Source organism: Cygnus olor, chromosome 4 (genome assembly GCF_009769625.2).
Source record: "Cygnus olor isolate bCygOlo1 chromosome 4, bCygOlo1.pri.v2, whole genome shotgun sequence".
Classification (NCBI taxonomy): Eukaryota; Metazoa; Chordata; class Aves; order Anseriformes; family Anatidae; genus Cygnus; species Cygnus olor.
In genome coordinates, this window is record NC_049172.1 from 35,295,781 (window position 1) to 35,583,605 (window position 287,825).

The 287,825-nt window shown below is 40.6% G+C and overlaps 3 protein-coding genes and 5 long non-coding RNA genes across 27 annotated transcripts; 3 read left to right on the forward strand and 5 right to left on the reverse strand.

The window, feature by feature from the left end:
• Positions 1-4,083: 4,083 nt before the first annotated feature.
• Positions 4,084-133,469, forward strand: ZNF827 (zinc finger protein 827). 10 transcript variants are annotated; one of them, XM_040554568.1, is made up of 16 exons: positions 4,084-4,170; positions 6,735-6,832; positions 13,027-13,123; positions 52,795-53,805; positions 58,269-58,441; positions 68,029-68,512; positions 80,423-80,656; positions 94,934-95,182; positions 95,879-95,936; positions 100,952-101,055; positions 120,817-120,954; positions 122,493-122,664; positions 124,142-124,308; positions 126,911-127,102; positions 127,194-127,371; positions 130,246-133,469. In XM_040554568.1, exons 3-16 carry the CDS (start codon positions 13,027-13,029, stop codon positions 131,051-131,053), a joined length of 4,065 nt encoding a protein of 1,354 aa, XP_040410502.1. In that variant the 5' UTR covers positions 4,084-4,170; positions 6,735-6,832; the 3' UTR covers positions 131,054-133,469. The 10 variants fall into 10 exon arrangements, with proteins under 10 accessions (XP_040410502.1, XP_040410495.1, XP_040410497.1 ...); XM_040554561.1 differs by lacking the exons at positions 4,084-4,170; positions 6,735-6,832 and adding exons at positions 11,137-11,278; positions 11,371-11,477; XM_040554563.1 differs by lacking the exons at positions 4,084-4,170; positions 6,735-6,832 and adding exons at positions 11,287-11,477; positions 12,554-12,941.
• Positions 115,166-119,299, reverse strand: LOC121068993. The gene is made up of 3 exons (XR_005819183.1): positions 118,677-119,299; positions 118,328-118,553; positions 115,166-115,684 (listed from the first exon to the last, which is right to left on the reverse strand). It is a non-coding gene; the product is annotated as an uncharacterized LOC121068993 (long non-coding RNA).
• An 899-nt stretch (positions 133,470-134,368) lies between the features above and the next one.
• LOC121068990 lies at positions 134,369-147,065 on the reverse strand. Of its 2 annotated transcripts, XR_005819179.1 has the most exons (5): positions 146,338-147,065; positions 145,652-145,763; positions 141,000-141,171; positions 137,715-137,790; positions 134,369-134,973 (listed from the first exon to the last, which is right to left on the reverse strand). It is a non-coding gene; the product is annotated as an uncharacterized LOC121068990 (long non-coding RNA). The 2 variants fall into 2 exon arrangements; XR_005819178.1 differs by having other exon boundaries at positions 145,652-147,064.
• An 8,050-nt stretch (positions 147,066-155,115) lies between these two features.
• On the reverse strand, positions 155,116-161,523 carry MMAA (metabolism of cobalamin associated A). 2 transcript variants are annotated; one of them, XM_040554598.1, is made up of 7 exons: positions 161,368-161,523; positions 160,488-160,963; positions 159,315-159,437; positions 157,777-157,947; positions 157,176-157,261; positions 156,436-156,585; positions 155,116-155,471 (listed from the first exon to the last, which is right to left on the reverse strand). In XM_040554598.1, the coding sequence occupies exons 2-7, from the start codon at positions 160,906-160,908 to the stop codon at positions 155,184-155,186; spliced, it is 1,239 nt and encodes a 412-aa protein (XP_040410532.1). In that variant the 5' UTR covers positions 160,909-160,963; positions 161,368-161,523; the 3' UTR covers positions 155,116-155,183. The 2 variants fall into 2 exon arrangements, with proteins under 2 accessions (XP_040410532.1, XP_040410531.1); XM_040554597.1 differs by having other exon boundaries at positions 161,343-161,523.
• Positions 161,524-161,581: 58 nt separating this feature from the next.
• LOC121068992 lies at positions 161,582-174,469 on the reverse strand. Of its 2 annotated transcripts, XR_005819182.1 has the most exons (4): positions 173,045-174,469; positions 172,142-172,273; positions 169,000-169,078; positions 161,582-168,323 (listed from the first exon to the last, which is right to left on the reverse strand). It is a non-coding gene; the product is annotated as an uncharacterized LOC121068992 (long non-coding RNA). The 2 variants fall into 2 exon arrangements; XR_005819181.1 differs by having other exon boundaries at positions 161,582-169,078.
• Positions 174,470-181,838: 7,369 nt separating this feature from the next.
• Positions 181,839-236,709, reverse strand: SMAD1 (SMAD family member 1). 8 transcript variants are annotated; one of them, XM_040554591.1, is made up of 9 exons: positions 229,095-229,347; positions 227,647-227,814; positions 211,167-211,318; positions 207,067-207,685; positions 193,937-194,194; positions 191,120-191,236; positions 187,356-187,577; positions 185,055-185,311; positions 181,839-183,237 (listed from the first exon to the last, which is right to left on the reverse strand). In XM_040554591.1, the coding sequence occupies exons 4-9, from the start codon at positions 207,464-207,466 to the stop codon at positions 183,094-183,096; spliced, it is 1,398 nt and encodes a 465-aa protein (XP_040410525.1). In that variant the 5' UTR covers positions 207,467-207,685; positions 211,167-211,318; positions 227,647-227,814; positions 229,095-229,347; the 3' UTR covers positions 181,839-183,093. The 8 variants fall into 8 exon arrangements, with proteins under 8 accessions (XP_040410525.1, XP_040410527.1, XP_040410522.1 ...); XM_040554593.1 differs by lacking the exon at positions 211,167-211,318 and adding an exon at positions 208,095-208,238 and having other exon boundaries at positions 229,095-229,312; XM_040554588.1 differs by lacking the exon at positions 211,167-211,318 and having other exon boundaries at positions 229,095-229,338.
• On the forward strand, positions 224,487-228,795 carry LOC121068996. Its single transcript, XR_005819185.1, has 2 exons — positions 224,487-227,027; positions 227,981-228,795. It is a non-coding gene; the product is annotated as an uncharacterized LOC121068996 (long non-coding RNA).
• LOC121068991 lies at positions 229,646-230,205 on the forward strand. Its single transcript, XR_005819180.1, has 3 exons — positions 229,646-229,729; positions 229,819-229,994; positions 230,106-230,205. It is a non-coding gene; the product is annotated as an uncharacterized LOC121068991 (long non-coding RNA).
• Positions 236,710-287,825: the final 51,116 nt, after the last annotated feature.

Here is a 287,825-nt window from a genome sequence, read left to right on the forward strand (position 1 = left end):
CCCTAATTACAATGTATTTTAGAGGCCCCACTTTGCTTTTAAAGGCAATGGTACACAGTAGTCTTCAGCTTTGACCTGGGAAGTAAGAATCAGACTGGGATAAGACAAATCTCCAGTCCTTCTTTAGTAGTTCCATTTCAATGGAAGCTATTTTGTGAAATAACAAAATACTCCTGATAGTTCAGTTTTCCTGCCATTTTTTTTATTATGATTTTCTACTTCCATCCTTTCCCAAAAAGTCAATATGAATCTCTTAAGAAATAGTATGATTTTGTACCCTCTTATTTTGTTATTTTAATTTGCCAGCTGCTGTTGACCTTCTGTCTCTTTTTTGTTTGTTCAGATTTTTTTTTGTCTTCCCATTGTTGGAAAAGAAAAGATGAGTATGAGGGAAACTTTATTTTCTTTTTAACATGACTTGAAATTAGAAAAAGCATCAGGTTATTAGTTTCTGGTTTAAGACTTCTGGGTTTGAGTTTCCCTCTGAGGAAAGCAGTAGAATTTTTTTAAAACTCATTGGTCTGTGTTTCATTTATTGTGGTGTGGGTTGGTTTGTTGTTTGTTTTTTGTTTGGTTGGTTTTTTTTTTGGCTTTTTGCCCCACTGGATGAGTATGTAAAGGTGACAGTTTTTCTTCAATTCTACCTCCTGCCCAATTTTGAAATGTAAAGGAAAGTTTTAATTTTACGGAAAGTTTACAGGAAAGTGTGTTAATATTTTTTTTTTCTGCTGCATCCACTTCGCTTTCCTTTCCTTTTCAGTGGTTTTCACTGAAGACTGTATCTGTGACATTGCACACTATTAAGAGGTGAAATTAATGTAGAGGTGAAGTGTTAGACATGTGGGAAGCTTAAGAGGGGGCAATAGTTGAGGGAAGTAGAAAGAGAAGGAAATAAAATAATTTAGGAACACAACCAAAGATACAATTGTTTTGTTACTGTTTGACATGTCTGAGAAAGAAATTGAGACAAAAAGCATAGGATAAAACTAAATGAAAACGTATGGTAAATCCTTAGAAGAAAAGAGTATTTTTTATAACTGGACAGCCACCAGTGTAAAAACGGGGGCTTTTCCTACGGGTGGCTGGCTATGTGGTGGCCGCCAGGCACTGGCTGGCCCCATGCCCACTTCGCCTGGCAGAAGTCAAGCATTAGGCTGGGTTGGAACTGGGGACTTTGAATTAATCCACCTCATGGATTGTCATCCAGGGATCCTGTCAGCTGCTCCCAAAGCCAAAGGGGCTTTCAGACCACCTCAGCTCTGCTTCTCCTCCTCCTGCCAGGCCTCGCTTCAGGCCTGCTTGCTCCTCTCCTCCGACTCTGGGCTTTCAGCTCTGGCCTGCTTATTGCTTACTGCCCAAACGGCCTGTTCCCTGACGAGCTTCATTTCTTGGCGTTGCTGAAGCAGATTGTGATCTCTGATCCTGGCCCGCATTTCCAACGCCTTAAGATTCATTCCTTTTCACAGGAAAGTATTACTGCTACCTCTTCAATTTTTTTTCTTAAGCAAAGGCAAACTATAGGTCTTATAGGCTGCAAACACATGCCGTAGGCTAACCATGAATTAAAAACAAAAGATTGTCTTGTTAAATAAAAAGCCCAATATCGTACAAAATTTGATAGTGGGTTATATACTAAAGTAAGAGAGGTAATTACTCTATTTGACACAGTCCTGTGCAAGCCTCATTTGCAAGGCTTAGTTCAGTTGTGGGCACTAGGTTTTAAAATTACCTCAGTGTGTTGGAAAGAGTTCAGCTGACAGCAACAAAAATACCTAAAGGTTGAAAAATGAGGCCTTTGAAGAGAGGCTTGCATGGTCAGGCTAGGAAAAAAAAAAAGCAAAAAAAAAAGCTGAAGGCAGATATAAAAATTTTAAAAATAACTAAAAAGGGAAACTATAAGGAAAAGAGGGCTCAATCTCACTAGTGAAGAAAAACAGGATATGTCCAGTCTAAACAGTAGATTTAGGTGAAATGCATACATTATATTAAGAGTAGCTCTGTCTGAGGGTTGTGCCAGAAAAAAAAAAAAAAGGAAAAAAAAAGGTAGAAAAAAACAGGTAGAAGGTTGGATGCCAGGGAGAAGACTCTGTGGTAGCAAAAAGTGACCTTCTGTCTTTCAACTCAAGTTGACAACCTTGACCAAGGAAGATACAAAGAGGCTGCTTGTGAGGCAGGAGGAGAGCAGCAGTCATGCCATGGGGTTTTTCAGATGATAGCCCAAAGTTGTCCCTAGCCAGCATAATCTAATTAACTGCTTTTCCTCCTTCTGAATCCACAGGAGATTCAGGCCGTTTTCACAAGAGCTGGTAGGTACAGTTTGATTTTGGCCTCATTTTATTTGTGTAGAACAAGAAGAGGTTGTCAAGGCAGTGTGCAAGTGGCTCTTAGGTATGGTTGAGGTGAGGTTGGTACCTCTTGTACAAAGGAATAAAACCAACTGTGTTCCTTGCAGAAGAATGAAAGTAACTTACAAATGGTTCTGTGTCACAGTATTGATTCTGTTCTTATATTTTCAATGCTTTGAAGCTGTTATGGTCTGTTGGTTCATTAAGTTACATTTACAGATTGTCCCTAAACATTTGCTTTTACGTAGTCTGCATTTTAACACTCTGTAAGTGCATATCGATATGTTCTGTCCTCTGTGCAAACCACAGTCAAAGAAAACCCATTTCTGCAATGGCTAATGAGGTACTGGAGCAGTAAAATAAACAGAAGGAATTACACAGTGTCAGGAAACTTGACCAAAGAAATGTCACCTTCAGAGAAGCAGCAACTGAGAGATGACCTTTCACTTTATTACAGTGTGCCAAATTTGGCTGGATTTAGGCAAGAACCTACAATTACTGAATATTTAAAAATGTATACTCTTATTCATGAGGAAGCTGAATAGAGTTGGGGGTGCTTATGTGAACGAAGCATATATTATGAAAGACATCTTTGACATACTGGCAAGAACCATGACTGAAATTACAGTTGAATTATGCAATTAGATTTTATTAACTATACATATTATTAAGGATTTTTTTTTCATTACAGAGGAAAGGATGTCAGGGTCTTGGTGATTGTACTGACCTCTTGTGCCACTGGGAAAGAAGTTGAGAGGCTTCCAGAAGAGCAATATAGTTCCTATTTAATCTTTAAATAAGAAAAAAGGTCAAGGGACCATTGCTGCTATTTTATTTCCTTCAAGTCTTCACCAAGGAGGCATCCCATTTTAATGTGTATTGCCTTAAACTTATACATATTTAAAAAATATATAATTCACTGAAACATTACATATTTTAGAATGAACTTTACAATGTATTTATAGCAGAACTTGCAAAGTGTAGGATATGCATGTATGTGAATCCTCAGAATTATGTAACTAGCCTCTGGAGGCTTCTCACTTTAATTCACTTCATTTCTGATACAAAAAATAGAAAAGAGGAAAGAAAACCCTCCAACAGATTACTTAAGATCTCGTAAAGATGTCATATCCACATAGATATTCACTTTTCATGCCAAAGGTAGGAAAAAAAAAGTGGTAATTTATATCTCTAATGCAGTGTTATTTAAAAATATTAAACACATGATTAAAGACAAGTAAATGAAAGTGAGCAGTTGCCTCAGGACAGGTAGGGGAAAAAAATAAAAATAAAAAAAATAAGCATTTGGGTAATTACAGGGTCCTGCATTTTCCTTCTTGAAGTCCCCTAGTCATGCTACAACTTTGGCAAGCACCCACTGGAGAAATATGTAAAGGCTGTTGTAAGTTCCTTAACGTTTTTACTTCCCCTCCAAAATGGAATAGTGCAGGGCAGGTGCAGCCCAGTTATTCGTATGGCAAATTGCTCAACAGCAACTGTACCAGAGCTGTTCCTTTCCTTGGCCTCTCTCACTTCAGTACAACCTTAGCCCATCTTCAGTCTCTACTTCTGCAACATGCAGAAAGCTGTATTAAAAGCATGTTCAATTAGGTTCTGGAATTGAGCCTTCAGGATTTAGGAAGCGCCAGTACCAATGCCGCAACACAATATTAACTCAGTCTTTGGGCATATACACCTTATGCTAATCTTCAACTATATGATTATTATTTTTTGCAGCAAAGGCAAGCTGAAATTAATCGGAAAACCACTGGAAACTTAAGTTCAGCTCTGGGCCGTGGTCAGCAGCATGCCAATGCGCACACAGGTACTTCTGCCCATCTTCAACAGGCTTGAGCCTCTGCTTGTCTCAACTTTCATAAGCTGTCCCTGTCCCAGTCTTGCTGCTTTTCCATTCTTGGCCTCCTTTTCTATTCTTTTTGCTTAACCTTAACTCCTAAAGTTTCTCATCCTAAGACTGTCTACTGGGTCTCCTTTTCAAAGTCTTCCCATGCCATTCACTCACTTGCTTTTCACACCCAGCCACATTTCTTCCAATCAATTCCCAACCTTCCTTTGAATGTAGTTTTTGGTCTGTAGTTTTTGGTTGCTCAAATGAGAACAGGAACGTCCATCAAACATGGCAGGTCAATTTCAAACAAAAAATTAAGAAAGGTAAAAAGAATAGCTTTTTTGTTGGCGGTGGTGGTATTCCCTCAGGCCTTTCCATTTTGGTTCAGGCATTAGCCAACCCCCCATGAAACTTCCCAGGGAGAAAAACAGCTGAGAGAAATAAAAATAGAGGAGAAAACAAACAAACCCACAACTGTTTGAGGCTTCAAAAACAGCTCATGTTACAACAGTTAAAAAAAAAAAAAGGTATGGGGTTTGAAGGCCACAGTATCACATTTACATAGATAAAGAACTGGAGGAGAGCACTGAGGAAAGCATCCAGTGGTGCCCACTGCTTCCTGAAGAGCTCCAGTTGATGAGAAAATGGGAACAGTTGCCAGAACAACTCCCCCACTTCTGCCATCAGTGACACAATACCAGACTGAAGGGACTACTGGTCTTAGGCCAGAGAGTGTTTCTTATGTTTGAATGGTATTTTATTGGCATTCCTGGCCATCCTAGAATTCAAGAGGAAGAGTTGTGACAGGTTCTACAGAGACTTACTGCATAATTCTTTTATGTGTTAAAGAAAACTTTAAAGCAAAGTCTCAGTTTCCAACTGAAAGAAGAATATAGAGTGTTGTATAGAAGACAAGTAATACATGGAAGAAACTGCTAAGAGGAATATTCAGGATGGAGAAAAGTATGTAAAGCTGTATCTCACAAATCAGTGCATTTTAGTCCTTTTTGATTTCCAGTGTAGGTGTATGGGAAATGTAACCTACTTGGAGTAAGTTTGCTTCTTTTAATTCCCTTTTGCAGATTCCTTAGGTTCTTTCTGAGTTCTGCAAACCACAGGTTAAAGACCATTACAGAAAAGATCTAGGAAGTTACTTATTTCTAGAGATTCTTTCTCTAGTAAGAAAAGTAAGAGCAAATCTAAGTGGAGACTGACCAGATTATAATATCAATCATCACTCTATAGTAATATTTTGTTTGTGCAGCTGAGTAATTGCAAATGCCTAGCTGACTTTGGGGGTTATGTTTTTAAGCAGGTGCTCATCTGTTTAGGAAAGCAGGGGAAAGGCTCCAAATATTACATAAGATCTCCCCCCATGGTGCATCTGTTCAGCTCAGACTTGTCAAGGCACTGGGTTGTCATCGTCTGTGAAACTGGATCACAAAATAAAACAAAATCCTAGATGGTCTAATAGGTCAGGAAGTAGTTTTGTATTTTTGTTTGTTTGTTTGTTTCTTCAGCACCTAAAACAGTGGGCTTACCCTTCTTTTTGGTTCCTATCTTCTACTGTACTGAAATAATGAATAGAACTGTTTCTCTGATACCAAATATCACACTGTTAAGCAAATCTTCAGCTACAGTAAATGAACATAGTTCCGTTAAAGAGAATTTCATTTACGGGGAGTATTTGGTGCTGTATTTTGTATATAAGAAATAAATTAAATTGATTAGAAGAACTGTATCTTTTGCTAAACAATTATTCAAATATAAGTGAAAAATAAGATTGTTGGAGAGCATTTGACAAAGAGAAGAATTAGCTAATAAATTGACTCTAAGCCTAAATTACATGAAGACATGCCACACAATGGTTTTACATTATCCACTTTCCTCTGACTAGAGCATGTAGGCTTGACTGTGAAAGTACTAACATATAGTCCCATCACATATCAGTCCTATTAAGACAGAAAGAGAGAACCTGTTAGGACATTTTTTCATCTTAATAACACTGCTTTACCACTTTAAAAAATTGAAATTAAAACTTTTTTTAAGAGAAACAATACCTCACACTGCTAGAACAAAGCTTCCCAAAACTTAATGATCCTGATTCCCATTTGCCTTACCCCCTCTGTAATCACTTTTGGCCCTTAAAAACTTTATGATGTTAATTCTTCTTTGAATAAATGTTAGTAGCCCAACCAAGAAAAGAAAAGAAAATCAGGACTGGTGGGCCCATTTGCTTCTATTATTCATTGAAAAGCACGTCTGTGTGCATGCTTATAACTGATAGAGTAAAACTTAAATACCGAAGTCAACATTATAAATTAGGAGTGAAAAAAATGTGTCTCTTTCTATCCTTGACATGTGAACTCTTTTCTTACCTCTTTTGTTTTCTTTCTTTCAAATGCTTTTGTTTTAATTCTCTATACTTACATTTTCCTTTTCTTTCTCGATAGCTATCCTGCTTTTACCACTTAATGTTCTAGTTGTTCAGAGTTACTTCCAAAATCCTCACTGTTACATGTCAAATGAATTTCATTTAGGTCTGGACTGTGATCATCACTGAATCTGAAACCACGGAAGTTTTGGACATGCTACTGACTGGATTGCTGCTATTTAGCTTCCTGAGCCCTGTTTCAGAGTACGTATTCTTTTATTTGACTAACCCCCAAAGCACATTAGTTTTTGGTTTTACATAAGCTTGAATGTAATTCATTGGCCATGGGAGGTCTTGAGTCAAGCTGATTGATACACAGAGGTTAGAACAGAACTGGCCAGTCTGTGCCCCTTGAGCTGCTTGTAGCTAACTATTTAAGTACAACTCATGTGTTGGTTCCTGGGGGGACTGTGGCATAATCTGTGCTCTCAGAAGGAGTGAGTCAGCCAGAGCCTGCAAGGCCAATATTACTGGATTTCTCTGGCCTCTGGCTGTTCATGTAGCTGAGCCCCATTCCTCAGGTGACTTCTGCAAGACTATGTCATCACTGAGCTCGCTGAACTGTTCCCATAGCCTCCCTAGCTCCAGAAAAGGATAGGCATCTTGAGGCTCTCAACACAATGAGATTTTTGGTATAGAGTTTGGAGGGCTGAGATCAGAGATTCTGGGAAAAGACTGTAAAGTAGTCTGATAGGTTATGTTTTTAAGTGGTATCTTTTCCTCAACCACGGTAAATTCTTTTCCAAGCCATACGATCATCAAATTATCCCCCCCATCCTTCCCCCCCCCAAAAAAAAAAGGAGGGGATTAATAGCAGAATCATATCTTTATAGGAAGCATCATATTTTTTGTGCCTGGAAAATATACCTTTTTTTTCTACTAAACTGAGCAAAAGCCTTCTCTTGGGCCTCATCTTTCTGGATGGTGCCATCTTCTCAGAAATACATCATCATCAGAGTGCTTTGTCCCAGTGATGTATTACATTAATACATCTGTTGCTTTAATGATATATTAGTGTAATACCTTATCAGAGTGATGCATACCAATGACCTATTACTCAAAAGGTGGTGCCATTCAGGAATGAAAGAATTCATGGACATATTCAGTATAATTACAGAGATAAAAGCCAACATACATTACACTGGAAGCTGCTTTCATGGAACCAAGAACACCGGTATTATGTTAGCCTCTTCAGTGCCATTTTCTAGTGCCATTGCACTAGATTTCCAATGCTGAGGTTGTTACATCTCTTTTAAACCTTTTAAATATACTAAGAGCAACTACCATTAACCTTGGGTCACTGTGAAGCAGACTGTATCCAGCTACATTATTTTTACTGTATAGTAGTACAGTACTTACTTACCCGTAACCGTATGAAACTAAGTAACATTAACCTCCAGATAGTCTGAAGAACATATCGTATCTCATTATAATAATCTGGGCTTCATCCTTTGCTTGACTTTAATTATTGTCCATTCTCAAACATTCTCAGTTACATGACAGTTGAACTTCAGCCTGTCATTAACTGTAAGTTTCTTTAATCTTAACCTTCATTTTCTTTACCATTGCTTTACTTTTTTTCCAGTACTTTAGCCATTGAAAAACATGTGAAGTCGGTCTGGTTTACATTGTTTTGTGTAGTATGTTAATTAAACATTTCAAAATACCACCCACAGAAAATGGCAAAGAACAAATTCTACTTTCTATCTTTTAAACTTTGACTGTAAAGAAGGGCAAAAAATGTACAACAATTGTATAAAAAAATCCTTTCTCCCCTCTGCCTTAACTTTCTCACTAATTGGGTTCAAGCTAAAGAGACGTTCCCGTGACAGAGAATCAGAACCACATTTTGGCTTGTGGTAATTTAATTGAGGTAGAAGGTATTGATTAGCTTATTTATTTTTCCTCTAAATACACTTACACCAAAGTGTGAAGAGTGTTGCTTAGCAGAACACGGAGGCTTACGATTTGTTTCAGTTGTTTGTAACGTATGGGGAAGGTTTGTAGGTGCCTGTAGATTTTTTTGTCAAATAATCCAGCACAAATCTATTAGCAATTTACATACTGACACAATGAGGGAGAAAAGGAAACGCAAAGAATTTATAATACGTAAATACTGAATTTTTCCTCTTTACATTCTCTTCTGTTATGTTCAACTTCATTATTAGTGACAGGTACCATTTTAATTTGCAGAAAGGATTACTGAAACAACTTTCAGTAATGTATTTAGTCAGGCAGTCAGATAAATTCACAGGAACTTTGAATGGTCATACAGTATCATAAATGCAGAACATCCTACTCTTTACATTCCCACTCCTCCAAGGTCATTCAGCTGACCTGTCACCTCCTGGTTTGGAAAGTGCTGACTCAAATTCTTCTCCTGCCCCACTGGGGGAGGAAGAAGCAGAAGCTCTCTTTGGGGGAGTCTGATGAAAGAAATAGACTTGCTCTCATGCGTAGAGCAGTACTGAATAGAAATAGCTTGTATAGGTGCTATGGAACTGCTGAAGCAGGAGGTGGCGTAACAGGTTGCAGTACAGGGGGAAGTCTATGGCTGGGCAAATGTGGCAGCCATCAAAAGTGCAGTGCAGATTCAGGGGCAGCAAGTGGCAGTGACGCTTGCAAGGGCCTTTCTGCCAGAAGGCTTATCACAGCCAAACTAAAGACTCAGGGCAAAGCTACAAACCAGTATTTTACCTGAAAGTATAATTGCTCAAGTCACTGTACCTAGGCTATTTGCAACCTCTTCTTATCTGAGGAAACTGGTTATTTCACTGAGCATTTGCTAGGATTCTTCAGTCCTGAAAATCTGTTGGATCTGGCAGCTGAAGGTTCTGTGGTGTTGGCCTGCTGGCTGTAATGGGTCTAGTATGTTCCTGAGAGAAGTCTGATTTACCACAGAAACCTTACAAATCATTATTAGCAAACACAGTAACAGTTAATTCTGATAAACTACAGGTGAGCAGGCAGACCTTTGTGTAATGTGCCTTGTGTGTCGAGCAATAGGAAGGGGCAGATTTGGTATGGGAAGAGTGACTAACAGGTGGGCTTCTGATACTATTGTTATTGGTGTGTATATACTTAACAGAGCTTATGTAATAACATGCATTATCATCTCATAATATGTAATATATTTTGGGTCACAAACAGTCTTGTAAGGTGGGGAATGGGTTAGTCTTTTCTCAGGAGATGGGCATCTATCTGCATGGAGAGAGAGAATTAAATGAAATGCTTAGTAGTCTACAACAGTCTAGGGGACTGCAGGCAAAGTGTGTGGTCTCATCAGAATGGCTTAAATGGCCATTCAGTCATAGGCAGCTCCTGTGCCCTTGTTTTCTGCTTTAGAGGTACAGTTTGTGGGGTCTCTGGGAATCTATCTGAATGGTTAGTGACTTTGGGCTTTTGTTTTTCTGAGTTAATTTTAGCAACATCTGTTGTTCAATCTTGTTCACTGTGTGCTACACAAATGCTTTTGCTAGTGTGGTGCAGAAAAGAAGGAATGATAGGCAAGGTGGGTGGCAATTGCTTACACTTGCTCAAGCTGTACTGCCACTGAATGTCAAACCATGCCATGTTACTAGGCTGTGTCAGAGCACGTGTGGTGGCTTAGGACACAGCATTCCTTTTAGTTAAATGAATGATGAAATAATTTTATTTTTAAAAAAATGAGTTGGACTTCTCCTTTAAGCTAGATTTAACCATCTATAAATTTGATGTTTGGGGTTGAATCGATTGTTTATTTTCCTCCATAGTCCATGGAGAGAGCAAAGCTTCTCCAGGTAAATTCATCCTACCTTCCATAAGCTGGGGAACGATTGCCAACTGGCAGCACCTAACTGTATCTTTTGACAACAGGTAACCTAGAATATGGGTTATATTAAATGATTATGTCTCCCTCTTGGTGAAGACTAGCAGAATTTGCATTTGCTGTCTACTGTTTAAAATTGTTCAAGGCTGCTGTATTCCATTGATTTCATAAAACTTTGAAATAAAACCTTATGCTACTAGATGTCTAAAACTCTGTCAACAACAAAGTGGACAAACTAGATGGAATTGGTTTGACAGAGGAGAACTGTGAGGTGAGCCACAACTTCTGATAAACCTACCTGTGTTCCTCAGGTGGATGCTGCTACCTACATAGCACAATCACCAGCAAGAGCTTAGTATAATAACCCATATGTGGTGTTCTTTAAGATAAAAAAGAAGTCCCTAAAACAGTAATATGGAAGATCGGAACTAAAAAATGGTAAGGGGTGGCAGGGTATTACAAATGGGTCAGCAACCACTTAATCTAGGGCAGGTGCAGCTAGCTGAGTTTGCCTCATTGTGTCCTAACACCTGGACTGCAAAATGCAATGGCTAAGGTGAACATATAGGATGAATTCTGCTGACTGCTATGGGAAAATTAACTTCTGGCAAAGAGATGAAAAGAGCAGTTGCAAGCAGTAAAGTGGCTCAAGCCCTGGAACAATTTGCTTTGGTGCATGTGAGCTTCAGTCATTAGCCTGTATGAGCAAAACCCTGGCTATGAGCAGATCAGTGAGGATTTTGACATTGACTGAATTGGGACCAGGATTTCACTGTAATTACCGATTATGGCAAATGTGCAACAGTTGTGCTGCTGTTTTAGAGTTGAACAGTTTGCTTCTGGTTTGTTGGTTTATTGTTGTTGGGTTTGTTTGTTTTGTGTGTGTTTTTTGCCAGTGCTAGAAACTGATTTCTTCCTTCCGCCAAATTTTTAGGCCTGGGAAGTGGGGCTCATAAATCCCTGTGCTACTTGCTTTCAGAACGTGTGACTTAAAAAGTAGGGTTTGGCTGATGAGGATGGATGCATGAAAAGATCATTCAGGTAAATGACTGGTGTGTTCTGCATTAATTTCCTCTTCAGCCACTCAAGCAATGCTTGCTGACCAAAGTGTATTAAATAACCACATAAAATATTTGTGGATTATCTCTCAGGTACAGGAGAAAAAATGATTAAAAAAAAAAAAGAAAAAAGAGGCACTTGTGGCAGGAAAGGATTTTTCTGTAAAATGTTGGTGCTGCGTTAGTAGTAATACAAGCATTCTCATCTCGTGTTGACATGATAATCATTTCTGTTTATAGATAATTCTTGGGATGATATTTTTGCATAATAGCTCTTTTCTGCTTTAAGTCTTGCTGATCTCCAGAGAGCTGTGATAGTAAAAGATGAAATAATCTAGAAAAGGAGTTCACAGAACCAGTAACTCCATCAGGACAAGTAAAAACAACTGTTAAAATTTGAGGTCATGCCTACAAAGAAGTTTAAGGAAAAACAGTTGTTTATTTGGAGAGAAAAAAAAATCACTGTTTGGGGACAGTGTGTGTGTGGGTGTTGATCTATCAGAAGTCAGTTTTCTGCAGCAATGTTGACTTAGCTGACTAGCTGAATACCCTAAAACAAGTTAGATGACCTGGCTAGTGGGTCTACCCTTTAAAGCAGAAGAGGAGCATACTTAGAAGGGCTTCAACATCAGGACTTGATTCACCTTCTTCTCCTAACACCTGTTCCCACACACACAAAAAAAAAAAAGTAAAAATGCTGAAGTATTCCACAAAAAGAGGGGAAAAATGATACTTTGATCAGCTGTACCTGTAAATCTTGGTTACCGGGTAAGCACCCTGATTGCCACCTGAGTCTGTGTTGGAATGACATCTGGCACCCATTATCTTCTGGCCTTCCTGGTTTCCTTCAGAGAGAAAGTGATGCATGGAGAGGGAGAGACTAGTGACTAGCTCAGAGGATTTCCTGCAGCAAAGATGCAGTCTGAGAGACTGACAGAAAAGTAGCTGAAGACTAAGAGCAGAATCTTGTTATTTTAGCTCCTTAGCATTTGTCCTAAATCTTTGCTGGATCTTTCCTTCAAACATCGAGGAAAGGCTATTACTATTTCTTTTCTATAGGAATGAACTATTAAAAGTGAGATGGGAAAAAAAAAAAAAAGCTACAGTGAGTTGCTTTGCACTTCTGTCTCCTCAGATCCTGTTTGTGGTTTAGAGTTCAACAGTTTTTCCAAAAAGAGGCAACAACAAAAATCAGAAACCTAAACCTTAATTAAGTCAAACTGCAATTAGAAGAAAGAAGAGAGAGAGAGAGAGGCAAAAATAAACATACAAAATAAACCCTCTCAGCTGCTATTTAGTTCTGGAAGTACTGAAGTTTAGCTTTCACTGGTTAAAGTTTTCCAGGCTTAAACTGAAAACAAACTATGGTGTGTTTTGACCAGTGATTGTAGTTTAGCCTGCTGTGGATCAAGAATGTTTCCACCAGTCTCCTTGGATAGAGGCAGTGGTAAGAGTTCTCCAAGCTTAAATAGGATGTACTAACAGAATTGGGCTGCTCAGAAAATGCATTAGTAACTACTGTTTTCTTTCAGATGAAGGGAGCAGAGGAGAAGAGGGATGTAAAAGAAGAGCCAACGACACACAGTCTTTTATACTGCAGACCGATGGATAGGGAACTCCAGGATGCAGGTGAGTTAAGTTTAACTTTTTCTTGAAGGAACTGACTCCAACCCACAACTCCCACTTACTTTACAAAGTGTGCCTATATTACCTGATGCTTGGCTATGTAGGATGGGGAAACTTGTTGAGGAAAATGCATAAATAATTTATTTGGAAATAAGCATTAAATCTATTTTTCACGAGCTCTAGGTAGTTTCCTAGTGTGTGGATTGGTCACAGATCTGGTTCTGAGGCACCTCAGTCATAACGTATCTAGGGACCTCAGGGGCCTACCACAATTCTGGATTCTGCCCTAGAGCTGAGACTACAAAAGGATCTATTTTAACCTTTTTTTTTTTTTTTTTTGTATTTGTGCATTTCATATGAGGCTCTCTCCCCCTCAAGTGTATGTTTACCTAAGCAGTGTTACTGCTATGACCAACTGCTAACAAAATCAAATGAAGAAGTAGAAGGTGCAGACCTGGGGAAATCGCTCCACATTTTCAGTGGTAAAAGTAGCAATTTTCTATATGCTCAGTATATGGTCATCAAAAAGATTGTAAAAATAGTAGAACTACAAAAGGTTAGTAGTGACAACTGAACACTTGGCTCCTGCATCCAGGGTGCGTTGGCACCTTTAGAGTCAAGTGACTCCTTTATTTTCGGTATGCGTCTTCTAATTCAGAACTTAAAAACCCCAGTGGTTTAGGATTGTACTGACTATTGCAAGCTATTGAGTTACAATGGCATAATGAGGTAGCTGACTGTGTGCTCTTCTCATCTCTGGCACATTTGAAGTGAAACAAAGGTATTTTAGTCTAACACATTGTTCTTGCCATTTTAACAGTCTAAGAGGGTGTCCAAGAGCAGTTAGGAAAGTTCAGCTGATGCGCAGCAATTTATGAAACCATAGTAATTTATCATATGAGATTATCTATATCCTAATTTTTGTGTCTAATTCTTTCTCTGATCCTGCTCTGGAGGGTATGAATTTTAACAGCAGTTGCTCTCTGTGCTTTCCTGGTGGATAATAATGTTGCATGAATATCCTGAAAGGAAAAGGTGTGAGATTAGTGGGTAAAATTCGTATGTCCACTAGAGTCTCATTTACATATTCTGTGTTAATTTGCATCTTCTGCGTTAATCATGAGCAGAAGTGCCATTGCTAAGCCCACATGAGAACAGCCCAAGTGTTTGAGTCCAGTGACAGATCTGATATGGAGCTGGACCAGGGAAGCTCGTGAGGTGGAAAGGTGTTGAGGAACTACAGCTTCAGCTCACAGGGAGTCCAGTAGAGTACGTGGGGCAATTTTAAAAGTGTACATGGACATGCTGCGCTACCATGCTGTTTTCTTTAAAACACTGCTACTCCTCTTGTAATTTAATAGGAAAAGGTTGGCTGCAAAACATAGCATCTTTAAGCACATGGCGAGCCCTGCAAACAAACTACAAGACAGCTTGTTATTTTTAAGATGGTGTTGGATTCTCCTAAAGCTGTTTTCCCCTACTGCTTGTATTAATTTACTCAAAAGCTGACAGTGCTACAGTTTCCACAACATAGTAGCTAAAGGCCTGCCTGAAATTTGGTTCTAATTGTCTCATTTGTTGTGATTCAGCATATTTAACATTCAGGAGCAGAAACTGTAACGTATGGTTACATGTTCCCGGGGGACTTGTTTTTTTTTTTTTAATCTTATCTTTACGGCACTCTTTTAACACAGAGGAAACTAAACGTTTCCTCTGAACGCACCACGGTTCCCTCAGACCCCACGTTAAGGATCACCCCGTGAGGCCGGCAGACCAAAGCCAACAGCGGGGCAAGTCAAAGGTAGGGGGGGCATTGCCACAGCGGCCCCGATATCGCGACACAAGGCGGGGCGGCACGTCCTTCGGGCACCTCCCCGTCAGGGTACCCACCCCGCGGCGACCCGCCCGGCCCCGCCGCTCCTCACAGCCGCCGGGGGCGGTTCCCCGGGGCCGGGGGGAGGCCGCCAGCGCCCCGCCGCGGCCCGGCGGCCGGCCCGGGCCCGCCGAGCACGCCCTGGGCAGCACCCGGCAGCACCTCACGTAAAGGGCAAGGCAGGATGGAGCCCCCTCTGCGGGCCGTGCCTGGGCTCCCCTCCAGCCTCGGGAAGGAGGCAGGGTAAAATGGCGGGAGGGAAACCCCCAGAGGCGGGGGGTGCTGCTGTAGGTGCGCTGCCTCTCTTCACCTGAGGTCGGTGTCCTCCTGGTGAGAGGCATTGAGGCATTGGAACAGTGTGCTGGGTGTAATGAGGTGGCCGTGGCATGGGCTGGTTGCGTCATCGGCTTGTTCTTGCTAGTCAGGTGTAAAACAGACTTGAACTTGTGCAGGGATTTTATTTCTGCACCCGTAAATAAGTCGCTGTTCTATCTTCAACATTCTTAACCTTGTGACTAGAAAACAAGTATTGGCCTGTCACCTAATCTTGCATTTGTGACTTTGTCATCCTCTGTCTGTTGACACAGCCTTTTCCTTCGGCAGACTTTCTCCCTTACACAAGAAGGATTTTTAATACAGGAGGTAAGGTGTTCCGTATTTTGAAGGACAGGTGAGCAAGGCCTGCAGCATTGCCTGGGTCTCGCACAGCGTAGGCGAAGAAAGAAGCACCTTCACTCCAAGCATCTGCTAGCATAGTTGCCTCAGTCTGGGGTCCGAGGAGGTACAGTCCCTCAGGGCAGAGCTCTGAAGGCTAAGGGTTGTAATTCTTGACTACATGGCAAAATCGCATCTTACCACTTTGTGTATACAATAGCTTTACTGTGCCAGTAAAGACCTGAGGCTTGGTTGTACAAGGAGCAGCTAAAAACAATGGGACACTCAGTAGTAAGGGAAGCATCACAGGGGACAGTGTTGCTGAGATAAAGGGAGCCTTCAACAGGGCCTGGAGATTAGCAGTTTGTCAGAGAAAGTCAGTTTGAAGAAGGCCAAGTATAGAGAGCCTATGTTGTAAGATGCTGGACAGAGAAGTCTTCATACTACTGGAAAACGTTGAAGGCACAGCAGTTTGGAGGTGGGGAGGAGTTTGATAAGGGTTTGATTTTAGCAGCAAATGAAGCATGAAGCTTTGAATTAGATAGGATGATTGAGCAGAGAAAGAGTATAGAGTTTAGGTGTTCATGTAGGCTAGAAGAGTGTTGTGGGTCAGGATGAAGAGGAAGAACGTGCTTCAGTCATAGGGGTAAAATTGGTGTTATTTTCAGCATGGGAGAAACAGGAATAGAGAACTGGATATGGTAACAGTTCATTGGTAACTTGGGAAGAGAAAGGGCCTTTAAGCTCAAAAGGTTTGCAAGTTAGATATTCCCTCTATTACATGATGGGATGACAACTTCAGTCAGCTGCAGTGTTAGAGCTGTCAGGCCAAAAGGTGAAAAGGTGTTAAGAAAGAGCACTTTCAGCAACTTGGATCTGAATTCTAGCTTTCCTAGCAGCCGAAAATGTCTACGTCTTTTTAGCACCTTCTGTTTTCAGTTGTGTTGGTTGGTTGGTTTTTTGTTCGTTTGTTCTTGTGGGCGGCTTTTGGGTGAGGCTGTGGGTTTTTTTGTTTGTTTTTGCTTTTTTGGTGTTTTTTGTGTGTTTTGCTTTTTTTTTTTAATGTATCTAGTTCCAGGGAACTTGTTGTACTATTCTTTTTAATAATACAGAAGCACTGAGAGCATAAAGCAGGACGTTTGGTAAAAAGGCCATGTGTTGTGATGATCTGAAACATTGTCAGCAATGGAGGATGACAGTTTTCATATTTTTATGTTCTTCAGTGAAGAGTGTGATGAGCTTTCTACATCTCTAATAAGTTGATTAAAAGTTATTGATGGGAGGGAGGTAAGTGGGTGCCAGACTTGATTAACATACCCAGTTGAGCAGAAGGTGTAAATATGTCTGATGTGGTATCACCAAGTATGGGGACTGGAAGGTTGCATGAATCCTATAAACCTAGTAAGCTCTGAACAGGAGAGTTCCTCTCATATTTTCTGCATTATCCTTATCCACAGGGCAGATTTCCTCTTGCAGTAGGATCAGAAAGACATTCTACACCGTTTCTTTCTAATCTTGTCTCTGCTGTGGTGCTGTCTTCAGCTGTTTTCCCTTAGAAAGCTTGCATTTGAGTACCTTCATGGCCCTCTTCCCAATTGTTTTGCTACTCAGCTGATAATTTAAAAGCCACTGACTTTGCTTTTCATCCCCATGTAAATGAAAGCATCCTAGTGCCTCCTTCCTGAGTTGACTCTTACATGGTTCGTGAATGAAGCAGCCAAAATGTTTTGTGTTGTGTTGTTGTTTTTCCCTTGTTCTTTGCACTGTGAGGTACAGGCCACCTAACTTCATGATTATTGAGACCAGGAAGGTGTATTAGTTTTCTCTTGGTTGCCATTCAGTACATTAGAATGAACAGAACGTCCCAAATATAATAACATTTCCAAGAAACCCCCCAAAAAATCTTAAAACTGATAGGCCTTGCACAAGTCAACTGCTTTGTTGGACCCCTTCTCTAATAGTCATTTGCTTTGACTTTTCCCTGTTATCACCTGCCTGATGACCTTCACAAGACTAAGTGGGCTTAATGCTCTGGCTGGGCAGGGAATATGTCCTGTTCAGGCTTCTGCCAGTGCCTGTAGATTTGACCTGTACAAAATCCTCGCAGAGTATAAAATATGGAAAAAATACTTCTCCCTTTACCTTAAGAACACTTCTGCTTTTCTCTTCCCCACTTTAATACAAAAATGTGCGTTCTGTTGCACACATGCAAAGGGATAAATAGATGTTTACTCAAATGCTTTCTAGTACGTTCTTCCATTTTCTGACCATCAGTTCTTCGTTCACACAGTTGCTTTTTGATTGGGAAGCAAATAGAGGGGCAAAACCCCTGCCCCACAGCTCTGTCATTTTGTTTGTTGCTCCAGTTAGGGGGGAAAGAGATGTGTGAGAGCATGTTGCCTGGGTCCATTACTCCCTCTGCAGGCAAGAGCATGCTACTCTTTGCCGAGATTCAGCATCATCTCTCTGCAGTGCAAGCACCTTGGGTCTTGAATAGCACTGCTGGAATCAGCAGGTGTTTCTCACTGTAGAGCAGCAGCACTATCTTCCAAAATCTAAATGAGAGCAAGTGTAGCAATAAATTAAATTGTATACCTCATGAATTGTATATGTATCTTCCATGAAATAGGAACCTCTAGGGCAAGCAGCCAATGTATATGAGAGCATAAATGAGTAAACTGTATGCCTACTGGTAAAAGAAGTGAATTGCACAAAGGAAGAATGGGTGCGGGTTAGCAAGAAAAGCAATACATTAAAAAAATAGAAGAAAGAACAAGAAAAAAAGTGTTTTCTTGTGTTCAGATGGAATTTTATGGGTTTCTTGATTCATGCCCATTGCCTCTTATCTATCCTGTTGGTGGGCACTACTGAAAGGTGTCTGGCTCCCTCATCTTCATTCCTACCCCTCACACTTTTGTATACATAAGTCGTCTTTTCTCCAGCCTAAACAGCTGCAGCTCTTTCAGCCTCTCTTTATAGGACAGATGCTCCAGTCCCATCGTCATCTTTGTGGCCCTATGCTTAACTCCCTCCAGCATGTCCATATCTTTCTGATACCAGGGAGCCCAGAATGGGACACAGCATTCCACATGCAGCCTCACCAGTGTGTAGTAAAGGTGTGAGATCGCTTCCCTCGACCTGCTGGCAATATTCTTCCTAGTGCAACAGAGGACACTGTTGGTCTTCTTGGCTGTGAAGGTGCATCGCTGGCTTGTGGTCAACCTTGTTGTCCACCAGGACCCCAAGGGCCTCCTTGATAAAATTGCTTTCCAGTTGGTAGGCCTCCAGGATGTACCGGTGCCTGGGATCATTCCTCCCTAGATGCATTTCCTCTTGTGAACTTCACAGAATTCCTCCCTGCCCAGTTCTCCAGCCTGTCAAGCTGATTGAATGGCAGCACAGCCATCTGGTACATCAGCTGCTCCTTTTGGTTTTCTATCATTTGTGAACTTGCCGAGGGTGCGCTCTGTCCCTTGTCTGGGTCATTAATGAAGGTGTTAAACAGTATTGGATCCAATATTGACCCCAAAAGCACACTGTTAGTGACTTGCCTCCAATGGCCTTTGTACCCTTGATTACAGCTCTCTGGTCCCAGTCGTTCAGGCAGTTTCCAATCCACCTCACTGTTACTCATCTAACCCATACTTGGTCACTTTACATATGAAGACGTTATGAGAGACAGTCACAAAGGCTTTACTAAAGTTGAGGTAAACAACACCTACTGCTTTCCCTTTGTCCACCAAGCATGTTACCTTATTGTAGAAGGCTATCAGGTTGGTTAAAAATGATGTTCCCCTTCATGAGCCCATTCTGACTACTCCCAATCACCTTCTTGTCCTTCAGGTGTGTGGAAGGCCTTTCCAGGAGGATTCTGTCTGTCAGCTTTGATTCCACACAGTCTAGGGTGAGGCTGAGTGGCTTGTAGTTCCCTGGACTATCTTACCTGCTCTTGTTCCAGACAGGAGTGACATTTGCTGTCTTCCAGTTTTCAGGAACCTAGGCTTAAAAATAATTCAGGAGATGGGATCTGCTTGCTGGGCACCAGAGCTTTGTGCAACCAGTCCTTTAAGAAAACTCTCAAAATCTCACCCACTGGTGCTGTTTTCATTGGCCTCTAAGAAAGATATATTTCTGCCGAATGCTTACATAACTACCCTTATCCTTTGGCAGGAGAAATAAATAGTTGTAATTTTTAATAAATACTTAATGCTTCTCTGACCAAATAGTAAACTGAGATGGAGTGAGTAGCTCCTCTTTTACAGGACAAGAATGGAAACATTTTAGTCACATTTCCTTGAATATACTCTCATAGGTAGAAATGATGATTTAGAGCTAGCATTTCATAAATTATGATACAGGTGTAAAAATAAGAGACTTCAAGGTAAAGAAAATGACAGGTTTCTTGGCCTTTCCATTTGTTTCTGTCTTAAAAGGAAAACAGTAGCTCCCAATGTATGTATGACCATTCTGAGTCAAGAAGTTGAACACACAGGTGTTTGCCTTTTCCTGAGGCATACAAAGCACCCTAGCTAGTGAATACTCAATTGATATTTTCCTCTCAAGGTTCTCCTGTGGAACCTTGCACTTCCCACCTGTTCCCTTGTGCTGCTTTCCCTTTCTCTAAAAGCCACGCTTCAATCCCTGTGGCACTGTTTGCTGTCTCTCTTCTTAATATGTAGCTGCATCCCTCAGCTTTCTTGTGTGCAAATGTAAGCTGCTTCCCTCCAGTCATCACTTCTTCCCCTTTCTTCCTACTCGTGAAGTTGTGTGCTACTCCATGTGTGATTTTTCACTATTATTAGCCTGCTTCTCATGGACAAATAATTTGCATCTTACCGTAAACTACAAACTTGAAGACATTGTGTGGCCCTGGTGCTGAAAAGTAGGGGCTAGAAACAGTATGTCTGTCAAACTGTGTGAGCAGGAGTTGAGGAGACCAGACTATTCCTAGTACCTCAAAAGACAAATAACCTTTTCCTCTGTGCTGTTTGGTATGACGGGGAAGTGCCAAAGCAAGAAGATACTCCCTACAGGAGGGGACCGGCCACATGACTTCATTCTCAGCAGGCAGCGGTGACAGCAGGCTGACTTGCAACCCAAACCCTCCTGCCTGCCAGTGGGTGAGGGCTGATTACTGAGGACATGTGGCATGGTGAAATGTAGCTGAATGCCATGTGAAATTCATCACACCAGGCAGGTGAAGTCTGCTAGGAGCTTGATCTCCCCATACTCCTCCTATCCCTTACCTGCATGTGTTTCCTTTCCCTGGGAACGTAAGATCTCAGCACTGCCATGTTTTCTTGTCTCCCAATTGCCCTTCTATTCTCTTTCACCCTTCTTTAAATTACTGAGGTGTTGGGAAGAGGGCATAGTTGGCCTAGTACTGCTAAAGTCTACTATGCCTTCCTTCTTTCCTGCTGCTGCTGGTAACATGCTATGTCAGAGGGAGAGAGCAATGAGTTTGGTAAATGCACAGTCCTAGACGGTAGATAAGCCCCTTGGGAGCTTGCCAGTTCTCGAGGTCCAGAGCAGTCTCAGTATTTCTCCAGTGTTTTAACACAAAGGTAGCTAGTGAATTGAGAAACCAGAATTGATTTCCCTGTGGAATTTGCCACCTTGCTGGTGCAGTAGAAACTCTGCCTCTCAAAGTATATGTAACAAGATGTCTAAGAACTTAGACACACTTTCATTTAGCAAACAGCTGTGGCTTAAAATGCTGTTGCCTCTCTACTAAACTAAGCTGCAAGACTTCACCCTGAAGTAGAGGAGGAGGCCAAATGCATTCTGTTCTGCCAGTGTGGGGGTGGAAGCAGTTAGCTCCTCCAAGAGGGTGGTAATGTCTTAAACCATGGCAGGTGTTTGCTAATGTGCATGTGCCTAAATCTTCAATTAACCAGTGACTAACAGGAGGCTAAGCGAAAACAAAATGATGGAAGGAATGGTTTTGGTCTCACTCTGATTTAACTTAAACCATTCTTAAGATGGGATAAAGCTACCGATTTGAATGTCTTTAAGTGGAGAATGGAAAATGGTGCAAAAAGATCAAGATTGGGGCAGATACATTTATATATATCATTCACATTTGTAACTGTAATAGCCCTAAGCTAAGTGTTCTGATTCCCTTTTGACATAAATTCTTTTCATCAGGTCAGAAGTTGCTTAGTATTTTAGGTTGCAAAACATGAAATTAAGTCTGTATGTTTAGTTTGTAGTTTGTAAGATGTTGCTGGTTTGGATTCTGGGGAGAAATTCTGTATCTTATGGATCTGTAAACTAAAGGCTGATAGTTAAAGGCTCAAGTGAGGTTTGTTTGTTTGTTTTTTTCAAAAACATGCTTACAGAAAAAGGGCATGAAGAGTGAATTATGTAAGTAAGCAGCCAACTGCGCTTATGGTTATTAAAATCAGAAGATCTCCTTGGTAAATCTGAAGGAACATCACAGTAGTTGAGTAGCAACTGTGTCTCTAGGCCTCTAGTCTGTGTATTTCTGACCTGCAGACCCCAGGATTATTCAAGAGCATGGGTTTAAGGCTAACAGCCTTTAGTATTGTTTTTTATTATGGTAGTGGTGGTTTGTTTGTTTGTTTGTTTTCTGTTTTAATTGGAATTAGGAGGTATATCACCTTTCCTAAGTAGTGTCCTATACTAGCAGCTGGAACATGTAAACACTGTAATTCTTCTGAAGGGATTAACATTCTGAATTTGCATTGCAACTAGAAGCAGCTTAGGCTGAAATTATTATAAAATAATTATGGCTAGTTTTTTTTTTTACCAGGATCTGGACAATATTCTGACACAGCTGGCTGTGGTTTAGCTAAGAGATACAGAATGCATTGCACTCTTCCTTCCTGATGCCTCCCCACTCTGTGGCTGCAAGATCATAGGGGAACTCATGAGACTCGGGATCTTGAAGAATGTTTCTGCTGCAGTGTGTTCTCTGTTCACGATCATGGATGGCATAAGCAATTGAAGAGTCAGAAGAGTACTGCCAGTGATTTCAGTGGTTCCAAAAAGAGTTTTTGTCTAGTTTGCTCTTCTTGACTGTGGCCCTTGCATTATGTTTTCCATTTAAAAGACAAGGAGGTTAAAAACTTTGGGGAAGGAGAACTCGGTTGCCTCTTTCAAAAGCTAAAGCCTGTTTGTGGTTTAGGATCCACTGGTTATGCAACTCTGCCTCCTGCTTTGTAACTGTTTATTATCTGTCCCAAGGTGGTAATCATCTGATAATGACTTCTGATCATTGTTTATTGGCCTTTGTGAAACCAGTCAGTGGCCTTGCCAGTTATTAACTTGTCATTATTTATTATTATTACAAATTGGTACTTAATGTTGTTAGCTTACAGAGCACTTGCAAACAAGGATGGTGGTATCCATGATCCTATGAATCCTGTGGATTTGTTCGTCCCCTTGTGTTTGCCTCTTAAACACTTCAGAGCAAGAAGTTTATAATCCAATCTTGTTTGCAGGATTGATTCATAGTTACTGTTCAGTGTAGGAATATTGAACTCTTTTAAAAGAGAAAAGAGGAGGAGTTTAGGCTACCGATAATCTTCCTCTAAGAGGTGTGGGAAGGAGTGTGATTTTGATGGAAAACAGGGTACCTGGTTAGATATTGAAGATACAGGGGCTATAGGCAAATACCTTTGTTCAGCAGGAAATTAATCTGAAGATACAAGTAGCGTTGAAGAGAGTCTGTATATCTTTGCATACACAGGGGGACACAGCAATACTTTTGGTAGGCTGTGTTTTAAGCAGAGGTGGCCTAGTGCCGTAGTTACCATAGTCTCGTGGTTTGGGGCCCAAGAACTGGATATAATGGCCTTTTTTTCTTTTTTTCTCAGTACAATTTTATTTTTTCTTTTAAGCTGACCTTGACAACAGAATTCTTTAAAGCTTCAAAAAATAAAGCTAGTTAGTTTTTAGGTTTCAGTTTAGCAACCTTTTCAAGTGTTTGTTACATTATATGAAGATAGTTTGGATGCTAGATAACCTGCAAAGGTTTTAAGAACATTACATCATTTGTTACTGTGTAAAACTTTATTTACTCAATTTGTTTCACTTTTCTCATGTGTAAGTGAAGAAAATATTTACTTTGTTCAAAAGTGGTTTCTGGGGCTGAACTTAATTCATATGTGTAACTAGGGTTGGTGTTTGGAAGGTGCCATACGATCATTACTTATTAATAGCAGGACCTGCAGAGGCAATGCATTATTTATATTATGTTATCTGTGGAAGGCTCGCAACTATTTTTTTGTTTGGACTAGAAATGTTCAAAAGTATGGTCAGCCAACTTCTGAGTCTCTTTTCCTGCTATACCACCAAACATGTAATGGAAGATTATTTTTTAAATGGCATTATGCCCTAAGTCATCTTCCTTAAACCACTGTATAAAAGCATGTAAATTTAGACCTGGTGTCTTTGATTTCAATGTGATTGCTGGATGCGATATTTTAAGTAGGACAATGCACAGAGTAGTGCAATTAACCAGGAGAGGTATGAAGAACGAAGCCCTTCCCATATAGACTACTTCCAGGCATGAGATTAGAAACTCGTTAAAGCTGAAGTATAAAGTTTCTCCCTGATAGTTCATTCAGCCATTGGGATTTCTTTCACTGCAGAGCAGGCTCAAGGCTTGGCCCTCTAAACCCTTTGTCAAACTGTTGGAAGATCTGTTGAAGCCAAGGTCATCTTCAGAGATTTGGCGCTGCTCAGTCGCTTGCGAGCTCCCATGGCGCTCTCAAAGAGCTGTGTTCCCCCTGTGTCCTTACTGCAGCTGCCTTAACTCCCCTGAAGGGGGGTTCAAATGACGGAGGGGAAAAAATTAGCATATTGTAAATTAATGCTGACACTGTCAGCATTAATTTGTGCCAGAAATGCGTGAGGAGTAGAGGGTGGAAAAGAGTGATGATGCAGAAAGCAGTATTTTCTGACATCCCATTCTCCACAGAGCACCTGGAGAAGGGCTGCCACAGCGGTGGATGGCAGCACGAGGCAGGACTCATCCTTTTCTGAGGCAGCTGCCTTGTGGCCTCCTGTGCGGGTAGGGGCATCCAGACAGACAGCGAGCTGTCGCGTGCAAAGCTGGCTTAGTTAACACAATTGCCACTGGAGTGGTTCTAAAAGATAATAAGGAAGGGTTTATTCTTCTTAAGCTGCAGCTTCTGTTAAGTTAACAAAGTTATGTTGCTTAAGTCCCAGGCACGTCAAAATTGAGGTTTGTGAGCAAAAATAATAATAAAAAAAAAAAATACCCCTGATATTTTTGGTTAATATTACTCATGCTATACAAATCTCCAAAACCAGTGTAATCTGGAGAACTGAAGGCAAAGACAGGACTTGAGTACTCTGGGACTTGGTACTCCGGTACACTTGGTCATGAGTAGGTAGGTGTAAGGTATCTGTTTGGATTCATCTCCAGCCCTGTATCACTCTGTTATGTACTTCTTTTTTTTGGCTTCTGGATTAAAAGTAAATGCACTTCTCCATGAAAATGAAGTATTTTAGCCATATCGGGAAATGAGAAACCAACTTTAGTCAGGAGGCGTGTGTTCTGTTTCAGAAGTCTCACCTTCTCTGTATGTTTGGTTTTAACGTCAGAACTGTACTCACGTCAGGGAACCTCAGATTCTCTCTTATAAACCTAATCTTTTAAATCTTTGTTTTTCCCTGCGTGGAAGAGGCAACTGTGCTGTGAAATGGGTGTAATATTATATGAAACCTTTCTAACGTGAGACGATTAAGAGTGCTGAGGTGACTGCTTAAAAGATATAGGCTGCAAATCTACCGTTTTGAGTTTTCCTAGACAGCTGTTTATAGAAAATAAAGTATTTTGAAGTTATGATAAAATACGGTGTGATAAAATGATGAGTCAGATTGTCAAAAGCAACCAACCTAATAGGTATACATGGGAGAATAATGCATTTTTTGTTTTAGTTGCAACATCTGACTCATGATTTCGATTATGTATTCTGCGAAGTTCAAAGTTTCCTTACACAAAGCGAGAGCTATATGAAACAACCGTGCTTCAAACCATTTTACTTCAATTGTAGTAACAGGTTTTAGAGTTTAAATCATTAACAACCTCTGTGTGAACTTTTATCCAAATGACTGCAAGTCACAAAGAGAACACTTCTCTTTCACGAAGTACCTTTTGTGCTTCAACGAGACCCATTCCCTCTTCTATTTTTTCCCCACCTTCATGTCCGTCTTTGAAGAAAGATGTGTGATTTGTGAAGTAATGAAAGTATGTATCAGTTAATGAAAACTGCTATACTGCCTTCATAATGCACACCGAAATTGCTTCGGGATAAAGCTTCGTCTAACCGTATTACAGCAGGAAAAAAGTAAATTTCACAAGTCCAGCTTGCTGTGTGCACTGCAGGAGTTTCATGTGGCAGTTAAATCAACTATTAGGGGTGACCTAAGCGTGCTTTCCTCCCCCGGCACGTGCACTACTCCAGGAGCTGGGATTTTCAGGGGGCTTGCATTTCATCCCCTGCTTAAAAGCTGCCCTGGCACAGCTCAGAGCCTGGTGCGGGGGCAGTGCATCCCCAGCTCCCTTCTCGCTCACTTTGTGCACCGCCTGGGGCAGGGGGAGTTGTGCTCAGCCAGCCTCCCTCCCTCCGACCCTGAAGTTGGTTAGGATCAGCCTCTCCACCCCTGTGCCTTTTCATCACGCTTTTTCTTTTCTATCGCAGGAAGGCAAAACGCCTTGATTTATTATTATTGATTTATTTTTTAAATGGGGGGGGATGTTATTTTCTCTCCCCCCAGATCGGCGAGGGGCTTCCCGAGCGAGCAGCCGAGCCTCAACCCCCCCCCTTCCCAGCCCCTTCCCTCCCTGCCCGTCCTTGCGGGGCGGACCGGCGGCGGGTGCGGGACCGGGGCAGCGCACCCCGGGGCGCGGGGGCACCTTCCCTTCCCTTCCCTTCCCTTCCCTTCGCCCTGCCCGGCCGGGCGTGTGCGTGTGTGTGTGTGCGCGCGTGTGTGCGCGTGTGTCCCCGGCTGCCTCCCGCGGGCGAGCCGTGAGCGCCGCCGCTGCCCTTTGATCCCGGCGTTAGTGTTAGTTAGGGGCCGGCAGGAGCGGGGCGCAGCCCTCGGCACCGCCGCGCCAGCCCCGGCCCCGGCACGGCGCCCGCCCGCCGGGACCGCAGCCCCCGGCCGCTGGGAGGGAGCGAGGAGGGAGCCAGAGGAGAGAGCACGGCGAGCGGGGACAAGCCAGGTGCACGGCCGGCTCGGGGGGAGAGAGCAGAGAGAAAGAGCGCGGGGGGAGAGCCCTCGGCGGTGGCTCCCGGGGAGCCGGCTCCAGCCCCCGCTCCCCCGGCGGCGAGGGGAAGCCCGCCCCGGCTGGCGGCTCCCCCGGGGGGGCCCGGCTTTGTGCCTGCCCGCGCCCCCCCTCCCGGTCTTATTTGATCTCCCGTTAACCGAGGAGGAGAATGTGAAAAAAGGGGGAAAATGCCCAGGAGGAAGCAGGAGCAGCCCAAGCGCCTCTCTTCACGTAAGTGCCCCCTCTTTTTGCCATTTTCTCCTTCCTCCTCTCCCCGTCTCCTTCCCCTCTGCAGCCGCCTCCGTCGTTTTGTGCATTAGTTTAGGGTTACAGAGGTGAAACTGACAAAGACACAGCCTGGGTTATTCCTCTTTTAGGTCTGAGCTAAGGCAGCCATGTTGGTGATGAACAGCCTTGTGCCCTTTTAATTTTTCCTCTCTCTCTCTCCTTTCCCCCCTTCTTTCTTCGCGGCTCTCGCCCTTTCCTCCCGCTCCCTCCCCTCGCCCGTGATTGTGCATTTGTGCTGGGGGGGGCGGCGTGGGCTTCTCTTTGGGGCCGGGGGGGGGGGGGGGCGATTTATTGGGGTGGGGAGGGGGGCTAGCACCGGAGGGGAGGGCGGCGAGAGGGGAAGCGGCTGCTGGCGTCTTGCGCGGAACCAGCCGCGAGGTCCGGCCCCGGCTAAAGGTTGCGGCGGGGCTGGGCGGCCCGGGAGCGGGGGGAGGCGGCGGCGGCGGCGTTGGGGGCACCCCGCAGCCGCCCTGAGGGGGGCCAGGGCCGGCGGGGGGAGGCACAGCGTGCCCGGCGAGGTCCCCGCAGAGCCGAGCGGAGCGGGGAGAGGCGGCGGCGGGCTCGGGGCTGCCGCCGGGGAGGGAAGGGTCAGGCGAGCCCCGGGCGCCGGCGGCGCTGCCCCGGGCGCAGGGCTAAGGGCATCCCGCGCATCCCCGGCACGGCTCAGCACGGCTCGGCTCGCCCTGCCCTGCTCCTCCGCGCTCCCTCCCTCCCTGCCTGCCTGCCTCCCTCCTCCCCCCGCCGTCCCCCCTCTTCGCAGAGCAGTTAACTTTTCTCCCGCTCCCCGCACGAAGCGCTCGGCAGCCAGTGCGGGAGACGCGGAGGGGAGGGGAAGGCACCTAAAAATACCTTGCCCCTGCGTGGCCCCGGGGCCGGTTCAAGGCGACCGGGGGTGGCCGGGGGCACTGCCTGCCTGCGGCTGCTCCGCTCGGGGCTCGCCCGCAGCCCCTCCGCGCCGGGCCGGGGGCTGAGCCGGCGGTGCCGGAGCCGGGCTCGGCGGCGGGGAGTTGAGCGGGGCGGCCCCGGCCGGGGGGCGCAGCGGGGCCGGGCCCTGCACTGCGCGGGCGGCGCCGGGCCGGGGCCGGGGCTGGGGCCGCGCTGCCCCCGGCACCCCCTGACCCCCCCGGCCGGGGGGCGGCACTCGCAGCCCCGCCAACAGCAGCGCCTCCTTCCCTCCCCGCTTTCTTCCCGCCGGGGTCGGGTTAAGGGCTCCACTTGGGCTTTTTTTTCCTTTCCTCCCCCTCCTCCTCCTCCTTCCCCTCACCCCTCCGCTCTCCGCTCGCCCCTTGCTGGCGGCCCCGGCGGCTGCTCCCCCGCACCGCGGGGGCGGCCTCCGCAGCGCCCGGCTCGGCCCGGCGGGGGCAGGGGCCAAGCCCGGGAGCACCGGGCCTGGGGCGTCCGGAGGGGGGGGCGAGCGCCGCCGCCCCGCTTCGGCCCGAGCCCCCCGGGGGCTGCCCGGCGGGGGGAGGCGGCGCCGCGGCCGGCCCGGCGGCTGACCTTGCCCTCGCCCCTGCCCCTGCCCTCCGCCCGCCTCCCGGGCTGACACGGCGCCCGGGCTCCATTTTAGCTCGCTCGGCCGCGCCGCTCCCGGGCGCTGCCTGCCGGGGCTCGGCTCCGGCGCTGGGCTTTGGCTGCCCCCGCCTCCGGGTTGCGCCTCAGGCTCGCCTCGGCCCCGACCTCCTGACCGCCTGCGCCGGGAGGGGCCGCGGCCTCTTCCGCGCCGCCCGGCTGCTGCCTGCATTGTGCCAGCCGAGCTCCGTCTGGGGGTGCTTTCTGCGTTTTATTTTAAATGCACGGCCTAATTTGCAGATTAATTTTTTAGTTAAATTCGTGGAAGCTTTTTTTTTTTTTTTCTCCTGACGTGTGAAGCATGCACACACTGTATGTCCCACAGTAATGCTACTTGTGAAATGGGTTTTATTTAAGTTCTTTTACAACGAGATTGCACTGGATTAAAAACTATCATTTGACAACACCCCTCCTCCCCCCCCCAAAAAAAAAAAAAAAAAACCCACCTAATAATACATTGGATAATTCAGGAGAATTGTAGGAATACTGTTACAGTCTGCAGCCTTGCAGGTCCAGAAGGTGCCTTGGAATTAATTCATTGCACTCAGTTCAGGGTGCAAATGCTATAAATAGTGATTTTACTTTTTTTAGCAACATATTGCTTTAATGGCTACTCAGGGTAAAATACATTTTTATTTTGCAATTCCTGCTGTTTTTAGCAATGCATTTAATAAGAGTGCATACATTTTTCATTTTTAAGTGTTAACAATAGCAAAAGAACATGAAGCCCACCATGCGGATCTGGAAGGGAGATGGCTGATACACTATTCAACCTTAACTCTGCCCCAGTGTGGACGTTATGCTGTGATTCAGCCCTAAGCTATGTTACAGGTTGTTGCTAGCACATGAACACTCCCCTGTGCACCTAAATGACTGTGGGGCTCGCTTTGACACATGGCAACTTACTGAACCCCTCTGTGATAATTTGGGTTCTATCAGTTGGGGAAATAAACACTAAGACATGGTTCCACTGAATGATTTGGCAATGCTAGAATGCAAATGAGCAAATGTGGCTCAGTACAGTAAGTCCCGTGGGCTTTACTACGGCTAAGGTAGGAAGCTGTGTTTTCAGGGCATCTAGGCCTTACTTTCCTATAAATTATGTACCCCAAAATGCACCTGAAGAACACAGTCATGCTGCTTGAAGCGATGGTATACAGCTGCTGCTGACTGGGACGCTTATTTTGTACTTCTGTACATTGACTTCACTGGACAACTGTTCCGTAGATTTAGAAGTAATTTCACAAAAGAAGATGGCACTGCCAAAACACATCGTCTGGTGGAGAAATTTTATGTAAAAGAAGAAAGAGTTGTTTTAGGCTGTTGCAACAATTTAACTTGGTTTCAAGTGAGTTGCCAGATACTGATGCTTAAAAGGTTGAAGGAAAAAAGGGTTGATTTTATTAGATGCAATAATACTATGCTTTGGTGGTATTTGCTTAAAAGGGCAGAGTTAAGGCTGAGCCCTCAGTTGCTGGAGTTGTTTACAGCATAATTTGGTTTGGAAGGGTCCTTTGCAGGTCACCTGGTCTACCCCCCTGCTGAAAGCAGGGTGAATCTCAAGAGTTCAGTCAGGCACAGGGGCCATTTGAAATGCCACCATTAAAGTGTTGAACTGGAGTTTCCACCTGTAAAGGCGTGAAGTTTTTGGAAAATGTTTAGTCACAGATGCTAGTGGAGTGTCTTTACTCACTGCAAAATCCAAGTGAATCCTTTTTAAGATACAAGTGAATAAGGACAGGACTTTAGGAATTCCCGGATAGACAATGGCTTATTCATACAAAAATGAAATAGTAGGGCAGCTAGCCTCAGTTTACAATGAAAGAGTTTGGTTCATAAGTTAAAAATTTACCTAGTGCACGTGTGTTATGATTACTTCTGCATGCACCTGACTCAGACAAATCAATGCGTCTTCACTGGAATGTTTAAAGGAAGTCTATTCTTTAGTGTGACTTAGTTTTTTTTTGTTTGCTTGTTTTTGTTGTTGTTTTGTTCTGTTTTAGTTTTCCCTTTAACTACTTCAGTGCTTAGACCTAAATAAAGATTTTTTTTTCTCCTCTATTCTATGTCTATCAGAATCTTTAAAAATGTATGTATAAGTACAGCTTTACTTTGTTTTGTTCTCCTCATGGCCTTACTTACCACTCTACCTCACACAATTTTATTTTCTGAGAGTTCCTGAAAGTGCATTTCTCCTGAACTTCACAAATGTGACTTGGAAGAGATCAGCTGGAAAAGCAAAAGTTCTGGAAAGTTGTGAGACACTCAAGTATTATTTAGGATCTAGACCACTATGTTGCCTTAAGTATAGCAATCAATACTCTTTGGGGTTTGATTCAGTCTCAAAGGCTTGTTTGCAGTGTAGTTTGTGAATGAATGCCACAATACCAGGTATACAAAGCTTGCATTTGTTATATCAGACACGATTAGAAGCTACATTCAAAATTTTGTACTACTACTACTATCTGAAGAATGTGGTTCATTTAGGACAAACTGTTACTTCTGTTCACAATCTTTTGTTGAAGATGGAGACACTGCATTGATACAATGTTAGTTTTGATATCAAAAGCTACATTTTTGCTAATGAGGGGGCATAACTCTTCTCGCTTTCATGGTCAGGTACTTTGCTGAAGTTTTAAGCTGTTTCTATACAGTGAAAACAAAACAAAAAGCACAAACTCTGAAGCTTTTTATTATATTGTTTTTTGTTGCTGGGCTATATCATCAGAGTGTAAAGAAAATACTGACAGCAAAATAAATTAAGAGTAATTGAAAGTTTCCTTCTTAGTTTATTTCAGCACCTTGCTGTATTTGATACTTTCTAATGGCATGAGATGGTGTTTTGGATGGTTTTTTCAAAAGAATTCCCAATGTCAGAAAAGCTTTCACCAGCATTTGAGAGTTTGTTCTGAGACAAAAGGCTTTTACCAGGAACTGGAATCTCTCTTTTAATAGTGTTTATTACCTTACTATCAGGCATTACATGTACAAGGGGAAGCTTTTAACATATTTTCTATTTACTATTTTTAACCTCTCACCACTGCAGGGATCATGATATAGCTCATTGTCGACAAGAGGATCCATGTAGGGAAAATTATTATTCTTAGTATGATTAGGTTAATAATTTCATTGCCATCATCATAGTTGTCCTGGTGGTACTGTAATGTACCTCTCAAATGAACAGCAGCATTTTGTTGGATGGAGTAGCATCTGCATTACTCCATCTGAAAACACTGTTCTTATTTTGTCCCACTCATTATAGCAAAGTCATCACTGACTTTTCAGAAATACAGTCCCCATAAAGGGAGAAGGTTTTTGATGTCTTAAGTTCCTGTCTCTTCAGATTTGCCTTTTTTTTTGGGGGGGGGGGGGAGGGGGGGAACAACATTATATCAACTACATCACTTGTATAAAGTTATTCAGTGGTCAGTGTCTAAAGTCATTCAATAGTAGACTATGTCTTAGTGTTGTCTGATAGTACAGAATATAAATCACACTGGAGTGTAAATTGGACTACCACAGAGTCAGTGTTGTGCTCATTAAAGTTACTTAAGTTTTTAGGATCTTACGAATTGCATTTCAGAGAGGGCAGGAGTACAAAAGACTGTAAAACACAAACAGGGAAACGTGCAGGTAGAGCAGTAAAATGGGATATGTAAGAACATGCAGACAATGCATTTTTATTTTTAACTCTTAAAATGGACAAAGAAAGAGTGCAACTTCATCTTTGTAACAGAGTGATTGTTGTCTTTTTATATATAAGAAGGCAGGAGTAGGAAGAATTTAGTTTAAAAAAAAAAAAAAGAAGAACAGCCAGGAGGAGCTGGCTGTTCAAAGTGAAGTATTAGTAATTTCCTATAATTTAATCAGACCAGATCCCAGAGCAAGATAATGAGAGCATGACCTACAAAAGAGGACTTTTTGGAAGTTAAAAGGGTTTCTAACATGAAGCTTCACTAGGCATGTGATTTGTCATGAAGCACCATATAGAGGACTTTTTTTTCTTTCACATTGCAAAGAAATCATAATATAGACATTAGTTCGGATGGTTAGGGAGAGCTAATTTGGCTTATGCCTGGAATCCTTTTACTGTTACAGCTGTTAAACTACTCCAGAGTCATATTTGAAGAATTTATCTTCTCAATAATGTTTTGTTCTGGTTCCTGGTACACCATTTTTTTGGTGCCTAGTTTGCTCTTCATGGTACTGTGGTTTGTATCGGTTCAGTTTACATATACAGAACCCGCCATGGTGTATGCGTGAAGTGTCACGTGTTTTATGAAAATAATGTGCAGAAATCCTGAGTTCAAAGTAACTGGCAGTATGTAATAGATGCCAATTTTCAAGGGGGAGGGGGACTTCTCTGCTTCTCTTTTTGCCCCCCAAAGACTTTTTATTTCACTTTTAAAAATTGTTCATATGAGGAACAACAAATGATGTGGGCTGATATGATCATGAAGAATAACAGATGATATTAAGCTGAAGGAAAAAAAAAACACCACCAACTCAAAAAGGTAGATATTATCCCTTTCCCCAAAGGATTATTGTTTTTTTTAAATTTAAATAATAAAACTCAGGCTTGACCGGACTTCAGTTCAAAGGAAGCATGCTGCAGGGTATAGTCAGCATGTCTCTGCACATATACACTGCGTTATGGCTAATTCAACGTACGATTCAGTAACATATACCCATAAGTTCACTTAAGAGCTTGTCTTTCAGTTTTTCTTTTTTACAGATAACTCGGGGTCATAAATTACAGAACCGTTATGCTCCCAAAGACGATTTCTCTTTTTCTTCCGTACCTTCAGTAGCATTTACAAGCTGGTGTTCTACTGGGCCTAGACACCAAACATGCTCAGTCTCAACCTGTTGACTTAGCAGTTGGCTCTATCGCGTAAAGTTTCTCCTGCTTTTCAAGGGATTTCATGTTTGTGGTGTAATTACACCAAATGGTAGTAGCTCAGGTTAAGCCTAATGCTCAGGCTAACCTGTTCTGTTTTGCAGGTTAAAAAGTTATGATTTTTTTGAGAAACATGCAGTTAGGAGAGAAAACCTGCTTACGCAGTCCTTTCCCTTGTTCTTTTCAGTACTTAGGTGGTAGTGGTGGAAGTTGGGGGCGAAAGAATGGCTGATGTTGGTAGCACAGTAGACCATGAAAGAAAATTTGTTTTGCAAGTCTGCTGATTTAGCTGCTGCTTAGAATAAGTTGCATTAAAAATGAAAGGGTTACCAGGTGGTAGAGGTCTTGTAATGCATGGCTTAATCAGCAGTTTCAGAAAGTCAAGGTAGGTTCCAAACATCTGCTCTGTTTCATTTCTTTTGTTTGGGACACTCTCTCACTAGGATAGAAATAAAAATTTCAAAACAACTCAAAGCAAGCTCCTGTCATCGTTCCTTTGAATTCTGCATGGTCCAACCTCTAGGGATTCCCATCCTCAAGAAGGGGTTATAACTCTGCTGGCCGTCATCTGAAGTTTGCTGCTTGAATGTCTTTTTCCTTTACCACAGGGTTTTCTAAGGAGGTACAAAGAATTTTTCCCTGCATGGTCTTAAACTAGTAGGACAGAAGTTTTACCTGAAAGTTTCTGTATAGGAGAAGGTTTAGTAAAGGCTTACTTTAAAATTAGGGCTTCCTATTTTAAGTGGATGTTTTGGATGTGTCCTGGGTCTTGGTGCCTGTTAGGGTTTGTAAGATGGTGCATCAGGGCAAAAATGGGAATTCAGGTGAATGCTTAAAAACAAATGGCAAGTAACTCAGAAAAATGCATTAAAAGAGTCGATGGTTTTAACAAGTGTGACTCCGCTTTATGAGTGATCCTTATGTGTGAATTTATTAACGAACAGGAATTCTTTGCAAGTTGGAGTCTTTGACTGGTGTAGTAGTACAAATGAGCAACGATAAATCGTCTCAAATAATTTGTTTTCTCAAAAAAATTAAAATAGCATCAGATCTTCCGCAGCAAGATGATCAGGGAGTCAAAAGTATGTAAGGAAAAGGGGGGGGTTGTGGGCAACTGGATTTATCCAGCAGCCGGTGTTGTGGCTGTTTGTGTTTGCATGCTTTCCTGAAGCAGAGGCAGAATTACTCCCCTTATAGGCCACTGTGTCAAATCTAGACCTCGCTACTAGTGACCAAGAACTCACTTCATCTGTGATTGGAGCAGAATTTCCCCTTGTCTGCTTTTGTATTTCTAGCACTTTGAGGCCATGAAGAGCCCTTCTCAGGCACCGGTGTAAGCGTAACAACCCAGAGCTGCTCTAATTTCTGCTGCCCACTGGCTCTCATCCTGCTCCTCGTTCTGGAGAGGAAGGGCTGACATAATCCTTTTGTCAATTCTGTGTGGCCAGAGGGAGTTGTATGCACAGAGAATAACTCTGAAGGGGGCTCTTCTGCCCACCTTGAGGTACTTTCACATTGCCCATAAGGTCTAAATGGACTTCACGATAATTGCTTATATGTCTTCCTGCGGAGCGCTATGCCACATTGAGATAACAAAGCAAGCTCTAAATAAGCTACCTTGTGTATGGGAGGCAGTTATCACAGCAGTCTACCCAGGTTAATTCAGCTATAATACTTCTGGGTATACTCAAGCTGGCTCAGGTATCACTACATAGCACTGTGTTATTTAGTATAGACATATTCTCATGAGAATCGGAGTTGTTGTCTTTGAAGGCGTTTACTGGCCTGCATAAAAAGTGTTGGTAAAGCCCACAGAGTTTTCAGCCAAGAAGTGCTCTTTGAAAAAATCAACTCAAATCCCATTGCCATTGGCACGCTTGTTTGTTTGTGCAGCAGAAAAGCCAGTGATGGAATGGATGTAGACACGAAACTTCCCCTTCACTTCCAGCATTCCTCTCAATCTGAATTTTAGCTGGATTTGTAAGGCAGAATACAGAAATGAACTGTGCCCTAAGTAGCCATAGCATTAGTTTCTCGTAGCATGAGCTCAACACAGAATCCTAAATCTCTTTAAATTAAATCATGTTTCCACTTTTTATTCGGTGCTTGCACATTATTTACGTGACCTCTAACTTTTCTTAAGGTTGAAAGCTGAGGCGGTGCCTTAGTGTGTCTAGGAGCGAGGAGTGTCTGTTCTACATGGAAAGAACTGCTCCTGTGTGTTATCCTACCCCTACGAGTAGCTTCCTAATCCTCTCTTATTTGGCTTTGCTTGTTAACCCCAAGCAATCCTCTCAGGGTCAAAGAAAGCAGCTGTCTTTGGTAGCAAACAGCATGACAAAATAAATACTTCTTCAAGCTCCCCTTAGATACGTTACCATAATATCATCCTTGTGGGAGGAATTAGAGAAAGAGAGAATATAATTTGCCATGCTTTAATCTGACTTTGGGAGAGAGGAAAAAATAAATTATAGGGGACTCGATTCTTGTGACATTTATGGGAAGGAATAATTTCAGTATCTAAAACCTAAACCTTTTGTTTCTGAACCAGTCAGCAAGCTAATGTGCATAAAGCACTCAGGTGAGTAATGGGGCAGAGTAAGATGGTAAATCAGGAGCACGTTATTTACCAAAAATAGATCTAGAGAAGCTGCATATAAGCAAAAATAAACAGTGGTTAATAACAAAGATCTTTGTTAGATCAGGTATGCTGCCTGATCTCACCTGCTGTGCTTGAGTATTGACACACGTACAGTTTGTGAGCTCCCCTCTTTGCTTTGTGACCCCTTGACATAGGTTGTAAACACAAGAGGCATAGTTAAAGGCATTGCAGTGGTTTGGTCTGAGGCTTCCCTGGTTTTCTTTATTGCAGCTTACATATTATAGTAGTGTTGGAATTTCTAATTGGTTTTGTTGTTTCTTTTATTTTACCGATCACTTGAACAATCTTCGTAAATGTCTTCTAAAGCAACAACTCCATGTTTTTTAACAGTATTTTTCTAAGAATCAATGTTTTGGAGTGGTTACTGTGGGGTTTTCTCTTTCTGTATTTTAATAAAAAGGAAAGAAAGTTCGCAGCATTTGCTGTCGCTACCTTCCCAAGTTCAATATTTAAAATAATCTAAAATGACTAGAATGAGTTCCATTTAACCAAATTTTTAAAACCAGACCATAGTGGTTTTTATCAACAATGGGCCAGCTTTGCAGTCTTCCTCTGATTGCCCTTGTGCTGCTAAGGTGATGCAGATGTGGTGGAAGTTGCCTTCGTCTTCCCTGACGGGGATTCTCATTGCATGGGGATGTTCCTAGGGGGAAAACAACACTGTTGTTTCTTACGTCTCAGTATCACTGAAACTTGAATAGGCTGTGAATCAGAGACGGAGCTGTGGTCACAGATGGAGCCGTGGCTGCAGCTTACTGGGATCTAGTTATTCCTAGTTAACAACCATTTCCAACTGCCCCTGAGGAGCCAATCCCCAGGTTTTGTGTTAGAAAATGCAAGGGAGAATCAGAGATCTGTAAAGGCTCATGCTGCATTCCTCCTTTGCCAATACTCACATGTCACACAGCAGAGAACCTGGCCCTTTACGTAGACTGAACAGAAGTGTCTGGATTATTGAGTATGTAGAGATAGTGATTCTTTCGAGCTGAGTGGAAGGAATTGCATTTGCCAGAATGCCATTGGGGCTGTTGGGAAGTTAAGATGTCTTATTTGTACTCAGAGAAGGAAATACTGAGCTGACCCCAAAGTCAAAGTAAGTGCAAGTCAGAATGTTCAACAGTGCATCATATCATCGAGGCAGGCAAATGCACATGCTTCTTTGACAGTTTTTTGAACTCCAATATGTCCTTTATAGGAAGAGCAGCCAGCCAGCCTCCTGCAGCAACAAAGATCGAGAGACAGAAAGAGAGGCTGTGTTCTTCTCCCTTCCTTAGAAGCTGGCTGAGTTACCTTTGTGCACAGGACGTGAAAACCTGACTTTAGCAAGCAAGAATTTTTCTTTTGCTGTTTTTCTAGCATGTAAGTTACCATTGTTGCTTGGAATGGTCTTTGCATCTAAGAGATCTAGATTCCAATGACAGAGCTTTCTGGGTTATCTGGTGTTCATGAGGATGTTTGGAGGCTCGGTGAGACAGTTCACTGACAAGAAGTGGACAGTTTTTTGGAGTTCTTGTTTCTTTTTTTTTTTCCTGTAGTTCAACAAGAAGTTATTTTCAGAGATTCTTCACACCTTTTGGGAGAGAGCTTCACAGACATCTCTATTTTTCCAGCTTTAATCCTTGTGTAGCACTACTACACTGATGAGAATTAGTTTTCTTCCTTTTTCTCCAAAACCACGTGTGATGTAATCACTGCTTTTATCACTGATAATTCATCCTTTTTTTTCATCCTTTGCCAGTCAATATTTATGGTAAGTTTTCTAGACCAGCTGGAGAGATTGGTCAGCCTTTTCCTATATGTGGGAAAGCAGAGATTTTTCATGTGGTACTTGCTATTTTTCATTTTGGTAATGCCACTACTTTGTCAGTGTCACTGCCTGAAGATTTGGCAGTTGTATAAGTTGATAGAATGAAAAGTTACTTGGAACTGGTTCAAGAGAAGACACAACATGCTTTTAACCCCTTGGGGAGAAGAGGAAAAGTTAATGCTGCCATTTGTGTTATTCCAGACATTTGTTGGCCTTGCTTGAGATACTAGAGCCAGCAGTCATGAAGAAACCAGACGAGAAGTAGCATATTCTTCTGTAGGGGTCTGATTAGTCTTTCACGTGAGTGTCTCCTAGACTTCTGGTTTTTACAGTAGTTATTAGACATCTGAAAGTGCTCTCAAGAACTACCTTGTGCATGAGAGACAAGGAAGTATTGTTTCCTTCTCTTTTCTTGTGTTTGTATAGCACTTAGGGGTGCAAGTCAGAGAGTTGTCCTCAGCATACATGGCCTAACAAAAAATAGTTTGTCTGAAAGAGAGTCTGTATTCTAATTAGATGTACTGTAGGAAAGATGCATTTAGCAGTTTCTCAGTGAAACCAAGGCAGCAGTGAATGAAGTCATGCATGTGGACAGCAGTTAGTTGTCCCTCTGAGAAACAGAGGTAAGCAGGAAAAAAAAAAAAAAAGGAAAGCACATTCCTTGAAATGACTGGGTATGTTCTGGATGTTGCTGTATGTTTTTTCCAACAATTTTGAAACCTAAAGAGCTTTCCTCAGGTATTGAAAGGATGCAGGGCTTATATTATTCTGTCCCAGTACAAACCCTGGTGGGATTTCTTCCCTTCTCCATTTCAAAACTTGACCATGTCTTTGAAAAGACTCAGGAAACCAGATCTGTTGCATAGTCCTCTGTACTTAGTGACTTCTATGTGTAGAGAAAGAGGATGATGCATCATTTTCATTTTGGTTTCAGCTTCTGTGTCTTTAGTCAGATATTTTCTGTTCTTTTCTGGAAATCTCTTTCTATTACCAGTGAGAGAAGAGGTATGGAAAGGGAAATTTTACCTGCGATCATGTGCATCTACCTTGCCACAGATTTGATATTCCCTTCTGAGCCTAAACCAGCTCACTGCTTCCAAGCAAGGACAACAGCCCTCTGTGGTTTTCCCATGCTCTCTTGCATCTTTGAGAGTTGCCTTGTTCTTTAGATTCCCACCAGGGGCACTAAGGCTGCCTACCTGATGATGAAGTCAGTACCTGCAGTGCCTCAGTAGTATTTCTGCCCCACCATCTTCCTCTGAACATTCATGACTTATTCCTGTTTTATGGGCGGTGGTTTGGGAGGGAAGGCACTTTGGACTTGGTACGAGGAGCTGAGGGGGGACTGGGGACTTCATGCCCTGTGTATATCCTCAGCCAGGCAGGAAGGGATGGATGGGGAGGCAGCGGGTGCCCTTGCTGGCGTGTTCAGGTGTGCTGAGGGATCATTGAGGGCTGTGCACTGAGCAAAAGTAAGTGTGGAGACATTGGCCTCCAGTAATGATAGCTGGGGAGCTTTACTTTCTGAAGCCACGGCTTCTGCTGTTTAGAACCCTTTTTTTTTTTTAAAAAAAAAAAAAAAAAGCCTGTTGTAATCCTGTCTATAGCAATTAAGGATTTCCTACTAATTTAAACAGTTGGTTTTGGCAATGTACAGATCATCTTGTCATAAGTACTGTTACTAGTAATGCAAGGTTGAAAAATTTACACCAGAATAAGAGTCAAGGAAGCAGATAATTGACTGATTTATCAACCTTAGCAGACCATTTTTTTTCTGCTAACATTGTGGTAGCTATGGTAAATTTACTCTGGATTGCTTAAGGGTACAGATCGTGTATGGTTAGTACAACACATGAGGGCACCTCCTTGAAATGAATGGGTGAAGGAGCAGGTAATCAGCCAGCCTGGTTTTGGTGCTTCCGTTAGCCTTTTGGGCAGTGGTGTGTCCCCTAGGAGGGTTTGGAATTGCCCTGCCCAGGACAGCTGATAGCATAGGAGCTTTATGGCGTTTCCCTGGTGTTTCTAGGTGCATCTCAGTCTTTCAGGTCATTTGAGAACTTTCTGTAAACTTATCACCATGCGTAAGCCATAATGCTGAATTGCTGTTGTGGTAAGGGGAATTATTTATTTTCATTGCAAATTGTTTGTATGCAACCAAGTGGCATGTTTGAACACTTTTCTCACTTTGGTCAGCCCATTTTGCCAGATGAATTGACACTTGCAACTTCTCATGCACTTCTTTTCCGACTGTACGGGTGACTAAAATCTTGTTGCTGTGGTGACCCTGTCAGTTTTAAATGACTAGCCACACTAAAATGAGCTGCACATATTGAGGGTAAACCAATGTTACAATAATCTGCGCTGTAAACCGATCCCTTTTCTCTTGGCTGCTCTAAATTGCAAGGAACATGTAAGGATTTTTGTCCTTGCTTTCTGCTGTCGGGGTTGTGACTGTTCTGAGGCTTGCAGTACATTTCGGGCAATGAAGATGCGCTTTGTCGCAGTAAAGAGTTGAGACAGAAATCACTGCAGCCAGTTCTGGGAGGTGGCAGGTCAGGTGCAGGCCTTAATTAAGATGAATTGTTAGCTGATGAAGGCACTAAGTGAGTAAGAGCAGGCGGTTCATAGATATATTTCAAAAAAATAGAGAACACAGATATGCAAAAGAGAGTGAACCACCGGTTTTATCTGTTACCAAGTTAAATGAAGATTAGAAAGCAAAGCTTTCCAGCCGTTTTTGGCACCTAGATCATACATAATATGATAAGAGAAACTGTGCTAGTCATGCTTAATGCCCTACTTCAGTTTTGCTATGGGTACTTCTTCTCTTGTGAAGTGCTCACTACTTAAAAGTGACACCTGCAAGGGTGCTTCTCTGAATTTTCTTCTGGTGTTTGCTAAAGCCTTTTGGATACCTCTGACAGCCAAGAAGAGTCCAATTGCTTTAAGATGCCTTGAGCCATCCAGTCAGCAGATAGATCCTCTAAACCCTCCGTTATGCCTAGTCTTTTTCTTGGAGATTGATCACCTCAGCACCAAAAAAGTGTCGCTGGGCATGCAGAAGGAAAATCTGCTGGTCTTATTTCAGCTATTCAAGGCAGATGTTTACCTCTGAAAATGTATGCAATTCCTCTATTTCCAAGCTTTTCATTCAGGGTCAGAGGTCAAGTTTTTGGCTAGTACTGTGATCACTCCTATGTGCTAGCCCCTTTTTTTGAAATCCATTGCCTTTAAGGGACAAAAAGTATAAAGAACTGAGGTAGTTGTTACTTTTATTTTTCTCCTTTTAGCTATCTTAATAATGTAGTATGATTCTTCCATTTTCTCAAGTAGAAGTGTCCAAGTGAATGGATCTTGTCTTCTGTAACACCCAAACAAAATGTTATGCTGATGGATTGAGAACGCTGAGGTACTTCACTGCTTGAACTCATGGTGATTGTTTAGTCAGACCATAGTTTTCCCTCCTTCTCTCTCTTTTTCTTTTTTAAGTCAGAGATAACTGCAGCCTGACATCTTGTCAGGAAAAAAAATTAAATCTTGGTTTTGGTGTCTTCTACTTCAAAAATGCAACAGAAGACTATGCCCTAGAATCAGACTACTACAAAACATGTTGGTGTTTGGAAATAAGTAACCAAGCCTCTGGTAGGTTCTAGTTTTGTGTGCAGTAAAAAGTTCTTCAAAGAAGACTTCATTAATGGCCTGTCAAAGCAATAAAATCTCTTCTCGCTCATGGAGTTCATTTTCATCCAAGGATGTCTTTAAAATACAGATTCCTATACTGACCATTTGGCATTCATGTGATTATCCCCCCCAATAATTTGATTTAGAGTGGAAACTAAATTCCCGCGTTTAGAGATCTTAAGACCGTAGAAAGCTTTTTCAAATTCTTTGCTAGAATTGTTTGGGGTTTCATTTCTAATAAAGGCCCACGTTGGGAAATCTTAAAATACTTCTGGTCCTTTCTGAGGTAGGCTGACATGGTAGGCCTCAACGCTTTATATGCTAAGGATAATAAAAGTGTTGAGAATAATGTTTAACTCTTACTTTGGAGATGCCAGCATCCCTGTTACCTTCTGGTATTTGATACGTTTTCAGTGTGACAGCCTATTGCCATAGACATCTAACTAGAGCAAAACAAATGAACAAGCAAAGTGAATTTTGGCTAACTGGGAAGAATTATAAGGAATTTTTCAACTTGCTTATAACTAAGAAAACGTAGAATTTGTAATCACTGTGCTGAACTTACTATGTAAGTGAGCCCACTGTGGTAAATGTGTGCTGATGTTAGAAGATCACTACAGCTCCAGGTACAGGGAACGTCTCTGGGTATAGACTAGCACATGAACCACTTGAACCATCAAAGATCATTAAAACTGATTCCTATTTCAAATAGAGCTGTGGGAATAACAGTTGATCTCCTGCGTATTTAGTTTGTCCTCACATTTATAATACTCTGTCAGAGTCTTAATCGGATATCATAGCTGGTTTTAAAAGACCTGGGGAAGCCTGAAATTCCTGATAAGGGGCTTTTGAATCTGGCTCAGAAGCTGGTGCCTGAAGAAGTGTTTAGTTTTGTAGCAAATAGTTTATCATATTGTCTTTTTTCATCAGGAAAAAAAGGTGTATTTCTTTGATATTTTAATGTACAGACTCCAGGTTTTTGGTTGTCCATATTCCTGTGGTGTATAAATCAGCATGATTGCAATGTCACGCTTTATGAAAGGTGTGCTCACACTCAACTGTAGCTTATTATAGGATGTTGACGACGGCCTGTGGAAGAACATTTCAATAAGGTTGGCTGTGGTATTTTGCTCAGTCTCCCTAAAAGTGCTACAAGAAGAACATAGGTACCATAAAATACGGTTTGTAAGGAACATGATTTTCTGTTGTTAGACTGACACTTTATGTACTTTAGGAATCTGTCGTGGGGCTACTAACCAAGCCTTTGCAGAGTAAGCTGACTTCAGGAATATTTGTTTCATCTAAAAACCTCATTCATAAAAAACAATTGTCTTTGTCTCCTTCTCTTCAGGATTCCTAGGTATTGTCAAGTCAATGAAAGCTCTTTAAGTAGGATGCTCTTCTCTGGGGTAATGCTTGAGAAATGGTCTTCAGAAACATTCCTCTGAGTCCACGTGTGTCCCATTCTGTTTTGTGCATGCACTTTGAGTGCTTCGGCTCTGAGCTTCAAATAGGGGCAAAATCCTAGAACAAAGTCATTTTAAATTGTAAGGAGCCATATACAGTATATGTATAATAATACATGTAGATTAGTATACACGTATATATAGTATGTATATATGTATCATTGATATATGTGTATAACACTGTGAGATGTACTTCCATGCCCACATATTGGTTGCTGATTACTAGGCCTTGCTATCAAGATACTGTTTCTGTGTCTTTAAGGTTTTTCTTCTCTCAGGAACATGCTGCCACCCAGTTCTAGAGAGGAGTGTTTTTAATTAGTCTCAGAACAATCTTTGGTGGGCAACGCACGCATAGATATCCTGGATAGGGCTTCTAAAGCAGCCTCTGTGATGTTGCCTACTGTGGCCATCCTGACCACAACGGCCTGGTCCTCCCTGAGAGGTGTAGTATATTGTGGAGGTTTGGGATGGGAGGGAGAATCCTCTGGTATTCTTCGTTGGCAAGGCATGATGTGCTTTGCACCATAAAGGACCTCAGGGGATAAGTGGCTCAAATTACTGGCTAGTATAAATACTCTCAGGCCACCAAATCCATTCCCGTTTCCCAATTCTTGTCTCATTCACATCAGTTTTGTTCCAACTTCTTGGCAGAGTTGAAATTGGCTCACTAAGCAAAGAACTGAGCAAATGTAAGAGGAGTCACAGGACCACCACTCTTTCAGTTGTAAGCTTGTGTCAACGGTTGTTAGGTTGCTGTTCACTTGTTTAAATCTCTGAATCCCAGTGGAAGCAGCACTCCTCTAATACTGATCCTACAGCTAGCAACTATAACCTCTTGCCTAGAACAGAAGAACAGTGAATCTTGGAGGCAAGGTGTCAAACATCCGTTGAACTAGCAGTAATTTTCTGAAGAGCTTGATGTTTTAGGGGAGATGAGACTTGCTGTCCCTATAATGTCCTATCTTGTGGTTCATCAAGAGCCAGGAGAACCTTTGTGAAGTAGTGATAGCTTACCTCAGGAGAAACCATGTATTTCTGTCCTCTTTCATGAATGTCCAGCTAGTAACAGAAGGATCCTTTTGGCAGATAATGAAACTCATTTGACATACTTATTCTGGGGCACTAGCCTGAAAATAAAAGGTCACTGTCTGTTTCCCATCTTTGACAAAATTTTCTCCTTTGAGGGACAGGAAGTAAGTCAGTTTTACATTGTCTGTGATAAGCATTTTCCATAATCCATCCTGCCTCCCATCTTCCTTGGAGTCCATAACACCTGGATCCTGTTTCAGAGAGGAAAGCGTTGTATGTGCATTTTGACTTTCAGCTGTTGGCTAGCAGTTGGGAAACCTGGATACATGGTATTTCTGCACACTCAGAGTTGTTTGTGCATACGGGCAAAGCATCTTGAAGAGTCCCAGTTACTGCGAGGTAATTAACTTGTCTTTCTCTAATCTTGTTCATCCTGGAGCCCTTTTTAAAAGAGGAGTGCTAGAGAAATTGCTAGGTGAATGTTCTGGGATTTTCTCGCAAGTAGATTTTTTTAAACTCATTTTAAGTTAGGGATAAAAGCAGAGGATATATGTCCTGTCTTTAAAGGCTGTGCCTTTCTTTTCCCCTCTTCTCCTTCCCTCTAGTTAGGAAAATCATTATTTTAGAAGATGTGGAGATGAAATACAGAGTCCTACCTAGGGCTTCTTTTCCTGTCTAATTGCGTGAGTATTTTCACACATCTAAAACACAGGGGAGAAAGACAGCACAGGAGAGTTACCGCTTTTTGGCAGTTTCTTCTTGCAGCTGTGCTGCTCTCTGGGTCAGCCTGCAGTAGAGAAATTTGGTTCAAGCACCAGCAACACTGCTAAACCATTTTGTGATGAGGTCAAGAGTTGAATAATCATCCCGTTGATAAGCGAGCGAGCCAGAAATTCTGTTGAAAGAGGACAGTGACTTATTGTGCTGCTTACCTATTATAGGTCACAGAAACCATGAAGGGAAAATGGGGGACCGAGGGCACTCTAGCACATGACTGTTTATGTAACTGTGACTTCTAAGTTTTATTTGCTGCTGTTGATGTAATAAAAGGAGTTAAGGCAGGCCTTTGTGTCTTTATTAAAATCATGATTTTCTTGCAAGCATCCCTATGGGAAAAATCAACAGCGCTACTGCTCTGGATGTATAGTCTAATCAAATGTAGCTGTAAATGCTTTTTAGAGGCAGGGATGTCAGTGCACAGTGTGCCCAGCGTCTCTGAGGTAGTCCTACAGGCTACACATCGACATAGTCTGGTGGGTGTGGGAACACACAAAGTTTGTTGAGCCCAAAGAAATAAAAAAAATATACAAATTGAAGTGCTTAAAAAGGCAGTCTGAATACAAAAACAGTAGTTTGTGGGGAACTGGACCTAGTGATTTATATAGAATACCACAAAATAGACTCCCCAGATATGACTGCCATTTTTAGGCCTGTGAGTGTTGCTTTCAGTAGAACCTCGTTGTGAAATTAGCAAGGGTTTATGTGAAGCTGACAGCCAGAGACAATGTGTATTAGAAAGTGATGTGATATTAGGGAGTGATCTCTTCTAATTATTATTTTTTTCTGTTGCTAAAATGATACGCTTACACAGTATATATGGTTTACCTAAGGTATTTACTGTATTCAGCCTTTAGCTCCTTCATTCTTTTATCTGGTCTGCACTAAATTCTGCCATGACATTTTTGTGACTGCTCGTTCTCATTGAATATTCTGTTTACAGTGAGGACTTCAAGTTCCTCTCCTCTTAATTTCATCCTGGAGCTTCTCCAGTATATCTTTGACTTTCCATATTCCACTAAAACTGTTCTGCCCAGGGTGACTAGCAGCCACTTTCTGGCAAATTTCAAGGCTCCTGTGCCAGAAGTACTTACCCAGCTTGGCCGGAGGAAGCGAGCATCCTTCTGTACTCCACTTCTAAAGGGCTTACGTTGGATGACTATTGCAGAGCTAAAATAGAGACTTGGTGGACCTGCATTCTCTTCCTGAAGGTGCTGCCATCGTGTGATGGGAAACTCATCAAAACTTATTTGGATATGTTGCTGGTGGTAACAGTCATGATGGCATCTGGGTTGCAGCATCTGTGAAGAGAGCATATTCTGAAATGGGCTGCCAGAACAGCGTATTTTGGCCTGGGGCCCAATCCCTAATCCTTGTTAGAGGGATCTAAGAAAGGAGACAGGAGGGAGTATAGGACATGGTAATTTGACGTGTTCTGGTGGTAATTGAAGCTATCCTGGAGGCCGGATAGGAGCACAACAGTTTACAGTCCGTCTCACCTCTTCCTTGTCTGTGACTACTTTTACACTTCTCCATGCCTTCTCGCTTCTCAGCTGCTGCTTCTCCTCACTCGCCCCCCTTTTCTTGCTGTTCTTGAGAGAATTCACATGAGGCCAAACTCTGGATCACTCAGGTGTTGTTTCTGCTTTATTTTTTATTTGTCTGCGTATTTACTTGGTTTTAAACTGATTGCTCACCTGAGTCAGTCTGTGGTTCCCCAGAACTCCTTACGGATGGCTTACTGCTTCATTTAAGTTTAATGTGACCTTTTAAATTCTTTAGGCATCTTTGCAGAGCTCCTCAGCTCCCCAGTGTGGACCTATCACTCAATCCTAGCTCTTTGAGTAGGCTATGGAATAGTGTTTAGTATAAAATAATATAGAAAATGGTTTATGATAGTCATTGAAGAGGGAGTAAGATATGCTGTTAAACTGCTGCTTATACTTGTAGGTCAATATAGCTTTAGTTGGGCTAAACAAAAGCTGCAGGGGCAAGAAAATATCAGAGAGAGGAAACAAGTGAGTTGGAGCAACAAACTAGGAAGATGACTTGGGTGACAAATAGCCAACAAATGCAATTGTAACTTTATTTAGATTGAGGCAAACTTGAATGGTCATATCTGAAATCTTTATATAGAACATGATGCTTGATGCCAAGTTGTAGTTTAACCCTGGCAGGGTGCTGAGCACCACCCAGCCGCTTGCTCACTCTCCCCAGGTGGGATGGGGGAGAGAACCTGAAAGATAAAAGTGCGAGAACTCAGGGGTTGAGATAAAGACAGCTTACTAGGTAGAGCAAAAGCTGCACATGCAAGCAAAGCAAGGAATCCGCTCGCCGCTTCCCATCGGCAGGAGGTGTTCAGACAGGTCCAGGCCAGCAGGGCTCAACATCACACGTAACGGTTCCTTGGGAAGACAAACACCGTCACTCCCAACGTCCCCCTTCCTCCTCCCCTACCCCAGCTGCTGTTGCTGAGCACGATGGCACACGGCGTGGGACATCCCTCTGGGCAGCCTGGCCCAGCTGTCCCGGCTGCGTCCCCTCCCGGCTCCCGGTGCCTCCTCGCTGGCCGGGCAGCACGAGAGGCAGCGAAGTCCTTGGCTCTGCGTGAGCGCTGCTCTGCAACAGCTGAAACAGCCGTGGGTTATCACCCCCCTATTCTCATCAAAAATCCAAAACACAGCATTGTGTGAGCCTGTACAAAGAAAACTAACACAATCCCAGCCGAAACCATGACACAAGGTAATAAAAACAAGGTCTTCTAATACTGTGAATCCTGGTCCTATAGATTCCCAGACTTTTCTTGAAACGTAACTGCAGAAGTTAGGGCAATCTTACCTAATTTATCCCATCAACAGTTTTCATGTGAGCATTTCTTTGAAGTGATTTGACTTCTACCTTCTTTTATATTTGTTTTAATTTTTGTTCTGTAATCCGATAATTACGATTTCCATATGTATGATATCACTATAGCATATGGATTTGCAGCGTTAATTCTGTTTTGGAGTTCTGTAATTTACTCATTGCTCTGAGTGATTAAAGTGAAATTATGTCCCTCTTAACATGCCAATTCAGTCTCTTTGGGGTAGATTCCCTAATTGTGGCCATTTCTCAGGTAATTTCTGGTGGTCCACATGGTGTTCTTGCAATCATGCTTTTGCTTTCACTGCCCATGTCTGTCGCTCAGTGCCATAACTTGAAGACCCTTACTTTTTCCTTGTGCTGCATAGCCTGCATCTGCTCTGCTGCATTCGTATTTCTCCACTCCAGGTCCATACAAACTGGAATTGTTTATCATCTCATACTTGCCAGTTTCACAAATGGCACGTGTACATTTCATTAGGTAGAGTTAGAGCTTTCAGCGTTTGTGTTGGGTGGCTCAGTATTTAAATCAACAAACATGTTTGTCTTTTTCAGTTTGCAGAGATAAGTAGTGTGTGCAGTTAATATTTACATTTTTATTGATATCATGGTCAAATTCTAATCACCACTCTACGTCAAAAAGCAGATGGTCACAAAAGCGAAATAGCATAGTTTAGGATCAATAAGATTTGTCTGTCAAACCGATCTCTTGAAGGGGAAACAGAACTTCTCCGTATTTGAAAACAAGCAGACGAGTGGGTGAGCGCGAGAAACTGGCACTTCTTCAAGGAGTGCTTTTGCACACATCTGTGGCTTTGCCAGAGATTGCTTGATATTGGGCTACATCAGCGGCCCAGCAGTATTTTGGTGCTTTTTGTTGATGCTGGCAGGAGTGGGAAGTACGTGTTTGAGGCTCCTGGGTGAAGCGTGATGGGGTAGTCCCGAAGCAGGCAGGACACCCCTAACTTCACCAGTCTGCCAGTGACAAATGGTTTGGGAAGCAGTTCTCCTGCCAGAACTGCCATGGAAGTCAGGAGAGAGAAGTGCTGACAGGTTTTGACTCTTGAATCATGTTGAGAAGAGGCAATCTGATGAGCAGTTACTAGGTAAATGTTGGAGGGATTCCCAGCCAGGTCCTGTTCAAAAGGAAGTCAGTGAGAATTTGCCCGTAACTCCTAAGTTACCTTTTCCAGCTTTGCAATTTCCATGTGGTTTCTTACCCACATTTAGCATTTAAGTCTTAAATAGGAATGAAATGTTTGTAGCTGAACATTTGTAAGTAATTCTGTAATAACAAACTGGTATGTTTATGATGGAGAAAGAAGAAACCTAAATGTGGTGTTGCATGTCTGCTCCAACCTTTCAAGGACTTCTTATTGGAGCTCCTTAGTTGCATTGCAAAAGGAAAAAAACACGTCATGCAGATCTTCTGCCGCGAACCTGAAAGTCAGCTAAAGTTTCTTGACAGGCATGGAGGTTGGCTCCTATTTCAGACAAACGTGGTCTGGTGTCCCATGAACCCTCTGAGTTCTGGGGGGAGGTTTTATTTGTTTTGAACTCGTATGAAAGTTGATGGGTTGGGCTGGCTGCCCCAGGAGTTCTCAAGCTTGTTCAAACTCACAGGCTTGCAAGTGTATGTGAATTCAAGTCCTGCCCTGAAGGCCATGAATGGCAACTTTGCTTAGAAATGAAATTGCCAGGCTTCACGGTTATGCTTCTAAACCAATTCACTAGTGTTTAAAAGGAGGCTTGACTGAGTTCATGATAAGACACTGATGCTGACTTTTTCAGCATTAACCTTACAGCCTCAAAATACAGTGGACTTGATACTGCAGCAACTGAGGGAATTACTGAGAAGAGGAAAATTAGAACTGTGTCAGCAGTTAGAGGTCTGGTTTCTAGGTACTGAAAGAAACTGTATGGGGAGAAAAAAATCCATCTGGTTTTTGGGATAGAGACGCTACAGACGAAACTTTTCCCTTTTTTATACAGACCGCTTGAAGTTTTGAGAGCTGAGTAGGTACAGGTAGATGAGCAACAGGAGGGGGAGCTCTCACTGCGTTACCCAAGGCGGAGGGAAGTTCTGGGCTTCGTAGTAAGCCTTTAAGTGAAAAAGAAGAGAGCTTCGTGGCTGCTACTCCCTGTCGATGATAGGTTGGTGGCTGCCCTTCACGTAGGCAAGACCAACGGGGAACATGCATGTCTGGAAAAAGAAAGGTGATCCAAGTCGTGTTCCTGTCCTGTCTGCCTTTGGTACCTTTTTCTTTGGTTCCAGCTGTTACGTAGTCTAAGAAAGCTCTTATGTTGTCTAAGAAAGCTGCACTGCAGCCCCACCATAGCAGACGTAGTTCCTCTCCCTGCATCTTTACAATCAATTTGCCAGTGACCTGTTCGAGCACTGTGAGTATTTCCTGAGGTGTCAGCCATAGAGAGGAGGGATAGATAGCAAAAAAAAATAAAATATGTGCAACATTACTTTTATGGTTAATGCAAAAACAGGTACAGGTGAGAAGGAAGAGTTCATTTCCAGTGCAAGTAGAATGAATAAGATCTGTAAGAACGGTGGTTTTTAAACTGTTTTTAAAGGACTGGTTGCAACTAGGAAACATCAGTGTTAAGGAATAGAGATACATGTCCAGGAACAGAGAAATTTGGAGGTTTAGTAAGTTGGAAGTTTCTCTAAAACAGAAACCCACTTCTTCTGGTAGTTATATACAATTACATTTCTCTAAAGCTGTAGTTTTTTGTTGACTGAGTGAAGGGAAATATGATTATCCCTCACAATTTATGGGCAGGGAGCAGAGACACAGAGAGAGAGAAGGATTTGGTCCAGGGGTTTGGGGGGGGTGTTTTAACCCAGACAAATGTAAACGTGCATGGATGTAAGTGGTAGGATGCAGGTAGGTTCTGGCTCAGAGCCTGTGTAGTGGTGTCAGCTCTGGGCTGTGTTGCAGGGGACGTGCCCTGCTCTTGGTGCATCAGTTCAGGAGAAGTGCCAGTAAGATGCTTTCTTGGCTTCCAGTCCAGAATTTGCTTGCATCTGGGATGAGCGGACAGGTCTCATCTGGCTGCACCCAGCTGTAAAGACATGCCTCAAGTTACTTTGCAGCATTCACAGGATGAAATGGGAATACCTGCAGTTCTCCTGCAACCTGCAGAAGTGCTGCCTCGACTGGTTAGCACGTCTGCTGTATTTCAGTGTACATGGTATTGGCCTGCTATTGTTACCACTGCTGCCATCTGTGATCCTACATTGGATAGTATCAAAATAATTTTAGATAAGTGCTTTGGGTTTTGCTTGGCTTTTATTTGTTTTGAATAGGAAAGATGCTAACCCGCTTCTGTGTAAAATACTAATCTAAGGAAACGGCTGCTTTTATTGTGGGGTCTTGAAATGTTGGTGAAAAAATTTCAAGGGGTTTTGAGTAAAAGGAACTTACTATGACGCCCTATTCCTCGTAATGTATGCAACATTCAGAGTGTCTGTTGGTATATCTACACTTAAGCAAGTGGCTAGGTTTTTCCTTCTTAAATTCATTGGATCAAAGCAGTAACATAAATCTAAGATTTTACTCATCGACTTCTCTCCAAGCTTTGTAATTTGCCGGAATTAAATATGGAATCTGGGAATAATACATGATCATAGGTACAGTACATATCATGCAGGCTTATTGCCTGCCAGAATGTCAGTGGAGGGTTATATTAAATCCTTTTGTTTTGCTGTGCTATGATTACAAAGATTCTTTTGTAGCTAGGGACACGAGTCTAAAAGAAGAAATGTGAGAGGTATCTGGCAAGAGACGATAACATGAATTTAATCCTAGCATTGCTGTTGTTCTTGACCATGTTCTGATTGGCCAACAAGATCTGCAAAAAAAAAGAAGTCTTGGTCATGTCTGTATTACTTTGAATACTATCAGGAAGAAGAGCAATCCAAGGTCACAGCACTGTAAACACTGCCAGTGAGATCTGAGGAGAGACGAGATGTGTTGCAGTTACCCAAAAGAGAAAATGTAACTAACTGCATTGAGACCAACACATGCTTTTTTTTTCCTTTATAATTTCAGCTAAACTAACGTCAGTTTAGGATAGTCTTTAAAACTTTAATGAAGAGTGATAAGCAAATGGAAAGCAAGTAGTGTCTATGTAAGAAGAAAAAATAAAACCCAAAGGTTAGTTTTGTGTTTATGATATTCCTCTCCTAGGTAGGTGAGAGATGAGACCTTTAGTTTGCATTCATGCATTAGTCATTTCAGCTATTCAGAAATGAACTGTGTATTATTGGTACAAATTGTCTTATATTTTAGATAGGGGTCACTGCAAGATTTGGCTGAGATTTAAAGTCACTGAAAGAAACTCCTTTGAGTAGCTATACACCTGATCTGCTTTTGAAGGCACGCATGCCTGTTTTCTGTACTGAGATTCAAGTATCCAATAATTTCTGGGCCTGTAAGTCCCTGCTTTATACCACAGAGTTCATAATACTTTGCAGGGTGTGCAGACTGTACTGATAATAAAATAATTATCAGTATATATGAGTGGTGCCCTGGTGGTATTTAGTACATGTGGTATACTTGTACTATTGCAGTTTTAACTGTTTTAGTAATGTTGACTGAAAGATGACAGGCTTCCTGAATTTGGTCTTCAAAGAAACCCCTGTTCCTAGTCACAAAACTTCTTCCTGGTCACTCAGTCCAGGCTGATGCCAAGTCCGTTCACTTCAGGGGGATGTGAGGTGGCTATCCAGAAGGGTCATGCAGAGGCCAGGCATACTCCATGCTAAGAAGTTATTTTTCACAGATTTGGGAATAATACTGTTTTTCTTGGTTCCACACAGATGGTACCAGACAGGAAGAGGTGGAAGGTGAGCTCAGTGAAGAGGAACGCTGGTTTGGAAATTCTTCAGAGACTCCTTCAGAAGCATCCTATGGAGAAGTCCAGGAGAACTTTAAGCTGTCTCTCGAGGACAGAATCCAGGAGCAGTCCACTTCCCCAGATACTTCTTTGGGAAGTGCAACTCCTAGCAGCAACACAGCGGAGTTAGGAACCGTTGAAAATGAGGCACTGAGAGACACATTACAGAGCAAAGAGCACCTTTCTCCTGATGTGTCATCTCTGTGTGAAGAAGAACCGCCAGGTCCAAATAAGCCACTGAGCAGTAACCTGAGGCGGCTGTTGGAGGCGGGCTCCCTCAAGCTGGATGCTGCTGTTAACGTCAATGGCAGAGTTGAGTCCCCCGTAAATCTTGGCTCAAATCTCTCCTTCTCTCCACCTGCTCATCACGCCCAGCAGCTAAGTGTTCTTGCCAGAAAGCTAGCTGAGAAACAGGAACAAAGTGACCAATACAATGCAGGTAGTCACTTTATATGGAATCAAGGGAAGTGGTTGCCAAACTCCACCACCACCTGTGGTTTGTCCCCCGATTCAGCTATCCTGAAGCTGAAAGCCGCAGCCAATGCCGTTCTGCAGGACAAATCTCTTTCAAGGACTGAAGATACTATAAGATTTGAATCCTTTTCCTCACCTTTTAGTTCTCAGTCAGCCAGCTCCACGTTAGCAGCTTTATCAAAGAAAGTGAGTGAAAGAAGCATGACTCCTGGGCAGGAGCACCCGCCTCCAGCTAGTTCTTTCCTTTCTCTGGCTTCGATGACCTCTTCAGCTGCCCTACTCAAGGAGGTTGCTGCGAGGGCTGCAGGCACCCTGTTGGCAGAGAAGAAGAAATCACTGGTTGCTGAGGATCCCCTGCAGCTTTCAGAGATGAAGCAAGAGAAAGCAACTCCACCACAGTCTTTGGAATTATTGTTACTGCCAGTCCCTAAGGGAAGAGCATCCAAACCCACTAGTACAGGTATGGATACAGTTGGAGCAACTGAGTAGAGTGCATTTGTTTTGCTATGCACTTATATAACATCTCTTCAGTGGGTCTGGATTTGTTTTGATTCCACATATTATGAGAATAAGAACTAGGTACTCTGGGGAAACAGTGAAAAAGCTTTTTAAAATACCAGTTGAGGACCAAACTGTCACAAATGTTTCCATTTTTGAAAGATTTAAGTGTACAGTTCAGTAATTTTTATTTTTTTGTATTTCATACAATGGCATGTGCCCTCCCTCACCAAGTTCAAAATAAGTCCACAAAAATATTTAATGGAGAAGATCAAAAAATCCCTGTTAGGGAGCTCACGGTATCAGTGAGCATATACAAAACTAGTGCTTTTGAAATACTGGACAAGGGAGAATTCTCCCTCCTGCTGTCTCTATCACAAATGGACTTTTGTATAATCGCTTACTACCCTGTCCTAATTTACCAGAGTATATTATTATGTTGCCACTTTTCATTAAATTTTTTTGCAGCAGCATGAACAAATCTCACATGTTCGGTCTTTTACAATCCTTTGTCATTTAGAAAAAAAAAAAGTGAACTGCATTTCTCCAATTTAGCTCAACAAGAACCATTTTACACGACAGCCTTCCCTCCACCAGTTTCAGCTGTTGGCATTCAAGGAATCAGGCTTATAGGGAATAAGAAGAAATAGTCTTGGTAACAAAAGCTTTGAAGAACCGGTGGGCCATGCATGAAAACTTACATGATCCATCTTCAAAATAAGGAAAAACAAGATTCTTTCATCTCTTTTTATAAAAGGTTCACGTCATTGATTCATATTTCTAGTAGAAAATCCAGGCTTCAAGTGTCTGATACCAGTGTTCCCCCTGCAGTGGCGTTCTGTGGGATGCTGTGAGCTACACGTGTTCTGCAAGTGGTGTGCCGGTGTGTTTTGCCAAGGCAGCTGAAGTGGCAAGCTAGTCTTGGCACGGGTCTGACCTAAGGTTTCCATTGGTTTAGATTAAGTCCTTTCCAGAGTAATGGAAGCTAAACCAAAAACAGACCTTTTTGTGTTGGACTAGGAGGACCCACACTGGCTACACCAGAGCAACTGTGGGCATTAATTTAATTAACTTTGTGATGAAGATTGGCCTTCACACAGGAAGGACAGCAATGGATAGGAAAGGGGTAAGGTTGAAATTTATTTGCAGTTATTAGTTTGTTTCTTGCTGGAGGAAAAGCCCTTCACATCAGAAGTTATTTAAAAGGGAAAATAAATGGTTGGAGTAAAATCCAGGTTCTGTGTTTGACTAATAAACTGTGGGATTTGTCCGTGCAGCTTGTTCTGGGGGAATGCTGTGGGGTGTGCGTGTGTGCTGGTAGTACCAGCGCTTTGCAAACTAGCTCTGATGCAGCAAATTCTTAGCAACTCTTCTCTTTGCTGAGGGCCCAAGCGGTCTATGCTGCTGAAGGATAACAATAGGGGCCGACTGCCTCAGGTCCTTGGTAACCAAGGCACAACTATTCATTTTTTGTAATATATGGGGCTAGTATCCCAAGGGGAAGGGTGTTTCCTTTCAGTTTATACACACTGGGCCAATGCCAGTTGGCATCTGAGCAAACTTTATAGTGTGATGTTCATAACAAAAGTTCTTCTAAGTCGGTTTTCTGATATGCAATTAAGTTTTTCCTTTTAAATAATTAACCAACTCAAAACAAAAAGCAAGCGGTTGGTTTGCATATATGGATGTTGGTTTTGGAAGGCCAAATTCCTTGGTTTGTTTGGCTGTGGAGGAACGCAGCCTGCAAAAAAAGTCACTAAGCAATGACCTTTGATTGGAGACTTAATTTCTGTAGCACTGAGCTGGGTAGCAGGGCATGTGTATTTCCCATGAAAATAAATGTCACACATTCCCAATTCCTTTTACACCTACAACCTTATGGCACTAGAAGCAAAGAAACGATATTTCTTTAACTAGTGAAGTTTAATAATGTTGTATCTGTTATTGTGTGTCTGATTGATTCTGGGGACACAGGGTTTTTGACTTGTTCCCAGAGAGTTAAACATGTTTTCCCAGTAGGCACAGAGTGAGAGGTATTTTGTTCCCCTCTCATACTTGGAACATTTAAGGCATTGTTGAGTTTTCTTTGTTGTTATGAATCTGTTTTACTTACCCACCAGCAACATCTAGCTTTGGTTATAAGATCAATACTCTGCGAGATTAATTAGATGTTGACAAGCAAGGAACAGCAAAGGTGGAGGCTAGTATGCATGCTGCTCCTTTGCCCACCATGTTGAGCTATTTGGTCGGAGTTATTCAGGCAGCAAGCTGGAGCTGTGGCTTATCAGAACATTGTCACGTCTAATACCACAAGTCGGGCTGGGTGGACTTCATTCTTGCTTGTACAGGTTCTGCTGAAGTGGCACAGAGAAGACTAACTTTTAATGAAATTATTAGTATTGCCAACTTTATTAAATGCTCATGGATTTTGGGTCAGACTTAAAGGAAGTCTGTAATCTCTGTTAAAATTCTGATGTAATTTCTGAAAGACTGTGGGTGGCAGCCCCCCCCCCCTTTTTTTTTTTTACTGACAAAATACTTGCTTGGTAATAACTTTTTGCCTGCAATGCTTGCAATTCTGTTCCTGAATTTTTCTGGGGAAACACTGGCTGATTCTGTCCTCAGTACATTCACTTCTTCCGATTAATTGACAGCGTGTGGCATAAAATACACGTCAATATAAAGGAAGGAAAGCTGAACCCCCCTTTTTTTCTTACGTTAAGATTTGCGTAGTGTAGTAAAGTACTACTGTGGTTGAGCTTTGGAGGGAGTTGATGCAAATTCCGCATGCCATTAATTGGCATTGTTACTGGTGAAGTCTCAGGCATTTGGTCCAGTTCTTTGCGTATTTTGCAAAGCGCTAAATTGCTATTGATTGGTCTTGTTTGCAGATTTATTTTTAATGGTGTGGAAAATGGGTAATAGAAAGCTAGTTACACATTTCTTCTGTGGATCTTTTGTGATAACCAGAGGCTGGGGAAAAGATATAATAGAAGGAAAAGAAACGGTAGGTAAAAAGTGCTACCGATATATTTTTCTGTGGATTGTCTTTCTCCTGCCTTTTGTAAAGATACTAAAAAAGTGAAACACAAGTAATTATAGCATTGGCTTTGGCTTGCTCCATAGAAAGTCAGAGAGGGGAACAATTTGATAATACTTTGAGTGTGATAGAAAATTTCACAAGTAGACATTCTGGACTTGCAGAAGTGCATGCTTTGGCAGTGTGTCCTTTTTTGTGCTTACATAATGAGTAAGTAATCAGTGGAATTGCAGTGTCTGTGTTTCCTACCTAATAGCAAGAATTATTTTTTTTAGGATATGACAAATCTTTCTGGTGGTTTTTACCACTTAGTTCCTCACTGAGGGAATTTGGTTTTTGCTCTATCCTTATCAGTAGGAAATAACTGATAATAATGAGATGAAATAATCTGAGAGAAGTTCCAAATAGCAGGATAGGCATTGCTGAGCTCTGGATATTTGAAAACAGTCTGTCTTTTATATTGAGGGAAAAGGGCTTCCAATTCTGTAATAATGCTAGACCTTTATAATAAGCAGAGGAAATTGTGGTGAGAGAATGAATGGATGGATGGTTGTGTGTAGTCAACAGCAAGGAATTTCTCTTTCCATCAACCTTGAGATGGTTCCACACTCAGTAGTCTAACCATAGTTGCTTGACAAATGCCACCAAATGCTTTTCTTTTCGTAGGTGAATTGGGCAGTAAAGCAGAGTGAAAACATTTGGGAAGGCAGTAGATTTAATGCCCTGGTAAGTAGAGGAGTACAAGGAAACCCATGACTCTAGGACCCCTGATGGCTGAAGTTGCGGCAGCATCTGCTCGAGCCGTAGCTAAACAAGTTCAGCAGCAGGGGTTATGAAATCATTCACTTCTGGAGTTAAATATATCTGATATGCAATACCGACGTGCTTGTCAGTTAAGCTGTGAATTGTCCTGTTTTCTATCCTCCATATCCACCTGGCGATCAATCAGATATGGGAATGGATCATTTTTGAACACAGTTAAGCATATTTTCCAAACGCTACTAAAACTGGCATTTGATAGGAAATGAGGCTGCAAAGTTACGATTATGGGAGACATCCATCTCAGTTCAGTTAAATTATAAGGAACATTAGGACCAGGTGAGACAGAGTAGCATCCCCTACTGATTAGCCAAAGGATGTTTGGGGCATTAACCTTTATAAATTATGGTGACCTTTCTTAGAGGGAGAATAACTAGATTAACGGGAAAAGAGACATGCATGGGGAGGAACTGAAATTTCTGGTACATGTTGTTGTTTAACTGATGTGTCTCTTTGCAGATGAAATACTAGTATTGAAAAATGGTATCTTGAGTATGTTTACAAGGGGAAAGTATTTGACAAGTGGCTGTAAAGGATCCTCTCTTTTTCTTCCCCCTTCTGCTAAGCCTCAGAAGAAGAAGGAGGAAAACCTTTCCAGTGTCCGATCTGTGGTTTGGTTATCAAGAGGAAGAGTTACTGGAAACGGCACATGGTGATTCATACAGGTTTGAAAAGTCATCAGTGTCCACTCTGTCCATTTCGCTGTGCCCGCAAGGACAATCTCAAATCACACATGAAGGTAAGGGAAGTGTTTACTAATTTTCAAAATACTTGAAGTGTCAATCAAAAAATGATAGCGCAACAAACCTATTTCAGTGGCATTTGCAAGAAGAAAATTTCACTGTTTGTACCACTAATTATGTGTTTATTTAAATAAAGGCATCATAAAGAGATAAAGAAATAAAATATTTTCCTTTGCTTGCCTTTCCATTTTATGTCATGTGGAAGCAGCCCTGGGTTACATGCACTAGGTGCAGCACAAGCTGTCTGTGACGGATTTAGTTCTGGACCTGGAACCACCGGATGCAGGGATGGTAGCTGAGATGCGACACCATGCAAACATGGCGGTGCTGCTTTCTGGCTGCAAGCTAGTATCTGCCTGGCATTGCGTTGCACTAAGGGAGCATACCAACTTGGTCTGCTGCTCTGCAGTTTGAACTTTTTTCTTGCTGTGATTTTTAACTGCAGGTACTTCAGAAGTGAAGTATCCAAACAGAATGAATAACAAGTTATACTGTAATGTTTTGGTTTTGAATGTTTCTACTAGGTTTAAAATATGTTTTTAACTCAGCCTATGCTTTAGGTTCAAACTGAAGGTGACCATTCGAAGGAAGCAACATTCATGTTGGTATGGAGAAATACAAAAATGTAAAAAAACTGAAGTTTCTTTAGCTGAATTTAGCTGAAGTACTGCATGGTTGCAAGATAGGAAGTGTCTGGTCTCCTATAATATAGGGCATGCTTGGTGAAGTAAAAAATGGTACCTGACCCATTAATCCATGGATGAAGAAGCTGAAGGGTGAAGAGTTGCCTTGGTTAATGTACTCAAGCTGTGATAGTAACAGTGAACCATAATAATGGTTAATATTTTGTTTGTTTGGGGCAAATGTGTGTAAGAATACCAGACTGGTGTGGAGGGGCGCAGGAATGTTGGTTCAGCTTTTATATAAGCTATTGCAACAGATCACTAGACAGGAGTCTCACCTTGTTTACACTTGAGTAACTATTCACTTAAGTATAAATTGAGATGATTCCACTGATCACAACAGCAGATCTTGTTGAATTTCAGGTCCTTGCTAGGTCTGAAAACATTCCCCCAAAGCCAGAAGGCTCACCCCGTACCTCTCCTAGTGAGAATCAGTGCACTGTTCCCAGACATCCTTAGTGTATTGTGCTGGTCCTTGTCAGGTACAAGTAGGTTTGGTATTTGCAACTACTTCTTTCAGCACTTGGTGTTTGATGTTGACTGGAGGGCTCAGATGACCATCCGAAGTAGAAGATGTGAAGGAAGAGGAACTAAGCATAACAGGAAAAGTTTTTTATTTTCAGTTGTTGACAACCTGCACAGAAGCATGAACCACCTAAAAGCTTGCTGTTCCTTGGTGGAGGCCTGTTGTTGTGCCCTGCTTTGTGAAAGACATCCCTATTATTCCCTGCAGAAATTCTTGATCTCTGCTTTTTGTGCGTTTTTGGAATTATTTTTTACAGGTTGAAGGCCTATTTCTTCCTTTTTCACATGGTAATTTCCATAGGAGGTCATAGGTAGGATGTTGGAGAAAATCAGGGACTTTTTCACCATCTCTGAGTGCTGTCAGATTGATGGCTATCTGAAGCCCTTGTGCTCTTCTCAGCTCCTAACATAAACCCCTTCATTAACTGAGTCCACGTTGTCTTAAAACAGACCCCTGGTACAAGTATGTAACATGTAGCATTTATTATTTGGTAATTGTTTGGTAATTTGGTAATATGGTAATTATTAGCAAGTAATGCTTCCTTTTGATCTTGTTGAGACCAGAGTCAGCCCCAAAGCTGCTTGACAGTGTAAGAGATTATAGCTTCCTTTAGCCTCTGTATGTAGGTAAAGTCTCCTCAGTCAATGCAGTCTGGTTGTGCAGGTCATGATGGACTCAGTGGTTTTTGCTGGTAAAACTGCTCCCTATTTAAGTTGAAGGCAATTGTTTTATAAAACTAGTTGGCCAGTATTTGGTATTCTATTTTCGTTAGAGTCTTCCGGGTAGGTGCATAAAATCACAAGTGCAAGAATTGGCAAGATAATGTTTTACCTTAATTTCAGTGGGTTTCATATACTTTTCTTAATTGAGCAGGCCAGTCATAAAAACACTGCCTATCAGGTCAAAACTGATAAAAGTGGAAATACTTGCATAGTAGCAGGTGAGTGAGATGTTAGTCTTGTGTTGAACAGTGTCAGACATACTTTGAGTTTTCCTTGGTGAAAGTATAAATCAATAACAAGATTTTTAAAAATCACATTTTTTTTCTCATTACAAAACTGTGCTGATCTTAAATCTGTCTGTAAATAAGTATGAGCATATATATAAAAAAATGACTGTTCAAAATGGGATGTATACACACCAGAGGTAGTACAGCAGAGTTGGGATATAGTGTTCTGGTTATGCCAGTTGGACATTCCAGTGCTCTTTGTTGTCCCAGGACCCTTTGGGAGCTACCTGGTCTTGTATCTTTCCTGGCAGGCACCCCATGAAGGCAGAGCAGAGCTGCCTGTAGCTCTCCACTTATCTCTTCCTCCCCATGAGTTGACTGTAGCTGCTGGTCAAGACTGAAAAATTATGGTACCAGGCTGGTGTTTGTTCTTATAAGTCAATTTTTACTCTAGGATGCTATCACAAGCTAAGCTTGCTTTCTTTATGCTGCTCTTTAATTTTCAGGTTTTATGGTCCATTGATCAGGATGGCAGGCAAAACCTGTTGAGGTGTTTTGTCCAGCTGCGGTCTTCAAAATCTAATAGCATTGTCTGTGTTTCCTCCAAGGCAGCATAGCTCTGAGCTGGAGTACCTCCTCTTTTTTCTAGGTTCTTGTAGGAATTTTCCATTGAAGCAGTTAGTTTAGAGATTTGATTTCCATTAGTGGTTTGTGTGAGTGTCAACTTGGGGCTTCCTTATTGTGTATATCTTTAGGGTAATGATCAACTATATAAATAATGTTTTTTTATGGTAAACTCAAACTCATTGGCCAAGAATACATTGCCAATATTTTTGGTGTCTTGTCCCCTGCTAGAGAATATCTTAATAGAGAGAGAGCTGGAGCGATTCCAGCCCTGACCATATTCAGATCTACATGTGCTACCCACCATGTCGATGAAAGCTTTCTTTCAGTAAGGGCACTTTGCCAGGACCAACTCACAACTGGAGGCGAGGAAGTGAAAGGCAAGAAGGGAAGCAGAAGAAAAGTTTCCACGCAGGCACAAAATGAACAAGGGAGACGGAGTAGCTTGCCTTTTAAGGCACATTGTGTTATCTATAATTGTTATATGGCATTCAGATTCCACAGTGATAGGCACCTTAGAAAAGTCCTAAAATAGACACAGTACAGAATTTTATTAGTCTATTTTGGAGACAAATTATAGTACTTGCATAACCACAAGTTTTGGTCCTTCTTCACAAGAATCTGAGGGTAGCATCTGAGGACTTGATTCTGGTATCATAGTGCGGTTTCCAGGGGCCCAGAGAATGCTGAAAGTGAAGCTGAAGAAAATGAATGGGTAACTGAGAGAGGTGTCCTGTCCAGGCCGGCAGCAAGGGCTGTGTGAGACCTCCTCTCCGTATATTGAAACACATACTCAGTTTGAACATGTTATTTTCTTATTGAGCAAAAGAATATCTTATGTACTACTTCTGAAGCTGCAGAAAGCAACAGAAAGGGGTGGTGTAATTCAGCAAGATGTTTTCAGGCTTTTCTGTTTTTCCTGGTAGGGAAGTAGGGATTAAATTTACCTCAGAGCAATACCGCAAGCATCAGTCAGATTTTGGCCAATTGATATCTTTGGATCATACACATATCTTCCTCAGCAATTGGTGGAAGGACAGGCTGTGAGATCATACGGATATGTTCCAAGAAAGCAACAGGATATTAGCCTGAGTACTTGGAAGGGGCAATGAGGAAGAGGAGCATATGGCCAAAAATAATATCTATAAATGTTCCTTGTTCTGCTATATAGACATAATGCAGAAACGGTTGAGCCAGCTCTTCTAGCAGTGGAAAAGAAGTTTAGTGTTGTGAACTTGTGCTGAAGCATGATGGTAAGACAGAAAATGAAATTGAAGGTTAAGCTTAACAGAACAGGCAGATGCTATGGCAAGCAGGTCACATGGTGCTCAAATACAGCATCTTTGTGCTACTGTTGCTTGTGAAGAAGGACCACGTAGTGAGATCTTAGATTAATACTTCTGTGTCATATTCAGTGGGTTCTAATCAACCTGCGGATCAGAGGGAGGCTGTTGATTACACGATAGCAGGAATAAGAAAAGGCTCTGAAGAATGTATCTAGGTGCTTACTGCAGTGATTTGCATCTTCCTCTATCCCTCAGCAAAGGTCAGAAAACTGCATAAGCATTTACGGTCCATTTTGGTGAAGTACAGAACAGGTTACTTTGAAGCATCTTCAACGTCCAGGAGAAGGAGGATTGCTGTGTTTTATGAGAGTTTTTTGTTTAGTTTTGTTTAAGCTAACCTTAAAGAGCCAGGGGAGGCTCCTATGATTCCATTACCTCACCTCAGCTGACGGGAGGTACTACGGACTTGCACTTCTTTTCAACAAGTGAAATCTGTGCCTTGAGTCTCAGATATGTACCACAAGTGACTTCAAATACCTACCTTTTAATCTTGTCACTCTTTGTATATGGTACAAGAATACAACAGGAAAAACATGTATACCTTAAATCTGACAAATAAAATGAAATAAAGTTTTTGAACAGGTAGTTCAGTCCTGCAGAGAGGCTTTTCTTCTCCTTCGCTTTTTAAGCAAAGCAAGGAAATGGTTTCAAAAAGAAAATCCTATATAAATAGTGTATGTGTCCTGAGGCGAAGGATCATACCAAAACTAGCACTGTAGCACTAAACTTCTGAAAGTACAAGATTTTAAAAATGAAGGAGTTCATCAGAAAGCATGAAAGGAAATGGCAGAGGACACATGATAGATGCAAAATAGAGATCTCTCAAGTGTATCTGAGTGTAGTCTCAGTAGGTATTTTATGACAAGATTAAAAAAAAAGGGGGGGGGGAATAGGTGAGGAGGCAAGTATGTATGCAAGTATGTATAAATGTCAGGTTGTCGTAACTGTTGATTGTAGTAGTTTCTTAAACAGATGCTCCTCACGTTAATCCACATCAAACAAAAGTTGGTGAGAAAAATAAAACCTACAGTGGGCAAAGAAAAAATTGATAATTATGTCAATGAGAGTAAGTCAGAGTGAGTAGTCAGAAGCAAACAGAATTCACGCACATGCAATTACACCCTTTATGTGCTAATTTTGCTTAGGGATGAATGTCCTCTTTATTCTCCCCTTTATTTTGAGTGTGGAAAAAAAAAAGCAAAACCAAAACAAACAAACAAAAACCCACAGGAAACAACAAAACCAATAAAATCTGCAGAGTCCCGCAAAAGAAAGAGGAATGCCAAACTTTCCTTTCCTGTGCCTCATAACTAGAAGGGAGAGTCTGTGCAAGTAGCATTACCCCAACTTTAAGGAAGTGGACAAGAGAAGATCTGCCTCATTGGTACTACAAAGTTGCAGGAGTAGTCTATGTCATTTTTTCTCTCATCCCTACTCCCCCTTGTTCAGTGTTAGGTGGGGTCACATCACTTAAATTGGTTGGTAAATCTGCCAGGATGTTGCTTTTAAGTATGAAAAGATGATTTAACAAACTGCTTATGATACCAGGAATGTTAGTACGTCGACAAAAAATGTAACAAAATATAGGATGATATGAATGATGTGATATGATAGGGACGCGTGGCTCCTGTAAAAGGAAATCATGTGTTCTTCCACTAAGATGTTTTGAGTGTGTCGAGAAAATCATGGACTTGAGAATCATTTGAAATTTATTTGGCCTTTAAAAAAGCCTTTGGCAAAGCTGCTCACTGAGAAGCTGCCAGATAAATTAAGCAATGTGATGTGCTATAGCAAATTAGAGATTCACCAAGAGATGATAAAACAAAGGGTAGGAAGAAATTAGCAATGTTAAACATGACAAAAGGCTAACAGAGGGGTGTTCCGTTGCTAAGAGTGGCGTGTAGTATAGAAAATATGCACACAAACTAATGTCTGTGGTGTAAGAGAATTGTAGACGATACAACCTCATGTACACAAATCAAGATTAGAAAAGGCAAAACTTGAAAGAGAATAAAAAGAGGCTAGCTGACAGATAAATGCAAGGGCAAACGAAGTTACTGTTGACAAATACAAGGTAGTGCACCTTGGAAACAGCAGTCTAAACTAATCATGCACCTGACTGTCTTTAATATAACGAACTGTAACTACTCAGGGAAAATATCTGGGTATCATTGTAGACAGTTCAATGAAAACCTTTTCTTTGCATGTGCAGTAGTGGTTAAAAAGTATGTTAGATATTCAAATGTGTGCAGAATAGAACAAAAATAACACTGAAAATATTACAATGCTATTACAAACATATGCTGTGCTGCCACTTCTGATATTCATTTCTGATGCACGTTGTGCATGAAAAAGGTATATTAGTATTAGAAGGAGTTTTAAAAGCTGGCAATGAAAATGAGTAGTGGGATGGCAAGAACTCCTTTGAAGAAAGAAACTGAAAAGATTGGAACCGCTTGGTTTAGAAGGTGTGATCAAAATAATGCATGTGGTAGAGAAGATAAATTGAACTGACTCTTTTTTGTCTTTCTTGTAATGTGACAATGAGGAGGCAGCAAGAGAAAATGAAAGAAACAAACAAAAAGAACCAGTAGATATATTGTACCCAAGTCCTCCAACTATGTCTAAAGTTTGTAGGAAGCATGTAGATCTGTTGAAACTTACTGTGTACTTCATATGAAGCGCACACAGCAAAAACTGTAGAACCACAAAAGACCATTTGAGACTGGGAAGACTGTAGGATTAAAAAAAAAAGATAAGTATGCTTTGCACTGTCAAGGAGAATATCCACAGTTAAATGAAAGAAACTCGGAAGAAGTCCTTCAATGTTTTTGACATAAGTCAGAACATGGTTTTATGGGATTTTGGAAGAGCCTTTCTTTATGTGCTCTGGTTTGTTGCAGCGTAATTCGGAGAGATCCAAATCTGTCAGCAGCCAGGCTCAGACTGAGACTCTGGAGAAAACTTTCCAGCTACCCTCTCATCTTCTCTTGCCTGTGGTTCTTGCTGTCACCAGGGAATAGGAGTCAGGTCAGGCTGCTGTGTTTGTCTTTGCCAGGGGTTATCTGTCCCCCATTGCAGTAGCTCTGCCACCACCAGCAGCAGCCTAGCTGAGTCTGAAGAAGACACCTGATGGTTTGGGTAGCACTAGCACAGTGTAAGAGCCATTCCCTGGATTTTAATTCTGTCATTCCTTGGCTGCAAGTTATAAAAAGGCTTTAATTTAGGAGAAATCCATTGGTGACACTGCTGTTGTCTTCGGACAGGAGAGAAATCCAAATCAGATGAATCGGTCCCCCATTCTCAAAAGGTACCGCAGGGGTGGCTTGCCGTGCTCCTGGGAGGAGAGGGTGGGCTCCCACACAGACTTTGCCACCTATCTGCAGCAGTGACAGCCTTCAGGAGGCATCGCATTGATGGTTGCGATACAGGGTCTCTGGAAGAAGTGGTTAAATATGTAGGCAGGGAAATGTTGATTGGTGGGGATCCTGGAGACAAACTCTGGCACACAGGATCTCAGTGGGTGTAAGAGAGAAAGTTGCCATGGTGAGAGTGCTTGCTACCATTAGTACCTCTCGGTGCTCTTCGTGAAGGAAATACCTTGCATACTGCTGCGCTCACAGACCAGCCAGTTTCCAGCAGTGGAGATAGACAATCTGGTTGGCATTTCCGTTGTAACCTATTAATACTTAGAATTTATTGTGCTTCTGTTCTTCTGCAAGGTTATTGCTTTAAAATTGTCTTAGGCTAGCATTAGCTTTAATTTTTTGTTGTTGTCAGTTGCAATTCTAAGATTCCAGAATTTGTCTGTAAATGTCATGCTTATACAATACCGAGAATGTCATTCTGTGAAGCGGCTGGCCAAGAGAAATTCTCTTTTGCTATCTGTTTATTTAGCACCTAATCTCCAGAGCCCTTGAAGAACCATTGAATAAAAAGTTACGCAGAGCTGGTGAAATGTGTTTTCACTGAATGCAAAAAGGGCTGCAAGAGGGAGGTCTACCAGCTTCACGTTTTAGCAGACCTGAGTTCAGGTGCAATGCACGTAGAGCTGGGAATGCTGGATAGGAGTTTGTGACTGAATTTCTTTTTGGCTTTTGGGCTCCCAGGCTTCAGCAGCAAGCTGTGATTTCCTGGCACAGGTGGCTGCTTCTGAGCCAAGCCCAGGGAGCTGGGGATAGGGTGCCTCTCAGTAGGGTGACGCCTGCCTTGCCAAGAGTTCATCGAACCCCTCCATGTTTCAGGTGAAATATTTTATATTCAACAAATTGCCATTTTCCAACAAAAATCTGTCTTAGTGCAATGTTTCCAGCCAACTCAAATCACAAGTGAAAATGAATGTGTGGAGCTCAATCTGGTGCCAATTTTTCTTAATCACGTGTTCATCAATTAGTAAGGAACAAACGTATGTATTTGCTAGTCTTTCTGGAGGGAGTAGCCCCGAGTGCTTTTGTCAAGATTTTAAATTTATTTGTGAAGCTATGGAGACAAAACTTTTTAATACACCTGTGATTATTATGCTGAGCTCAATTATTCCTTCCCTTTCATGAGTACTGTGTTAATCAAGAACTTGTATAATTGTGTGTACATAGTTTATATTAATGAGTGTGTCTGTTCAGGTAGATAATATGTAAACCATTGCAGACGGATGGATGGATAGAGTTCTTTTTAAAACATAATCAGGATTAGGCCTGGGGATGCTAGACGTTATATAGTCATATAGGAGCACGCAGTCTCTATGAGAAGGAGCATACAGTCAAAATATGAGGGCAGTAAGATTAACTGTAATCATTGACTGATAGAATTAGCTGTCAAACACCATCTCTCCTGTCTGTAGTTTATGATAACAGAGCTGTTTATTTTCTGGGAGAATTAATTTGCAGTGAACTGCTTCACTAGCACATTGGTATTGCCAGGTGTTGTGTCTTTACCCTAATAGTTTGTAAATTGATGATGGACATTGCTGTGCAGGTTGATATTTTGCTGGGTTGCTCTGAACAATTGTTATTTATGAGGTTGCACAGAATGATCGTACTTAGCAGGACATATAATAAATAGGTTCTTGTGGAGTTTCTTTGTTTGGTTTTGTTTTTAATCAAGGAAGCTGCTAGTTATAGCTTGGAAATCTTTTTTTGCACACTGACAGGTCATCAGGATCAGGTCATAAGAACTGTTTTACCCAAAGCAGACTTCATCATTTCCATGCCACAGAAGCAGATGTTTCTGATTTTTTATTTTCAGTTGAGTCTGATGTTTATGTTGACTTATGTGTGAAAGAATCCTACTGTTCATAGTACCTGACCTCCTTCCAAGTGCTCTGAATGCAGAGTTCATTCATTAGTTAAATTTTCTTTTTTTTTTAAAAGCAGTCTCAGACATGTTGAGCTGAGATTTCTGTAATGCTAGTAAACTGCTCTGCTTAATACATGCTTTTATCTTTCACCTCTTGAACCAGGTTCATCAGCACCAAGACAGGGGTGAGACCTTTCAATGCCAGCTATGCCCGTTTACTTCCTCCCGCCACTTCAGCCTGAAACTCCATATGCGTTGCCATCAGCATTTCCTCAGGACAGAATCCAAAGTGAAGGAGGAAATACCAGAAACTGAGGTGAAGGGCTCACCACAGCTAAATAGTGACTCCTGCTCGGGACCACAGAGGGAAGGAGTTGGACCTGACCTTATGGGATCAGCATCTGTATCTAAAACGCCTGATGTGGCTGGGCAGGCTAGTGGAGGAGTTCCACCTTTACTAGTGAAAGAAGAGCCCAAAGATGACAATGGCATCTCAGCTGCACCTTTTGCTCTTAGCACTGTTGACAGAGCCCCCAACAACACAAAGCTGAAAGAATCCTCTGACTTTGTGGCCAATACAGCATCAGCACTATTCAGCCAAGACATCTCTGTCAAGATGGCATCAGATTTTCTTATGAAGCTGTCAGGTAATTGAGAAGCAAGCACTAGCAGCGGCAGCTGCTCCTTTGATGGGCTAAGAAACCTTTTGCCTTGGGTCTGCTAAGTCATTGAATTGCAGGGAGAAAAACATTGCAACTTCTTAACTTGTAATTTCTTGTTTCTTTGGGTAAGAAAAGAGGTGCATGATAGAGGGAAGAGGGAAAGCAGTGAGAGAAGAGAAAAAGAGAGGGGTTTTGCTGTTTAATTATTAAAATCTCGGTTTGGGAGTGAGAACTTGTTTTCCAGGCTTTGATATTCGCTGACAATTACCTTGGCAAATCTCATTTCGTGTGTTTTTTCAGGCCTGCTAAATATCTGTAGTTGTGGTTTAAATTCACTGAGGGTCACAAGCACCCAGCATGTTAGAAAATTCAGCTCTTAACTTCTCTGCCTTTAACCATCTGTTAAATAGCACCAATAAGTGATTGGTGACCTTCCTTTCAGAGTAGCATATGATGTCTAACTAGTCAATGCTTGTGAAGTATGAATGTTACTGCATTTCTTGATTATTAACATGAAATTTGTAGTCCTAGAGAGTTGTGAACATTTTTTTAAAAATATTTTAATTGAAATCCATATCTAATGCAAAACGTGTTTATTGTGGTTTCTTTTTTCATTGTCAGATTATTGCTGTGAGAATGATATTCAGATGTGTGAATCTGAAGTGGAGAATGTGTTTAGGGAAAATCTATTATTTTATGTGCTCTCTTATTGATTTGACTGAACATTTCAGAGCTGTGGACATGCTAGGAGTTTGTTCTATACTAAATGTTTTCAAAATTGGCCTTTAATTCTTAAAGAGAAAGAAGTCAGGAAAAACGTCACTGGAGGAACTTGTGTTTCACAAGGAGAAGACAGTCTGTGTTGCAAGTTTTAGGCTTCGGAGGTAGAAGATGCTCTTTTCAATAGAGAATAATTGGTCACCTTTTTCCTTTAGATAGGATGTAAGTTGCATTTCAGTAAATTTTATTGTCAGGTAAAGTAGGAAAGTAGCTCTGTCCTAATGCCCCTGCCTAGGTGAAACTGCAGCCTTTTATTGTGGAAAGGTTTGCTGTCCTCATCTGCCCAGGATGACCAACAAAAAATGAGCAAAGATGAGTCTGTTTTGTCTGTACATTGTTTAACTGAGATTTGAATTTGAACTCTATACGAAATCCATTTTTGATGTCTGACAGCTGTCCTGTATATGTTGTCATTCTGATGTCTCTTTTAAATTTGTATTGTACACCCCGTGGCTCAGTGCATCGGCTGTACCGACCTGTGGATGGTAGTGCTCGTGAAGGATGCATGTAGCAAGAACGAGAGCAGAAAGCAGGAGAGGGGGAAAGGGCTGAATGCTGAAAAAGCATGCAACATTTTGATGTGTTGTTTTTCATGTAGCTGTTGATGGGGAGCTGTTTACAGTTTGGCAGCCGGTCATGTTTTCAGTGTCTGATCTATTGGCATGAGAAAAAGGATACAAATGTACATTATTCATGCAAAAGGCCTATGCAGTTATTTTATGGTGACTTGCTAAAGGTCTTGAAACCTGACTTGTATGCACTGTTACCTAGCAACATGTTATAAAGTCACTGGGGGAGTGAGATGTATCTGTAATTTTGTATGTGTGCATATTTGGATGAAAATGTACTGCCAGTCTCCAAGTTTACTACACAAGGAGAGCAATGTTCAAAGGAACAGAATTTCTTTTCTCCTGAGATTTGTATTGTGTTATATACATTTAGCTTGTGCTTTCCTGCACACAATGTGCATAAATTTAGAGAATAAGTAAAAGAAATTCTCTTTAAACAAGTTGGCTAAGTAATAGCTGCATTTTTTGACTGCTTGCTGTGCTGAACCAAGTTCCTTTGAGTGATTTCTTTATTATGACACTCTCTTCTTAGGCCCATCAGAACTTCAATTATTGGCCTTACCTTTTCCATGATATAAATCTTTTGACATCTCAAACCGTATATGCCAATTTTAACAGCCAACACAGATTTGTCGAGACCAAATTATGTCAAAACAATCTAATTTTCTTCTCTGACAGGCCTTGTGGCTAAGAGAGAAGCAGTAGATAGATATCTAAGCTTTTAGAATTTGGCATTTATTCTTATTGAATATTGATGGCTTAAATGAACATTTATTTTTGCTTGCCAATGTTTATTGCTCCTCCTCTTCTTTCTTAGTTTCAGTTTCTGCGCCTCTAATTTCATGGGAAACCTCGGGGCCTGTTGGTTTTCATTTCTGGGCAGTTTCAGCCTCTTCTTTTTCCAAGCGTCTGACCCGGAGGCATACTTCCCTCTCTTCACACCCAAGAGATGCATTCTCCAGTACCATCTCAGAGCAGAAGCTTAACTACTGCATCTGGGGTGGAAGATGGTACCAAATTGGTGGCTATTAACTATCATCACTTTTGAAATCAAATCTTCATAAGCATGTATATAATCTTGACTGGATATTATTTCTGATTGCGCAATGCGGTACTTCTCTAGTCTAGGTGAAGTAGGTATCAGGTGGCTGGAAAACAGTATGTTGAGAGTAGCTTGCAGGCCAAAGACAAGGGTTGCCTTGAAAAGGGATCAGGGAGAAATGTGCAGCTATTCAGCAGATAGTTGCACAAATAGAAAACCAGGAACAGCAGCTAGGTAACAGTTCTGTAGGAAAGGAACGTGAGTTAATAACATCATACCGTTGCTAGAATGGCAGTCATTGTACTGGGATGTATAAGGAGAGAAACGACCCCAAAGAAGGGGGAGGCGGTCCTGCTCTTAGACTTGGTAAAGTCCAAGTTTTTTTGGCATTATGGTTCATGAAGAGCATGGACAGTTGGGAGGACTTCAGAGGAGAGCAGCAGAATTGACTGGAGGTTGAGGAAACATTTCCAGTGAGGATGCATGAAAGGGAGTGAGGTTGTGAAACCTATCGAGAAGACTAAGGAGAGTCACTAATACACCTTTAATGCGTTAAAACGTTTAGGGGGGTGAATAATCTGATGTTGATTCATGATGATTAGGACAAACAATAACATGCTTATCTGTTGCTCTAGGTTTTATGCTAGCGTTAGAAAAACCTTTCCCAAAGTTGAGGTTTTTAAACTTCTAATTGGCAGGAGAGACTGGGACATCTCCACCACTGGAGATTTTTAAAAAACAGATAGCTGCCTGTCAGATATTGTTGATCACGTATTAAGCAGTAGGATGGACTAGATACATGTGTCTTGGTCAGTGAACCATACAACAGCAGAAGCAGTTACAGGAAACTCCAGCTGAACAACAAGTAGCAAGCTGTAGAGTAGCAAAGGCGGGGGGGAAATTACAAATGTTCAAAGTTGGACCTGATTTTGAGTTGTTCATAAATGAACTGAGGTGATAGGGCTCAAAATGGCTTCTGAATTTTAATTCAGAAAGACTTTGGGGGTCTTTAGATTCAAAGAGGTAGAGCAACGCTGGTGTAGGTGACCTTCAGAGATCCCTTCAATCCTAATTTTTGTATGATTCAATGACATTGGTGGCCACAAATATTTTTAGAGGCATGCAAATCATGAACCAGAAAATAGGAACAAATATTGAAATCTTTTCCAGATTTCATTCTCTAGGCCTTACCTTAAGGTAGGAGATGTTTTTAAATTCATAGTGATATAAAAGGATTCTCTGAATTTTTATTTAACTTTGGAAGGATTATTGTTTATAAATAAAATTAGTTGAAGACTCTTAACATATAACCTTACACTAGAAAAATATTTAAGCATGGGTCTGTTTTAACCTTCAGACCTTCCCCCTCTTCTTTTCAGTGTGATTACCTGTATGCTTTAAGTTGCCCAAATACTTTGCTGGATCAGTGCTTTGCCAGGATGTTTTGTTCCCCCCCTCCACTAATTCTTTGTCACTGCATTCGTATTGTAATTTGCAGAGTATTTGCTTTTCCTGTTTTAAAGATTTCAGTGGTAGACATTATACAACACATCTCTTTAAATTCTGATGCCCTTCCACCCACTTCTAAGGCTTGTTTTCTTCTGTAATAAAACATGGCTTTCACAGTGATCCAAATTACCATGGCCACTATGCTCTAGTGAAGTTATTACTGTGCCTATGTTGTGCGCAGCAGTTACTTTTCATAACATTCGAAAATAAATGAAACCCATCAAAATGAATGGGATTCTTGCACTATTGATCTCAGAGGAATTCTGTGTGGAAATAGTAATTGTAGAGCATACTTCATTCCTGGCCTCCTTCCCCGGCTTCTCTGTGTTCACCAAGTGCATTACTCTAGAAAGCATCTCTCTTCATCTTCTGACATTGTGTGTGCCTTGCTTCTGAAGTTCTTTTTATGTTTCCCAGGTTACTTCCATGGAAAAACTTTAATATAGAAAGGGGGAAGGAGGGATAACAGGCATGTTGAGTGTTTGGGGCTGGCCATGTTAAACAAAGAGAAACAGTGGTTTCTCCCAGTTTAAGTCACATCTGATGTCACTGCCGTGTGAGGAGTCAAATCTTGATTTTGGAAAGTAATGCCACCGTGGGATTTTGGTGACTGTCCAAAGAACTTGGGCTTTGCATTCATGTTTCCTGAGCTGATTCCATTAATGGAGTAACAAAATTGTAAATCATCAGACAGCTACACACAAAATACTAGTAGATAAGCTAAGTAACCGCTTAGCTTACCCGTTCTGTTTGCCTTTTGAAAAGTACTGCATTGCTTAAAGGTAACACAAGTAACTTGAAATGTTGCAGCATTTGCCATTGACAGTACTGAACTGGCTGGCTTGAAGATTCTTCGAGCAGCTATTTTTAATAAAATAAAAGCATGTCCAATTAAGTTGTCATAATTGATGCACTTGTGTAGTAGGTTCCAAAGAAAAGACCATGCCGTCTATATTTAGGATTCATAGTTTATGCCAGAATGTAAATTTTCAATTGGAATATGTAAGCGGACAGGGCTGGCAATTATTCAGCCATATCCTTAATTTAAAAATACTGTGAATTCCATAATGCTGCTGGCAGTGTAAATACCCCTGATGTCATCAAGATCTCTTTGAAGTGCGTCTCCAGAATCACATTTTCATAATATCTATATGAACCTTTAATTTAAAATAAAACTGAAAAAGTGCAATAGCACAGCTAATGAAAACTTGTGCAAATCTTTGCCACTGGTATGCCACCACCATTCTCATCCCTTTTCAGCAACTGCTAGTCTTACATCCAAGAATTTCCTGGTATTCTTAAAATCATATGCATCATATTTTATACCTTGTAGAAATAGTTTAGCAAGATAAAGCAGTGTAGACTCTGCTCTAATTCAGTTGTTTAAAATGCAATATAACAAATTGCTTTTTTGTTTACTCAGCCCAATACAGCTTAAAAGAAGACATAAATATGATTCTGAACCGTCTCTGTGCTTACAACTTTGTTTTATTATCTACAGAAACTCTTATATTTAGGAACAGTTAGACTGATGTCTCTTGCTTCCCTGATTACACCATTACTCTGGGCAGAAGTCCTAGCTCATGAGCCATTCTGTCAGATCTATCCAAAACAGGAATTGAGGACATTGTTAGTTCAATCATCTCTGATTATTTGTTTTGTTTTGTTTGTTTGTTTAATTTTCGTAAACAACTATAAGGGTCATTCTGGTGGCACATCTCTCTTTCTCTGTTCCTGTGTAGAGAGAAGAAATTTCCATACTCCAAATCATTCTTTCCTATAAGCAACAAATTTTGCTTTGCTCCTCCTACTCTGTTCCCCTTCTTTTCTTCTGCTCCCCAGAAGTTTACCTAGGCTGCTGTTATTTTGATTTTTACCTAGAAAGGAGAACATGGTCTTAGCAGATGTTACAATTTTGTTTAGCTGGTGGGATGTTGGCTGTATACCAGACATCTTGGGGTATGGGGGCATGTCTGGTCCTCCAGGTGCTGTAGCAATTTGCCAAATCCCTCCATTCCTGTTGCACTAGAATGTTGTAAAATTCTGAGAGGAGAGTAACAGGACTGGTCGCTCTCCAGTGTTGTGTCTCGTTTTGCTCCACTACAGGTCCTTAAATGCAAAACAGCTTTAGAGAAGATCGAGATAATTAGCGACCTTTTCTAGACCACTGCTTACACAGTTTCAACATACTTAAGCAAGATAATTTGGAAGACCATATATTTTAAGTGGTCTCTGGAAGCCCTGAGGTGGCAAGTCGTGGCACTATCATACTTCTCATGATCATCTATTCTGCCATTCCACTGCTTTGATAAAAAGGAGTGTTTTAAAGCCAAGTGTCCTTGAGCCATAAGTAGTTTCCCATCCTCTTCTTTGCAGCCCTGTATGCTAGTTTATTTGGCTGAGGGCAGAGTAAAGGGCTTTGAAAATGAGATGTAATTGAGTTAGCACTCCCAGGAAGGGTAAGTAAAATGACGTGCTCTTGGACAGGTCAGTACTCCAGGGCAGGAAGCACTAAAAAGAAATGAGAGACCAGCAGGATTGTCCTGCTAGAAGAATAGTATTTCTCCTTTTGGGCCACTTACGGTGTAGGCAGCCTCTGTGTATAATAAGTTGAACATGATTTATCAGCCCAATTGGATCTTAGTCTGGAGATTCTCCAACAGATTCCAGTTGTATAAATGCTTCTTGCAAAAACCACCGGTGGCTTCTTCTGCAGCATTTGTACCCCTTACTCAGTTCTTGAGTGTCCTCAAACATAAGCCGTAGTTTCCATGCAGAATGCCAATACCTACCTGTGCATTTCAATTATTAGAGTGAAAATAGTAGAAGACTCACGTCAGAACCTTTATTGACCACAGATGCCTTCAGGAGGATGTTGTCCGCCTTCAGGAGGATGTTTTCCACCTTCAGGGAAATGTCTTTTGAAGCTCTTGAAGGTCCTTGGCTTCTTTAAACCACTGTGGCTCAGAGCTCCTCCCCGGAACAGAAGGCTCGCTGCATCGTTCAGATGCACTAGCTCCAGTGGGATCTGGCTAAAATACTGTTCTTTCTTCCTGAGGTAGAAGTAATGCTATGGTTCTCTTTCATGACGGGTCTGAAGAGAATCAAAAAGCTCTCAAGGAGATCAGCTCCATTTGCGATGCATTTGGGAATCTATCCTCACTTTTCCCTCAGGCATGAGTGCCCTGCTCTCTCTCATCTTTCTATCAGTAGTCGAGGATCTCTGTGATGGTGCAGCAGTGTATGGTGGCATTAGAAATTTTCAGCACTGCTTCTTCTGACCCTCACTGTAGATGGTTTTTGTCATGGCCTCCTCTTTTGTGGGGGCATTTTTGTTGTGGATTCCCCCCCCCCCCATGTTCTTTGCTCAGACAAACAAGGTGACCAACTCCTTGCTGTTTGTAACTTGTAACTGAACTTGGCTGAAGCAATCAGCCCATTTTTCCTTTCTCAACTAAAAACATTTTGAGCATTCAGAAATCCTCGGTGAGTGGACTGATGCTGTTAGCAGCTCTTATCAAAGCGTTTCAGATTAGTGGCAGATGCCCAAGGCTTTTCTTGTGGCATTTGGCAGTTTGAGAAAAGTGTTAAAACTTTGATCTTCTACTTTTGCCAAATGGATCAAATGATCCCAGTTTCCAGGAAGATAAAAATTGGCAATTTGCAATCTTCTTTGATTTATTTTTTCAGGATATGGAATGGAATGGAATGAATGTAGAAGTATCAACCCTGCTTCAGAGACTGCTGCCTGTTGGTTGGGTTTTCAGTGTTGTTCCCCCCCTCCCTCACTGTGTATTTCTAAATCAAATTGCTGTCTTTTTTTGGATTCAGTCTGCGGGCAACACATCCTTCAGTCTGTTCTCATTGCAATTCAGGATGAATGTAAGTTAACTACAAATTAAGTATATGTACGTGTATCTATTTTCGTATGTAGATAGAAGATGTTATTCCTTCTGGGGAGTAATAATTCTGTAGTTCAAAAATACTTTAATAGACTTCAACATCTTCTCTTTAGTCCTTGTCTAGTTCCATTTTTTAAAAAAGATCTTTCAGTCTTAGGGGGTTTTGTTTGTTTGTTTTTAATTGGTCTAAGTCAACTTTTATTTCCCTAATTTGCAATTATTTTTCTTAGATCTGTTTATTGTTCTCCCTAATATAACTAGTGGATGCATCATAATGGCCATTATCCATTTGTTAGAAATCATGACTTTTTTTTGTCTATAGTTTTAATGTATGGATCTGATAGACCGGACAACTTCCCCCCTTTTTTATTAGTCCTTCTCTTTAGGTTTCATTTACACTGGAATCTGCTTTAACATGTTTCAAGGAAGAGCAAAAGCCCCACTAACTGAAGCAATAGTGTTGAAACAGACCTAGTAGTTGTCTGATTTTGTTTTTGTTTTCCTGGGAAAGAAAAGTGAGGTAAATATACCTGGTTTTGGGGATTTGTCTATGATTAAGATGTTTGATTTTTGGAAAGTGTGGTCAGTTAAAGGAATGTGTTGACAGTTAACAAAACGAATATCTACCTCTTTCCTAGTTTATTAATTCTATCTTTGGACTGTTTGGTCCAAAGCAAAGTGACTAGAGTAGTCAGAACTAGCTACATAGATAAGAACATTAGTCTTGGATTTCTTTTTTCCTCTCACATGATATTGCCAAATGCCCATCATCAAGACTTCTCTGGGTTGTTGGACCTTGACTACATTTGATGTTTCTCATAGGTGAGGTCTGACAGACATACAGGGACAAAACGAGTGTACAGATCATGAAGAGCTCATTTGGACTATGACTAATGTTATGCTGGTAGGTTTGTTGTCAGGGTAGGTTTTGCATTGGTATCCTGGGTGGTGGCTCAAAGTGTGAGAGAGCAGTGGCTCATAGCCCAAGCTGCCAAAGTAGGAGGGCTAACGTGGCCTAGGGAAAGAAGGGGAGAGCCAGAGGTGGGATAGGAATGATGCCCTTTCAAAATCATTTTGGGTGTGCCTTGGTTTAAGCTCTGGCATGGCCTACCTTGACTTGTTGGTTCTCTGAGCTACTGGAGTTTGACTTCATCTCAGCAGAGCTGGAGAATAGCCCTGGGATGAAGGGCATAGAGGTACCACTTGACAACTGCCCTTGGTGGGGTCAGATTGCCTCCCAAATTTTGGCTCTGTGTTAAAGAGGGTTTAATAAATGCTAATTTCTTCCAGAAGTGCCCACACTGATCCTTGTGTTACTCCCCCTTCTGGTGGCAGGGGATCCCATAAGGCCGCTGTCCCTGCCGACTAGGGCCTGATTCTGAATAAAAGTTCGTAGCTTAAGGTTATGATATTGTATAAATTTAGTTACGGTGGTTCTACTTGTGTGTAAATGTTTTTGCTTTGATCTTAACATGGTTTTTGGTGGACTATGGTGAAAGCTTGCAAACACGCTGACCTATGTATGTCGGTTCAGTATCACCTCTGTATTTTATATGGTAATGTTGCCTGCTGACCTGGTCCATAATGCTTCCTCTACTTGGTTCATTTCATGGGCAGAAACATAACAGGCTGCACAAGTTAATGATTGTTCTCAGTGGGTCTTCTTTACCTCTTCGCTCAGACTCATATTTCCTTTATTTTCTGGAACAATTTGAATTAATGCATTCTTAAAATGAACACATTCCAAAAGAATTTTCTCTGAAAGTTCAGGAAGAAATCTCTGTACCAGTTGCACTCTGCTCCTGGTGGAGGCTTTTTTCATATCTGCAGCAGCTAGAGAGGCTTATTTTAAAGGGGGAAAGACTTTTATTTTATTTTTTGGTGAAAACCAAAAGGTCAACCTCAGGTCAAACCCCAGAATAGATCGAGCTAGAAAGACGATGTAGAGGGCAGATGGGTTTTTTTTGTGAGTACCTTGGTAAAGTTGATTGGTTTGGGAGTCTAATCTGTATTTTGGTGAATTAAAACATACTTTAATGTTTCATATTTCTGCTTTTGCTATTTTTTTAAAAAAGGAAAAAGTAATTGCTAATACCGGTAAAAGCGCTTATAGTTCATAAAAGCACTTAGTTCATAAGTGCTTGTAGTCCATACTAAAAACTACATGTATAAACTGATTTCATTTCTGAAATAGTGAATAGTCCCAATGTGTATGTATGGGCTGAATATGTGTATACAGTTTGTGCCACTTCGTTTAATCTTGTCCATTGGTAATGGCTTCCCAACCAACAAGGGCAAAAATATAGATCATCAGAAGCCTGATCAAACAAGTCTGGAACATAAATGGGAGAGATTTAAATATTGTGTTACAGGGTAAAACAGTTGCTTCGGGGAAAAAGAAAAAAAAAAAGACACTGAACCATAAGAAAATGAACACATAAGCAAATGGAACTGACTGTTTGCAAGAAAGATGGCAATTGTGCTCCATACTTTGGGACTGAGGTCTCTGGGAGATGGTGAGCACTTCAGTGGCCTGCAGAAATTCACATGTTCCAGGAGTCAGATTTTGGAGGAACAATTGAGAAGGAGAGTATCTTGGGAAATAAGCCAGGAAAGTGAGGAGCCAGAGAGTTGGTAGGAAGCAGTGAAGTGGAGGAGGAAGTAGACCAAGGGCTTAAGCCAGTGAACTTTCCCAGAATGTGTGTTGATTTGACCTGTCAGTATCCTGCACCTTCAATTGAATGTTACTGTCCCTCTAGTATGCCATTTCCTCAGCTTTTACTGTTCTTGCCATGTGTTTGTAAAACAAACAGCTCCCTACAGCAGTTAATGCATATTGACTTCTAATGCCCTACTGTGCAGTAAAAAGTGTTGTGTGATGCTTCCCTCTTACAAGGGCTGAGCTCGTCTGTAAGAGTCATGAGGGTGGACGGGTGAATGTCATATGGAAGGAGGAAAATACCTGGGAGAGGAAAGACAAGTAGTGAGGTAAATGGTGAGAGAGCTTAGAGAACAAAATGGGGATGATGATCTTTCATATTTGTGAAGACAAAGGTTTAAAGAGGTGAGAAAGATGTAAACTCATCAAGCTTTGGGGCACTGAAGGAGTCATCTACCATGTGTTACTGTGTGTTTAAAGTGGAATTTTGAACGAGAAGAAAAACTCTAACAACTGACAGGAAATATCTCTTCATGGTCAAAACTAAAGAATTAAAGTTGATGAAAAATAGTTTGATTTCTTTAGCCTCCTGTTAGTCATGCAGTCTGTTGATGAAATTATATTGCATGGTTTTGGAAGTATTGTTTAAGAAGTGTTCTTGGTTTTATCCCTTCAACTAAATGTATCACAAAGGATCCATTGCTGTCTAGTAGTATCTGAAAGACTATTCAAGAACAGCAGAGTTCAGGGTGCAGGTTTTAAACAGCCCCAAAGTTTCTGTGTCCTGCTCTGAGGCTGTGTAGCAGCTTATGTGGGGTATTTGAAAGGATTATTTTATACTTGCTTTTCTTTTTTTTATGGATATAGAACCTGAAACAGTGCTCTAATAACACCTACTAATGCAGAGTTATCTAAGAAAAATCCCTTTGTTCTCTTTCTTAACTAATACCAACTTTTAGGACATAGGAATTTGCAGTTTATCTATGTACACCCCTCTTAGTTTTCCAATCTTTCTACTCTTCACCTCTTGCCTCTTTTTCATGGTCTTAAGAATTCACTATGTAGTAGTGAACATGGACTTTGCCCAATCTGCCCTTATGTGACATGGTATTATAAACTTCCATCAAACGTATGGAAGACATGCAAACCATTTTGTGGGATGCCTTGTAGTTGGAGTAGGGACAAAAGAAGAAAGAGAAGTAGGATGTTTTCCTGAGCTCTGGTTAGATAGTTTTTGTGATTCAAAACTGTCCTTTGGTACGGAAGAAGCAGATGCTTGTTTACCTCTTGAAGAATCTTTGAATACTGTTTGACATTCTTGCTTCCAGTACCTGCTCTATCATTTTTCAGGTTGTGGTTTCTTACTGTTACTAGCTGCTCTATGATTCTATATTACACACCTCATTAAGTCTACCTTTTTCCTTCTCTTGACAGCTGCAAATCAAAAAGAGCCCTTGACTCCAAAGTTTAAAGTGAAAGATGAGCCTAAGGATGAAGAAGCTGCAAGTTCAACCTTGTCTCAGTCCAGCTATGTGTTCAGCCACGAATCCGAAGCCTCAGCTCCCAATGTCCCTGAGGAGAAACTCAAACCACAAGAACCGCAGACAAATGTGATGAGGCAGGACATGTCAGTCAAGGCAGCATCTGAGCTCCTCATGAAGCTCTCAGGTAGATATTTAATTTAATAATATTCAGCTTAATATTTTTTCAAGTATGCTAACAAGGTTACCTTGCAGAAGGAGGGAACGAAGCTTTAGTAGCAAGTAAAGGAACAAATGAAAATGTCTAGCCACACAAGTTCATATACATAAGACATCTCAGTTTGTTCTGTCACCATATTATCTAATTATCTGTGTTCTGCACAAATTTCAGTGGTCTTCAAATTAATGACTATGGAATAAGTCAAAAGAAATGAAACCTTAAAGCTTTTAGATACTGTTATTTTTTAAATGTACCAAAACATTTTTATATCAATTTATTCATATCTGTGTCATTTCATTAAGATCATAAAAATATATCTATACTGACCTGTACCTGATATAGCTTTAAAAATGCTTTTAAAGCTTTTTATTTTTTTTCCTGACAATATATTGTATTCAAAATTGTAAGAGGCTTTTTTTTTTTTTTTTAAGAAAAAAAGTAAACTGAGCTGTCGTACTTCTGTTGAACACTTGAATTTGCCTACGTTGCCTTTCAGACAGTTGGACAGTATGCATGTGTATACACATAAGTACTGTTAGGTCTGGAGGGAGCCAAATAAAATGTATGTTCTGCTAATTATGCTTTGTCTAGCTGTCAGAGTTGATGTTTAACTTTAGGGAAAGTAAAAAGTTTGAGTTCTCCCTGCTGGGAACAGGATTTAAGTGAATGATGAAACGGATTTGAACTTCTAATACACTTAAATTTTTAGTAGTGAGAAACAAAAATTGGTCTGGGAGCCTAGGATTCATACTTTCCCACTTAAACTGGATCAGCTAGCTTTTAAATCTTCTCCAAAACTGGACAAGACTTTTTTGGGGGGAGTGGAGGGGTCAAACAAGAAGTGCCATTGGAAACACAAGTTCACCAATTTCTGAGATCCCTGCCAAATCTATCTGAAATTAATTGGCTTCATTGGATACTGTCAGAATTGAATTTGAGCTCAAGTTTATACCTGTAAAACTTCAGCTCACTAGGATCTCCCCTCATGAATTCTAACATGTAATTAGTTCACTCCTGTTCATACCTGCGCATTTTAATTTACAGAGGAATTTTGAATCATTGATTTTCAGGCCTTGGTGTTGTTGATGGTGCAAAACATGCATCCCAAGTATTAATAGTTGATCACAGAAGACGTTTCCCAATTTTTTGGGCTCTCAAATAATAAACATCTTGTTAAAGTGCACTGTTGCTGTTGGTATTTGGTTCGAGTATGGTGTTCTCGTAACAGAACTTTATGGCCTAATGAATGTTAACCAGTGACTTTATTTTTCTTGGTTCATATAAATGTATATAAACATTTCCATAAAGAAAGAGCCCCGTAACATAATGATTTTTCAAGTGCTTCAGAGACACTAGGGTGCTTTATTGTGAATGTTGAATTCAGTACTAGCAGGCTGTGTTTAAATAGTTCTATTACAGACTTCATTATATTAGAGCATTAGTGACTTAAATGTCTATTCAGGTGGGTGAAACCTGGCATGTAGGAAAATCTTGACCAAGTCTTCAGTCACTTATGCTAGGAAACCCCAGTGTCTAAAGGTTCCAGTAAGAAGTACACTAGTATTTTATTTATATATATATATATATATATATATATATATTTATGATTTCTTGGTGATTGCACAGTTTTTGCTGACAGTGGTTAATCAGTGGATTGAATGGTAAAGATTTACTTAGGTTTTAGTCAGTATTGCTGCAGTTGACATTCCTGAATCAGCCAGTGGGTGGGGTTATACCAAGTTTATTTATTGTGCTGCTTTCAACTCGCACTTTTCTGAATTACCATCTAAAACAGAAAGTGTAAAGAGGAAAAATGCTAACATACAGTTTAATGTAGGACAAGTGTAAGAGGGAAATCTAAGATCAATAATTTCTTTAGTGTTTGTTTGGTTTTTGTTTGTTTGTTTTTAACTTGTTTACTTCATCTGGTAAAATATTCTGAAATTGCTGTTGACTTCCCAGATTATTTTAAGCAGTTGTGCACTTTGTTTCTAGTGATGTAGCATTTAAACAACTATACCACTTTGTCAGAACAAAGTGAAAACCAGAACAAACTTCCTCCTTTTTCCTGATACTTTCAGTAAGAGGGAAAAAAAAAAAAAAGAAAAAAAATTGAAAGGAGTGAACATGTCTGGATGTTCTAATGTCTGTGGGAAATCTTCAGTCAAGTGCACTTATCAGACTTGATATATTGCATAATTGGGTTTAAGTCAGGTCCTTCTGGACTCTATATGGTCTTGGTAAAGACTGAATGGATTACATCCTTGACATCCTTGCCTTGTTATTTTCACTTTCTTCTACATACTACTAATTAAGAAAACTTGGATTGCATACAAACTAGGCAAAGGATTTCTGACACAAATAGTGTTTTGCTTTCTGCATTCCTGCCATACGTGTTTCTGTTATTCCCTAGCAATAATATTGCCGACTGTTGCAGCCTCTTGGAAGCGCCTTAGGATTTAGACATGTACCTTACAGTCTCCTTTCATGTGAAGGGATGCATTCGCTTATATTTTTCACTGGAAAATCTCTTTTCCCAAACAGATATGCTGTTGTGCTGGCTCTTAATTGAGCTAGTGCAGTTTAGTGGAAAGCCTTTCTGGCTCTGGACCCTAGTTTGGGCTGGTAGATACTGTAAGAGAAACTCATTTGTAAATCACCTGTACCTTGAGAATATAATGCAGAGACTTGCCAGCCAGTCAGAAATCACTCTAAAACTAGGAAGAACTTTGAAGAATAAACGTATTTTATTGAAATAGAATATTAATAGAACATTTACTAGTTGTCTTTGTGGATATAGATGTACAGAAATGGGTAAAAAATCACACATACAGCTGTCTATATTTTAGTTCTACTGCACAAGGTTCTCTCTGTTCTCTGAAAGCTAAAAAGCTGTCAGGACACTTGCATGCTTGTAGCAGCAGACAGCCAGTGCTTAAGGTCAGGCCCTTACCCTGGATATTACTTCAGGGGAATTGGACCTTATCTGAAGATATTATGCCCTTTTATATGAGTTTTCTCCACTGCGTTCCACTTGAATTCAGATCTTCTACCTCACAATTCATAAGCTTGATAACTAATCAAGACCTCACATTTTGAACGCTTCTTCTAAAGGATTATTCAAACTAGGAAGGCTAATGTCAATCTAGGGCATGTCTAGGTGGAACTCATTTCCATCCAGATAGGCAAAACAAAACTGTAACAACTGATCCGATGTTTAAAAACAAATGGAACACCCATTTGAAAGAAATGGTCTTTGTGGGTTAGCAGTTCCAGCTTAAGTACAGACCTTCAACCCACGTTTTACAGAATGTAAAATGACTGCCATGTCTTATACAAATGTACAAAGGCGAGCTGTGAGTGCAGCCCATTACTAAGTTTTCACTGAGATGCAACACAGTGGTAACCAAACAGATTTGAGGAACTAGTAGAGTGGGGCAAATTGCTGTCATCTCAGCCTGGGAAGGGTGCTGTGCATGCAAGATTTTAAATTCCTATTAAACATTGCATGGAATCACTTAAAATAAATTGAAATAATGTATTTCAAATACACCTGAACCAGTTTTCTACGTTCTTACCCGTTCTCTTTTATGGAGCAGCTAATTTAATTTTCCAAATGTTTAACTAAGTGATGCACACAGTGATCTTTGGTCATTTTTATACACTCAGTCTTGTAAGATGAAAGGTAGGTTTCAGAGGAGACTGAAATTTAAAATAAATTTTGCATTCACATGCCAATGTTGTTTAAAAGATCATTTTCTGTTGCAGTAATCATGCCGCTCATATGTTTTGGGCATGTATTGTGTTTCAGAAGCATGTATTCCTTTCCCTTCTTGTCCAAAAAGGAATGCATTGTTGGAGGTGTATAAAATCTATTCCAGGTATGAGCATTTTATAAATATTTTACCCTCGTGCCTTGAACTATAACATTAGTAAGCTCCTGTCTTTCCAAGAAATGTTGTCTGAATCCCATTTGTCTTTATTTCATCTGTATATTATTTGTGAGTTGTAGTCATTCTGCATTTGTGCAGTAACCTAGGTCTTTTTGTTCTTCTTGCAGTGGATCAATTCCCTATGTATTGCAGATATCCTTGTTATCAGTAGCATATCCATGACCTTTGTACTATTCAGTTCCTTTGTTTTATTAGTACTTCAGTCCTCAGGTCACACAGTGTTTCTTGTAATACACCAATTTCCCAGTACAAACAATGCATCGTAATTTTGGGTTATCAGCAGATGAAATTAGTGCATACTTATTTCTTGTGCCAAGATTGTGAAATAAAATGTTGCATACAATTGATTTCAAAGCCATCCTTGATCAACTCTGTTTATTATTACCTATTTATATGACAATTCAGAGCTCTTTCAGCACACCTGCTTGTTGTGGATTGATTTTTTTTTAAGTCCTTATCTACTTGAAAATTTTTACACTAATTTCTTCATAATTAATTTTGTTTGACACTATATTTTAGGTTTAACTGAAACCACATGGGTTAGAGCTTCTATTAAGAAAAGTGAGGGGAAAAAGAAAAGAAAGGGGGAGGGGGAGAGAGAAGGATTGTACAATTCTAGATGTAAGATGAAGGCCAGAACACGCCAGTGCTCTTCCCATTCCAAAAATGACTCAGCATGTATCAGGGCACAGTATACTGAAGGACTTCCTGCAAAGGCTTTAAATTAGCTTGTACAAAAGCCACTCCAGTCACAAGAGGACAGACTTCCAGAGAAACTAAATGAGAACATCATTTTTAAAAATTTGTTAAATAGTAGTGCTACCTATGCTTGTGTTGTCTGGACAGTTGGTGTCAGAGTTACCTCATTTAAGTCTTTGGTAACTTTCTGCTTTTGCTTTCATGTTCAGCAACATGAAATAGAAATAACAAAAAGGTGTCTGTAGCTGGTAAGCTATTATCCTTAGCAGTAACAAAATCTTCCAGGTTTAGTGGGTTGCGTTGGTGGTCTTTTGGTTTATTGTTAATATGGTGAAGAAAACATACATTACTACATTCTTGGGGTGAATTGGGTGGCAGAGAAACTAGCCTTCCTGTATATTTCCTTTTCCTAACTTTGTGGACTGTTCTGGGGAGTGCTTGTCTGGATCTCGGCTGCAGTCTTTGGGGACAGCTGTTGTCAGGACTTTGTAAGACACGTCCGTACCTAGATTGCAGGGGAGCTGGCGCATACTTTTATCCCTGCTTAGAGAGCCTTGATAATGGAGGCAGGAGTGAAAATACAGGGAAGTCTTTTGTTCCTTGGTCTCTAAATGGCTCGTTAGAAGGCTCTGGGCAGCAGCAGGTGCTTCTGCAGAAGCCTGAAAAAGTAAGCGGAGAAGTGTCTGACCCAAAATAAGACTTTCTTTGAGGGGAGCTGGAGAGATGCCGTGGCAAGTCACATCAACAGATTGAAGTGTGATAGCCCAGTTTTTTGTGTGTGTTTCCAACAAAAATGTGAAAATCATTGTTAAGAGTGAAGCTTTATTTTAATTATAGTATAGAAGAAGATACAGCTTTCAACAACAAAAAAAGTCTACAGAAAAGCAAGTACCTCATAACAGAGCCTAGCTTTTCAAGTTCAGTAGATGTTCTACTGTAGCTTTAAGCTAGTGCTACAGTGCTATTGTCTTCCTTTATTTCATGTCAGGGAAATCTTGACATTTAATGAAAACCATGTTAATATAAAAGATTACATCATTTGGAATAATAAGAAATCATATCTGTGGTTCAAATGTGGTTCTTTTGGTCTTCTGGTTGTTTTTTGGTTTGTTTAGTTTTTTATTAATTTATTTATTTTAGGAAATTATCCCTGAGGAGTTCAAACAAAGCCCCTGATCCTTAGCTTTACTGCTGTTCCTTGATGATGTTCAGCCAGGTAGGAGTGGCCACAACACTAAGTGATCGTGTCAATTTTTTCAATCTGTCGGGGGATTGTAGGTGCACAGTACTTACAGAAGGGCCTCTTGCAGTCCCCTGTGGATTTGGAGAGTCAGCTTGTTAGGGCAAGAGAACTGGAGCCAGGCTCTTTGTGAAGGCACAGCTTGCCGCAGAAATGCTATACTAGAGTTTTCTTGAACTGGGAGACTTTCATAGATTGGGATATGTTGTAAAATAACAATTCACTGCAAATGTAGACTTCTCATCAATTTATTTTTGATTTATGTTTTGTGAACATTTAAAGGGTTGGCTGTGTTCTGCAAGTAGGATCTTTCTAGTAAGCACTATACTCCTACTGCTCAAACAGAAGGAACAGCAGATGCATATTGCAACTTCAAATTCGTCTATTGCTTTAATTTTCTCTTTTTTTTTTTTTCGGTTTGCATTTCTGTGAAACTGAGCCTTTAGTTGAAAAATTCTATAGCATGGGATTTCTGAGTTCCACTAACAAATATCAGCCAATTTTTTGTTCTTTTTTTAATGCAGGATCATGTTGCATTGATTCAAGGCTCATTGACATTGTCTTATATAAAACAGCAGCTTGAAAAAATAGTAGCAAAATAAAGCATCAAGCACAGTGCCCTAGGGAACGTCAGATGTTACTTGTTGTGTCTCTGTAGCAGAACCTTCAGGGCTCACCAACTGTTCCCTGCCTCTAAGGTTTTATTTAAGCTGTTTTAGGGCATGTTTATTTCTAGCAAATCAGAACAATTAGCATAACAAAATGCCCAATTCTCCATACTGAAAGCTTTTGAAGTCGGTACAAGTTGACCCACTAGTTACCCTTGTCTGCTTGATTGCAAAAACTAGTACGAGTCCAATTTATAAGACATATGGGAAAGACTTTCTTTTCTAAGTTGATTCATAAAGTTGATTTGTAAAGCTGATGTTCATTTCAGCAAATATGAACATCTCAGAATTCTGGTGATAGGCTGAGGTTTTAAATTAAATGATCAGAAGTATGAATGATTTAAAATGTTTCACTAGATTTCAGGAATGGAAAATAGCTGGACTGCTATTGTTATCAGTGAAAGCAGTATTTGCTATATGGCTTGTGGTTTTTTATTAATTCTGTGCACTTGCTTTTGACTTTCATCTCAAATAAGGTGAAAAACATACTGTGCTGCATTAGAAGAGCATGCTTAGCATGTGCCCTGTATTTAGAGCTGGATGAGGTCTTCATGAGAATACTGTACCGTTTTGGGGCTCCGTGGTTTTAAAGGGCTGCTGAGAGTTTGTAGAGGGTCTAGAGGAGGGCTGCTAACCTAATTAAGGGTCTAGGGCTTATGACCTGTGAGGAAGCATTGAGAAAACTGGGCCTATTTAGTCTGGCAAAGGAGAGACTAAAGGCAGATCTAATCACAGCCTGCAACTACTTGAAGTTGTCTTAGAAAAGCAGTGGAGTCAAACTCTTCTGCGTAATGGCAGATGGTAAAACGAGGTGCAACAGCTACCAGCTGCAGCTTGAATGGTTCAGCCTGGACATTAAGAAAAGTTTCCAGTGCAGCACTAGATCGAGTGTTTCCCAGGATGCTGTAGCTTTCCCTTGCTTGGAGGTTTTGAAAACGCTGCTAGATAAAGGTGCAGCAGAAGTGATCTGGTGCTGATGATTCGTGGAATAATTAAGTTCAGATAGGACCTCCATAATCCAAACCCTTTCTCAGGGCAGATCCAACAATACCAGGCTGCTCAGGGTCTTGTTAAGTTTTGAATGTGTCCAAGAATGATGAGCCCAAGCATCCCTGGGGAACGTGTGCCAGTATTTGACCAGTCAGGTGGTGAAAAATTTCTTCCATTTATGTGGAAAGAATTTCCCACATTCCTACTTGTGTCTGTTGACTGTCTCTTTGCGTTTCTGAGAGAAGTCTAACTCCAGCTTCCCTATAACTTCTCTTTATTCCTTAGAGTCACAGACAGTAATAAAATGACTCTGTAGTGTTGTTCTCTTAAGGCTGAACAGACCCAGTTCTCTTCACTCTTCTCCTCTTAGGTTTTGCAGCTGCTCCCCAACCATCTTGGTAGCCCTCCACTGAACATACTCAAGGATGTCAGTGTCCATTCTGTACTGGGGAGCCCCAAACTGGGCACAGTACTCCAAATGCAGTCTCATAAGTGCAGAATAGAGGGTAAGAATCACCTTCCTCTACCTAATGACTACAGGTTTGCTAATGCAGCCCAGAATACAGTTGGCCTTCATTGGCATAAGGGCACATTGCTGACTCATGTCCAACTTGTTCACCAGGTTCTTTTTGGCAAAAGAGCTCTCCATTTAGTGACTGTCCAGCCTGTGTTATCATGTGCTGTGCTATTCTAATTGCAGTTCTCAGTGTTTTCCTATTTTGAGCTTCCTGCGGTTCCTGTCAGCCCATTTCTCTTCCCTGTTGAGGTCCCTCTGAAGAGCAGTGCTGCCCTCCAGCATACCCACCACTCTCCCAGTTTGTGTTTGCCTATGAGCTTGCTAGAAGTGTGCTCCTGTGCATCATCCAAGCCGTTAATCAAGACATTGAGGAGAGTCAGGCCCACTATTCACTCTGCAGGACTCTGGCTGCCAGTTAGACTTTGTGTCATTGACCGCAACCCATTGAGCCCTGAGATCCAGCCATGTTTCCGTTTCCACCCATCTTGTAGTCCGCTTATCCAGTCCACACGTTACCGGTTTTCTGATACAGGTATTTATTAATGATGATGCTAAAGGCCTAGTCAAAGTTAAGGTAACAAAATCTGTTGTTCTCCCTTTGTCCTCACAGCCAGTCATTTCATCACAGGAGGCGACCAGGTTTATCAGGTGCGATTTGCCATTGGTAAATCAATGCTAGCTTTTCCCAGACACAGTCCTGTCTTTCACAGGTTTGGAAGTGGCTTCCCGGAGGATTTGTTCTATAATCTTTTAGGAGACTGTGGTTAGGCCGACCAACCTCTAGACAGAAATAAAAATACTGTTGTCAGGAACAGTACTTGGAGGAAATGACTAATGCTATTTGTCCACGTTTTTGAGTACAAAACAGTATTTGTATACAAATAAACCTAACTATTGCCTTTTGCATGGGGGAAATGTGATCTTACTAGGTCAGATGTAGTGCCAGGGGCTCGCTGGTTGTAGGTATCCTGCAGTCAGGTGCACTCAGCATTTTATCCCACAGGTCTGGTCCCATTTGTCCAAACCGGAGAACTTACTGAAATGCACTGCAGCTCCTCCCTGGTTATTGTGTTCCCAGGGGCACAGGGAAATGATGTATGTTGAAGCCTCTTCATGACGTGTGGTTTGTCAGTTTGTACACCAAGTGACCAGGATGGCTGGAAATACCCTGACAACATCTGCCTGGCAGTGCAGGTTTGGCAGCAGTCAGTGTCCTCCTCTGTCCCTCCTTAGTTCTAGACCTGCTTCTGCAACTGGGAGGCACACTGAATCTACGCAAAATGCTTAGGAGTTGGAAAGTATGCTTTTGCAAGTGTATCTTGAGTCGGGGTGTATTATTACTAGGTTTCATCATGCATATTGGTTTATGTCAGTGCAGCAAATGCACGCTTGCAAATGAACAGCAATGCTCATAACTTGAGCAGGTGCGTATTTTAAAGTTTGCCATTTCTGTTTCTTGTTTTGTAAGATAAGTACTATGTTAACACATCTTCTAAAGTACTCTGGAAGTCTAGAATTGAGAAGTGTCAAACAAGAGCCAATAGTTTTTGTTGTTGTTGTTGTTGTTGTTTTGTTTTCTTTTTACCGTTGTAGGATGTGTATTTGGTTTTAAGATAACTGGAACTGCAATTCCAGCAAAAAGTGAAATCTTTTCCTTGTATCTCTATTTGCAATGAGTGTATTTAAGTCTACTAGTTTGTTGTGCTTCTTTTTATCCTCCTTTTTAATGTAAAAATGTGTTGTTTTTGTCTTGACATTGCTAACTTCTTATTAATGCTTTCAGAACATGTATAAGGAACTCCAGTGTTTCTGTTGTCACTTACTTTACGTGCCATTTTTTGCATTGTTTTCCGTGAGCTGAGGATTTATGAATTAGAATCCCATCTATTTTAAGATGATGCTGAAGCAATGAAATCATATAGTTTGTGGTGGGTTGCTTTGGAAAGATGATTTTTCTGTTTGTCCCTGTTTCCGTTTTCATATGTCTGTTACAGGTGTTGGACTGTGGTAGTCCCAGCTTTCTGACTGAAGTAGCTTGAATGAGCTTTCTAAAACTTGGCAATCTCGGTCTGAGGCTACAGAGAGGCATTGTCTAAGGGTAAATTTCATAGCCACACATACCTGAGGTGACATTGTCACGCCTTCAGGGCTGAATGCCATACCCTGAGCTTTTAGGTAGCACAAGTATTGTTCTGTGCTTTCTTGTTTGGTTGTTTTGTTTTGTTTTATTTTAAACAAGTGCCACTATTTAGCAATTCCTTGCACTTGTGAATGCCAGAGAACTTGAAAGCTGTGGAAAAAATTACTTCCTCCTGGAACAGGACTATGAAATACTGCATTTTTGCATATCTGATGTGGAAAATTGTCTCACTTGATGTGAATAGGGTGAAGTTCATTGAGGGTTTTCTAAATCAGATCCTTAAACGTAGACTGCTCTGTAAAGAGCATCTCTGTGGCTTAATGATAGCACATCCATGTATACAATAATTTTCTCTAATTTTGTTAAGCTGCTTCTGTATGACAAAATTAACAGTAGGGAGAAAAAAAAAAGGTGTATTAGGTCATTTAGTTGATCATCTGCCAGAGAAGCGATGTTCACTGCTGTACTGTTGTTCTGACCTTCATCCAGGTTAGTTTTAAATGAATAGCAGACCATGTTTAAATGAATAGCAGACCAGATCACGGTCCAGATATTTTAAAGCTATTTGAATTGTTATCCCCTGATTTTTGTTAGGAATTAGATGTCTGTACTTTTATAAAAATCTGGGATGAAGGAAATGACTGTCATATACTAACTTTGTATTCTGATACATTGTCGTTTATTTAACCTAGTCCATCTACTCAAGGAGAAATGCAGAAGTGGGAAAAAAGCCAAAGCTATCATGATTTTAATTATTTGAACCTAGAGACCTTTCAGTGTACTTTAAAAGCTTCAGCTACACCATGACCACGTGAGATACCTATGTAAGGAAATAAGGGCTGTCTCCTTACAGCACAAACGAACAGAAGGGAAAATAATCTTCAAGAAGTTACAGTTCGACAGTCTGTACTGTGAGATGTGCGTGGCCATAACCTTTATTCTGGTCCTTTCTTCAGCAAAAGATCTAGCACATGTGGGTTCTCTGCCTGCAGCTTGTGGTGTGGTTGTTGCTCATGGGACAGGCTGTATTTCCCTTTGGTTAGCTTTGTAAAATTATCATTATCACCCTCCCTGTCATCTGCATGTGCTTGCTTTTGGGAATTGGACTATGACAGGACTCACATGTGGTAGGGACGTTCTGCAAGGTCAAAAGGGTGCAGCTGGGATGATAAAGGTCAAAGGAAATTATCAAATATGTGAATTTAGTTAGGGCAATTTGAATGTTGGCTGATTGTGAAGGAGAGAAGGTCATTGGTATTGCTCAACTCTTGCCTTAGTTGGGGTTGTATCAGTCTGTCTGATTGAAAAGCATTTGCAGGACAGGGAATTAAACTGTGTGGGGCAAGAACAGAAATAGAAAGAATATTTTAAAAGCAGAAAGAGCAGCAAAGGTCAGCTTGACTCTGAACCTAAATTTGGCAGCTGGGTACAGAGCTCAGTCTGTCAGACATCTGAAGAACTCATTTGTTTGTGGAGTTACCTGAGCTTTTGATTGACGGTGTTACCTGATGCGTTCCTTTGCCATTCTGTGTTCAGTTTCAATGCACAGCATACTATTTTTGCACTTTTCAACACAGATACAATGTTCTGTGGCTTTATAATAAGAGGCTAATGGAAGCTTGGGAAAAAAAGGAAAAAAGAAAAAAGTCTGTTTAACAGGGGGGAAAAAGGCATTATATAATAATATTTCTAACTCATCTTCAGTTGAAAATTTCCAGAGTCTGAAGTGTATCTGGTGGATCATAGATGGTAAAGATTTTTATCAATGTTTATATGTTTCTTGTAAAGGTCAAGAAATGTCATAAGAAAAGACTGAAAGCACTTCATGTAAATCATTCCTGGAGCATATCCAAGTAGCTTTTATCTCCTGGCTTCGATTTTTCTTATTTTAAGAGCTGCAAGCAGCAAAGCCACTTTTTCTCCACTTAAGGACAACAGGAATGTGGGGAGAGGGAGAAGCCAGGGGAATGAAAAAGGACTCAGTGGAAAACATCAGTTCAATTTTATGGAGAAGGTGTATACCTGCATGCTGAAGGGATTCTGATCATCTTGGCTGGAGGCTACAAGATGGCACCAATCAGTTGACTAGCTTGAGGGCATTATCAGAGATGACCAAACCATGTTTTGGTGCCTCCACGTGTCATCGTAATGTTGGGTAAATAGAAACATTCATACTTAGAGTAAAATCTGTGATGCTGACATATTAATATGTGAGTTAGAGAAGAGGGAAAAGGCAGAGAGAAGCAACAGATTAATTTCTCAAGTGAAGCTAGTGTGTTTTTTTTCCCCACTTTTTTCTCTGACACAAATTTAATAGAAAATATTGTTTGTATTTGTTAGGTTTTTTTCTTACAAACTGGTGTCCGTTTATTTATTTTTAGTATCAAATCCTTATGAGTAGTAAAATTAGACATCTGAAAAGGAACCTTCCAAGTGGTGAAACTCGTAGTACAGAGTGCCTTCATCAGTGACCTGATGGTGTGGGGATGGCCAGATTGTCCGCACCAGTTAACGTGCTGGCCTGTGGTCATAGATTTGATCACGTCCCCCTAGTCTGGACAAGGGCCAGGTTGCTCTCTCAGGTCTTAATCCACTCAACATTTAAGCTCTGTGCTTCTCTGGCAGTGTGTCCCTACCCATGACCTCTTTCCCTGGGTGCTAGATTTGCCTTCTCTGTCCTTTGGCTCATGAAGTCTGAGCAATTCAAACTTGTGCTTTCTCTTGACTACAGCTGTGGAGGATACCTAGGCTACATTTTAGGGCATGTGCTGTTCATAAGTAAAAAGAAGCAGATTTTCCATAAGCTTTTGAGTATCTTGGTTAGTAGCAGAAGTACATATACAGGTTTAGGCAAAAATAATAAATCCCTTGTACATTTTTTTGAACAGAATCATACAATTTTGGTGGAATGGTTTCTCACCTGGATGACCCTTCTGCTATACAACTGTGTTCGTGCATTTATTTATTTCCTTGTCTTTATTTATTTTGTCCCAGGTATATTGCCTGTCTTCTCAGGCTGCCTGTTTCCCAAGTGTCTGATCAGCACCCAGACAGCAGAGGCAACACCTGGCTGGGGAGTTCTGCCATGATATCCATGTCCTTTCAGGAATACTCTGAAAGAAGTTCATTAGAAAAAAATCATTATTTGTCTCTGAAACTAAACTGAGAGTAAATTACACAGGTCTTCAACTTCTCTTTTCACAGCAGAAAGTCTGAATCAAGAAGGCTGTATAAGTATTTGGGGCTGTAGTAGGCAAGTTACATTGGAGCTTTATTTTTGAGATTTCGGAGCTTTCTTCTGAAGAAAAAATAATCACCTTGCAACCAAATCAGAGCATTCAGCAGCACCTGGGGAATATCAAGTATAGATTGTGAACTACAAATTGGCTTCTAGACTATGGTTTTGTTCATTAGACTTAGCACACTGGAGAAGAACAAGGCAGAGAGGGAAGGATATGGACATATGGAAGCTAGTGATTAAGGTTATTGGGTGTTGTAATATATGAGGGAATATCAGTGATTGCTAGAAAAACACACTTTAGAAAAGCGCGGGCCCCACAATACTCCTGTCATCAAGAGAGCAGAAGAGGAGCAGATCAGGTTTCTTCTTCTATCCCCATACCGATATTTCTAACTGTCTGTGCTGGTACTTCTGCTGATAAAGAGTAATGGAGAGTTTGGAAGACAGCTTCAGTGCCTGCCTTTGAAGAGCTGGTTTGTTGTTGTAACTTCAGCTAATAAAGAGAAGCAAAGCTTCACTAACTGGGATATGATCACTCAGTGTTCATAGAAAGTGATGTAATTCTTGTATTTACAACTATGTACTATTTTCTGTACTCTAGTTTAAAAATATTTTTGAGAAATTTCTTCTATTTACAAACCCTAGAAGAATATTATAGCAGTCAGCTGCTCGCTTCCCTTACCATTTTGCAGTGATGTGGTGTACAAATTATAAGTTTGTAATTGTGATTCCTGCTTTGAGTGCTCTGAAAAATTGTAACCTAATTATTTTTTTTTCTTTTAATACATATTTGCAGCTGAGAGTTACAAGGAAACCCAGATGGTAAAAATAAAAGAAGAACCAATGGAAGTTGACATTCACGATTCACAGGCTTCAGTGTCACCCAGCCAACCTAGCCAAAATGTTGGCTACAGCACTTTATTAGGGCGAGACATTAGTGAACACATACAGAAGGCACCAGAAGGTCGTGTGCTCCCAGAAAGAAATCTATTCAGCCAAGATATATCAGTGAAGATGGCATCTGAGCTGCTCTTCCAGTTATCAGGTAAAAGCAGTGGAAATAGTTGATGGAATTTAAAGAACAAAAAGAGACTGTGTATAACCATCAAGGTGTTATGAATGTGTGAGATTACTAAAAACTGGAACATGATAGGAATTAGAGCCCTTCTACCCTCACATTTGAAATGCAGAAGTCTTGCCAAATGTTCCCCATAGTTAACATATGCTTTAGAGCACTGTGACAGTCAGGTCAGGTTCATAATATTTGAACTGAATTGGAAAAGCCAGAGTTCAACTCCTGTATTTTTGAAAGCTAATTAAATAATTAGTGACAACTGGTTGATCAGGGCTTGGGAGTATAGCGAAACCTATAGATGGTAGTTCCCAGCATAAATGGGCAGCGGCTGCAGCACAGTGTTCCTGGGAATGTTCTGTCCATTTCATAATGAAGGTGAACCTCAGCTACTACATAAATGCAATGATTTTAGCACTGTTTAATGAATGCTTGTAGTGCACACTGTACGTGGAGCACTAGCACTGAAATACGAAGGTAAGAAAAATTGGTGTGAGTTTTTTAAAAAGTGCCTATTCTCTAATCATGTTGTAATCAATTGCCCTAAGTTACTCTGGATAACGCTGTTATCAGAAAGCATTAAAATAGTGCTACTGGATAGAACTTGATAGGGAAAATATGATACATGCTAATCACAAAATAATAATAATAATGTATGTTCCTCTGCAGAAAAGGTGAGCAAAGAGCACAATCACAATAAAGATAACGCCATCAGAACTACAGCCAGGTAAGTGCAGTCCATTGTTATCTATAAAGCTGTAGTGCAAATGGCATTGCATAATTCTGCCTTGGGTATGCAGATGTGTCTCTCTCTTGCAAATGTGACCTGATACTACAAGTGTAAGATATTTTCATGCAGCAATGTAACATATATCTGAAAAATTACACCTATAGGTCTGATTTCTAGTGTCCATGATACAAAAAAAGGCCTTTGGGTGAAAATGACTGTTCTCCTCTGATCAAGTATTCACACATGGTTTTAAGAATTGTATTTTTCTGTTTTTTTCTACAAAAACTGAAACTTAAAAGAAACTGCATGCTACATGCAGTGCTTGAGGGAAGAACAGGGTGGCAACTGGATTTTAAGACATGGACCAATGTAAGATGAAGTGTTGTGATTCAGTCTTCTGTCAAGCCTGAATTTCTTGAACAAAATTTCAGTTTGGTATTTCTACCCTCTCAATGCCTCCTAGAGATGAATTTTTAAAAAAAGTCAAACTCTAAGAGACAATGCTAATGTCTAATTTGTTCAAGATTACAGTCACATTAACACACTAAGTGAAATTATGCAAGAATTAAAAATATGATTCAATGATAGCATGTGCTGTTAAAGAAATACGTACTTTCACAGAACCACGGAATCATCTAGGTCAGAAGAGACCTCCAAGATCACCGACCCCAACCTCTGACCTAACACTAACAAGTCCTCCACTAAACCATATCACTAAGCTCTACATCTAAACGTCTTTTAAAGACCTCCAGGGATGGTGACTCAACCACTTCCCTGGGCAGCCCATTCCAATGCCTAACAACCCTTTCAGTAAAGAAGTTCTTCCTAATATCCAACCTAAACCTCCCCTGGCACAACTTTAGCCCATTCCCCCTCGTCCTGTCACCAGGCACGTGGGAGAATAGACCAACCCCTACCTCGCTACAGCCTCCTTTAAGGTACCTGTAGAGTGCGATAAGGTTGCCCCTGAGCCTCCTCTTTTCCAGGCTAAACAACCCCAGCTCCCTCAGCCGCTCCTCATAATACTTGTTCTCCAGACCCCTCACCAGCTTCGTTGCCCTTCTCTGGTATTTTGGCTAGGAACAAACCCACAGGTTGTTTAAATATGTTAGCCGCAAAGTGAGGTGTCCCTAGGGGAAAATTCAAACTTATTATGTAATAAGTGGCAGCTAAAATTGGTGAAAACTTAGTAGCCCATGGTGAGGAGTGGGCAGGAATTGGCTTCCAAATCTGAAACTTAAATCTCTGATACCTTCTTCAGCTCTCACCTGGGGCAAGGATACGTTAATTTCCTACCTGAAAGCTCTCTAGTCAGTGCAGATGGGTTGGAGAAAACATGCTGGAGAGTCCCTTCAAAAATAGGATAAGACCTTCTGTGCCTCTGCAGCCCCTTCTGCAGAAGTTCTCAGGGTGTACAGCGCCTGCTAACTAAAACAACTTTGTCTAGACAGAATTTGAAAAGCATTTCGCTTACAGAAGAAAAGATCTCTGAAATATGTTGATCTTAAATTCCTAGACCCATCCCATTCTTTCATGGTAACTGTAATAAATTTGTTTTTAATAAACTGAACAACTCAGTAAATGCCCGTTAGGGACTTTTTGATGTTACGAGTTGAAAGAGAATTAAATTGAGCTTTTAACTTTTGGTTATTGTGAATGCTTTCCATATTTGCTAGTTTGGGAATTTATGGGTTATGGAGACTGCACAGCCTTCCCATTACTTCTTAAAAAAACATAGGCCTGAGAGATACATATAAAGATGAATGCACATATTGTCCAACTTCTCATTAACCATCTAGTGTGTATGGCGGAGAGGGAGTGATAAATAGTTGGTAAAAAATAGATTTCAGTGTCTCATGATACCAGAAGGACTGGTGTGAGAATCCAGAGCTACTTTTGGATCTATCAAGGATAGTTCAAACTGGAAAGGTTAAGGACAGTTCAAACATAACCTCCCCTTCTGGCTGCCACCTTGTAAGAGGGTAACGCAGTTGGCTGTTGTCAAACTCGCACTGAATTTTACTGAGAAGTCCTGATAATGGCTGCTACCCATCAGGGTATGAAAAGCTGCATGCCTGATTCAATTCTTCTGGGTGCTTTTCTTGTCTTACCTATCTATCACCAGAAGAAGACATGAATGAGAGGAGCTTCTTAAGGGGAAGTGAATAAGTCTACTAAATCCTGCAAGTTCAAACAGATTGACTCAAAAGACCTTCCCAAAAAAAGAATCAAAACACCCCAAACCAAAGAAACAGCTGGAAGCCTTTACTGGTAAGGGTATGACACCTTCTCAAAAATAGAATGTGATGGAGCAGGCAGTGGAGGATAGAGGCATGAAGGCTGCATTAAGAAAACGTGTAGTGTTGCAGTTTGGCTCACCAACCTACATCTGGAGTCATGACGAGAAGGCATTGGAATCACAATTGTTGTGTGAAGTTTGCTGACAGCTGCAGAAAGTCAAGGCAAGGTCATTGTTGTCCACCTGTGAGTAACTGGGGAGTGGAGAGATTAAGCTGTGTCATTGGTAAGAGTCTTAAATCAGCAAAGCCCAGCAAGATGGGGTACGCAAGCACTTTTTGCTGTCTTATTCCATGTTAACATTTCTAACCGTCCCTTATCTGTTGCTGTTCCTTCTGTGAGTATTCTTGGACTTTGTGAGCATATACTTCCATATGACTTTGCTCAAGCAGATGAAACTGGCAAGGATTCCTCACAGCTCAATGGCTGAGTGAGGTGGTAGAGCCTGCCATCTGTGATCTGAAGACAGAAAGTGGAGAAGCAAATGATCTGGAAGTGAATACACCAGCATGAGATGCCAAGATAAGTTTCTTTCTTCTAGAGATCTGTGTGGACAGAAAACTGAAGAAGTGCAGCCAGAAAAAAAAACAATCTTAAAGCCTAACCTTCATCACAAGGGACTTTAGTTTGCACCGTGATTGAGAACAATATATGTAGTTTCTTACTATGAAGCAGGAGCTCTCCCTCCTTATTTTGCATTGGGGATTGGAAGGCATATCCACTGAAATATAAACAGTAATAGGGCTGACACTGAAGAGTCTCAGCTGCCATTCTAGAGAAAGGCAAAAAAGGCAAGGATGATTTTCTAATTCCCTGAAGGCTGATGGTGGAGAGGGGAGATCCTTACGACACCAACACAATGCAGTCTTCAACAGCAACCAGCACATAATACATGTCATAGCCTGAAATAGATGAGATCTGCATCATTTTGCTCAGAACCAGCAATAAGCAGCGTGCTAGTGATTGAATCTAAGACACAAGCAGGCAGGTCAACATGGAAACCTGAGTGGATTACAAGATTTTGAAGACTTACAAGAGTAATAAAACTTTTTTATTGGTGTTTTTCTTTCAAATCATTATTAACCCAGTGAAAGGGATGTTGCAATAAATGATGCCATATTTTTATACAGCGTCAGTCTGTTTTATATTATTTCACCCCAGAGTGGGAGTGTGAGCCTTGGAAAAGTTAACTTTTGCACGTGTGGGCTGGAGCTGTTCATTTTATCCTGCTTAATCAGCTATCTGCATACCCTGAACTGTTCAAGGTTTGGAGCAGCTTCATGCCTTACCTCCAGCACAACCTGTTTGACTCTGCTTATGGTTATGTTCAGACTTCTGTAGAAATACCAAAATATCCCATTAACTGTCACATACAGAACAGCACAAAATAATAGTTAAAAAAAATAAAACAAAACCTTTGAGAAATGAAATAACATGATTGTTGAAGGTGTTACTTGATCACATTAACTAATTATCAACGAGTTTCCCAAAGGTTGAAGAGATCTGAGTGAGAATACAAGTGTGACTCAGTGGAGAACACAATGTTCGCTCTCTGCAGAAAGACCATATGTTGGAAAAGCTCTGCAGGTGCCATTGTATAGATGGACGCCTTGTATATCTGGACTGGTAGGGTTAATATGGGTGGTCCTGCTGCCACATACTCTCTGGTTCCAGACTACCTGCTGTGCAGTGCTCCTCAAGAACTCGTACTACATTCCTTATCCTGAAAAGGTTCCTGGATTTTATTGCTCAATAAGAATAAAATGCAGAAATAAGCTGGCTTCCTGTCTTACACCTTTAAAACACCTCTAATACAGCAGCCTGTTAAGAAATCTCAATACTGTAAAGATCAGATTTAAATGTAATTCCCATTTTGCTTAGAAGAAGTTCATATTTTGTATGCAGATGGAATACACTACATTAGAAAACAGCTTTCCAAGAGGGATTATCCTTTTCCATTTTTAATTTATAATGTAATGCTTACTAATGTCTGTCTGTACTGTGAACAAGGGATCCTTGTTTCTGTTATGATCTTTAATTGAGCAGAAAAAAAAATACTTTCACAGAAATGCCCATTAACTATTGAAATTAACGTTTTACTGTGTGTTAATTAAAACCAAAGCATGTTATACTTTTCAGAATCAAGTGGCTGGTGATTTATGCTTTATTTGGGAAGTCACCATTCAGCTTGTGTGAATTATTCCCTGCTTTAAAAATCAAACTGGTGGAGTTAATTTCATGCATGGGATGTTGTGTCAAAAGAGAACTGTTCAGCATAATTTTAACCTAAAATTTGAAAAGTTTTGTTTTGAACATAATTAATATATTCATCAGACTATTAAATACTCCAAAATATGTAATATAGTATTTTGCACTTTTCCTGATTGCCCTCTCCAGATATGACAGTAGAATACAAATTTTTGAAGCATTAATTTTCATGATCTACGCTGTGATGTGATTCAGCAAATGTGATATGTTGAAATACTGTAATTAAAAACATTTTGGGAGGACTTCAGTTTTCACTCAGATGCAGTTTTCCCGAAGCATGCTCCTTCTCCACACCTTACCTCACAGTCTGCATATCTTTCAGCGTGAATTCTGTAAATTAAATGGGGCTTTTAATATAATGTTAAGGTCAAAAATCATGCTTGCTTTTTTTTTGTTGTTGTTAACTGCTGTTTTGTTTACAAAAAGACATCTTATTTTCCCCATAGCCCTTTCTTTTCCGAAGACACATTTAGACAATCACCGTTCACTTCCAACACAAAAGATCTCCTGCCTAATGAAACAGCTCTTCATGGAAGGACATCTGCACCAGGTCAGATACCTTTTTTTCTTTCATTAATTCCAGTCAATATAGTTTTTTTATTGTTATTATTATTATTTTCTTACTGTAAACAACAACAACACCTGACCAGTGCTCCTAAAATGTAGTTTGCTTTGTCAAAAGGTAACTGTCTTTCCATCACAGTAAGTGCTTATTGGGAGGAAAAAAAATGATTTATCTATATTACTACTCTTTAAACTACTATTGTGAATTGTATAAGGAAACAAAGACTCTATAACAGATTAAACAGCAGTATTAACAGGTGGGTTTTTTTGGTGTGTGTATTCCATGTTTAAATGAACTTACATCTGATTACTGCCTGCCATTCTCCTGTTACTGGCCATTTCTATCTCCATCTCTCACAGTACGGATGAAATGTTTGCAGTATATGCATGAGTGGCTGAGCTTGGCAATACAATTCTCCTGCCTTTAACAGTAATTTAGAAACATTTTTGGAAAGATACGGAGTTCTAACAAGATACCAAAAGGCCTTGGTGTCTGTGGGTGTGTTCCCACTGATCTTCTGAACCAGCTGACAGGCATTTTATGCCCAAATGTAGCTTGGGCTATATTCTGCATTAAAAGAGAGAATATAGACATATATCAATACCATTCAAGGTGGCATTAAATACATGCAAAACCTTGATATGTGTCTTTACTGTCCTGTTGCAAAATATCTCATTTGCTAGTTCACTGGTATCTGTTCTTAAATTAATAGCTCTTGAGTTCTAAAGGTCAGTAATTACACAGCCAGTAGTAGTGGGGGTTATTCACCTTTTCTTAGCGATCAATAAAGTTTTGGGCATGTTACTGCTAATTTTCAACTATGGACTGTCATTTAATTTACAACTTAACAGACCCTTCATTTTTTTTAATGCTTGAATAGTCATTTGACAGCTTGTGAAGTGGCAGATGAGGTTAAGAGCTAGATGTTGTCTAAGGGTAAATATTCATGGCAGAAAAAGAAGAAAAATTGTAGCATGAGGACAAGGGTCTTCAGGCTATTCTCAACCACACTTTCCCAAGGAAGGTAGTGGTTTTTGTAACCTAGGACTAGGTGAACCAGATCAGTTTTGCGGTACTTCTAAGTATTAAAATGTAAACCAGGTTATCGCTTCAATTCTGGCTTTTGACCTTGGCATAATATAGAATATTCATATACCCAGATGAAAGACAAGAACTCTTGGACTCCTTAGGCAGCGCTCGATACCTCAGAGGACATGGCCTCTAGCAGTAATGCTCTTGCATCATACCAAGATGAATGTCTAAGAATTCTAATTCTCAATAAGACTTAATTGTAAGTGAGGCCACTAAAACTGTGGATGGGTTTTGGTAACATGTTTAAAAGACGTAAATTATCTAGTTGGTTAGGACATCCTGGAGTGTTAAAATGGCTATTGAGGAACTGGTTTTTATATGTTCATGATGCCCCATATTGTACTTTATGGAATATAAGTCTTAGCTGGATAGGTCTGTGCATTATAACAAACATTACTCTGTGATTATAAGACTCCAATATGTAATAGCAGTATATATACTGAAAATCTAAAAATGTCAGTTTGTTTCATTTTTCTTTTTGCAACAACACTGTCATTCATTTTCTGAGCTTCATAATAAATTCTTGGACCTGAACAGCAACTTCACAGTAGCATCAGGAATGTGATTTAAATTTTTAATCAATTACAAATGTAATATTCATGTAAAAGAACAGTAGAATATCCACAGGTAGATTTTCTACAAGTTTCAACCTTCCAAGAAGAAATAATCTACATGGTGCTACGGATAGCTCAGGAAAAGCTTCATCCTTGCATAGAGTAGCATAAAGGAACAGTAACAAACCACAGTAAAGGCCAACCGGATGTAACAGAAAATGCTGTGGAAATGTATATGTGGTGTCCCATGGTTAAATTGTATGTATGCGTTTGGTTGACATTTGTTTGGGATTATTTCATCCCTGAAACGGGATAGTAAGAACTAGAAAAGAACAGCACACAAAATGACAGGAAATTTGCAGTCTGGTGTCATCTTCAAGTCATCAATTAAAATACAAGCAGATTAGCTTCTAACAGCCAGCAGCATTCAGTAAGCAGTGCCCACACCCAAAAATGTCACTCCGTGTCACTGTCACCATGACTAACAGAGGCTAATGAACAAGTGTGGGATCTGAGCTGCTACTCTGCACTGGTGCTCTGCGACCTGGCACGGCTCAGGCAGGCAGAGTGGCGTGAGGAAGCCTTTAGGTCGGTCTGGGTGGCTTTGGTGAAACTCCATCTCCATGCTTCTTTCCAAGAGAGTACCAGCACAAACTGATGTATCCCCAGACTCCTGCCAATTTTCTGTGTGCAGACTTCTTGGCACCCTAGCTGAAGAGGAATTGGGAAAGTGACATGAACATGGGACGGTCAGATATCTCGTGTGTCAGGTTCAATTCTTTTCTATAATAGGTAACAATATTATGTAATTGTATCATTTATTTATCAATAATCCATCTTAAACCTGTCATCCTTACTTGTTTGTATGAGGACACTGTTTCAGAAGCTCACCTGTTTTAAGAGTTGGACCACTCTCAGCCAAAATTTACTCACAACAACGTCCACTTTTTTTTTTCCTTTTATCATGGTATCCTTCAGCTTTGATAATTCTTCTCTTTTGTGGCGTCATCTGATGTGCTATTTTATATCCCCTTATTTCAGCCTTCATTTTTGGAAAAGTAAGCCAGCCAACATCTTTTAGTCTCTGTTGGTATGATAGGGTTTCCATTCCTTGACCAGCATCATAGCTTTTTTCTGTCTCTGTTTAGGGCAATTAATCTCTGCAAATATGTGTAGTAAGAACTACGTATGCTATTCTACGTAAAGTCTTACCAATTACTTTTTCAGTAGCGTGAAATCTTTATGTATATTGGAAATGCCTCTACTGATTAATCATAGTCTTTAACTACAACACACTGATGACTTGCAAATCATTTGCTAATCAAATAGTGACATGTTTTTCTTTTCCTTTACAATTTCAGCTGATGATTCCACAGCATGCAACAGCAATTCTTGTTGTTACTTCATAGGCATATGACCTTGTAATTTGAATTGTTTCACTTGTTATTGTAGCTATCAAGATCGTAGTTATTTCTTTAATACTCCGAAATTTCTGCATATTTATGCTTTTGTTAATGCAATGCTTAAAAACTCAAAAGAGGATTTTTAAGTTGGTCCACAGTTCAGTCTTTTAGACTGCGTATAGTAGCAGCCCTTCAGCCTGGTGCCATCCTTCTTAGTGCAAACCACTTCTCTTCATAGCCAGTTTATAAGGGAATTGCAAGATTAGGAATTTAAGAGGAAGAGCACTCTCTGTAGGGCACTGAGTATGTAAGATCCCCAAGGAGTATGAAACAATTAGGAAAGACCTATTAAAAGATGTGTGAAATGCACTGATTGGGGCACTTACAGGGAGAAAAAAAAAAGGGGGGAGGGGGAAGGATGGCATAGCAATATATTTAACCTGAGATAAAGGTGAAAGGAATCCTGATCAGCAGCAGTATCACAGGCAGGAGAAATAATTAGCATGTAGCAGCTTTTAAGTCTGGTAACCAAGGAAAAAATCTCCGTAGCTGTCAGCAGGGGATTCAATAGTCCAGCAGAAGTAATGGTAACTCCCTGATAATCTGTGGTGAATTGTTAATATTTTGAGGAGGGAAGAAAGTAGTTTCCTGTAGTACGTAGTTCAAAAGTATTAGATGGGTTTGGGGAATTATTTCCCTTCCTTTCTGAAGTGTTTTGTACCTTAATAAGCATATGAAATTAATTGCAGTTAATTTTCTGGATTATTCTACCATCTAAATATATTCATTTTTGTTAAAAAATTAAAATTAAGATAGTATTGATGACCACTTCAAACAGTTTGTGCAAAAAATACAGTAGTATCAAAGTCATATCCAATACAAAGGCATATTCAAAGCAATTCAACAGTTTGAGCTTTTTCCTTTAAGAACAGCAAAGTGACCTTTTTTGGCCTAGCAAAAGGTAAGGGGAAGAAATGAAAATTTTCATTTCAAACAGTTGCTTTAAAAGGGCATTTTTATCTCCTGTTTTATAAGACTGGTTTCTTTTGACAGAACAGTTTAGTTGTATGTCAGACTATGTAGTTCAGCCCATATCCCTAGATAAATTAAAGACTTGATCTTATGCTGGTGTTTCTGACCCTTAGCCAATCTTTAATGTGTTTTAATAGTTTTCCACTATCTCATTGACTCATTCTGTAAATCAAACCTGCCTCCATGAAATGCAGATGAGTGATATTTACTATTTCTTTTCCAGTCAGTTCATTAATATTGTCAAAGACTCTAACCATGGGTTTGAGACAGATTTTTTCTCCATGCATATCTGTATGTAGTATAAGAATATTTCATTATTTTCTCTCCATTTCACCAAGAACTTTGTATCATCTTTCACTTACATTGCCAGTGCCAAATATTGAAACAATTTCATCTATAGAGGATTTTTATTTTTTTAATTTCATCTTTTTGTGAAAATTTACTGTAACTTGCAAAACTGTAATTTTGATTGTGGTAAATGAATTTCACATGGATGAAGTGGACTTCTGGAACTGGAAGATGTAGGTTTTTGTGACTTGTAGCCCATGAATAGTTCTGGCTCTCCAAGCTAAATTTACCACTGGTATTTATTTCAATGAAATAAAGCAAATAAAGCTTCTGTCCTCAAGTTGCTTTTTGAAAATGCATCAGTCTCTTCTGTCACTGGGTCTCCATGTTCTGCAGTGACCTGTAAGATGACAGCCCATGCTTACTCTTCAGGAATGCCCATAAGCCAATATTGAATCAGTAGCATGATACTTTTAGGTCAGTAAAAAATTGGAAACGTGCAAAAAAATTGTCAGTTGTATTTTTAATGATGATGCCATTGGTGGCATTATCCTATATTTGCATTTATTGAATTAAATTAATATATGTGACAAAGATTCCTGTATGTTTACAGCTACTACAGGACTATTCAGCATATGTACATGTTTTTCCTGTAACCCTTCATAATTTCACCCTCCTGTTTCTGTTCTCTAAAGCAGTAATTCCACAGTAACTTTAATAAGCTAAAATAGGCAAATCTGCCTGCTTCCTGGGCATGTTTTTGCATGTTCTCCAATGCAGTGGTACTGATGTTTGTGTGGCCATATTGCAAGCTGGATCGGGGGAACTAGCGGACTACTCTCTTTTTTCTAATAGTTTGTTGGGATGTGAGCAGGGTGAAGGTAAGGCCGTATCTTCTAGCCATGTGACCCTTCAGCATTTATGTGAGATTGATGTGGTTGTGACCGCACTTATTTTGTTTCCTATCTTCTGTGACTGTAGTTGAAAATAACTCTTGGACATACAGAGTTTAACTTGGATGTGATAAGTAATTAAGCTGTTCGCTGCTGTCCAGGTACCGTATGCTTTAGAATGAAGTAGTTAACATGTTTCTTCCTTCCTAATCCCTTTTTAAAGACACTTTAAGGTTAATGTTGTAATCTTGATGTTGTGATTTTGCATATGTGGCTTAAAGCATCTAGAAAGTAGGTAGCAAGAGCTCTTTTGGTCAAACATGCTCATTGATACACAGTATTTCTGGCAGTATTTGCACTGTGATTGTGGCTTCTGCAGCAAACTAAACTTCTGCAATTATCCATCGCAACTAGTTCTGAATTTTGGGTCATCTCTGGGTTAGTTAAGAAAGTCAGGATTTTGATAAATTGAATATGAAGTTAAGAGTGAATCTGGCTATAGTTTCAATTTCTCCACAAGTTGCCAGTGACTCTTTTCCAGCTTGGCCTCTTTTAGTCTGTTGCCAGACTTTCTATTTTTAACTTACCTTATGTTGTTCCTGAGACCACTGTAACTGCACTGTAGAGATGGAAGGAGACCTCGAGGCTTTTATTTCTGTGGCACTTCTGTCACCCTGGAAAATGTGCTAGGCCATAGGGGACTGTGAAATGCACAGGCCCTAAGGATTCGGCTGAAGTGCTCAACAACGAAATGTTGGCATTTAAATTGCCATTGTATAGCTTCCCAGCTATGTACCCATGGAGTTAATTAGAACAATTCACACCTTCTTACAGTTGTTGTTTGCTTATATCTGCCAAAAAGCCTCTAACTTCACATTATAGGTAATTCCGTGCTTGCTTTATGAAGGCTTTCTTCGCAATCCTAAATGCCAGAATGTTTAAAGGAAAGCTAGGATTTAAGAGTACAAATACAAGCATTTGATTTTCTAGTATATTCAGAGCAGCAGAACCTGTGGACTATTATTTCTGAGAGAATCACAGAATGGTTGAGGTAAGAAAAGACTGCTGAACTAGACCAGTCTAGTTCAGCCTGGCTGCTCAGGGCACAGTCAGTGGGTTGCTCAGGACCCTGTCCAGGCAGGTTTGGAATATCTCCAGGGACGGAGACTCCACAAGCTGTCTTGGCAACCTGTTCCAGTGCTTTACCACCCTCACAGTCAAAAAAAAAAAAAAAAAAAAAAGTGTTTTCTTATGTTTAAATGAAACTTCTTGCATTTCAATTTGTATCTCTGCCTCTTCTCCACTGAGAAGAGCCTGGCCTTTTCTTTGCTGTTCCCCCCATCAGGTATATATACACGTTGAAAAGATCTCACCTGCTAAGCTGATCCCTCCAGGCTGAGCAGTCCCAGCTGTCCTTGTATGACAGATGCTCCTATCCCTTAGTCATGTTTGCTGGACTTCAGACTTTTTTCTTTTTTTTTTTTTTGTTAAGTCTAAAAGAACATTTCAAAATCCTAGCTGCGTTTTCTGGCCCTGTGATGGATTAGCAATTTTTTATTGCCTATATAGTAGCAGAGGGAGTCCACTTGCACATGAATTGACTTACCTAGTGCACTTTTTCCTCCTTTATCCCATTTTTGGTGTTTATGATCATTGCATTTGCTTACAGTTTTGCTCTGAGTTATGAGCTTTGCCCACCCAGGACATTTGATAACCCCTTCAGTTCCTTGATGATACTAGTGCCTGATCCCTGTTGGCTTCCTGGCAGAGTGGAAAAACAGAGTGGCACTTGAATCACTATGCAGGGTTTGCTCCACCAGGCATTTGTTCCTGTTGTTCATTTCCATCTCAGCATTGTTGTGAAATGTGCTTGTTGGAAGCAGTGCTGGAGGTAGATGCTACGCTCTTGTCATCACTGCCTGCAGAACACAGTGTTAGGTACTCACTAACCCTCCCAAAATCTGGTTCATTCGGTCTTCAAAAGCAACCATTTAATTTTATTTCTCTTCTGATACCTGTCTGGGGTGAAATTCAACCTGATACTCTCTTTCTGTGTATGTATATGAATCCATGCAGATACCTGAAGAATAGTGGAGAGAGCCCTCTGACAAATCCAACCGATGTGACAGCCTCATAAATGGTAGGGAAATACTTGTGACAGAGTGGCAAATTGATTTGAGTATTTCATTTAAGTTCCTGATTCCCAACGTGTATTTTACTTTGATTCTTCACACAAAAAGTACATCTCTTGGGTACACACTACCTGGTGTACGCTGTCTTTACACACGTTAAGAGGCTAAGGATTGTCAACCGTCATGGTTGCTCTCTGAAGTCTGATAGTAGGAGACAGATAACTGGCAAGTTGTAGACAGTGATTCTAGGAAACCGAGATAGTTGAACTGCTGAAGAAGTGGGCTGTGCTTGGCATAGTTCCACAAAGAGAGACAGATTTTCAGAATTTGTTCAACATAATTCAGTGCTAAACTGTGTGACAGTGGTTGTGACTCTTGCTCGTTTTTATCTATAGCATCTTGTCTTCAGGTTCCCCTGATTATCTGCCTGGGCGCAGCCTTCTTTTGCTGTGTGCCCAGCTGCCTTGACAACCAGCTTGCACTGCAGCCATTGAGCAGGGGGGTCTGAATTTCTGCTTCTTTTCTTGGAATCTCTTTACCAAGCAAACTTACAGGATTACATTTCCTTTTCAGTTTTTTTCTGGGTCTGCTGCCAAGCATGTTTGCATCTAATGCACATGTGTTGCAGGCCTGTGGTGTGGTGATAGTGCCCATCTCCTGAGCAGCCATCACACTTCAAAACTAACAAGGCCCCTTTCAAAAGAGAAAGTGTTCTTAGGCAGAAGAGACCATTTCAAGTCATCAAATCTCCTCTTGCTCAAAAATGCACAGTGCGTTCTTCAGCTAAAATAGGACAACTGAAGTGTGCATCATGTGCAAATGTGTACATCTTTAAATTTTTCTTAACAATCATAATTTATTGGCCATTCCCACAGCAACTAAGGGGACTGTGATCAGATCCTTCTGAGGAACGCATGACACTCCTGGTGAATTGTCCACTCCCTCTCTAAATACAGCATATGCTAAATAGCTGGGCTTTGCAAGAATTGCTGTGGGCATACAAGGCTACTACTTTTCCTTGTGAAGGCACTGCACTGATTATTTTGCTTATTATTTACAGGACCTTCAAGATGAAAAGTGTTAATTATAACAGACAAACAGAAATACATTCAGGTCCACGTCTAATGGAAGTCTTTAAAGGCACTTCTATCTGAAAAGTTATGATTTTTTAATGGGCAATTTTTATTATGGTCTGCCTTTATACATGGTATTTTTTTCAATCTTACACTGCATGATCTTCTCATACAGACAAAAATATTTATTTTCATTTCATTTCATTTCCCTTTGTGTTTTTTCCTCCTAAAGCAGGATCAGCTTCATGGTAAATGGCATAAGAAAGTCATTTTGCTCAGAATAAATACCTTCCGGTTTCATTCGGGATAAACCCATGTTAGACTCCTTTCACTAAATCCAGCAGACCAGAAGCTGTTCATATCACCAACATCAAATCCAAGTCAAAATGGGCAAAGGTAACAGTTTCATTCCACATGGAAAATAAAACTTAGCATTTGGGCTTTCTTTTTACCCTCTTGAGTAGGGCAGGTTTTGGTACCTATTAACATCTTCAGATGTGGCTTCTCAGTTGTTTGACAGCAAGTGATTTTTTAAAAAGTAAAGTAATTGTAGCCATCAGTATTTCAAAATAAATGTGTAACACAAGTGGAGGTCAAATCTGAGAAGGGCTTACTGAGCAGCTACACTTATCCAAAGCACAGAATGAGAAATGTGAGATTTTGCCTAACTTGTCTTCTGGGAGACTAATTCAGGGCAGCACAAAGTTGTTTAGCTGGTTCTTTGGACCTGTGTTTTGATGCAGGTGACAGAAGGCAACCTGGTGAAGGACAGCCATGAACTGATGGAATGTGATTTTCAGGAAGGGAAGAAGGGAAAACAGCAAACTAACAGCAGTTGGCCTCAGGGAGTACACTTGTTACAAACAGGGAGATCTGTGTGGAAACAGGCCTCACAATGGTTGTTGCCAGGCCATTAAAGAAACTTGACCCTTAAGTTGAGTGAAGCTTTTGGTGCTGCTTCCCACAACATAGTAAGGAGGAAAACCTAGAGCAGGTGAAACTTTAATCAAGTGGGTGAGGGTAGCTGTCAAACCCCAGGAACCAAGTGGGATTCTGCAAGGGTCTGCGCTTGTTCTCATATTGTTCAGTCCTTTAATTAATGTTGTAGGTGACAGAAGAGAAAGTGTGCTTATTATATGTCCAGGTGACACCACGCTGGGAGGTGCCTTAATCACTTCAGAGGACAGAAGTAGAGTTCAGTCTTGTCTTGAGGAAGTGAAGAAGTAGTCTGGAAAACATTGGCTAACTCAGTGAGGACAAAATTCCATGCTTGGGTGAATGGTGAGCGCCACAAAAAGGGGGAGAGGAACGGCCAGGCAGTGCAACTGCAGGGAAGGATCTGGATCAGTCTTGGTCAAACACTGTATGTGGAGCTGACAACATACACATTGCAGAAAGGCCAGATATCCCTCTGTGATGTCAGGAATGTTGTCTGTAAGGCATCTGTGGTACTTCTTGCTCTACAGCTGGAGCCCTGAATCCAATCCTGGGCTTTGTAATCCCAAACCAATGTGCACGAGAGCAGTGGTCAGAGGTTGAGAAACCATGAGCCATGCATAAAGGTTGAAGGATTTGTGTTTCTCGTGGAGAAGAAAGAGGAGAGACATGATAATGCCATTCAAATATGTAAAATGACAACTTTAGGAGAAAAGGAATAGATCTTGCCTATGTTCATGTGAGTAAAATACAGAATAATGGATTTAAATGACAGCAGAGGAGATTTAAGTTAAACATTAAGTAAAACTTTCTAGCAGTGGGGGGGGGATTTTGCACTGGAACAACTGCCATGCAGGCTGTGCTACCTCTGTCACTGGAGGATTTTTTTTAAAATGTTAGACAAGCACCTGTCAGGACTGATAGGTATGCTTTGTGTGTGGTGGGTGCGCCTTTGGGCGAAGGAGAGGAAAAAGTGGCTTCCTGAGGTCCCTTCCAGCTCCAATTCTGTGATATAAATTCAGTAGCAAAGCTATAATGGTGATTAAATAATCTTTTGAAAGAGACTTGATAGATTGGGCTTTTGGCTTATAAATGCTCAGCATGCTGGGTTTTAGACTCTGCATGTTATTCAAACTCATATGAAGTCTCATGTCCTCTTTCGTCTGTCTTAATATCAGAATATTTTGTAAAACAGACCGAATAGGAAACTTTTCCAAATACAAGCCCAACGTGAAATAGAAAGAGAGGTTTTAAAATGCCTTTTCTCACTCTGCAAAAGGAATAGGAAGACATTATTCTTTTGCATTTCTTTTCAGTTACCTTGGGACTCTCCAGTCCTCACCTGTCTTATTTTGTACAAGGTTGTCTTCTATGATATTTGTCTGCCTAGGAGTAAATTAAATGCAAAATTCATCAGGCTACTGGGACAGCTTAAGAAAAAAAAAAAGGCCATTGTTGAAAAAATATGTAAGCAAGAGAAGAGGCTTTTTTCTTCTACAGCCCTATTTCAATCAGGGCACAAATTTCCCTGCTGTTTCCTGGATGTTTTAGTCGAGTCCTGTTGGGGCCGGGGGCAATGCCAATTGCCCTGGTGCCCTGCGGATGCAGCCCAAGCAGAGGCAGATGGGAGCAGTGCAGAAGGAAGGCGGGACATAGATTCATCATAGAATCATAGAATATCCCGAGTTGGAAGGGAACCATAAGGATCATCAAGTCCAACTCCTGGCACCGCACAGGTGACGTGTTTATGGAAGAGAGAGAGGAGAGGTGAATCTCCTCTTAAAGAAGAGTGAGTTAAGGGCTTCAAGGAAATGGCGGATTCGTTACTTATCTCTCAGGAAATTTGCAAGAAAAGCACAAGAATTGTTTTCTTTTACAGCAGCAACCATGTACTGTGAAGGGTGGTACCTCTCCCCTGGCAACTTGCAAGGTGGCTTTTGCTGGATGTTTGCAGTTACTTTCATCTAGTTTTGAATCTTAATTTATTCAGGTCAGGAAGAGGTATTCAGTCTGTGCTTGGGTTTGTTTTTTTTTTGCATCCCCTCCACTGATGTTTCTGGTCACCAGCTTACGATTTCCCTAGTAAAGAACTTTTTACTCCTCTAGAAAGGATGCAGGGAGCTGAAAAGAAAAAAGGAATCAAAAGGCCAATTTGTCTTTATTTGTATCTGAATCCTGGATGGAGTACAAGTGTTAGACTCTGCAAAGTGCCCTAAATATGTTATTACCTCCTCTCTATGGAAGAAAAGCCCCCACTTCAGGTGGACTTGCGAGTAGAAATTGGCATGGTGACAAAAAGAAATTTATACATATACAATAACAGTCCTAAATATGTATGACAGTCACTGAATCATGTTTAAAAGTGTTTCTTAGAAAGTGTGTCTTAAAAATTGTAGGGAAGAAACTCAAAGGGTAGAAACCTATTGGCAATACAGAAATTAATCAACTGTGTTTTAAAAATAACAATAGGAACAAATTATACCTTCATAAATTCATTTGTATTCAGTATTGTAGCACCCAAAATAAATGTTACAGTGTAAATGGATGAGATAAATGTGAGGGCCACCTACTTGAGAGTGAATTGGAGGGGCAGCTTATGCAAATTCACTGTGGCACATCTTGCAGCTATCATGGAGAAAGTTTCAGGGAGACGTAGTATTCTATTAAAATAAAGCATAGGACAACAGAGAGCACATTATCAAGTTTTTCTCTGACAATAGATACAGAATTTAACTTTTATTTATAATAGCTATTATTTCTAAACAAGAAAAAAAGTTGCGTTGATCGAGCCTTTTGCTACTCAGGGGACTCATAGCTCTCTATTGGCTGACAATGAGCAGATAAGCTTTCAAAAACACATTTTGGGGGAATTTGCTGCTAGTTTCTTTCCCTTTCTTGCAATGTCTCAACTCTGTCTAAGAAATAAACCAGTTTCCATGTGGGCCGTATTGCATTATCTCACATATAGTTATGAAACCAAGCTGACTTTCTTCACTGTGATAACTGTGAATGACAGAAGAACTGCTGGAGCCTGTGCAGTGAGCAAGACGGACTCTTCCATGACCACTACTTTCTGGTCAGAAATGTTACAGCTTAAGGCCTTACTTTGCATATGTCAAGAATTTTACATTGTTTTATTCCTTCTTACTGTGTATAGAATGAAGTTAGCAGCAAGAAAACCCTGATTATGCTTTATCCTAAAGCAGTACAGTGCATCATAGAAGCTGGGTGGTGTTGTCCAGTGTTATTCTCAACTTGATGTTGTAGTGTACATTGTTATAAAAATAATGTATTTCAAGAAATGACTGGAAAATTATTGCAGCTTTAGGATTTATTAAAAATCTGCAACTCCAGCCACCTTTCACAGAATTTACAAACATAGACTGATTTAAGTTTGGAACTGGGAAGGAAATTTCTGTTTTCTTGGTTGTTTCTAAAATTTCGAGTTTAAAGCATACAGTAAAAGCAAATCTGACAGCTTGATAATGCAGATGAAGGTTATCCCAAACCTCACTGCTTGGTCAGAAGTTCTCTGTTTGATAAGTGAAGTTGTAAGAAGTTGATTTTGAAACAAAGGTGGGAAGTGGACTTGTGTTTTAAAGTTAGTGTATCCCTGCCTTATCTTTGTCATGATACGGGTTTTATTCTTCTCACCCTGCTTGTAACTGCCCGTTTTTGAGCAATGGGCTTAGTCTTAGTGGTGAAGTGCATCATTTTCCAATGTACCTGTGCAAAAGCATCTTTAAAGTTCATCTTTTGGTTTAACTTTTTTTTTCCCCCCCCACAAAAAAAAGCATCTTTATCACTTCTCAGTGACCTTTTCAAATGTTGTTGCCTATCATCGTGCATTTGGAATAACTCAATGCATAATATTAATGTTTCTTTTTGTGGTTTATGCAAACTCTTTATTGAAATACTTCCAAGTCTTGTTGCTTGATGGCTTCAGAAAGAGCAACTTAAGCACCATACTTCTAATACATAAAATCATTTGGTTTCTATTTTCTCCCATGTCAAGGATTTTAAATTACCGTAACGTGACTATCTGTTACCATACTCTATAGTAGTGTTAGTTAGTTATGAAGAATTTGAGGAAAAAAAAATAAGAGCCTGTTAACCTAGTTGGTAAAGTTGTTTTATTTAGCAATGAGGTGTCCTGTGCTTCCTCTTTGCAGTTTTTTTTTCTGTCATTCAGACAGCTTGTGTGCAGTTTTTCAGGATTAATGAAATAAAAAGTACATGTCCCCCTTGCAAGTGGAATTACGGTTTGTATATTTGGGCAGTAATTTTTTTTATTGAGTGTTGCTGTAGTTATTAAAATCTCCCGAAATAACATCTCCTGTCTGATGCACGTTGTGACTGGGTACACAGGCTTACATAGGCCCTTCCTTTGTTCATGCTTCAAACTTGGTAGCTTGGGCACAGGGCCCTGCTGCCAGCATTAGACAGCTCCCAGACTGGTGCATGATCACCTCTGGCCAGCCAGAACACAAGCAAGGGGACTTGGGTTTATCTGAACAGATGCCCCTGAATTGGTATTGCAGCACTTACTGCCTTTAATAGCTACAAAAAGTCATTAAAAGAAAGCCCACAAAGGTGTCAGGCAAAACAGCTTGGAATTTCAGCTGAAGCTTTGTTTTTATTTATATACATATTTCTTATTTCTTTTTATTTTTGTGGGGAGCACAGATTTTTGTTTTTATGCCAAAAAGCTGTTGCTTATCACTGGCTAATAGTGGATGAGTCTGCTCACAGTAAAAGATAAATCCCAAAATAAGACCAGACAGGTTGCTGTGATGCTGGCTGTGACAAATGAAGACTGCAGGACCACTAAGGATCACAGATTCCTTAGATAACTAGGAAGACATATCTTACTTAAGAACTACAGTATCTGGAAGGATTCCACCATTTATTTTAACTGACTTACTAGAAATAAGAATTCTGGTGCCACAAATAAAACCTTTGTGAAAGTAAGTTGGGAAGGAAGTAAGATATATAGTATCTGGAGCACTGCAATTTCATACACTCAATATATTTTGGAGCTTGCAAGCCCTTCTCAGGCTTTCAGCAAACAAGCTTCCAGCAAAGCCTTAATTACATATTCCACAAAAGAAGTTCTTGATTTTTAAATACTGTGTGCTTGCCAGAGGTGATAGATGAACACGTAGGTGGAAGGCTCCAAAGCAGTAAAACGCATCTTCGATGATGTGGACACTGCAGAGAGCAGGAAGACATAATAACATAGATGAATGCAGAGGAAGAAAAGAAAAAAAATCTGTGACCAAATACATGTTTTTAAAGCAGTGTTTGCATGATTGCCTGATCTGAATGCCTTGTTCCTGAATAAATCATTTCTTGAACTTCTTATTTTTTAGATGCAACAAAATAGAAATAACCTTACAAATGGGACAAGTTCTTGTGACATTCCGATTCAGCTGCATACAGTATATTTACTTACTGGGTAACAGTGAGGTACTTGAAATATGATGCTAACAGCAATCCATTTCAGGCTGGTAGGAACCAAAAGTTATCTGGTGACTGTTGAATTGCGTAAGTCTTTCAGAGGAAAGCTGAGGTGTCCTGTCATGGGGCATCTGCACTTCTAGTTGTGTAGGTCCTCTTGCCATGAGGATCTATATGAGGATCATAGAAACCTGGTTACTTTATCCAGAACTGTTTTCTGGTCAGTTTATTCATTTTCTGTTTTTGTGGAGTTTTTTAGATGCTTTCTCCCTTGGGAGCTTCCTTCTACATCTCATGTTCTTCACATCAAGTTTTGTCCCTGAGGAGTATGAGGAGGGAGGTATTGCACATTTCGTTTTCCCTTTTTTTTGCATCAGCTATTATCTACCTTTTCGCAGTTCATCTCTTGTTCTGCGTTTGGCCATCTCTCCCTCTTAGTCCTCAGCCTCCCCCTGCGTGACTGTTCTGCCACCAGTTCCTCTAGACGTCTAACTTGTTTTCTTCATCACGTTTCGGTTGCAAGGGGGTTTGATCAAAAACGGTCTCACCACCACTCTTTATTTTCTCCCTTCACAGAATTTCTGTTCACTTCATTTTCAAAATCACTTACTTGATTTCTTCTTGACCGTCTACGTAGTATCAAACTGTCTGAATAACCCAAAGTGTAAATATGATACACGCTCCCAGAAGAATGGAGATGATAAATGTTGACCTTCCTTGTTAGGTCTCATCAGCACCTTTCACTTCTACCTTTTTAAGGAATGATTATTGCAAAGGACGATCTATTTAATTTTTATCTATAGGATTCTCTGGGACTGTAAGGATCTGCCCTTGTGGAATTTGTTGCTTCTGAGGTCTACAGAGTTGTGAAGATGAAACAGAGAAGCAGCTGTTTAAGTGAGTTATAGGGTGTCAGAGCAGACAGTAAAACAGCAATGGTTATAAATATGAATTTATCTTCTTTGAAAAATGCTTTATCATATATGTTTTGGTTGTTTTCTTATCTTTATATTTTTCAGTTAAATAGTGGTTTCATTCTTTCAGTTATTGGTATAAAGATATAAAGCTAAGCATTGCAGTGAACCACAGATTGAAATACAATGTAGTATAAAGCACTGTGAAGCAGTAATTGAAAAACACACAAGCTAAGTAAAAGAAAATAAGCAATCAAAGTACCACATATCAGAGCCCAAATCCAGTCTCTTGGGAAGTTTCTTTGTATGTGAGAGCTTCTAGCAGTCACAATGCTGATTTAGTGACTCTAGACAGTTACTTATGTATTCAGGTCATGCTTTGTTCTCTTCTTCATTTACAGCTTCAGCCAGATACGGTATCCTCTCTCAGCATTTGACAGAAGTCAGACTAAGGCTTTTCAGAAGGGGTGGTTAATGCGTTCTTCATAGCGATATTACCAGTTTGAGGTTACAAAAAACGAGTTCACTGCTAAATGTGAAAACTGAAAATACATACATGTTCAAAATTATCACTAACAGCTTAGGAAAGGGGGTAGGTAGTAATTATCTCAAGCCAGTGGGCTTTGCCTACCAGAAATTATTGTGTTTGAAGGGGCAAGGGAAGGGATGGAGCAACATTTCTGCAGCTGTTGTCTGCAGTATCCTTACCACAGGGAAACTTGAAGTGGGGACAGTCCCAGCTCTTTCTAACCCCATGGGGAATGGTCAGCTTTAATACAGGTACTTGTTATGAAGTCGACTTGGCATTAGTAGGGAAGTGATGCCAGGTGATGCAGAAGGGCAGGAAAGGTGACCATAAAAATGTGTTTCACTAAATTTCATGAAGTTTTACTTTTATATTGAAAAATAAAATCTAGCTCTTAAAACTTTCATGCAAAACTATTTCAAAATAATTTTATTACTAACCCTTAATATACTGAGTCTTAAACTTTCTCTTACTTATTAATGATGTACTGGAGAACTTGGAGGCCTTCCATTTTACTAAGCATACTTTGTTTTAAACTCCACAACCTATGCAGCCTCTTACTTATTTAATAATTTCAGTATTATTTTGTCTTTTTTTTTAACATAAATGCTTTAGAATTTGCTGTCGAATGTTTAAAGCAGAAATCTTACATCGTGGTTTTTTTTTTTTTTTTTTTTTTAAGTATGAGAATGTCTTGGTGAAAGATGGATTTCTATGAGACATCTCTCGCAATGGTGACTTATTATTTAATGTTAGTTGGTCTCAGTCCATCTTCCCCCTGGCCACTGAATGACCCTCTGTGTAAAGTATTCTTAAAATGATACTTTCTTGGTAAATGCTTTGGGATACACAGAGAACGCTGTGCACAAACCAGTGTTAGGATCTTGCTTCACAGAAAAGACCACTCCCTGGCATTAGAAACAGCCCGAGGACTGACTGTGGATGTTGACTCACCCAATTCTTCAGGTCACTGGCCAGGTCAGTTACTGTGTGTGTTTTGGAGAGTTTTCTGGACCACCACGTGGACACAGGGCTTAGGCTGCAGACAGAGTTTTCCAGAGGGTGAGGTGGGTAGAAGTAGGTGGTTTCCCTCGGAGCTGAAAAATCTCCCACAAAGTGCTGAGGCTCCTGCTACACCGGAGACCAACTCTGGTCTGCCATGAACAAACTAAGAAGCTCGCTGAAAAGAAAAAGCACTTTGCTATAGATAGAAGATTCAGTAGAAAGAGAAGAAAGAAGCACTGTAGTTAGGACTCCAGGAATAAATCTTTAAAGTAAACATAAGTACTTTCAAAACACCTACAGTATCCTCTTTTGCATCAATGAAAAATATGCAGCTGCTTTGCAGGGAACTAGCTTTCACCAGCTGGAGATAACCAGAGAGTTGATACTTTTCCAACTTCCTATGAGCTTCCCAGAACTGATAGCTATAAATCCGCCAGAGGGAAGAGGATATTTCTCCTCCTTAAGAGATAAAAGAGAGCTGATGATTAATGCAGAAATGAATTGTTAAGAGACTTATTTACTTCTAATTGAGCCTACTTGTTTGGTATGTGTCCCAATTAATTCATTTTTGTTGTGACCATATTGAGGCAACCTGCACCTGTGTGACCTTCTCTTATAATTATTACCATATGCCTTTTTTAAAGCACTGTTTCAATGATGTACTCAAGAAGCTCTGCTAAAATAACTGTAACGGTAGTACAGAGTCAGATTTTTCCATTGTTTTGAATTCGAGGATGGTAACAAAAAGAATCATTTGTTATTCAAGTTCTTGGAGGTTAAGGGTTATGGTCCCTTAGGGGGTGGGGTTGAGGGTCTTCCTTTTTTAATTTCACAAAATGACTATTTTGAAGAGGCAGGACTTGTTCCATGACTAGAAATTTTTTAAGAACCAATGTGTTGTTGTTGGATGGTAGTACTCAGAAGTGCCTCATAATTTCTCAGTTGTGCTGAACATTGTACACACACAGGGTCACACGAGAAAGGAACAGGAGCTGAAACAGGGCTGGCAAATACGACCATCCATAAACTTGTTGAGATTGCTGTGTGCAATCTCAGCCCTAAATGAGGCATTGTTTTTGTTATTGTTTAAATTAATTACAGTATTTGACAACTATTTGCCTAAATCACAGCAGAGTGAGATGGACACCTATCTGTGAATGAGAGACTCTTCCAGACATGCTAGCCAAATTTGCAGTGGTAGGTGATGCTGCCTGTACACGTGGGTGTTTATTCCTCAGTGTTGCACTGGATGAAGATTTTACCATTTTGTACCAACCTCCAAGGTAGCAGCTTAAGCTCAGTAAGATATTTTTGCGCTCTTGTCCTCAGTTCTCCTTCTGTGTACTTGAAAATACCAGCGAAATGGCTTCCCTCCATCACACATGCACCAGGGGAATTAGTTCTGGGCAGCAGTGTCACAGGTGGTGTGGGATTAGAGAAGGGTGCTCTGCATGTTGCATCTTTCATCATTCCAGTAGAAGTAGGCGGTCTTTTAGCAACAGTAAGTCCTCATATAGGTCTGAATAGTATCACTACTGTCTTCAGTCTCTATTGGTTTCCTGCTCCCTTCTGTCCAGATCAAAACTGGTTGTGCTTTTACCTTCCTCCTGAAGCACTGTGTACATTTTTTGTCTTCCTCATGTACAGTCTTTTTCTCTCTGCATCTTTACAGAGTGACTTTGTCTGTGTTTTATGCCGTGTGGAGTTTTTTTTTGTTTGTTTTTTTTATAGCAGACTCTCTCTGTCCTTGGAACAATTAAAACCACTTCTTTAAAGATAAGTGCTCTCTGTCGGTCTGAGTTTTTCAATGGACAGCCCTCTAAGCTGTTGGGGATTTTCATGCTTGAGGACCGCAGGTACTGGTTAGAGCTTACGCCAGATGCCACCCACTCGTTGGCATGCTGGGCTCTCTTCAGTTAGCTTTTGTCTGAGCAATCTTCTGCTCTCCTTCAGTGGAAGATGCTCATATTGCAGAAGTTTCTGCATCACTAGAAAAGGGTTGGAAGTTTTCCTTCAGCCGTGAGTAATAATCCAGTGTAAAATAAACCACCAACTCAGACCAGGTCTTCTTCATCCACCAGGCAAAAGTGGGTGATTGAAAAAGCCAAAGGAGGGGTTTCTCCACAAAATCAGAATTGGAGGTTAATGCTTTGCACTGCTCACTTTGACCCTCTCTATTTACATAATCCGGTTTAATTCTGTATCTAGCTCATAAGTGTTCTGCTTTAGAGTATGTATGGAATATGCTGTATGAAAGATTAATTTTCTTTCCACCACTGGGAAAGTTTCCGTTTTACATGAACTTGTGTGCCACATTACACTGCATATACCTGAAGTGCTGTGTTTTATACAATACCTACAGGACTCTGCTGAGTGAAATCTGAGAGTCTTTACAGTTATTAAAGTACAGCTTTCTGTTTATGTGTTTTTGGGCATAGAAACAGAAAAGCTAGGGTTGGAGGCTGGAAACGGATTGCCGTCTTGGAAATTTAACGACCAGCTCTTCCCCTGTGATGTGTGTGGAAAAGTGTTTGGCCGACAGCAGACGTTGTCCCGACATCTCTCGCTGCACACAGGTAAGCTGATGCTTTATTGTTCTCTGCAGCACTGAGCAAATCCTTGTGTTCATCATGGCCTGGGGAGAAGGTAAGCAGAAGAGTGTATGTGGAAGGAGCTATCCTCAGCTTGTTACACCTAGAGCAGAGCCAAGCCCAGAAACAGGCCAGAATGTCATAGCAGTGGTACACAGAGGGTTAACTAACATTTCTTTACAGCCTATTTTTAATTAATCTTTATACGAAATCTGCAAGTTCAAGTTTGTCCAGGTTCCAGTAGACTTGTGTGTAGACCTCAGCTGTTTAATCAAGCCCGTTAACAGTCCTGAAGACACAGCCTTTGTCTGGCCTTTTTTACATTCACCTGACGAGCTTTTTAAACATTACTTAACAACAAAAGATTTGGCCTTGGTGTTTCAGATGTGGTGAAACTGAAAGGATTTAGTATCTGTCACTCACCTTTGCTCTCATCATTCACTTCTTCTAAGAGGAACACGGGCTGTTCTACCCCATATCAGCTTTCTTAAATCCAATCAGCTTCAAATCAACTGAGACTAGCAGAGTTTTGATATGGAAGATGCACCTCGTCAGCCTGCTGAGGTGCACTGCACAAATTAAGACTCGAAAGCAAGAATTTCTGATGCGGTGCTGAAAAATATTGTTGGCATAACACCAGTATGTATCGTGTCATTTAGTATAGCCATGCTGAAAAGGTTCAGATGCTCTTGCTCCTTGGCTTTATGGGGTTTTCTTAATCCAAAAGCTTCTCCATTGAATTTGTTCCCCTAACACTTGTAGTATTATATTTCAAATATAGAGCAGCAGCTCTTCAAAGGGAAAGGTTGTAAAAGCTGATGTAATGTTTGGTTGTTTTATTAATCAGCTCTTCAGAAAATGAAGCCTGGCATGCACAAAAAGATTGCTGCCAGGATTTAGAAATGCTTAATTTAAAATAATTTTTATTTTAACAGTTGTGAAGCAGCAAAACTTGTGTTTAATTTCTTTAATTGCTCTTTGAGTGGTTTTTTGGTTAGCTTGTGTTCAGAATTGGCCTGATGATGCAGCATTTCCTTTTCTCCCCACTCTCAGATTTTAATACAAAACGATCAACCATCAGCTCTCTGCAAGTGATCACATGGGCAACCTCAAGAATAACTGGGCCCAAAAATCAAATAAAAGATGTTAGGTAAAGGAAGTACGTGTAGCTTATTGACCTGTTTCTGTACTGGCTCTGCTGCAGCTCTCAGAGCAGCCATTACCCCAGTTTTCCAGTTTATGAGGTTTTATGTTATCTGACTACAAATGGTAGAACATGTTAAAAACAAAAACAAACAAACAAAAAAAAACACCCTAGCCCTAAACTACCTCTGGAATGAGTTCTTTTTTCTGAGTAATTGCTGTGAACTCCTATAACTTTGCAAAGTGCCAGGCTTCCAAAGTACCTCGTTCAGGAAGTTGCTCAGAGAGACTCCAAAAAATGCATATTTGGAAGCTTTGAAAATAGCTTGCTTCAATACTGCTTCAAAATATACATTGAAGGCTTTCTGTTTCCTTCTCAGAAGAGAGAAAATACAAATGCCACTTGTGCCCCTATGCTGCTAAGTGCCGTGCTAATCTGAACCAACACCTGACCGTCCATTCTGTGAAGCTGGTGAGTACAGACACTGAGGACATTGTCAGCGCTGTCACTTCTGAAGGCAGTGATGGAAAGAAGCACCCTTATTATTACAGGTGAGGACCCAGATGAGGGCTGTGCACCAGACACTGGAATCTGAATGTCTTAGCTGCCTGCTAAGGTGGTGTTACAGGGCCACCCTTCTGGCGCACCGCAGGGTGGAACTACTCTCAAAGTATTTGCCTTGCCCGTATTTGACTTTGGGCTAAGCAGCAAAACCCATGTGGCTGCCTCATGCTGTTTGACTTGGATAGCAATTGGGAAGGACTGACATTTTTGGTGTGTGTTTTGTTGTTGTTTTTTTAATGGCTGTGTGAGGCAGATGGGCTCCAAGAAGCCTCTTTAACTTTTCATTTAAGTTTTGTGCTTCAAAATACCCCATTGTTTACACAGATTCATGGCAAATGTAAATTGCTATGCTTCCAGTTGTGTCTGTTAGCTCCATTGTTTTGAGCCAAATCTATGAAATCAAAGAATAAAGTTTTACAATAATTATAATGACTACATACACATTTCCCTCCTTTGCTAGAGGTGTATACGTTCTGTGACCAGCATGATGAAAGAAGATCTTTAGGAGAATTTACCTGGAAACTTGGAAGGAATTGCCCAGATAAAAGGGCTGTTTGGGCGTTCTCCTTGTATGCGCTGTTGCGTGTTCTGCAAACCATGATATGTACCCTAGTGGCCAAGCAGACTACAAAATCACTCTTACTTTCAGTCAAAATGCCAAGAGCAGATTTAATTATAAAACCATAGAAGTAAGAAATAAATAAGACCTCCTGGATTAGATTATCTAGTCCTTTCCCCTGGGAAGGCAAAATAGTGCCCTAGAGTATACGCCTTTTTAATGTTTTTGGCTTGTTTTAAATGTTAATGGCCTAATCAAAACAAGAGGAGGACTCTGCACAGAAAGTTAAATTAAAGGGTCCCTTCCGTTGCCTCTCAGTATCACTCTTTTTATGCACTGGCTGTGAAATCTGTCTCCTTGCTAATTATTTGTATAGCCGATGACTGCTGTTTTCCAGTCAAGCATAAGAAATGTTTGAACCCATTTTTACTTGCTTACACTGAAACTGCCAGGCAGTTTTGCACAAGATCCCAGTTTGGCACGGGGACCATTCCAGGGCTTGAAAATAACTCCTGGAGTGTGCAGCAAGCTCTCCGTTTGTCAGTGTATCAGCCATACTAAACATCTTGGCAAGGCTGAAATGCCTCTTATTGCCCAAAGGAATCAGCTAGGTGATGCGCAGCATCTGGAATCTGTAGTTTTTAATTAACTTTATGATTATTTAGCATCATTATAGCATGTACAGGATTGTTGCATTGTGCCTGCCCTTAATCACGTTGGCATGGCCATCAGTTCAAAGGCAGTTCAGCAGACAAAAGAATTTTCCAGTGAACATTCAACAGTGAAGAAGAAAATAAATCAGTGCAGTGAGTTTTTTCTTACAAAAATGGAGGGAAGGGCAATATGCTTCTGTTTGTGCTTTATTTTTTAATCCTTCTTACTCTTGAATTCCATTCTGCCTGCAGCTGTCATGTGTGTGGGTTTGAGACAGAGATGAACGTCCAGTTTGTCAGTCATATGTCCCTCCACGTGGATAAAGAGCAGTGGATGTTCTCGATCTGCTGCACCGCGTGCGATTTTGTCACCATGGAAGAGGCAGATATGAAGGCTCATGTCAACAGCAAGCACACAGGTGATGATCCCCCTCTCCCAGCTGCAGTGATCTCTTCCCTGCTTTTTAGGTGCAACCTTCACACTTCCCATTAGCACACTTTTTACTTTCACTGAAATGCTTGCTAATTAAAGCCTGATCTCTCAAAGCTGAAGTGAATTGGACTCTAGCCAGGCAAATAGTCTGGTACTGCAGATCAATTTTCAAGCTTAGGGGAATAAATGAAGGACTACTTAGTCTTCCTTCCTCACATCCCCCAAATCCCCTCCCCGGTTGAAGCCAGCATACATTGTTTGTGTTTTTTTGACTAGTTTACTATTTCATCAAAATCCTGGTTTGACTTCAGAGGTGATAAGGTGACTTTGAGTGCTAATTATGCATACCTGGCTGTAAGTTTGTAACACACAAAGTATTGAGCTTTGGTCTTCAGTTTGTTCAGCTCCACAGTCCATCAGTTTGGAATATCATGTTGATGCCTAGCCAACACTGTGATTCAGCAGTGCCTTAAATGCAACTTTATATTGAATACCAGACCAAGTCATATACCAGACCAAGTCTCCTTGGTCCTGTTCACTTAATAGCCAAAGATAAGAGCAACAGCAGTTTTCAAACAAGCTCCACGTCCGTAGTCCAGCTAATGAAGTCTGGCATAATTTAGGGAGAAGAAAATTAGAATGCTTTTAATTAATTTCTCTTATAACGCCAGGCAGAAGGACTTTGCTATCACAAGCTACTAATAATTGTGTTGACAATACTGAAGCTGAATTGCATCCTGCACAATTTTCCCATTGCTAAATTACTCCTCCTTTTATCCTCCAGGGATAAAAGTGGGAAAATAGGAATATGGAGAAGGAGAAAGGAGAGAAGAATGCAGCTGTTTGTGCTTACAAATACATACGTTAAATGTCCCTACAGAAATGCAAACTACTGGAAAGCCCTCATGGGATTTTGTGCCAGCACAGCTCTCAGTACTACAACACTGCTCCCATCTCCCTGCTATCTGAGGTGTTTGTGTTCCCTTACAACTCAGTCTTCACCCAAACTTTTAACCTATATGTATTTCACATGTAGGAAGTCAAGGCAAATGGAGAAATGCCATCCACATGAAAAGCTTGCATCAGAGCTCAAAACTGAGCTGTACTCAATTGCATCTTTCTCTCATGGCTAAAAAATTGGAGCTGCTGTTTGTCTTTTAAAGCCTCTCTTTTAATTATTTGTTCCTTATTCACCCTGTCAAAATGAGCCATTCAGCAGGCAGTTCAGCCAAGGGCTTACACATAAGGCAAATATGGAGGCAAAAAAATAGAATGGATTTTGTGGGTCACTTGACTCCAGCCCCTTACCCTGTAAGGTTACCAAGTCATAAAAGATCTGTTCATAAGGGTCTTGGCGGATGTCTTCAAGCAAGTAGAATTGTTGCAGACCAACTATTCCAACAGACAGGCAGCTGCAGATTTTCTAGCATTAAAGATTAGGTACCTTTTTAAATTTTCCAGCATGTGTCTTACTGATAATCAGAATACACATGCTTTGTTCTTGTGCCAGAGCTGTCTTCAGTCTGAAACAGCAGTCCACCTCTTGCCCTTCCACCTTTCTTCGTCCCTCCCACTGTATTTATTCCTTCATATATTCCTGGAAAACAACTTAATCCCATCTAAACGTTCATAGAGCCTTTTCTTACATGAAATACTCTTTTCTTACTGTACCAATCCCTCACTGTGTGTGTTCTCGTTAGAATCCCTGCTCTTGACATACACAATCACAGCCATACGTGGTGTATTAGTTGAAGTGAAATAAGTAATGGTGGTAGTGTAAAACAGCAGCAGCTACTGGGAATAACTCAGACAATAACATTCTGTGATCACATTTACGTTCCTTGGAGGCTCTACCATGCTGATAGCTCATATTCATCCCATGTTCTGCTCAAATTCTTCTTTTATTTTCCTTGACTGTTTCCAACTTAAGCACTCCTCATTTGTAGCAAAAATTCTTGTTACTGGCCCTTCAGGTCATAGCCTTGTACTCTGTACTATTAAATTTCATTCCATTTCTATTACTCTGGTCCCCAAGGTCAGTGAATCTTTCTGTATGATATCCCAGTCATCCTCCCTATTGACAGCTTGGGTCATCAGATTTCATTAGTGCATTCCTACATTTTTATCTCAGACTTACTTAAAGGTGCCGCTCATGAGTTTAAAGCTAGGCACACACTGCTCTTTGCAGACGCCTCTATCAGGGGACTTTATCCCATAGATAAAAGCAGACTTTGCCAACATTTCATATTAACACAGCTCTTAATAAACCAACTCATGGATGGGAGCTAATAATTTGCCCGTCCAACTTTTTCGACTTGCAGCAGAATACGATGGACAAAGGCTTATGCCATTGCAGACAGAATACAGTCTAGGATAAACAGAGGTATACTACTGTAAACACTTATAAAATGGAAGGAGGTGAAATTATGATGCTTCCTTAACCAACCAATTGATTTTAGACTTGTTTAGAAGCAAGTTTGAATTAACTTTAAATATAAATAAGATTTTTTTCTGAAATTTAAAACTGGATCGCTGAGTTTTCATCTAATCTGCTGTACTAGTTATTGCTCTTTATTCCTGTTTTTCAGCTGAAGAGAGAAAGACACCCAGTGAATCTAACAGTCCATCTTCATCTTCACTGTCAGCGCTCAGTGACTCTGCCAACAGCAAAGAAGATGCAGATGTAACTCCAAAAAATAAAGGTTCAAACAATCTGCTAGTCATTTCTGTAGTGCCTGGTACTCAGACCTCACTGAATACTGAAGAGAAGTCAGAGAAAGGTAATACCCTGTTAAACACAAACTGTCACCTTCTGTGCAGTGCATCCGGCCACAATATGAGGAATACATTTTTCTCTTTTTCATTCTTCAGGCTTTGAATGCGTTTTCTGTAACTTTGTCTGCAAAACAAAAAATATGTTTGAGCGCCATCTGCAAATCCACCTGATCACACGGATGTTTGAGTGTGATGTGTGCCACAAGTTCATGAAGACACCTGAGCAATTATTGGAGCACAAGAAATGCCATACTGTCCCCACCGGTGGGCTCAAGTAAGGAAAGCAAGTACACAAACTTTTACTGTGTTAAGCATCTTTAATACTGTGGGGATAGAACAAAAGGAAGTCAACTAGAAAGGATTAGCTAAATGTCTGGGAATCCAGATTTGGGGCTTCCTTTGTTTAGATAATATAAGCCCAGTCCTTTACAGTTGCTTTAACATTGGCTTGCATCGTTATAGTAGATAGTAGTAGATCTAGTGTCCACTGGTTTTAGAGCTGTAACAAAGTATGGCCTTTTCCCATTTCAAGTCAAATAGGAGACAGTATGGATCCTAAGATTATGAGGTAGTACTGCACAGAGGTGCTGCGAAACTAAGCGGGTTTTTTGTGAAGGCAATGGAGCAAAGGAGAGCACACAGTGCATTCTCTGTTCTGCACCTGGCTTAAAAAAACTAAATCCTGTATGATCTGTGCAGCTAAGTATGAAGTCAGCTTCTCAAAATCAGATCTCTGAGTAGCTTTATAACCCTTGTAGATGCTAATGCAAAGTCAGTCCAGCAACTAACAATTTTGATGCTCACTGCTTTGGTTTGCATGCCACAGAATAATCTCTATTGTATAAATTAAGAAGTAACAAATAACACGCTGTTTTAAGAAAAAAAGCTCTTTGTCTTTGGCTAGGGTGCTGCCCTTTAAGGTCTTTTGGTGCAGAGCAGTTTCTAGCGAGTGAGTGTGCCCTGATGTCAAAGTTGGACCCCTGAGGGAAGGAGTGACTGCTGGGGCCATATGCTTGCTCTCTGTGCACAGTCAGTGTGACATTATGCAAGATGTATGCCCCTGGTCTCTGTTCCAGCTGCTGCAGGAAAAAGAGGCTGGAACCACTTCAAGCCCAGCTAGGGTTCAGCACAGGACTCCCTGCTTGTGTTGCTCTGGCTAAGCAAACCAGTGTTTTCGGTGCACTGTAACTGTCAGGTGACTGGTGCACCACGTTTAGTGTTACCGTGAGTAGCTTTATCAGTTTGCACTGCAGTTTGTGAAACTGGTTCTGTTTGCCAGGCAGCGTCTGGTCTCCAGCTCAGTAGTTCCATGAATTGGGATCTGTGATCACTTGAGATGTGATGACTGAATCTGGGAAGAAGACCAGATTGAGAAACAAGTTGCATGCCAGAACGACGGGATGTCTGTCTTGGATGTACAGACCAGTTGTCTAATGCACTTTGGGTTTAAGCTGCACAGAATCTGTTCTATTTACCAAGGAAAAACCATGACTTATGACTCAGACCTTCCTGACAGAATGGGCTTCTCAGTCTACATAAGTTATTCCTGCCCAGCTCAAGTAATAATGAGGTACCTTGAAAGCTGCACCTAAGAAAAAGCTCTGATTTTTTTTTTTTCTTAAGGCATCCAGAAGAGCCTGAAGAGATCTAAGTAAATTGTATTTTTGTGTCTCCTGTTTGCTGTGGGGGAAGAGAAAATAACATGATTCCTCCAGCTCCAGATCAAAATCTGAGATTCTGATCCAGAGAGCACCCAGCCCAGGAGAGGTATGTGTGTATAGACAGCTGAGTTCTCTGTTGCAATAGAGCTAATTGCTTTAGCAGCCTCAGTGCCAGGCTCCCTCTCTGGATCAGAGTACTTGATGTTGCATCAGGAAAAATGTCTGGATGTTTTACTATCTGTTTGTCCTCCTGTATTGTTCACTGTGCTCAAGAATCTCTCAATTATTAGCTAGATAAAATTAAACCTGTATGTGCAACCAGTTGTAGCAAGGGAAAACAAACATGGAGCAAGAGGATCTCTGCTTAGAAGTAATCTTAAACGATAGAGCACAAGTGGCAGACCTGCTAAATGGTGAATGCATACCAGCGGGAGATGGAGGCATCTGTAAGACAGCACCCAGGTCCATGAGCTCTATCTTTTTATCTAGGCTTGCTCTTCTAGCTCACGAGCTAGACCTAGAAGGCAGTACGCTTTGTTTAATGTAGCTGAGATTCCTGGCAGGTAGCTGTCTTCACCAACTTCCTCTTAACAACATCAAGCAGAAGCTGGTGTGCTTTGGTTTCGCTGGTGTCCAGGCTTGTTCAGCTCAGGCTTACTTCCAAGCTTTCAAGGCTCCAGCCTTCTCAACACTTCCTGGTCCAGGAACCAGGGGTGAGGCCCTTTGCCATGTCCACCCCGGTCTGGACGCTTTCTGCTGTGAGTAAGCAGAGCCCACATCCTGTTCCCCAACAGGAACAATTCCTGCTGTGGCAGAGGCAGCTGTAGGCAAGCCCTGCCAAGCACACACCCCCTTTGAGCGTGAACTAGCTCATCTCCCAGCAATGGGAATCCCTACAAATTATCCAGCAGACCAACTTTCAGCTGTTTCTAGCCGGATACCCAGCTAGCTTATTGTTCAAGGTCACATAAAAGGAATTTTCTAGGCTTTTGCTGTACATGCGGTATTACAAGTTTATTCCATCTTTACTTAAACAGCTGCTTTCATATTCGTCTGTAAGCATTCATTTTAAACCAGTTCTGAATGGAAAAAATGGCAAAAGTGACTTTGTGCAAACACTAAGAATGTCATTACACAAAGTACCTGTGAGCCTTGTCACCCACTCTGCACAACCTGGCCTGCTTTGCAGAACACACCCCACCGAGGTAAGCCGGTAAGATTAAGGGATGCTCCTTCAGAGTGAATCGGTGCTTTCCAAGGAACAAGCAAGCTCTGCTGCCATTAGTGGGCAAAGCTACTCTAAGTAGAGGCATGTCAAGATCAACTAAATATTCTAAACAGACTGTATAGGGAGGGCTAAGTGCCTTTTTTTTCTGCTTTAGTAAGTCAGAGAGGGGCTGAATGACGGGGTTAACCCAGGAATGCAGGTCTTCCAGCTGAGTGACTCCTCTTTTCTCTCTCCCTGCCCTTCTCTGCTGTGTTGCCAGGTGCCCGTTCTGCATCTACTCCACTAACCGCCCCGCAGCGATGGAGTGCCACCTGAAGACTCACTACAAGATGGAGTACAAGTGTCGGATCTGCCAGACAGTGAAAGCGAATCAGCTGGAGCTGGAGATGCACATCCGAGAACACCGGCTTGGCAACCATTACAAGTGCGACCAGTGTGGCTACCTGTCCAAGACGGCCAACAAGCTGATCGAACACGTGCGTGTCCACACTGGCGAGCGCCCTTTTCACTGTGACCAGTGCAGCTACAGCTGCAAACGCAAAGACAATCTCAACTTGCACAAGAAACTGAAGCATGCTCCACGCCAGACTTTCAGCTGCGATGAGTGCCTGTTCAAGACTACCCACCCTTTTGTCTTCAGCCGCCATGTGAAGAAGCACCAGAACGGGGACTGCTCCGAAGAGGAGAAGAAGGGCCAGTATTCAGCCTCCAAGGAAGCCAGTCCACTCCTACCAGTGAACAGCTCCAGAAACCTCCTGTCACCCCTCTCAGTTATGTCTGCCTCCCAGGCTCTGCAGACAGTGGCTCTGTCGGCTGCACACAGCAGTGGGGCAGAGCCAAACCTGGCGGTGAAAGCCTTGGCCATCAACGGCACTTCCCTGTGCTTTGATAAATACTGGAACTCAGAGTTTGCCCACCTTATTCCTTTAACAATGTTTTTCCCCAAAAACCACTACGATCTCACATTCCATCCACCCAGACCTCAGACTGCACCGGGAGGTGCCTCTTCACCTAAACACTCCTTCCTTGCCTATCTTGGACTAACAGAAAGAGCAGAAACTGTCTGAGGGCAGTTCCATTCTGTACCAAAAATACCCCGACAAACCCAGCAGGTATACATACATTGCTGCAAACCGTAGACCGAAGAGGTAACGAACACTTGTACTATACCATTAGTAAGGTTTAGAAAATGGCTTTGTGTATACTTATTGCATTGACATGAAAGCTGCTTTATTAAATCTTCAAGAGGTGACCTACTGCATACTTCTACCTTCAGAGGCATGTTCCCAGTACTCTTATCTAAGAAACTATTTTGTCTTGTTAAGCTGAAAAAGAGTGTCCTTAATGGCAATCAGCACTTGTAAGATTACATATTGATGCATTTTATTTTTGGTCTTCGTGTGTGTGTGGGTGTGTGAAAGAGAGTCTGTCTGTAGCGTGCCATGACACTGCTTTTGCACATCCCTTGTCTTGGCTTATTTAATTATTATTTTTCCCCTTTGAACACACTTGCTCCTTCCCTGCACTCTGTGCCCCCCTGAACTGTAGAGTTGTGGCAGGAGTAACTCTTGGTTCAGGGTGGCCTGGTGTATGATTTCAGTGCTGTTTGCAGCTTCCTTTAGTTGTTTGCTGCCTTGTATTGAGTTGTCAAGGTCTGAGGATTTTGGGTAGAGCTGATAAAGAAGAAATGGTTTTCAGCACGGCAGGGTGAGAGTATGACGATGGAAGTGTGTGTGTGTGTGTGTATACACGCACATGCATATGCAGTCTACACACCCACACAGCAGGCCCAATTCTCAGCTGTTACGCAGGTGTAACAAACACCTGAGCCTGGGCCGTAGCATACATCTTTTGTTTTAAAAGGGCATATAAATATTATGTATAGATATATATATGCTGTATTATGCAGTGGTTACCTTTTAGTTTGCAGGAACAACTTGTATAACTAGAAATCTATGGTGGAAAAAAAATCCAACAAAGGGGATTTTACAAAGGGTATGGATAAATTCTGGGTATAAATACTCAGACTAAAAAAAAAAAAAAGGCAGATTTGCACAGTGCTTTAGTCTTGCACTAGTTTGTTTCTCACTTGCAAAAAAAAAAAAAGAAAAAAATTCTGTGGGGTGAAGGTAATATGACTGTATATTTGAAAAGGTACCAGTAACTTCTTTGAAATATAAAGCTATAAAAAAGATACTGTTTGAACCATACAGTTCTCTTTTATACCCTCACTATTTCAATTGTACTTGCAGATTCTATGGTCCTATCAATACCCTCTATGTTATTAGTAATACTTTATTCCTTTTTGTTAATGGCTGATAGAGTATACACTGCTAGGAAGCTAACTTTATACTTATTTAATGCTCTTACTTTGTGGTCATTAAAATGACATGTTATATGTAGCACTTTATTGCAGGAAGAAGCAAATGTGGATTGGTTGTATAACCTTTGTTAATCTCAAAATGACAACAGCGATCTTAAAGAAGAAAAGCTGACTGTTAATTGATTTGTTTCATAGACAACTTAATATCCAGGAAGAAAGATCAAAATTAAAAATATTCTGCATTAAAATTGGAAGTATGAAATATGAAGCATTTCAAAATTATCACATGACTTACAGGAACGCTTTCTTACTGGATTATCATTTTCCATGGTGTCTCTTGGAATTGGATCTCGCTGTCTTTCACCAGGTATTGGAGATGTCTGACCTAGCTTTTTTCAGTCCCCCCTCTCCCTCCCTTGGCCAAGCCATTGTAAGAGATGTGCTGAGACGCATCTGATGTGCTACCCACCCTCATGCTGTCCTGAAGCAGCTTCTTCTACAGGTTGTTGTGGGATGGAGAGATCCTGACAGACCAGTTGGAGCCAGCCCCTTGTTTGTGACAGCACTAAAGCAGTGCCCCAGTTCAGGAAGGCATTTCTGGTCCACAAAGGCTCTGAGCCATATGCGCAAGTAGAACCATAATCTCAATCTTCATTACTTCTTAAGTGAAGCATGTGTAGAAATACTTTTTGATGCAAAATTTGCGTCATTTAATCTGTGATCAAGATTCCTACGTTTGTTTTGCACTGGGATGGCCAAACATTCTCCACTGTCATGACCAAACTCTTCCTGTTCAGGGAGTACATCCTGATCTGTGCACTCCTGTTTAACATCCTGGAAGCTATCTACAAGGGGGAGACATCCAAAACAGTAGCCAGTTATTGTTTGGAATTATTAATTGAAGGGCAGAGAAGTCCCACCATTTTGTTTACATTCCAGCAGACAGTTTTGGTTCTAACGAGCATGTGGCAGTTCTGTCTGTCTACGCAGTAAAGAAAAGCCATCTGTTCCAAAGCATGTATAAACCTTAGAAAACAATGCAAGTAACTCAGGGCCCTGTTTGCCATGCTTTACTCCATCAGAACTCCCGGTAACCCCCCTGGGAGTACAGACAAAATAGAAAGTGCTGTATTAGTAAATACACAAAGGGAAAAAAAAAAGGTATCTCAACAGCATGAAATATGCAATCTGCATCCGGAAACTATACCAGTTCTATACAATACACTCAACGCATCTATCTCTGACCCACCGTAGCAGAGGAAACACTTCCAACTCAAAAAGCTTATTTTTCAAACCAACAGGTAAAGTACAGCTGTCTAGGAGGAGGAAGTATAAATATTACTAGGCTACTTTCTGTAACTCAAACTGCAATGTAATTAGGGCTGGAACTTCCAAGAAGGAGCTGTCAGCGTACAAACGCCATGTGTTCATTGATGGTCCACTGTAGCAGTATCTGACATAGTAATGTTTAATGTACCTGGGAAATTTGTTTAGCACTTTGGAAAGGATAAATTCATTCTTTCTGGTAAGTTATAGAAGTTTTCTCTGTAAGGAAAAGTGTGTTAGGAGGTTTTTATTTTTTTAAGAAAAAAGAAAAACAGTATTTATCAGAGCTCATGCATATTAAAATAATTGGTTTGCAGTTTCAAGACTAAAGAAAGGAATGTTCTCCAGAGATACCCCTTCCTACTATAAAGACCAACAGTTCTGATAAATTCCCCCCCACCATGAAGCTAATTTCATACTGGTTTATCCCTATGCATTCTTTAATGAAAGGTAGTGTGTTTTTTCCATTCAGTAATTCAGTTAAAGTTCTCAGTACTTTTTTCTTTCTTCTGTCTTTTTTTTTTTAACTTGTTGTATTATGTTCAGATATCTTTCTGTCAAGGTTTGTGTACATTAATAAAAATTTGTATTGTATAAAGCTTTTTGCATTATAAGGCTGTACAGGGTCATTTTGACAGTAACTGGTATATTCCTTTGCATCTTATGTTGCATTGCCAATTTCTAGTGTATCCAGTTTGGAAGTACAATATACTCTAATTAAAAAGGTTGGCTATACCCTTAGTTTCTTTTTTCTTTTCCTTCCTGTCTTGTTATAGACCACCTTGAGTAGATTTTAGGCTTGATTTAAGGGGGCGGGGCGGGGGGGAATGGAGGCATATTCTCCAACAAGACAAGATGATACACAGAAAAGAGGTAAGATGTTAGCAACAATTTAAATTAGACAGGAAAGCTCTGGTTAAGCAAAGATGTTATTGGCCACACTGAACACAAAAAGATACCTAACATCTTAAGAAAAAGAGTTTATAAACGCTAACCAAAGGAAAAAAAAATCTGGGTATGCATTAGACAAAAATTATTCATTAATATAAATTAACGTTAACATTCAATAAATTTAATTGTCTTTTGCCCTCAGCTGGGACAGTGTTAAGGTCTAATCAACTGAAAAGATTTTATTTTTCTACTGGGAGAGGGATGTTAATTTCCAGGCCTTCTATCAGTACCTGGTAGAGAATGCAGTGCTGTTAATGCTCGTGTGCTGAATCCACCGGTCCTCTCCTCCTGCTGGTGACTGCTTATGTGAAGGGAAGGCTTCTATAGCGCTGACGTTGAGAATGGTAAGTTGACTATGTTCACACAGAGACGGTCTTTCCTCTTGTGCTGTAAAAGGAAATTCTGTTGGTTTATTGTTGTTGGTTTGGTTTGGTTGTGCTTTCTTTTTTTTTCTTTTTTTTTTTTTGCACTATAGTTATCCTAGCAATTAAAAGTGGATCATGCGAATTCTTGGGTTTGATTTTGAAAGATATCTCAGAGATTGATCCACCAAATGCAGATTGTATCTTGATGGTTTTAAAACAGTAACTGTAAATTGTTACAGGTCTGTTGTAAATGATAGTAACTGTTCAGTGACTTGAGAAAAAGGTTTAAGACCTTGGTTGAAAGGTTCAGTCCAAACAAGCAGAGAATGTGTACAGACTGAGTCAAAGAGCATCTGGGCTGGCGGAGGAGAGGGGACACGGTCGGTTCTCGAAGTGTGTGCATCCCTATGACCTGACATGTTGTAGCATGCGGTGCTGTGGTACTGCCCAGTTTCTCTTCCAAAGAGAACAATTTCTCTAGGAATGGCCAGAGCAGAGGATTGAATTGTCCTGCCTGGACACATAGTCAGCTATCATTTAAGTCGGCTAGCAAGTCCTTTAGTAGCTCCTGACATTGTGTTTTACTGTAAGCTTTTGTTTAAAAGATCAGGCCAAATCTCAACCAAAACATCAGCTGTCCTGTTAAGCTCAACCCCTTGCTCCCCCCATCCCACCTCTGCAAAACCATGTTTCTGTATTTGTGACAGAGGAACCTTATTTGTACCCAAACAGAGGCATTGGTGTCACATATTTATGTGATAAAGAGCCACTGTCCTTTCCAGCAGGTGGCTACAACGTGCTTGTAGATCTGCACAGTGTTAATCAATTAACTCAAGTTTCCCTGAACTGTTTTTTTTCTGTTATATACACACCAATATACATTTGTGTGGTCATAGAAAACAGCTCAGTTTCTGTCTAGACCCACTCCAGATGGCAAGAACTGCCCTGTTCACATTCTGCAGCTCCATATATTTTGAATATGCCATCTATGTTAATTTAAAAATATTGAAAAGTGGAAGAAATTTTTTGATTATTCAAAAGTTTCATTATTTCTTATGATCTTGCACCTGCCATAAGTCCACCAGAACAAGGCTTAAGGCAAAGACTTCGAAAAAAACCTTAAAGACAGAAACTCAACTGTAGAGTGATTGTTGTGGGGGATGGCGTCATTAATTCAGAGCCATGTTTTAAAATACATGTTGTGTTAAAAACGTATCAGTTGTGCTCCTAACAAACAGGCATCTGCATTATATCATCTGCCATCATATCTGCTGCTAATTGGTTTCCTCGTTGACAAGTCTCGTCAGAAAGGTTAAGTACTGGCTGTAAAAGCAATCTAGCCTCTTGCCCGAGGGGTGAGAGCTCAGGCAGACTGTGCAGAGCCTGCATAGCCTCTTCTCTGCTATATATTTTCGGAGAGCTAATAAAGTGCTAGCACAATCACTCGAACCAGAGGTCTGCCAACCACGGCTTTGTCTGTGGAATGGCAGTAAGTGGAATGCCATCTTCTCATCACAGATGCACTCAAGTAGCCTGCGAGGGGAAGGTGTGTGGTCTTTTGCAATGACGTTTTTGAAACTAAATTAGCTGTTTTGAAACAGCCAATTCTGAACATGGGGAGCCAGGGCCTGAGTGTCCAGCAGAAGCCCTTGGAAAAGGGATGGGTGTGGAGTTAGTGCCTTGAGGTCATACCCCCAGCAAGATAAGCATCTTCAAGGTGCCTCAGCTTGAGCAACCAATTCTATTTATTAGTCACTTTTTAAAATCTTGTCTTCAGTCACCACCTGGGCCTAAGGAACCTGAGGGAAAGTTGCAGGGGACGATCTGCTGCCCACTTCAGTGGGAGGAGGACACGTCAGCTGGTGTACAGCACTTCCAGCATCAAGCCAGTCAGGGCTGTTTAGAAGTCACATGTGTTTTGGCAAATCTAGGCTGAGTTAACAGGTTACATCTGAAACAGAGCAGAATTCTACTTGGCTTGTGGGCTTGTTGTGTGCCTCTTGGGAAAATGCTGCTATGTATACCAGGAAGCCAGCCAGCTGCTGGATACCAGGCAACACATCAGAAATGCAGCTGTTGTGCTGCCACATGTGCACAACAGCTGCCTTTTGAAGAACCTGGCTGTGGATATACTTACTTGTACGACCCTCTTAAGTACCCACCAAGGAGAGAAAGAGAGAGAGAGAGAGGGAGAGAAGAGAGAAAAAGAAGAAAAGGAGAGAAAGAAATAGAAGAGAAAGAGAAGAAAAAGAGAAAAGAGAAGAAAAGAGAAAAGAAAGAAAGAAGAGGAGAGAGAAACATGATTCAGAGCAGGCACAGAACAGTTGCAAGGGGCACCAACAGGAAATTTTCCATTAGGTTAAAAAACAAAAACCAAGGAAACCAAAAAAAAAAACCAAACACCAGCAACAACAGTAAAATGCAGTTGTAGACAGAGGCATATGGAAGAGTAAAAAGTGATAATCTGGCATTTTTTGTGCAGCCATGTGAAGGTTCTGCAACCTATTTCCCTACTTTAAGGCTGTATGGGGGAAGCTTTTCATACTAGCTTTAAAAAAAAAATCTTACTGTTCCATTTCCCTCCCCCTCAACTCTGATTAAAATAAAACACATTGCAAAACTGGGGGGAAAAAATACAAAAAAAGAAAAAAAATAGTTTTCCAATTTAGCATGAAGACTATTTGATTTCTTGTAGTATTCTCTGTTGTTTGCATATATTTCTGCTCTACATTACTTTTCAAGCCTCTAATTTCTATCACATACCTTCTTTTCCAGCACTTCTCAGACATCATTTCATTGGAACTGCGAACTTTGTGCTGTTACTCTTCTGGGAAGGTGCCTGTTTAAATAAAGAATAGAAAAATGCTATCACTGAGCTCCTAGAACTTCATGCCAACATTCAGCACAGCCTAATGTGACCAAAACCAAAAATAGGCCTCGCTTTCTGGCTGGTTAAAAAACAAAGAAAACAAACAAAAAAATAGCAAATGTTTTCTCGATTCTTTCCCTGTCTGTTATTTAGGACTGGAATTTTCATTCACACAGTAGACTGGAGACTTTCCTTTTTAACAGATTTAACAGGAAGCCAGTTGGGAGGGTCAAAGATGTAACCAGCATGCTCATGCATAGTTGAGTAGGACTTTAGAACCTGTTTACATATGATTGCATGAATGAATATGAGCATGCTTTCCCTGGCTTGCTCTCTTCAAGCATGTTGCTGCAAACAACCACACTAGCCTGGTCTCGCCCTGATCAGAAAAGGCCTGCTGCTACACCCGCGACAGCAGCGCTACCAGCGCAATGCCCAGCACCAACTAATTTGCCACCAAGCCAGACCCCAGGGATGGAGCCAGCTTCAGGCACGCCCTATCCAACTGCATGTCTCATGCTGCATAGCCTCATGCACACAGAGTTTGTCTGGGCACTGAGAGCAACTGCTGCTTGAGGAGAGCACAAAGTCACTTGGCTTCCCTGTAGGAACAACAACTCTAAAATTGTGTGGCGAGATTCAGACAGAATTTCTTGCTAGAACCAGCAAAATAAATTATGCTAAACTATACATGTTTTGCATTTCTAGTGTTGTAGGGATTAACATTTTCCTGACATCTAGACTTTCTAGTACACAGCACACAATTGCATTCCATTACAGTTAGACGCAGCAGTTGTTTTAGCAATAAAATCACAGTATCTTCTTTTTTCCCGAAATTGAGGAAAAATAAAAAAAAAATGGCATGGGAATATAAATAAAAATAAATAGCTTTAGGAGTGTGCACTCCATCAGTGTGATTTGAAAGAATATGCATACAGTGGTGTCTGTCACTCATGCCTGTGACACTTTTAAAATATACCAGGATAGCTCCATTCGCATGTATTATCAGCAATGTCTGCTTGCACTCTGAATATTTAGTAAGCAAGCATTAAGACTTCATGTTTTTATATCTAGCTACCTATTTTTAATGGGACTGCACACCCAGAACTTAATGAAAAGATCTGCATATAATGTTAACGCAATTTAAAGATATGCATTGCATCTTTTAAGGTGACATGTCAATTAAAAATAAATAAGATCCAGTTATACGGTGATACTATGGCAAGATTGCATTTTTACCAGTCAAGTTTCATTCCTATTCAAAGTGACAGATTCCTCTAAGACAGAGCCACGAAGAACAGTCCTCCAGCCATTCAAACCAGGAAAATATAATTAAGGGTGCACGTAATCACTTACCCAAATTCAGACACGTCGGAATACCTCATTCTGTGATAAACACATGGTTATTTTCCCGTGACTAGTCTATTAAAACTAATTAATTTCATAATGAAATTTAGTTCACATCCAATTTTAGCTGGAAAGCAATGCTGTGTACACTACAAAAGGTTACCATACACTTCCATACAGGTGTACCTGCTGTTCAGAGCACCTTCGTTAGCACAGTTGCAGCAGCTTTGCTTTACGACCGAGCCTGGGAGTCAGTCCCAGATGGAAGATCTCAGCGCAGGTGCTGGCCCCTCACAAGCTGGCCCAGCTCAGCTTGTGTAACAAGGAACTTAACAGGGAGAAAAAAAAAAAAAAAAAAAAAAAAAAGGAGAATCTGGTGGTATTTTCTTCTAAGCTCTATTTAGCTAACTAAGGTTCCTTTGGTGCTGCAATAGTAATTTATACCCAAGGTCTTCCTAACGTGACTGTGCAAGACAAAAGTACTTACTTATGAAAGGGAGGCAGGATTGGCCTCCTCTCACCAAATCCGGTCTTTAAACTTAAATCTCCAGCACCGAGTTCCACAATTTACATGAAAACCCACTATGTGGGAAAAAGTACTTTGCTGCAAGCCTGCAACCCAGTAATATACTAAATTGCCCCCTCAATGCTTGGATTACAAAAATAGTTCCTGATTAGCCTTCCCCAAGCTATTTTATAGCAGCCAACCATACGTGCCCAACGTGGACAGCCCTGTTCTGCTCACTCTCACCACAAATAAACCATTTTTCACTTGTGAGCATCGCCATTACCCTCCTCTGGACCTCAGCACTTGCACAACAAGCTCACTTTGCTCACAGTTTACTTTCATATGTGGCAAAAGTGTTTACCCTCCTCAACTGGCCCATTCACTCCTCGGCTCCTGCCAGTATTCCACTCTTAGGGTAATGTTGCTGACTAACACTTCAGAAGAAAGAAAGAAAAAAAAAATCCATACATTGGGATTGCTCAGAGGTTTCTCCCAGTGGAATGGTTTGCTGTCAGACAAGCTTCTAAAGACGCAGGAATTTCCTGTGGAGCAGAGTGTGCGGTTCCTGAGGAGCACTACCAGCCATGGGCTGCCTGACTGCCTTTGGATCCAGCTCCCCAAATCCTTTATACAGAGAGGTTTTCCTGAGCTTTCCTTCAAAATGGACTTTTTCCACCAGAATTTTTTATTTCGTCACTGTAATGGACAGTTCCTCAACTTTTATATTTGCTGCCGACAGCACGAGTCATGCGAGTCCTGGCCTTAGCTTTTTGTCACCTAACCAATAACGTCTCAAGAGCCATGCTCTTGAGACATCAGGAACAGTCCACATATAGGGAAGCAAAACAACATGGGCATGGTATGTTTTTGTATAGTTCAGAATTTATTTGTCCTATTTTTTTAAGCTTCTCAGGACAGACTAAGAGGGATTGAGCCACCTAACTTTTGCTTTTAGTAACCAAATAAAAATAAAGCAGATCACCAAAAAAATGTTGCTGGCAGCCACAAAGAGGACAGGACTCTGAACTCACCAGTGCAAATGTTCCCGAGTCGCCAAAAGCTTGCATGGTTCAAAGCTCACTCTTGGCACTGCCAAATGACCAGGGGCTACCTCCTCCCAAGTCACCTGCCTATTCATGACAGGGCAAAAACTGAAAGAAATCTCTTAGCTCTGCATCTTGCTCTAGAAACCTCAAAAAGAAAGGCTATTTACCTCTAACTCCTCTGAGATCTGCTGTCTGTACATGTTGACATTGAATTTACTGTGCAAACACTGAAACCCAGAGACCTGCTACCACAACAGTGCTCACAGAAGCGCACATACCTTGCCTCCTCCTGCTCTGTTCTTGCAGAGGGCAGCCCAAGAGTCATCACAAGTTGCAGTGTCATAACAAGTTCAAATCAATTATCCTGCTTCTACAGGGAGACTGCTAAATCCCTCCAATCTTCTCTTCACAGGCCCAGCCGTGGAAGTGGACTTACTGAAGACTTCTCTTCTGCTAACAGAAATGGAAAGAACACGTGCAACACCCAGTAGTGCACGTAATATTGTTACTGAAGTGAAAGCTGAATGCTTACACCATCCCAAGGAAGCGTTCAACAGGAAGCCTGATGGTAACCTTGTTCCCCCTTCCCTCCAAGGCAGTAAAGAGGATGGCCAACAAAGAAAGCTACCCTCAAGCAAAGGTCCCCTCCTGCCTGTTCCAAGGTCTTTGGAAGGTCTCCCAGGAAAGCATGAGGACACAGAGAAGCCTCCCACCCATGGGCACAGGCCAGAGACAGCTGCCACGTGCTCTGAAGTTGCAGGGAAGAAAACGTCACCTTTTTCAAATCCAGTAGGCAATCTGGGACACCAGGCAGACAGCCTGAGAAGGGACAGCAGCCTGTCCACACACCAGACAGGAAACCCCATCCGTTTGCCCACACTGATGTTTCTCATAGCCTTGTTCTTGTGAATAAGCAGAGTTTCTCCTACTCATGGAAAATCAAGCGTGTGTGAGACCCCACCCAGGCTTCAGGTCACTAAGTGGCAGAGTTGACACTCAGACCTGGAACCAACCCTTTCTTACCCACAACCCTGTAGGTTACTTTGGACACGAGAGGTGTCAGAAAAGAGACTGATGCACAGCTAACTAGGAAACGGAGACTGCATCCATCATGGATCACAGGCTGACTGAAGCAAAAGGACTGGCTTTTCTTAATTTATAAGACATAGAAGCTAACCTCCAGGTACTTCCAGTCCAAAGCACAATTCTTTTTCTCCTTTTAAGAGAGAACAGTATGGCATAGTTCCAACCTACAGCCTAGAAAGGTGAAGAACAGACAGCCACACCAGCTGCTCAAGGCACCTGCTTCCAATGATCTTCCTCGCACAATTAATGTCGGACAATGAAGATCTTACGTAAGCACTTACCCATCCTCATCTCTGGTAGCACATCTTATTTTGTCTGAGCTGCCAACTGTATCTTATGCCCCCTCAATTATACTGGATTTATTTTAGGCAAAGTATGAAATAATGCAAACATCATATCAAATACTGCAGTGCAGTAATATTTCTTTTTTAAACACTTTAACAACATATTTTCTTTTTCCTTTTTTTTTTTTTTTTTTCTTTTTGTAGGATGAAACTGCAGGCAACCCCATGTCAGCAGCCAAATTAAAACAAACAAGTCTTTCTGAGTGAAAGGTGCTCTTTCTCGAGACTCAGCCTCACTCATTAACTCCAGATTCTTCAGCTTTTGGGAGACGCAGGATGACAGTTTTTAGAGGAAGCCTGATTTTTATTTATATACATCTATAAATAAAGACTTCATACTCTAACACAAGTGACTCCATTGCATGATAGATGTTCTGTCTTTTGAAGAGAAACAGTCAGGATAAGGGCAGGGACTAGTATGGATTCTTTTCTTTCCTAACTCCAACTCAAAAATGCATTTTCCCTTATCACACCTAGCAGCGGAGAAGAGGGCTGCATCTGTCAGGTGCCTCTTACTGCCAGAACCACAACCTGCCTTCTCCAGTGAGAGAGAGGTCCGTCAGACAGCAGACAGCGATGCAGAGATACCATCAGGAAGGAAAGGAAGGAGAGGAGCTTTGCAAAAGTGGGAATTTGCTCTTTGTAATTAAAAGTAGCATGAATTCCACACTGGCTCAAAGCAGCTTTCCATCTAAGCCAGAAGTAAGGAAAAAGGGAACAAAGTATATGGTTATATATGTTCACTGCTGAAAGATTGCAGAAATACACCGTCATGAGAGTTATAAAATACAATCACACAGAAAAACAGAGGGGTGAATAGTTTGTGTAAGGTCACACCATGTAAACAGAAGATATCAAGAAGGGAAAAGGGGATGGAGAGGGGGATCCACATGAACTTGGATCTATTAGGGCTAAAGAACCGAGGTTTCCTGGCTAATAGCAATGACTTGAACTATTTAACCAGGGACAGGCCTTTTGAAAAAGTTATGCCCTTGAAGTTATTTACACAACAGCTGGGAGTCTTGATCTTGCCTGCCCTGCATCTTCTCTCCTCCAGCTGCAAAGCCTTTTATATCCTCAGTAGTTCTTCCCCATCACAAACACTGAACGAGCCCTGGTCGAAAGCAAGACAGAAACGTAGAACCCAGGAGAAGACGAGACCTGAGGCAATTGATTTAGGGCCCTGCTCACTGTTTCCTTTAGCACACTTCCCCTGGTTCTGAGCAGTCCAATGTGCTTCTGAGGGAGCACTGAGTGGTTGACGTGTTGGGGGGGCCAGGAGAAGATGGTAACAAGTGGTTGTTCCTTTTACCTTGGCTATAAATCTGAGTACAACACAGCGCACTGCATCAATTCCAAACAAGTGCAGGCAGATATACAGCAGGCTGCTTGCCCTGAGCAAGCCATAGAGCAAATTAAAAATAAGACTGTCTAGCAAGAGGTAAAAATACTCAAATCTGTTGCAAGTCCAAGTCCAGATTTAAGGAGGTCTGAATTCTCCTAGTTCTAGAAAAACATTACTAGCATGACAGAGTAAGCCTGCCCACAGATCCCAACCAGCCTGATAGCAGACACAGATTACAGCCGTTTACATAAGCATTTTTAAGGAGCAGTGTGGTGGAAGAAGGCTATTCACCAGAAGGAAAAACTAATTTTCAAATCAGCTTGAATTGACTCTTCAATACAGATAACGTGGTACCTATATCTTGGTGGATTTTAGGGGGAAGAGAAAGAAATTCTGAGGAAGTTCAGTTTCCCCTATCTGAACTGTCCAGGAATGTATACCTTACAGGAGGAGATATGGTCACCGATGCCATGCCTGCTTTTCTCTAACTCCAGCAGATCTGGTAATGGATTACAAAAATCTAAGGGTTGTTTCATTGCATGGTTAGTGTTAAAATACTATGTTATGACAGACTTCTAGGAGGAAAGTTGAGGATTGACAGCAACTCCCCTAGTTCTCTGAAAGGATTCATTCCACGAAGAACCACTAAGCCAGCTGATGCCAGAAAATACAAACCACACAGACCTTGAAGCCTCCCTTTCTGCCACAGGGACTGGAGCTTAGCACTGCCCAAACAGCGAGATCAGGAGTGTGAACTGAGAGACTCACTAAAGAGAGCATTTGTCTCTTTTTGTAGGATGTTTTTTCTCAGGTCTCTCTGGAGTTCCCTAGTAGGGAAGGCAGATGTACTCAATGCTGAAATTATGTAGCCATCAGCATTCACCAGGAATCATTTGGCATCAATCACATGAGATTTTTTTTTTTTTTTTTCTTTCCTCAAGCTGAAAGTACACTGTTTTTCGTATGCAGGACTGTTTGACTATGTCTGGCTGGCTTGATCAGCAGGAGGAATGAAAGCAGGATGGCTGAACAAGTACCAAAATATCACTCAAAACCACTAGCATTTACAGTTCAATCTATGATGATTTATTTAACAAACTTCCGTTGTGAAGATTCAATTGTGCTTTCAAAAAAAGAAAGAAAAAAAAAACTAAAAAATTCTGAGTTCACTTATAGAGATGAAAAAAATAAAAAATATAAACAATTCAATACAAACGGTAAACTAGATAGAGGCAGGGATCACTTAGATTGTTTTTTCAAAGCAGTAACTATTATGACTGTTACCTCTGAGAATTAAACAGAGCAGGCTCTCCAGTGTTTCGACCTCTAGTAGGTCATGTTCACAAGTCAGTGACTGTAAGAGTCAAGCTGGCATTCCCTCTGCCCACAACAATAGATCCAATTACTTCAACCAACACGCATTAAAAAGCAAATCCAGCACATAAAGCTCTTATTGCTTTGTTAATTCAAATACATAGATCTGCAGATATAAAGATGAGAGAACAGCACCCTTGCCACTTCCCTATGCTATACATGCTCTGATTTCTTAACTTTCCTTACACATTTTGTTTTCTTAATCATCAATCTATGTTGGTTTTTGTTTTTGTTTTTGTTGGGGGGGGAGGTGTGTTGTTTTGTTTCGTTTTTCTCTTGGGGTATGCCTGTTTGGAGACACTTCACCCTAACTCAAACTAAAACAGGGCTGAATAAATTGATTCAATAACTATTTGTTTTGTGAATGCCGCTCTCCCCACCATCATTCACTGGAATTTTTCAGACTTGGCTAGCATAAAACACCATTTGTTCTTCTGTCAATTACAGATGCACAGATTCAGGTGCCCAGTAAAAAAAACAAACTCAAGCTTCGTACTTATTACTCCACGACCCTTCTTAATTTGCTAAATAACCTGGAAGTTCAAATAATTCATTTAGAGGAAAAACAAGAAACACAAACTTTCAGTAGTAGACTGCTGAAGCCAATAAGTTAGAGTGCCACTACCAGTTCAGGATTTATAGAACATTATAACAAGGAAAGTAAAAAAAAAAAAAAAAAAAATCAAGCAATATCTACCAAGCACCCCAGCTCCAGGTACACTGGAGGAACTGACTCTGATTGTGATTAAATCTCAGTGACGATAACTTCACAAGTACTCACCTTCCTTTCCCCTGTCCAGCTGTATGGTGATGGGGTTTGCCTTCCTTCCTGGAAGCCCTGGAGACCACCAAACCTGGTGCCTTTGTGGAGTTCCATGCTTGCATCTCAGCTGCTACACCGCCCAAGTATGCCAGTGCTGGGTTGCTGTCACACAACACAGGGAAAATGTTGCCACCAAAAAAACCCTCTATTATCAGCCTTAGGAGAAGGTAGTACACAGAAGGTATAGAAGGTAATACACAGCCTTCTCCAACAGCCCACATTTTTCTTCCAGGCAGACAGAAGTCTGCTTGATAGCTTCAAAGTGACTGTCAAACTCCGAAGTGCCATGACAAGCGCGTACTCACAGAGGAAGGGGAGCTGAACGGATCTGAAGGTGAGTCCGATACAAGGTCCAACATGACAGTTAACGGGGAGGCTATTTAACACCTACTTTGTGAACGTGTCTGTTTCCTTTAAATAAAGTGGTTTTAGAAGAGACAAACTAAAAATACCTACTGAGAGTAGACAAAACTAACTGTGGAAGTGATACCGCACAAACAAAATGCAATGTTGCCATTTTTGCAGGGTTGCTAATTATGGATTATTAAGGACATTCTACAGTGACCTATTAATACAGCTAGAGCCCTTTGTTGCCCTATTATCAATAACAAATGGGAACTTTCAGTACTATTTTGGGAAGTGACCTTTCTACACAGCATTGTAGTGCAGCAAGAGCCAGGAACCTCCCAAGCTGTAATTCCAGCTCCACCATTGACTTGTTGTGTGGTAAGGGAAAGCTGGTTTAACCTCTCAGTGGCTGTTTCTTTTTCTGTAAAGCTGTAGTGACACTCGCCTACTCAAAGCACAGTGTTCTACTGAGTTCAAATATTTGAGCAGAGCTTTGAGGAAGCTAAATGCTAGATCAGTGTGACACTGCTGCAGCTGCTTAAGGATCTTAACGTGGCAGAAATTCAGCTGCAGCTGGAAGAACATAACTGAGCACAGCTACAGGAGTCCCTTTCCACAGGTGAGAATCTATAGCCACCAGTTTTAGGCTACAAGTCACCACCTAGTAACATTTAACTTGTCAGGGATTTCAGTTACAGAGTTTCTCAACACACAAGAAAAATGACCTGGTATTTGTTCCCAGCTATGTGCCCGCAGAATTTGGGGTAATGTTAACAACGTGCATAATGGTAAAAGATACCATTATGCAAGTTAACATTACAAACTTGTTAACTTGCATAATGGTAAAAGATACACCTAAAATAACAGCATGCAGAGACCATAGGATGAAAATTACTGGGATGAGCAGAACACACAGTGGATACTCAGTTTATGCAGTGTGGTACATTTCAAAGGTCAAAAAAAAAATGGTTGGGTTATAGGAAGTTACAGAGATTAAAAAAATAGTACTGAGATTGTAACAACACCAGCTCTTTCTCTCTCACTCTCTCTAAATAAATAAAAGTCACAACTAAATGAAGTCATGCTGGAAACATGAATTATTTAATTTGCTTTGGCAGGCTACTCCTAGGCTTAATCCCCTCAAATTGTGGTAAAAGGTGGGAAGCAATTCAATCCATTCCCAAATTACAGGAATGTGCATAAACACACAGTAAAACTACAGGAAGGCTGTACTCCCAACTTAGAAAAATTCACTCACTTAGCTCTTTTCCAACGTGCAGGGATCAAATTATTTTCAACATCTCACTTCTCTCCTGCCTCACTATAAAAGAAAAGGCTAGATACCGATAGAGTATTTCAGAGCTGTCTAACAAATTCCTTTCAGAAATTCACCAACAGCTTCCAAATAAAACCAACTTCGTGGCTCGATATCCATCCCACTGAAGGAAATTCCATTTCAATTTCTTTGCAATTAACAGCACAGCTCATATCCCCAAATCTGTGTCCCGGATCCAACAATTGTTTAGGAATGGAGTTCCACAGAATGGAGGATTTAACCCGAAAGCCCTGGTACCACATCCACATTTATGTGAGGAAGTTCCCAGGCTGAACACTGTTCTTTGATCATGGTGATCTTCTAATGCCCTCAAAAAATCTTTAGCTATTATTCAAAAGCACTTTATTTTACAGACAGACAGCAATATATCTGACACACTTTTAAGCATGACAGGGTTCAAGTTTTATAAGAATTAAATTATAGCAGTTACTGAAATCTATGTTTGAATTTAATATTTAATATGTCTCTACTGACAGATTGCATTTACTGATTTCAATTAACAGTGCCCAGAGATACCTTATCCATGTTTGTAGACTTGAGCTAAGGCAAAATTTCCAGATCTGGGCTACGGATCCATGGATATATAGAAAACAAAGGATAGGAATAGACATTAGCTTGCCAGTTACTGGGCATAACACTTCGGAGAGAAAGAGGAGCATTTCCTCTACTGGGCAGAAAGCTCTGACTTGTGTGAAACACCCTGCTGGGAACACCCAGGCCCTGAGAGTCACTTTCGCTTCCACAATTTATTCAAGCAACATTTTGGAATTAATTTTCTTTTAGATGAAAACTTCATTAAAAAATAAAAACAAATTCTATCAGTAGTCCAAGATAAGTTGGCCGAGAAGTCAGGCAGTTGCTCAGGAAGTTTACCAAGTGATCACGGCAGACCCTGACTTGAAGCAAAAGCATCTCTCGGGTGGCGTGAACCTGCGGAGGAGCTGCCACCCCGGATGCAGCAGGAGCACGGCAGGGCTGAGCGCTGCTGTACAGCACCATCTAAGGGCTCACTGCAAATACTGCAGCTGAGACGAGAAGGCTGCAGCTGTTCCCAGAGAGCTTTCAGGTTCCCTGTCACATTGTGTGCCCTTTAGCTCTCCCGTTAGAAAGCTTCCTAACCAATTTTGTTTTCTCCGTAAATCACTGTCACTGATTCATCAAGAAGAACCTAGTAAATGAAGTTACTGCGAATTTGGCTGAGAAATAAAATTAAACAGATCTACCCCTGACATTTCTAGCAATTTGTTTGTCTCTGCTGCAATTTCTTGGTATGCAAACAAGGTGTTTACTACAAAAACTCCAGATCTATAAAACTAAAAACCCAGAAAAGCCTTATTCTATCCAGCTTGTCAATAATTAAAATCTGCATTTTGTCTTTTCAGTGCGATATCATTTTTCTTTGTAAGTCTTTTTCTTGTGTAAGTCTTGTTTGTAAAAATCTTTCCTTTTTGGTGATTTTACGATGAAATTTACATGAGAAAACACCACATTAACTTCAGGATCCACTTACTCCAGTCTTACTCTCAAGCAGCAGCCAATAAAGAAAAAAATTAGGAAACCAGAACCATTCAAACTGTCCCACAGAAATGTCCTTGCACTTTAGCTGCTTAGTAAGGAAAACACGTTCAAAACATTAGATGAGAGAGATCCAGATTAGATTCATTTACAGGATCTGTGCCTGTCTCCAGAGCAATGTTTTCTAAGATGAAAGAGTTGGCAGTGGACCAAACAAGATTATTTTAATTACTCCAGTTCCCCTTTGAAATTTCCTGTCTCATTGCCCATGAATTTGCTACCTCGAAAGTGGAAAACTGACTCACTAATGGGACAAAACTCAGACAGCTTGCATTCTAGGACCCCTGTTCAATCACACTGAGGCACGTGCTCAGATGCCACCCTTCCTGACGTGAGGATGTAGAAAAATGGTACCATTTCCAATAGGAGCAAATGCACAGGCAGGAATTGTGTGGAGTGGAAATGGGTGTGGGGAGCAGTGGCTGAAGCTAAACTAAAAGCCACGTGCATCCTGCAAGAGATGAAACGGAGCCTTCCCTCTTCGAAACGTTGCAATTCAGAAAAACTGTTTAATCTTGGTACAGAAATAAAGCATACAGTGGCTTTTTTTGCTGCCATCAGCAGAGCATCTGACATGACAGCCTGGGGACTAGCTCAGCTCCTTTTCCCCCGTAAGTTGCAGAATACGTCTTAGTGCAGTTGACTCATCTCTAAACTTTTCAATCTCCCCACCTTCCCAGGATGGTGCCCGTTTTCTTCAAAGACTTGATGTGAGAGAGAGAGAGAGAGAGAGAGAGAGAGAGAGAAAGAAGACTAAAGGGCAAAGGTAATGAAGGGGTCAAGAAGAGATGGTTTGCCACAAATGCAGACACTGAACAGCGGTTTCACTTCAGAAATCCTTGTCTTCTGCTGGTGAGCTCTGTCCGTGCCAAGGTTCACCAAGGTCACAGGAAAAGAAAAGGTTGCACTTCTGTTGATCACTGCTGCTAAGCAACAAGTCATAAGAACTAACATTACGCTTGTCTTCCACCACTTGCAATTAGAAAGCTACAAACAGGATCTTTGTGTCATAGATTCAGGACTGAGAGAAACTTTTAGCAGTGTGACTCTGTAATGCTATGAGCCACACAATCAGAGAGACAATCTTCTCGTTAAATCTACATATCCTCAGCCATCACCACCAGCCACAGTGCAGGTCAGCTCAGTACTCGGAATCTTTAGGTCTAAGTTTCTTTCAGTAGAAGAAGCAAAACAAAAATAACGTTATTCATAATTAGGGATTATCTCAATAATTTTTAAAAGTAATAATTTAAATAATTGAAACTTTTTTTTTTTTTTTTACAATACTCTACTAGTGAAAGACATCTAAACATAACAGACACAGAAAGTAACTAATATATGGCATGTAAGTCAATTTGCCATAGTATTTTAAGGAGAAATACAGGAAATTCATCATGAAGGGAAAGTGCCAAAAAAGAAGTGCATTCTGAGTAGTAAAGCTTTTGCTTTTTGCTACAGGTGAACAATCATGTACTTAAACTACAAGTACTTCTGAATACATTAACTTTTCCACCCCTAGAGCATGATTACAAACAAAATCACCTAATTCCAAAGTACAACTGTCTACATTATTAAAGTAGTCGCCCTCAACAAACAAATCTAAAAGACAGGAAAGGGAATTGAATTTATCTTTTCTTTAAACCTCACACAGCAAACACTACGTATCACATCAATTTGTGAGAATTGCCAGTGAAACATCTGAGATAATTCTTATGTTCTCATGAGAGGAAAATAGTAGACATCCTTCTTGCTGCTCCATAATACATCATCTCCGTTGACTACGATGAATGTCAGCTCTTCTTTTCGTCGTTTATCAGATGAACCATACCTAGGTACGGCAGCAGGGAACAGAATATGCCTATCGTACATCCATTTTAAAAATGCACTGTAATTGCTTATGAATTTTTCCATTTGAAAAAAAGAAAAGAAATTGTTCTCAATCCACAAATTTTGTTAATGTTCTAATACAGCAGAAGTGGGGGAGGGCTTATTTGTAAATCAACTGTAAGGAGTATGACCACTGAGTATCTGATCTACTTTTTACAAGAGGAATCCTGTTACTAGTTAAACCGTACACTGTAGATTGTTCAAATTGTACATTCCAGGGGAACATATACTGATTTTGCTTTACATGCATGTTTTATCTACCCCCTATTCAATCATGTCTCAAATGATACCTACTTTAGAACATCCAGAAAAAATGGTGTTGGAACCACTAAGCTCCGTAAAAACATTTCTCATTTTAACTGATGGATAATATTACTTCTTGACTGTGCATCCAAGGGGGGAACAACAGAACAATGAGCAAGAAAAAGTAAAGAAGAAGTAAGTATATTTACACCAGAACAGTTGCTTTAAGAAAGAAAACTTTAGGAAGGAAGCTGCATAAGGTTAATTAAAAAGAAAAAAGTTAACGCGTATGCTTTAGCTTTGCTCAACACCCCTCCCCAAAAAATCTCAAAACCCACAGAAAGACATGTAATACACTGCAGATTCATAAATAAGCAACATACATGAGGAAAACAGAAAGAGCGAGCAAGCATATGTAACAGGAAGCAATGAATTTACAGAAAGGTGAAGGCAGATTAGCTATCAAGGAACAGTTTTCTACTACTTAAAGCAGGACATTACTGCAGAACAGTAGTCAAGAAGGGGTCACTGTGTCCTGTCACTGAAGACAGAGAGATTAGATATGAAAGGAGTAAGTCACACTGAGAGCATGAACTTGCTAAGAGCATTTTTTCAACCTTAAGTAACGTGGCCGTAAATATACATGGGGCTCAGAGTAAAGACTACTGAACTGTAACCCTTATACTCTACTGACCTGTTTCAGAGTCCTGGGTAAATCACTTGATCTCACCACACTTGTTTTTCCAGCTGTGAAACAGCAGCAACATCTATTATACAGGGACCTGGGGAAAAGTTTCACACTTACATACAACTGCAAGATTTCACAGGACACAACAGTTTGTGCATCTGGAAAGTTTGTTCCTCACCTCCCGTATCAATTTGTCTAACAGTTCATCACATCTCTAGCTACAGTCTTGTTATTATTTTCTCATACAGTTATTTTCTTATACTGCTTTGCAGTAGCTGTGGTTTTAAATGTTAATGTGAAAGAAATTTAACTCTAGAAACTAGAGAATATGTCAACATCCTACTCAACAGATTTGTTTACTTTTTTTTTTTTTTTTTTCAGAAGCCTGTTTACTTGAGTGACAATGTTTTAGTGCATTTTACCCCGTCTAATCCCCCAGAGTTAGAAGTGATGAGCTGCAAATGCCACTTCCCATGTTGGGAAATACTGAATCGTTTACTAAATTCTAGCCTACTAGCTCAAGCTATGCAGAGTCCTTCTGAAGACAATGCACTTCCCCATTTTGTTTATGTCAGTGAGGACATAAACGAAACTGCACAACTAATTGAACAGTTGGCTTCAAAACATTCTGTGGCAATATTCTATCAGCTAGAAAAAAAAGTTGATTCTTACATGTGAGGCTCAGCTCATAGTTCACACAGTGCAGCTTTTCAGTTTTGTAGGGGAATCACTGAAAACAAAGCAGGGACCGTCATTTATCATGCCATTTCTGGAGACCCTTTTTGGTATAAGGCATTTTTCTGTCTACTGAAGCATGAAACACAAACAAACACATAAAGAAGGCAAATGTAATTTTCATTCAATGCTCTCCTTTAGGAGCAAAATGCAGCTGAATGAAAAGTAGAACTTATTTAAACCACTGTACTATCTTCTAGGAGTTCGTTAGTAAATTAGCTCTACTCCAAGAGAAGCAACAAAATGAGACGATGATAATGCCATAGCTTGAGTAGATAGACAGATCTCGGTCCAGAAAACAAATCCTGAAGTGGTAAAACGTATTCTGCTAGAACAGCCTCTATTCAAACAAACCCAGAGGTTCTATTTTATTTGCATGATGGCTGCCATATAGCAGACAAGGAAAAAAGCAGTCCCTGACAACAGAAAAAGAAATGACAATAGTGAAGACTAGATCTAGCAGATAAGTGCAAATTAGGTCATCTTAAAAACTGTCACCTGAAATAAATGGACTACCAAAAAGTTGAGAACTTACCAGTTAAAAAGCTGCTGCTCTCATCAATTCATTTTCCATCCGTCTTTCCTCTACTAGGTACCACCAAAATACAGTTAATTTTTAAATCTAAGAGGATGAAAGAAATCACTTTAGGTTCGGGGTACTCTTTGTCATATTCATTAGAGACCTAAACTGTTTTTATATAGAAAAGAAACATTTTTTTCCACAACACAGCAAGGCAATAATCAGATCCCTTTGCTTCTGGCACCCCCTAAACACTTCTGCAGGTACTTTTAAGTAACTGATTACAGGAATCTTAAATTACTCATTTGCGATGTAAAGTTTAAGAAACAGGAATACGGGGGTGGGGGAGGTTGACAGTCTGTGTAGTGGAAACCACTAATACCAGCTACACTGGTGCCAAATTTCTTTAAAAAGAAATGCCTCAGCTCCACATCCTGCAAAACAACACAACACACTTTGTTAGTATTGCACTGCAAATATATGAAGAGATCCTTGCTATAAATTATGAAGTATTTTTACTTTACACTGCAGTTTACATTTTACTTCTTGGTCATGCTTCGTATTCGCAGAGCGACAATACAGAGAATTTTATTTATGGACAACAATACAGAAACCGTCCTACAATAGGAGAAATAACTGAAATGCTAGCACTGAGTATGAAGGCTTTTTCTGTATTTAATTGATGCCACTTTGACAAACCAAAGGAAAAAAATGCTCAGCATTTTCAACACTCATTCATCTTTTCTGATAGTTGCTAAATTATACCTACACTGGAATGAAAATTCTGAAGCACAGAGGTCTTCCACAAAAAATTAGACTTTGCTGGGGACACAATATAACAACCGGTGCTAAGGGAAGAGAAAAAAAAAACTGTCCCTGGGGGAAAAAAATGAAGGCAAAAAGAAAGAGGATCAAATTACACAGATTCATTGCTACCCTGGAATTGCCTGAACAATTCAGACACAGGTTGCCAGAACTCAAATGCTGTGTGAAACACATACTACTTTGGAATTCAAATAGGTAAAACTGAGCTTAAATAAGGAATGAAAGTCATCATCCCATTTAGTACATGTACAGAAAATCAAGATTATAAAAATCATCACTAGCAATATGTAAATTTATGTAAGCAACAATAGTCATAAAATCTCCTGCTTTTTACTGCTTTTCTGTCAAGTCTCCAGAAATCACCACTTTTCCATGTTACTCTTCATATTTAATAGGTACCAAATGAACCCTGCTTTCTAGTTCATGGATTAAGAAAACGACACCTCCAGACATGTTCTCAAGGGAAAAGGGGAAGAAAATATGTACTTTTGGTCCTAAGTAGCCACGTTTTCTACAAGATAGGAAAAACCTGCCGGGCATTTTGTTTGAAGCTGAAAAAGTTACTTTAGTCAGATCAGAACCTCAAATCATTATTACTAAAAAGTAATAGAGTAAATCAATTACTCTAGTACAAAACCAATTGCAATTAAAACATTGTAGATAGCACTGGTTCCATCTGACGTCTGTATTTTAAAAAGTCTAATTAAACTTTGGTTTTTTATTAAAATGTCTATTTAGAATCTGGGTTGGTTTACATTCCCTTCTCCCAGCACATAGTACAGTAACTCCCAACCAGTTATCAAGCACTATGCTCTATTTATACGCACACAATTTATTTAAAACTAAGACAGTGTCAGGTTCTATCAGGGAAGCCCACTGTTCTTGCAGTCACTAAAGGTGAGGAAGGAAAAGGCAACAGCTGATACTGTACCAGAATGGAAAGCTGCACTGCCAATCAGCTCTGAGATGGTTCCACAATGAGACTCTACAACACCAAACTTTTCTCAAAACCAGCCCTTTTGACACAGGCACACATTTGTGACCAGTAAATCCATGGTGTGTACAGATGGGAGACTCAGAAATGTGCTTCTGTCCAAATATAATCTGTAACAGTCTCTGAGTCTGTTTGCATTTGTCACAATCTTTGCATATACAGGGTCCTACAGTATTTTGTGCCCAAATATTTTTTCACCTTTTTTTTTTGGCAGATTACTCGATATGCATCCCATTAATGTCTGTTGTAGCAAAACAATTGAATCCACACATAGAAAAACTGTATTTAATGTTTATGTTTACATGAAGAATGTAGCAAGAACACAGTATACTACAGTGTTTAGAGACCATCTTTGAATGCTTTCAGCAGCAGGTCAGCTGCCAGCCCAGGAGACAAGACACCACTAAGAACTTTTTCTTCTAAAAGTGGAATCTTATCCTTGACTGCCAAGTGACTCCGGAAATGTTCCAACATATTTTCTTGGATGAGATTCCACATCCACACTTTCTGCTGTTTCCGTCGTTTGGCAAGCAGCTCACCACTCGTGAGCACGAGGTCACGGAATTCTGTCATTTTATCCCACATATCTGAGATACCTTCTCCAGTTTTGGCAGAGATACGCATTACCTGTTGGATTCAGAAGAATTTTTAAAGCCAAATAATTACTGGGCTTAAGGGTTAAATTACTGAATCAAGTAGATTGAGTGAAAATTAGGAAATGTGGAAGGCAAGCTTGATTCAATACACTCACCCAATGCTGCTCCAAGGAGTTTTGTGCCACTCACACTTTTTTCCATAAAGAATAAGAAAAAAAAATAAACTCAAAATTGGGATTCTACCAACTATAAGCAGACCTTGAGATCCACAGTATTTGCGATAAATAGGGTTTGTCCAACTGCTTGTGTAACTAGTGAGAATCATTTTAAATGAGACCCTTAGCTAAAATGTACAGTGTTGCTATTTTACTTAAACATAGATTTAATTATCAATTCAGGCAGACACACTCTGATAGCTACCCTTTTGCACTTAAAATATTCCAGAAAGGAGGTATTGAAACTTCTTTTTGCATATGTTTTCCAGAGTAAGAATTCATTTTACCGAAGTATTTCAGGCATCCAACTTCATCTTTAAAATGGAACTGCCTAAAAAAAACCAAAAACAAGCAAACAAAAAACCCTCTCTTTCTCTTTCTCTCCCCAGCCTAACGGATAAAGTCCTCATCACTGAAACAGAGACAGATTTCTGACAACCTCACTGATCTCAAACAGGTGTTTTGGGTCACATTTATCAGGCTGAACAAATAGGTATCCAGATGTATCAGTTGCCATTAAACAGTGAGGAACTAAACACACAGGCTGCTGAAAAGCAAAGAAACGTATGCCACCTATATGAATGTTAAACAATAAACAATCAATATCTAACAGTGTAAAAAAGCTAAACAACCAAACTAATTTTTTTATAAAAGAGCTCAAGGAGTCTAAAACAGCTAGATGAGACAATAACAGTCCCAACTCATCCAGCACATTTTCTGTGAAAACAACAACAACAAAAAAAAAACACCATCAAGAATACCATAGGGAAGTACACACACCTTTGGTCTCCAAACCTTTGAACGCTTGCGAAGCAGCTTCATAGCACTAACATATTCAGCTTGTATTCTCCGCGCAGGCACAATTAAATCACCATCAGCTTTATTTATAGCTACTAGATCTGCCATCTCAATTATACCCCGTTTGATACCCTGAACAGAACATGGAGAGAAATTATGAATATCCAGAATAATTGACACACTGATTTCATCACTGAAAGCAGGTCAGGAAAGCTTTGTTATTTTCTGATGGCTCCTGCTGGTGGAAGGATAGGCATGCTAGTCACGCAGCAGTAGTACCAGTGGCCTCTGTCATCACCATTTATTACTCTGCTTTGACACTGGGACATTGAATACGGATATCAGAGTTTACACGAGAACCTATTTTATGCATAGAGACTTAAGTTTAAACATGACCAAGTTTACAAAATTAATTATATTGATTTGTTTTCCTCAAAACCACTCCCAGTATCATACGTAACTAATAAACAGGTCACAATAACACTCCCTGATACTACTCAGAGAGTATCAAAATCTTACATCCCAGTAATTCCAAGATCTGGAAAAAAAAAATCAGATCCCGACTATGCAATACGTTGATAAGACATTGAAAAGACTCCAATAGCAACTATGTAATTTACAAAATACTATTGATATGGACTTCTTGCACAGAGACGTACTACTTGGATTTAAATTTCTCCTAGTCCTAGGTAGTATAATTACAAAGAGAAACTAAACAATACCTGTAATTCATCTCCACCTGCAGGTGGCAGCAGTAATATAAACATATCGACCATATCAGCCACAGCAAATTCTGACTGTCCCACACCTGAAAAATTAAACCCAGAGTTCACTGTTTACAGCAATCTTTCACAGTCACATTTATGACAATGCTAATATCAGATCATAGTATTGCACTACCTTTCTGATTTGAATAAAACCCACTAATCACAGAATGGTTTGGGTTGGAATGGACCTTAAAGCCCATCCAGTTCCAACCCCCTGCCATGGGCAGGGACACCTCACACCAGACCAGGTTGCTCAAAGCCTCATCTAACCTGGCCTTGAACACCTCCAGGGATGGGGCATCCACAGCTTCTCTGAGCAACCTATTCCAGTGCCTCACCAGCAATAAACAAACACAACAGGGAACATGCCATTCCAGTGTTTTTACAAAATATAAAGGCCTAGAAATTTGACAGAACAGGCACGCATTTTTACCCAGTGACCGTGCAAGAAAGCATGAGCAAAATCCAAAATGAAAGCAGACAAAGTATGCAGTTAGCGACACACCTGATTTAGGTGTCACAGCAGCATAACTGAAAGAAAACCCTAAGCACATACCTACTGTTTCCACAAGAACAACATCGTAGCCTCCTCCTTCACAGAGCAGAATGGCTTCATTCGTGGTCCTTGTTACACCTCCTAACGTCCCTCTGGTTGGAGATGGTCTGATGTATGCATTCATGTCTCTTGACAACTCAGTCATCCGTGTTTTATCACCCAACAGAGAACCTTAAACATTTACTATTAAATTATTTCAAACGTGCCAAACAGCTAGACTTTGCTTCCCTGCTCCCTGCCCCCACCAAAACGAATGAGAAAAAGGTAGATCTCTTGGAATAAAGAAGTCATAAAACAATATTCCAATAATAGTTGTTCAAGACTTTGCTCTGGACTAGGAAATTCCTGTCTGGCTGGAAAGGCCTGACAAGTGGACCTTACTGCTACCAAATATGAAGAATTTGATCTAGGTCAGAATGGATTCCACACTTCCTGAACAGCTCTTTTTTAAGAGCTATTAATTAATATTTGCTGTTTCTTTCCAAAGAGACAAATCTTTACCTTAAGATTTTGTTGTTGATTTTTGTTTGTTTTTAAGAAAACTTAGATACATTCCTGCCTTCCTATTATTCATACAAACTTTACATCAAATTTATTGAGATCTACATATATAAAGCACATTCAAAAAGACAAAAGATGCTCAATTCATATAACTGGTACGGTCTTGGCACCACATTTTGCTATTCTACTCAGGCGTCTTGAATGTATACATACAAGAATATACTGTTTCTTAACTCTAAGTCCTTGCAGTGCTTAAATTTGTTTTTCAAAATAGTTACTTTGCAGCATCTTCTACGATGGTGTAGATACTGGAAAAAGGAATGATGTTCGCTGACAGCTGCCCATTAGAAAAGGATCAAAATCAAGGTTCTATTATTTACGTCACAGATATCATTAATCAAGCCTGGTCAGCCTAGAATTTCCCTAAAAGTTTGAGAGTGGCACATTACAGCCACACAACTTTGAGGAATCTCAAATTTAAAAAAAATCAGCAGGCCATGCTACAAGTCAGACTAATGGTCAGTGACAATGCAGCAGGAAACCATGACACTGATATAGTCAACAAAAAACTAGAAATTCTTGTAGAGAATTAATGAATATTCTATACTCCAACCTGACAGATACATTTGAATTGCAGCATCTTCTAAATAGTTTTAAATTAGCATTTATGTCCTGCTCAGTGATCAGCACTGTCACTTCCGAAATTTAAGTAGAAATGAAAGCTCTTCTCCTTCATTGACACTGCATTAAGTAAGTTAATAAAATTAGAGAGAAAACAGTGGCTTTGCAAAGTTTCAGACAAAAAAAAATGTTAAACAGCATTCAAACATTGGAAAGGAATAAACTTGACAAAATGAGGGCATTGATACATAATTCTCAATTTCATAATGTGTGGGGAGAAAATATGAAAAAGTGATACAATATCAGTTTTGTAATAATTTCATATGGCCCAAAATTTTCTTCCATTTGCCCCAATGAGACACTCTTACATTTGACAAGGTATTAGAAACCTGCCTGAAACATTAAGTCCTACTTACCACCGCTTGTACTAGAAGAAGGATCTACAGCCAACACCGACACTTTGTGTCCTCTTTCTGTAAGCATTTTCCCAAAGCACTCTATGAAAGTTGATTTCCCAGCACCAGGAGGACCAGACAACCCTAATAATCACATTAGGAATAGAAAAGATCTTGTTAATTAAATAAATTATACATCATGTGAACACTTGATAGTTAAGTTGATAATTCCTATTTTAGCACAAGATCACAAAAAAAGCACTCCAATGAGCAATTGTAATTGACTTGAAACACAACACCATGGTTCACCCAAGACAGCAGTGCTCACTTCACCACCCCTCATCCTACCCATACCATCTGGTTTATCCTTATTTCCTCTCCTCTAAAGAAATTTATCTATGCTAGTTTATATTACAAAGTTTTAAATTGTAATATCCTAAAACTATATTTTTCAGATTTATACAAGAGACACTTTAGGAGTATAAGCCCTTACCCTAAGTGGCTAATATTTCAAAAAATGGTCAATTTACTTCCATTTCAAAGCATATAAAGAAGGATTAGTCTGAAAACCTGCACTAGGTATTTCTCATTCCCATGCCCAAGTTCTTGTTCTTAGTACCTCTGTACACACATGAGGGAGACCGAGTTTACTTACTCCAGCTCTTGGCAAGGGAAGAACATTTTACAATTTCCAAGAGAGCCAGGTTCAACTCTCCTCAGTCAAAAAGTAGGCTGCTTTAAAGTAACACCATAAAACAGGAAGGTACATATTCTTCCTTTCATGGATTAATGAAAGGACTCAGAATGCACTCAAGAAAACACTCACTTCAGGAAAAGAACGTGTCTGCTTAACTACATCCTTCCCTATCTAAGCGTAGATGATAGCTGTAACAATCAGTTAACTACCTAACATTTCATCTTGTTATACATATTAAAAACAAACAAACAGCACAACAACCAATGTCCCCCAACCACTCAAGAAGCTTCAATTATATCTTGATTTTTTTCAGTAACATTTTCCAGCCCAAGCCATAACTCTTCCATACAACAGAAGTGATCTAGGTTGGTTACAAATCACAAGAAACCACTGATGAAAGACTATCGACCACAATGTTTAAAGAATAGCAGTAATAATGAAAGGTGAATGCTGTAATTCTGTCAAAGCAACTACTGGACAGACATAAAAGGACTAACCCACTCTAAAGGCAAGTGGTTTTCCTTGATTTAACTTTTCTTGTTCCCTGCGGTAGGATAATACCTTCTGAAGGAGCACCTGGGCTACTTTCTTTTTCCTAGCTTGAGTTGATTCTACAAGTGTAATGGCTTCAGCTAAACAGGCTCTGTGGCCCTGGATGAGTCCATTGTAAAGTCTGTCTATGAGTCTGTTTTCTCTGTCAGAGAGTCCCTCTGCTTGCTGGTCAGGGACAGCTTGGTGACACAGATCTCTCTTCAAACCCTCTGATGAACACATCCATTTTGTATGATACTGGCGCACTGGCGTGAGAGACTCAATGCACGGGAAATCTGATCTGGAAGTGCAGTGAAAGTTCTTGAAATACATTCTTCTAAAGAGATAACAATGAGGAAACCTCAGCAGTACATAGGGGATCTTCATCTTGCTTGGAATTAAACGCTCCAGAGGTATCAGTTCACTTCTGTTTGCATAGACCCTAAGGAGAGAGAGAGAAAAATATCACTTCCTTCAAAGTACTCTAAGTGCTTTTGCAAGAACACAAATGAAACGTGTATGCAGGTGCTGATATTTTATCTAAACGCAGCATTTTAAATGCAAAAGGTGATTCTCTCTTCCCCTTGAAAAACAGAAAAAGACATTATAGAATGTTCATCAGCATGGCGTCACTTTATTATCACACTGAATCATAACAAATGAAGACGATATTCTTATAAAAATGAAATAAAAACATACTTTCAAATACAGGCTGCAACATCCCACAAAAATCCAGCAACAACCCGGAATCCCCAAAACCTAGGACCCAACCAATCAACCCCCTCCACCCCTGGGCTTAACGAATTCAGCCCCCCTCCTACCTCCGCGGACGCCGGGGGTTCAAACCCGCTGCTGGGGACTGGCTCTGCCCTCGGCAGCCTCTCAGCGCCGCCCGCCGCGCTCGCTGCCGCCGCCGGCTCCCGTGGGCCGGGGCTCGCCTCAGACCGCGGCCCCGCCCCGGGGAAGTGACGGCCTCAGGACGAGACGGAACCGCCGGGCACGGCCCGCGGCCGCTGAGGCAGCGCCGCGCGTGCGCCGCAGCGCCCCGCCTTTCCCGCTCCGCCGCGGCCGTTGTAACCGTTAGGCGGCGTCGCGTGAGGGGCTGTGAGGCGTTAACGGACACGGCCGAGGGGCAGCCAATGCAGGCGGGGCCGGCCCTGCTCCTCACGTCCGCACTGTAGAGGAGGGGGGCCTCGGGTTGCTCCCGGTCTCGTGCTGAGACAGGAACAGGTCCTCTGCCCTGTCAGCATAAGGAAGGATGCAGCAACACCTCCTTTAACTCCCCCTTCTGAAATCTTTAAGATGTCAAATTCAAATCTGTGCACGACCATTTAATAGTCCCCCATTTCATTTCAAACAACGGCAAAGAAATAATCCCCAACCATTTATTAAGTCATACTTTATATTTTTCACCAAGTTAAACAACCATGACTTTTTAAATACCCTCCTTATTTTTTTATTTCTCTAAATGTCCTCCTTATTTATTTTTATTTCTCTAGTCATGTTAGCAGCCTGGTGCTGCATCTGTTTGTGTTAAAACCGATGCATTTATTTTTAATAAACAGAAATGCACACCATCTGCTGCTACCTGAACTGTTGCTAGTACCTCACAAGGATGCTAATGCAATTCTGGAAAGAATACTAGAGGTGTCCACAGTCCTGCGAGAGGGACAGTGCAACTGATGGACTATGAAATGTCATAGATTTTGTTCTTAACTTCCAAACGCACAATTTAACATCATTCGTATTCTTCCAGTCCATATGATGATCATACATGGAGAATTGAACAATCCACACTTTCCTTGTCAGAACTGATGAAACGTGGGGTTTTGCATCCTCATCAGCATGTGATGCAGCAGAAAGAGACAGGAATTCCCATTTCAAAATAGCCTTGCGTAGCCTCTCTCTGTAGCTATGCCTTTGTTCATCAGTTACCATGAATCGCTATCATTTCTTCTTTAAACACACTTTCTAAGGCCATTTCAAGCACTGTTCTTAAACCTAGATAGCACATCACCATTAATAACAGCAACAAAGACATTCCGCTATGGTTTCATCAGAGATTGTTGATCCTACATTTCATTCGACTGTGCGTTTTCATCTTGAATGCTTTCATTGCTGACCTTGTTACAAGGACTAGATGAATGGCAATGCAAAACCGCACGTTTCAGCAGCTCTGAAGGGGGAGAGTGGATTGTTCAGTTCTTGGTGCACCATCATCTTGTGGAACAGAATAGTAGGAATTATATTAAATTGTGCATTCAGCAGTTAAGAAAAAGTGTGCTATTTTATATGGTTCATCAGCTGCATTGCCAAGCTGATATGACCATGAGGAAGTCACGTATGTATTTTTCAGTACTTTTCATACAAGAACCATTGTAAGACACTCACACAATGAGGCTCAACTAAGTAAAAGCATAGTTGTGCGAGTCACCTCCCCCTCCACTCAACTCCAATCTTAAACAAGTAAGTTTCTTTTCTCTAAAGACTATAATTTCCAAATGTCAGACTTGACAGAAAGAATTCCTATTGCATTGTAATGGATATACAGGCATACTTTCAGTATACTGGAATAGAGATTGTGCAGCTTTCCCACAATCATGTGCTTTTCTTGCATCTCTGATTTTATATTACTCTGACCTCATCTAAAATAGGCAAAGGACTTCCTTAGAAGCTGTACCATATCCTGAGTCTCCTCGATCTGCATCCTGTCCTACTATAGTGTTTTCATGTTTTCCTTATTGTCACATACAGTAAGAGACCAAACATGCATCTTTTTGGTCTTTACTACACCCAACCCACTGAATTTTGGTCAGCTTAACTGGCTTTCTGCATTCTCACTTCCAACACAAGGAGTTCTGCGGGCTCATGTGTTCCTTTACCCAGTTGTTATTAATTCACACAACATCCTGGCTGAGGTATTCAGGAGAGTCCTTCAGTAGCTTTCAAAGTCACTCAGCCTCATGCTTGCTTCCCTCGTATTTTCTATTTGTTTTTATTTCAAATGCAAGTCGTCTTTCTATTGTGTTCCCCCTGCTTCTTTTCCCCAGAGATGTTAGAAGAATAAAAATGTGTATCCCCTAGTTATCATCACAGTCTGCAACTGATCCGGTCTTAACCTCCTTATTGTAAATCTACCCCAGATGTTTAAGAAAACAGTACTGCTAGTTACTTGTGAAACGGCAGTCTTCATTCTGAGCCAAGTGTTATAAAATATTGCACCATGGAGCAGGGGTGTGTGAGGATACACTAGTCTTTGTGCAGATCTTTTGAACAAAGTGTTCAGTTGAATCACAATCGTTATAATAGAAAAATAGACTTCTGTAACTTCTCACAAGACAAACAGTATTATCATTAACATCTTTGCCATCCGTTAGTGCTTCCTTTCTCTGGCAGCACTCCAGTTTCCACTGCTCTGCTCATCTCCTTAAGAAGTTCTGAAGCAATCCTTGTGCACATTATTATTATAACTACATTATTTAATCCATTCATAGATACAGATACAAGCAGTGTGTTGCAAAAGTACAAAAGTAAGATTCTCTACTATCTAAATGAAAAATATTAAAAGGAAATTACAACAGGACAAATAACTGATGAAATCAAATGAACAGCACCAGCTTGAAACTCACTGGCTTTTTCCCAAATATGTAAAGATGTAATTTTTCTGTATCTAGGAACTACCTCTATTGGCCCTTCCGTCTGTATGTTAAAAGGTCTGGCATGACTACACGTTACTGGTTATGGTTCCAGAATTATGAAATGCACGTCACTTACAAAAAGCAATGACAATTTCTTAAAGACGTGGTTTTATTTCATTACTTCATTCTCCCCCTGTGAGGATGGCGTGGTATTTAAGGCTCTACCATACCCCCAAAATGCTTTCTCCACTATGCCTTATTGCTAAAGAACTTCTCATTCAGGAATACAAATTCAGTGGCAATTCCTATGCTGACTACTCACATTGCACTTGCAGTATAGCACTGGGTCTTTTTTTACTCTCACTCACTCACTCCAATATTTCTCCATTCTGCCTCTAAATACTCCACCCTCATACTTGCAAATGCATGCTTTTGGCTAGTATGATTACAACCAGACTAGTGGTTTTATTGCTATGATAAGTTCAAGAAACAGTCATACTCCTTAGACTACATTAAAAATTTTGGCTGACATAATGTAGATCCAAACTCAGGACCCAAACTCTGTCAGGCTCCCTCCTGCAAACACTACATGCCTGTCCCCCAGCTCCCAGGAACCAGCAATGCAGCACTTCCCCTTTCGTGGCTGAGAGCTGACACGTTGCATCCCAGAGCACAGGAGAAATGAGGGGTTCTCTTCCATTGCAACCTGCTACTGCCAACCAGAGCAATAAGCAAGTGTTTATTTGTGGTGTGGATTAAATCCTGCCTGCATGTCATGCTTAGGCAAATTACAGAATAACTACAGTCCCTGCTACAGTACCAACTGAAACTACAGTGGTGACTGAATGAGCACTTGTCCTTTATTTCAGAGGACACCCCTACAATTCACTTGAGTTCTCACACAGAGAAAAATCTGAATCAATCCGAGCTTTGCAGAGCAACACTAAGCAAGGTACCTGCTGATTACAGCCTTATTTTCAGTAAAGAGCAGTAGCCTTTAAATAAGAACAGTCTCAGAACTTCTAACAAAAAAAATCCTTCCCCATCATTTTAAAGATAACTGGACACCTGAAAAAAAGCAATGGAAGCATATTCACATCTGAATGTTTACCTGTTTAAATGTATCATGACCTCAGGACTCGGGTTTTACGTTCATGACTCAGGCAAGGAAACAGCATAAAAGAAGTGAATTTCCCCAAAGGCTCATTAACAGCTATACAAGCAGGTGTTTGCTGTGTAGGGGCACTTGAAGGTTTTAGGACAGAGCAGTAAGTCGTCTCTCTGGCTAGGTCTGGAGACAAAAGCCTTACCCCAGCTTTCCTGGTTCAGCAGCCTACAAATAGGGGATGACTCCAACTGTTGTACAGATTCATTGTACCCATGCTGGTGAGGAGCTGTAAGGTTGCCAGAGCTGTTAGAGCTGCCTGGTGAACTTGGGAAAAAGAAATTTGCTCTCCGAACTGTGGCTGAGACCTATGAGAGTATCTGAAGAAAGAGGAGGAAAAAAGCATCTTAAACCACTATGGTTTATATTTGTATAACATTTTTATAAGCAAGGGAGCTGAAGTTTATTCACAGAACTTTACAACAGTGACTTCAACATTTTCTTTTTGGTATAAACTGAGCAATGACTGCACATTAGTGAGAAATGACATCAATCACTACTGGAAAACTTTCTACCATTTCTGCAGAAGTTTTTCAACAGTTCATGATGAACTGCCTGGTCTAAAATGACATGTGAAAGGGACAGATAAAAAAAAGTTTATCTTCTAAAAGCAATTATGTTTTCTGTGAATTTATTTGTAAATAACTATATGGACAAGAAAACTATGCTAATTCATACAGACTAATGGCTTCAAAGGCAAATTAAATAATGTTCTCCAAGACTTATTTGTTGTTAAAATTATAAGCCTGCAAGGACATGTCACTTGTCAGTAAAATACTATTTTTTTCTTTCAATTAATAATGTATTTAAAAATTTGGCTTAAAGAATGGTTTCCTCCATAGCCATCTATGGCTCATGACAAAAATATTTCTCATGTAGTCCATTATTGCACAGCTGAAAAGGAAATCATTAATTGCCTCCTCCTGATTACTTTTATTACAGCAATGAAACCATAGCAAGCATATTAGTAAACATAAGAAAGGATAATACGATCTGACACTTGAATTTGACAAGATATCATAATTCCCAGCTACTTTGTGCCTAAAGAAATGACTGATTGGCTGCAGTTCCTAAGTTCTTTCAAACTTGACCAAGATGGAAACAAAGGACTGACACTTGCAAGTGAAATACAACCTCCTGCCTCCCTCCCCTGCCATCCCAATGTGTAAAACATTTATTAGCTTTGTATGAAATTAGCACAATCTTATACAGCAAGAAGAAAAACCTTAGTTCACAAAGTAAAGCATACATTAGGGCAAAGAATGAATGATGAATGCATAACAGTTTACAACTTTGAACAACAATGTTAAACAGCATTAAGAGTAAAGATGAAGTCTTTCATGCATTCAAATGTTTTTTCCCTGCATCTCTAACAGCATAAGTGCTCAGAGATCTTTGTTTCAACATCCCTGTGCTGAATGGTTCACAAGCAGGTGAAAAAGACAATTGGTGGAAGTGAGATAGTGGGCAGGAGTGACCACAGGAACATAACAATAGCAGCAAAACATATCAAGACACATTTTCAGTTCCAGGATGACACTTACAGCCAAGATGAAGAGGAAGACCACGCCCATGATAAATGTGATAATTGGCATTCAAGACTGAGATATTGGAAAACCTAAATATTTCCAATTCAGACCAACCCCCCGATATAAACAGAGAAGCCTGTTTCCTGCAGTCAACGTAAGCATCTTAAACATGAGGCTATCATTTATCATGCGGGAAGTTGTTTTTCTCATATGCATCTATGTGCCTGCATGCTGCACTTGCATGCTTCATCTCCAACATGCCCACAAAAGCAAGACTTCAGTCTTCTTACAATGCAAAATTATTTAGAGATTTAAATGTCCAATTTTCCAGGCAGCTGTAGCAGATGGAAGAGAACAACAAAGAGGAAAGATTCTGCTAAGATTCAATATTACATGATCAAACCAGCCAAAAGGGTTGCAGTACAACATTGTAAGAGGCTGGCAAACTAACTTAGCAATAGCTTTTTAAAAATCATTTTGGATCATATTGTGCATTGTTGCCTTATGCCACAAAATAAACACCTTTATGCCAGTACATCTGTATTTACAAAATTTATGCTAATGCTACAAAATATTGTACCCTAGAATTAAAATGAAAGAAAGATGTCTTATTGTAAAAACAAAAAGGCAAGCAAGAAAAGGGAAACCCCAAAATAAAAGTTAAAATCATAACAGACGCAGCTGCACAGGGAAGATTAGCATACAAAATATGGAAAGCAGTAAAATATTTGTATCTAGCACCAGCTAATAGGGGTCTAAAAGGGACTGCAGGAATTTTTCTGTCCAAAATTTATTATTTTTATCTAGTTACTTTACAAATTAGGCCCACGTTTAGAGAAGAACTGCATCTTCCAACAGTAACCCTATCTCGATCCATCATTGTACTCTGATTCCAATCAAGATGTCTCACCAGCACTTTTTTCCTTCCCTCTCATTAGCAGTTAAGTATTAATTTGTTCTCTGAAAACTAGCATTTCTATCTTTCGCGTATAAAGGTAAAAAAGAGAAATAATTTGGGTGTCTCACCTTCAAGATCACTTACTACTTCTGGCCAGGAGGGGAAGCTAGTGCTATGTATTTTTGTCACACAGCTTGGACATATTCTGAATACAAAGGAATTTATTATTACCTCATCATTACAATCATAAATCTATCCTATTCAGCTACAGCAGTGTTCTAACAACCTGAGGAACTTAAACACATTCAACATTTATGTGGAGTACATTCAGTGGGATTCAGAATGTAACATACTGAAGTCACACCTCTGCCATTATGAGTTCCCACCTTGGTTTTATTTTGAAGGGTTACTGACATAAGACCAGTGGAAAGTGGCTGTAACCCTATTTGGGAGTCCTTTACAGTGAGCTTTGGACTTTCCAGCAGAATTGCTGTTGGCCTCTCCTCGATTGCTGCAGTAAGTTAGGGATGTCCCTACAATATACACTGTATGTGGGAATGTCATCTTATTTCCTACAAAAGACAAACAAAATACAAAGCATAATTTTAACCAGTGGCTCTGTTTCTGTCTTAAGAGACTTATTCAGAAAATCAGTGTGGAGAAGAAACTGGAAACTTCATATAAGTGGTATGAAGACTTGTCCTATAGCACAAGTCATTATTCGAAGACTGTGCGTTTTACTGTTGAGAATGAAACAGAAAACTGCAGCATTCACCTCAGATTATTTGTGGTCATCAGCACCCTTCATCATTTTGAGATCAGATTCAACTGTACTTATTTTGTAATTTTAGAAGCAAAGGAAGTACAGACTGAATGACTGAAACTTTTCCTTCTGAACAAATATTCTGTTTCAGCATATCAGTTTTAAACAGAAATAGCTATTTTGTTGATTAAAGCACAGTGAGAAAGGGCATCTAATATTGCCGTGGAAAGAAAACAGTAGTCAGACGTCAAAAGCTGTACCTAATTCTTTCCAGACTTTCTAGCTTTGTATCTATTTGTCCCTAGTTTGATGTAGTTTCAGACTTTCTGCCCGCTTTGGAAAGGCCAGCAGCTCTACCAGCTCCCAGGAGTGCTCCAACTCTCAACTCTGTCCAGCCAGGCCGGATTCAAATCTTCAGGAGATGAAACATTCAAAGATGAATGCAGGAATACACAAAGAAAATGCTGTTTTACATATATACATACCATTCTTTGTCCTTGTTTGCTGCTTTTTTTCCAGGAGAATATATTCCTAGTGTTATCTTCTCATGTAACAAGACTGATACTAGAACACAGTAAACAGATGCCAAATACTTCAGTTAGGACAACAGTCACCACTAGTCGAGGTCTGACAGAACGCCTTATGTGCCAATTAGATATTAAAAATTTACCTTATATGACAAACAAGCAAAAAAATGAAGCGTTGCATTAAAAGTATTCAAGGTCTCCTTCACTGAAGTGTCTCTCCCCACCACCATTCTGCTGACTTTGTGTGCCTACTTTAAAAAAAGACTGAATGGGTGGGGACTCTGCATTAGAGCAGCAGGGTTATGAGGAGAATGAGATGTTTCTTGAAGGGTAAAGGAAGATATCTTGATTTTATCTTTAAATAAGCTTCTCATATTTTCTGCCAAATCTTGGACTATAAAGATTTTTTTTCTTACAGTGCAACTGCTTAAAGAAAAAACATAATAATAATAATTAAAACAATCAGAGTTCAAATCGAAGCTCTCAGCTCTTTAACCACATCTTCAAGAATGACATTTCACCTCTTCTGCACTACTGTTCAACTGAAGGAAAAGTAAGTCATTCAAAGCCTCACTTGTTTTAACTGGTGTTCTGGAAAACAGCATTTTGTGAGTTAAAGGCTCACGATCTGTCCATCCAATCGTGCAAAGCCTAAAAATTCTGCTGTCATCTCCGTAGAGTGAACCCATTCTTAGAACTAAGCTTATGACAAGAATAAAAATTGCATCAACAATCTGTTTTAATGACACTGTATCATTTCCAATTACAAAAGTAACATTTCTCTAAAGTCATTAGTGCCCTGCCATTATAGCTGTCACCACTTCTCCAGTCTCGCTGCTCTGAGAGCAAAGACTCCCCGTAGGTTCCTGCTTGGAATATTGATAAGCCTCAGGAAGAGCTCTTCTCCAGATGGTCTCCTATCAGGCATTCATACTCCAGCCGTTCCTACTGAGGGTTAAATGCTATTAGCAGAACACACTCTCCAGCAGAAAGTGAGGCTTGTCACTAGGATGAGCTGTGCAAACGACTACATCTGTTAACTGTAGCACAATTTCACTTTAACTTCATAGGCGTGTGGAACAAGGAGCAGAAGGGGAAAATATTTTTGCCTGTTTTATGTTAAATCAATCTGTCTCAGTAAGCATGAAAATATGCTCAAGTGACTAAGGGACCACTTCCTCAACATTGACATCTCCGACAGAATTCAGTTCTTAAACATTCAGACCAGGCCCTCCCTAAACATTCAGTCACAGCACAGAGCAGGAAAGCATCCAAGAAAACATCAAGGACACCTGTGCTATTCCCAACGGGCATTTTTTAAGGTCCCCTCCAACACAAACCATTGTATGATTCCGTGATTCCCAGGTATGAAGCTACCTGTCTCAGTACCTCAGGGGCTTTGAGACTCTGCTAAGTAGAAGAAAAGCTGGCCTTCACGCCTATCTTTTCTGGTCTTTGTTACTACTATAAATAAAATAAAATAAAATAAAATAAAGGTGCTTGTCTCCCTTTTCCCCATCTTATTTCTACTTTTAACATCAGAAATTGTCCTTTTTTTCCCCCTAGAAATCTATATGGCAGATGACATCTTATCTTTACACCACAGGAAGTAGAGAAGCCAGCAAAAATTCGCTAGTCAAAGCCCTGACTCTGCAGGACAGAGACATTCCAGTATGCTACACAAAACTAGCCGTGTAGACCACAAAGGTACTTATGTTTAAACAGTTAAATCTGGTTTGGTTTTGTTACTGTAGTATTACGTGTCAAGACAGGTGGTAGACCAAGTTCCTTAACCTTAAAATAGAGTGTCTCCAGTCTCTTCAGTTCAGAGGCAGACCCCACCAACCAGAACCTTCAAAGATTTCCAACTAAGCAAGTACAATCCTCATTTGATATTCTTCAGCAAGCAGAACTATATCTAGAGAAATATATAAATATAAAAATCAAACCTCCTTTATTTGTCATAGATCCATTCCTCTGACCTTTTCAGCTAACTTTATATCATATTTATTTACAGTTATATTTTAGAATAAAACATTTAATAAATAATGTCAGTAATACAGTAAGCATTCTGAGTTCTGATGGGCAATGTCCTAACTGGATTCTCCCACCATGCACACAAATACTCCTGGATTACTTAAATGATGACTACAGTGTCTCAGAAGCTCAGACAACAGGGCAGCATGTATTTTAGTGAAGGTTATTTCTGAAAAGTTTATGGTTTGTCTTTCTGGATGAAGGCTACAAATACAGACCTAATGTTAGTTATCTAACTACATGCTTTCATAATTCATGGATTGTAATCTGCAAAGACCAAGTTTTAATGTCTAACCTGCAAAAGAAATTTGTTACTCTTTTTTGTTCTTGATGATTTATGAAAAAAGGTGAAAGCACATGCACTTTCCATTGAAATAAAAGGGGGAAAAAACTTTTGCCTCCTTCCTTCACTTTAACATAACTGTTGAATGTGTTTTTTGTTGTTTTGTTTTTAATTAATATTAAAGAATGACCCTCAGATGCTGGTTGGATAAATATTTTAACACTTACTTGAGAAAGAACAGTAAATTCTTACCAAAAAACTTGACTTGTTTTAGCTGAAAAAGGCATCAGAGAAACAGAATCAAAAAAAAGAAAAGGTAAGAACAAAAAAGTTTCATCCAAAGGATCTATCCTTGCCAATTAGCTTAATTAACCTTTTCTAAAGACTAAATCTGGATATTCCTCACATTCAATGTCCAGAATATACAAAATTTAGTATTTTGACCCAATTATGAGTGTAAGAATCCAGGAATTAGGCCAAATTCCCCACCCCACCGCTCCCCCATTGCTTATTCTCACGCGAGTATTAGCCTTTTGTCAAGATTCACAGGCAAATAGGATTGAACCTTGCTGTATTGCTAGCAAGGTGACATTCACTATAGGTAAGTGCAAGATATAACTTTTTTTTTTTTTTTAACCCCCATAAAACAAAACTATTTGGCTAAGCACTCATCCTTCTAAAAAGGCTTGAAAACCACAGACTGGAAATGATGTTGCAAAATGCAGTCCCAAAATCTATGAAGAGAAGTGCTACAAGGCAGAAATGAAGTAATTACTTTACTTTACTCAGCTCTCCAGTCGATAGCTTTGAAGTATTGGTGAGATCTCAACCAGACTATAACGCTGTTTCAGGCACCTTACTAGAAGGGAGGTAAGCAAACTGGAATCCAGAGGAAAAAACTTCATCAAGTGCCTTTAAAAACAGAAAAAAAAAAAGAATGCATTTTAAAAATTAGTTTTTTTTGAAAAAAGGAGAAATGGAAAAGTAGGGCAAGGGGCAGGAATGTACGTATCTTCATAGGCATCATCAAGATGTCAGTGAATGACTTGCTGCATCACCAACAAAGGCAGACTAAGAAGGAATCAGGTTCATTTGTTGAAAGGCAGATTTAAACCAAAAGTAGAACAAACTTTCTAACTACAAAGATGATAAAGAACTAGAAAAAGATACATAGGGAGACTGCAAAATATCTTCCATTTGATTTTTATCCAATCCCTATACTCAGTCCTTCCGTCTATACCATATACCGCCTGAAAGAGCACATGACGCAGCCAACCCACCACTTGACTGGGATTTACTGCACTTCTCCATATGCATAACATGTACAAGGCTCAAAAACTTGTTACATAACGGCATTCATGAAAACTGCTGTCAACTGTTCATGCACCAAAAAGTCGCATTTTCCACCTGCAGCCTCTTGACAGTATCCGAAGAGCACACTTGCAAAAATAGGGCAACTAGCAGAGGGCTGACACTATTCCCAACAATTCACCCTGCCCATCCATTGCTGCTTTTGCTTCCTTCTCCCTCACGAGCATTTCTCAAACCCAGATCAGAAAGCTGGCACAGGTTGGGTCCTACCAGCAACAAGAGCCCCCTGCTGTACCATCCTGAACAAATGGGTACATGGACAAAAGCATACCAGCACTCTTGCAACAGGAAAGATGAAGAGACCCAACTTACCTCTGAGAGCTTGCTCTTGAAATGCTTCTCAGGAAAACAAGCAGCAGCAGGACTGCTGACGTGCTGGAAGGCCAGAGCCTGAACAACCATTTTCTTGGAGGCAAAGCAAACGACCTACAGAGTTCTTGAGCTCCCTTTCTGCATTACATTTCCAAAGCACTGTTTTTGCTGTTGCTATTGTTTTTTTAATGTTTTCCCCTTGCCTCATAGCCCTCAGACTTTTAGATCAATCTGTTTAGAGGAAGCAATTCATACTTTCTCTGAAGAACACAACATCTGTTCCGCTGTGAGATCTCCCCCTGTTGCTGGGTCAGCTTGAGCCAGAAGGAAACCACATGTAGCAAGTCCATCCAGATTTTTCCCTTTCCTCCAGTATGCTCCTCAGAGGCAGAATTAGTTTAGAAGATGGGGTGGAAAGAATTGAAGCAGATCTCTGTACTTTTTTTTCCTCCTTTCTCTTTTTAAATATCAGGACTATGATCTCTCATTTCCTTTCATCTCTTTATTCAACTTTCCAGACAAAAATAGAATGAGATCGTCACTTAAGCACATTTGATGAGACAAAAAAAGTATTGTGCACCCCAAGCTTGGTTCTGTCATTAACATTGTGTATTTCCAACATTGTACCACATGATTATCACTGAAAGGTGCTATATGTAAAGAGAACAACCACCTATAGTGTGAAATAACTTCTGTATTGCAGGAAGAATTGGACCCTACAACATGGCTATGCCAGTTGGTAGCTAATTTACTGGGTACTAAACAGATAGGATTGAGCTCCATTTTTCAGGTACAGCAATTTTTAGGTACACCTCTATTTTGATATTCAGGGAAAATGCATGCGCAACTCCCAACAGATACTGCTAGAGAACAGCAACAAGCACAGTTGGCTCCTACAAACACACAGACCCATTTGTTTGGTTGTTATCCTCAAATCGGCGCTCCTATGAAAAGTGACTTTAAAAGGAGTGCAAACAAATTTGGTGCACAACAAACCCATGCTGAGCAAAGTAAATCACTGCTCTCTGTTCCTACCTTTGCCTTGAAAATAACGTCTTATAAGGTTTGCCTTCCATAAGGAAGGTAATTTAAAATGTAATTCCAAATGCACTATTTTTACTTCAGTAGCAAACCAGCAATTCCAGGTTAAATTTGTCAGACTTGCAGTCTGGAAGTTCTGCTTCCCATAAGCAATAAAGAGAATACTTTTTTTATTTAATATACATATATAAATAAAACTGTTGTTTTTCCAGGTACATGCTAAATGCCTTCTTACAGTACCTCATGTAATTTTTACTCTACTTTTATTAACCAGCCCTTTTACTATGCTCTCAGCAACTCCATAAGAACTTGGAGGTGCAAAGACTTCAGAAGGAGGGAGCAGGCTACATGGAACGAGGCAGGAACTTCACAAAGCACATTCTGGTTCTGCATTTGAAAAACAGACACAATACAGATCATAGATTATACACATGAAAGCACAGAAATTGAGAGTGCCTAAATTTTATATGACTAAAGAGGATATTGTCAGTCTACTGCTAAATTACATGGTATTGTTTCTGGCGATTTTAAGAAATGAAGCCAGCCTTTACTGATGTACTAGCCAGCACTTAAAAACACATTTTATTCTATCTTTTTATGACAACTATATCTTCGTAATGAAAACATATCGTCAAATATGGTTTAAGTATGCTACCTCTCTGTTTTGTTTTGTTTCAACTATTTATTGCCATAAGAAACTCAGATGATCAAAGAAACCTCAACCTTGTTTCTAGTGCTATAGGTCCAGCCCCGTTCCCATGTAAATACTAACTTTTACACATGCAGGCTTTCAACCACAATTGCTGTACGTAGAATATTTGTGCCTCAGATTGATTTTAGATAGAGACTTAAACATGTAAGGCAACATCTGGTATCTGTGCATCCACCCAGCATGTGGAAGCCAGTTACAACCATGTTTTCCAAACTTGCGTGGCAATGAAAGGTTACCATATGGAGACGACTAACGGCATTATTTAGATTAGGTTTTCAGCTACACTCAGTCCCCCACAAGGGTCATTTCCTGTTTATGTGACAGGCACGTCACATTTTCAGGCATGCTACACACAGTTGTAGATACAATGAATTCTGACTGAGTGAGCTCCTTGTATACAACACCTGTGTGAGGCCACGGTGATTTCCCATGCAAGGAAGCACAGCAGTGTTTTACAAAACACCAGGGGTGACCAGAGCACAGAGACGAACAAAGGCAAGGCCACATACTCTTTCATCCACCTTACTATTGAAAGAAAAACCATGCCAGACAACAGTGAAACACTGCACACATGATGAAACTACTCATAACGATCAGGCCATCCTTTCCCTGCCCCAGTCCTGCACAATGCTCACATACATGGCAGTCTCCCCGCATGTTGAGCTGTAAAGCCCCAGGTCTGATCAACACATCTAGGATCTTTTCATGCAACTGCACAACCATGTGTATCCACCACCCACCCACAGCTGCTGGCACAGAAAGGAACATTCCCTTGATGTTCTCAAGTGACCGTAAGAAAAATTTGTCAGCAAACACATCTGCCTGTACCTTCTCAGACAGTCACTCCACTTCTGCCTGCCCTTCCACACTTGGTTCCCCAGCTTCATCAGTCCCACCACCACAGATCATCTCCCTCCTCCCTGACACAGCCATAGGAGGTATATACACCCTAAATCTACCTATGGCAGAAGATCAGGAGAGTCATTCTGCTTGTGTAGCCCTAATCCTAACAGCCCAGCCTGTAAAAAAAATTCACCAAGTTCAACGATCTTTCCTTTCCCGCTATATACATACCTTTTTTGCTTCTGTTCATCACTTGCAATCCAGATTAATCTGGGACTTGTACGGCACTAACAGATCCCCCAAGACAAAACACATGGCCCCCTCACTGGAAGTATGCTCTGCAGAATCAGGCTCCTCAAGCAGCAGGCTCCTACCTCCAGTAACTCTTTATGATGCTGCACGTGCCCTGTCAACATTCTAGGAAAAGTTTTGGAGATTTTTTTTTATATATATTTTGAATATAAAAATGCAAATGCTTCTTTCTATAACAGCGAACTCATTCAATTCAAACTAAACCCTAATGCTATATAGCTGTTCAAATTTTCTCCTGTGTCTTGTAGAAATCATGGGAACATTTACTGCAGTGTCACGATTCCTGAAATAAAAAGAGGAATACAATGGGTCAAGAAAACAGACTGGTCACACAGTGCACACATTGTATTCTGAATTAGCACCAAATTAACTGTTACGAGAAGAGGCACAAAGAAACCCCATACACAAATTAAAACCTACTCCATGAAAGAGTTTTTACAAAGCTCCTCTCCTGGCACAACATAAAAATCCATCTCCTGGAAACATAATTCTTCAGAGCACACAGATCAAGGTAGCTTCTTTCTATACCGCTTTAGAAAGTGGCATGGACCAAATCCAACAGACACAGGCATCAAGCTGTGTTTGAGAGGTTTGTAAAGTTTGTTTGTAGTAAAACCATTGCCTGAGTCATGTTCAAAACAAAGCCATGTTTGGATCAATTTTTAAAACAGTGCTGTTGCCAGCACCATGGCCTATGGTGATTTTGACTTGAGGAGACCGGTCCACAAGTTTGAAGAAATATCTGATGGGACAGCAGCCATCTTTCAGTCTCTACACATGTATCTGAAAATGCTCAGGATTACCAATCCCAAAAGTATCACCAAAAGGCAGAAGTGAAGGGTTCAGAAATGAGACAGACTGTGCTTTCCTGCCAAGAACCAAGTGTTCTGGGAAATAGTCTTAGTGCAGCACTGCACACATCCAGACTCATTCTCCTGCTTGTTCTAAGTTGGACTCGGTAAACTGAAGGAAAAAGAAAACCAAGAAGCCCAAGGTCATTACAAAACTAAGGGAAGTAGCATTTAGGGACATTGTTTTTCTTCATATGAAAGAATGCGGCTGCATGTTACAGACATACTGGGGAAAGAAAGAAGCTGCAATACAAAAATCAGAATATTCTTTATAAAGACCAGCAGCAGCTTCCACCAAGTCTAAACAAGTGGTATGCCCACTTAAACCAAACTCTGAGCAGGGAAAGCCTGCTTGGCAAGTACAGAGTACCCACTGTAATAACAATTATATCGCACTTTCCATTTACTACAACAGAATTGTAAGTAGCAGGTTTTTATCACCACCACAAGAGATTGCAAATCCTCTCTACAATCTGAAGCACATGAAGGTTCCATTTCTCCTTCAAAATTTACCTAGTGGCTGCCTTCAAGTTTTAAAGTCTCAAATAAACTAGGATGATCATGAAGAAAGGTTGCAGATCTTTGAACTCAAACCTTCATGGCAAGATGTGCTCGCTAGAATCCGTGCTCACTAGAATAAAAATTCTTACATTCCTGAAAGACGACTGCATCAACTTCTAGACTTTTGTACTGTTTGTACTTTGGTTTGTTTCACAAACTGGAGTTATTGTTGTGTTGGAGGCTCTCTCTCCATTGCAACTGCTTCTTGATCACCACTTCATCAGACTGAGCTGCTGCAACTGAAGAGATCATTATCTCCTACAGCTGCGATGAATGAAATAGGAGCCACCTCAGCTACCTCAACAGAACAGGAGTAGGAAAATCAGAGCCCTCTACCTCAGCAGTTCTCAGCATGTGAACGTACGGGGACAAACTGGTGGTGGTCTGCAGCAGGACAGCGGCCTGCAGTGCCTCAGAAGAGGCACGGCACCTCATGAGGTCAGCAGCCCCTGGGCAGGGGCCTGCTCCAGCCAGCCCGCACACATCAGCGGTCCATACAAAGTAATGCCACGGCTTCATTTGTCCTGCAGAGGATTCCCCTCTGAGGCGGGGTCACCAGGGCTAGCAGAGAGTACATCAGCTTCATTCTACAAGCCAGACAGCTTGTTTATTCTGGAGTCTGCTTGGCGAGAGGAGGCAAGAACACATGCAGTGCTTGCTTACAAAGCCAATGGCAACAGTCAGAGAACACAGACACAAAGTACAAAGCCTGGCTGACAATTTCAGTCAGATGCAAACCATGTGACATGTACCTCCATACAAAGGAGTGAGGTGCATCTTGTAACTGAAAAAGTCTTTAAAACGGTAATCCCAAGCAAAACTGACATCCAATAGCATTCACCTTCCTCCTCCAAAAAATGTACCATTTGAGAGGGCAGGGGCTGGAAAAGCCTGTGAACCATGCTTACCTTTTTGGGTGGCTTCTAGGGCCTACAGCAATCCATAATTCCTCATTCTTCACCCGCCTTTGGCAAGCATATGTTACAGGGTGTTTTTTTGTTTGTTTGTTTTTTCTGACTGAAACATAGACCATGCAGTAGGTATGAGAAAAGAATCTGACAAAAAGCTATTCGCAAAGAGTTAGGAAAAATAAGGAACATCATCAAAATGCAGAAGCTGGGGAGGTGGACTCAGAGTAAAGAAAGTTAGTTTACCTGAAAAGGATACCATGACAAGGGAGTGCCTCTTGGTTGAACTGTTTAAGTCAAGGGCAGAATGGGACAGAGTAAAATAAGAGCCATTTTCACTTCTCTCCCTCACAGAATTATATATGTATTTGGAGAAAATGAACTGTGAGATGATGTATGTAAAAAATATATTGCTCTACCATGACTGGTGATGGTAGAGTTGTATTGTATATTTAGGCACAAATCCAGAAAAAGGTGACTGCCAGTTCACAGTTATGAATCATGAATCTCAAGAGCAGAATAAGAGGCTACAGTCTACTGAACAGAACGAACCAGCAGCAATTAATACATGAGACCACCAAAACAGAGCTAGCTTCCAGGATGTTCAAAGGCTTGAAGTGTGGCAAGACAACAGAAAAATCAAAGAGAAAAAGCACATCAAGAAAGGGCCACAGAAGTTTCAGACATCTCTGCATTAATTTATTGCCTTAAAATGGTGATAGAGTCACAGAGGAGCCTAGAAAAATCTGCAGTTGTGAAAATATGTCCGCATTAGCAAAAAGTGATTTAGTAAGGGAATGTTTTTATCCAACTATACAGCAATGCCAGCTTTGTGAGCATTCAAAGATCAAGCCCATGATTCTCTGATAACAGGATATGTTAAAATATGAATTATTGTTCTCCAGCAGTTCCTGAAAACCACACAAGTAACCGTGACTACCTCCCTTAGCTTTCATTGAGCCTTTTTAAGGTTCACCAGAGGCTTTTATATGGTTTAAAAGTCATCCCCATCCTGGAAGACTTATTTTCTCTCTAGCATTAAAAAGCCAAAACATGTTCAACTCCAAAGTGAAAAGACATTCCTATTAGGAGAGGATGAGCAAATACTTCCATAAAATAGTCTCTTCTGTATTTAGCTTGGTCATTCAGGAGATTAGACCCAGGAAAATATGGGGAAATAACACCAACTGACCCACAGGAACTCACCTGGTTACAGAAGTGGCATCGTAGGCTCCCAAGGAGGTTCTAGCTCCCATCTTTCTCTGCTTTCTGCGAGGTCAGCAAGAAAAACTCTTTTCCTCCTGTCTTGTCCTGTGCCTTTGCTGACTTTCTGACTCCAACTATCCAGAACAGGGCAAATCAGTAAGAAAATTTCTACAAGCCACTCCAAAAATCTTCACAAGAGCCTCAAGCTAGCAGTTACTTATTCCAAGGTAATTTCTGGAATATCTCCTATTTTTTGGCTATTAGTCTCAAGTGCTACTCCAATCCACTCAGCTCATCTATCAAAGTCCAGCTGAGATGTCCTGTACCATCACATGAAGGTGTTCTTTTTCCTTACACCTAATGTCTCCTCAACACAAAGAGCTGGATAACAGATAAAGAAAATATTATGTACACTGCACTTCAACAGCACAGAAAATTTCAAAATGGAAGAGAACTTCAAAAGACTAGCACCCCACAAAGTTTCTGACAGATTACAGAGTTAGTATTGGCTGATCTCAATCCCCACTTAGAATAAGAGACGAATTATGGTAATACATTCATAGAGTGGTTCTTGAAATATAAATCAGTATTTTTCTGATTGCATCAAACTATGAATCTCAGAGAAATTTTACAAAAAAACAGTACCTCAAACAATATAAGATAATATACGTACTAACAGATTTGAGCTTTTGCAGCATCTCTTGAGGATGAGAATGGTCAGACTATGGCATCTGAGCTGGTTTTATTGGTTTGGTTCCCCACCTGGCAGCCCAAGACATACAAGACACTAACATTCAAAAACATTTGCAACAAAACAGTCTTTACTTACTCCAAAGCTATTTCAAAGTTTACTAAAGCTTTCACAGGACCATCCCAATATGGAAAGGCAGAAACACTCCTATTTCTTAACGCCTGCATGATTGATGGTAACAGCACTTTAAAAAAGATGTCACTACCCAACTGCTGCTGTATTCCAACAAAAGGAAGGAACCTGGCTGGGAACAGCTGAAAGTTAATGTACTAGGGGTTGCAGGCAAAAAACAGAGACTGAGCAAAGAGCAAACATTTCTTTTTTTTTTTTTTGTCATCTTCAACTTTATGTACTTCTAAGACTTATGTTTGTGCCGTGACTACTAAAATAGTTAAGATGAATTAAGATTAAGAAAAGTTAATTTTGTTCTTAAGGCTTACAATTAATAATTAAAAATACAAAAAAAAAAAGTCCCTAACCAAGTTCTCCTACATATGGAACTTGAACGTGGATTTTTTTCCTCCCACTTTAACAAGGGGAGAAGGGTTAGTTTTAAAAACCTTTACTAGACCAAGCAATGGGATTAAGATTTTTGTAAAAGATAGGACTGACTCAATCTCCAAAAAAGGGCTACCGCTCATTACAGTGACACTCACAGGCATAGGTGTGGCTGAACACACGTGGATCTCAGTTGCTCGACTTTCCCTCATGCTCCTGTTACCAATCCACAACCCACTACAGCCAGGGCCAAGGGCTGGATTTCCAGTCAACTTCCGAACTCTGAAACTCCATCATCCAACTAAGTGGCACACTGCTGGTGTAAAGGGACAGTCCTTCCCTCACCTCTCCCCAGAGCAAAGAGGTGTCGGGAAAGGAGCGGGGAGGCTTGCCACTAGCGCAGGGAGCAGGAGGAGTCTTCATCTCCAGCAGGTCTCCAGCAAAAGAGCTGGGAGGCAGCAACACCCTCCACAAGGTAAACCTGCCTAAGGCAAACGGCCAAGAGACTAGGTAAAGGCTGGTACACGAAAGTGCTCTCCAAATACTTTCCTCGTGGAACACAGGCATTCAAACAATTCTAATGAAAAATACTGTAATGGAGGGAGGCATTTCTTTTGATGGTAACCTCTACATTTTTCAAGAAAGGAGATGAGACTCACTCATACATTTTACAACTACAGATAAAGATGCAAACAGATGAGGCCAGATCTCATCTGAGTACCTATTTCCTCTAGGAAATGTTTCCTATGTGAAATATTTCTCACCGTGTTTCTCAGAACTCAGTAAGCATGCAACAGTGCTTACTTAGAAATTACTTCCACAGTTTTACTGAAACACCTACCAGGCTGTAAAAGCACAGAAATTCGGCTCATTCAGATATCGTATGATCAGATCTCAAAGATCTCTTACAAAGTGGTTAGGATACTTCTGTGTTACTACATCCATTCTAATCTTGCCTAGTTAAGAAGTCTTTCTAGAGAGCTCGTTTTATTACTGAAGTCAGTATGAGAGATAATGTGTCTCTTCACTTCTGGTTGTTCCTTCTCCAAGTTATATCTGCATCTGGTTTGTCAAAAAAATCTACTAAGAAGTGGACAAGACAAAGTTTTAATCAAATGTAAGCAGTAACAACAGGTTTTATTCAAAACTTCCAGTAAAGAGGACCCACTAAGATTTGGGATAAAGGTACTTAAAGTACTACAGCTTATGTGAATATAAAAGATCAAAGAAAAAAATAAACCAAGCAGTAAAAAAAATAAAAATTAAAAATATATATTTTTAAAAAGTTTGAAATAGACCCACACAGGGCTTTTGAAGTCCTCCAAACAATTAACAATTACTATGTTTGGCAAAAAAAGATTCTCTTACAAAATTAAAAGCCTACTTCTGTTACATACACTGTATAAAACTGCTCAATAGTTAAAGAGCACGCTGTACAATTATGTCTTGAAATACATAGAGCTGCAGCCTTCAAACTGCAGGAATTAGTCATTTTGTCCTCTTCACAGGTAAAAGAATTAACCAGCTGCACAACTGTTTTGGGGAAAAGGAAGAGGCAAAAATAGTCAGAATTAACAAGACAAAGCCACTATAAAAATGAAACACACAGCAAAAACTCAGACCTCAGCTTAAACTAACAAGCTATGTTTACAATATATTCTACATTTCAGTTGTCATTTCCCTTCCCACTCCCACCTCCCCCCATTCAAATATTCCTAACTCCTTTATGGTCTAAGTCTAATTAATTTCTAAACTTTCAAATACACCGTACATACATTTAGCAAAAACATACCTAACGTTCTTACAGCAGTATGGTCAGGACACAATTTCCAAGATTATTACACAGTTATTGAGGTTAAGCCATATAACCTTTTTTGTCTTTTAAAGAGAAGAGCAACTATCAGCTTCGACAAATGGTTTTAGAATGGACTGCAGAAATCCTGCAAAAGGCAGACTTCAACATTGGCTCTTAGCCCCAGAGGACACAGAAAAAAAAAAAGTGAGCAATGGACATAAGAAAGAAAAAATCTCAGAGTGCCAACTACAGGATGATCCTTCAGGAACTCGCTCCGACAGATTGTGGTTTGGGCTTGGTTGTCCCCCTTATGCTAAGCCCTACAAATCAACTTTGCAATAGAATATTACAACGTAAACTAAAATTCTTGACACCAACAGTATGTCAAAGGGTTGTTGTGTTGTTTTTTTTTTCTGAATCCAACAGTTGGTCACAGAAGTCAAGTATTTTCATGGCTCTTATTCAGCTGTTGCCAGTTCGGGGGGCAGAGGGGGAAGTGTGTGTCTGACTCATACGTCCTTCAAGTACATGCAAGGCTCAATTGTTTCCAAAATGCAGGAGCTTGGGACCTTTAAGACACCGAAGAAATAGGATTATGAGGAGAGCCCATCTGAGTAAGTACTTTATCCAGCCACTGAAGGGGACCATGAAGGTGTATCTCTATCCAGCATGGAGTGCTCGTTACATCTTGACGATGATATTCAGCTCCCCAGCCCTGGAAACAGAATGATAAGTGGGGAAAGAAGAAAAATCACCTTATTTTATAATAACGAATGTATGAGAAGCACATGTGAATCGTTTTCTTCCTTACTGAAATAATCTAGCTTTCAACAGTGATTATCAGCAGGATGACATTCATTTATCACATTTCAACAAACAAATCTGAAGTAAAAAAAAAAAATTGGAAGTGTCATTTTGTGATCTCTTGGAATGAGACTCTAAGTTCTCAAAGACATAACTACTGGCAACGCAAAGTTTCCTCACACCTCACCACCAGTTACATGATGTCCCACCCATAAACTTTCTGAAAAGAGGGATAATCAAGTCTCCCGCACCAAGTTCAAAAATAGAACAGAACTGGGAAAAATGCTGACAAACAGATCAACGAATTAAAAAATGAGCTCATAGACTGACATGATGGAATTGGAAGTGAGGCATCTGTCTGACAACAACCAAAGCATGTTTTGCAGGACGGACAGGACAAACAGAGTGATAGATCAGAAACATTACTCTCAGGAGAAAGAAGGTATGATCACTGTCCAGCGGGCTACTTCCAAGTTAAGACAAGTGCCAATAGGTCTTCTTTCAGCTCATATCCAATCTAGTAACTGTTATTACCAAGGATATAAACAGATACTTAAACAGCATTCAAAATCATTTTGTAAGAGAACTGTTTTTGGTGGGCGTCTGTAGACAACACAATGACGCTGCTCTGCATTAACCCCTAATGAAGGAATTAGTCAGCTCCCAACACTGGCAGCAGCAGCTCCAAACACCGTGCAGTGCAACATCCAATATACAGGAGGTCCTGTGCATCTGTTCAGACAGCACTGCTGTACAACTCTACAGGATGTGGAGCTATAAACATCCTACTCCATTTTAGCAGTCCCTACCCTAACACATCTGAGAAGTTCCATCCTCCTCTGATGTGTGACCAGCCCTTTTCTTTTTTTTTTTAAAATCAGTACACATGTTGATATTCATAGCTACATAACAAATCTTGACTTTACATGTCCCCTTAGAATAGAAAGGTACATGTATTATTCCAAATAGTTACTGTGTCTCCTGATTTGCTAGCTGCTGATCAGGACAGATTTAGAAGATTATGCTATCTGCATTCCCACAACCACTACAATGACTTACACGGCTGTCCCAGCTCCCATCTCCAAAAATGCCAGCCAGGAACAGAAGCATGAAGTTCAGCTGAACAGCTTTGAGAACAGGAGTTGGCACAGACCATAGCAGTGTAATTTAAAGGGGTAAAAGCTGATGCTATGTAATGAATTGGTGGCTTTTACATTTTTAGGCCAAGTAATTGACCACTCAACTCTCTTCTCAAAGCTTACTTGTATTGTACCACGCCATATCCCCCCAAAATTAAAAAGACAAGCCCCATAAATCTAGAGTAATTATGAAAATAATTATACACACACACACAATCTATATACACATTAAATAGAAGTATTCAATTGAATCATTATGTTTAAGAGAGGCATTTCAATGAAACTGGAGTAGTTAACAGACACGATAGCAACGCTTCAGAAAGCAACTACAGAGAAAGCTGAAGAAAGACCATCTGCAAGTCACCTCAGCTTTCAAAGTCTATGCATCAGGAGATGGATTTTGGTCTGTGGACAACTTTGTATCATTCAGATCTGTCTTACACTTCCAGAACACTATTCTATAAACATTTAAACTCAGAAATTATTAACAGGTTGATGGAGGGAGGCGATTGACAATTCAGAATCACCACATTAAGAAAAAAAATATTTATTTTGCTTACAGAATAACCTCAAGCAAATTTTCACATACCTTTACAAAACTCATACGGAGAGTGCACATCTTAGTAAGCTCATACACTGTCTCAAAGCCATGGTTCACTGACTGTGCCAAAAGTTGAGCAAACTCTTGATTATTGAAAATCTTCAAACTGCAGCCACTAGGTATTTTGCACACTGTGGTTGGATGGAAACCATGATGGTAGTTGCAGTTCCGACTTTGCACAAAAATACTGCTGTCACTGAGGCATTCGGCATACACTTCTCCACCAACATAATAGAGATGAACACCTGGAAGGAGAATGTTGACATTAAGAGGTTAGATGAATTCACACCACGCATCTGTTTTTCACGGTATGTCTCCATATGTTTCTGCTTAAAGAGATTAACACTTACTGCATATCAGACCATACTCTGCCTTAAAACTTTTTTTTTTTAATGCTCCATCAGTACATGATTTGAAAGGAGGGTGTGTATATAGGTATGCATATGCAAGAATAATCAGTAATTGCTGTATTTTAATGTGCTGTATATTCAACAACAATAAACCAGCAAGTACTGCAGTAATTTTGATGCTGTAAATTGGATGGCTTGGCCAGCTGAACTTTGTTCTCATTATATTTATGTGAAACAGTAACTGGAAATGCAGGGGGGGGAGAGCAGATACTAAAACAGCCTCAAACTGGATTCTCTCAAAAAAGTCCTGAATGCTATTTTTGTTAGCATGAGGCTTTTTTCAGCTCACTTTAATGCCTTCTTTCCAGAAAACTGGAAAAAGAAAATGTCCCTTATATTCCTCATGTGTCTGTCAAATGAGGGTGCATATCAACTTCCCAGTCCTCACTGCTATTTCCCACTCCTTCACCCATCACTGGTGGCAGCAATGCCCAAACACGTGACATACAGGGAACCTCTGTGGAAATGTGCTTGGGAGAACTCAATTCCAAAGGCTTTGAGAAACCAAGAAAATTTGCCTTTAGTGTTTAGAAATGGATTATTTGCTGCTCAAACCTTTCACCTCTCACAATGTTACGAGTCAAAGAAGCAAACACACAGACTTTAAAAACTAAACTGAAATCCAATCAGAATGCCTTGACTGTGCTCTGTCACGTAAGATTTCGCTGTTGTCTATGTGTGTACGTGTGTGGGAACACATATAACACCATCTGATCAGCAAAACAGTTTACGGCTGCTTTCAAGTTTAGGATTTACTCATTTTTCCTCAAAGACTAACAGTTCTACATCATCAATAATTATATACATACACTTATTCAACAGCTTCCCTGTCTTTTCTGCTCTACTTTGGCACACATACAGTTAAGTGCTTCAGCAGAAGGCTGCTTGCAGCTGGGTTACTTTTAAAGGGAAAATGAATGAGGTGTTAAATAAATATCCTCATACTTGGTAAGATGGATGGGGCGGAAAAGAAGGGAGAAGTGTTAGGACTTGAGTGGCGCAGCACAGGTGGGGTGTACTGCTGAGAGCTGCACAAGTCCTCCCGTAGAGGAAAGTTTTCCAGGCTAAGGGCAAAAACTTGATGACCTTCAGTTCCTTCAGTTTCAATTCTTTACTCCTCTAAGGAAGAAGATACTTCATTAATTGATGCTTATTCCACATAACCAACCACAGGTTGGGCATGCTCAACCCCCAGCTGTCTCTGAAAATTTGCTAATAATGTAAGCTCCTGAAAACTTTGTCTGGCAGGAATACACCATTGCAGGGCCAATGTCAGATTTGAATCTCATCTGCATTATGGGCAAGTTCTCAGAAAAGAGGACTGTATTAAGACAGACACAAACCAGAAGCTTTTCTCTTTTGCAGGACACTGTCACAGCCACAGAAGAGAACAAGATTCCCACTGAAAAAAAATCACTGGCTTCTTTAAAAATGCATTTGGAAAACTATTTTAGCAAGTTGTCCTTCTAAAAACATGCTAGGATAGCTAATTTATGTTGGAACTAAAGGCAGCTAAAAATTTTGTGCTAAGAACTATCATTTGGATTTCCATATGCACCAATAATCAAGATAAATCAAGATACTTCATTAAAAAAAATGCCTTAAGCTCTTGCTCTAATTAAAGTTGTGATAGGCTTTGGGCAATAAAGAATTGATTAGGGATAAAGATTTCCTGTAATTACACAAAAGGTAAGAACAATACCGTGCTTATAAGACCTGGCCAGAAAATTATATATTTACCAATATTCTAACAAGCACTTATCCCACATACTGAGAAGAGCAGCTTGCTCTTGAAGCAAGTGGCCCAGGCTGTCAATCCTAGTGGAAATATCCCTGCGAAAGAAACTCCCCAAAAAGGATGCAAACATCTAAAACTCACCTTTGCCAATGTGTCGCCTCGTGTTCTCAATGGTGGAATTGCGGTTAACATTGGAGAGCAGCCCCAGGCAAAACCTGTTTTTGTTGTTTGAAGGATCAGTGAAGCCATCCACCAGGATGCTGGTGGAAGAAGCATGGAATGCCTCCCCAACGCGGTTATTCAGCTCGTAATAGACAATGGAGCACCAGTGCTTTGGCTCTTCGTAAGCGACTGCCTGAACATCTGTAAAGCAACCACGCAAATGTTACAGTCTAGTGGCACTGGAATACAGGCCTGAGATTTAAAGATTCATAAAACTGCAGATTTTGGCTGAAGATCACTGAAAGATGATCTGGATAAGCAGCTGCAGTTAAAGAAAGGCTCTTCTGTCTTCAGTTATTTTTGAACTTTTCATTACCACAAACACACAATAGAATAATTTCACCTCAACTTCACTTGCATGAGACTCACAAGTGGAAAAGGCTGGCACTAGATATCCACAGAAAAGTGCAGGAAGCTCCCAAGAACATACCAAGCAGTGCCCCAATAACCCTGCTGCATTTTCTACATAATGCTAAGGTGCAGGCCCGGAAAGCAGAGAAACACTTTTGCAATCATACATCTCAACCCTGAACAAGAGCCTAACACACAGAATCCTAATAATTATGCTGGACTAAAGAGAAGATGAAATCAAGGTAGGTATTATTTAATGGGAACCTTTTATTCATCAAGTGCTAGCAAATAAAAAACTTGCAACTGTTCCCCAACAAAAGAATTACTTCTGGAGTAACAGCAAGGACTTCTCAGGACTTGTTTTTGCAGACTCTGGTAGCAACAAGCTCCTCCTCAGCAGCTCCTAAGCAAAGCTGGGAACTGTGCAGAATGCCGATAGGAAATCCATGGTTTGCAACGTCTATCTGACAAGCTCTAGGAACACATGGTAGTCTTGAGGTAACACTTGTGACTCTACACTGGGAAAAGTTTCTTCAGAAGATCTTTACCAAAGGGAGTTTCACAGTGGGTGTCCAACAACAGCACAGGCTTCTTCAGATGTCTCCACCCAGTACGCATTCTTTCAAGTGCCAAATACAGCTACAAATTATTAAACTGCCTCCAAATAAAAGGAGGCTAGTGAAGGGATGTGGTTGCTTTATGTGGTTTCTTTTAGATGAAGGAGACTATTTCCCTCCTCAGCCTAGCGCAGTTGGACTTGCTGCTAAGATACCAGCTTTGCAGATTAAAGCTCTAACTACAGGCCAAAGTGCTAACATGAAAATAAGACTGGTGTTACAGGAAAACTTGTTTCTCTGGCCAGAGGATTCCTTCTCCCAACCCCAAGTCTTAACTGAAATCAGCCAACTAAGACCAATTAATATTTTCCCTCATATTCCTGTTCATACTTCCCTTTGTTCATACCACTATGATTTTTCTGACATGCGAAATGAAACAAAAAAAAGTTCCTCCCCAAACAAACATTATATAACAGATACAAAAGGTGGCAAACAGTAGAAAGCAGGGTAACATCCTACATCATTGTGCAAAACTTCTGAGCACGATGTCTACTGCTGACTAATACCTTACTTAAAACAGTGGCAAAAAGGAGCTGGTCTTTCCTGATACCCTTGTTACTTTCTGTCCTCTCATGTCATTGTTAAAAAATAAAATAAGAAAAATCAGTCATTAATTATTAGTAAGAGGTTACTACACTTTGAATTCACATGAAGATGCCAGCAATTATCAAAGCTGCAGCTTTACCCCAGTTCTCAAAAGTCAGGAAGAAATCTTGCCAGCTGGCCATTCTTCCAGAATGAATCATATCTCTCTCACACAGATTTCATACTAACTTCCTTACATTTGCTTTAAGTCATGCAGAGCAGGTGCGCTTAGTCTCTCTATTCCCAGCATGGGCCAACAATGGAAATTACCCAACTTCATTGACAGGATGCAGCTTGTTAAGTCAAATCTCCTAAGACTAACAAATCACTGCGAAGAACATGCTTCTAAGAGCTTGCAAGAGAAGTGCTGCGGTAAGTTTACTATAAAAACTGTTCTTTAAAAAGTCTGATGCAGGTTGTAAAAGTAGTGAAATTACAGCATACACACACACAAATAACAAACACAGGAAGGCATACCGAGTTTTTGTTGTTTTCTTATTTTCTTTAAAACTGAAGGGGCAGAGGTGAGACTCCACTGTACTAAACTATTAGGAGGGAAAAATACTTTTTATTTTGGAATGGTTGCACGTTACAAGGGAAGAAGAAAAATGCAAAACCTCTTCTTACTAATGGAAGAACTCTATGGTACACATGTATTTTAAGAGGGGCAAACATGCAAAAAGTCTGCAGTCAGGCATAAACATTGCAAATTTACTTTGGGCCTTCAACAGCAGCAAGATACACACACGCAGTGTATCGTATCAGTGAAAACTGGAAATGCTACACAGATGGGGTTTATCACATGCAAGATTCATTCCACACAGAGAGTAAATAGGTTACCAGGGAACCTATCCAAATTATTTTAAGAGAGTAAATATACTTCCTGAAACCAGACATTAAGCTTAGCAACAAAACAAGTAAAAACTCAAACAATAGTTAAATTGTTCATACGCTTGTGATCTTTATAATCATTCTGGCACAGCATTCAGCTTGCTGCTCTTTCTTGGCATGGTCAGTAACTGTGTAAGCTTATGTGTTCTCTAAAGGGGCTATTTCTCACAATGTGACGAATGCACTAAATCCTTTACTCAGCAGTCACGGCTGGCTGCAAAGGCTTTAAAAAGCAATGTGTAAAAAGATGTCTGTGTCATAGTACATAAAGCAATAGGATATATACTTTTTTTAAATTATAGATTTCAAAGTCTGTAGCAATGCCAGCTCTGGCAGACAGCTCTGAGTTTTGAACCATGTGCTGCCATTGCCAGACTCAAAGATAGAATAAAAATGGGGAGAGGATGGAACAACACACACACAATGGAACAACACACACACACACACACACACACACACACACAGAAGTAAAAATAAAGAAAGCTTTTTTTTTTTTTAAACCCAGGAGAAGGGTTAACTATTTGAAGCAGAGCATATTCTCTAAGGACGTTAATTTAAGAACTGAATTCAAAACAAAAACATAATGAGAACAGACATTTTATGACATGTACTGTCTCAGAGGAAAAAACAGAGATACTCCAGTTGCCTGTGAAAAACGTCTGTGGGCATTTACATAATTGACAGTATTACCCATCCTCTGATCAAGCCTTTGTTTGGAGAACTATGCTTGACTATAGCTACTGTTATCCACAATTCAGTAAGCGCTGTATAGTGTTAACTGTACTGTTCCAATAAATTAATGTATTTAAGAGATACAGAGATTCCTTTCCTTGCACATATATAATTTCAGCACTGCACGTAGAAATGTGCTGCATTGTAAGAATTGTCGCTGTTCAGGGATTATAATTTCCAGACACAAAATATATAAAAATTACTTTGGTCATGACTTGTTTGGGAGTCAGAAAGTAATAAAGCCCACATACTTTCATTTTTAATGAGTTATGTTCTTGTTATAAATAAATATTTACTTTTTAAAAATCATCTCCAGATTTATTATTTTTCCCTGTTGCTGTAAGACATAAAAAGTTGTTTGTGTTTTTGTCCTCTTTTCTACAGCTAAAAATTTCCATAAACAACACACACACAATATGAAAAGTCAATTATTAACAGCATCCAAGAAGTTCTGAAGTACTTCACTGTTAAGAGGCAAAGCAGAAAATGAGAAGGAAGTATTTTTACCTCCTCTGTGTATGTCAGGATGGATTGCAGGTGCCATCATGTTGGTATCCATTGGCTGGGAGGTATCGTGTGTCATCTGATCTTCCGGAGGCAGGTAAGCAGGAGGGGGAGTATCAGCTAAGTATAGAAAAAGCAGAGATACACAAACCCTTTCCTCTCTTTAAAGTATATATATACACATACCCACATAAACAGTTTCGGCCTGGAAATGCTTCCAGCCTGACTCAGCTATAAACTTTCACCCACCAGAAATCTGAGAAAGCAATCATGGACCTTGATTCAGGAAAGCAAAGAATTACTGTGCATATTAAGCACAACAGTTATAAAAACAAGTCACTCCCTGCCCCCCACCAAGCCACAAAAGAAAGCTTAGCTACGTTGCCAGTCCACATCTTCTGCAAGTTGGAAGTGCCATATAGACATTAACACACAGAGCTCTCAGGATCAGACCCAAAGTAAATATTGAATATGGTAAATATGAACAGAAGTTGGAGCAGAAAGCTTTCAGTTCCAGCTTTTCTGTTTCCAGCATGATTCCACCAGCAAAGTATGCAAACACCCCTGATACATCCACGACTTCATTATTACTATTGCAAAGTAATGCTTTACAATCTAGCTCCATTTCCCTAGAGAGGAAACAGTAGAAAGTATTGAGGAACCCAAATTTTACATAATAACTTTTGGGTCTGGAATTTACTTGTGTCTCCTACTGGCTGCACTGGCCAGTTCAGAATTGAATCACTAGCATAAAAACCATCTCGTGAACTCTGACCGTACTCACTAAAACACTGCCACTGCACTGCTCGAAGTGCCCTAACCAGGTACTTGTGCTACTCTCCAGCTACCTATAGTGCTTCCCAAAGGGCTTCTCAGAAGCTGCAGGAAGCCGCTGATAGCACCACCTCCCAGTACACCACAGAACCCTCTCTTCCACATGAGTTGCACAGAGCTACATGCAAAAGAGTTTAGAAACCCTTGTCCAATTTCTGCAAGCTTTTGTTGCAAAAGCTGGGGTTAGATCACCACTGTTCTACCTCTGGTGAACACGGCTGCTGCTCGTCCCACGTTTACTCCATTGCTGAGAGCACTGACTGCAAACTACAACAGTAGTTTGGGGCCTTCAAAACCCTAAAAACCAAATCAGTATCAAGAAAAGGCAGGAGAACCGTACCACTGATTTGTAACTATTTCTCTCTTTTTTAACACAAGCTAATGAAATTTATTCACTGCTTGTTACTTAGGAGATATTCTCCTGTGAGCTTTATGTCTAGCACTGGCAGGTACACTGCTAATTCCCTTATGTGAATACCCTCGGTTGGAGGAGTGAGCAGCAGGGAGAAGATAATGTCTACAGGACTGCATTAAAAGCTTAACAGTCTGCAGTGGAATTTAAAAGCCTCCTGTTTTACTAAGCCTCAGCATTCGTGTGTGTGCAAACATGTTGGTGATGCACAGATAAGGAAACAGGACTGTAAGGCTATATGCAACAAATTAACCTGTATCTGGAAAGTTTTCAAGATCTTTGGACAATTTTTTATTTATTTATTTTTTTTTTTGTATTTTCCACAAGTCAATCTCCTCTTTCCCTAGCAGCGGACAACTGTCCAAAACTAAGTATGAAGGACATCAGTATCTTGACTTTGCTCTAATTCAATTTCTTCACTGCAGCGCTGACACGTCTTTATGGAGATGTGGACAGAACAAACCCCTCAAAGATCAAGTGAGCTTCCACACGCCAATGTTCAGGAAGACCTTCCTGTTGGAAAAGCCTTTATCTCTGCCTGCTGGAAGAAACCCAACCACACCAATCATAGTTAAAGCAAAACAAAAACACAGAGGGAAGACAGCTGTTTCTACCTCAACTTTTCACATTTTAAAACAACAAAGAAAAATTCTTTCCCTCCTGCCTCTGCAAGTTCAGTAGTCTTCATTCATGATAGAAACATTTTCAAGAGAAACTCCTATCAGCAGCAGAAATCTATGGATGTTAATTTTACCTAATAGAAAACAGATTTAGAAAACAGATTTTTACACGTCTGCCACTTTTGTTTACACATGCTCTCCTACAGCCCCTGAAGAAAACATGCAACCAGGCTATCCATAAGCATTTGCACAGAGTCCTTCTAGCATTTAGATCTAGAGATCTCTCACAGGCTTTTCTGCAATTTTTCCTTTTCACCAATTTGCATACAAAGACGTAAAAAAAAGACAGCTGCACAGAAACAAACAGCTACAAACAGCTGTCAACAACAAATAAAGTTTGCTACTTCTTTGACTGTAGGAATTAAAAGAGCCTGAAGATTTCTTTTGGGGGCCTTAAGGAACTGTTTTACAGTTGAAATGTATTTGTTTCTTGAGATAATATCATTGCGTGAAGTTTTATCAAGTAGCAGCCACATGATCTCCTTGAGAAACATCCTTCTTCTGCAGAACTATATCTCTGTGCTGAATTTATGATGACCTCTTTCCTAAGGAAGAATGAGCCATAGCATTCTTCTTGTATATTGAGTGTTATGCTCTATGGGCTACACTGTTAAACAACCATCCCAGAAAAATCCCTAGTTTTGAATCCCATCCACCACTGCAGAACAGTTTTAACCTTAACATTTTAATTGTGTTTGAAAGAGGAAAAACATTAAAAACCTCGATATTATTACCATAGGCAAACCAATTACATAGCCTTTATTACCTACCCTCTCAGCTTACTATTGAACACAAGTGTTGGCTGATAATCAAGTATTATTACACAAAAACATGAAGATACCTGTGATGTCCAACACATTGTCACTTCTCAAGAGTCACAGAAGTTGACCATACCTGGCATCTGGAAAGGACTTCCTGGGTCTGAGCTGGCTGGAGAATGGGGGTAGGTGCTGCTGCTGCTTCCAGGCGAGTTTGGATAGCTGCTGTTTGGCGAGTGGGGGAACGGGTGACTGTTGGGTTGCTGAAATGAGTCCGGGAAAGTAGCGTTGTGCGGCATGTGGGGCTCATTTTGTCCTAAGTTGCGGAACTGAGCCAAGAGGCTGTGCTGAGGGTTGTACTCGCTGTGCCTTGGGACCAGCACTGGAGGGAGAACTGAAAAGGTAGGAAAAAAAAAAAAAAAAAGGAAAGAGCCACAGCATTAGAGACTCAGTTCTGAAGGACTAGGCTATACCTGGAAAAAAAACATTCTTCACCCCCTAGGGCAAATTTACAGCTGCCTTAAAAACAAGGTAGTCAAATCAAGGAACACATGTCTAAGCAAGAACTCTCTTCCTTATATCCGGTTACTGCATAGCTTGAATTTGTAGCGATCATGCTAGCTGCCCTGCTCACCAGCCCAGAGCTTGTTTTCAGAGGGCCAGGGGAGAAGAGCCAAGGACGAGCTGCAATTCCACATTTCGGTTTTATTCGCACAAAGAAATGCTGAGAAGCAGTCCCAGTGCAATGCTGACGGGCATGTCGTTCTACCGCACTTGTGAGCCTGCTAATCACGTAATGGCCTGTAACCCAAAAACTTGCTAATAAGAACAGGGATTTTTTTCTGAAGACAATACTAATATCATATAGGCCTTGAACTGACCCTGGTCCCAACAGCTGTAATTTTATTTTTAACCTAGGCTATGCTCTTACCAGTTAGTACTAAAACGGTTATTAACCCTTCAAATCAGTTTACAAGTGTAATTTAAATAAAATTATCTAGTTCAAAATAATAATAAAACCGAGCTGCAATTGAGGTCCAACTATATGCTACTACAGGATCAGAGAAACGCACATCAGACACTGCTGGTCTCCCCACGCTCTCAAGGCCTCCTCACCCAAGGAAAACAAAGGTCTCTTTAACTGGGCACACGAACATGATACCAGCTACACCAAGATAAAAGAAACCGATCTTTTTCCAATGCCTCGGCCTCTACCTTTGAATGCCTCACAGCAAAGTCCAAGGTGCTCAAAAGATTAAGCGCTAGTCTTGTTAGAGACCGAGATTCTGGGATGATGAAGGAAGCGGAGGAGAAAGAAAGGCAGGGAGAAGGAGATCCATGCACACAGAACTGAAATGAGAAGTTACTGTCCTCCACACTTGCCCCTTCCCTTCACTACCTCTATTTCCCAACTCCACAGCCCCACAAGACCAGAGGAAACCCCATGTGTGCCTTCGAGGGAAGGTGCCAAAACCCACAAAGTGTTAAAGCCCTCTCCCTGAGCCTCCTGCCCTGTCCCCAAAACCTGGTGGCCACACGGGAGACAAACAGAAGGAAAAGGAAAAGCCTCCACAGCCAAAACTGTATCACTACTATTAAGAAAGGTGTTCAGAGACAGCTGCTTCACCAAAAGATGAATTATAAACTCATTGCAAAACAAGAACAAAATGTTAAAAAGTCATCTTGATAAAGAGGTTCTTCCAGTGCATCAGGACACCTTTACTCCTCCAGCACTCGGCTTATTCAGAAGTATTCAGGCTCTTATTTCAGAGTCCAGGGGTCTGAGAGCACCACGATATTGTTCCACCCACAGACCAGGCCTAAGGCCTAGGCCCAAATTTAAACTGTATACGAAAGGATGCCACACACACAACTTGCTCTCTATTCTGAGAGCAAGCCATACATTAACTGAAGAAGCAGATTTTCCTCACTTTTTTCTTTTGCTTATGCATAACAGAAAGAGAAATTTATCCACCAGATTTTTGCCTGCTACTGGCATTAACGCATGTAAGGTTTGATCCCAGAAACCTTCCTTGAACAGACACACTGGAAAAAAAAAAACCACACCTCATGACTAAAAATTAACGCTGTTTGTTAGTGTCAAAAGCAGGTTTTCAAGACTTAATCTGATGCTTCACTTTCTTAGAGCAGCTTCACTGAGTTTCAACGGATCTCAAGTACTTGAGACAGATGTCATTCCTAAGGAGATTTGTTTAGATATGAAAATTTTAACCAACTCCATCTTACAAGGAATATACAAAATTCCTAATTACAGCATTTTCTGAAACAAAGCACATCCATCTACCGCACTCTGGAAGCTCCCAACTGCGAAACACCCCAGGAGGAGCTGCATCTCCCTCGGCCAGGCAAGCTGCCTCTGGCCTCTGATGCAACTGTTCTCATAGGTCGCTGGTAAAGGCCACCAAAGAAAAAGCATTCAGGTGGACATCACAAATCCCCCTGTTCACAACACAGCAAGTGTCAAACCCTGTCTCTCTGAATTTTAGGATCTCTTCGAAATAAACGTGTTCTGTTAAGCCTAACAGTTCTTCTGCAGTGAGGTCAAGCAACACATTAATTGGTATGGCCAATGTTTGATGGACTCATAAATTACAAGTGAAGTGAAAAAACTAACAATGAGATCATGTGTTAAAAACTATTTTCCCTTTCCTGTCTTTATGATTCTTCCTTACGTTTCTGACCATTAGAAAAAACACAGCTTTCCTATCTCTTCCTTTCCTGCGGATGAAGGTCAAACCATTAACTTTTCTAAAGTTAATTTGTGCAGAAAGTACATCACCTACCTTTCCCATCCCCAACCTCACATTAAACAATGACACACATGACATCACAGGAAGCCATGCGATTTATAGCATTCTAAAATAGCTGGAGAACAGGATATTTTCTGTATGTTTTCTGTAATTAAAATAAGGCTGTGCCTGATTTTCCCCAAGGAAAATATATGCATGTTTTCGCCTACTGGGCAGAACCACTGGTGAAGTTTAGAAAGACTTGAGACAGGAACCCATCTCCTCTTCCCTACACTTTTCCTCCAACTAGTCTTTCAACCTAAAATAATTAAATGTCAACTTCTTCAAAATACACATGGAGAGGGAAAGAAGAAAACTACTGGTACTGATACCACCTAAATAGACTCCAAAATATCACTACAGAATGTATTTGGCCACTGTCCCTATTTCACACTTCCCTGCTTACAACCTTAAATGAGGAGAAAAAGCCCCAAAGGCCATGCCAGATAGGACAGAGACCACTCCAATTAGTCCAACGCTGAGACAATCGCTCACTGCCATGACCCGATCTCTCTGCAGCTCAAGGGCTTTTTGGCTGCCTCGCTGCTCCCTTTGGAGTCACTGAGGAGTTAATCTGAACGTCGCTCACCCGTAAACAAAGACGTGATCAGGGACTGGACCATTCAGAAATATGTTCAGCAGTACGGATGGATGCCAGGAGCTCAAAGTGTAATGGGGTATGCATACCGTTCCTGTTCCCCTCGTCCTGTGTAAGGCAGTGAGCTTCTGGTCAGGTTGCAGCCCTCAACCATATGGAATAACAAATTACTAGGGCTCCGTACAGCAGGGGAGGAGGCCGATCTCTGCTGCAGCTGCCAACTCCAGGAAAAGGTATAATTGAAGGGGAAAATGCATGAGCAAGTTATTCTGTGCTAAGCCAGCACACCTGTTGCTATAAAATAATGAAGTGGTGCACATCTTTGTTGTGGGGATCTCTGCAGGATGCTGCTGTAACAGTTTGCAGACAGAATTTCCCCCTTTTTTGCTGTCTTTAGTGGAAGGGAAAACAGAGAAATGAAAGATTGTTTTTTTAAATGATCACTACTCAGTATGATGCACTCATTTAAAGGAAACACACTACTAAATACACTGTTGTCTTAAAAAAGCTACTGTAACAAACCATTTAATGGACTAGTGCCTTAAGTCATCAGACAGCTTGATTTTTGTACCTTCTCAAACACCAAATTTAACGGTTTAAGGGGCTAAACTGTGTCTTAATTTCGCTGCAGATGTGGACCTGGAGGCCAGCATTAACACATGACTACTAGTAGTAACCCTGCTACTAATGGCTGAAGAAGGTAAACCACCTGGCAGTCAAGCTGGGTACCTTTGCAGAACTGTAGCAAAGAAGAGAGCCTGTATCTGTCAGCTGAGTAGGACAGCCTGGGAATTGGGTAGCTTGTTTTTAAACATGCAAATCATAATCAGAGTATGCCTGCACCAAACAAGTGGAGATGTATTAAAGAAATTACAGCTACAGGGCAATTTCACCCACAGGGCCATTTCATCTAAGAGCCAAGAATGCCAAAAACATACAAGATAGACCAAAGACAACCTGGCTTTTCAGATAAATGTTTCAACTAACCGCACCAAGAAAGAAATGCCTTTATGAAAATGTAATGGTGGCCTTTGAAGAAAGCTACTGATCTCTACTCTTTGTATCTCCAGTATGTCATCCTCTTCCTCAGAAAACTAACAGGTGTGCCTTCCTCAAGATTCTGGTTTTCCTTTCTGTTCTATTTTCACGCTCCAGAGATAATGATTTCAGCAAACATAGGAAGTTGCCAATTTTTGATTACAACTTCTTTTTTAAAGCCTCTCTATAAAAAAAAAAACAAAACACCCTACTCACCAAAGGACCTGCTGTACTTTCGAAGTAACTTGTTTTCAATTTGGATGGGGTATAGTTATCTTACATAAGACAAGGTGACAGCTAGTTTCTCTCAAGGGTTTATTTTTCCCCCTTGGAATGTTACATGAAGATTTGGGTAAGGGTATCTCTTTCCACGTCTGGAAATTCAAAGACCAAATACTGGAATAAACCAAGGGGCCATATAAAAGAAAGGAAGCTTTGATCACCCTTTCTTTCCAAAGTAAATTCCACTCTTTCTGTGACCTTTACGAAACAAAAGGATGAGCAACTGCTGCTGCATTTTCAACCATTCTGCTCTTAAAAATCATGTCGACTTAGTGGATGTATGTTATGTACAAGTGTTTGTGCAAGCTTACACCAAAACATGGCCTTCAACCCTTATGAAGGCCTAGGGGCACTATCATTAGATGGTGCACTTTAATTTCCAAGCGTCATATAGCTGTATTTTCATATGGATTTATGCAAAGCCACTCGTGTTTTACGGGAAAAATAAAACTGCAGGTTGGGAAGGAGGGAAATCCTCACACAGCAGTTGGTGCTGTCTGGAAATGGGCATGAAAACGTGGGGCTGGGGGAGGAACTTGAGGCTTGTACCCTGAAAAGACAAAGCAGGAAAGGAAGTGGCAAGAAAACAAGGGAAAAAAAACACACAACAAAACCCCAAAACATAGCAGCGTTAAACTAACAAATTTCAATCCTTCTAAAGACTCTTAGCTTAATTTCCTGCTTTTGACGCCACAGCTGCTGAAATCGGCTGTGGCATCCTGGTGAGCAGCCCAGTCCCACGGTGGGAACAGAGCAGGTACCAGCGCATACCCAGCTGAGCGTGCTTAGCTCTGCTTGCTGTCTCTAGCATTAAAGAGTCATTGAAGCACGCTGACTGAAATGTCTTGCCAAGATCTTGCTTGTAAACAATAAAACACCAAGTAGAAAGAAAAGTTTTAATGTCATTAGGTTTTCTCGTGTTGCCTGAAACAAGACCTGGCAAAATTGAATATTCTCTGACCAGAGGACAAGTTCTCACATACAAAGACACTGACATGTCTACTCTTAGGTTCGAGTTTACTCTTGGTTAAAAATAATTAATGCTCTTGTGGCAAACGCAATTCTCCAAGAATCTCACTACTTTATGTTGTTCCAATAGCACCTGGCTGAAGCAAGGCTGTGGTAGCACACCTTTGCTTTATTGTTTTCTCTAAAACAGAAGTGCCAGCCTTTTGGACTTTTGCTCCAAACCTAAGTTCTAGTAGCTGCAAGTGAAAAGGCTCAGTAATAGCTGTCCAGCAGTCTGCTCCGGGTGACAGACAGACAAACATTCCAGACCTTCTATTCTGGGAGAAAGCTGAGAGCTGCCTTGCTTTCTCAACTCTTTGCTTTATTTTGCAGTTTCTGTAGACCTCACAGCTTGATTTGTCGTTTTACATAGTTGCAACTGAAGACTGTATTTAAAAACAGAAGGGGGAGAAAAAAAAACCCGCAGTTGTTGCTTTATTGACTTTACTTTTACATCAGACATCTGGTCTAAATGCATTTGGCAAGTAATATTAGTACATTTCCTGCATTACAATATTCAGCTAACATTAGATTTTACTTGCGGATGCTCTGATAAGCTAACATTTTGATTAAACTGACATTTGTCAAGGCCAATTTCAGAATTTAGTACTAATTGTATGCACATTAGTGAGGGAGTTCTTGTAAGCTGATTTGGAGGGAGAAGCAGTCCTGATACAGGAGGAAGTTACAGTGTGATAGTGTATATTAAGTTGGACATTTACACAGACCAGAGTTCAAATTACCTGTATGAAAACCACAGTCACCATCCTACTGAATAGGTTAAAACATGGAAGTCTGGTCTTCTAAGTCAGAAAAAACATCTGAATCTGGTTAATTAAAAATAAAAGGAAACAAACACATTGTTCTTGACAAATTCTATCCTTTCATCATAGCTCTGTTTTCTGACGTATGGTGAGATTGGACAAAAACCCCTGCAATTTAGGCCATCCTCTCCTTTTTGTCTCCCTATTTCAGCTCTGGTGGGGAATTTTAGAAGAGAATTCTGCAAAACTGAAGCGAGGAAAGTTTCCCACTACTTGCCAAACAAACTGACAGTTGTTTGCTATTTTGGGGAACCATCCTATAATTGTACCCACCTGTTGTAGCATGCTATTTTTAAAGTTACGCCCAACAGCAGGGTTACACAGCAATAAGGCAAAACTTCCCTGCAATGCTCATGCACCCCCAAGCCTGCAGAGGTGCAGAAACCCTGCTATGGGAATAAAGGAGCAGATTTTTGTAGATTGGTTCTGTGTACGATCTCCTCTTTCCCTGTTTCAAATCAGCTGCTGGCCTCTGTCGCTCTAATTTCTTTTCCCTCCGTTTTCTTTTCCACTTCCCCCTCCTCCTCTCTCTCTCCTCCTCCCATTTCACATATATTCTCCTTCCCCAGCTTCCTCCCCCTTAGACTCCCCACACCAGAGAAGCAGCAACTTCCCCTTCATGTTCCCAGTGTCCCTGCAGTCTCTCCCCATACAGCACCATCCTCCAGAAGGCCAGACGGCGGGGGAGCACCGCACGCAGCTGGTCCGCCTGCTCCCTGGAGGCCAGGCCATCAAAGCCTCTCCATCTGGCCGGATGCGAGCCGGAGGCTTTCCTGCCCCCTCTGGTCCTCCCAGGTGCTGGGACCACGCAAACCTCAGGCCCCTGAAAGCCCAGGCAAGCTGCGAGCCAACAGTCCCACAGGGAATCACTGCTCACCCCCAGTTTTCCCTCCTGGCCCTGTCAGAATTACGGCCCTTGCCTGTTGGACGAGGCCTACGACAAGCTGCACGCGGTGTTTGAACCCTGCTGCTTATCTAAAAAGCGCTCATTTCAGCCATCTGCCAGGTAACAGCTCGGGTATGTTGGTTTTATGCACAGTGATCCTGCCTGGGTGGGTACCGGGGAACGAGATGGGGGTGACTAACAGACCCACTTCATTTTTCTGAAAAGTACCTCCACAGAGAGCATGCACACAAACAAGCACAAGCTAGCACAAGTGCATGCACAACCATACAAATATATACAATCAAACAACTGTATGGTTTCAAATGGCATTCAAAAGCTCCTTTAAACATGTATTATTGTTCATTTACTAAGGACCAGACAGCACCACTGGGTATGGGAGCAGCCAAGGAGCATTTACTTCCAGGACGGCACAAATCTAAACCTGCCTGATCCAGGACTTCCACCATTTCAAGTTCCTTTCTGCAGCTCTGGTGCACACAAGTAGATGTGCAGCCTGATGGAGTCTCACTCAGAGCAAACAGTAGAGAAGATCAAAGGCAAGTATGAAAACAATCAAGTTAAAGTCATAGGCAAGGAGTCCATGCTGGGAGCAAAACCAGCATGGCACACCTACTGCTCTTCTCAGAGCCTGGGGACTTGGTCTGTTCTTGTGGCAAAAAGCACCTATATGTTCATGTAAAATGTTTCTTGCCACTGAAGACAAGCTTGTTGAAGCAGACATCCACTTTAAATTCATGTTTATAATGGAAAGGAACATTGTGATCCTCAGGCAAAATTAAAAGCTCAGCCATTCTGACAGCGTATTCATGTCACAAACAAGCAGCTACTGCTCATCGTGCAATTTGGGTGGAAGACGGGCAACATCAGCTCCATAAAAGCCTCCCTGATGTACAGCAGAACACAGTGTGCTCTCCAAAGGAGAAGAGAAGCTGAACAGAGGAAAATCAATCATTTTTTTTTATCCACGCTTTGTTGGTAATTATAAAAAGTTGAACCAGGGCAGTTATTTTCTATCTCCAAGTGGATGCACTAATTGGTTGATGAATGCAGCCATGTTATTTTGGAAGACAGATCAACTGGTTCTGGACAGATCAGCTTTGCTACTCCCTGGCATCACACGGTGATGCACAGAGGAGCATCAGTTAACACCTCCAGAAATTAATAGCAAGAAGTAACACCTGCATTTCCCAAGCCAGGTTTAAGCTTGCTCAGATCAATGAAAAGTAGGTTTCTTCTGAGCCTGATCTCTGTAAAGACACCAGTAGATTCTGGACACATACCATTCGCTCTCAGAAGACAGCATTTAGTTGGATGCATGTATGTACCCTATAGATAAGTACTCTGCACCATCAACCATTTCTACACATGAAGCATAAAAGACAAATTAGCTGTTCTTTTCCCTTCTTTGTAACATATAAACTCAAAGCTTCTTTATCCTAGAAGGAGGATGAGCAAGGACACCTAGCAGAGGCCATATAGTATTATTCTGCATCAGATGGAACCCACAACTGGTATCCACCAAGAGTATGAGACAATGAAATATTCAGCTTCTCCATCTTCCTTCCTTCCCTTTAGCTAAGGCAAAAGAACTGAGCCTCCTCCCCTAATGCTGTGTTAGAAGTGTGATTTATTTCTTTCTTTAAATAGCAGTGTCAATTTAAGCACCTCTTCATCCTCCCTGCCCCCTATCCCATCCCTGTTTTGCTATTACAGGAAACTGGATCTAGGCTTAAAACAAAAATAAGGTTTGTCCAGATTCTAGGTCACATCTTTCATCTGATCCCATTGACATAGCTGAGGACAGCAGCAAGGAACACAGGCCACACATCCACAAAAAAATAAAAGGTACAGAAGAAGAGAAAGAATTATCTCAGGGGAGACTTTGGAAGGCCATTTCACATGTCCTCCAGCAAGACCAGAGATGTCATTTGTGGCATTTTCAGACAGGCATGAGGAACAACACACTTGCTTTTTCCTCTCCCAGTCTCTATGCCCAGTTACTTCTCATGTCTTGATCAGACTTAAGAATCCCAAACCAGGCAGGAGCTTGGTATCCAGATATCTCTAAACTAAAAGCTAAAACTGAGGAGAAAAAGAAGATCCAGCCAAGTAATCACACCAGTTTAGCTGACCGTGCCAGTTTTTAAAAGGCATCAAATTCAGACCCTGCCCTCCTTAATTAAAAGCTCTGCTTTGCCTTGCCAAGGGAGAAATTTGACAGCCATTAACTGCCCTGCACCAGAAATAATTCTGCACCCAGCAGACCTATGAAACAGCATCAGTGAGCTACCATAACACTTCTCCAGAAAATAATTCATCCCGGCATGAGATCGTATTCCCACCTCCTACAACCAAACAAGTTTTCCACTTTCTCCACTCCTTTCCCACCACCTCTGCTCCTGCCCACAGGTCACCCGCAGGGCTGTGTGGGCACGGATGCTCCCGCAGGGGAATCACAGTGCTGTCCTGATGAGCCTGAGCAATGATGCAGCAGGGGAGGGGAGAACTCTCCTCCATCCCACACTGGCTTTGCCCTCTCCTGACAAGTCCAGGGCACAAAGTAGGTTTCTGTCTGTTTCGGTTTTCGGGTACCAGCACCTGCGCAGAGCCTCTGAGACAGGCTGAGTTACTGCCTCACCTCCACGTCACACCAAGTCTCTTGGCAGATACTAGCGGTCAGGGATGCCTGGGAGGCTCTGTGTTTGAAGCTACAGGCAGTTCTCCTCTTCTCAGCCTCCCCCGGACTGCACACAAACAGCTTCTATCCAGCCTAGCTAACAGAAAAAAAAATCTTGCTTGAATTCAGACTACAGCATGCCAACTCCAGTATTTTCCAAGCTGAAAAGCAAGGATGGAGCAAGGTATCAAGGCAGAAAACCCATGCATCCCTCTGGCACCGTGAAAACTGGGAAGCATCCATAAGATTAATTGCCCAGCTGGGAGAACTACATGATTTTAAGTGTCTGAGGATTTACCGTTAATCCACTCTTCAAAACTTACACAACACTGAAACAAGTCACACGACGACAAACAGGAAAGTGCACAGACTGCACAGATCCCACCCCATGTACACGCCCTATGCACCAGCTCCCAAGTAGCTGGATCTGCACGAAGCAATTAGGTGTCAACCGCGCTGCCGAGCAGAGCCAGAATTTCACAACGTACTTGCACAGTCTGCACAAACCGCCCATCGGACGCTATCTAAGCTTCCAACTTTGTTTTGTCAAGTACGTTTCCAACCCTCCTGACTGCAATGATAACCTTGGAAACAAACCGTGGTATCTGCTCGAGTCTGTAGACTGTTGGAAATGGTGACTCATGCCTGAATTCCTACTAATCTTCAAGTGTAAGCACTTAGGCAGCAATAATGGTGTTTTAATTTAATGTCCAGGCAAAAGTGGGAAAAAATGGTTAGCAGAATTTGGGAGTGACTGTCAGGAAATGAAGACAAAAGAGGATGCTTGGAGGACACAGAGATCAGGGAAGGGAAAGGAAAAAAGAAGTTGTAACTTATGAAGCACGTATCTCCAGGCCAAATGGCAGTTCAGTTACCGCCTGTTTCCAGAGGTAAATGCTTTACCACTCATCTCCATGCGATATCTCTCAAAACAAGGCCAGAGCTGTGGTTAACTAATGCAAAACCCTCCTTTACATACCCAGCCAGAGACCTCAGCAAAGACACATCAGGCTTCACCTCCACTTGTGCACTTTGGACTCTATGAGAAGTTCCTAAGATGCAACTTCAACATACCTATAAATTTGTACCTCCAAACCACTATTTAACAGAGCATCTACAGAGAAGTGGAGCTAGCTCCTAGTTACCAGCCACCTCCAGAACATTTCAACTGGTTAGAGCAACACACTGATCTCCTGAAGGACTAAATACTTCTGCCAGCTCCATCAAACTGACTCCAGCCCTGGTACTTACAAGAAAACTGCCCAGCTGCCAACTAAGCAAGTGATCAGAAATACCTAGTTTTTCCTGAAGAAAGGCATTCACCAGGCAAAAGGGAAATATTTGATTTCTACCATCTCCAACTTCATTCAAGTTATTGAATGTTTGTTTTTCCCCCCAGCAAAAATTCTGTAGCTACAAGCACCTAGAAAAATTTTACCTTATACAAAACCAATTAAAAAGCAATCCAGAATTTTGGCTTACAGGTAGTAACTTTTTGCTGTCTCCCAAGTACAAAATGTATTAGATGACTTAGCACCCAAACCCCAGCTTTCCAACCACTTAAGCTACTTAGCAGTACTCAGCCAAAATGAGTGTTTTAGTTAGACACCTTTTGCAAGTTATATGCTATTTTTATCTTGTGTATCTCATTGAAGTGACAGGGCATTTACAGAAACTTATTTTAAATATGGTATAAGTGATCCAAATGAAAGTGTTCTCAAACTCAGTAATCGTTTCCAAGATTAAAGCAAAATGAGTTGTAACATGTCACTTGAAATTACAGTAACAGCAAGAGCTCAACTGTTGCTCAATCTGACTGAACTAGATGTCTTTCAGGAATCTTAATTCTCAATAGTTTGGAATACTGAACAAAAGCACCTGGTGCAGATGTGTAGAAAGCTAGCAGCACAAGGACGTAATTATTTATTTTACTGTCCTGCTTCTGCCTAACACAGAATTGTTAAGAACTTTTTAAAACTTTTTCCAGGGCAGAAGACTCCTTTGTTTAAGCATTTGCTGCATAAAAACCCTTACTTTATGGGTACCATTCACATGATTTCCAAATTCATACTAACACATCAAAGGGAAATATTTAAGATCTAGATATGCACTAAGTGTTGCAGATCCACAACAAACGCAATTTCCATTCACAGGAAAATACTCTTGTGACAACCTTATTTCCACTGTAGTTGTTAAGCTATACATGCCACTCTGCAGATACAGCTTCACAGCTTATAAAATGCCCAACACAGATACACTTCCCAAACCTAAACCAGGAAAGCCCATCACACCTGCAGTGCATTTCTGCACATGTCCCTGCACCACCTCACAAGTAACCAGAGCCTAGTGCAGATATATTCAAGCACATTTTATCTTAGTCCCAGAAACACTCCCTGATAATAAACTCACATAAGCAAAATTAAGTACAGATTTATTAAAGATGGGCTTGGCCTTTAAAGAGAAGACAGAGAGAATGGGCTGCTCTTTAAATAATAATGAGCAGGGAAGTGGATAACAGGTTAACAACCCCAATTTGCAGAACATCTGAAGGTAAAACTTCACGCAGAAAATAACCCTTGCTATCAAAGTTTCAAGGTGAAATGGTATCTTTTGTTGACTAAAATCAGTCTTTTCAAAAGGCCAAAATTACGCAAGATCTTAAAGACAGTATTATCTTCTGGAGGATGAAGAAACAGAAGTGATAGAAGTGAATAATTTGGAAATTGTAAAACCTCGTCAGAATAGTTTTCATACGCAAGCTACAGTAATCATTACATAGCAATGTTTCATATGCATTCTATCTGCATAGTTCAATAAAAAAACAAATGAATTGAGGGATGGTGGCCACCAACAAAGCCAGGTGACACCAGACCCAGCAGCTTGAGGCGTATGCTGAGACTATGCCTCCGTGCAGTGATGAAATGCATTTACACATGTCGAGTACTCATCCTGTGAAAGGGAGAACTGCTAATTAATGATTACATCCAGATAAATCGCAGAGGAAGAATCTGACGTGTGTAAACAGCCACTTTTGCTTATTTAAGCTGATGAGTCACATGATTAACTGCCATACTTTGCATTGTTTAGATAAGGTGTGAAGCTACAAACAAGGAAGAACCTACCAGGACTCTCTACCCGCTTGTAGTGGTAGGGATTGATGCAAACCTCCTTCTGCTTTGAACCAAAGGGAAACTCGCAGCATTCCAGTGGTTTCAGTTCGTGATGGCTCTGCAGATCTGGCCAGCGCCACACTCTGCAGTAAATTACATGTGGCAGCCCTTTCCGGTGTGAAACCTGAAGCCTGCCGTCCAAGGAACGAGGAATTGTGACACAGTTGCTGGGCTGACCGGGACAGCTTAACGCTTTCTCCAGCTCTTCCATAGCACCTTTTTTCTTCTTCAGTTTTTTCACTAACGCATCAACAGCTTTCTCTGCCCATTTTTCTTCTTCATCCCCCTGCTTCCATCCCAACAGTCTCTTCACCGCTGGGCTGGTGAAGGAGAATAAGCTTGTCACGTTCATGGTGACCCCACTTGGTCACGCTGGACACCACAGACCAAGCAGGAAAGACCGTCCCGTTCTTCCACCACCACCACCCAGCAGATTGTATCAATAGTCAAATGCAGTCTGCCCCAAATAATTCTGGTCCTTTTGCCTTTTCAGTCCTCCCGTCCCAGAATGGCAATGCTGACATTCCCCCGTGATAGACGTGACCTTCTCATTGTGCTAAAGGCTGAGAACCTGCAGGAGAACAGTGGGAGAGGAAAACAGATTTTACTTTTTAAGTTAACCAACAACAGTTAGAAACATTCCCCCCCACAAGATCTGAGCTACCCAAAACCAAACGAACAACAACAACAACAAAACAAACAAAAAAACAACCCACCCCCCAAAAAAATCACCACAACACAAAGTGTTGACTGAGAACTGGACTCAAAGAACAGCCTGACACAGACTTGTAAGCAGCAGGGCTTGCTGGTGAAGCTTTCATGTCCCTCCCTGCAAAATAGTCCTGAATAAATGAGGGGATTGCCCTGGAAAATAGTGAAGCAGCACAGACAAAGTCAAAGATGGTTGGGGGAGTTCGGATGAGGTGGAAGGAATGGACAGGGGTGAAGAAATGAAGAACGTAGCAGGACGACTCCCCCACCTGCTCAGGTCCCCCACACAACTTGCTGCATAGCCTCAGTGATTTTTGTGCCATGCAGCAAGGGGGACCACAACTGCATTTGCCAGCTTCCAACAATGCTTCTGCTCAGTGCCCAAACATAGCCTCAGTTAGTGCCGTGAGAAGCTGGATGGAAAAAAACAAAGCACAAAAAGACATGGCTGCATTCCCATACAGACCTGCCAGAAGGGCAAGGGCTCTGTATTAGGAACACAGCTCCCACCAAATCCAGCCTAAAACAGTCCCTCAACTTTCATCTTCCACTGCTAAGTGTGAAGGGCACTCACCGCAATCTATCAGCGGTGCCAACCTCAAACAGCAAAACGTCCCAAGGAAGGCGTACAAGAGGAGCAGCGCTTTTTGTTTTGCTTTCAAAGAGCAGCTGGAAGCAATACGCCCCAACAGCACTGTGCCACCCAGCCCTCCGCAAGCGATACTGCTCGAAAATCACTGCACCAGAGTTGCACATATCACAACCTGAGACAAAAAAAACAGTGCAGCTTCACCTCTGAGTTACTTTGATTAACAAACCAAAAAAAAAAAAAAAAGTAAACTAGAAAGAACCTTGCCCTCACTGATCTCCCGCATGAAAGCAAAGCTCCGTCTTCCCACCCTGCCAAACAGCCCTCAGTTTCTAAGCAGACTGCGATGAACTTATGCACTGATTACATCCTGACCCCTCCCGCTGCAACGCCAGCCTGCTGTACTCAAGGACACGCGAAGGAGTGGGTAGAAGGAACGACTGATAAGAGGGCTTCAGATGGCACAGAGGTCCCAAGCTGGGAGCCGTGGAACAGGGACGAAACAATGGGTGAAGGTGGGAGAGGAACTCCACGCAGGCTGGCAGAAGCCCCTGCTCCTGCTGCAGGGTCTGCTGTGAGCAGCAAGTTTCACATCTGCCCAAGCTGGAAGCAAGCAAAAAGCTTACCACTGCCAGCGGCAGAAAGGGGGAGAAAAAAAATAGGCAAAGAGCACTAAACCATCAGTTTTCAAACACAGCATGAAGACAGACAGGAAACGTATCCTGGAGTGGATACCAACAGGTTGCAGAGGAAGAGGGAAGGGGAAGAGGATACGAATGTTTTTGTTACCATCAGAAAGACCAAAAAAAAATAACCCATACACACACAGGATAGAAGGTGTCAGTGCAGCCGCATGAGACGGAATTATTTAGACTAAGAAACGACTGCAGATCTTGAAATTGTAAATGCCATGCCACACTTACCGTCCTGACTGTCATGAATTGGTTTCATAGTGTGCCACTATACTTGGAGTGCTTTAAGCTGAAAACCATCCACTTGGTTCAAATTAAGTTGTCACTGAAACAATTATCTAATTGCAAAGGTTTGGTTTTATTAGGCTGAAAGCATAAACCATATTTATATGAATAATGATTATGATCTAACAGAGACCATGTCTACCTGCTCTTCGTACTGGTAACTTGCCATTCCTTTTACGCTAAGACTTCTATCTGAAATAACGTCAATGTGATGCAAGATTTGCATGAGCCTGGGGCAAAGTTAAGAATTTATTTTGTTAGCTGGGCACGTGCCATAGTGCTGACTGAACTGAAACTCCATTACTGCCGCTGACTGTACTCCGTGTATATTTAATCCTTACATGCATTCTAAAGTGCACTATTAAAATGTTGTCCTAGCGTAAGAACCTTTTATCAGAAACCCAGTGTGTATGCTTCAAATGTGCTTGTAAGTATTGAGTTAAGAATAACTCATACATAATCTGTATCTCATTGAATGTGCTGAATATCTTTTCTCCTGCACCTTTCAAACAAAAAATGCCAGTTCCACACACAAGAGGTACAAGGCACAATGGTACACCACAGAGCAATCAAGTCAAGCTTTCTACTTCACATCTGTTAGAATTAAAACAAGAATATTTAAAAGACTTGAGTTGAAGTTTTAGTGAAAAAGAAAGTACAAATTCTAAATCTCAATCCACACTTCTGTCAACATTGGTGATGAACGCAGACACAGTTCTACCTAGGCACGACCTATTTCCACTAAGCTACTTTAAAAATGAATGGCCAAACTACTTCTCCGTCCTCCCCTTCCCAAGTCCTGCCTATTAAAAACTGTATGTTTATACCACTGCCTGGAAATACAACCTGTTTAACATGCGCTAGCACACAAGCTCTGCAAAGCCTAGGAAGACATTCAGATGTAGCCACAAGTACATAGATCATAGGAATAGGCTTTCTGACATTCTTGGCTCAAATCCTGTAACATGCACGTCTCCCATTCCCATAAATACGTTCCAAAACACTCATCATCACAGTCAAAGGTGTTATCTTAACAGCTGGCACCTCTGGAGCAACCGCTGTAGTGAGAAATGCCTTGGAGCACATGGAGAACGTTAGGCACAGTACTTGTAGATACACTTGAAGGCAACACGAGCCCCATTTTTGCCTGCCACTAACCTCCAGTCCTGGGACTACTGCTGAAGCCCAGCCTGCCCAAAGAACATCCAAGCCCTGATCAGGCCAGAAGACAAAGCAAAGGGATTGGGGGAAGGAAAAAAAGAAAAAGAAAGAAAAGAGAAAACCACAGGCTGCTGTATACCACTAACACCGAATTCCAATGGCGGTATTAAACTAAAAAAAGGCCGTGTAGGTGGAGTTTTTCATTTCCAAGAAGTCAAAAGCGTGCCCATAGCGCCAGGCTTTTGCCAGTACATTCCGTTTCCCTTTCTGCCACTTTTGGTTTTTGCAATGCATCATTTCCTGTATTACTTTTGCACAGTGGTCTTATCAGCTGGAAGTACACAATAAAGATTAAACCACGAGTCAGCAGATGACACAGCCTGAGTCTTTCTTCCCTAAATACACATGCCCTTCTGGGAAACCAGGAGCTAGCATTTCCAATAGCTGAGTGGCCACCAGCCCTTGAAGGGTACGTTTACTCACAAGCTACCAGTGAAATAAAAACATGGTCCAAACAACAGGACACCCTCCAAAAGGCAGCCTGGAATCAGTTTAAAGGAAATCAAGTTGTTACCCACTTATCAGCCACTCTTTACACATCAAAAACCACGCACTTTTTATTACACGTTCTGTCTGCTGATGGATGAGCTGGAATCAACAAACTTCTTTCAATACCAGCACTGCTTTATTTGTCCTCCTTCACTGCTGCTGTCTTTTGTGTCATCTTTGGACTGACACACAAACCCACATGCAGCTTGTGAGGAGGCTGTAAAACAAAACAAAAAAAAAAGAGCATTATACATACAGCTGTTTAGCCAGCCTTGGATTTAAACAAATGTACTTAGGCAAAATGCCTAAAAGTGAAGTTCTGCAGCCCTCAAAGCAGAGACAGTTACCCTGTCAGCAACACGAAGCAGACAGTAAAATACTCAGTGAGACTGTTCTCAAATTCCCACAGGAGATCCCATAGGAAACTGTCCTGCTTTGCATAAATGATTGTTTTTGGTGGGTGGAGAAAGGGTTAGGACAATTAGATGATCCTCGCTGTCAGGGAGGTGAAACAACTCCTAGCCTGAGTTTCAGGCAAACAAGAAGTGGCTCTAACTCTCCTACTAATTTTGTTATTTGTATTACAGGCTCGGTGATGCAGGTAGAAAGGATCCTATTATGTATTTTTAATATGTGCTCAGAACAGTTAGACATAAAAAGGGGCAGGAACCACAGGGAAGAGAATCTACGTAATTGTTAACAGAGAGAGCTGTCTATTCTTTGACTATGTTCTTAAAATTCAATTTATCTTATTTTATTCAGCATGCCTCCTCTAAGGGTCCATTAGGAATTGACAACATAAAGAAATAACAAGCAAATTTTAATTTGCTTCTTAAAAAATATTTAGTCATTTACCTTCTCTGAAAGACAACTTTTCAGCAATTCATGTTTCTTCTCAGTACAACTTTTTTTTTTTTTTTTTTAAATAAAAGGTCCAGAAGAAAAAATATCAAATTTTGGCATAGAAGCCAGAGAGCTGTCACTTTACTCCCAGCAAAAGCTATTTCCACGTATTACTAAAAAGTATGCAGTCCAAACATCTGTAATGCTAGAATGTGTTACACCATTTGTGCACCAGCTTCCTCTGGCTCCTTATCCTTGGAGAAAGCAGCAAAAAGTTTTGATTTCCTTCTTCATGCAATGTGACTTGTAAAACAAGAAGTCTGAAGTCTTCTGCTGAATTACTCTGTTTTTAACCAAAGACTTCTTTCTTTGCACTTTCTTATGGCAGAAGATCAGATCTGGTTCATCTTGAAAAAATGCACGGAAACCTGGTAAAAGCTTCAAGAGCATTACAATACACATGCAAAAAGAAAGCAAGTTTCATTTCAAACTGCTGTAAAACTCATTAGAGAGTTCATACAGAACCTAACTTGGCTTTCCTTGCATTTCTGAAAAGGATGAGGAGAACCAAGAAAGAAAGTTAACTCTTTTGGATGTATTCTTGGCATGAAAAACAAAAAATTTAAAAACGCAATCGCATTAATTTCTGCTCTGCATTGTACTGATACAGGTGTCAGTATGTGATACATACCTACACGTATCAAGCATTTGAGTAAGAAGCACTTCAATACTGGTGTTGAAAATACTTCAACATACTGCACAGGCTGTTTTCCTGGCACTGTATTAGACATCCAGCAAGGGCCAGCAAGATACTTTGAGCCTGTCCCGTAAGGCAGCCTCTCTCGGTTCCTGAGACCGAAGCACCATGCCCATAAAGAGGACTAGGACAACTAATTGCTCACTGTATCTGAATGAGGGACTGATTATCCTTTCAAGATAGTCTCCATTATGCCATTTTTTGGCCCAGGGAAAGTCCCTGTAGACACCTACCTGCACCACTTAGTACAGCAGCTCGTAAGGGGGTTTGTGAAGTGCCAGCTTTTTGCAAGAAGCATCTAGCAGTTCTCAACAGAGCAGATGGCTATCAATAGTGTTTGCCTTTAGAAGGACTTGCACAACTTCTCCCTCATTCAACAAGCCAAGTCAGACTGATGGAGTTCTGAACGTCACCCGAGCACCAAAGAGCAGATCCACCGCTCACTCAAAATGAGGAAGCGAGCCCAAGAGACGCTATATGTACTGGGGTGGAGGGGGGCACATGACAGCAACCCAAATGACAAACCCCCCAGTGCTCAGTTACTCCAGAGCATGATGAAATAAACCTGATACCATCAGCATCTGCCAGCTCCTTGCCAATGATCACCACGGTTCAAACCACATACGCAGCCTCTGGCTGGTTTCTACCACCAACCAAAAGGTACACTTTCCTGCATTCTCCTACCAACTCAGCTTCTGGTTCCTACATTTGAAAGACTTAAGGTAACTTCACTACTGCTTCTCCAGAGAAAATGCTCCAATTCTGTATGCATTAGAAACTGAATACTGTATTATAACCCAACTAAAATGGCTTAAGAGACTTTGTAAATAAACACGTAATTGTGAGAAGTGACACAGCAAATGCATGTTCCCAATTTTAACAGATGCATCATCGATTAAATTTGCTCCCCCCTTTTTCATTAAGAGCAGCTTTTCCCAATGCCAGATACTGTTCTCTGTAACTGTTCTGACATTTAAAAATTGTACACTTGAAAACAAATTGGAACAACACATCTTGCAAGAAGCTTATCTACACCCTAATTAGAGCACAACTCCTCCCTGTTTACAAGAAACACTAACATGTACAGCCTCTTAAACAATCATCAAATCCTCAAGCCATGGAGCTTTAACCAAGTTTAAAAAAAACAATGGCAAACTCCTAGTTTGCACTGCTGAATTTTACTTACTCCTGTGTTCAGAGACTCCATGAAGCCACAAACTGCCATCTATCTCTTCCTTTAACATCAGCTGGTCTTCTCTTTGCACTGCTTCATCTTGCCAAGACTACAGATTAAAAAAAAACTAACACCAAGTTTGCCAAATAACTTGGAGTGGAAGCCGGATAAGCCCAGTGCACAGGAGGGCTCGTACAAGTAGGATGCACCAAACTATACACCCAGGTGTGGAGAAACCCCTTCTGGTGTCGGCAAGCAGTTGGACTGACTCAGATGTGTTATCATAGATTATCTCTAAAACCGCAAGTTAATATTTTAACTTAAGTCAGGAAGGAACTGTGATTTGATTATTCAGTTAAAGTTCTGGCACATACAGGATTACAAAGCTATGAGCTTCATTCAAATAACTCGTAAGATGAATACAATGCTGTGAACCACAAACCGTGACAGAATGGTGTTCATGAGGTTGGTTTTTTTTTTTTTTTTTAATGCTGTAAAGGGGGAGACGACTTCATTTTCTATACTCTTTCCAAGCAAAAGGCCACTTAAAGAAATCTTCAAATGAAGCCCAATATTCAAAAGAAAAAAATATTGAAACAAATAATTGTGATAAGATAAAATGAATTACTAGTCGCAGTAAGTATTTATCATCACAGTGAGTATCTTATTGTGCATCTTTGGGCAAATTTATCCACATTGCTTGTACACACCACATCATCCCCCCTAGCCACCTTAAGTGTGCAGGAGGACAGGAGAAGGCGAGGAACTCAGTCAGCATCAGAAGATGTCACAAGCCATGTCTTGAAAATGCCGAACAGCCTGTAGCCCCGTTTGGACCACTGCCTACAGCCCTGTGAACATGGTGTATCCATAAAGATGCCATTACCAGCCCAGCCATCTACATTAGAAGTCCTTCACTAAAGAGTCAGAAAGCTGTGGAAAATAGCTTCTCTTCCCTTTCATCATAAAACTTTAGTACAACTCCCTTTTTCCACAAAGAGCATTCCCTTTCCTGACTTTTTGAACTGTCTTCAGAAAACAGGTGTTGTTTACAACAATAACAAACACACATCTGTGTGGGTGTGTTACTACACACAAAGGCAGGATAACTGAAACCTCTTCCTATATTTAGATCTGTCTGGTCAGCTCTAATTGCATAATTTAATCAAAACCCTCTCCAACGGAAACACATCCATATTCATCACAGGCATCAAAGGAAACATCTTTACAAACTATATCCTTTTACAAACCGACACATGGTCCCACGCCACTTGTCCAATTGTTGAATTCCTCCTTTGGGAAGGGCATGGAATTTTATTTCTTTTTATCAGCTGAAAAAAGCACTTCCCTCCAATTCATCAGGGTAGGGCAGGAGGAACTTCCTTCACAGGTGAGATGGGGAAAATTTACTGACATGTCACTTTCAGGGTGGCTTTGTGTTTGTTTTTGAAGAGTAGTTAAAACATACATTTGCAACATAAAGCAAAAATCTTTGAAAAATGCCCATCAGCACCCAGTTTTCAAAATTTCTGAGTAAAGCCCATAAAATGCAAGACGTTTTGTCTTTACAGGATGGCACAGACTGCATGGAGTCACGACAGGCTGTCGCCTCATCTAGAGTAGCTCTACAACAGAGTATTTTTAAGGAGGGAACCACACCAAATGCAATCCAGTTATGCTCAGCTTATACAAGCCAGTGCTCCAACAAATGATTCATTTTACCAAGAGCATGCACTGATACAGTTACATCAGCTGCATTAAACCACTTCTAAAGACTGTGACCCAGACCTCATTCATCAGAGATTAAGTAAAGATGTTAAATTACAGTTCCAAATCCTCAGCTTTAAAGCAGAATGTTTCACCAATGAAAGAGGCAACAAAAACTGAGAAGGAAAAATTATTTATTCATTAATGAAAGTGTTATTAGGTCAAGCCTCAGTAAAGAGTAGGCTGATGAAAATTAAACCAAGAAAAAAAAGGTCATTAAAATAAGTAGTTCTTTTCACAGATTAATCCCCCACCCACCATTTATACACTTGAAATAAGAATGGCCTCTCTGGATTGCCACTACTGAAGACTTCTTCATGATGTATGAAGTACACACTTCTTTAGATGCACGCTTTACTTTTAAAAAAAGGATTCCTCTAGTTTTCCTCCTTTTTGCCTGATTTGCAAAATTGATGGAAGTATTTTTTGCCTTTAGATGGCCTTCAAAGCACTATCTTCAGCATCTCTTTGAAACAACAAGATGCAGAGTGAAAGGTCCACGTTCAGTTTCACAAACCGTCTTGCAATTCACGACTGTCATTCTGGACAGAGAAAGCGTTTAACGATGATACAGCTTCACAAGCCAAGTTTACACAGCCCAGAAACAAACAAGCAGATCTGCCAGATTTCCACCCTCCAGTGAAGCACTGTTTAATTACTGCTTGCCGTTAGCAGCCCTCTGAAAACCGGGACCGGACCTTCAACAACACGAATTCCTCCCATCCCTGGTCCCCAGAAGAGGCGGTCAGCAGCAGCCCACCACCGGGCCACAAACACTCCCCGGCACTTGCTCCGTATCTGCCAAGCCTCCCGAACCCGCCAGGCCCTTGGCAAACAGAAGAGGCCAAGATCACAGCGTTTAGAAATGTCTCTTTAGCTATTACAGAAGGAAATGAGAATTGTTAAGATCTGCAGGTAAATACGCATTTAGAGGTTCACCTGAGATCGGGTCAGGAAGTTTTTGATGCCCATTTAAAACACACCACAGATCGAGACTGAGGGAGGCCTTTACCAGCACGTGAGTTACACGTTTGAGCTTGTCCACACCAAAACCTCGAACTGCCTTCAACTACACACCACTAACACCTCAGCATGGGCTATGCTCCCACCAACATTAAAAACTATACTGCTGGAAGAATAAAGTCACTAACACACAACTATCAAGGCATTTATGTGGTCTGTTACTCTAAACCAAAGTAGCAGGCACACCTGGCACAGAGCAGATCATGCACCACCATGGTTGCCAACTAGGCCAACAACCTCACTGGTGACAGGTAGGCCAATGATGAAATCTAAAGGCTCCATTCTTAGGAGCAAAGTAGACAACTGACTTAATTTGTTATCAGTGATGTTTTCTTCCTGGCATCCCTAAGCCTGTAAAACCTCATCAGCAGGATGAGCACCGTCACACACGGTGCTGGGCTGGTGCTCAGAAGACAAATCCTATTTCCTTTGGGCAAGCCACTTCCTTGCTTAGAGCCTCCGGTTTTCCCACTTACAAATGGAGAACAGAACTTGCAAAAGTAGTGCAGAGGTAAAGAGATGAAGAAAGACAGTTTTCAGCAAGGATCTGGAGGGCAAGGCACCACGACCGAGACTGGAGCACGTTCCAGTGCTACTGCATCGATCTCAGCCAACCAAAGGGCCTCCAACTACAGCCGGCAGGGAACGAGATGCACGGATCCTTTACTCTCAGACACATCTTCCCCCTTCTAAAAGCACAAAACGAGGACGCACCCGCGTTTGAAGATTCAAAGAGGTCCAAAAGGCTGCAGAATGAAACAAAACCACGTCACAGCCCTGAGTCAGAACATCTGCAGAATCTCACGTCAAACTATTTTCTCCTATTCCTGAGATCAAGGCTTCGGAGGATTTTGAACAAAGGCTTCAGCCCACAGATAGGAACTGATGGTGCATACAGCACTTGCCAACTGCACAACTCGAAAGGAAGTGGGAGATAGCCTCCTACACTGCTTACTGGGAATACGGAAGTTTTATAACAAGCGAAAATGGTTGTTATCTATCTATCTGGGCCCCTGGTTATCTGCAAGCTTTTTATGACTTTGGAAGAGGAATCAAGCCACATATAAAGAATCACTCAATATCCTTTTCTTATCTGAGAGGTGTTTTTTTTTTTTTTTTTTAATTAACAGAGCCTATACAATTCTGCATACAGAATTCAGGGAACTTACCCATTCCACCATCATTTTCTAAGACAAGCTTAAAGTTACACACTTGGGGCTTTGCAGAACTGAAGCACTGCCCCCTTACAGCTCAGACACCAAAACACAGCATTTCCTGACCAACACATGCCCTCTGGGATCAGCAGCAAACTAGCTAAAAACCTGGCACAATGCTTCCCAAGCTTTCCATTGCTGCCTGCTACTGAATAAACAGTTGTAGCTGTCCCAGTATAGAGGACAGGAGGACTCCAACCCCCAAATAAGTTGCAAAGAAACACCAGGATGAATTTGCAGGACTTGCAGCTCTCCAAGACTACTTACTTCTAGGCTAAATGCCAGTGAGCAAAAAAGAGCACATAGTAATTTCACATTCCTTGTCTCTAAGCTGAGAATCTAGATGCCTTTAATTCTGTGGCTGAAACCAGGACTCCCAGGTTCTCCTGATAACAAAACTTTAGACTCAAACAACCCAGGCTGCTGGCTGGCCTGTAAGGCTGAGGACCCCTGTGTCCCAAGTACGGGGAGGCAAGAAGCTAGGCAAAGGTGTGATGGAAACCTGCCTATAGTCAGAAATGCAGAACTGTGTTTATTGAAGTTCAGTGAAAGCAGCTTGCCACCAGCACACCCCAGTCAGCTCCTGCAGTGTAGGTGCTGAAATTCCTCCGTCCTATGCACACACAGGAGTAAAGTGGAGAGAGAAGCAGGGGGTCACTTGCTGAATTTCTCGAAGGACCACCACAGCCAGGAAGGCATATTATTCAGACAGTGTGGTTGAGTCAGCCCAGTGTCATCTCTTCTCCTTGCAAGCAGGATGAGCACTGCATGGGCACTAGGCCTATTTCCCAAAGTAGCATGGACGCTGGCCTCAGTGACAATGCTACTCGTGCTAAAAGCCAGTACCATATCTGTCGCCAATACCTGGTCATGGGATGGAGATGTGGGGACAAGCAGCAGTCAGACCAGTGTGATCAGCAAGAACTTCACTGGAATCTTCTTCACGAGGCATGTCAGACTGATTGATATCTACTAAGCAGATGTGCACTCTGATGAACGTCCTGGAAGTTTCCTTCAGTATCTCCTCCAAATTGCAGCAATGCACACAAAGTCTAAGTTATTTAAACCTCCCACTTCCATCTAACCTGCCCACTTTTTGCCTCTCCCAAAACGACCACTTTCTAGTCTAGGATCAGAGTGGTACACACAAGCATTCATCAACTCTTTTCAGCCAAAATAAGCGCAGGAAGCTCTCCAGCTGGCTCTGAGGCACGCACGATGGCACACAGGCATGTCTTCACATCAGGCAGATGAGGACACACATTTACAGTCCTACGCTTTCAGTAACTCCTTCAATAAAAGAAAATGCTTAGGTGGAGGTATCACCAGGAGGACTCTGACATCCACCTTTACCTACTTGCCTGCTCCCACTTCACAGACTCCAGGAGATATACTGCATCTGGTCATGAGTTATAGCTGATAAACTAGTGTGGGCAAGGGCAAAGGGAATAGTTAGCCAGGAAACCTTAGTAAATAGCCCTTGGAGTATTTATGCCAGTTATGTTAGGTGATGTTTTCTGGAAGAAAGAAAAAAAAAGACATTAACAGTACATGGTCTGCCGGTTGTTTCACATTATTTCATACTGTAAAGAGGGGGGAAAAAAGTTTCTACTACCATGAAGTTAAACTTGGAGGACATTCTTTTCCCCGTGAGAAAAAGAACATTTGTCCTATCTTATACAGGATGTTCTGCTCATGCAGTTACATTAAACTAGAAAAACACTTCCAATACAGCTTGCAGTTTATAGCAGCAAAACAGCACTTGACCAGAAAAGCTTGTTTAAGTGTTCCTCCCCATCCATCCTCCCTCACCCCCCATAAAATAAGCTACATCATTAATCACTGTCATTTTGCTGCCTATATAACTACACTGGGGTTTTGTGACTGACGTAACTGTTGGCAGCCTAACCTCACCATGCTAATCACCAACGTAAGTATCTGGGAAAAAAAAATGTAAATTAGACCTTTCCTTGGCAAGCATTTTAAGGAAATCTTCATCCGGGAGTACTACAGTACTCGTTTACAACTGGCTACCTCCAACAGCTGCCTTTGGCCAGCAAGGTCACAGGTCCACAAGCAGATGAGCAGCTCAGACAGCTTGTTCCCACCCAAAAAGAAAAAAAGTCTCCCTTCATTTCCTTGCTCCAGCTTTGGTACTCCAACATAATTCCATGCTCTGCTTACAGTCTGTCAGCCCATTCACCTTCCTAACCCGGAACAACCACAGAAAGTCTTCTGCAGAGCAGTGCAATCAGCTCAGAGCAGGATGAGCACCAAAGTCCCCCAGCAAAGAAATCTGTGGCCTGGTCTGAGAGGAGCTGAGCTGTTAAGAGTCCTTTCCTTCTCATGGAACTGCCACCTCCCTAATTTTAAACAATATCTGGGACAAAGATTTAGTGTTAGCTCCAACACAAGTAGTTCAGTCTCTGCAGCATACAGCTCATTTGCACAACCCTGTCTCATCCCCAGAGCAAAAAGCTCTGCCCCAGCTGGTTCTGAACAACCAAAGGGTCTAGCAAGCACTTCAAGCAAGCTTAAGAAAAAAGAAAAGTGATTTCATACCCATCTGTCCAAAAAAACCCCGCGCTACAGCGTTTTTAGCTGAGAGTATTTATAGAACGTTTCCCAGATGAAATCTAATACCACATGTTACAGAAGCTATAATTAAGTTATCTCAAGTTTTTAAGTTAATATGGACAAAGTTTTCCTTTGGCTACTACACCCAAGTGGAAGCACTTAACACTGACACTTGCATGGCTAAAATAAAAGGCCTATTATTAAATATGCCAGACTGCAAAGCCAGCAGTGGGCAAAAACACAGAACAGGAAACTGTAATAGCTGAGATGGCAACCTATATATATAGGCAGGTTTCCCTAGATAGCCAGCAAGATCAAAATTCACACCTTTTTGAAACAGTATAGTTCTTCACTGCATTCACCAGGTAATGAACAAAACAGAGACAAAGACATAACCAACTCCCAGTTTATCCATCTCCTAGTCTCAGTGATGAAAAAGCAAAAGCGTCTGATGGCAAGAGCAATGACCAAGAGACTGCGTGAAGGGAGACCAAACTCTGGTCCTGAACTTTGGAGACTGATGGAGGAGACCACAATGATGCCACTTGATTTTATTCCACCTCCCTCTTCCCTCTCTGTGCAGGAAAGCACCCATCTTAGATGTCTGAGATTCCTGAAGGACTACACATGTGAAATTAAACTAATGTAATCACTTCATGCACTTAGCAATCCCTGAAGTCATCATGTATGTGCTATCAAGTCTACAAGAAGGTCTAGGCAAGACATTTCAAAACCACTTTCATGGCTGTTCTGACAAAAAAAAATAATGTTGTAAGACAACTGGAATAAAGAAGTTTTCAAAACAAACCCACCTAATAATCATTTGAAAACAACAATACTTTGGTCTACGTACATAAAAACAAAAAACAATTAGTTCGGGAAAATTAGACAGAAGCCTGCTTGCTTCAGTGCAAATACAAAAACCACATCAAGTGCCTATTAGGTAGGGGTAGGGACAGAGCTTCATTTGCTTTGCACAGTCAGAGTCACAAGAGACCTGGCTTTTAAAGTAATATGGCATTTTCACCAGGAAGACAAACTCAGTGGATTCAGTACTGTTAATCAAAAGTCATACATTTCAACAGAGGATAGCAGATTTGGTCAGAATTCTACAAAGGACGGGCTTTCATGAATTATGATCAAAATCACAATCAGATCACTTTGCTTCCCTGATTTTGACCACTTCAAGTTCTATTTAAAATGCCCTGTGACCTCACTGTACTTCTTTCAAGAATTTCAAATACAAATCAGATACACTATAATGCAAAGCACAGAAAAATATTAACAACAATATCCCTCCTCAAATTTTAGACATTTGAAATATTTTCAAAGCATCCAGAAGTCTTGTGAGTTGCCTCACTCATCCTTCCTTTGCTCCTTGTGCCCTTGAAGTTTGCTTCACATATGGCTCTGTTCCATTAAAATGCCAGTCATTTGTCCTGTCGCCCTTGTTTAACACAGCTCTGGTTAGAAGCCACTTTTCCACCACTTCTTTCACTGTCTGTGAGCTACTGAAATGTACTGACCTGCAGAGGGTCCCATACCATACTCATCGCTATAGCACCTGATATCTTCAGCAACGATGCCCAACCCTGTCATGTCCATGTGTTCACCTCCCAAGCTACCTGCAGAGCTAAGATGGGCTGTCTTATTTTAATACGTGGAGTAAGGGCAACAGAAGAAGAGAAGTCAGATAACTCATAGCTAAGTTGAAATCCAAACCTAAGCTGCTTTCCCCAAAGGAAACCACAACAGTGGTAAAAATATGTCAAATTACACAACAGAGTACTTAGATATCAAGAGAAAGACCCTTCAAGAAACAGAACTGTTTTATTAATGATCATATTTCAGTAACCTTTCCAAACCTGTGAGCAGAACCTACACTCTTAAGCTGGGGCTAGTGGCCTGACTTGGAAATAGTTCATACAACACAGCTCAGAAACCCTTGAAAAAAAAAGACAACCGGCCAACAGCAAGCAGAGGTGTTCTGCCAACATTTCGTCCCACAGGAACACTCAAAAGAGTTTGTTTTGCAATGTCTTGGGAGGGCTAGAAAGAAAAGAACAAAGACTTTAAGAAAAAACAACCTTCTCACACACTTGCTATCCACTGTGTAACTTACAGGGACACCACGAAAAATTAAACTATGTTTGTAACCTTAAAGAAGTTATCAAGTGAAACAGCAGGAGATGTCAGTTCCAGATGGACTTGCTTTCGCTTCCACACTAACCCTTCCCCTTCCATATGTGTCTTGGAGAAAAGTTTTGAGAGTCCTCTTTCCACTGCCTCAGGAAATATAACTAGTTAAAAGCCACATATTTTGTTCCTCAACATGTCAGCTGAATGAAACTCCCTACTACTAAAATAAACGCAAGCCAGCAAGTGCATTGCATTAATTCTTTCCACATTAATATTCAAAGGAAACCTAACAGATACAAAGGTGAAATACATTGCTAGTATAGTCAAATATGCAACGCATTAACAGTATCTGACCAAGCAGCAGATGTTTCCTCCTTCTATCACCCTCAGAAACACATTTCAGTGAAAGCCACAGTTTGTTGCAACTTGATTCCCCAGATATTTACTTCATCTCCAACCAAAACTCCAATGATTTTATGCTTTTAAGTGTTTAAGCAGCTTTTAAGTATTTATATTCAAATAGTTATTATAGGCACGTACCTCAGTAAATTAGCAGACTCTACTCAACTTTATATTGGTTTACTCTACCTTTATCTGGTCCAAATCATTTAACTTCCAACAGCAGTGCATTTTATTTTAGGCACTGATATGTGCACATGCAAATAGAGCACACCTATCAAGTGTGAATAATCCCGTATATATGCCACAGTAAGAATATGGAATCTTTAAGAGTTGTGTCCTGGTTTCAGCACGTTACACCAGACAGAATGCTGCTATTATTGGCAATCCCTTAAAACACTTGAAACCAGAAGTCAGAAGTGATTTATCAGAAAAATTTCCCCAGTAAATCAGTGCTTCATGAAAACACAAAACAAGAAAATGCTAATTCCCAATATGAACAAACAGAGGAAGAAAAGCAAGCAAAAGTATTACCAACTATGGTGACTGCACGACCTAAGGAATCTGAACATAAAGGTTTGTTTAAATTCATAAAGCCCTTTTTGAGCTGCTGCATAAGTGTCAAGTGTTAGCTCTGTGTGCATATGTGTGTGTTTTTTTTCTTGTTGCCTACCTGGACAAGTTTTTAAACAGTCTTGTAACTGCTGCAGAAGAAACTCTGTAACGTGGTAAATCCTGAAATCCAACTTCAACTCTTGCACAAAGTACACATTAAAATGATACATTTTCAGTTTCCCCTCTAACAAGATTTCTTCACACTGAAATAAGGTCCACCAGCTGAAGCTGTTAGGCACACATGACTCTTACGCCCATGGGTACAGAAGCTTCTGGGCACAGAAGCGAGGAGAATGAAGACACTCAAGATTCTGTCTATAGCACTAACACTGTCTCTAACACTGTAAAAAAATAAAATAAAATCATGGATATCTGATTTCCAAGTTATCCAATACTGGACTGATAGTCACATATCACTTTGATGTGGATTGGCATTTTAATGCTTGTAATGACAAAAACTTCCATGTTAAATACTTCTGAATACCATTAAGTGCTATTTAGACAGTCGTATCTGTTGCCATGTTGGGAAAAGTTCCCTTTATAAGCACAGAAATATGAAATAATGTTTCAAAAAATCACTGGTGAACCACATTAATGATTTGCCTACATGCCAAGTCAACATAATAGTTGCCTTTGGATGACACTGCTTTGAACAGTGCCTAAATATAATGACTTATATAAAGGCATGTTTAAAAATAATTTGTCTTCCTCCTCGTACTCCAGACCTTTCCTCTGCATGCTAGGCAAAAGGGTGGGGGAAGACAAAAAGAGAAAGATGGGCGACATCTATTCTAACATCGCATTCCCATGTGGGTAGCCTATATCAAAATAAAAGTGACATTGGCCCAGACTAACTTATATATTATAACTAAGACCAACTTAGTTATATCAGCATGACCACATTGTGCAAGTGTCCAGAATTGCTGTACTTGTGAAGTTCTCCGCATTGGAAAGTCCCTCCTTCCACAGAAGGAAAAATAATAATAAAAATTGACCTATCTACACAACTGAGTAGAGCTCAGTGTTATGTGTGCCGAATACTTTACCTCACCCAATCTAATTTGAAGTAGCGTCCTCCAGCTTTGCTCCTATTCAGCAAGGAGGCACTTCCAAAGCCAACACATGCAGGCAAAAAGCTGAAGTGGGAACAGATCCTGTACAACCTGGCTTCACTCTGGAAAACATTTTGCATTCCTTGAAATTAGCCTGTTTGTTTTATGAAATGTTTGGCTTCTCTATCCTGTTAAAAAACAAAGACACCCCCATTCAAATACACACAAAACAAAAAAGCTTCTCTAATGCAAATTAACGTTTGTTCTCGGAGGAGGATAGAGATCTTTGTGGCAGCCATTAACAGCTCAGAGTGTCCTTCTCATCACCCCTGAACCCACCCACTGCAAAGCCCTTCACAAAAGGCCTAATCTAACATTTTCCCTTGTTGTTCGCAATCTTGAAGAACAGCCACATTCTCATGGAAATAGTTGTTATATAGCAGTCTGTGTGGATACAGCTCTATCAATTTTTTAAAAAGTACCACTTTAAAATAACTTGATTCCCATCCCAAGCAAAAAACACTAACATGAAAATCCTCTATGCTGTTCTGAAGTTACACCTTTGCAGCTGGTGCAAAATGAAGGAGCAGCGTAAGATGCCTGTCTAGACGAGCCTTTAAATTGCAAGCATTTCAGGCTACGCTTGCCGAATTGGTGCTTATTGTTTAAATGCAACTTTTCTGTTAAAGAAACTTCAAAGGTAAATTTCTAGGAACTGTGTATCTTTATTAAGACTTGTACACATTCTGTTTTTTGAATAAATGTAAGGCCTGTGGAACAATAATAGCCTGTAGATACCAGAGGGAAACAACTTTTTTTGAGGAGAGAGTAGACTTTTCCCTGCTCTGCAAGCACAACTGAGCCTGTCATCAAAACCTAAGCCACAAATTAAAAAAAAAAAAAGATAGAAAAAATAAATCATCAGTAGAACCACTTCATTACCATAAAGCATTTCATGAAATCCAATTTTCTTTTTCACAGATTTGTATGGCCTTGTTTTCAGTTAGGTCACTCCATTAATTCACCTGCACTGACACAGCAGAAGAGAGCTCCATACCCACATGTTAGAAGACACTGCACCCAAATGCGAGTTTCAGTTCTTTTACTGACTGCTCAGAAAGCATCTCAGCTAAAGCACATCTTGTTGCGATGTAACTGAAGATGAATGCTAACAGCTATTTCGCCACTAGTGACTTTTCTTTGCTTCTCTCAAAATTAGCTTTCTAGTTACCCCTGAGTAAAAATCAGCAAGTAAAAATAAGATATGTTTCTTTCTTGGAGGGGAGAAGCTCAAGAGATGTAGAGCAGAGTTCACACCAACTCAGGTATGAAAAGTTGGTTTAACTACTAACACATCCAAAACCCTCAAATCTCCAACTACCACACTGACTCCTGGAAAAAAGAAAAGGAGCTTTAGGAGGATTTTCCCCAAAACACTTCATAGTGATTTTATCAGCAGAAGTGGCAAGACATAAGATGTGTAATATGTAATACATTAAACATTTTACTGTCTGTGACACACTACTTTAAGCTATTTAGAGCAGAAACATGAATCTGAAGCTTGCAGTTGCCTCCACTAAGAAAAGTAGAGTGATCTATGCCAACCCATACTCAAAATTACAGTCTCTGTTCTAAAATAAGTTTGGTCATATAGTTCAAGTTATGACTAAGCTACTATGTCTTATAAAAGAACTCGGATCTGCAAGAATGTTTCCACAGGCAGTTAAAGCATTTAGTAGGACAAAAATACAAGAAAAAAAAAGTTAGCTTTTTTGCCTGCTTGTCTATTTGCTATCTGTCTGCAGTCTGCAGGTAAAGTCTAGTTGGTTTTGAGACTAGAGAAAGAATATATAAAATTCAGAGACGTTCACTCACAATCACTTCTTCACACACACACCTCCACGCTGCACATGCCTTCATCTATTTCAGCTGCTAATGACTACAAGAAAGAGGTGAAGAGTCAGCCTAAATTGGTTCAGTATTTATTCTTCACAGCACCACAAGCTTTAATTTCATCTACTCTTTGCATAACTTCAATAATAAACACGGTGCTCTCTGTATTTGATTCTTAAACCACCCATATCTGAAGCACAATGGGACGTGTCACAGGCACTTGCTTTGCTGCCCTCATAATACGGTTTAATTATGATGACTGAACTAACGGGCTCACATCATAGACTTTTACAGGTTGACCCCGTGTCATCCTGATGTATCATTTTGCACCAGTTCAGTGCTGTAAATCAATTTAAGATCTCCAGCAGGTTGAAAAGGCTGGTAATGATGCTTTCTCTGCAGTCTCTGGGGACTCCACATTATACACAACTTACATTATTTATAAAGCTGAGATGATGCCTCCATTAGGCTTGGTAAGACTACTCAAATAAGCTTTTATTTTACACACACAGCTTGGACTTCACAGAGCACGCCACTGGCCATATGTGATATACAGCGCATTCATGCTTCAATTTAAAAAAAAAAGTCACAACCCCTTCATTTTTGAAATTTAAATCTTTATACCAAGCAATGTAACTCACGACTTAATCCAAATATATTGCCAGTACTCTAAAACACAGTAAATACTTTTCTGAACCTTTGTATTACTCTTGTGTACATTCAACTCCTTACTTTGTGTTCAGACTACAGAGGAACACCAAAACTAAACTCATCAGCTTTCAAACATCTGATTTGATACTTAATATTTATCCAGAAACAGAAACATCTCCATCTGCTTATTCAGTCACTTTTCTCAAACGTACCGGATCATCACATCTTCAAGGGTAGACAAAAAGGAAAGCTGAACAGGACAGAGAAGGAAAAAACGTATTTGATTACATACCTAGCGGTTGATGGGGCCAAAACTGAAGCAAGGACAAATCCCTACCCTTAGGGTAACCCGATCATGCCTGGAACTGATCCTCTCCACTAGCTGTGGAAGGCTTCTGGATCACCCAACTCAAGGGAAATTTCTCTCAAGCTCCTACTTACAGTCTGAAGTAAGCTGCAAGGATTTGATCCCTCTGACCTGGACAAGAACTCCAAAAAGGGCTAGAGAGCTTTCATCGTCATACTGATGATCTCCCAGTCACAGCGAAGAAGCGAGCGCTCCAATCTCACACTGAAATCCAACGGGAACCGCTAATAAGCTTCACAGCACTGCTCTCCGATTCAGTGGAAAAATAAAATGAACATTAATCAGTTGCAACTAACAAACTAATCTCCTGTAATTCAACCGAGCAATTACAGACAATTAAAAGAAAAAAATAAAGTCAATGTTGACACCCCAAGTTCCCTCACATGATTTGCTCCTATTGTTTGACAGGACAAGGTGCAGGCGGCCACAGAAGGACCAGCAGAATGTGCTACAGACACGCCTGGGGAGAGAAGCAGTCTCTGTGGGCTGGGTTAGCTGCAGCTTTTAGTCTTATTCTCGAGTGCTACTTAAAAACACGCAGAACTATTGGGGGAAAAAAATGAATCAAAGTTTTCTATTTTTGACTACTCTCCTCTGTGCAAAAGAGATGTGAGGTATGAGTTATGACACGTGTGAAACAGAGCTATTCTCTCAACATGTTAGTTTCGGGATGCGGTATCTTTAAGCGCTGACATCCATTAAACAATGCCATGTTTCACAGCAGCGATCTTTTCCATTTGCTTGTATCTGGAATACACATCTACTTGCACTCCTCCCCACCTCGATCCAACAATACCTCTCCTTCCCCAAATAAAGCTGATACCTTGTTTTACATGCAGCGAACACAGGTTTTTTTCCTAAAATACGCCAAAATAACAATTACAGCTTATTCTTAAAGATCATTTGTATACCAGAAAAGCAAAGTATAAGGTCAGACCCCATATCTTCTTCAGACTGATCTACTAACAAAAGAGCAAGCACAGCAGTCCTTCCTCAGTCACAACTCCCACTGACTTCAGTTGATAAAGAATAAATAAAAAATAAAAAAAAAATCAGGATTTGGTCCATTTTTTGAATGCATGACTGAGTGTTTCCACACCAGGACGTTTCCAGCAGCCTCAGGGAGCTGTATTCAGGATAAGAGGACTCGGCTGTACAGCCCGAGTACACGAAGAAACGAGACGGAGGAGGGGAAAATCTCGGGCATCCAAACACGGAGGAGGCCAAAAAAAAAAGTGAACTTTCCTTGACCTCCGAGCAGAGATTTTTCATTTTAAACGTTAATTAGAGGAAAAAAAAAAAAAAAAAAAAAAAAGAGGAAAAAGAGGGGAGGGGGCAGCGTGAAGAAAGGACGGCAGGGAAGAAGGACGGCGAGGCGGGCCAGCCGCGGTCCGTCCGAGCCCCAGGGCTTTTTCCCCGCAAAACACAAAGGCAGGAGTCTGCCCTGTCCCGAGGGGGGCCGGGGCCGGGGTCGGGGTCCCCTTCCCTCCCGTCCCTCCCAGCCCGCGGCAGCGGCACCTACCCAGAAACTTGGAGCCCGCGCCCCGGCGGGGAGGGCCGCCATCATGCCGGCGAGGAGAGGGCACCGAGCCGCTTCCCCGGGGCCTCGCCGCGGCCCCTCGCCCTGCCCGGGGACCCCCGCGGGGAGGAAGGACGGAGGACGAGGAGGGCGCAGCCGCTCGCTGAGGCTCGGGGCCGCCAAGTTGTTGGCGGCTGAGGGGAAGAAGGGGGCCGGGCCGGGTCGGGCCGGGCGGGGGCTCCCCGCTCGCTGCGCCGCCGCCGGGCAGCCCCGCGCTCGCCCTGCCTCTGCGCCGGGGCTGAGCCGGCCTGGCTGGCGTCAGGCGGTCGGAGCCGCCCAGCCTCCGCTCGGACGGACGGACGGACGGATAGACGGACGGACGGACGGACCGGCAAAAGGGATCCTCTCCCAGTGACCGCCCCCGGGCTGGGCCGGGCCGGCTCGGCCCCTCGCCCCGCGGGGCGGCCGAGCGCCCGCGGGCTGCGGCTGGGCTTCGAGGAGAAGGGCGAGCACCGGCAGGCTGGCAATTAGCTGGAGTAATTGGCAGCACGCTGCTTGCCCGGGGTTTCGGCCTGCCTCTGGTTCTCGCAAGGGATTCACTCCCGTAGCCCCTGCTCAGTCCGTGTTTAATGCTGAAGGTGAGTTAGTGACACCTTCCAGTAACACACCGCTTCAGCCCGAGGTGCTGTACGTGCGGGCCTCATCCTGGCTCTGCGTGCTTTTGCAGTTACTCCTAATGTCCATGAGGAAACCCGTGAAGGTGCGTGAGGCTTCTTGTGTGATTAGGTGTAGGGGAACGAGGTCTCACCCCTGCGGCCCTCTGAAATGGAGCCAAACTCTGAATTCACACGCATCTGCTCTGAAGTGAGTCCAGCTGAACATTTGGAGCCCTCTCGAGGAAAGGTGAGCTTTGCTACCAACTGTGGCTATAGAAATCTTTACTCAGATGAGCACAGTGCACGTATGAGTGAATTGAAACATGTTTTTTTAACAAATACCTTGGCTTTCACCCAGTTGTCATTCCTGGAAGGAGATGCGAAGCATGAAGTGGAAGACTTTTCTACATGAAAAAAGATCATGCATGATACATCTGTACTGGCATAATCACATCTCACCTACACATAATCACCTCACACATAATCACCTACACCAGTACGTTTTCATGTGCATAGGAAGCCCTTTGTACGGCATTAACCTCATTTTAAAGCACAGTGAGACTGAGACCCTGCACATTACAGGAACAACAGCAGTCCTGGCTTGGCACATCCATCCTCCCAGGTGTGTGAGGAGTCCAAAGAAACAGATTTGAAATGGCTTGCCCAAGGTCAGGAGGAGCACAATGTAACTGAGATATTATCAGTGTAATGAAGACATTTCCAAGCAATGCACAGAAGAAACAAGAGGCTGTTACTCTTTTTGTACTGAAATCAGGGCCAGGTGTCTGGGTGCAGCTGTAGTGACTGCCCCAAGAGCCTGGCAGCACCTCAGCGCTCCAGTTTCACACGGAGAAATACGTGGAGAAGGCCTGGGATGGGCAGCAGGCTCCGAGCATCTATTCAGTGCATGGTTCACACTAAGCAGATATGACAAGACGATAATTAGGGAAGCACTGCAGTTTGTCAGGTGTCTTGTTAGAACCGCATTTTTACCTCTTTTGTTGTTGTTAGGGTTGACTGGTTGGTTCGCTTCAGTATGAGAGAATTAAATTATTTTCTGCTTAGACTGAGGCTTGGGGAGGATCGCATTAATATGCTCCTATACCTATAAAGGGCAACAAAATAGCCTGGTGTGGCCTTTTGCTGACGTTTAATAACCTGAACGGCTGTTCTGGACAGGGTTGGTCAGAAGGTTGGTCAGAGCTGGCTTGATCAGTTGTGAGAGAAGACCTGTGAACAAGCAGAAACAGCGTGCCATTCCTGGCAGGGCTGTCTTTGTACACAACCAAGCCAAAACTGCAAGTCTGCTGCCTGCTTTAAGACGTGCAACTCACAGGCGACTGTCCAAACCCCTTACTCTGTGAGTAGTATCAACAAGTGTCTTTCTTACCTGGATTCTGCACATTCAGCACCTCCATCTCCATCAGCTACTTTTAATACACCCTAATTAAACATCACTAGAATCTAACTAGCCTTTCTGAATAACATGAGGAAAATGGAAAGTAGAGAGCGCAAGGGCACATATAGCCAGGAATATAGCTTGATGCTTCTCCTACAACAGTGATCCTCCTCTGCATTGGGCCGGATAATTGTGCTACCTGAAGATGTTACAGAGGACATTATTTCTTTTTTCATATCCTACTGTGCAATGACATTAGTGTTCAGTCTGCTGCAAGAAAACATGACATGGGGCTAGGAGCAATGAAGGAGACGAACAGTTTTTTTTTGGAAACAGTCTGACTTTTCATCAGATCAGGTGTAAAATCAAATGAAACCATCAGTTTTAAGGCTCATAAGCCTGAACTTCAGTGGAATTTGGGCACTTATGCAGATAAACTTCTAATAAGATTTTCAAAGGCAACATTAATCTCTTAGACACTTTTTAAAATCTCAGCAAGCACCTGCCTAATCACCTTTAAAATCTGCCTCTCAAAAACAGCTTATTAGAAGGCACAGTGCTAAGACACTCATTATATCACATATTTTTATTCTATTACATCACATAACAAATATTTAAGAAATACTATGATGACAACTGCTACCTCCACTATTAGCTTTCAATCATCCTCTAAAATCAGAGTTTATATGCAGATTATGATTTAGTATTTCTCGTTAACCTCAGCCAGGCAGCATATGTTTCATCTGGCTTATTCACAGGGGTTCCAGGGCTAGCGAGTGCCTTCTGGAGACAGTTTAGCACCAAACACAGTAACTTTGCTTCACCTTTATGTTCACCAGGTTTGTGCCAGAAACTAGAGCTTCGTGGCTAATTAAATTGTATCAAACACATAACTTATTATTTACATTAAAATCACTAGAGTGATTTTCTTTTTAGCCATTACAGTGTTGCCCTAGCATGGGAAAATATGAGCGGTATTTTCTGAGAAGAGGGGAGTTCTGTCAGGAAGAATAATGGCTTTCTAAGGATACTTGATTTCATAATTTCCTTCTTTACTGGGCTGGCTGGTAAAAACAGTACTTATCAGCCTCTGTCCTCCACAGCTTTTCTTCTTTAAATAGGTGAGGTATTAAACAAACCTCCCACCACAGCATTATTAAAAGTGGATATGCAGACTGTTCAGCAGTTACACAGATCTGTTTGGGAAAGATGCTTCAGGCAGAAGACAGCATGTGGGAGAAGGTAAGAAGTAGTTTTAAGAGGTCATCATAACTGCAAAGAGCTCAGTACAGTTTTCCAAACCCCTTTGGGTACAAGGCACTGGCTAGCCCTGGTAGCACAGAGTTGGCAGATGATTTCCACTGCCGAGAAAGGCACTTGGGTCCGAGCTGGGCCAGGGTATTTCATCCCTGCACAGCAGCAGGAGTGGTATGGTGCACATAGCGTGGATGAACTGTGGCCATCCATAGGCCAACTGAATGGGGCGTCGGAATGATGGCAGCCGCTGAGCTGCTCACCTGACGTCCTGTCCCCATTAAAGAGGACACAGTGGCCCTCCTCTCCACCCTTTTCCCCGCTGAGCACTCTACTGGCACCTGCGGGCAGCTGGGGCAGGGAAAGAGAAGGAGCACAGTGCCTCAGCAGCTGTTCTGTGCCAGAGGTTGAGCTTACCACATCCTCAAGCATCAAGATTCAACTTCGCTTACCCTGAAGAGAAGCTTTGAGCTGGCACTGTGTAGGTTGCACAGAAACCTAAAGGAAGTAGGCTATAAAGGCCTTGAAGATGGAGGTTGTGAGGGTTTTCTATATGCCTTCTTCAGTGTGTCCAGCCATCTACTAAAATGAACCCTTCATGAGTTTGTCCCTGTAGAGTCAAAAGTCTGTTTGGGACCTACCTTTGCTTCCTGACTCACTCACATATGCAAAAGAACAAAGAACCCATTTCACTCTTAGAAGTTCTTCCTAAACTGCCTACCATGATGAAGTGGGATTTATATAGAATAAATGTGGAGCTGATAATTTCCAAGATTATTATATGTATTTTCCTCTGTTGCACTAAATAAAGCTTCTGCTGTAAATCTGTCTAAAAATGCCAGAGAAGTCTTTGATCAGATTGAGCAGTCATTCATCTTTTCCACCCTTGAGATGATGGGATTCAGACCAAAATTCATTACTTGCCTAAGATTAATGTAGCTGGCTAAAGCTGCCAAGATCCTTATTAAAAGTTATGAATCCAAAAGGTTTGGGCTGAGAAAAACTACTAAGCAGGGTGCTCCCTTATCTCCTTTATTGGTGTTTTTCTCTGTAGGCTCTGATGTAAGGACTTTGCTCCAGCAATATTATGTTACTGGTGAAGAAGGGAGGAATATTGGGTTGCTCAGTTCTGCCAGCAAATCGCATACTGCCACCAAGCACAGTTCTGCTGCCTGCTCTGCTGCACCAGGATTGTGCTGTTCTAGAGAGGGAAATTTTCCCTTTGGGTCTTGCCTGGGGTTGTTTAGAAACTTTGGAAAGTAGATTCACTTGGTTGCACCATATGACTGCTGCACTAAAAACTGGTGCTGTGGGAGCAGCTGTGTGTCACAGCTTGCTACACCATTGCCCATAGGCTAAAGCAGCTTTGGGGTGGGACTGGATCGTGGTGATGGATGAAGGCTTGGTGAACAGTGGTAACTCTCTGGAGACAGAGATCTATCTCCTTTATACCCAAAGAGGAGACAACTAAATTACACCATTGGAAGACTAACAAAATCACATATATTGCATCTAAATGCAGCCTTTTACTTCCATGTTTTGTTAATATTTTGTGACAAAATAATAAGCCCTTTCTATATAGAGATTAAAAACATAAAAAGGTATTGTGCCTCATTTTCATTCCCCACATAAATGGTACTTAGTATAAATCTTGAGGAATTCAGAAACCTCTTTTCAATTTTTCTGAACTGGGGCAAGTCTAACTCACATTGCCAGAGTTCAGTGTCACTTTTGGCTGCACAAGTCAGCAGTAAAACAGTCCCCCCCCTTCCTCCTGCACAACTGCTGCTCATCCCTAACCCCACGTCACCCACCCCCTTTGTGCTGGCACAATTGCTGGTGCAGCTGCAAACTGAACAGGCCTAGGGAACTGATCTGGCTGGGAAAAACAAATGTTTTTCCAAGGGCCCAAGTTCATTTTTAATTTGAATCAGTTCCCTGATTTGTTCACAGTGTGGTTGTCCAAAACCTTGTGCTGAGCCTGTACAGGGGCAGGGCTGAGGTGGAAGAAAGGGCAAAACTTATCTTTTTAATATTGTTGTTGGCTTCAGCCAGTTCAAAGTGGCTATGAAACTGCGATAGACATAGCGAGCTTCTTTTTAAGCAATGAAAAATTCTTTCATTCCGAGCACAGCTGCAAACATGGTGTTAGAAGAACTATGATAAGCACAGGAGCCGGGCTCACTGCTGAATAAGACAATGTGAAGAGAAAGAGTGATTGGACTGAGGAATTCAGTGAGCTGGTGTGAGTAAATTAGCATTTAATTAGTAATCCAAAGGCAATGAGTTCTTAGTGAGTTCTCAATAAATGATAGCCATGAGAATAAATGTACATGTATCAGTTTCTGTTTGCACTTTCAGGAGGAAATTAGCTTGTAAATTTCAAACATCCTGGCAGTCACACAAAGTGTTGGAAAGGTTGCCTGCATGTCAAGGGCACTGAGACCAGTTTTAAATTCCATTCTTTTCTTGCTTGACCAAAAATAGCCACATTTATGACAAACAAGTTGAGTAGATTTAAAAGCAACCCTCTCTAAACTTCATATATTATTGCACAAGTCACATCTATAAATCCTCACTACAAATAAAAATTGCAAAATTAAACAGTTAAAAGTTGTCACCAATCAAAATCAATGTTGTTGGTATAATCTTAATCAAGTATTCAGTTGAGTTGCATCCTGACACCTGTCTTTGATTGCATGCTCGTATACATTCTTTCCAAAAGACCCATCTCATTCAGTAAACAGAACTAATAGTGTTTTTCTCCCCCAGGTTCATGTTGCAGCTCACCATTATGAAAAGTGCATTTTCAATACTTAGTTGCAAAACTGAGACTTAGCTGGTGCTGGTTTACAGCTCATAGCTCATCTCTTGACACAAAACTCATCTCTTCTTTCCCTGAGAAATGTCATGACTCTTCCCAAGTGGACAGGAGCACTACAGCCTCTCAAAAAAGGTTCTCTTATTTTCAGCCCTGACAAATCAATTTATTACTCTTTATTTTTGTGTAATTTTATTATTTTTTTCTATATTTATTTGGTCTTTATTCATGACCGAATCATGCCATGCATACCCAGAGATTCTGCTGTTGTCAGAAGCATCAGAGAGAAGGGAAAGGACTACATGGCTTACTAACACTTAGGAAAGCTGTTTTGTAAAAGTCCACAGTCAATGATTCTTTAAAACAGGGGAGGGAAAAAAAAAAGAAAACTAAGGTACCCATATGTGCCTCTGCACACAATCAGGTATAAAGTAGTTTTCAGTGTAAAGCATTTTATCTGGATGCCGAAAAGTATCGCTTTTACAGACAAGGATCAAATATTCAGTATGGATATCACCACGGGAAGTCCCCAGATAGCTGCAAATAGCAAGAGATAGTGATACTGCCTTACTCCTGCTGAAAACCTGCAACCAGAAAGTGGCCTCACAGCCAATGCGCAGTTGGTCCAGCTTCTGCAAAGTCCAGTCGCACAGCAGGTGACCCCTACAGCTCAGTTGGTCATGTTCCTAAGGCTTTCAGCACCTAGAAGATGGCACTGATAGGGAGTCTATAACCCTGATTAAGCAAAGCATACGCTTGTCAGAGAGCAACCAGATGGAGGAGTACAATTTATGGCCTGCAGTTAGACAGTCTTGCACTGTGATCTCATCAAATCTTGCACAAAATAGGTCAGGCTTGGTCAGTGTTCAGATAAGATACATGCCAGGGAAAACACAGATAGTGAAAGAAACAGTTCAGGATTCAGATTTAGGATTCAGCTGAGAACTGATAAGGCATCATCCCAATTTTAGGCTACACTCACGGATGTCTGAGGTAGCCCAGAGTGGTCCTGGTTTGTCATGTTTGAGAGGCATTGTATTGCTGGGACCATGTTTCTCATTTTTCAGATGAGAAATAAAATTACAGTCATGCCTTGTGATTAATTAAATAAATCACTCTTGGTTTTGCTTGTGGACATGGCATTTTCAGAGGCAACGTAATAGAGAAAGGGAGCTCATTCAGTTTCTGTGATCCTGGTATAACCTGCCAGCCCTCTCTTTTCAAAATCCCATTCTAAAGCCTTTCAATATTAGATCCAAAAGCAAGAGATTTGAATTGCTGTAAGACTGTAAGCATCATGAGAACTTTCTAGCAATGTGTGCAAAAATTAAGCACATTACATAACCTATTCCTTTACAGAGACATTCCCTTTCCTTTACATTCATATTTCCCACCCATTCACACTACAAATTAGCAACTTTTACCTCAACAGATTTCCACAGATTCTGTTCTAATGTGCATTCATCCCTAGGTTTGCTTGAAGCTCCTTGGTTCCAATCCTATATCTTTGCCTGCAAAACAGAGCATACATGTAGAATTTTACGTATAACTATCATACACTAACAAAACATGCAAAGTTTCATCTTCAAATAATTAAAGACAGCGACAACCATGCTTCTTGGGGAATCAAGTAGTCAGAATATAATTAACCAAACTGAAATTTAGCTGGGACAACAAAATGACACCAGTGGCTCGTGAGTAAAATGCCCATGAGGACTCCGGTAATTCCAAGAGGTCAGGGCTCCTATCACCTTCACAGTATGCTGTGCCCACAGAGGGATCACTGAGGCCCAAATGAATTTATAAACCACCCATTCTCTCTATGTCTGTTGCATTTGGCTGTATCAGTCTACAGAAGAATTAATTTCTGTATTTTTTTAGCCTGAAAAGCATTCACATATTTTGTGCTTTCTTTGTTTCGATTTTTGTTTTACCTTGCCTTGTGTTCATTCATCTTTGACAAAAGTGAATCAGAGAAGCAATGCCTGCCTTATCGTTGATTTGTGGTGTATAATCTTGTTAAATACAGATCACTGGTCTCCTCGTTACTACAGTGCCATTTATAACAGGCAATTATCCCTGCATGGTGCAGTTCTCGTGATCTAGTGATTGTAAATGCTTGTTATCAGTGCAGAGCCAGCTAAATGCTGTGTGTTTCTCTTTAAAGCTGATTTGATTTTCCAGTGCTGTCATCCTTGAAGTTCTTCCTAGTGCAGCTCAGTCTTCAATTTGCACACACCAAGCGAGGTCCTTTTGATGTGACATGCATGGGGCAGAACTGGCACAGTGCTCCCACCTGCTCCAGGCAAGGACTGCAGTACAGAAAGAAGAAAAGTAGCACATCTTCTCTGAGAAATCTCCAGCCATTGCGTTATATTGAAAGGAAGCCCTACTAAAGGAAGTGACCACATGCAAATGCCAAAATAAAGGGCAAGGGGGGTTGGGATACAGAGGCATGGTCCACAAAAGGGAAGTGTACCAAAACACTCTAGTTGATTTTAAAATTAGTTGGAGTAGATGCAAAGAAGCCTAAGTCTTAATGACCTCAGTTCCATAATATGCCACTAATTAGCTCTGTGATGAATAAATGGGAATAAAATAAGGAGTGACAGGCTAGGTCAGCCAGTGGTTTGCCAACCCTTGTCTTGTCTTTCCAACCTGGGCCTGTATGTGATGCTTTTTTAATTATCTATGCTATCTTTTCATAGTAATCAGGACTGGAATTGCATGTGTTACACACTGTACAAACGTACACAGAAATATTCCACTTGCTCTTTGACCCTGTAAAGCACGGTAAGAGCAGCTCCTCCCTGCTGATACCTGTGCAGGTCCTTCTGGCGGGCAAGCACATGCCTCCATTTTTCCTCTGCCAGCCACCTCTCTGCCTCCTGATGTCCTAAGCCAGTAAGCCCCACATTTGTTTCTCCCCTGCCTCTTTCTGCAGCCTACATTGTGCCTATTCTGCTTCTGTGATTATTTTTCTCTTCTGTGTATTTGCTTCCCTGCTCTCACTCCTAACATTTTGTTCTTTCTCTCCTTCCTTCCCACATAAAGAAGACCTCATTCATTTTCTCATCATAACAAAGGAGTATCTTATTTACCTCATTACATTTTAGAAGTGTAAGAAACTGAAAACACAATGGCCTTGAGTTCCCTATTCCTCCATTGAACAAGGGAAATGTGACCTTAATCTATCAATACACTGCTTACGTGTTGGGTGTGCCAGAGGACCCAAAATACCTGTTGGAGGATGGATGCCCTCTCTGTTCTGGTGGGTCTTACCAGAAACAGAAAACCATCAGTGTGCAGCACTAATGCTCAGGTCACAGGCCTTCCACACTACCAGGGACAAGCAGAAGCAGCTGAAGGTAGCCCCAAGCCTGTTAGTAAACCGACTGCTCCTGAGCACAGCACTCTACTCCCTCGTGTAACTTCAATAACATGTGTTATTAAGAGGTAAAGAACATTAGCCTCTGCAGTTTTTCTGGAAGTTAACTATTCCTTAATTAATTATTCCCAAATGCCTCTCTCCTCCTTCAAATCCATCAGGTTTCCTCAGACCCCAAAGGATCTGTACTTTCAGGATTCCAAGGCATGTTATACATTTCTCTACACCCAGGGCAATGGCACAGACCCCCAGTTAAGCTTGACATATATCATAAGCAGCCAGTCAGCACTGAGAAACCTCTCTGAAACGCTAGAGGTTTGCTGAGAAGCCTGTTGCAGTTGGTCCCACAGCACAGAACTACCCACAACTGTTTGGTGCTCTTCTTGCTACCATCTGTTATTCCTTGTACATGTCCTGGATGGGAAGGGCTCCCTTCTCCTATTAAAACTCATCAGCCCAGTGGCTACCAAGAATGCAAATATAGCAAAAGGACTACTAGCACAGCAAGTTACTGCATCACTGGGATCTGGACAAGGTCAGATCAATGTCCTTGTGTTAACTAAAGGGATGGCTATACTGTGCTAATGAGACCACTCCAGCAACCTGAATTATCAAGGTGTACAAGCCATCAAGAAGAAAGCACCCTGCAGGTACGCAGGTGTTGCTTATGCAGGGGTGGGGCAGAGAAATAACGCTTTGGAAGGGAGGCCAAGGCTTTTAAAGAGACCGTGCTTTGCTCACCAGAAAAAAATAAAAAGAAAAAAAACTATTAAAGGCTTTGCCCTAAGTAGGAGTGCCATAGTTCTCTTTCCATCATTAGTCTGCCTTTCATTCATGATCAGTTCTTTAATTACCAGGCAGGCATCTGCCAAGCTGTGGGCAGCTGGGAGGACTTCAGCCCTGCTTTCCTCCCATCTCTGTTTGATTAGTGCTGTGTTCCCTCTTAGTCACGTTTTCTGAAAGGTTAGAACAAATGACAGCTTAATTCTCATCTGTTGGTCATGCCTACTTGGGCATACATACAGCAAACACCCCAACAACAGAACTTTCTTCCTCTTTGCTGTAAGGAAAGCGGTGTTGGCCTTCTAGCCTTAGCAGGCATGAAAGTAGGCACAGTTACACGCTGTTACCAGCAGGTCTTGTGAACCCAGAGCCTTGCTTTCAGCAAGGCAGACATGATATAAAATCTTTCCTCTTTCTTCAACAACAAGACTAATAAATGTAGAAATTCCCTTCTCCTCTCTCCTGTTGCCAGTACCTGTCTTATCTCCGGTTCTTCCTTAGACACAACTTCAAACATGAAAGACATGTCTATACTGTGAACAGGCAACCTTAATTCTGGCAGGAGATCCCCAGCACATCGCAGCTCAGCTTCAGCTGAAGCTGAAGGCTTTGCTCCTACAAAACGCCTGCTCCTGACTCCCTGCTGGCCTGGGGCTGCTTTGCTCTGCCTCGTGAAGGCAGCTGCGGCTCCACTTCAGGCTTCTTGCAGCAGCAGGTGCACGACCGACAGCACGTGGCAAGCATTTGTGAAATGGGCCAGCCACTAAACACTGCACCCAGCCAGTACAGGAGACCGTCCTGAAGCCTGCCTGGAATCTTGGCAGCATTTCCCAGAGATCAGCTGCAAATTACTAGAGATGGGTACTGCATGCACGCTGTAGGCAATAAATAAGAGTGATTTTAAGGGATGGTGTACATCGACAAAGTAACGCCTCTAAGAATAGAATATAATCACAGGCATAAGCAATAGAGACCAGTAAAATTGAGGCGGACCTAGGGAGTGTCTTGCAAGTATATGTAGTTGCTTTACTTTAACCAACAAAATCCAAAGAATGCAAAGGGCTACCACTATACTAAAACCACTGAGATAACTTGCTAGTTTATTGTTTCCAAAGATCACAATACCTATACCCAATCTCGAGCCCCCAGAACACTCCCAAACATTTGAGCCGCATACCAGAGTGAGATATGGGCATTCATCAGGCTCCCACTTCGTCTGTCACTACAGGGGAGGAAACACTGGTGCATTTGCTGAGGGGCAACCACAGCATGCTTTGGCCAGGCCCCTGGTCTAGAGGACTGGGAGACCATGAGCACGCTTGTCACTCAAGCCATTTTTACTGACTTTACTTTAGTGACTCTTACTTACTATCTGCTCCATCCCACAGGACAGCTTTCTATCAAGGGAAAGAAGTTAAACCAAACAAAGCTGGTGTTTCCTGAGACCTGACTCTAATTCAGTGGGAATCAATAGGAATTGTTCCAGTGACTTTTACAGAGATCAGATCCTTTGCAAGTGATGGATATATCCATTTTAGAGCCACACTTTTTTTTTTCCTTTTTTAATACTTTAGAGCTTTTTCGGGGTGATTTTTTTTTATTTCAAAAAAAGTAAATACTTTGTTTTTGTGTTGACGATACAAAGCAAAATAACCAAAGTCCCTGAATTAATAAAAGATAACAGCCTACTCATATTTTGGCCCCAAAATCTGAATTTTGCAAAATCAAGCTTTTTTTTTTTTTTTTTTCCTGAGACCAAATGTTTTTCCTATGATTATTTATTTATTTATTTCCAGTGCAAGTGGTTATTAGGAAAAAAAATCTGGTTGCATTGCCTAATATGCAAACACTGAACCTTTGTATGTGTGCAGGAAAACCTGCAGGCAACAGTGGTAAGTAGCAGAAACAAAATAGCTATATCCCAAACCAGGCACAAACACCACAGTACTGTGTTGTGAAATAAGTCATGATCATGGGCTACCGAGACTTCTCAGTGAGGGACACAATATTTCTGCACTGTGTGAAGGAAGAGTTAGGACATATTTTACACACGCGTAAGCATTTCCATGTTTTACCTGCCCACATTCTTAAACCAGCAGGTTATGTGTCAGTTCTGGCATGGAGATCCTCTCAGTAGGATGATATATGCTTTATATCCACTGCATTTTCAGCAGAGCTTTCTATTTTTTGCTATGTTTCTGCCTGCTTTCTAAGCAGACCTGGCTCATACCTTGTAGTGCAGCAAAAGCAACAGTGCTATTGCTTCTTATTCGTGGGTGCCTTTGCATGGAACAACAGCAGCAACAAAAAATCAGTACTCTAACCAGGGAATTGTCTTGAGATATCTAGCTGGAAAACGCTGAGGCTTCGGCATACCTCTAAAAACCCTCTCCTCTCCAACGGTATTTACTTAGGGCTGTGAGTAAGATGCCTACCCTCAACTCACACTAACTGGAGTCCCCCTGAATAGGCATGACTATTTCTTAGTGGGAAGCTGAGGAAGAGATGCCACTGTTGCTGCTCTCCTCATCATCTGCAATCTCTCTGCTGGCTCAAGGTCTGACATCGGATGCAGCTCCAAGTTGTCTTTTACCCCCTCCCAGCTGCAGCAGAGAAGCTGCCTGACTGCAAGGGAGAGGCCCAGGCACAGTCAAAAGGGAGCACGGCTGTGTTGTACCGTGCTTTGGGGCTCCATTGGATGAAGTGAGGCCCAGATTATGTATGCTGCTTCCAGGTTTATGCTTCTAGAAAGAAGTCTGCCCAAGTCCTGCTTTAGTCACCTCTGCATTATTTAGATATAGCCCAGAATGGTTATTAGGGAGAGGAAGATGTCTAACCTCACTGATCATGTAACATCAGAAGTAGCTTGACTATATAAAACAATATTAATACAGGAAACCACAGGTAATAACAAAAGTGGATGAGCTACTTCTAAGTTCTTTTAAATTTCTCTTGTTGCATGATATTAAACTTGCAGCATGACATTAAAAGTTGTAAAATAGGGTTTAGCCCTGAACAAACACTCCTTACTTATACTAAATAAGTAAATAAATACTGAATAAGCACCCAAGAAATAAATTTTTCTCAAGGCACAATTCATTTCTACAAAATAATACCATGGAGAGCTGTAGCCTTATTACCAGCCTGCTTCAGTAGGTTATGGCATTTCTTTTGCAATTCTTCTCTGAACCCAAAACAACTCCTGTCTGCATGAATCCCTCCTGCTCTACTCCAAGGGTCAATAAGATCATTTGCTGGGATACTACCCCTACAGTGACACGTTCATTTGGCATTCATAAATGTGTTTGTAGGGCAAGCTTTCTTGGGTATATCTATAGAAAATATTTTGTGCAGGTGACAATTTGCTCCAACTCGTGCTCCAAGCTGACCTGAAGTCTTGCTGCTTCATTGTCATGGTGCTGAGCTGAACCTAGTAAGAACTGCTGAAAGGCTTACAACCGGTGCCAGGTTAGCATAGCTCTATAACTTTGCTGGCTAGTTCATAGCAAAAAGGCACACGGCCACAATGTACCATCCCATCTTTGAAGCCTTCCCATCAGAGGCCAGCTATTTGTTCTTCATCGTCATCCATGGATGTTTGAAAAAAGTGGAAAGACTCCTATGAAACTCAGAGGGATGCTGGAAGAGGCCTTAAGGCTTCTCAGTGACCTTTGCTAACCTAGAATCTCTTAAAATATACTTCAAAAAAATTAAAACTAATATTCTCCTTTATGGGAAAGACAGTTGTCCAAGCTAAATGAGGTCAGTTTATAGTTTAAAAATAGCTTCTTAAACTGCATGGCTAACCAATCTACCTCAAATTTTAAAGCATTAGGCAACCACGTTACCCCAAAGTGAATGACCACTAGCTAATTCCAATCAACTATAAAGCAGCACTGTATTTTACACTATCTGTTTGTATTATACAGAGTTGAATTTGTGGTTCTGCCAAACCTGGGGTCATAGCAGAGTAGGAATTTGGTAAGAGTTTCAAACAGATCAAAGAGAAGAAAAAATACATGAAAATTCAGAGTTTGGCCAGTGACAAAAGCAAACTAGATTTTTTTTTCTTAACAGAAAAGATTGTGTTGTCCTTATGAGCAGAAATAACAAGATGAAGGTAGAGAAAAAACTTTTTCCAAATTGTCACAGATGTAAGATATTGTCAAGCCTTGACATTTTGCTGTCTCTAGACTTTTTTTTAACCTACTGCCGCTTTTGTCTGTGCATTAAGTCTATTCCTCTCACCCAGGAAAAGCAAATACTGGGCTCTGAATGCTTTACAGCTTCATGCTAGAAGAGGCCACAGATGGGGAAGCAGTTTGATCAATGTGGGAGGGATCAGCCCAAAATAACAGTAAGATATATTATACCATCAAAAAATGGCATGTCTGGAAGGAAAGTTTTGAGCATAAATTAATACTGACCTTAGCCAGAATAACTTGCTCTCTTCAACATCTGCAGCTGTGTAGTTACTAGGGAGTTATCTGGCTTCATGTGCTTGTTTCACATCTGTCAACTAAATCAGATATATAAATATAAAAATCTAGCACAAAGGGACAGAATATGTATTTGTGACACTCCCTGAAGGACTTGGGGTCTTTAAGCTATCAAAGATACTACCAAGGGACACAGGTATAATACTGTGACAGGTATAATATTGGTCCAACATTGTGCCTGCTCCATTGTGTCATCAAACAACTGCATCTATTTCCCTCTGATGAGCTCTGAAACTTCCAAACATGGGTAGCCAGAACTACAGTATATGAGACAATACGTTTGGCATAGATCTATGAAACTTCATACTTCTGAGATGAGCAAAATGATTTTTTTTATATATTAATTGCTTTACAACACCACATGTGAGCAAAAGCAACAGAGTGGGAGCAGACTGTGAGAGGACAGAGAGACTCTGACAGTTTAGCTCATACAACATTTTCACGATTCATTATTTTCAACACGAGTGACTTCCGAAGACCAAACTGTGAAGCCTTAATAGAAATACGCATGACAGAGTTATTCAACAGGAGTAACAACATTTTTCAGCATGTAGCATGCAAGCTAGTGAAATGAGTGGTATGCTGTATTTCCCCTGCCTGCACTGTCTCAGGTTGTGTTGTGGTCCAGTCTAAATGACAAGGTGATGAAATTGCATAGGTGTAACATACCCTTATTTCAGCAGCACGCGACAGAAAGTACTAAAATCCCTAAAGTATAACAGTCTTGAATAATACAGTTCTAAATCTTCAAGTGTCAGTGGGATATTGGTAAGTTACTGCCCCATGCTTACAGAATATGCGAGTTTTTCTTAAATTATATTCTGAGCTTGTATAAAAAAGAAACTCAAGCAGACAAAAATGCAATAGCCTTTGCCCACATTTTAAACACTTGAACTTTTAATTCATAATAATTTTGTATTCTTTTATGTCTCTATAGTATCTAACTAGGTTTTAGATTAAAAAAAAAAAAAAGTGACATTCCAAATGGGAAACACAGACTGATGCAATTTTAATGTACTAAAAGATTTAAGGACACACAGCCATAAATATGTGACCAAAAGTCAAACAACCACATATGCATGCAGGCATAAAACAAACAAAAAAAGTCAACTTTGGTGTGTAGTCATTAGGCAAGGGGATGAAATTCCACATGATTCCCTCTGTATAGTCACCAATACGACTTATACCTTACAGCAAGCAAATAACATTTTCATACATGAAGAAGAGTAGAGAAGGGGACTGCAGAAACCAGCTAAACAAGAATAGGGGTGACAGGTGTGAATGGTAATCAAGGTACTCCTTATGTGCAGAAAACTATTTTCTGTTGCATTTGTTTTCTGCTGGATTAGCATAAAGAAACAGCTGGGGCAAACGTCAGCACTAGTGCAAGAGAGAAGGGCTGCAGTGGTAAGACTGGATTAAACTTTCACGGAGCCACTGGTTTGGAGATGGTCTGATCAGCAGGAAAGCCTCCCCTCAGAAATTAGGGTGGTCTCAGCCATGTGTCAAGCATGCAGGTCCTCAGTGACCTGGCGGAGCTCAGGAGGAACTTGCTCAGCCCAAGCAGACAGCCTAAGGGCGCTGCAAAATACAGACAGGCGAGCCTGCTGCTGCTGAGGACACGCAGAACTTCAGCCAGGGCCAGAGCATGCCGCAGGGCTGCGAAAGAGTCAGGAACCGCAGTGGTGCAAATAGGAACTCGTTCGCCACAACGTCCCAGAGCCTTGCTTGGCAAGCAGTGCTCAGCATTGCTCCGCCGGCATGACCTTCCAAAAATAAGGCTTTTAACGTACAAAAAGGCCAGCGTACAGAGCTGATGCCCTCAGTGCTGCAGAGGACAGGGAGTGGAAGTGCTTGGCAGCAGACAATATGGTACAGCTAAATTCTCCAGAGCACACAGAGGCTGAAGTCATCTAACAGCTTTGCTGAAGGAAACCAGTAAGCTGTTCTGACTGGGAATATATTTTCTAATTAGCTCGAATACCACACAGTATTATTTTCATCTTTATTAGTAGTAATGTGACGATACGAGCTTGCCACTTGATATTTCTTTCTTTACTGAGAAAAGTACTTCTTGTCTTGTTTTTTATAACAGAGTGGGCCTTGCCCAAAGACGACCTGTTCCTAAAAGCTTTTTATAGCACACTAAAAACCTATGTACAGGGCCAGCCTGGCTTAGGTTGATGTCAAGGACGAGGTCTGTAAGCAGAACAAATACTCAGGATTTGGGCTTACTCGTCTCCAATTTGGATGGACTTAAATTCTTGCATCTCATTGGGGTGATAGCCGCAGCTCTGACTCTCATAAAATAAATCTTTGAATTCCTGTGAACTCACCTAGTCTGTGATTCCAAGCGTTAATTTGAAAGCACACAAATTCAATTAATGTAGCAGTTCATTTAGAGCAGAGGAAGGTGGTAATGTGAATATTGCAGAAAATAAATACAAATCTAAAGTGAATTTAAATTTTAAATGAATTTTCTTCATCCTTTTTCCTGACCCTTCTTTTTTGTTTCCTCCCAAGAACGCTGAAGCTGTTCTTGCATACAGACAACAAATTTCAGTGTCCTGCTAGAAGAGCAGCAGAAGCTGAAATTATTTTCACATCCAAGCATAGGTATGACAGAAAAAAAATATCTGCACATTAAAACAGTGCCATTAAAACCTGTCCAATAGCAGCCAGCTAAACATTTGTATAAAACAGATATCAAAGGGCATTATAAATGTGCATAAAATGTAATTTTCAGTGTCAGAGGAAATAAACCAACAAAACATAACCAGAAGAAGGTTACAGTAATTGGTTTCATTTTTATTGTGAACTTTTCACCAAATAGCAGCATAGAGGTTGTAATGTGGCAAAGTGAGGGCTTTTTTTTCTAATAACAAATAGAAGAGTAGTTAACCTAAATGTTTGTAAATAAGGCTGTAGCTGGTGTGAGGTCTCCCTAAACATAGCACGTGGTGGCAGGCTTAGTGTACTGCTGCTTTTGCTCTCACCCTCCATGTCACCACTCATTCTCTCTTTCTGCTGGGGCCCACCAGGATGTCCCCTCGGGTCACAGCTACACAGAGGTTTCTTTCAGGGCCCTGGATTTCACCCCATTCCTCTTTCCAACCCCGCTACCTTGTTCTTGGCCTCCACTGCCTCCTCAGTCATGCAATGACATCACTTTGTGGGGTAGCTTTTTGGAGTTATTTTTAAGAAAGTGTGATTGTGCACTCAGCTCTCCAGCCAATGCATGGGCTACATGAACATCATCAGTCCAGATTTTCTATTTTTCCTCTGCAATCCTTAGCCTCGTGTAATCTAAACTTCAAGATTTTAAGCTTCAGCCATTGCAGCCAACATTAAAACACATCCAACAACCTCTTAATATCTACAAAGTTCTTTCAAGTAAATCCAGCATTTCTTGAGAAGTTAAAGCTGTTTGTTTTGCGATGATTTGGAACTGAAAACAGACAGCCTGGGTAACTGGAATTTAAAAATGCAAAATCTACAATGAATCCAGTTTAGTTTTTGGCATAGTATTGTGTTTATCTCGGCAGTAATAACAGTTATTATGTTTTAAAACATATCTAGCAACCAAACAGGTTAGATGTATTTCAAAAAGCCAAAGACGGTGTATTTTTTTTTTCTTGCTTGACAAGGTGATTCATTTACACGCTCCTTAGTAAATCACAGAGTGATTTTATTTGGAGGAGAAATCTGGGATCTCCCAGGATGGATAACTGGGTCAAGTTACCCTTTGGAAGAAGTCAGTGAACAAAACGTGAAATGCTCCTTTTTCCCCTCTGAGCGTCATGCAAATACACTCTGGAAACTCGGTACTTCTCATTTTCTAGGGTTCAACCACAGCACCAGGCCTCCAGGCATGTACTTTCACTAACACCTTATTGCAGTCACTGCCACTGGAAAAAAAACACAGCCAGTCTTTCCCTCCACTCCCATACCCCGCTCCTTCCTGCCCCCTTCACACTCATCTCTAAAGCTGACCCTGGTTAAAGCTAAACAAAATTTTTGTTCCTTGGGCTTCAGCTCCCCAGACAGCTCATCAGCTGGCTGTGCAAGTGCTGGCATTGGCACAAGGAGGGAGGTGGTGGGGAAACGAAAAACAAAAGCCAGGTGGGTCTGCAGCAGGGCTAGCTCTGGGTGCAGCTAAAAGATGCAGCCAAGCTAAAGGCTTCCTGCTGCCAAAAAAACATCAGTCCCACACCTTCCTCCCCTCTTCTCTGGACCTGCCTGCGGACGAGGAGCCAGGACTTTCTTCCTTGTGCCCAAGCAACCACTGTTGTTGCATTTTGACTGCATGGGAGCTGAGATGGCTTGCCAAAGGATCAGAGGAATAGCACAGCCAGTGCAGGAGGAGTACAAGGAGTGCACGGCCAGCAGCAGGGAGGCAGGTCTGGGGGACACACGGAGGAGCCAGCCCCTTTGAGCAGCAGTGACCTGTTAGTTAGGCTCAGCTGGATCACCTAACTGCACTCTTGCACTGTTTTGGCAGCAGTGCCGGCTTATGTCAGCTGAAAGTGTTGTGAAACTACATCCTATGTCTCATCTCAGCCACGTAGGTAAGCAAGGCTTCAGCAAGCAATTTGCACAGCTGCAGTTAAGAATATGCTGATATACATTTTGCATTAAAGCTCCGGAGCCACACATAATTTCTCATATATCTCTGGAGCCAAGTATAATTTCACAGGAAGCCCAGCAAATGGCCTTCAGAGAGGCTCACTGATTTGCATCTCAGAAATGTACACCATTACGCCAGCAGTACTCCTCTCCTGAATGATAGCTCGAAGCACTTCTTACTGATTTAAATTTTGAACTAGTTTGTTTTGATTCAAAACATCATTACACCTACAGCTTCATTTGTGTTGAATTACTGACCAAGGCTTCACATAAATTAACTTCATCAGCTCGCCAGAGGTCTGAGACTGTGGCTCCCTGTGCAGATGTTGCCAGCTGCTAGAGCTCCCAGCATCTCCTTTCTGTTTGTCCTGACCTCGTGCTGAGGCATCACGTCCCTTCGGTTTTGCCAGTTCACGGGGCTACACTGCAACGTAGATAACTGGATTCAGACACAGTAAAAATATTCCAGCTGCCCCCTTTTATTTTGGGGGAGCTAATGGCCTGCATTGTGCCATAAAATGGGCAGCTTGATGTCAGAGTTTGTAACAGTGTCTAAATAACAGAAATTCTCCATCCATCCTGTTATTTATGCAGACATTCTGTATTTTTCAACAAACCAAGGTTTAAAACAGGCCCAGACTCAGCCAAACAGTCACAAAACAATCAATGGCACCCGAATCAGGTGTGACCACCTTAAGACGACCATCCAGCATGGAAAAGAAAAGCCGCTGAGCAAGAGCAAAGCACCCTCTAGACTACCAACAGGCATAACAGGCTGTCCTGGGTGCCCCAGGCACTATTGGCTTTGGCAGAGCAGCCCGTGCCACATCCAAACCAGTTAAACTGGCTTCAGAAGTACGGCAGGAGCCCACGGGCAGGTGGTTGTTCCTTTGACTGGGATGGGTACAGGAGCTGCAAATAGTGTCAGAGGTCCTTTCCCAGTACTGCTGTCTTCTGGGCCAGGGTCGCTGGGCTGACAAGTGCAACTGGAAAGTATGTGAGCTGTGTAGAAGCCACATCCAAATAGTATGTCTCATGTGAAATCTGCACAGTGGCAGATAGCCATAGCACTGATTTGCACATAGCAAGTGTGATGGTGTGCTCCGACAATGAGTTGGCCAACAGTGTTTTGAAAGTGAATGTTAGGTGAAGGGATTGCAGTTATTTCACAAACCGTTGCTGCCCTTGTTATGTCTGTGATCATTTTGGTGATGATGAAATAGGGTTCCTAGTCTGATAAGGAAGAGGTGAGGCATGTAATTAACCAACCAAGTAGCTGGGAGCAAGTCCTGGAGCATTTGTGTAATGGTTCCTTGGGTGGACTGTACTCATTCGGACAGGAGAGACGAGGCTTCTTATTAAACGCATAGTAAGGATAATTTACATGTCAACCCCGTTAACTATTTCAGCAGTAGGGAGGAGATAAAGTCATAGATCTGTTCAATCATCTCTGAGCAATGTCTCTTTTCTGTGTCTCCCAAGAAAGAAGGCTGGGGCAACTCAAAACATCTTCAAGACAAACCAAGACACCTAGGCAAGCAATACAACCTTCTGCCTTTTCATGACCCATATGAGCAGGACTTATTTTGTGAGCAGAACTTGAAAGAAAAGGGTCAACCTCTCTCTGGCCTTCAATGCTGTCAGAATAGCTTTGCTTTGTTAGACCTTCCAAAAAATGTTCAACACCCTAGTGGAAATGAAGTCACACAAGATGGGGACAGAGGATCTAGCAGCTCACAGCTCACCATGGCTGCTCATCTAGTCTCCTTGCTCTTCTCCCAGCAGGGTGATTGCACTGTTTCTGTCCTCAGAGCTTGTCAGACCTGTCTTCTGAGTCAGTTCAAATAGCTAATCTAGTAGAAAACTGATCCAGGAAAAAAAAATTAAAAAGTGGTGTCTAGTCTTTTAGTGGGCAAGTGATCTGAACAAACAGAATACAAGCATACAGCATATATTGGAAATGATTCAAAGTTTGAGGCAGAATAGATGGCTGAGACAGTGATGGAAGTAGAGAGTTTTCTATAACTAGCTCTCTACTACACAGAGCTCACTACGATTCAAGATCCCCCCCTTTCCTTTACACCCTCTGCCCCAAACTAGTCCACTTTTGCCTTTGCTGTGATAATACAGGGGTGAATTTATTACCTGCTGGGCTGTGAACTCTAACATGGTCTGAATTTCTAATACTGACAAGGCAAACTTGAGTAGCACGTTCATGGTATTAGATAAGCACATTTCTCAGAAATCATCTTTTATCCAAGCATATCTAAAGAACGGGAGATTCCACAGGCCAACACCAATTTTACCAAGAAACCTGATAATCCAGTGAATGATGCTTTTGCATTTTCAGCTTAGAAATAGACACAGTCAATGGGGAAAACAGTATTAGCAAGAGATTGACTGTGAGAAAAGCAACTTGCAAATTCAAAAGAAACTGATGTCAGTAAGAAGGAGTGATTTTGAGGAACCTGCAAATATTCTAATCTAGCCACTAGTGAAGAGTAGTTTAGGATCTTAAATCACAGAGATTTCAGATTGATGGAGCTATGTGGACTTAGCAGAAAAGTTGGCATAAAGCATTCCTCTGCTCCTGCCACTGGCTGTTACTCCCACAGCATAGTAGCCCACTGAGGCAGGTGAACCACTTGATCTATTTTAAATAGCACAGATGCAGGTCTTGTGGGGTATTCTAAAAAGCTGCATTTGTTCACTGTATTTGCCTTACAAGAAAGGGAGTGTATTTCCCAACTACTTTGTATCACACAGAGGCACAACCTTGCAATAAGACAAAGTCCTTGCTGTCTTTGGACGGAGGTCACACTGGTGCATTGCTTACATAAAAGGTTTTATTGCAAATTAATTTAAGATGAGCAAACATCATTTCTGGGGCAACAAAGGCATGGAAAATTGCTTCTCACATTCCTAGCTAGCCAGAAAATTGTTCCACTTCTTCCAGTTAAGCTAGCTACTGGTCAGTGATTTCTTTACCTCCACCCTTGGTTCCCAAAACAGTCTTCACCTGTTGCTGAAAGGAGAGGACAAGAGGAGTTCCAGGCTGATATAACCTTTAGATGACTATCAGTTCAGTTTTGGAAAGTTGTCTATCTCCTGTTTGTTCTTTAAAAATATTGTTCACATTTTCAGCATGTTTCTTTGTTCTGTTCCTGCTTATTTGTAGCTCCACTTCCTTGCCTGCCCTAGCAAAGGTCTCCCAGTTTTCTGAGTGAAACAGCACACACTTTCTCTTCTCCCTGCCCCAAAGTCTTTGCATGTAAATGTGTACAGCAAAGTACGTGTAGGCTCCATCCAGGCAAAGCTCTTCAATCCCTACTCCCCATGTTGCAGCAGGGGCCCCTTGCACCTCCAGCAGGTTCTCTGCACTCCGCAGAGCCTCATCAAAGCGCTGCCTCCGGGGCCTTCCCCTCATTTCCCTAATACCTGCATCTTCTGCTTGCAAAGACACCTCCTGAGACAACTGCCTCTTGCCCTACAGCCTTGCTCTTCACAGCTCCGTTGCACAGCTGCCTTGCGCAAACTGGCGGGCCGGGGCTCTTGCAAGAAGAGGAAGCACCACTGGGCCTCGAGCACGGCTGCAGCTTGGCTTACCCTGGGCCAGGAGAGGGAAGAGCATGGAGCAGGAGGAAGCAGTTTCCTCCCAGTCCATTGGCACCGCTGTGGGGACAGAACGTGGCTCGGCCCCAGCTGCAGCCCTTATCCCAGTTTGTCTCCTTTCCAGCCATCCTGAGGAGGCTGGTAGGAACGTGACACTATTCACAAAACTGCCAGAAGGAAGGAAAATCTGGAGTAGGGCGAAGAGGGGCCAGAGGATGAGTGAGAGAAAATAGGGAGGGAAAAGACAAAGGCTGAAGAGAACATTTGTGCCCTTCCTCCATCCTCATCCAGGCAAGCCTCTCCCGCCTACCCCCATCCAATGTGGGCGCCTGCTGTCATCACAGGCAGAGTAGCAACAGAGCTTTGCACTTAGCATTTTAACATCATGTTTGATCCCTCATCACCATTTGCTCCATCTCTAGTCACCTGAAAGCAAGGACTTTTTCTATGACCAAAAGTAAGTTTCAACTTACTGTGCCGTCTACTGTCCTATACTCTCCCCAGCCAGCTGCCCTTCCCTCTGCTCTACTTCCCCTTTCTCCCCTCCTGGGACAGGCATATTATTTCCTCTCCCTCTTTAAAGCTTCTTCAAATATTGGGCTGACATCCCTGGGGAGGTGATACCCTGACCCAACAAAAGTGGAAGACTGAAATGCACATAAGATCAGTGCCCTCCTTGGCATATGCAGTGTTGTCCTTAGCGAGACAGTGTCCCGGGGCTTAAAAGCTGTCTATGAGATTTATATTGCTTTGCCATAATCCTTTTGTTCTTGTTGTCAGAGGAATATCCTGTAAACAGGGCTGCAGTCAGTATCAGAAGACTGAAGCAGGAATATTACTTTCAGTTCCCACAGAGTTTTTACTAAGTTAGCAAAATAACTCCATTTTAGTTACGTCAAATGGAAATCATCTACCTGAAAAAGGCAATTGCTTCTGAAAACTTAGAAGTGACTCCTTCATTTTAACACAAAATGCTACCCACTGAACACATCTTTGGTGCCAACCCACTAAATTCAAGGCAGTCAGACCCCAATATTTCTCTGAAGGTTGGAGGAGAGATGTTACCACAAGATTTGAGACAATAAAGGTGAATGTCAGGAAAATAATTAATCTTACTTCCTTTTCTCTTCCATTGCAATCTACCTCTGTTCCTCTGTGTTAGCTATCTTGGTGACACTCATGACAAACTTCTCCCTTGGTTCGATTTATACATTCCTGTAGAACATTAACAAAATATCACACTTCCCAAGAACACTGTTAACAGTTAATTACTCTAGATAACTACTAAATGGTTAAAGTGTTTGCTATACTGGGCTCTACAAAGATACATTTTAAATGCCATGGGATAAGCTAGTTGTTTTAAAAAACAAAACAGAAACACAATTCTGCAGTTTGGATGCTGTGGCATGCAATTAAGCAGATAGGGTTAGCCTGGCAAACATGAAAAACCTGAACACACTACTCCCATTTCCCCTACAAATCTATTTTAATGCAGAGAACTATGGATATAATTCTTGTTAGAAATAATGGATATTAACTTCTAAAAAAATATATTTGTAAATCACAAAAAATAATACATGCTCCTATTTTTCCAGCCCTATATGCAATATTTTTCATCCTCTGACTGCCCTTAGCACTAGAATTGCTAGAAATCATGGAATTCCTTTACATGCTGCAGAAAGCTATCCTCACAGGGCAACACTTTGATACTCCCAGGAGTCAACACTCTCGTCCTACAAGTCACCAGCCACGCGGGTATCAAATGTGTGAGTAAGACAAGGTTAGCTCTCCCTCCTATTAAAGACCACCACTGAAAAAAAAAAAAAAAAAAAGGCTGAATTGTCAACTCCTTGCTGTTAAAGTTCAATTACTCATGGAATCAGTGGCAGAGCTGGCGCTGGAAAATAAGACCTCCCTGGGTCCAAAAGCATGTCCTAGTTACAAATTATGATGTCCTATCCAGGTACATTATGCAAAAACGATATAGTTACATAGATGTGGCAAGTGACATGCAATCTGACTCTGAACAGAATGGCTCCATGAAAACCATGAAAACTCTTTTTCACGGGAGGTTTCCAATCATGGAGGCTTCCTCGTAAAAATCTTTCTCTCTCTTATTTTAAATAAAATGTTGTATGCTACCTTACCCTATCAAGATTAAAATAACACAAACAGCATTTCCAATGCAATATAAATACGGGGAACACAAACCTTGATCTGGTCACCAGGCTAGAGGCTGCTGCAGTGAAAAAACATCAGGGCAAAATAGCTGTCAGGCGTCAGTACAGGTGACAGTGGGTCACCCTGAAGGACCTACGTAGTCTTGCACTTGCAAAGTTCGAAAGTTGAGATACAAAAGGCTTTTATTTTTTCGCTAGTTTAGTGCTTTCTGAAATGGCAAATCAATTGTTTCTTTACTCCTTCTGCCACACATTATCTAGTATAAAACCTATAGACTACATTAAAAAATAATAGAACACAAGGCAAAAAGTATGTATCTGAAAACATGGGTAGGACTGCAAGCACCCAGGACAATGCCTCCTCTTTTCACACTCTGGAGTGCAGTCTGATATGCCATTCCCTAGAGAGGCAGCTACTTGTTAGAACCACATATTCCTATTAAATCCCACTGCAAACCTCCACTCAGCACATGGGATTGGATGATGGCCTCTCCAGCACTCAATTTAAAAATGATATTGAGGGATAAAGTTAAATTTGATGCCTTTGAAAAAATATTTGCAAAAAAAAAAAAAAAGATGAATATTAAAATTCATCTATTCTTGCAACAGAGACCAGAAGCTAATAGGCATTAAGGACAGAGGGCATTTTACATAAAGACACAGAAGGAAAAAAATATCTGTTTTTTTTTTTCCCCAGAGAAAAAACATTTGTATTTTTCCTCTCCAGTTTCATTGTAAAACCTTTGTTCTGCCATTTTGAGAGTGCCAGAGGTAATCAGGTGTGTTCAGTTTACTTTCTTTATGCCTTTCTTTTTTGATTTGTTATACTTCTGTCAGGTATTTGGCTCCCTCTCTAAAACAATCCTGATCTTTTCCGTCTATCATTCCTCTCCATAATAATCTCTTTAATTCCTTCTATTTCTGCTATGCTTTATATTATAATAAAGCAAAGTTTGCAGGAAGAGGTAATGTTTTTTATTAGAACAACTATTAGGATAGGAAAAAACACCCAAGCTTTCAAATATAGAAGAGAGGATGCTTTTTGATGTAGACAGTATTTAAATTGAGCAAAGGCTCCCACATGACTATCAATGAACTATATAAGGAATGAAAATGTTTGTTTATTGAGAAGACCCGAAATACATCTTATTTTAGAAGGTCTGTATTTAAGCAAGTCTCCACAAAGCATTAAGTGGTGTGAACTTTACCGACACTTTTTGTTAAATAGCTGATCCACACCCACATCAAAACAAAGACAAAAGGCTGAGCTCTTTACATATGAGAAGGTGACTTTTCACACATAAGTTTAACAGTAAGCCTTTTGCTTTTTTCAGGATAATACAAAGCTCCAAGATAATAGTTTCCTTAATTTGCATATCTTCCAAGAAGTGGAAATTACAAAACTGCAGACTACAAACATTGGCTAATCAGTCCAGAGAAAAGGCGCAAAGGGAAATCTCAGCAATGGGTTTGTTTAAAAGCTACCACAGGCAGAAAGGACCTTGAGCTATGAATGTTTTTGTTTCACTAATCTACCTAATGTTCTAGTGACAAAAAAAACAACCCTTGAATAAATGGTTCTGACTCTGTGCTAGTGTGAATTCAGTAGCTTATTTTAAAAAATAATAATAATCTAATACCTAGTTTGTATTTAAATAAGTCTTCCTGAAGACCTGTTTTCTCAAACAAGTCTTTATACAGGAAAAATAATCACGTTGATTTTGTAGTCATCATGTGAGTAACTTCTATTAAAGCCAGCAGGGCCCTGCCTACTGTGAGAGTTTTTGAACCTGCAACTCTTAATCAGTACAGCTGTCAGCTGTGGAGCCCGAGGAAGCTGTCATACAGACAATATTCAAATGCAGTTGTGTTTTTCCCACAGTGCTGCTGAAAGGAAACCCTTTTGTTAGCAAAGCCTGAGAGACATTAGGGTCCTGAAGTGGAAACGAAGTGAAGAAACGTCTCCTCGACCCATAAACACTTTGCAAGTGCAAAGTGCCCCCAGAGCTGAAGCTACACACCACCAATGATTTTTAAATCTCTTTCACAAACACAGCTTAGAACTGTTAAGAATTTGTGGGAAAGTTTTTCTTCAGAGTAGACCACAACTTGATGTTTATTCATATACCGTAGCAAGCAAATGAGAAGCTAAGCACTTAGTAAACGGTGCATCATTTTGACTACTTGATCCACGCTACTGACAGAACAGTTTGCCATAATTGCTGGCATACATAATATTTTCAAATGACACGTCTCCAAACAAGCCAGGGCCTGAGCTAACAGCAGTGAAAGGTGAAGAGAAGCTGCCTACATATTCAGCTGAATTCTCGGTTATTAACTATAAATCTTAATTGCCTGTAGTGTTTGATATTGTCCGCAATAGAATGCATTCCTCTACCTGCTGTACTTCCAGTTCTACAACAGATACCGGTACCTTCCCTCAGCTGGTGCTTTAGAAGTGAGAAGCCAACTTTTCTGCTGTCCCCTGTCAGGTAAAGTTACAGTGACCACGTGGGGACCGGCAGTGAGAGTACTTGTCTGGAACAAGAAAATCTTTGCAGGAGAGGACATCAATATTGATTTCAATACTACACTATGAAATAAAACTAGTTTTCTAGCTAGCTTCTTATCTCTTAAGGGAAAATATGAGATCAGGCATTCCTGCACTTGGCTAGACTCACTGACAGAACATATGCTTGGGAGAGACCATAGGCCAGATCTACCTGTAGAAGGCTTTGCTGTTACAATAGAGACAATACTATCAACATGGATGAAATGCAGTCAAAGCTTACACCTGCAAAACTGCACCTTTAGCCGTATCTTCTCTTCTGGTCTTTCACAATCAGAATGAGCACAACTGCATTAGTAATGGATGTTTCTGCCTGCCCAGCTATGTTGGCCACAACTCACTCCTCAGTGTGTACTAGCCAAAGTTTGCAGATCTGCTCTCACTTACTCCAAAATAGCCGCTGAAGTGGAAGATAAACTGATTCATGACTCCCTTTTGGTGTTCTTCTACACTCTCAGTAATACTGTATTTGATGCGATGGTAGGTCCTTTGAATGTTTTGGCATGTATAACTTCGCATAGGTCATTACTGTTGGAGCTGCCTGCCCCACCTGGTCAAACTGGGTCTTGTTTCTGAGATGCTTCTTCCTGGTACCTATCAGGGAGCTTGTCATGGCCTAACGTTCTCATAGATGGCTTCACAGATTGCCCTTCCTGCAATCCCATGGCATATAGTTCTAGAATGAAAAACATAGCTAAGCTTCTGCCAGAGTACTACAAATCACCTGTTACCTTGCAGAAAAATCTTCAGTCTTCAAATTCAGTGATTGTTTTCTTTTAATCATGCCATATTTTCAAGGTTCTCTTCCTAAGGAGAAAGACTAAGTCTCTTGCGTCTTCCAGGCCTCACAAATTAGAGAGGCTAGGCAGCCATGGGCTTTGGGAAGCTACAAAATGCTAGCTTCTGTTTCCAGCTGGTATTTTATCATCCTACTCTGACTATTAGTAAAGGTAATAATTGTGATGATGATTTTAATGATTTTGCTGTCAGATCAAAAAGGCTTCTAAAGCAGCTCATCCAGAACTGCGGACTAATATAATCTGATCAATAACTTGAAAAGGATACCAATATGGTTAAAGAGGACTAGGATTGCCAACTTTCTAGAGACATATTCTAGACTATTTTTTCTTTCCCCAAATTAGATCATGATAAATTACCATTTCTCTCAAATACAGTAAGCTATATTTGCCACTGATGGTGACACCTTGCTTTCCTGAAAGGCACTACATGTCTACATATCGCTCATAGCATGTACATTCACACCCTCTTTGTTAGCTGTAGACCCATGGTCTGGGCAACTTGTGATTTTATTACAACAGAGGAATCAATTTGATGCATGTGGGGTGAGCATACTCCAGATGAGCAGCTATTTGCTAGACTTTCAGTATTTCCCATTTCATCAAGAATCTATTACTCCCCTCCTTGGGTACAGAGCTAAAGGCACAATCTGAAAATGACATCTTTTTTGGTTTTACCTCAGTAATGGAATGCTGGTTTTAGGCTGAACCACTCTCCTCATGTCATCTGTGATTATATTGCTACAACTTCCTTTACAGAAAGGGTAAAAGATAGGTATGTTGCATTAATACATTACATACTTTCCTTTACCATTATGGGTCTCAGAAAGCTGCAGAGTTCCTGACCTTCTGAAGTCTTAGTAATGAATTCTATCTTTAGATTTTGTTCTAATGGAAAGAAAATCATTATCATCACACTGTCTCTGCACATATCTTTCTGCAAACCTGAATAACATTTGTATCAGTCAGGCAACTACAGCCAAATTTGAGAAGGGAGGGTGGTATCAAGGCAATTACATTCTTATTAAGTTTTATGCAGAAAGGGAATGCACAAAGACCCTGAAAATGTCTCTGCGTGTATCCTTGTCAGGTATGCATCAGGGCAAGGTTGAAGCACAAAAGTATGAAATGTCTTGGAATCCACAGGGTCCTCCTTCATGGATTTTGTCCTGAGAGTTTGCCTCAGCCAAGATGGGTGAGGGGAAAAAAAATACAAACAAAACAACTCAGATCTTGCACATTCTTGGACAGTCTGTCAAACAACAGCAAGATGCAAACCAACAGGAAAACTAAATCTCAACATGAAGTTAAATATGTCCACAGATCAACCCATCTCATTTCAGCATTTGTCCTGAATACCATGGTCATCATTTTCCTGGGTTTTGACCATGAATAGTCAGGTTTATCTTACAGGGTTCCCTTTGGCCTTGGCACACCAGTTTTCTGAATTAATTGCCAAATCCAGCATGTAATGACCCTGTTTGTACTGGCACATCATACGCTGACACTATCTGAATGGGGCAACATTCATGAATGATTTGGAATGCTCTAGTACGCTGATGCAAGGCTCACCTAAATTTCCAGCTTGTTTTGAATGTGATGTCAGACTGGCTCAAAAGATTAACAACCAAATATCACTGTATGCTTGCTGTATTTTTATTGTCTATATCCAAACCATTTTTAACTGTCTATTGTTGCTCTAAAAGGAAGTTAGACTACATGCATTAGTCTGTCTTTGTGTGAGTAGCTCTAATTTTAAGGTACCCTAACTATGCTCCAGGTTCAGCATCAGAGACCAGAGCTTGTGTCATAAGCCATACTTGTTGCTTTCCATAGCTTCTGTATTGGGGTAACCTCCCATTTCCATGTTAATACTTAAAATATATATATATATATATATAGTTCATATACTAAAATCACACACTGTGAAAATACTGAGAATTTTTATAATGTAAGATGGTATTTTTTAAACTTTAAGCAAGTTTTTTTTGCTCATATCATGTTGACAGTCTGGCTTGTGCAATGTCACCTTTTGTTTAATGACCATGCAACCTGAGATACATAACTGAGAGATGTTAGGAGAAACAAAAAAGTGTCACTGTATAGAATGAAGATTAAGAGAGAAGCAGCATTTCAGAATGTCACTGTTTTTCAGTGACCTGGCCTTTCAGCTAATATCTGTTGTTAGCATAATGTGATTGGGAGCTCCCATTAATACCCATCTTTGTTTTAAAATTTAGTTTATATGAGTAAGTAGAAGCTTTTTATCAGAAAAACCAACAAGACACGGGCAAAGCATGGACACCATTGCAGGACTGCATGCAAAAAGTGAATAGTGTAGCTATTCTGGAATAGTTTTGATGGTCTAAGTCTGGAATGACTCCCTATTGTGACATTTTTATTCCAGAAAATCATTGATTTATTTTGGAAGACAGCACACATACGCACAATTACCCTGAATAGCTATTCTGGCCAATAGCACTGTTTGGGCAAGCATAGAGTGTGATTTTCAGAGCCATATGTAGTTTTATTGTTGTCTGGGTCACTGCAAAATCTGTGGGAAGATAATGGTTTAAATCTCTCAGTTCTCAACACAAAAGCTTGAGTTCGCAGCTAGAGCAGTGTGAAGAGTTTTAATTTATGTCAGCAGTATTTTATTGCTGCTTATTTAAAACAAAAATATTTTTAGTGGTTCAATTATGGAGAATATAAAAAGAATCCCTTCTTTTCTTACATAGTCTTGTTCTAAAAACTGTTGACTGCAATTTTCAGGAACCCCTAAAAGAGAAGGCCTCGAAGAGGCCTTAAGAGGCCCTCTCGATCCACTGCCAGAGAAACAATACAACTTATATCCTTCTTGAAAGAAAGGTGTCCAACCCATTCTTAAAATCTATTAGCTTCAAATTCAGAGTAAAACCAAGAGCAAACAAACTGGAAAAAAGATCATGAGTGTTCCTCCTCCTGTTTTAAGTATCTAAAGAATTAGCTGACCTTTGATAAACTTCAGTTAACATTTTATAATGAAGACAAAAGTGATTGTGTCTATGTACATATGAAACAGTAAGGAGCTTTAAGATAAACTTTAAAAAAAATAATAAAAAGCAGTTCTGTTAACAGGCTAGAACCTAGGATAATTCTCAAACTGAGCCAGAGAACTGCAGGAATTTGAAAAGCCTCTGGACTGCTTCTGGGGGTCAGAGACAGATAAGGAAGAAAAACCAGCAAAAGAAAATTTGTCAGCCAGATACAGGTGCACAGCCATAAGGAATGTTTTGTCCATCTGCAAATAGAGAGGCTGATCTAAACTGTTATCAATAGTCACAAAGTCCATGTACAGAAGTGTCTAGAGAAACTTGCACAGTCACTGTTATGTGTTAGCCTTGAATCCTATCAGTATCAATTAAAATATCAATATTGTTAAAGAGCTTGTCATAAATACAGTTATCTGTTTCAGTTAGAACGTACAATTTTCTAGTCTTACTGCTTATTCAGGAAAATAACTGTGCTAGACTTTAACCAACAGCATTTATTGTTTGTAACATTATGTAGGCAAGAAGTTTTAAAAGCCACATGATTAAGTCAAAAGTGAAGTGATAAAACAAATAAAGAAATTAGTGTCATAAACAACCCATATGTTGATGTCCTAAAGTTGTATTCTTCTCAGCGGACACAGCTGTATTTATACTAGTGTTCCATGACTAATGAGTTTCATCCTTTTCATAAATACGCACTCATATGTCTTAACTGGTTTTGAAAAAAAGATGAGAAACATAAAAAGTAGGAGTAGGTACAAATGCAACAGCTAGGAACAGACTCCTCTCTTACTGGGTATATATTCAAACACACTAAGCTTTAACCTTCCAAACCACAGCAATAAGGTGAAACCTGCAACAGCCAAGCAGATACCTCAATATTTTCAGATGCACAAATACACTGAAAAACATCTCAATAAACTCCTAAGAACAAGCTAAAAGAGAGCAAGCAGAAGAGCAAGGGTGGGTTTTGCTTGGCATGCTTCGAAATGTCAAGAGTGAAAAGCTTATTAATCGTAACGTAGCTGAGAACTCTCTCTCTGATTCAGCAAAATGTTTTAAAAGCCTGTATGAGATTTACTGTAGCTAGTGACATTTAAAATACTTTATACTCTGACTCATGTTGTTATCTAAGATGCCAATTCACAAAACAAGGGAGTTTGTTTTAAAAAGGGAGAGAAACAAACATTTCAGACAATATTCATGGATGCAAGTCCTATCTAGAGCTTACCTTTGACTGAACTGAATAAATCGCAGAATAACACAAAGCATATTTGTACATTTATTGAAAGTGAACTGTGGTATCAGAAACACATTTAAATACAGAAATAGCTGTCAAGTCATTTAGCTCTGTCACGCAGGGCTTGTATATATGTACACAGAGGGCCATTTTCATACTGATAAACATTCTTTGAAACTGCCTGTTGGCAGGAGTAAGAAGAGGCAGTCTTGTTAATACCTTGCATTTCAGTTTCCAACCGATTAAAAAAGCCACTAGACTTTGCTTCCAGTCTCAAGCAACCACAGAAATATAACAACAATTGCTAATAATACATTATATTAAAATCTCTTTTGCAGCCAGCTTGTGGCATTTCAATCACTACAGAACTTAGACACCATTTTTAGAAAATTCCTCGCTATTTTTGTTATAAAGAAAATTCCTTTTTTATGTAATAAATACTTCAGATGGCAAACGTATTGTTCTTAGGCAATTATGTAAAAAATATCATTAATAAAGGAGACTGATAACTGGGAAAAGTAACGTGTATCTATGATATGTTTAAAAGTCATTGTGATTGCTGACATGCTGCAAGATAAAGAAGCTCATTGGCAAATCGGTATCTAAGAGTTGCAAACTAACTACAAAAAAAGAAAAAAGTACATTTCAATTCTGGAAATACATGACAACAGCAGCCTTTAGGATCTTAAATTAGCTGTTTTACGACATGGCCTGTATTGAGGATTTAGCAAGTGTTTTTCAGGAGGATAATGTATGATCCTGGTCACACGTTTATGGTCTGGAATGGCCATGGCAGCTGCCTTACATAGTTAAATGTAAAGTCTGTATGGAAGAGATGGTATTACTAACCAAAATGTGTGGTCTTGTGGTCCTTTTAGGACTTGATACAGCAGCAGTGGTGTTAAGCAGGGGGCTGGGCAAACATTCCCTATCCCATAACCAAAGCACAGGCTGTGCTCATGCTGTTACCACAGTAACCCGAGTAGGTCCCAAAATGATGCTTGTTCTCCACTGGGTACCTGTCACAGGTTCTCGGAGCCATTCAGATGGGCTACATTCCTGCTTCCTAGAAGCTGTACCTCCTAAGTGGGCTTTCGTGGCTTGACAGGCGTCCCTGAGTATATAACAATGCTTGATATGCATTAAAAGAAACACTATTACGAAGATCACGTATGCATCTCCTCTGAGTGACATATATATATGGCAAATGCTGACTCAATGGAAGTAACCCTTGTGTTATGAATTCCAGTTATTTGTCTTACCAAAGCAAGCTTTTGGTTTCTGCCTGTAAGACAAGACCGACCTCTTGCAAGATCGTTACTTTTACTAAAGAATTCCTTAGAGGCATATCTTTACAGTCACTTATAAGAGCAGCTGCATACAATAAGGAATTTAGTAGCCCACAAGGGTGTAGTTTACAGCTTGTCCATTAGTTGGTATGTTACAAGCAACAATATTTGAGCTATCTGGCAAGTATACTATTGTCATTCTCTCAAAGGATAACCTGCTCTAAGTATACGAGTAAACTTCATCTCTAGCCACAGTCAACTCCCAACAATTATCCCACTTACAGAATGAAATAGCAAGGAAATTGTCCATTTTGCTAAGAATATCTGGAAGAATTATCATAAAAACAGCAGCAAACAAGCAATTTTGGAAAAAAAAAAATTGACTGGTATCAGCGATGGTGGCATGTTTACTACGCAGCACTAGCATTACTTCCTTTCTCCTGAGCAGCAGGCCTCGGTTATAAAGGGCAAAGCACTTGGCACTCTCCAGTTACATCCTGTTCTCTGACCCCAGAGTAGAAACTGACATTACCTTGTGCTCACGTGTAAAAATCTCAACGTCATTAAAGCCTGAGCTTTAAGAGACACCTACCAGAGAGAAGAGGTGACTTACCTCTCTCCTACTTCAAAGAGACCATGAAGAAAGCCTGTCAGCAACTTACTGTGATGACAGAGGGAAGGGGAATTTGCTGGTTAGTACCAGGTTATCACTGGCTGTCACGCACATAATGTGCTGCAGGGTATAAGTCTGGAAACAAATTTGCATTGCGCTATCACAGAGCTCGAACTTGGTTGATTACTGATATGGCCACACTGATGTAGCTGCTGAATAGAGGACCATGGGTTTGTGTGTGCTTATTAGACTTGTATACACACGCAATTCAGGATGATGGGAGCAACTGCTTACTGCACCACGACTTGCTATTACCTCTATCCATGCTTATGCACTAGAAAGTTGACAGAGCAGTAAGAGCATATCTGTGTGCATTATTCATGTGCATTTATCTGTCAGCATATACAGTTAAAATCCTCCCGACAATTACTTTCAATATCGATTAAAATGGTTTGCATCTTTTACCATAAGTAGAGACAATCTTTTATCTTCTATAGATTCGATAAGAAACACTTGATAACTCGATGATTAACTATCATGCAAATGAAGCAAGTTAATTTAAAAGAGGGAGCAAAATTTTAACTATCTTTTCGTTACATCCTAAACATCATAGGAATTTTAGTTCTGAGCTAAAACTGCCATGGCACTGCAACTCTGTGTTGCTAAGTTTCTTGTTACATTCACCAGACTGTATTTATTTGGCTGTGCTAAAGGAGACTAATGGTTAAAATACTCATGTCTCTTTGTGGCTGAGAGAAAACATCAGAGCTCAACATTTCACAGATTTCTGGGAAGCTAATAAGATGTGTGGCTGATGCTGTGTGCCAAGAAGTGGGCAAATGGCAGCAGAAAATCATTTCGAGTCACTTCAGGATCTTTGCTGAGTCATATCAGTTTCAGTGTCTGCGTAGAAAATGTTAAAGCCTGTGTGGATTCCACATCAAACTTGAATCTACCAGAAACAATTTGTGCCTGTCTTTAATATTTTTATAGACAATTTACAACATCTGCCTGAAAAAAAAAGCAGAAAAAAAAAAGCACAAACCAAATTGAAAAATGCACTCAGACTGCGTGTCTGAACATCACATACAGCCACTAATTTGACAGATACATCCAATTGCACACATACCACTACTGAAAAAGTGTTTTCTTTAGTCTGTCTATTAAATGGTGAAGCTATCATCAATACAGATAGAACTACGATAGTATAAAATTTCTACTAATTCCTTTTCATTTTCTGATGAAGCAGCTGCTGCATCTGTTAGAGCATCCATGCCTTGCCTATTTCAGACCAAGAGGGTGGCTCAGGGCTCCTCCCTTTATCAAGGTGGGTGGGCAGAGTAGAAACTGATTTATTTCATCAGAGAGGCATTTTCACTCAGAGGTACAAGTTCTGGAGCACAGTTTTCCTCCCTGTTCCCTTCATTGCTCCATGAAAGGAAAAGAAACCATGCCTACCAATCAGCAAATCACAATAAATGTGCTCTGCTCAGTTCAAGAGTTTTGGCTGATATATTTGGTCAGAAGGCAGAACCAAGATTCATTTTATTTCTCCTCTCTGCTCGTCTACTTGCTGAGAGCCAGAGGAGAAACAATACTTGCTGATTGTCATATCTTTAATTCAGACTTTGGTTAAAGACTGACATAGCCTAACCGAACACAGTGCAAGCAATTTCTGCACCAGGTCCTCACTGCTGTGTTGATATATGAAGTAAGCTCCCACATAGCATATCGCAATAATCTATCCATGAGTAGATAATGGTAAAGATATACAGACTGATGCTGATTCCTATTTTCTGATTAGATACAGACAGAACATAAGCCTTTGTTGAAACGAGTGTCATTCCTTTACTGTTGAAGATCTTAAACGATCCAGATGGGGAACAAGAGAAATGGATACCATTCTCGCCTCATCTTTGTCTCCTTCCAACAGACCAGCATTACCTTAGAATTAGGCTAGCCAGCTCTCACCTGTACTCACCTAACCAGACAAATGTTTCAATGATATGAGGTGGGTCAGGCAAGATGGAGAGGGATAAGCCTTGGTTTCACTGGCATATCATAGCACGCCTGCAACCCATCTTTCTGTTGCAACTGTTTCAACAAATTCCAGTTGATACAATCAATGGATGGACTGAATGAGCTTTGGGATTGCCATTATTATGAAGAGCTTTGTTACACATTTATAAAATCAGTTCTTTAGTACTTTTTAAATTTACTATTAATTTGTCTTTTTTTTAAAACAGTACATCAAAAAAACATACTTGGAATATAAAACACTTTATGGGATCATAATTTCAAAATACCTGCAAAATAGAGTTTTGCTGGTAGACAAGAGCAAGTCTCCCAGGCAGAAATAAACATATTCACAAGCCTAGCACTACCATTTATATTGTCAGGGAGCTACTGTATCCCTAGATCATAAAGACTTTGAACAATGTAGCCTAGCAGTTAAGACAGTAGTAAAAAGATTTATTAAGTCATCCTACCTACAATAGCAGTGTGCTTTGTTCACTCTGGAGGCTTCTTCTATTTTCCTTCAAAGATCATTTGAATTAAAATAACTCAGAGTCAAAAAATTATCAGTCTGCATGCTGTAGTTTATCCCATCTGTCTCTAATTTAATCATACTAATTATCTGCACTAATGTAAATATCATATTCTCCTGTCATCACTGTTCATGTTCTTTGTATTTATCTGCAGATGCCATGAGCACTTATTTGTTCTTACTGTATGGCAAATATTGTTATGGCAAGAACCCTATTGCAATAAAGCTTCTCTTTAATAAATATCCACTCTAAAGGGAAAAAAAGAACTGTCTGCAGCTCAGTAGCAAGTGGTAATAGGCTAGCAGGTGGCAATAAACGCTCAAAGACTTCACATCTAACAGTATCATGGGTTAGCAGTTTGAAGTAAATATTTTCAGGAGCCTAGGACTAACCACAACTATTTTCTTTTCTTCATTAACCTATTAACTACGGAGTCTAGCTTTGTGTTAGCTGTTATGCATGCGGAAATAGTATACACTTTTCCAAGCAAATATAAGAGCTAATGTGATTAAATATGATACTATTTTCCAAACAGGTAGAAAATGAACAGTGATCCTAATCTCTTGGGAGCACAGACAGGAGTTGCAGATGATCAAAGAGAAGGGAGAATAAGAGAATTCTTACAGTTTTGCCAGTTTTGGAACTATTTGGGAACCTGTTTTAAACTACAGTTCAGTACCATTGCTTCTACATGATGGTATCTTCTACACAGGACTTGTTTGGATGCAGCAGTCACAAAATTTAGCTTGACATTTTGCAGTCAAATGTTCAATTTCTACTTTTTATTTCTCTATTGATATTCCATGAACTATCATCAGGTTCTGCTTTTTAAGAATGCACTTTGTTATATATAAATACATAAGTAATTACAATCAGATGTTCAATGTCAGAATTTGAGGTTTTATGCAATTTAACTGCAATCCAGGTCATGGGTTTATAGGATATATTTTTCTTATGAAGAAGCACAGTTTGCATAATTCAGAAGTTTTACACAGAACTGTATTCTCAGATGGATAAAGATGTGTAAATTCCTCAAAATCAAAGAGAACTGATACCCAGGAGGGCAAAGCAGACAAAACAGCCCATCAGCAACTCAACCACATGAAAGACCACAAAGAAACTCCAAAGCCACCCACGCAGCTGCCTGAGGAGTCTGTCAAGGAATGAGGGGCTCTTGTTCAGCTCATGTTGCTGCTGGAAATGTGTTTGAAGAGCTTGGCAGTACATCTGGATTTTACGAGTGGCACACAAAGATGAAAAAAAAAAGAAATCAGATTGAATTATATGCTGCAGTACATTGCCAGTGTCACATCTCTGCTAACTAGCATGTAATATAATTTTCAAGATAACGGAACAATATCCTGCATTTGTTATTTCTAGAGGGGCAGCTGATAAACATATCCAGCATTTATGTACAAATTTAACATGATAGTCACCTAAAAAGCAAAGAAGATGGGATCCTTTTCATAATATCTTAAAGTACAACTTTTTTTTTATATATATATATATAAAACCTTTCTTTTTGTAAAATGAATATAGAGGCCTTGAACATCAGAGGTATATAACACCAGAATAGGTATGGTGAAAAATCAATCCATTTGTTTGTATGCCCTTTAGAAACCACCAGTACTTTCTAGTACAATAACAGAATAATAACAGCTATTATATCAATTGTTATTGCTTTCTACCTGTTTGTTTTATGTAAAGGTGACAGAAATGTCCCCAGTCTGACTTTGTCTTTCCACAAACACATCTGAAGATTCCCCTTTCAAAATTCTTTGTTTTCCTCAGTCAGAAAGGAACATGACATGACATTTACATTCAAAGTATTTGTCAACAAACATTCAAAACAATTCGGCTTAAATTTTTATCTCTATTACAGCAACATAGCTCATCTAACTGCATTGAAATTTGAAGAGAGTTTTTGATGAGAAAACACTTATTTAAAGTATGTTTTAAATTAATTATTTTAGATACTCCCAAATTGCTCAAGGGAGTAAAAGGAGGAATGAGGAGGAAGCCGAAACATTGTACACTTGTTAAACGCTTCCTTTTTGTTCATTTTGTGAATCTGTAGTAAAATGAACAGGATCTTAAATACACACAGGGAAGGCTGTGAACTCCTTACTCAGTCTCTGTTTAATCTTCCACAACACTTCTTGTTTAAATTTGTGAGTGACTCATAGCAGTGGCTTCAGCCAAGCTCAGCACAGACAGACTCTGTGCGTGCCTACACAAATACTGATGAGTCTATTCCCACTGTTGGCTTGTAAGATTCCCACTATCGCTGTCCTGAGCTTTTCTGAGGAGAGATTATTCTTTGCATTTGTCTCTGTCAAAGTATCTCATATTCTGGTGATGGGAATAGCTGGAGACAATAGACTATATATTCATTTTCATTTATGACCTAATATAGCAGATTATTTTTTGCATTAGTTCAAATGAAGTACTTGTCCTGTGAATTGTGCTTTTATAGGCCCCTGCATAATGCTGTCTTATTTACAGTTTAAAAACTCTGTAGGCAGTAACTTTTGTGTAAAACAAATGTATGTAGCAACAACATTCTCAAAATAAGAATCTACTCACAAGCCACTGCTCTCTGTTCCACCCAGTTAGGAGACTTTAGTGGCCAGAACAAAAATTCACTAGCTTTGACCTTCTGATTAAAATCTTAAATCCTCTTTCACAAGAGAATCCTCTTCTTGCAAAATTCCAGCACATGACTAGATTAAAAAATTATTGTATAGTCTGTTCTGTGCTCTAGTCACGCTTCCATTCCTGCAATAATTAAACAGCATGCTTGTTTAATATGAAGATCTGCTCTTTAAAAAGCAGGCAGGATGTGATTATCCATTAAGTATAGGCGGTCCAAGCAAGGAGATCATTATTGTGCTAAAATGATCTAAATTTTTAAAGAAAGGGTTCTACCTTCGACTACTTTTCTGAGATGGATTACTTTCTGCTGGTGAGGTTGGGTTTAGCCAGATTAATTTTGTCACCTGACATATTTCCTGGCTGCTCATCTGCCAGCGTCAGGCCTGAGGGAGGCTGTGGAAATGCACAGCTTGGGGCAGAGTAGGATCTCCCTGGCTGGGGCTGAGCTTAGGTCTGTGTCGATGATCCTGGCACCCCACTTGAAGATTCTGGTTGTCTATTTTTAAGTGCACCAGCAGCAGTGAAATGTAACAGGATTTAGCTCTACAAGAAGTTTGACAGCAGTTCATCAGAATGCTGCTCTTTGTAGAGCCAACCAATTCTAATTCCTGGCTTTTATCCCTTTAAATATGCAAGAGCATTTCATATATGGTTTATACTCTACTGAGGCACCAGGGGAAAGTATATGCAGTCTGGGATTAAGTTAGTGTTGAAATTCATGAGATTTGTCATCAAAATTGAGGCAGAAGTTGACTATATTGGAATATCATCCTTAGAGCTTTTACATGAATTTTGATGTAAACCCTGTACATACTCTAATGGATTTCTATCGCATTGAAATATGTCTGAACTGTATTTGATAACAGGCTGCTTCTAGCCTTAGATCTGCCTCATGGTGAAAAGCATACTTCTGAAGCATGTATTCAAGGAATAAAATTAAAGTTAGGAGTTCGCCTGAAGAAACTTGGTGCTGACATTTCTGGTTTCAAGTTAACATTTCAGGACTTCTCCTTAACATTTATGCAGGTAGATTAAGGCCTTCTTTGTCTGCAGGGAGACTACTATTACCTATGGGCCTCATAATGCACTTATATCTCTGAAGATTTTCCTGTGTTTCGATGCGAGATCTCAAGCAGATAAATTCTGAGTTGATAAACCCGCATTTCTGGCCTTCACTTCAGCTCTCTGAAGAAGGCAATTGTGTCTCAAGCTTCACATAGGACTACTGTAATATTCGCTGTATTTAAAGTCTCAGTTTTATCACTGGCACTCTTGTTACTCTTCAGTCAAAAATTTCAGTTAAAAATCTTACCTTCTAGTTTCACAACCAACTTTGGCTGACTAACGCTTCACATACTGCACACAGCTGGAAGACTCCAGATGTACCAAGAGGTGCGTTTTACAATTGATCAGCAAACAAAAATCCTTGAGAGAACAATGGCATGCACTAGGTCAGCCTAGACCTTAGGGCAGCAAATGTGACTCATTTCTCTTCTGATTATATCATGCTTTTTCCTGTTATTCTAATTATACCTATTTCTACAGCAATCGGATTGATTAGAATTTGTGGGAACTTGGCATTACGCAAGTAAGCTTAAGTACTACATAATGTAGCATACCTTAGAAGAAGTTACAGTAAGAGAAAGTATCTTCAGAGCTCCCTGCAGTTATTGCATTCTATAAAATAGTACTGACTTGTAAAATGAAAGCTGAAAGATAAGGTTCTTAAAAGACATTAGTGCCCAGTGATGAAAATATTTTTTCTGTCCACATTCTGGTATCAAGGTTCCATCAGACATGGGGGCAGAACTACAACGGGGCCACCTTTGACTACTAGCTGCCATGCTAACTATGATAACCAAAAAGTGATAAATAATTAGCCAGTTGCTTTCCTAGATGCTTTAAAAATAAATGATCTTTTATGCTTAAACCTATCCATCTATGTACTTATCAAAGGTTGTGATGAAAATTGACAGCTTCATATTCAAGCATCCTTCAAGCTTCAGAAAAGGCAGGAAAAAAGTTCATAAACTGTTTGCTGCTACTGCTGTGACACCAAACAAGCTTTGGACTTCACATCAGCTTATGATGGATGCCTCATCATAACAATAGGGTATATGGTGGAACAAGAAGGAAGTTGTTTCAAACACCAGCCGGGTTCACATCATCCGGACAGCTGCCAGGTGGTGCTCTGAGCAGCCTGGAGACCCCACCTGGGTAGTTAGAGTTGCCCACATGCTCCGCAGCAGGATGAATGGGCTCTCTGTGTCACCTCCTTCCAGAGCATGAGGCCAGCTGACTGCATTTGGTGTGGAAAGGCTGACAGTGTTTCCTACATTGTCCAGAAGTTCCTTAACTGTCAGTTTTATGTGATTTATTCTCTCTCTGGGATTAGGCAATAAGCTTCTGCAGCTAGAGATAATAGGATGGTTTTCAGTTCTGTCCTACCAGCCAAGGCTGGGCAAGGCTTCCAAAATCATTTCTCAGCCAGAGGTGAGGAGTTATAACAAAGGGAACATGAAATTAAAAAGGTAACTGAAATCTAACTATTTAAATTTCCATTAATCAAAATATATGATATAAATACAAAAGCACACTGGATTACTAATCTCTAATACAGGTAATTTTAACAGCAATTAAAATGAATATTTTTATTTTTGGTGCATCAGGTTTAGATGTGTATCACACACCTAAAATACAGCTAATTTTCAGCTGTATCTTGACATCAAACTTGAAATGCTTGATCTCAGAGTTGGCAGGTAGACGTTTACCTGTAGTGACACTTAAAAATCAGAACAAATTTATACATTAGGCTATATGTACAGGCTTACTCTCTAACCCATACATCTTAGTCTTTATAAAGACAATGCATCTCAAAGCACTTGAAAAAAATAGAACTTAAAAATAATGTTAATTCACAAGGTTTTGTGTGTTTGAATAAGTAGTTTGAATAAGCTATTTCATTTAGAAATCTACTTGTGCATTATTACACTTTTTTATATGCCTTGAATTGAAAAATGTGATAGTTTCTTAACTTTTAGTACTATATGCAGTGGATTGCATTGTTTTTGTTAAAATTTTCACTATCTATTTGCTATTTTGCCTCTTGATTTGTATCTCCTTGTATACTTATATGACTGAGGTCAGGTCAAGAAGGCTATTTTGAACAGAGAAAAAAAGGATGGCATGATTTGTGATAATTCTTAGGTGCTTTAGAGAGGTTGTTGAGAAAACTATGCTTCTCTTGCTGATGAGTTTCAATTTTCTTATGGTGAATATCATCACGTGATTGAGCTGGACACTATATCTCTCGTGTTCTGGTCCACCAGATTTTATGTATGCAAGATAATCTGTCCCACACTGCGAAAGGAGTCATCTTGTAGCAGTATGTAATTATGACTGCATAGTCAGACTGGACCGGTCAAAAGTCGTGGGCACACCAGAACAGGAGGCTTTCACAGTTTTGCTTGCCAGGGTGGAATTACTCCATTTGGAGAGGTGGTGATAAGACACCATATACCCTCCTGGTAAGCAAGAGGGAACAGCACTGGTTACTCCTTTATGATTTTTTATTATGTAGTCAAAATGCTGCAGTATGCATCTGCATATTTTGCAAGCTGAGCTTGTTGGGAAATTCTCATCACTTTATGCAAAAAGTACTGCTGAGTTACTGGCGACATGATTCCCAGAATGTTTTATTAGTTTTGTTTTATCTTGAAAGCAGACTTCATGACAGGAAGCAAATCCGTGTCATGTTTTCATTCTTTTATTGTCAACCATTAGGAAGAAACTATCCAGTTAAATGAAAACTTTAATTTTGTTGTAACAACATGGTTCCAAGAATAAGAGCTATAAAAATGAACCTCTCATTAGTTATCTAATGAGTGGCGCTATTCTTTTTACTGACCAAGTCATGAACTCATAAATTTTGTGCTCCTAGAAGTGCCATTCCTTGAACAAGATACAAAACAAGAATCTATTACATATGATTAAATGAAAGATGAATAGAGAAATACTGATCTGGATAACTGTGTTCCACCAATAAGCTGAATCTTACTTCTGTTGCAATTGTCACACAGTTTTGCTCTGCACTGATATCCAGTCACCATGATTAAACCTGGAAGTAGCTGTCTTTTAACAATAACTGTAAAGATAATTCACATATACATACTGATTTATCTTGTGTGCTATCTGCATTAAAATGTGGACACAGAAGTGTCTGTCTCTCTTGACATGTCAAACCAAATGAAACAAGAAAGCATTTAAATCACACAAGAGGTCGAGGTTTTCTATCTCATTTTCAAACTAAACCATTCAGATTTACTTCAGAAACTACTTCTTCTGGATCCTTTCTGAAGAAAAAAAAAAAGACAAACAAAAACAAACAAACAAACAAAAAACCATAATCTTTATGCTTGAAAGAACCACTCTTATTTTTCAGCACTCTTATGGTTATATGCCATAAGAGGGAGACAGGCAGTAAGCAGTCTTCAAAACAAATTACTCCAGGTTGTATGGCAAATACTTTGATGTTCTATATCAAAGAGGCACATTCTGATCACATCGATGAAGAAGCATTGATGCAAAAATGTTCAAATCAAGGGGGAAAGAAACCCCAGCCTTCGAGGATTGCTGTAGAACAGAGTTCAGCTTTGAGATACGAAATGAAGCACAGTAGTAAAAGCTAAAGCAGGACTGAGGAGTAAAAAGGTAGTCTGATCAGTGTCTCTGAAAGGCTTCTTTTCCTTTACTGTTTTCTTCACAGAGAATTTATTTCTATTGTCCATTATATTCACTCTCCTTCTGACTGATTTTTTTAAGTGAAGCTGAATAAGAAAATCAAACAAGTGTTTTTTTGTAAAAGTTTGTGCATTTATGCTAAAAGGTCTGCTTTTGACAAAGCAGTTTTGTGTATTTTCTTTATCTGCTGTACAAAGGGGAAACAAAGTCTCATTCACTTTGTGCAAGCTGTAACCTTCTATACTCCTGTTTTATTGCACCTTGTGCCCATTGCTGCAATTATAGAAATTTAAAATGCCCTGAAGAAATATGCTTCCTATTTTGAATTTAAAAAAAGAGTATGTATGCACACATACTCTTGAACGTTTTGCAGTCTGAAAGGAAAATTACTCATTGGCTCCTCAGTTTAGGGACTGATGCTTCACCTAGCATTGCACAGCAGAGAATAAAACTGATCTGTTCTAGGGTTAACAGAAATACGGTTACATGGGCAAAGACTGCACACAACCTCTGAGAAAAAATACTTAGACAACTGAAATTAATATAAGGAACCAAATGTATTTTCCTTCTTTCTGTCTCATACTCTGGAATGAATATGTTTATTTAGCTGGCTGACATTTATCCACCAAAAATATCAACTGACAGAAATTTTATCAAATGTGTATGAAGGTTGAAAATGAGCTGAATAATTCAATGATTAATATAGTGGTGAGGGACATAATGGCTTATTTCTGCTTGTAGATGACATCATGCCTTAATTTTCTGGAATTATTCAGGTCTTGAAGCGGGCCAGGGGAACAATGCTGATGCCTCTCAAAGGGAAGGGTGTGGCAGATGTCTAGGAGAAAGAGAACTGATAGAAACAGAACATCAAAAATGTTCATGAAATGTATCAAGATGAGCACTGCAGACCCATTCTTGTAAATCTACAATAAACTTCCACATCCTCAAAATTAAAGTTTAAAGTGTTTTGTTACACTGGTGGAAGAAAAACTTCAGTTAAAGGTAGGGTGGGAAGACAAAATTTTGCTGGATGGCAATCAGCCCAGTTTAAATTTTAATAAGGAAGTGAAAATCTCTACACGTGACAAGCTTCTACTAATACCAATTGGTGGTGATACCAATTTCTGCAGATAATCATAGGATAGATGACATGAAGTTTTCAAGGAGCTAATAATGGGCTAATAATACCCAGGCAGGTAAACTCATCACTTAGCCTATATCTGTAACTGAGCATTCTTTTCCTTTTGTCGTGGTAGGCAGGATATATGGAGATTTTACCAACATATTCAAATGTTTAATTTTCTATATGATTCACATGATAATCCCTTTGCTTTCACTCATTTCTACTACTATTTTTTTTCTTCTATAAATCACAGTATTCTGAACAAGGAAGAAAGCAATTTCAGAGGAGATAGTTGCAATGAACTGTCTACTAGTCTGGAAATAATAAATTCAAGGGTAAGAATAATGCAGAAAACCAGAAGCCTGCAGTCAGCTTAACTTGCTGGCTAGCTAAAGAAACATAAAACACAGCTGGGGTGAAGTAGGGATGGAGTAGGTGGCTAGAATGTACAAGGCCTGGGCAGCAGAGTTCCAGCTTCTCAGCCTGTCCCATCCAAGCTCAACATTTGTGGAGCTCATGAGAAGCAAAAGCAGAGGGGAAAAAAGGTGGAGAAAGTGTAAGAGAAGAGAGATCACATGGCTTCCCTTAATGTGCATGAAAAGTGATGAATGGGAGGGAAATAATTTTCTTCCTGATGATCTTCAAAATATGAGAAGTTTTTAAATCTTGAATTTGTAAATAGTGATTATATATGGATGTATGTCTATGCACATGGGGGTATGCATATAAATCCATTGCTTTGGATTTGAGATCACTGGCTGTTTAGCTAAGGGGGAAGATGTGACTTTCTGCACACAATACATTCTTCTCTGTCCATTCTTGCTTCATTAATATTAATAAAAACTTGTGTGTCCAAGGCATTTATAACACCGAATTACATTAGTCAGTGGCTCTAATTATGTTATTTCTTGAATTTGAAATTGACTCCCAGCCTTACTCATTCTACCAGGTTTAAATAAGAATATGATTCATCATTTACAGAAAGCGCATTACATAAGTTACTCAGTTTCACAACTGAGCACACTGTCTACATGGAAACTACAAATAGGAATAGAAATAGAGAGGATTTTCTATCCTTACTTTGAAATTAAACTTAGACTACTGTGTCAGTCATGTGAGCTCTGGCTTTAATGAGAACAGAAAACATTTGTCATGTTTTAGATGTTCCAAACTAATAATAGTTTGGGACTGGTTTTCAAAGAAAGATACAGCTGTGCTTAGGAAGGGTGTGAATCCCAAGTACAAATGCTGCATATAAATGTTTTGTTTCTCTTTTTTTTTTTTCCTGTTGGTTTCCTCATGAGGAAGATTTACTCCATATGTAGTACATATAAGGTTTTGCAATTCTAATGAAAAGTGTTAACTACAGGCAGATTTTACAGCACCAAAACTCTGGTAGATCCAGCACTGTACTGTGGCTTACAGATGTGATTCCAATAACAGTAAGTGAGCTCATCCTTAGTGTAGAAGATTATTCATTAGGGAGAGAATAATGTAAGTGATATGATCATTACATCACCTTTTCCTGTACATTATTCTCACTACAGCTAACAGGAAAAACATTTCTCAGTTTGAAGTTGCATGATGTTCAAATTTTATAGAATATAGATAAAGTGTTATTTGAAAGTGCATGTACTTGTAAAATTTCATTTGAACCCAAAGAAGAGCTAATGCTACAGTGCTGAATTATTTGTTCAGAACATCTATCTGTTTTCTTCATACGGAATAGGTATTCCATAGTATTACATCCCACATCTATTAACACTAACCATTTTAATTTTAGGTAACTGTTATAAAGAAAAGACATTTTGAAGCTCTATAAGGAAGGCTTGTGTTTGGATGATAAAATCAATCTGATTAGTGTAAAAGAGGTCTTAATACTCATTTCAAAAGAAAACTGATAGACGTTACAAACTCAGTGAAATTTGAGTTCAGATTGCAGCAATAACATATTTCCATGAAGATGGAGACAATGAAGAAATATGACAAGATTTCTTGGATTTTTCTGTGCTTTTGGTAATAGCAGATTATATCACTATATTTGAGGATGGGGAGAAAAACACGTTCATTATGATCAGAAAGGAATTCATCATGATTAACAGTGTGTTTACTGATACTACTGCAAAAAGGAGGAAACAATGCAAACCAACAGCAGAAATTCTCCTAATTTAGAGACTATGGCAATCACAGTTTTGATAATATGGGTATTTTGGTCTTATTTTTCCAAATCAGACTGGTGGTTCACAATGTTCTCAGAACCTATCATCAGAATAAGAATTATTGTCAACAGTTTGTAAAACCCCTAGCCCAGACTATATAAGTACAGACATACACATTTGTATACCATGGCTTAGTTTTTAACGTTTCCATGAAATAAGGATGTTGTGATGATTTGGCATGCTTATGTGTAAATCTAACTTCACATTTTTAGAACTGAACTAATTGAACAACAAAAAATACTCATTTCAAAGTGTAAAGACTAGTCCTATTTGTGTTGTAGAAATGCTTCTTTAAAATAAACCCATTCACTCCATGTGGTGTATTTTATATTTTGCTTACACCTCTTTGCATAACCACTTGTCACTGCCAGCCTCAGAAAAAAAAAATGTTGTTGACTTAATCATTGGAAAGTACAACTGACCTACGTATTTTGTAGAAGGAAATCACCACAAAATATTTACCCTTGTTTTGGCTTCTTTGCTATGGTATCTACTTCATGTAGTTGTTACACTCACAAGGATTTCCTGCTGTTGTATACACCAAACTACTTTACTACACGTTTCTACTTTTGTACTATATTGTTTTTACTGCCCGAACAGTTACCAAGCAGTACCGTATCAGTCACTGTGCTAAATCTAAATCAACTAAATGCTACAACATCGATAGACAAGTCTCCCAAACAGGATTAAATGAAATTCTGGAAAAGTGCTTGTAAGCATAAAGTTCCATTTTCCTCTCAGTACTGTCATCCACAGATGTGAATGGAACAGAAAATGTTTTCTCTTTTTAAAATTCAGACATTATTGTAGAACCAAGTGTGAAAACTATGACAAATAAGTGGTCTTTAAACAAGATTTTCCTGATCTAAATAAAGCATTGCAGTCCTCTGAGGGTCTACATTTTTTGCATGCAGATACACTTGTAGACTCGCGGTCTCATAAAATGCTTTGCAAGGACCAAGCCCATTCAGTAAGCTGTGCAAGAAAGATCAGGTGACTACGAACTGACATCCTACTTAAACTACCATTACTTGCCTCTTTTCATTTTGTGTTCTCTTCTTCCCCTTCCTAGCCTTGGTGTTCTGTCCATTGCTGTCTATGGCTATTTTGGATTAGCAAGCAGTAATATGCACTATGGCTGGCGTGGAACTATTTGTGAGTAATTTGCCTCACTGGTACCCACATGGGTTAGGCAACTGGCTACAGATTCTTGTAGGCAAAAGGTGATGGGTTGAAAAGCTCACTCCCATCATGGAGGGCAGAAATATATTTGGGTATCCTAAAGTCTTTGACACCCCTACTTCTCCATCAAGTTTGGCTGACCAAGAGGTTTAAGGGTTATTACAATGAACTGTCAATAACAGTCTGCAAGTAAAAGGCTTGCTTCCATAGAAAAGCAGAACAGAAATATAGTGGAAAAGATGAAGGCCTGGAAATAACAAAATCCTCATTTCCTTACAACTGGGAGTACAAAATGATGTTACTGTCACTGAGACTGATAAAATGATTTCCCCCCTGGTCCCCCTGCTGTAATTAAACAACTGAGATCTGTTTTACTAAGGTATTATTACCTTTTCCCTTCAATCAGCATTTGCATAATTTTTTTTTTGTTAACTTCCAGGTTTCTTTGTCTGTTGTTCACATTTTTGGGGATTCAAACGTGAAAAATTTTCTCCTCAAAAAAAAAAAAGAAAAAAGAAAGACCTTTGATCTTTGTAGTAATGGTATTATTAAATAATCACCTGATTATAGGTGGGCCTATAAGAAAAAGATCAGGCACTACGAGATCTTATAACTATAAACTATCCCTAATGATTTTTAAGCAGTAGTTTTTGTGATGTGAACAAAACCACATAGCTTATCAGGTTGAATTCAATCCTTCATACTAATAGTGTTACTTTAATCAGCAGACTCCATGATGAAGCCTGTAACTTAGCACTTTGATTATGGGTAGTAGGTGTTCAGAGTAGGTGTTATCCACATAAGCAAAGCACTCAAATGGAGCCCAATACCAGAATGTTTTACCATCTCCTCCCAGAAGACCTCCATGAGATAGCGAAGTATGAGCCCCATCACTCTACACATGTGAGAAGCAAAAACATTATATTTCTGCAGCAGAAGGCCTTGTTGCTAGCATGTACTGCCTCGTACCTGCTGACCTTGCTGTGTCACCAGAGCGTGTGCCCAGCTGGGTGCCTTCGCCAGGGCCGCGTGTCTATCCCTGCAGGAAATTTCAAGGGTAAACTCAAAAAGTTTGCTATGAGAGGGAGCAGAAGTTTCTGGGTGCCAGTACTGTTATGTCATTTGCAGCGTGGTTTGTGGCTGAGGGTTAGTTTGGTAACGGGAAGACAGTTTTTGTTTCTAAAGAAGGGATATGTTTTGCCAGCTTACAAACTTGTGTAGGAGCACAGGGCAACTTTGCTTAGAAAACTTTGTAGTGTAGATGAGGCCTGAGGAAATGAGGCTGAAGTTATATATATTTCACAAATTTAAAACCAATAAAAGTACTTTAAAAGTTGACTTAAGCCCTAACTCAAAAATATACAAGGGCAACAGTATACCAAATATATTTGCATTAAAGATCTAATCAAATTAACTGTTCACACAAAATCTACACAGTCAGCTTGACATTGCTTCCTTTGCAGCCTGACTACCTCAATTTCTGATAGAGAGATTTAAAAGGTTTCCTTCCTTCCCCTGGGATTAAAGAATGATGAGCACTAATTAGCCACCTGCACCCACAGCACAGTGCTACAGCTTGTTTACCTTACAAAGGCTGCTGCACCCCTGGGGAAAGTCATGGTGTGATGGGTTTCTTTCTTTTAAACCTTTCAAGTTCAGTTCTTCTAAGAAAAGTTTAATTTAATTTTGGTATTACTAGGAGGAGAAAAGGGTCCCTTTCCTCACAGTGCTACCTGGATTCTATAGAAGAAAAAACAAATACCATTTATTTTCCTTTTCTTTTTAAGTTTTCCTTTGTTAATTAGCAAACTGTGTCTAACATCAAGTGATTCACACATTTTGTTTACCTACAGCACTCTGTAACGTGTCAAATGGGAACTTCGAAAATAAAAGTAACATCTAGCATTCATGTGGTTCTTCCATGAGTTTTACTCATGTTAGCATCACATAGAGTCCACTAACTAGCCAATTACAAGGAAAAAAAAATAAATAGAAAAGCCTCTTCTCAAATTCTTTAACACAGTGATGCTTAACTACTTTTTTTTTCAAACTATTTTAAAAAAAATTTCACACTATGTCTTTGACCGAAGCATTATTTAGCATTAGCAGCTGATAATAGTCATAATTTAAACTGTATTCTGCATCTTGTTCACTAGGCTTCCTTACCATGCCTGGCTAAGAAGGGTAAACAACGTTCTCCTTTGTTTGTCTTTTATACGTTCTGACCCAGTGGCATGCAAGTACTACTTACGGGCCTCATCTAAAGCTTCGTGAAGTCAGCTGGGATGTTTCCAATGACTTCATTAGACTTTGGATTGGGTCTGAAGTGCAGCAATTTACTCAACTCTGAAGCATAAATTACAGACATAAAAAAAACCAAAACCAAATTATTTGTGTGTTGCTGGATTACTGACAGCAAAATGTATGATGTCAGAAAAATAATAGGAAGAGATAACCAGCACAAGTTGGAAAAGCTTAAAATATAGCCAAAGATAGGGGGGTACTCCTAGGCAAGAATTGAGACAGTCTCAGGTCCAGTGCTGATAGAGAAAAGATGAGTAATTTGTCAGAAAATTAAACGAGTAATCTAGCAAGAGAAGACACTATCTGTCTCAGTCACCACTCTGCTGCCTGATCATTGGATTAATATCTGGATGAGATGACGGTCTGTTACCACAGTAGGAAGAGTCCTGAATCAGTAACAACCAATGGAAACCCCTTTGGGAATGTTACGAATTCCAGTGGCCTACGCTCAGAGCAAATGCGGACGATGTCAGCCAAACACATCAGCTGAGTTTGTTGCCAGAATAAGCACGGCAATGTTAAAGGGAACTGAATGTGAACGAAACTTAAACAACAAGAAATCAAACAACCTCCACCACAAACGTAAAATTTTGTTTTAAAGAAAGATCTCCCAAATATTATTGTTCCTAAATTTCATACTCTATGTCTTCATGAATTAGAGGAGATACGAGGAGCTAGGTACTTGTTTCAGTCAAAACTTACTCAATTTCCTCTTGTTTGAAAACCTCAAGATGCTGGCCTCTGACCCTTACCTACCTTAGGGGAACCAACAAAAATATTTGTTGCAAAGTGGTTGTTTGGTTGAATCAGCTCTTTTTGGGTGAGTCCTGTATTTCAGCAATAATACTACATTAATCCAATCACTGAAAAGTAGTTCTGCTTCGCAAAAGGATTAATTTGGAATAAGACCATTTTTGGTTCTGGAAGAGCCTACTCAATCAAGAAGCTGAATTGTTGTCATGAAGTAGCTGATTATGCAGCAGCTATGTCAGTTCACTTCTAAAGATGTGATCAACTGTAGTATTCAAATACTGATTTCCTGCAGTTCAGGAGTATTTCTAACTTTTAGAATTTGGTTCAGGCTACTCTTTAGCTAGGCATATATTTCCTTAGCTCCATCTTACTGGCAAATCAGGAAAGATTTTTAATTAGAGAGGTATTTATGTAAGGCATTTTGTGTTTTAAGGATGTTAAAAGGAATACAAAATTGGGATTTAATGTGGGTAAAATACCTTCTCATCAGGTGGTAAAATTACATTGCAAAACATAACTGAAAAACACAAATATTTTGTTTATAAAGTTGATATGCACGCTAAAAACATATTTTTAAAAAGATACAAAAGTGCAAGTTCAGCTTTGACATAAGGTGCATATCTTCTGTTAACAATTTCACCTGATGTTAATTTATATGCACAATTAATCTATGCAGTAACAATTACTGATTTCTTTTTAAGGAATGCTTTGCTATTAGAATTCATCTTACTCTCCCAAAAGCAAACAAAACCACCTGTGAATAAGTTAAAAAAACAAAACAAACAAAAAACACAAAACAAAACCAAAAACAAACAAAAACAAACAAACAAAACAAAACAAAAAAAACTTTTAATATTCCTTTTTTATTCAATTTTATTTAACTCCTTTGCTTTCACAAGAACAAAATTAAACAGGGATGGACAGGAAAATGGAAGACAAAAGGCAAGATTTTGAAAAATTATTATTAAACCAGATGACACAGTAACAAATACAGAAAAGGTACTGGACAAACCAACCTTTCCTTAGATCACACTTGAAGACGTAGGTCTTAAACTATGGCAATTTTTTCCTTACTATATTAGTCTAATTACACATTCTCCTCACAATCGTTTCTTTACTCACTGCCTCAAATAGTTATGTTCAACATAATCCTATCCAGGTTCGAGGAGGACGAAGGAACAAGGAAAATGAGCACAGAGAAGAAATCCTTCAAATATATTGTTAATACTTTGAAAGAAGAACGTTGAGTAGCTGGAAATGTCTGCCTTTTAAAAATCACTATAGAAAGAAAGATACTTTTCTGCGATAATTTTCCTCTTTCTTCTAATACTGGTAATAATAGAGATATGTTTCTTTTCTTTTTCTTTTTTATTTTTATTTATTTTTTATATTAAACTTCATCTGTTTCCTGCTGGCAGATCACATTCAACCTCACCTTACAGGTGCTGCACACTCTTACTTCATTGCAGTAAAACATGCTTAATTTTATGTATGTATACTCCCTGTGAATTAATGTCAACAGATAATAAACTATTTGATGCAAAAAGCTTTGTTTCACTTTATTTAAAAAAAAAAGGTAGGATTCCCAGGCAGGAGCTTTACAGACATTTTCCCACATAAGATGCCCATCAGTAATTATACAGTATGAAAAGTGACTTCCAGTTCTCAAAGTTTCATTTAATTTGGGAGCCAATATGATATAGAGGCTAGACTAGTTTAAAAGACAAGGAGCCAGAAGAGTTCAAAATTTTGAGGAAGGCTGAGCCATTCACTGAATTACCTTGGGCTAATCACTTAACTGTTGTGTTCTGTAATGAAACCAGCTGCAATACAGGGTCAAAACACACACACACAAAACCTCATTGGGGAACAGATGCTTAAGTCTGGTTCAGTCCTCCAAAGTAAATAAATTACAAAAAAGAACACAACAAATAAGGCATGAGAACAAGACAGTCCTTTAGCAGCCTCACTAAGTCAAACTGAGAAGCAGCTGCAATGAAAGCCTACTCAAATGCAATGTGGAGCAAAATGCCAGCACAAAATACACTCTGATGCCTACTTGATTATTAAAGGCTCACCTTGGAACTAGAAGACAAAATTCAGGCTTCTCAAACAGACACAATCACACTGATTTCAGAAAAAAAAAAAAAAAACACAAAAAAACCCACAGTGGAAATCCATTGAGAAGTATCGTATGAATTGGAGCCTAAACTTCACGCATACAAAAAGAGATATTTAAGTCTGGAAAAGAGGCACTGTCAGCATTCAATATTTTGTGGGTTTTGTTGATACATGCGCTTACTCTAAAGCACTGTGCATTTTTATGGTACTCTATCAAAGAGAAAACAGTTGTTATAGCCATTGTCCTAATCTGAACACTAGCTCTGATTTATGGCAAACTGCAACGCTATTACCATATAAAGATGTACAGTAAATGGAAAATAAATCTGGCAATTAAGGCACAAGAACAGAGATCAGGAATTCACTCAGGTTCCATTTCCAGGTATGTCAGATACTTCATAGATGATAATGTGCACATCATCAATTTTGATGTTCCACTTTCCTCAACTATAAAATGGACCTAACGGCACTTATGAAAAACATCTTGTGCTTTCAGAGATGAAAAATGCTTAAAAGGTCTGCTGTTAAGGAAGGAGGAACTGCACATTGCTAATCATGACAGCCATACTCGATTATTTTCCTTTTCAATTACTGCATCATTCAGTTAACTCAGCATATCATTGAAAATATTCTGGAGTAGAGGTAGGCACTGTTTAAATACACCTGTGTCATCATCAGCTATATTGACACCATCTTTTGCACAGAATACACATGAATTTTGTACTTAAAAGCATGCGGAAGGCCTTTATCCTACTGAAATGCAACACAGTATCCAGAAAATGCATAATTTCAAGCAATATTACCTGCAGTGGTTCAAAAAATAGGAACACAATGGCATTTTCAGCAAAGCACTGTACTATAGGTTATATTTCTTTTCATAATCTTAAACACAACTCCTTATTGCAATACTGTCACTTCACACATTAATGGTACAACTAGACCTAACCACAGCACAGGGAGCCACTAATGTATCACTTCAGCATACAAAAGACCTTCTCATGGCATAAAGCCAACAAAAAAGGGTACTTCTGTGCCTGCATACAGCTGGCAGAGGCAGAATAGATAGGAAAAACAACCTGACAAGCCCCTGCTGCTTTATTTACACCTCAGAGCTGTTTCAGTACAACGCCTGGGGACAGACCAAGCTCAGAATTAGACATTCCTCAACCCTATGCTCTGGAGCTGGGCTGCATCTTTTATGCTTTCTGTCAAAAATCTCTTTCATGTTTATCTTTCCCCCTTTGTGTGTGCGTTGGGGAGGAGTGGAATGGGAGAGGGTTGGGGACAGGATGCTTTGAGCATACTGACTGTGCTCGCCTTTACAAAATACAAGTTCAGAAGTTACTGGTGTGTTCCTTTTCCATTATCTCACACTTGAACATGTTAGAAAATTAAAAGCTAAAATGTTCAAGGAGCTAATGCCATCTAAAGGCTAATAAACTGAACTACAATATACTGTGACTCGCCTTACAACCTTAAGGAAGACCACTGTAGGGAATTGCTACATATATTCTCTCATTCTGTTGCTGAGAACAGTAGAGACACCACAACAGCTGGAAAAAAATATTATGTAGTAATCATTCAAAATACCTCTTTTTGTGGATAGTTTATTATTATTATTATTATTATTATTATTATTATTTATTTATTTATTTAGCACCAGAGCTTTATTAGTAACATGATTTATCCCAATTTTATTTATGAGCATTATTTCATGTCATTGCTTTTGCACTTACTTCAAGCAAAGCTGTTAGGAGTATGAACTGTTGTACATTTCAAAACACATCAGAAGTCAAAGAAGGAATATTCTTTAGCAATATTAGAGATTTCTATACTTGAGTGTTATTTTTTTTCCCAGCTTTGCTAACAGACAGGCTCCCCAGATCATCTGTAACCTTCTTAAATGTGAAAAAAAGTACCTGGTTCCTAGAAGTTTCAGACTTTGTTCTTGATTTACGTCTATGGCTGAAAAGTTGTTCTTCCAAGGTAACTTCTCCATGTCTCTAAAATAAAATAAAAACAGAATTAATCAGATCAGTTAATTTAAAACTAAATAAAACTGCCTTACAAAGGCCAATACTACAAAAGTAGTATTACTAAGCAATACAGACTTTCTGTTCAAGCTACATGGAAAGTCAAGCTGTTGAATAATTAATTTCAGTTTGCTGAAGTGTTAAACAAGTTTTTGATAAGCATCTTTTTCTGCAAGCTAGGTGGCAATATTTTCTTCATTTCTGTTTATTCAACTAGTCCGTTTAAGTCAATTAACCCTAGCTGAGAAACTAAGTAGGAGATCAAAAAAGCTGTTTTTCTTTTAATTATTTCCATCCCTAAAGAAAAAAAAATGGAAAGAACAAGACAATCTCTACAAGTTCTGCAGGCTTAAAAGACTATGTGATCAAACCAATTTAATTATCTTGCTACAAGTATACTTCCAGTTTTTAATAACACCTTTTTCAATGCAAAACGTACTTAGATAATCTTCATAAGAAAAAAGTTCAAATACCTTGATAGTAATCTTGTTTAACTAAAAGCAGTAATAAAGATTTTTTTTCTCTTTAGACTTTTTTTTCAGTTCCCACATTTACCCACTAGGCGCTCGACATGAATCACAAGCAAAGGATAATAATTATCTATTAAAAAAGAAACAGGACTAACAAGTATAAAAACTAAGAATGGGTATAAATGTTGTGTTAAACTCTGAAATGTCTCAATGTATGTAGATACAGCATGTCCTCTTTGTTAGCAAACAGAAATGCTAAATTATGTATACAATATAATCAGCACATTTTAATGGTTTCCAATCACTGAAAAATCAATCTTTAAGAAAAAAATAGATTAAAAGCAATCATTAAAATCAAAGTTTCCTATGTGCTGATTTGAATCATTTTCATGATGGGTGAATTAAATCATTCCTCTAGTATATGTTGCTGTTTACTCATTCTGAGTTACAGAAAACATTTTTTCTGCTTTTGAAACAAACTGCTGCTGCCAAACTCCTCACTTTTTCTAGCTGCAGTCACACATTTACTTCTGTAAATGTCTCTTCACTTCCTAACCCCCACCATGGACTCCCCCTGTCCACCTCTTACTGACATTAATGTACAACATCTTCAAGGCATTTTGATGAAGAAAAGAAGTGTTCCTCAAGGGTAGGAGCAGCAATTTTTATCACCACACACTTTTTATCATTTCTCTCATACTGAATGGTAATCATTTGCCTAAAAAAAGCAACAAAGGCAAATTTTCTTCTCCAAATTGGAGGCTGCAGTGGAATATTCTAGCCAGAATCTCAAAAAGCACCCACTCAGCAGTGTCAAAAATACTTCTGGTAGGGAGTTACGAAATGTGAACATCATGTCAAATGCTGTCCTTTTATCCTACCTAATGCATCCAATGTGGGATAATGTTAATTAGTTCTCTAACAGGAATTTATTCCATTAACTCAAACCAACCCTTCTGTTGCTTGCTTCAGTGTGCTAAGATATTAAGCTGTTGACTATGCCATTAGCCCATCAGTTTTTAGGTACTACTAACCTGAAACGCTAAGCACTTTGAATGTGGTATGGCATTACATCTACATGGAACCAAAGCAGTTAAAATAACAGGCCAGGGTTCTAGCCTTGCCCAAAACTCTGCAGAAGTCAAAATGTTACAGGATTACTACATTTTTGAAGTACGATAATTTTAAACTCAAGTAGACTACATTTCTGTAGATGCAGTCATTCCTCCTGCAGCCATTCATCTCCTGAGATGTAATGGAAGGTATGTAATACGGGGAGTGTATGATCTTTCACTCGTGCATAAAGCACAGTCAGCTATAAATCATGTGCAGGAGCAATGCAACCATTACCATATCCTTTCATTATTATTTATTAGCTATCATTACACTGCTATTCTGCAAGACAAAGATGAAGTCTGGGCCTATTCTTCATCAGCAGAATCACAAGGAAGTTTGACTACACACAGAGATCCATAAAGAAAATGGTTTTTATTGAAAATACTCTTATCCCTCTATATTTAAGCCTGATCCATCACCCACTAACGTCAATAGAAACCTACCTTCCTGTCAACTCAAGTAAATGTTGGATTGAACTATTCATGCTATCTACCTCTGGTGTCAGGGAAAGCATATTTTTTTCTTTCACCAGGTAAGAGTATCCCTTATTTACTATTAAATTATGGTGTGTGTATTTTTTCAAAGCTTCCGCTTAAGGGACATAACTGTTCTGTAGGTATCAGTATGAAAACTACTTGAAACTGTGAAAACATTCACAGAAAACTCCCAAACCAAGTAATCCTAACTTGTCAGAATGAACACATCTGA

Coding starts and splice junctions, on each gene's coding strand:
- MMAA (XM_040554598.1), bottom strand. CDS start 160,908: ATGAAGATCCCCTATGTACTGCTGAGGTTTCCTCATTGTTATCTCTTT. Junction 159,438..160,487: donor ACCACTTGCCTTTAGAGTGG/GTTAGTCCTTTT, acceptor TGTGATTATTAG/GGTTGTCTGGTCCTCCTGGT. Junction 157,948..159,314: donor TTCTTCTAGTACAAGCGGTG/GTAAGTAGGACT, acceptor TAAATGTTTAAG/GTTCTCTGTTGGGTGATAAA.
- ZNF827 (XM_040554561.1), top strand. CDS start 11,457: ATGCATGAAAAGATCATTCAG. Junction 13,124..52,794: donor TAGGGAACTCCAGGATGCAG/GTGAGTTAAGTT, acceptor GGTTCCACACAG/ATGGTACCAGACAGGAAGAG. Junction 124,309..126,910: donor TGTCAACAGCAAGCACACAG/GTGATGATCCCC, acceptor CCTGTTTTTCAG/CTGAAGAGAGAAAGACACCC.
- SMAD1 (XM_040554596.1), bottom strand. CDS start 207,466: ATGAACGTGACAAGCTTATTCTCCTTCACCAGCCCAGCGGTGAAGAGA. Junction 194,195..207,066: donor CAAGCGGGTAGAGAGTCCTG/GTAGGTTCTTCC, acceptor CTACCTTTTCAG/TTCTCCCTCCAGTGCTGGTC. Junction 191,237..193,936: donor AAGTCCTTTCCAGATGCCAG/GTATGGTCAACT, acceptor TTCTATACTTAG/CTGATACTCCCCCTCCTGCT.